The sequence below is a fragment of the Thunnus thynnus genome, chromosome 4 (genome assembly GCF_963924715.1).
Source record: "Thunnus thynnus chromosome 4, fThuThy2.1, whole genome shotgun sequence".
Taxonomy (NCBI): domain Eukaryota; kingdom Metazoa; phylum Chordata; class Actinopteri; order Scombriformes; family Scombridae; genus Thunnus; species Thunnus thynnus.
Window position 1 is genome coordinate 27,210,389 of NC_089520.1, and position 224,163 is coordinate 27,434,551.

Consider the following 224,163-nt stretch of genomic DNA (forward strand, 5'->3'; position numbering starts at 1 on the left):
GATGGAGCAGGGTAAGGTACATTCTGTGCCTAAATTTATAATTCTATTATATAATTATTTTGTTACCAAGACAATGAAATAAAGATGTTCTGACACATAATGTCCCCCTGGTCATCGCTAAAATCACATCCCAGATCTTTTTGCCATACATTCTTAAGCAGGGTCAGGGAAGAACTATGATGGTGTAACAGAGCACTAATCAAAGAGATCTGCCCTTTCAATGATGTGGGGCTCTCCAATATCTCTTCTATACTTGACCACCCCAGAGAAAGTTGTCTTGTCCCTGCCAGAGTAGAAATTAAGTGACGAATTTGTAGGTATTTGTAGAATTCCTGTTTTGTAATTTTCGAACTCTGATTTTAGATCTGAGAAAGATTTAAGGGAACCTTCAGTAAATAATTGTTGAAACTGATGTATCCCAAATTCTTTCCACCCTGTGAACAGGGACTTTCCGATTGGGGGTGGTAGGTCTGGGTTGGAGGATAGAGGAGCTAGCATAGAGATTCCTTAAAACTGATTTTACATCTTGCCAAGCCTGAAGACTGTTGTGAATTACATAGGTTCTTGATACTGGATATAGTGCATTTATGTTATTAATAAATGGTAGAAAGATCAGGTTCCATATCTGTCCACTGAGCAGTTCTGTGTTTTTGTACCCAACTAATCAGGCCCTTTGTCTGGGTGGTCCAGTGGGTGGCTCCACTGAAGGTCTGAGAGTCCCAGTCCACCTTTCTCTCTGGACTTAGTTAATGTTTTAAAAGCTATTCTGGGTGAGGAGTTCTTCCAAATAAAGGAGCTTATCAGTTTGTGGATTTAAAAATGCTTTGTCTAAAAAATAGGGCAATACATGAATTTTGATTACATTAATTCATCTGAGAAGTGAGATGGGGAGCAGATTCCAGTGTTCCAATTCTTGCTTGATTTTTTTGAATAGTGGGTCGTAGTTTATATGAAACACGTCTGGGAGACACATTCCCCAGATACTTAAATCTGCTCTGTGCCCAGGTGAAGGATGAAATGATCTTGAGTTTACTAGAAATTGATGGAGTTCAATAAGGAGGCATTGAATTTTGCTAAGTTAATTTTGTAGCCTTATATCCTTTGAAATTTGCTGATGAGATCTAGCACTGCTGGAATTGACCGCTCTGGGTTAGTTAGGTACAAGATAATATCATCAGCATACAATGAACTTCTATTCTCTATTTTCCCAATCTCAGTTCTGGAAATCTCTCTACTAACCCGTATGGCCTCTGTGAGGGGTTCAATTGTCAAATTATATAAGAACAGGGATAATTGACACCATAATCAGAGGGAGTGTTGTTTTCACATATTTCAGCTTGTGGATTGCTGTACATAGACCTTATCCACCCGATACAAGTTCAATATCTCCAAGACAGAAAATAAATATGACTACTCGACCCCATTGAACACTTTTTCTGCATTAAGTTATACTACTAATGCTGGTCAATTATATAGGGTTGTGTGGTGAATTACATTTTGTAGACTCCGAATGTTATCAGAAGCATATCGTGCCATTACAAAAATGGACTGATAGGGTTTAATAAACTGGGGCAATAAATCTTCTAATCTATGTGCAGTTAATTTTGATATTATCTTGAAATAGACTGAAAGTAGTGAAATTGGATAGAATGAAACATATTCTGCAGTGTCTTTATCCTTCTTATGTATCAGTGATATTACAGCTGTCTTCATTGATTCAGGAAGGATTCCATTCTTAAAAAAATCTGTAAGCATGGGCATAAAAAGAGACTCAGTTTGAGACGAGAAGGCCTTATGAAATTCTACAGAATATCCATCCAAACGTGGAGTTTTTTCCAGAACGCAGTGACTTAATTGCTTGCAGCACCTCCTCCTCTTAGCTGTTCCTAAGAACAGAAGAAGTGTTCTAAGAACATGCAGATATCTGATTCGGAGGGGTATTCTGATGTGTACAGCTGTGTATAAAAATCAAGGAATGAAAACTGTATTGACTGTAGGTTGTATTTTAGTTGGTCTGTCATGTTACATACACTTTTTATTGTATGATCGGCACTTTTTTTAGTTGACAGGCTAAGAGCCTGCTGGGCTTATTACCATATTCATGATAATGCTGTCTGGTGAAAATCAAAGTTTTTTGATATGTTGAGTTTGAATGAGATTAAGACTAGTTCCAACAGCATTTAGCTTCCTCATATTTTCCTCTGTGGGCAATTGTTCGTGAGATTGCTCCAGATTGATAAACTTCTTTTTAAGTTGTTAAGTTTGTGTTGTAACAGCCTTTTTCCTTGCAGATGTGTATGACATCAGCTGTCCTCTAATCAGCTTTAGCTGCGTCCCATATTACTGCAGGAGTAACGGGGGAAGCTGAATTGCCTGTGAATATTGTTCCAGCCATTGCCTGATGTCGTTGCAGTGTGGGGAGTGAGGAGTTAAATCTCCAGTACTTGGTTTGGCATCTCTGTTGAGGAAGGGTTAGTTAAAGGTAAACTGGTAAATGGTCTGATATAAGAATAGGTTCTATACTACAAGAAATTACAGAGGAGTGATGGTCCTGAGGTAAAAGAAAAGAGCCCAACCAAGAGCATGTTTTGTGTCTAGCTGAATAAAAGCTGTCGTCTTTCACTGTTGTGTTAAATTCTCTCCAGACATGAACAAGACCTGCATCATAAGAAGCCATCTTTAGAAAGTTTGATGCGTTGGGATTGGATACTGATAACAGGTAAAGCCCTTAACTTGTCTGGCAAATTGTTATCCATATTGTTCACTGTTGCAGAGCAAATTAGATGGCAATTTAGTCTAGTAGAGGTTAGGATGATATGCTTGTATTTATGCATAGAAGCGGACACACTCACCCCTTCTCATGTAAAGCAGCCAGTTCAAACCTGTTCATGTGTGAATTATCTGGCACTAATATTTTGGTGGAATTCCTCAGCCTCTTGTGGAGAAGAAAACAGCTGAATCTTCCTGTTGTGTAGCACCATCAGCTTGCACGGATGGTGATGAAACCCTCGGAAGGTCCCCATGTTGATAAACAGCTTCTTAACACTGTTGAACTCAAATCTCTGTTGGATAGTGTCTGCTGAAAGGTTCTCGGCAAATGAGTTTGGATCTGTCATGTTGGATGTCCTAATGTCTTGTGGAACATAGCACAAACTCTTTGTCTTGAAATTTGAGAAAACGGAAGAGGACAGCTCTGTTATGGTTAGGACTTGCTGGTGCTGGTGTACGGTGGATTCTTTCCAGTGTGAAAGATTTGTTGTGTCCTGGTTGATATAGTCAGGTCTGAGTTGCAGGTCAGGTTTGAAGAAGTTTTGGGTAGTTTTATGTGCGAAGTTGTAAGGAGCCTTCATGCTATGCATCCATCTTTGTCAATCTGAAAAACAGCACTTAGCATACTCATTTACATATGGGACCAGTCAAAAGTTTGGACACACCTTCCCATTCATTTCAATGAGAAAATGTGTCAAAACTTTTGTCTGTTACTGTACATAACAGGTTATCAATTAGGCTTCATCTTTCAAGTCTGTTCAACAAATACTCTCCAGTTGCTTCATAAAAAGTCAATGTTCAAGTTATGAAAAAGAATGCAGCTGTTAACTGGCAATCAACAATAAGAACTGAAAGATGCGCTCAAAAGGAAAGGGATATTTTTCATAGTCAATATGTCTGCAGACCTCTTGCCGCTCTTTACACATCTTAGGTAACAATCACAATTATTTCAAATACTCTTTGAATCCAGCAGCCCCACTATTTATTTGTTTAAAGAACACAGTATAGTACTTAAATCTTGAGTCCAAAATTAAAAACGCTGTCATTTAAAACTGAGAATTGCTTCAACAACAACCAAGTCAAACTCATGCAAGGACTGAATGCAGTATAACTACATGATCATGCTACAGCCAAATTCCTGCTGCATTGTTGAAATCGAGGAGTATTTCATTAAGCCAGCATAGAATTGTATCATATTAAAATGGCAGGGGCATACACATCATCCCTTGTTTCACAGTTGGCTTTACAAAAAGCAACTTTCATAAAAAAAGCCCCATTTTTTTTTTTATTTCTGTTTTGCTTTCCAAGTCAGGGGGGTCTGAAAGAGGCTTCTGCTGCAGAGGGAGATGTCGCTGCTCTGCATCAGTGTCAAAGTGAACTCCAGTTCAGTACTTGAGGTCACATCCAGCGAAGTAGCACAGTTTGTTGCAACATTTTCCCTCACCACAGTTTGCAAACTCCACTCAGTACACCCCACAGAGCCCAAGTGGATACATGAGGACTGGGCCATCAAATGAATAACAGATGAACCTATTTACATCATTTCCATCTCATTACTTAAAAGCTTTTAACCTGATGATTCCTTCAGTTTTTGTTTTTATCTGATAAGGCAGCCATCAAGTGCCCTGCAGGGTAAAGGGCAGTTATGAGCCAGCCTACCATCCCCCCTAAGATTACCCATCTTGGCATGCTTCCCTTAGACATGAAGGCATCCAAAACAGCATTGCCAGATGTACCGTAATTATCGTATTTTTACATTAATTTTGTCCTTTGTATGATCAATAATGCCAAAAGTCCCATAAAGTTCAATCATTTGATCATTTTGTGACACTTATTAGTAGTTTGTATTAGTAGTTGTGATCAGTCTAGGCTATCTCATTGTAATTCATTTCCTGACACAATCAGAATAGTAAAATATGGATCATACATCTGTGTTTACGCATCTCTTCTCATGTGACGTCTTTCCAGCCAATCAGACTACTCCCTTCCATGCATCATATAACTACATTAGCAATTTTTTATCTTATTTTTTAAACAATGTGGCTAGATTTGTAGGCTGTATCAATAAATTGTTCATCTCAATAAATACGTGTTTTCTGAAAATTACAAATTTACGCCTATTTGTTCTCTTGGTTATGGCTTGTGTACAATAATTTTCCTAAACATACAATAATTTTAAGCCCCTGGTACGGTACTTTAACTTTTCCCATGTTTTCATGTTTTGTTCATGTGAGTAAGAATATGTAAGTCTCCTATTTCATTTAGAATATCGAGTCAACTTTGGCGAGAGAGAAATGTGGCAAATATCGTGACACATGGTGTTGCCACAAATAATGGTCTAATTACAGTTTTCAAACATTCATTTAAGAGGTCTCACATATAATTCTATAAGGAAGCCCTCTAGGAAAGCTTTTTGTGTGCTTTAATCAAAACAATGAATTCATCATACAGCCATATGTTTTAAGTCTGTTGGAATTATTTCACTGTGGTTATCATACAGAAATAATGACTAAATCTTATAAATGCATTTACATTTTGCATTCCAGCCTGTAATGGCATAATAACTGTGATTTTTTTAGAGGTCTAACATTGCAAGTATGAAAGTCAGTCATTATATCTAAACAAGAAAATACAAATGATGCCAGATGAAACCACACATCTAATACGTGTGTTATTGTGTGCTGTAATGCAATCAGTGAAGCAGACCAAGTATTTCCATACAGGCTCCATGTGGGGCTGCAGATACTGTCGTCAGTCTCTATTTCTTTGTCTATCTGGTTGCAATAAAAATGCTGAAATCAACTCAGCAGTGCCCTCTGAACCTGTGGCATCTGTTTTAGATGGTGAGATAAGCACACTCATGCACTGCATGCTCTGATGATGTTAACAATATCTGACACATATTTCTCTTTTGCCATTTTAAAGACCATTAACTAAACAGGAGTGTTGGCTGAGATAAAGAGGGATAAAATAATTGTTTTATTTCCGTTACAGCTGAAACTGTTTTACCAAAATAGAAAATTAAGAAAAGAACAAACATTGCAGATCAAATAAAGCTGCAAAGAGATTCACAGACTTCAGTTGAAATCATTATGGAGTTTAATTTAGCTTTTTAGATATGTTCTCCTCAGTGTCGGAGGACATGTCAGGCAGCCATTTCCAGAGTTTTAATCAGTGTTTATAGGAGAGTCTGCATGACCCTGATATGGGTTGGATGTGGTAGCCCAGGGGAGCAGGGACTGGCAACCTCCCATCCTGCCCGCTGAATGGAAATCAAATGGGAGATTACATCTTCAAACACAACCAAGTATCATACTACTACACAACTAAATCTTAAAGCCAGGAACTCTGTACACTCACCATATCCTTTCACAGGAATCATCACCCACTGGCCCCTCCCACCCCACTACCACCATCCCCACCCCACCCCCATGCCTTTTGGCAGGAGTGACGGCACTGCCGGGGAACAAATCGTTTCCAGCTCAGGTCACATTTGGGATGTTTAATCTGAGGGAAGTCCAGATGTGCTCCGCAAAAAACCCTCACAAGCTAACGCCGCCTCTTTTGTTTACGACTATCATGATTTTCTTGGGAGAATCTCACAGATGCAATGTCTTTTTCTGTTTGAGAAGAGAAATGTGAAATTCAGAAACAAGAGAAGTTATTGTATTGGCTGATTCATTTAATATGAACACCTATCATGTATGAAAACATAAAGAGCTGACTTCAGTGCAACATGTACAACTGAACAAAACACAGAGTGTGCGAACACATGACATAGTAGTTTTATCAGAGGGTGACACTCTGTTTTGTCACTGAATTTTATCAAGTTAACCAGTGGTACCCTTAAATAAATTTAAATGTCTGTTTCAAGTACTTTGGAACTTTTGCAGGAAGCTCAATAGAAAGACAAAAGTCATTCTGTCGACCAAATACAAAAATAAACCAACCATCTATCTCCTAACATGGCTCATTAATTAAAAGTTTAACTTAAGTCAAAGAGCTGGAATGCTAATGTCTATCAATAATAAGGTTTGCTGTGTTGTCATTCTCAGGGAGATAGCGTCTGTGTGTTTTTGTCTGGGTGGGAGGGGTATCTGTGTGTGTGTGTGTGTGTGTGTGTGTGTGTGTTTGTGTGTGTGTGTGTGTGTGTGTGTGTGTGAGCAACAGAGACACCACAATATAAATGTTCCCTTGGAAGAGTTAGAAAAGCTGTGAACGGACCTAAGATGAACTCATAAGTGGAGCAGAGCTGAGCTGTATGATGTGTCACTAAAACAAGATATTATGGAAACAGCCATTCAGCAGTGAGAGCACCCAAGGGAATACAACAGGCTATGCCACTGCAGAGAGATGTGAATGTAGACAACTGCACACAGCCCTCATAGAGCATTCACACACACACACACACACACACACACACACACACACACACACACACACACACACATTCACACAAACGCAATTTTTTCTGATAAGAGATTTAAAAAAGATATACTTCTCTTTCACAGCTACAAAAACCTCTTTGATTTCTGAACAGAAATATAATATGGCCCTGCACTGGAAACTGGTTTGGCCATTACTCACAGTAACTGGCTGCATTGGTCTAAACCAGGGGTCTCAAACCCAAATAATGTGGGAGCCACTGAGCATCCAGTCTTGTCACAAGAGGTTCTTCAAGTTACTTCAAGTTTTCAAAAAAAAAAGGTTCAACTATTCAGTACTTCTCAACATGAACTATTTACAGTCATTCTTGGCTTTTCTTGCCTAATACTTGCTGCCAGACACCTGGCAGCACTTCTTCTCAGACAGCTGAGCCACATTTGCTTTGAGGGAGGTGGCAGTTGAAACCTTCAGTATGGCTTGAAGATAGACATCAGTAAGTCTGGACCTGTACTTTGATTTATTGCAGTTCATAGTGGAGTATAGTTTTTCACAAAGATATGCGCTTCCAAAAAGGCACATGGTCTGTTTGAACATTCTGGAAAGCTCTGGAAAGAATGGGGGTAATTCTCTCGGAAATTATAGTTCAAGCATGTCTGCTTTTCTATTTGCCTCTCTGAACTTGGCTTTGAGCTCAGAATTGTACTGCAGATCAATGAGCTCTATTTGTAGCACACTGGAGGCATTTTGCACATCAAAGGAGAAGGGAAAACTTTTTGGCTATCTAACATGAGACTAGGCTAGTTTGGTGTTGCTAGCCAAAGGGAGGCACAACTAAGCTATCTTTGCTAACGGTCTAGCTAGCTACAGTGCAATGCAGAGAATGTTAGCTGTATATAACTTATGCTCTGCTCACATCATGTTCAGGTAACTTGGAACTCATACAGACATTTACACACCTTGTTTTCCTGGCTCAGCATGAGACAATGTTTGTGCCACGGCTTCAGCTTCAACCCCTTTACTATTACAAAATCTTTGTATATCCAGTTTTTCCTCAGACTGACTGACTGTATGAGCTAGCATTGGTCATAGTAACCTCATCAATTGAAGAACTGACAGAGACCTGTCAGTCAATAAGACACAAGTATTTCCATGTATTTTCCTGTAAACCCTCTCTGATTGGTCTTGCCTTTGTTCCGTCCACTGAAGATGCAAAATTACAACACTGCTGTCTTCTTTAGTGACAAACCGCTCAAAGTGGAGAATTATTAGGGGCTAAAGAAAAAATCTTCAGAGCTACAGCCCCGAATGCCCAGGCCAAGCAACGCCCATGCTTCAAGTACTTGCTGCAAAGTGCCTGCTGATGGAAAATGCAGTGCAGAGCAATCACCAAATCTGCACCTTCCTCCCCCAATTTTCTTTGAACAAGCGCTACCAGTCTGTTTCTCCTCCCTGTCATTGATGGTGTGCCATTTGTGGTTATCCTTGGCTGTGTTATGGCCTTGCATTGGGTTCACACAAAGTAACTTTTCTGTCACTTCAAAATGGTCATTAATACCATGGACAAAAATGGCAAGCTGAGCATTATCATTTATATCAACCTGCAGCATGCAGTCTTTTAGAAAGTTGCCTCCAGTAAATGGTTTTCCTGCTTTGGGTTATCTTGCTCACAACATAACTTGCTTCAACTGCTGCATTGGCTTCCTTGCTTGCTTTCTAGAAGAGATTTTGTTGCATTGATAGCCCTTTCTTTAGCTGTGTTCCTCTCATCTCCCCGGTACTTCACATAATGCTCCGCATGTTAAATTGAATAATGGCGCTTGGGGTTATATTCCTTTAGTAAAGCAATTTTCTCTTTGCAGATGAGGCAAGTGGCATTTCCATTGAACTCGACAAATAAATAATCCATCTCCCACTTCTCTGGAAACTGTCTGTGCTCGTCATCAACTTGACTGAACAACAAAAGATAATGTTAGCATGCAAATGCTTCTTTCCACTTGGTTTCATTTGGTGATTAGCCAAACCACCAGCAAATTGGCGGTTGACTGGTGTTCACCGTCACCAAATATGGTGGCACCCCACCTCCAACTGGACTGGAGTATGAATGGTTGTTCCCAATGACTCACATGATTTGCATGAGAGAACTTGTAGGCCACATTTCTGTGTCTGGCCTGCGGACCGGGAGTTTGAGGCCATTGGTCCAAACCAAGCCACAATTACCACGGCTTGAGGTTGAAGCCAATGCCTTAATGTGCAACGCCACCTATGCCGGCTCCAAAACATCCCTCTCCGTTCAAAAAGCGTCAACTTCTATCTAGAAATGTTAAGTTAATCTTTCTACCTCTGTCCCTACCTTCAGCCCTACACTCTCTTCTCTTGGCTTTGCCATTCTCCTTTCTTTCCTGCCCGGTTCCCACACCCACCTGCTCACCTGTTGCCACTCCCCAATTGTCTTCACCTGCTGCTCAATACCCCATCAGTCCCAGTACTACCAGTCCTCTGCCATTCATTCCCTGCCAGTTTGTCCATGTTGCTTTATTGTACACTTGCATTCCAGCCATCCTGTATTCTGTTCCTGCTGTTCCTGCCATTCCTATCATAAACCTGTTTTTTTGGATTTTGATTATTATTATTATGTTTATTTGATTATTATAGCCTCTTTTCCCCAACCTGTCCTTTTGTCTTTGGTGTCTGCATTTTGGTCCCATTTGCTCTGTACACACACCCGTAACACTACCATCTAAACATCTGACTGCATAAAACCACTTCTTGTAGCTCTGTCTGTGCTTTACTTTTTCAAAGCCTTATAGGTATAAGAATGGAACACTCACATGGGACCCATCATCTCTCAGTAAACTGTGTTTTCCTCTCATTCTTCCACTTTTACTCTTCGGACATGCAAGGAAATATCTACCACAAACAGAATCTGCAATCCTGACCTGACATACAACACATGAATTTACTGTCCAGTTACTGTGGCTTTTTACTGTAGATGTATTTTGAGAATGAAGATTGATGATGGAATATCGCTTGTTTGTCTGAAACTGTTTACATGCAGCTGCCTTCTTGTCTCCCACTGTTTTGGATCTCAGTATAGTTAATGTGCCCTCAAGTTAGGGTTACATATGTGAATACAATAAATAAGATAATTTGACATGGAAAAGAAGAAAAGAAGGGAGGAAAAAGTGTGGAGTGATGGTGTGTGAGAAGGAGGAAGGAAGGAAAGTATGGATAGAAAGAAGGAAGGGAACAAGGAGGAAATACAGATGATAATAATAACATCTTATGAGTGTATTTCATGTTGAATGTAAAATCTGAATCTGCAAGTAACTTCAGCCACCAGATATAGCACAAATGTGAAAAGAAAATACAATATTTTGCTCTGATTCTGTACTTAAGAACAATATTTGTCTTACTGCAGTCAATTGCATCCCAACTCTGCTTATAGAGGCAATAGTGCTGGACTTAAATATATGGGACATTACAGTTTAGTTAGTGGCTGGCTACCAATATTATATGTTATACCAACGAAGCAAATGAGGTTTAGTTTTTCCTATAGTAAAAAAATAAAGAATGGACTTTGAGCAACTGGTATCTTAAATTTCTTGTAAGAACATTTATTGATGACATGTGCTGCATAAAGCTATTTCAGATTTCTGTTGTAAGATGTCAAGCACAGGAGTGCAAACAATTATTTTTGAGACACCAACAAACCTTCAGTTGAGGAGGGAGAATGTCATTTTATTTTTTCATTTCCTTGGGCGATTTATTCTCATTTCTTCAAAATCTTGGTGTGGAACAGGTCATTAATTGATATTTAGAAGCATGACCTACTTCAATTTTAAAAATCCATCAATTTAAAGGCAGCTTGGCCTCTCTGGAACTAAAAGAGCACTCACCCATTTTAGTCATTGTGTGATATGTCAATATTGAATGTTCATTGTATGAAGAAGCAAAGATCCAATATTGGCTGAGAAATGCAATTTTTCTGTTTACAATTTATCATTCTGTACATGCAGCCATACAGTATTCAATATAGAGATAAATTAAGATTTGAAGCCCTCTATGCCATGATGCCACACGTTAACTCACACAGCCAGCAGTGGAGTTAGGAGTATTCACATACTTGTCAACAAGGACATGTTTTTTAAAGTGCTCTGTGGCTTTACATCAAGCTGTGGAAAGTCTGAGAAAAATTGAGTTGTGTCAGAGAGAACAGAAACACTCTGATCTATGTCAGATTTGTGTCAAATTATGTGTTGTTACTTTGCCACTTAAAACCCATAATTATACTGTAAGTACAGGAAAATATGGTTTTCAAACCATATAAAAAAAAGGCTTGAGGTTACCAAAACACTTAGTAGTATAGCACTCAACTGTTGTTACTGATGGCCTTGGTTGAATGCTTTATAAAAGTGTTATGTGTTTTCCCCACAGTTAGAAAACAGATTTTGAGATCTAAAATAAGCAATTTCACTTAGAGCAATAAAGATTAAAACCAGTTGTCAAAATGCTGCTTATGTGTAGCACAAAACTTTCCTTTGTAAGACTTTTACACTCGAGAAGGAAGCTCACATCCTGTCTCTTGCCATCATTCTTTTAACCATGACCTTGATCTTTCCCTAACCTCGGCCAAGTATTTTTAGTTGCCTAAATGCTCATATAAATTGTTTTGTAGCAATATTTGCATTATGGAAGGCACTGACAAACTATTTCATCCTCTCGATATGGGAAGGCAAAATTACAATTTTCCTATTTTGTTTAACAAAATCACTCAGTTATAACACTTGAATTTTGGTTGGTCTGCTGATGAGACAGCTCTCTGATTGGACCTGCAGTAGAACTTCCTTTCAAGTGAGTCATTACACAAAAGTAATTTTATTTGTCAAAATAGTAAACTACAGTATTTGCAATAGACACATGCAGAGATAGGATATGAAAACATGTCCACATCTACTGCACATGAACACAAACAGCCACACTGACTGTCTACAACACACACTTCTAGTCGGTGTTGCCAGTAATCCTGTGGTTTCTGCAGCAGTGCTTAGTGTTATCAAGTCCTTGGGAAGTTATGGAACAGACTAAATAGTCTAGTTCTGTTTGATATACATTGGTTGTCCTTTTCCTGTTTCCCTTCCATTTGATATGTCTGGTCAATGGCCTCATGGCCAGGTGGATGATCAGACCACATCCCAATATTCATCTCTGCATCTGCCCTCATTTTTCAACCCACAACTCCCCCGCACAATCTTCAAGGATGTTTCTTGGAAATACCACACATTATATATTCTGCAGCTCTGGTAACAATTCATTACAAGACTTATCTTTGAGAATATATTCTGACATTAAACACAGGACATGAAAACCAGAAATTTCAAAACAGTCTTGGAACAAGCTGGGTTGAAACTCCACTAATCACATTGACAGGAAGTGGTGAAGGGGCAGCATGGTGGAATCATGACAGTCATGTTTGTTATCGCCTGTTACCAATCAAATAATTCTTATTTTAGACTCAACCCCATCGCTTCAGTCTTGAAAACCCGAGATGGTTTGTTTGTGATATGTGAGGCATTCCATAGAGCTTCATATGTTTACAACCTCTATGAGCTGCTCTTCTGTCATTATCAAACCCTCTGCCAATCACCGAATTCTAGTTTTTTCAACACAGAAGTTCAGCTTCCTTTGCAAGTACACCACTACATATGTGATCCAGGGTTTGCAAACCACAAGAGGGGTTTAAATGCCAATTCTCAACATTTTCAAACTCTTATTTGCTGTGGGTTTGTTGACTGATTTACAAAGAAACCATGCACAGAAATTCAACCTTTGTATTTTTGAGGATAGTCATTGGTGACAGCAGTATTCCTACTGGGATGGGTGAAAGAGTTTGTGCTGAACATGTTCATCCTCCACTTTACGACGGCTGCATCTAGTTTTGTAATTAAGATGTTTTAATTAAGCTTATCCTTTGATGTTGGAGGACGCATGACCACAGTTGTGCCTCTCTTTGCGAGAGCGCAGAGGAGAAACGGGATTTAAACTATGCCAGAAGAGCTGCGGTCCACCAACCACAAACCACTGACACATTTTATCTGTCTGCAACACTCAGTGAGAACATCTTCAATGAGTACAAAAAAAAGACCATGCCGAACAAAATCACATCTTGAACCTTTTCTTCACCATTGCACATAAATATCATACATGTTGCTGCTTTCAGGAGCCAGATTCATTTCTCCGACATTGTTGCTGGGCCATTTGAACAAACATGCCTAAATATAATTGAGCCAGAAAGTGTGGAAAAACACATGAAGCCCTCTTGACTGGTGGTGATAAATTAATCCAGTTTAATTGAATAAACGGATGTGTTATGTGTAACGATATGACGACCTGGCCCGGGGCTTTCGTGTGGAGGATGTGTTGCTAATTCTTCCTTCCTGGCCTTGCTCGGGGCTGCTGCATTGTGTTAGAGCAGTTTTGATCTGCAGAATCTGGCTTTCACTACCATAGGTGGAGGTATGTGACACATGCCTGAACTGAAGTCCAAGGTCAGCCATGGAGGCTTATGGAAACGTTGCATTTATGCAGCAAGAAAAAGCTCCATGATTTAGATCTTCCATTCTTCCAGAGCAAAAAGATTATAATTTGACCTTGACCATACACCACCCATTATCATACCAAAAAATGATAAATAATGCCTTTTTTTGGCACTAACAGTACTGTCATTCAAGTCTGTAAACTGAAGCACATGAGACTAAGTGTACAAGAAACCCAATTACAGTAAACTGAATGAAAATGACACAGAAAGGTACAGTTTGCTTTCAAAACACAATGAATATGGATACAGGAATCCACAGTTTCAAGTTGACTGCAACATGACACAGGAGGTGGTGTGCTATAAACATATGCAAGTTTGTCATTGCGCTTTAATTTCTGGGACTATTCAGTGTTTCTTTTGATTAATTTATTCATAATGGTGAGGATTTTTGAAATTCTAATGCTATTTTCACAAGTGCACAAGTGTTTTCAGCATCTCACAACAACCTTTGCAGTGTACGCCCTAAATATGGAGCCTCAATATTGTTGCATTAATGATCTGAATTGACTTTCACATCACTACCTCAGTTCATCTCTGTGGTATCCACTTGTAAAATGTGCAAAACTTTATTCTCTGTTAATCTGTTGACAACTTGTCAGACAAATCAGCAACAAGGGGAGAAAGACATGTTCCTTGAGGAGGAGTTGGGCTGATAAGAGCAGGGAAAGCGGCGAGATAGATCTGAGAAAAGTGAGGGAGAGAGAGTGGCTTTATTTACAGCTCCGCTGGAGGAGGGATGAGCTCACAGACCAGCTGCATCTTGTGGGGAGCGTTAGAAAAGTAGTAAAAAGGAGGAGAGAGGGAGGGAAAAAGAGAGGAGTCACACCAGAGATCATCTCTCATTCCCCAGACTCAGCTTCAAAGTCATGCAAACACAGCTGGGAGGTAAAGCCACAAATATGGCCTCAGAGAGACACAACATGCATTCTGTATGTATCTGCGGCAAGAGCATGAAGACACACACATGCAGACGCGCACACACAACGAACATGCAAGAAACAGAAGAGCAGACACAGCTGGGGGTCGCAGACACAAACAAACTTGACTGCTGAGTCTGTGAAACGAGCAGTCTGGGTTAGGAGGTGAGGAAGGCAGGGGTGAAGAGAAAGTCGCTACTTGGGAAATTGTTTGTTATTAAGCGATAGACAATCACACAAACAATAATTTTCCTGCTCCTCTAAATCTGTGAGAGAGTACCTGATGACAGGCGTCACCTGGCAGCTGGGGTATAAATGAGCTGTTTTTCTTTGGGGGCTTACGGAGCAGACAGAGCTGACTGTAGTACAAGGAAAGAAGTGATGACAAGATTTTGAAGCTGGTGAAAGTATTAGCTTTGCTCCAGTACAGAGCTACAAGTTGTTGACTGGCTGGATTGGGTCTTATCAGGAACAGGAATGGGAATAAATATGTAATACACTGACAGACACGATGCACACTACATTTCTGAGAGTTAATGCTTTGTAGTAAAAAATTTGAGCAAACACAGCTTGAAAAGTGTCTCTACTGACCCCACAGAGCACCATGACCACTTTTTCTAAAAAGCCTGAAAGAAAAAAGATTGCCATAGGTTTTCAACACTGGCAGGAAGCACACCGAGAAGCTCTTATTTCTAATGAACAGTCCTCCTCCTTTCTCAGCCCCAGTGTAATATTCCCACAGTGCATTGTTGTTATTTCACATTCCACAAAGGTATTGTCCCATTTTTGTGCCGAGGTATACACCAATACACCAGAGATTTCCCAGGAAGTGGTGTAATGAGCAGGGGTTGACAGGGGTTGACAGAGGAGAATTAGTGCCCGCAGAGTCCCTCAGCTGGGGGTAGATGAGGGCCAAAGCTGAGGCCTTTTGTCTCCACCAGCAGGTCCCAGCCACCAAGCATCGCCTTTACACTCTAGGCTGCAGTGCCAGTACAATAGTCCCACTGATTTTTCTCTTCATTTTTCTCTTGTTCTCTTCACAAAACTTGGTTCCAAAGCCTTAGCTTAGCCTTGTCTAAAATCTGGATCTCATCACAGAACACTTCCTTCTGAAGTGGGAGCAAAACAGTTAAGCTAACCTCAACCCTTTGTACAAACACAAACACAAAGGGTTCAACCACAAAGATGTGGAAAGTTTGTCAGGTTATTTGAAATCTTCTAATCCTATAAAATTACTGATGGAAAAAGCAGGATTGCAAACTGGAAAACAGACTGAAATTCAAACCTGTCATCCCAGACATTCCAGTTAATGTGATCTGATAACTACCGACCACTAGTACATCTAACCTACACTCTCAGACATTGTTTCCACCCAGATCTAAATGTCCACCCACAAAGATGAAAGATCATTCCTCTAAACAGCTTCGCTCCCAGGGTGGGAGGCTAAACGAGAACCTGGTGGTGTGGCAGAGGACCAGAGAGGCAGATGAAAAGCTCCGTAGGCTGATAAGGAAGCTGGGCAGACTGGATGATGAGAAACCAGAAACCTGGCCTGTAATGGGGAATTGGCGATTTACAGGGTCTGCCTGCGTCTTGCTGGCTGTAGTTGACTGGAGTGACAAGACAAGGCCACCTAGAGAGAGAGGATGAGATGGGCAGAATCAGAGGAAGGGGATGTCAAGATAAGTTGGGGCCTGAAGGCGCTGCAGAGAGAGACTGATCAGAAGCAGTTTAAAGGAACATGCTTTAAAGATGTAACATTATTTTCCTAAGAGCAAATCTCATGTGCAGAGCCAAACCAACAATAAATTGATCCTACTTACAAGTATTGTATGTAGATCCAAAGGCTATCTAAAGCCTGATGTATTGTATTCCTCTGTGTACTATTAAAAACACATAAATGAGCCACATCATTACACTGGGTGACATATTGCTTCGCCACAAAGAGTTTTGAGCAGTCAGTGGTTTGTTCAGAAATGGCAATGACGTCTTCATTCTCCAGAGAGTAGTACTAGTAGTAGTAGTTACACCACTGCACATGTGCAGGAACTCTGTTCCGTTTACAATGCTTCGCTAGCTTGTTGTGCTACAGCTTGCTGTTGTGCTTTGTATTAAAGTTCTTTGAGAAATTTACAATGTAGCACAAAGTCTAGAGGTTGTGATATGTAGCCAGAAGACAATTAGCTTAGCTGAGTATACACATTGTAAACAGAGGGAAAGACTAGCCTGGTTCTGTCCAAATAAGGTAACAAAATTCACCTGCCATCTCCTCTAAAGCTCACTAATTAAGACATTATATCTTGTTTGTTTAATTTGTACAACATTTAAGGTGTAAAAAGGACATGTTGTGGTTTTACTGGGGCACTAGCTTCCTGGACTCTGCTACTGTAGCTACCTGGCAATCTTACAGTAACGACAAGACTCTGGAAGTCAAAGCACTCTACCAAGAAATAGTCCAGCACATAACCTGCTGTAAGACCACAACCTGAAAATGGATTTTATTGCCTTTAATTCAGCTACTGATCATTACACACGTTTCCAAACTGGTTTATTGGCAGATGTATCACACCTTCAAAGTGTTCTCAGTGCGGTCCTTGTTTCATCCTTCTTTTTCATACCTTATGGCTAACAATAAAAGCCAAGTGCTCACACCATATGCCTGATAAAAAGAGCAAAGACGAACGTACAGTACAAGCAGGTGTCATTTTACGAGGGCCAGAAAAAACAAGCATATGTGTGCTTAAAAGTAGTGTGGGTGAAAGTAATTATGCAGTATACAGCTTCAAAAATACAGAGAAATGTATTGAAGAGCAGGAGGAAAATGAGAAAGAAAGAGAGTAAGTAAGTAAGAAAGAAAGAGTAGGAAAATAAAAGAGAGGAAAATAATAACACTGCTGCATCTTCGCTGCAGTTTTCACTCCAATCACGTCTTTACCTCTCCCATCTCTTCCCGCCTCTCTGTGTCTCTGTCTTCAATCTCACAAGGCTTCAGATCCATGCACACACACTAATACAACCCCCCACACTCACCCCATACAACTTGTGCTCCTGGCCCCATTGTACAAAACTGATAGCTTGAACATTCAGGGAATGTGCCTTCATCAAAACACTCTCCCATCTAATTAACAGCCTAACAGCTGGATAAAAGGAAAAGGATGAGATGGTCTCTGTCCCCTCTCCTTGTTTTCTTCTTTTCTCTGCCTTACCTTTCCTGCCAGGTCTGGGTGATACAAAGACAAAAAGACAAGAAAAAAGAACTGGAAGAATGGTGGTGGAAAATAGCCAGGTGATCTCAGGGATCACACATCATGAGATGGACCAAGATCTGCCAATGATGGGAAAGTGGAGATGTTTCCTTGCATTATTGAAGATTCGTAACATCACTATTCGGCCTTTATTTGCCACTAGTACTGCAGTCACTGTACACCATCTTTAATGACATTATCTTGTGAAAAAATTCTCAAGAGAAAAAATTTATACGACCTTGATTGAAACTGAAGTATGTAAGTAAGTAAGTAAGTAAGAACCACTGCTGGGCATTGGTAAAATTGAAAACAGTTTGACAAAAAAGAGGAAAAAGAGACATTTTTTAATGACAACAGATCTCTCATTTCATCCTCATAATAATGAGAAGGTTACTCAAAATTAGCAAGATAGCTTGAGTTTTTATTCTGCTGTTTCACAGATTCAGTTTGACATTGATGGACTGAAAGTGATAATTGATATTTTATTTTTGCATTGGATTTGGATTGCAACAAGAATTGTTTTGGGGATTTTATTATTAGTACTATTATTATTTTGGGATATTATTTGAGAAGTTGGTGGTCGAGTTCTATATTTAGGTCACGTATGATAGCTGGTCCGGTTCCATGACAACTCTATGACAACTGACTAATACTGATAAAGACCTGAGATGCAGTTAGCTCCAGAAGAAAAGCTAGTAAGTGGACCTTGAGTTAAGGTCATTTTGTCAAACAGCTATTGCCAAGGTCAAGAGTGAACTTTCATGTTCAAATGAGCCATTTAGTAATGAAATTATGATTGTGCAATGCATGTAGAACATGGTATTCTATCATCTCACATCCCACAATGTTCCTCAGCAGATGGAGTTTGCTCATGGTATATCATTATTGTTCAAGTATTCATTAATTGTGGCTATGTTACTTATGACTTACTTATGATTTATGTTACTTATGATTTTAGCATACATTCATTCATGCATTTATATATGAATTATAAAAAAATAAATCATTATGCCAGTGAATTCCACCAAAATGACATAATACAGTTCAAATCGGATAAATCAAATCTATCTGGATTGAGGATATTTTTTTGTCACCTAATGCTGAAAAACCACATTTGTGGTGAGAGGTTTGTTGGGATTTAAAAAACTAATTAAAGTAATTTTAAGAAGGGTATGGATGAAATCATCAGCACTCACACTGCTTCTGTGCAGCTGTAAAACAACAAAATCTTTAAAGCTGTGGTTTTACTGCAGCCCTCAGATATATAATCTGCCACTACTCTCCCAAGTTGTAAATAAGAATTTGTTCTTACTAAATGAAACAATGCTAAAAAGCATGAAGAATTATAATGTTTGTGCATGTGGACCTAAACTTGTGTTCTTTAGTGAATAATGCCACCCTAAACTTCAAAGACGCCACAAATGTTATGACCCTGAGAAGCTTAAACCACCCCAAACCACCCTACAATCATCCCCATAAGCTTTCTACTAGTTTGCCGTAACATCTGAGGGCTCCTGGCAAACATCATTAACTCCACAGAGAACTTGCTTACATCTAAAAGGGCTTCTCGTCGGAGTTACTGACCATCAAGGTCAAAGGTCATCTGAAAAAGCTGTGTAGAGCGTAAAGAGAAAAGTTGCCTACAGACTCACCACACACATACACAAAACATCTGGGGTTAAGCCTACAGACACAGAATCTGGGGCTCTGTTAGTGCTCAAGGGCAACTTCATCCTGAGTGTGTGTGTGAGTGTGTGCGTGTGTGTGTGAAGGCGGATGCTGAGTCAGCGTGGAGCGGCTTATTTGACTACTGTCAGTCTGGTGGGAGCGTTCAAGCACTCAAGGCCCAAACTGCTCTGATAGCAGGTCATGATAACCCCTGGTGACCTGTATGTCTGACATCATTACTGCCAGACAGAGGTCAGTTAGAGGGTCAGTCAGGGGAGGGGGCAGAGGTGACTTACCCGAAAACACAAAGGGGAGATGAATGTGTGTGCCAGGGCGTGTGTGTATAAGAACGGATGCACTATGTGTGCATTTTTACGGTCAAAATTCCCAGGTTAGTGCATGTTGTAGGGTTGATGGTGGGGGGTGGTAGCTGCTTTCTTTCACATTATAGTGATTATTTGGAAATATCAACAACCACATTAAAATCCTCAAAAAATTACAAGATTATTACAAAAAGTCTGATTTAATATGAATCTAACTCAGGGTCTGAGTTAAACCCCAGATAGAAAATATTATTAACATAACCCACAAGTGAAGCAGTAGCTCCAACAATAACATGACCTAGCCACCGTAAATACAGTGACATCACACTGATGCTGTTCTTGTGCCTGTTTTGTCCCTGAACTCTGTAACAGCAGCAATAACCAGAGCACAGTTGTACACTCATGAATTCAGCAGACGTCACAGCACTCAAGTGTCAGACAGTGTTCACAGGCCCGTTACGTCAGCAGGGTGAAGTATGGGCGGGAAAATCTGGGCAGATGCAGGCTTGCGCGCGCACTTTAAGAACGGGGGATTCACTCTGCGAGCCCTGTGAGTCTGGGAAGTGTCACTGGAAACCGGACGTTTACGGCCCACGTACAGAACTGTCCGTATGTTCTGTACACTGAGTCACAGAGAGAGTTGCACAAATAAGCATGATGCAGACAGTAGTCATCTGTGTAATAAAGCACTCAAAAACACAAAATTTGTTTAAATTGTGACTTTGTGACTGGAACACATTATTTTGGAGAGAGGATCATGTCTCTGACATGAGAGTACTGTGAGAAAAAAAGACAGAGAAAAGCAAAAGAGAGATTATGTGATTTTCTATTTTTTCTGCACAGCAGGCGACGCAGTAGTGCGTCCTCTGGCGTCTCTCCCTGGAGGATTCTGGTCAACAGGGGTCACGGAGCATGCTCAGTGCATTTTTCCCACAGAACTGGCATGGTTTGTGTCCTTGGTCCTGCTGTGTGACCCTCTCTTACTACATACTGTGTCATGCTGCCCAGAGAGTTGTCACTTCCTTGAGACTGCTGGTCAGCCCGGCCCCTCAAGCTCTCCAAGACACCACCCAGCTCGGCTCTTTTATAACTTCATAAAGACCTAGATATCTTCAGTTTAACATAAGATACTGCTGAAAAAGAGAATTAATGATAGATTTTTAATTAGAGCATGCATTATCTCTCTATTTTTGGATTCAGGGGTTATAAATGACCCCTTTCTCTACATTCTTTACGCCCCCAACCCGGTACTGCAGCGCCATGGCTCCTTCCAGGATGTGTGTCTCAGTCAGACTTCATGAGGAAGTCCACGTCCAAGATGTGAGGCGTTTTACACAACCCATCCGGCTGCCTCAGGTATGAGACAGTCTACCCCAACCCCCTGCATTGTCCAGCACAGGGTGGGGTGGAGTAGAGGGTCACCTTTCCTCTCCTGAAGCAGCTCACACACACCCCCTTTCACAATCCTCATTCATCCTTTCACTGTAAGACGTCAGGTCCTGGACACACACACATACTTACTCACACTCACCGTCAGAGGATGCAATACAGATCAGTGAAGAATTCACGGAAGGAACACAGATTCACACACACACACACATATGAGGCCCGCCTATCTGGCACAATACTTCACACACATCGACTCCCATCCAATACTCCTGCCTCGACGCAGGTGTATGTCATCACTGAAGTTTTATTGCTCAAGAAAACCTCCTATGAATCAAAACCTTTGACTCAATGTACAAAGTAGTAAACTGAAGCAGGAAACACTCCTGTTTGTTCTTCCTGTCTTTGTCCGTGTAATTTCTAATATTCCCGACTGACAGAGATCAGTCAGGATTTGTGGTTAAAACCTTCTTTTCCAGTTATGCTCCGCCCCTTTAACACAAGTCAGTCTTCCTGTGGAGAGCTATATTAACATTTTGGAACAAATATAGACCGGAGCTTCTGTATCTTTACACGTGTCACAAAAATTAGGCTTTACTTTGTGGCAATGACTACATTACTTCCCAACATGGGACTAAAATATAAAATTAACGTTGCTGTTTCACTGTCTCCCTGCTGTGTGCTTTATTACTATACCTCTACAACAACAGCACAAGGGTTACCCATGTAAGATTCGTAATAGGCAGGCCAGAGACACTGTTCTGCCAGAGTCTCTGGTGATAAAACAGGCTCATAACAATGATGAACTTGGCAGTAAATGTGGACTTATTCAGTGGTCTCCAGGCTGGTGCATCTGACAGCCTATTTAGCACCGATGATAAATCCACTTCTCTCTTTACCCAATGAGAAAAACAGAAAAATCAAGAGGTCAGCTGGCCATTGATTGTCTCTGTCCTTTTAGTTATCAAACACAAAGAATGAAATACACATCATGTAGTCAAGGATATTCGTCAAAGAGACACAGCCTCATTGATTGTGTTTTTTGCAACACCGGTCTCACAAATCACAGTGATTGAAGATGTTCTCAGTGGCTGAAGAGACATGAATGGGAAGGGAAGATTAATGAGGAACGTCAGGTAACTGCGGTGTCTTACCTCTAAACCTTCTTGACTCATTTAGTCCCCCTTGAGGACTCAAACTTGTGTCTCTCTTTGAAATTGAAACTGAAATGATTTATTTTGGTCCATAAATACTATGAAAGAAGGAGTGTAATTATAGCAACATCACATCTAGGTGCCATGCTATAGGAAAAAGCATAAAGGTGAAACACAGACTCCAAACCACAAGATATTTAAAGCTGCATTAATAGTTTTTGGCCACTTGGTGGCAGAACTCCACAACAAGCTAAAGGTTACACTCACATTTCACATACTATGGCAATCTGAAGATTATATGGCAAATGTTTTGACAAATAATTGCATTCTTACACACCAGCAGATACTGAACAACACTAGCATTCATTTGGTGTTGTGTTTCTGATCACCTGACGATTGTAAGTCCAATATTCACTGCCCATCTTGCTTTTTGGTCTTCACCAACTCCTGAGAAATAAAACAGGCTCTTCAGCTCTTACATACTCCTGTGCTCACCAGCTAGTCACTAACTTTGTCTGTCTTCTGTTTGCTGATAGGTTGTATATTAGTTTGTTGAATACAGCTGCCAGCTGCAGTAAAGTTGCTGACCATAGAACCAAAACAATGAGCTGAAAAACATAATTCTTTGCGGCTTTCTGTCACTATGAGCCACACTTTTCACATAATCACTGAACCTATTGTTTATATGAAATATTTAATTATTGCAGCTTTAAATAGATCTCAATGAATATTTATCAGATCAAAATGCTCTAAATGGTAACCACACCATACACAGATGGGTGACACTTGATAAATTTGGTGTTTCGATGATGACTATATAGGTACACTACCTGTTTAGCACCAAACAGCAGACAGACAAAGTTAGCAACTACCTGGTGAACATAGTGGAGCATTTAGCAGCTAAAGAGATGGATAGCTCCCTCAGGAGTAAATATTGGATTTAAATGCATTGGGTGGCCAGAAACGCAACTCCAAATGAATGCTAATATTGCTCTGTGTCTGTTGGATGAGTAAATAAGCAACTGTTTGCTAACATGTTAACCATCTGAACTTTGTAAGGTGATAATATATCAATGTTGAGTTTGCAGCTTGTTTTGCTGCCCTCAGGTGGACAAAAAAATAATAATACAGTTTTAAATACATTTGTGGTTTGGAGTCAGTAGGCAGGCATTACTTTTTCAAACCATAACATTTAACATATAACATTTAAAGACTAAAATGGTACAGACTGAGACCAGCTTAGTTTTTACAATACAAAATTACTTAGGCATCACTAGACCTTTCCACCTATACAATACAATACAAACATCTTTATTAATCCCTCTAGTGGCAATTTGTTTGAAGCAGCTCGCTGTACACAAAACACAGTAACATACAAACAAACAAATTAATAATACAATATACAGCAAAAAGAGGAATATAAAATAAGTAGCTGTCTACCAAGTGGTTGGAATGGAGCCTGGGTTTCTGTAATGACCGCCTTTGCATGCTCACTCCAAAGTAGCCAGTTTTCTCCGGTCAGCCACTCCGCACCAGTTCACTGCGCCCAGCAGGAAGTTTACAATCAATCCAAAGTGTGCCTGTCTTTGTTCAAGTGGCCAAACAACCTTTGTGCTACTGCAACAAAGAAGAAGCCCTAAAACAGAGAACATGGAGAGAGTCTCAGGACTGTTTGGTGCCACTAAAGGACTGAGCTTCATGCAGAAAACAAAAGTCCTACAGACTCTAGTTCTCCACAGCTCAGGCGTGCCGGGAATAATTGGGCCACACAAAAAGCTATTGTTTGTGGAAATGTTTATTCCAAATGTACCTTTCATTATTTCCACTTTGTTTTCTGCTACGGGCCAGTGGTGAGGTCAAAGCGCAGAAGTATATCTGATTTGTTTTCTTCTTGGCTGACTGCATTCTTATTAGCATGCTGTGGATCTCCTTGCTATTCCCCCTGTGGTGGAGATAGACTATGGGTGTGTGCCCTGCCCTGAAAGAGCGATTCAGTTTGTGTACATTAGATAATGTCGGGGCTCTGTTATATATGCCAAAGCCACACATTAGGGACTGAATTAAGTCAGCTAATTTCAACAAAGGCCTCATGTTTTCTCGACTCTGCGGAGTGCACATAGCAAGACTACCTCATTGAGCTGTGTGGTGCTCTCTAATAGAAGCTGTCGCTCAACACAAATCTTTGTTGTTAACTATAGTTTGTGCAGTATGGTTATTACAGAGAAGCTTCTATTAAAAGAGAAAAAAAACAGTGAAAAGGGCCATGAGAAAACACTTAACTTGTGTTGGCTCAGCATATTTCTGCACTGGGTTTGCTGATGACTGTGTCCAGCCCCTGCAGCCTGTCTTTAACTCCACCATACTATAGATGAATTGGTACTTTGATGTAGTGATGCATAAAGAGCCACGGAAAATGCACCATGCAGTGGTCAGGCAATAACTCAACTTGAAAGCAAACCATGTGTTGTTTGTGTATGAGTGTGTTTGTCGGACAGGCATACAGTGTATATGGAGGAATGTGAGTCAGTCTTTTTCATGTAGTAAACACTGAATCGGCCCACACAGGGCCTCCCATCTCTTTCTGTGTCCTTGCTGCAAGACTTTTATATCACTCACTAAATCATCTGTCAGTCTCACAGGCCTTGCAAAACATTTGGCAGTAGGTGTGTATGTGTGGAAACGCACGAATGAAACTAAGTGTGCTCAACTCCACTGATAAGTTATCCACTGATCTTTAGTACAGTGAGATAAATCACTCAAAAGCTTAGTGTTTATTATATATTTCAAAGTGGTGAGTGTTTGTTGAGATTCAGAGAGTGTAATGTGGAAAGAAGCTTTGGATACATGTGGTTACTGTGTGACATCAGCGCACACTCTAGTAGACTGAATCAATATCACAAACAAAGAATCTTTAGACCATCATCTCATTCTGACCCTGACTTTGACAAAGACATACAGACACATACACACTCACTCATTCCAATATTGATCCATCTCTCACTGACAGAGTCCTTGGCCTCAGATGTTGAATGTGTGATACGCCAGCACCGCTTTGTAACGGAGAATGGGGATGGAAAACGCAGATTGCTCTCATTTTAGAGCATCACTCACACTCCAGCTTGAGAGTTATAGCTCGTGAGGTGACAGTATGTGTGACACAGGAAGTGGTGTGTTGACTCTGTTCTCACAGCTTCAAGGCAATCAGGCTGCCACTCTGTCGACAATGATAATCTCAGGGAGGGAGAGTGTGATGACTCAGATCAGCCACAAGATGACACTGTGGGACACAACCTGTTTGTTTGTTTGTTGTGGTGACACATAAACCCCTCTTACTTAGATAAAACTTTTAGATTTCATCTAATATCAAAATATCAAACATTTTTCTTTCTTTAGATAAAGACTCAGTTTTATCATGGGCTTCCAATGTGTGAAAAGAGCTACATTAGCTGTAAAACTCATTAATTTAACAAACAACTACTACACTATAATTTCTTGCTGAAGCCAAACAGGGCTAAAATTATCGCATTTTTGAATTACAAATAAATATACCTGCATCTTTCGGAGACCAGAATTTGACATTATCAACATCATGCAGATAAAATGAGAGCTTTCTGTGGTTGAAAACAATTGATTTCTGTCTGCCCTTATTATAAGTTAGTTTCTGTTTTCACAAGCCAATTCATTGATTTCTTGTTCTGGAAGAATCTGGATCATTATTGTGCGGGATTGTTAATTGAAATGTTTAAAAACAGCACAATGGGCAGTGGTGGCTTAAAGGTTAGGGAAAAAAATACTGTTGCACCTTAAATTGAAGGACAAAACTGGCAAATAGAGACTGGAAATTATTAAGAAGTGTGAAGGATATTACTATTTGTTGCTCTCATGGCACAATATATAATGGATACCATGGCAACATTTCATTTGGCATGTGGTGTAAATAATGGTGGTGTAGACAAAAAAAAACCCAAGTCATATCAGTACAACTACTAATAAAAAATAATATTTTATATTCATTTGCAGCTCTGATTACTAGAAAAAGCAGCCTCCTTGTTGCAAGTGTCAGTGTTAAGCCCCCCATTAGCTAATAATGACTCTTTATTACAACACATACTGAAGAAAGCAATTTACACAGTAATTAACAGATATTAGTTGTTAAATACTAGTAATTTCAATTCTATACTTGGTTTTTCAACTGATCAAAAATTTTGCATCCTCAGCTGGTTTCTGCCTCTTTCCTCCTCCACTAAGTTTGCGGTGTGACAGAAATATTCTGGAGAGTTCAGGATCAAGCCCCTCTTGTGCCTTTTCATCAATGAAAAGGAGAACCGGCACTCATCTACTCAGCATGATGATGATGAACCCTCTTCACACAAATCCTCTGCATCAGTCAGGTCAAACTAGAGAGCTTTTACTCTCTTTACTTCCTTAGCCAATCAGAGCTGCTCTTTTGGCTGAGGGAGCAGCCACAGAAGCACGAGACCACTCAGGGAGAGCTCCTTTACTGAACGATCTGTAAATCAAAGTGATGGCTTCTTATCACTTTGTCCTGCCACCGTTTAATGAATCATATGAGAGCTGTCAGCAAATGGAGATGAATCCATAAGGATTTTGAATTGAAAATAACCATCAATAATATTTAATAATTATTTTTCTATTCCAACTGAATTACAAACAGTAAATTAACAGTTAAATGATTTTGTTATACTGTAATACTCATACATTAAATATGTAGAAAGACATCAAATTTGTGAATTCATATCAGACCAGAACAATATTACTTGTAGATCTATTTTGCCATTCAACCATTAACATGCTGGGTGTCAATTATATAACGCTGCTTGCATCTCCGTTATCAAGATAAATATTTATGAAGCAGCTTGTGCATGCAGAAATGTGTCAGGAGGTATTTATTTATGTATGCAGGTTATGGAGGAATGTATTTATAAACACAGTCATATTGATTTTTACAAAATGTGTCTGATACCCGTCTGGTTTTGTCTGACTACTAATGGAATGCAGGTGTTGGTATCAGTGCATGCATAAAATAATTCAGTCTTGGGACGTAGTCTCACGTAAAAGGCCTTTTTAAGAACAAGCTTGTTGTCAATTCAGTTCACATCATTTGAACTGTGGGTGCTATTATCCAAGGTCCACAACCTGCGTCTATGGATTTATATAACACTCAGAACTAATACATCAAACATGAAGACATTACTTGGCTAAATTTTATTTGGTTCTTCATTTGTAGACAGAAATGTACATATTACATAGTATTACTTTATATAAGTAATGATCAGGTACATGTATGGCTCATGTCTTTTTTCTTCTTCCTGTTTCCTCGTCTAGTTAAGAAAATCTCAATACTCTTTTTGCATGTTGCCAAAGTAACACTCAACCCCACCCTCCTTGACTCCTTTGAAGCAACTTCAGAGCATCAATATTTAACCTGACATTGTCAAATCTAAAAAAAGAAATGATGCTGAAAGGAAGGCAGAGCTCTAGCGCATGTTTGCCTGTAGACCTGCACTGAACACATGACTGATTTCCTCTCCGAGTCTGACAACACTGACACACAGTGTAGATCACACACACACACACATACACACGCACTACAGTCATCACTGATTATGCTCTTCATTACATACAGTAGGAACTAATTGGACAGGGCAGTAACAGTACAGGAGGGCTACTTGACACAGGTGATGGATTGTTTCTATGTCTTCATTTCATTTTCTGCTTACAAGACAAGACATGTAAGACTGCTGTCCTGTTGACGCTCATTAGGGTCAACAGGACAGCAGTTGGTTTCCCCATTTAACTTCCTCATCCTCTGCGTCATAGCTGAGCACAATAAGCTCTAATGCTGCAACAAATCCTTTGTTATCTGCATGTTTCTTGTCATAACCGTCTATTCAGTCTATTCATGCAGTCAAAGAGGTAGCAGATGCGCAAAGGTGGTCCGACACCATCCATAGGGCCGAGCATGAGATCACCCACATCATGGTGATCATTGCCGTAGACTTCATGCCACCGTTGCATGGTATATCTTCACCCATCAGGATAGCAGCTTTGGATAGATCTAACTAAGCCTTCATTCTATGCAAAGAGCTCAGCGTTGCACAACCTGCTTATTTACACCTGCGAGAACAAGCGGTTTGCCACGCTATGCTCGGGCAAGAACCTGTTTGAAGGGGAAGAGAGAGCATTAAAGATTGAGGCATCATTTGTGTCCTCAAGCTCAGTGATCCCTTCATCAAAATGACACCAAAAACCCCTGCTTATAAGACTAATTCACAGTAGTGTCTTCTGATTCTCATCCTCTAAGAGTGACAACAATAAAAAACAGTCATTTTACAGACTGAACAGGGCACGCAAATCAGTTTCCACAGCTGTTTTTTTGGGGCAGAAAATGAGGTTTTTCATTTTGTTTCAGTTTGTAACATATTCCAAGGAAAGATTTGAATAAAAACACTCATCAGAGGGTCTGGATAGATGCTTCTTACTGGGATAACCATGACCAAACAGCCTCACACAAAGTATGCAATGAATCATTCAACAGTGCAACAGGCAAAGCCAACATTTGTGAATCCATTTCTTATGACAGTATAACTCTTTCGTCTCAGTCCAAGGGAGCTTTCACAGGGCCATTTCTTTTCTAAGAGCGGATGAGTCACTCTTAAGACTGTATTATTCTTACCATGAGGTGTACAATTTGCCTTTGATAAGGAGTACCATATGCATGAAACAGGGTGAGGGATTTAGATGTGAGACGGAGACCTGATGAGAAGAAAAAATACTTGAATCTGAACACCACACAGTGCAAGTGGGGGATTTTTCTTCTTTACCAATTAGACACGCGTACATGCACATATTTCAGCAGAGGAGGGAAGCCAGGAGTAACACCTCTCAGGCAGGCAAAAGTTTGGTGCTACAGTGGTCATTGTGGGGACATAACCTTGCAACCTTCCCCTTATGGAGCCATCTTGGAACTACTCAGGTCAAGCTAAAATGCCCAAATGATACTGCTACTGAGTGTGAGATCAAATGTCTAGTTTTTTTCATTAAATTAGTTTTACAACTTTTCAACTATTTTTGCTGTGTAGTCCTTTGATCATGGAGCATGGGCATGAACACAAAATGTATACTTTCCCCACAGCAGCAACACCTTTATCAGATTGCAATTACTATGCTTAACATGCATTGATAGGGCCTTTTTGCAGAAAGTTCAACTTGGTCATGGTAGGAAAGCACAGGTGCTATTAATAACATTAACAATGGCTCCATTCTATTTAAGTGTTCAAGTAAGCCATGACAGTGAGCCAGCATCCACAATAACAGGATCCTGAAACCAAAACAATTAAATGGAATTTAGCAATAATTCATTTTATCATTTACACCTGTGTGTTTTCCACTGTCATCCATGAAAAATATCTATTGACGTTTTGGGGACTTGTTAAAGTGCAACAAGCTGCAAACCCCTAATAAAGTTGGTAAGGGAGATGTTTTAGCAAACTAGCAGACTTGGATCAACGTTAGCATTCATTTAGAGCCGTGTTTCTTGCCACCTGATGCTGGATGAAATGGGTTAAAGGTCCAGTGCATAGAATTTAGTTGTATCTAGCAGAACAGACTTGGCAGAAATGGAATATTATATTCATAAGTATGTATAAGAGTATAATCACCTGAAAATAAGAATTGTTGTGTTTTCATTTACTTAGAATGAGACTTTTATATCTACATAGAGAGCAGGTCCCCTTCCATGGAGGCCACCATGTTGTGCTGCCATGTTTCTACAGTAGCTCAGAATGGACAAACCAAACACTGGTTCTAAAGAGGGTCTTTCATGTTTTTCGTGAGTTTCATGGCCACTGAGGTTCTCCTACACGCTTGAAAGGGGAGGGTGAAGGGATGTGATCTCAGTTGGTTGCAGTCTGCAAGCTCACCATTAGATGCCACTAAATCCTACACACTGGTCCTTTTAATGAGAGCGGTGAATTATCCAAATAGTAAACTTAAGTTGAGGTCTGTATAGCCAAAAGAATGATCTGAAAGATGCTAAAACTAGAGCTGAAGTCTAGTGATTATTATCTGAGTTTGTCACTACTGCACCATCACCTTTATATTGCATTTTTGTTTCCACAGTTAATATGATTTTTTTAAATTAGTGCATCTTTAAATAAGTCTCTTTACATATCCCTGCAAGATCAATGCTCCACCTGCTATCTGTAGGTGTAAATCCAAGATGGCACTTATATGTTTAATTTGAGAGAACTTGAATCAAATAACCAGCTGTTCAAGGAAATTTTTAAGAAGCATGTCCTTTGAGGATTTTTAAGAGGTTTGCAAAAGATATTTGTTAGTGAGCACTAGGATAAAACAAAAATCTGAATGGCTTTACCTAAAGAAAAAAACGCACAATTTAATGAAAAATGACTCTAAGCTTACAAGACATTGTGTCTGTGGATTTCTTTCTAACATTAGTGTGACAACTATACGATAAAAAATAAGATTAGTTTGACAACGGCAAGAGGCTGCAGCCATTTTTCTACTTCATAAAACCATCAACCAGAATAGCCTTAAGCAGTGTACTGTACATGCACTGTATCATAATGAGTGCTGTTATTGTAACCATGATAACAAAAACATACACTGCAATGAAATGCCCTTTAAACAGACACATTTCTCCACCAAACCTCTCTCCCTGTGAAGGCAGATTTCCATGCACAGCCGAGCATGAGACAGATACAGTATTAGGACAAAGAACAGCCACTACATGAAAGCAGCGTGGATGTCCATAACATGACAGCAGTGGGAACCACAACAGACTTGTTATATAGGATGCTGAGCCTCCTGTAAGAAAAGCAACTTCAAAATTGAGAAACTTTCTCTCTCTCTTGAGTGAAAGCATCTTGAAATCCTGAACACACACACATCCAAAAATAACCCTGCACTCTTGTTTTCTTTTCATTTACTTATCTCTGCTCAAGTCAGCTTGAGAAGAGAGACCGTTGCATCGGTGTTTCCATGGAAACGGGGGAGCAGAGGGTTTCCAAGGTCGGCGCGAGAGCACCTGGAGGCAAGATGATGGGAGAATGGAAGCCTGACCCAGCGGGCTGTCGCCGCACTGGGCTGTAGTCATGTTGTTATTGGACATTTCATTACTGTCTCTTCCTCCTGCCTGGCACTGACATGATGAATTGTCACCAGACACTGGCTGTTAATCATTTCTGGGGTCGCACAAGCAATAAAAAAAACAGGGCTTCATTCCTGTATTTGATGATGAGAAGGAGTGGAGTGTGTCCTGATAAAGAGGGAGAGAGAGATTTAAAGAGAGGGGAGGAGAGTGTTTCGGTGCTGGAAAGTGGATTACATCCATTATTTAGGAGCTGCTTCCCCTTCACTGTGAGAGAGGGGAGAGAAAGGTGTAGTATTTGCAGGATACAAACATCTTCTCTATGTCTCTTTGTGGACTTCAGTGTGTCCTCTCACATAGATAAGAAAATGAATTAATTATAGTAAAAATAATACATTAAAAATAATAATTAGAGATACAAATAGTGGACTATATGCTGAATGGGTTGCAAAATATGACTTATAATAAACCCCCCTTCTTAGCAACTTAAGATTTTCCTCTCAATAAGTTGCAATGCACTGGTGCAGGAACCCGGATCTATAAATGTAGCCATGCAAAAACACTTTCAGATCGTTGCATCAAAAGCAGTGGAATGCATTGAGGCCCTGTTGAATCTCAGAGAAACTGGGCCAAAAAAAGCTCTGATATGTTAGTGTTTGATCACGATGCTTCATCTCTGCTTTCCATTTCCTCTTATGAGCTGCACAGATTGTGTCCACAGGGTAATCTTGAATGCACACATTTGAACATATGGTATTAAGTACATTGGCATGTGCTGCAGCAACTGGATGAAAGTTTGTATGCTTCACACTTCTCTGCATGCTTAGGTGGACATAGCTGCATTTATTGTCTATGTGAGGGTGTGAGAGAAGTAGATATAACCCAAAGAGACATTTTCATATAATTAGTAGACTCACATATAAATAGTCAGATGTCAGTATCTCAAAATTGTATGTCAACAGTCAAAAGACAAGATTAAAAAAAAATGTTTGAATGCAGTTTTCTCTTATATTGCAGACTCAATTCAGCAGTTGCCAAAACCTCATGCTGTTCTCCATCTTACTGTATATCATCAAGCGCTGCCAGACAAAATATTTCCTTTTTTCTCCAGAAGTAAATCCCTGCTGGCATTTACAGGTCACCAGGAGTGACCATTCTGTTCTCTGGTCTTTTCCTCTCATCGCCACACTTCCAGGTGAGTGAGAGAGAGAGAGGGAGAAAGAGAGAAAAAAAAAGACAACACAGCCCTCCCTGGTGTCATCCTCCTCCTACTGCTGTCATTGTCCTGAAATAGGGACACAGCTTCCCTGCTGTCTGTTCTCTATCAAACGAAAAATCTTTCAGTAAGGAGTGTGGATACAGAAGGAAGAGGAAAGCAGGGAAGGGACAGAGTGAAGAGGACAACGGGAGAAAGAGGGCACAGAAACAGTACAAATCAAAGTAAGCAGTGATAGGAGAGGACACTTTTTTTTTGTTGCGACTGTCCTATTTGGGCTTTGATGTTGTGAAAAGGATGGGAGCTCTTTGTGGTACTTTTCTTCAAAGACTTTATTTCCACACACACACACTTTTGGGAGGCCTGAGATAACAATGTCAGTTTCCTTGCTCTTTTGTCTTGTTTGCCCAAATGATGAGAGCTCAGTACTCTACAGACATTCTACAGTACCTGTCACCTAATATCTGTCTTGTTTTGACACTGTTAAAATATAATTTTATTGCCAAGCTTGTTAGGAACTTCAATGACTTACATTCAGTCCCAAAACTAAAAATGATTCGTATTGTCACAACCAAAGACACCAAACCAAAACAACCACACACTTGTTCATTTGTTGAATATATTATTTTATTTTAACATCATCATCATCATCATAGTTTAACTTTTAATTTTCCCTTCATTCATTTAAAATGATCACCTCTGAATGTACACATACTGCAAACTGTCAAAAATATACAAACAAATGCAGGCTTGTGCTATAGTCTGGTCAAATGTCTAAAAAACAGTGGCACTGGGGAGAGAGAGAAACAGAGAGAGAGAGACAGAGAGAGAGAGAGAGAGTGAGAGAGAGAGAGAGAGAGAGAGAATGAAGGCGGGAGAAAGAGATAGAAAGAGAAAAAAAGAGAGAGAGAGACATTGAAACCGGTAAAGACATGCACAGCATCATTGTGAGCACCGGTTACAGTGATCCAGGTGCGCGATACTTCCATGGGATCCTCGTGGAAAAGTACATACATTTCATCATCTGACAGTGCGGCACAAAATGCCCGCCACTTATCAAATCAAAAACAAATGTTGCTCGTTAATGGAACTGTTAGGCACATCATTGTTTTTTATGGTTTTACATTTTCTGGAAAAGTTTGAGTTACTGTAAATGTAGAATGTTAAACCAAAAAACAAGAAAATAGGGGAAAAAAACATACAATTAAAAAAAAAGAAAGAAAAAAAAACCCAAACAGCTTTCAAAAGTCATTTTGGAATCACTGTTTTGTTAGTAACTCAACATTGTTACATAATCATAACAGACTGTTTTCCAGGATGTGTGTAAGTGTGTGTGTGTGTGTGTTGACTGTTGTGTGTATCTGTGTGTACACAACTGGGTGCATTTCTGTAGAACCAGGTGGTAATGGAGTGAGTACTTGAGGTGTTGTGTGGGTGGTTTCTGTGATTGGCTGACAGCCGTCCAATCAGATGCTCAGGTCTTTGGGGTTCTCCTTGTAGGTCTTCTTGGGCTCGGGGAGCGTGGGCTTGGATGAGCGACTGGTATTGGTCTTGAGCGTGCTGTAGTACTCTCTCACCTTAGCCGCTACAAAATTGTCATCATCCTCTTCGTCCTCCGAGTCATCCCTTCTGAAGCTTCTGATCGGGGAGATGTCTCGTCCGAGGCTGCGGGTTCTGTACTGCGGCTCTGGGGAACTGTCTCGGCTGGCGTAGCGCCCGTCCCTCTCCGTCCTCACGGGTGAGCGCCCCCTCAGCAGTGAGCTGTACCTCTTGTAGGCTGAATCTGAATCAGGGGTGCGCACTCTGGGCAGGGTGGTGTCTCTGTAGGCGTCTCTCTGGCCGCGGGATGCCACGTCCCTCAGCAGGCTGTCCCCCCTGTAGGCTCTCTCCATGGAGGAGGCTCTCATCAACAGGCTGTCATCCCCGAACAGGCGCTCCTCCCTGCGCAGCGGCGGAAGCGTAGCCTCCCTGTTCAGGCGGTCCAGGGCCGGGGGTTCACGGAGGACGCTGTCCTCAAGAGCGAAGCTGGGTTCAGGAGTCTTGATTGGCTCCTTCAATACGGCCTCGACCCCGTTAGGCTTGTCGTTGCTGCGGCCCCTCTGTCTCTCTGGGGAGGTGTACCTGCGGTAGGGGTCTGAGGAGTGGGCGTGGCGTCTGGTGGGGGAGTGGTGTCGAGAGCGATGGGGGGACCTGTGGCGGTGAGATGAGTGGTAAGGAGAGCGGTGAGGAGAGCGATAGGGCGAGCGGTGGCGAGAGGGGGACTGGTGACCGCGGCGTCTATCAGGGGAGCGGCCGTGGCGGTGTCCCCGGTGACGGCTATCCAGGGTGTTTTCTGCACTGCGTGACCGGTTGTGCGCCTTGTCAGGCGAACGGTGGCGGCTACGGTGGTGCCCACTGGAATGGTGGCGGTGGCCGTCATCCTTCTTCTTGTCCTTCCCCTTGGACTTTCTCCCCTTGTGTTTTCCCGTGCTGGTTTTCTTGTTGGGGGAGCGGTGGCGGTGGTTGGAATGGTGGTGTTTGCCGGTGCCTGTTGAGTGTCGGCCCGGCTCCTTCTTGCTCTGGGATGGTCGGTTGTGTTCTGGTGGGTAGCTTGACTCCAGTGGCGCGTTGGTTGAGGGCAGGGTGCTCACTTCCGCAGCGTTTTGTAACCCTGAGGCTGGGTTGGCTGCGCTGCTGTCGTTGGGGCTGCCGTCTGCAACACAATGTGACATACAGACGAGGGCAGGGGGATCAAACATGCATCTAGACTCTAAAAGCTCCTATCTGGTTTCACACTAACCATGCTGAATCACTCAGACATGAAGCTGAGAACATTTCCAATGGAAGCCATTCGGATGTTAATGCTAGCAAAGATGGCTATTTATTGGATGGCACGGCAACAGCCAATGGTAAAACATTAGTGTAGCTTACACATGGGAATAAAAGGCAGTGACACACTTGTGAAGCAGCCATTGCTTAAAGAGACTTGTTACCCACAACAAACCTGTTCCCAGGTCTACCTGGGTTCACCTCACTGAAGCAGAATGGGACTTGGCTGGCTGGGCGGCTGGACTGGAGGCTGGTTACAGTCAGTGCCAACGTGCTGCATGTTGATGATGCTGCTTGATCGTACTGATTAGCCATGCTCTTTCATGCGCTGTCATGATGCCTTAGACACTTTGTAAATGTTTAAAGCAGATAAAATGCTCAAGATGAGATCCAAAAACTAAATGATGGCTTGCTGTATTGCAGTAATAGCCTGTGAGACTGACGTGGCACTTAACCAAGACAAGAAGAACAAAATGTTCTACACAATTTTACTTTTACATCCCTTTCAACTATGTAATATGACTTAAGCAGTGTATTTCGTCTTGTTAGTCTACATAAGAAGCCACCACAATGTTTTACTTATTATTGGATTTCTATGATTAAGCCTGACAATTGTTTGACCCAGTTCAACTTATAAATACATCTTCAGGTTTAAGGACAGAATCAATGAAAACTGAAGCTACATCTACAGCAGAGAACTAACAAAGACGAGGTTTTATGACATCTAAAGTACCGAGGATAACTAGACTGATTAACATAAACAAACTCTGCATTTCACCTGTGGACTTGGTGCCCAGAGGTGAAATGCTATTGGTGGAGACGTTGCTCAGCATGACAACAGCGACTACGGCAGCGGCGGTACTGGCGATGCATTTTAGGTGAATGGATTTGTATGCATGGAGTAGAGCACGGGCACAGGTGAGTTGAGGCCACACCACACTGAGATCAGGATGATCAGAGAGATAGAGAGAGGGAGAGAGAGAGAGAGAGAGAGAGAGAGAGAGGAAGCGGGAGGGAGAGCCAGACGACACGACAGGGGAGGAAAGTTACAAACCGTGGTCTGATTTTGGAGGACAGAGGCCTCCCCCATCTTGTCATTTCTCATACATGCAGTGAGATGGGGAGCCACCATCCCTGAAGGAAGACAAGAGCCCAGCGCAATACGAGAGGAAGGGAAGATAAACAAAAACAGAAAAAAAAAAGAGAAGAGTACAGGGTTTAGATCACTCGGCACCAACTTGAAGGAAGAAAAAGGAGAATTATTGTCTGTGTTGATTTTTCAATGAAAAAAAAAGTGTTTATTTGATCATTGAGTCATTCAGAGTAAAGAGACAGTCCAGGAAATTGCCCAAACCCTTCAGTGGAAACCATCAGTTACAGAGAAAAGTCCTGGAAACAAGCGCGCGCGCACACACACACACACACACACACGTACACACACACACACACACACACGTACACACGTACACACACACACACACACACACACACACACACGTGGACACAGAAGCAGCAGAAACCCCAAAAAATAAGACATGTGAGACTCGCACACCCACAACACCAGCGTATGAAGCAGTTTTACATTGCTGACAGAAATCAAAAGAAATACTGGCAAGACTGTCAAAGGTTGTGCCAACTAAAAAGTACAAACAATGATCCAAAATATACAAGTTCACATGATGTCATATTGGTGCAGGTTAAAGACGGCACATTCTTAGCGCAAATAAAATTACATTGATGAACTTTTCAAGACAGGCAAATGCATCTCCACTCAAAAAAACCCAACAAAATAAAACAAAAAAAAAAACAACCAAAAAACAAAAAAAGCAACAAAAAGAATACATTTAAGATGACTCGTGACTATCAATCAAAACTGGTCAATACGATTAAAAAAAAGAAACGTTCCATAAATATTATGGAAAATAGACAATAGAAGGGGGGGGGGGGGGGAAATCCAATTTACACTTTTGACAAGTTCATGCAGCAATAGACTTTTATCCATTAATATGTGGCTTCAGTTCATGGCTCTGTACACGGAACAAAAATACTTGTAAAAATGCCTCTATTCTTTTCATCACTGTACAAAACGTCTCTATAACTGGAGCGACTCTTTTTCTTTTTTGAATGGGGATGGGTGGAGTTCCTATGGTCACAGCTTTTCAATGACATTAACAATGGGTGCAAATAAATCCATGGATTAGTGAGTAATGTCAAGCACAGTATAGTGAGATTTTCTCTTTGAAATGGCAAAAAAAAAAAAAAGCATTAGACTGCCTTTTCTTCTCAATATGGTTCTCACTTAAAACCCTTAAAGTTCAGTAGCTTACATTCACCTTCAATAAATATCATAAATATGTTTGTGTCACGTCCTAACCAAAGCTGCGAGATGCTTTTCAAAAAGCAAGTCCCGTTTTATTAAGGGAAGCAATGGATCAAGTTTTCTCTTCCTCTTAACGCTAAATTAGTGTTTGATGAGGATTTGGAACCATCAATATCACTTCTTACCCACAAGAAACATTGATTTTTTTTTTTCACTACTCTGGTCATTCAAACCTTGTAAACAGTTTTCTATTTCCATGTAGCACTGAAAACAGACCCACCACCTTTCTGTAAAAGTCCAAGCAGAGTGCTTTTGCTCAGTGGCCAGAAGGTGAAAAGTGACAGCGGGATGACATGGAAACTGAGAGCGGGTGACAGCAGGAAGGGGCAACATCCCCCACAAGTCTGCTCCCCCCAAAATCCCAAAGCCCAAGAGTGACCTCCACCAGAAAGAGACCCAAGACCCACCAACCCTCTCCCTCCCTGGGGGGTTTTGTCCCAGGGATGGGTGAAGGGTCCTGGGAGGGTAATTTAGTTCTTTCCCCTCGACCCACCACCGTCCACTGGGCGTCCCCTGGCTCAGGGCGTGAAGATGGGGGAGAAGGGAATGTTTTCGTAGATTGACCCACCATATTCAGGCACCGAGCCGTCACCCCTCTTGAGCACCAGATGGGCGCGTCGGCCTCCGCTCTTGATGAGCTCGATGGCTCGTGCGTGCTTCATGCCCTTGGTGCTTTCGCCATTGATCTCCAAGATTTCATCGCCGACCTGGAGAGAGGAAGAAGGAAGTGAGAGGTGGGAGGCGGAGAGGAGAGACAGATGATGTAGAGTGACAGGTGAAGATGGAGGGGAGAAGAGGTAAAGCGGAGAGTGAGGAAAAAGGGAGACGGCAAAAGCCAGAAAAAGAGGAGACAGCAGAGCGAGACAGAGTGATGAAAATACATGACAGTGTGGAAGGAAGTACACAAGAGGAAGAGGCACAAAGGTTCAAAGGGACACGGTGGCAGAAGAAGGGAAGGAAAAGCGGAAAAGGAGGACAAATTGAGGAGAAGTTAGATATCAAACCCTCCAAAGGGTAAACTGCACAACAACAGCAACATCTTTTTTTTTTTTTGGTTTGTTTTTAAACCAACAGTTTCCAGAGAGGCCCAATTGCGGCAGAAAGCAGCAACTGTGACGCTGAGAGAGGAAAATGAGAAAGGGAGAGGGTGAAAAACAGGAGCAAGAAGAAAACACTTTTTGCTTCCCGATTCTTTTGCCTCCACGCCTCAAGTTATCTGTCAGTGCTGTCTGTGCCGAGGGAATTCCTCTCTGGCAGAATATGGATCTCTCACTGACACCTCTCTCTGCCTCACAGAGCTGCTACTATTAATATCTCTGCTAATAAGGGGCACAAACACAAACGTACGTATTCGTGTGTGTGCACGTACAAATGTGCTAATACGTGTGCACCCACACTCTCATACACCCCCTGCACTGTAGCGGATTAACATGTATCAAAAAGTCACTTATAGCCCACAAGCATACTGTATCTGTTCACAGGCTCTCTGCATACCGTATGTTTCATATGCAAACACATAAGGGAGAATCTATTAACCCTGCATTGTATATTCAATCAAGCAGCCCAGGGGAAGTGCTGCTAGTTTATGCAATTAATAAAAAAAAGGTTAAATTTTCCAGTTTATTGACATCTTCTGTAACATGTATGAACATCACTACAAGCTCATGGAGAACTATTCATTAATTAAAACGTACATATTCTGTCAGTGGGTAGACATGACCGTGTTTGTGTGCTCGTGCGCTTTGATATTGCGCTGTGTACGGTGAACTTGGCCAAGCCTGGAGGCAACCATGTTTATATTCAGTGAAGCATAGCTTGCAGTAATTGGGAGGTACATTATGCACAAGCAATTATATTGATAGATGATATTATTCTGATGGCTGTAACGTCTATGAGGCGGTATCATCATCATCCCCCTTGTTAATCAGTGCAGTTGAAGGGATAAAGCTGAGACTGCACCTGAAAACATGGAATTATCATATCAGCATGAGTACACAACACTAGGCAAAATTAACAGGCATGTACTGTAATTACAGACTTGTTTGTTGTTGAGCTGTAAGTACAGAATTGTGCATCAGTCCTTTTTGCTGTTATGCTATTACAATGTTTTTCCTATTCTTTATGGTTAAAAGACAGAAAGGAGAAGACTTGTGTTGTCCCAATTACTGCCCATCTCCAAATGTCTCCAACAGAGCTGATAATATGATGATAGAGCCCCATTATTCTTCATCATCACCTTCTTAGTATTAATTAGTGGTTACAGTGCTGATCTGCAAGCACTGCCCTCATTAAGACGTTTCCTTTGAAAAAAAAAACCCCCCAAAAAAACATGGCAGGATATAGAACTTAGTAATGAGACAAAATCCAAGAAGACCAAAACAGAGTAGAATGAACGAAAACAGTTGCGAGAATTATCTATTATTAATGTAACATAATAAACATAATTAGCCAGAACAGTTCAGATGGACCAGGGTGGTTCCAAAGGATGCAGGTTAATAATAGCATCCCCATTTTTTTTTTTAAAAGTTTTGTATTCAAACTTAATTTTCGTCTAATCAGGTATTTCTAAATGAGATTTAGATCTCATTTTCAAGGGACACATAGTTACCAAAAATAAATATTTTTTGATGCAGTGTGATATCAAAGGGGCGCTTTAGTTTCGCCACTCCACAAAGTTGGGAGACTTACAAGAAACACATTCAAAGAGAAAGATCATCGCCGCTGAGGCCAAGATATCTTTACTTTCACTCTCTCGCATGGGTCAAGCTCTAAAAGTAGTGGACCAGCAATTCCCATGATGAAACATCTTTCATTACACTTTCAAAATCCGCCGCCCCAGTTTGTAAAGCAGGCTTTCCGTCATAAATTTGTAATCTCCAGCACCAAGCCAAGATGACCCTGATGATATCACTAGAAAGCTCTTCCAACAGCAGCAGGCAACAGAGGATATTATACAACTGTTTTCACAGGCTGAATACCTCATCCTATGACAAGTTAACTGTACACCATGTGTAAAATCTGCAGCTTTAACAAAAATACTCTTCTGATATGCAAGTCCCTGAGAAAAAAAAGCATAAGAAATGAAGTCTTTTGCATCTTCTACATGTCTACATAGGATAAAACGTGTAAAAATGCTGATTTGTGGTTAGTGCATGCCTGCAGTACATTGTGTCCGTACCCTCATCTTTCCGTTGCGGACAGCTGCTCCGTCCTCAGCTAGCCTCAGCACGTACAGGTCCATGTTGTATTCTCTGCCTCCCCGCAGGCTGAAGCCAAAGCCTTTATTGTCTCGCTCCAGGTCCACTGAGTAGAACTCAGCATCCTGATGGTGACAGACCCCACACACACACACACACACACACACACACACACACACACGAGAGGGAGGGAGAAAGACACATTTGCATCAAGGTCACTTTTGTGATTCAGATTTGAAGTGTGTGTGTGTGAGTGTCCTTTGAAGTGAGTTCCTATTTCAGGACCATGGGACAAATGCCACCTTCAGGAAAGTCACACCTTTCTAATAGTTGTGCCAGCCTGTATGTGTGTGTATGTCTATGTGTGTATGTGTACATGCATATGCTCAGGTGTAAGGATGCTGAATTATTGATGCCTTGGGCTCGGGGTGTACAAAAAGAGAGAGGGCACAGATAGAGAGAGAAAGAAGGGCCGGGTACTGCAAGGACAGGCAGACAGCCACAGCAGCTCCGTGTCTTCACGCCCTCCTAATCTCCTCTGCTGAAGGATCAATGCTATCTGCGAGCGCCATCTCTACAGCGCCAGATTAATTCAGCAGTGAACACAGTGGACTGAGGGGTTACTTTGAAAGCAAACAGGCTTCCCTTAATGCACAGAATCCGATAATGCCAGCAGGTAGACGTACAGAGAAAAAGAAATAAATAAAAATACACTTTGTTTGTCCTTGGGCTGGTGGGTGAGTGGGTGGGTGGATGGATTGGTTGATGCATGGAGGGCGAGAGGATAAATGGGTCCGTGGGTGCTAAAACAGCTGGATGGATTTATAACAAGACAAATGTGGATGTTGGCAGGAAGTTTGATGGGATGGAGTGTGGATCGCTGGGGTATTTGATGGAGACGTAAAAATGGATGGATGGATGAATGAAACGATGGGTGAATGGATGGCTGGAGTGTCCTTCCTTACCTGGGCTGAGACTGGTTGTGTTGGGGGCTGAGGAGGAGGGCCTTGTGGGGCTTTAAACTCAAATGATTCCTGTTTTGGTTTGGTATTGTTCCTGTGACAGAAAGATAGCATCTTTTATATAACAACTGAAATATTTAAGAATCAAATCAGAGACTTAACACATTTAAAGCATTGACTGATACATTTAATGTGCAAATTTAACATGTAATTTAAAAACCATTCTGCAGCCTTTTTAAAAGACTATTCATGTTCTTTCCAAAGTACTCATTTTCCCAGTGTGCCCCTTACCTGGCCTCAGGTGCAGCCTGTTGCTGAGGTGTGTGAGTGGTGGTTATAGTGGCGATCTTCTCTGCATTGGTCAATAAAGATGCATTTGATGACTCTGAGTGTGACAGAAGAAAGAGGTTGTCATGTCAACAGTCTGACATAATTTTAGGCACACACAATAAAATGTCTGAGGCAACCAAACTGGCTTTTTTTTAAGAAAAAAAAGAAAAAAAAAAGAAAAATGGGGAGCATTTGGGAAAATGATTGCTTTACTTGACAGCCTGTGTGATTTTTTTCCACACTTTTCAAGAACCTTTCTGCTTCCAGCAAACATAAAAATTCTTGCTACACAGACTAAAGCGTATTGACACAGGCTCCTTCTGTACAGCTGCTAATTCAATACATTCTAATTTACATAAAATACTCCAATAGAAGCATCTGTAGTGTCCCGTCTCTGTGAGATGGAATTAAATCCATATTTCACATGTGGAAAATGTTCTTCTTTTTTTTTCCAAGCGTGAACAGTTGTGTAAATTCAGGAACTATCAGCTACAAACATTAGCTGACCCAGGGGACCACCAGCACCAGCATCAGCCTCCAGGCTTCCTCAACTGCTTAACCAAGCTCCAGGACACCAGAGTAATACAGCGCTTCACATGTGTGCTATCAATCATCTTGTCAAAGGGCGTTTCTTTTTTCCAAAAGGTGTACATCTCACTTTGGAATGAAACTGCTCCTGTCTGCCTGTGAATTATCCAACAGGAAACATGCGCTTGCAAGCTCAAGGGACATGAAAGCTCCTGGTTATTTTGCCTTTTATCTTTGCACTGATTCAATCATTCTGTGTTATCAGTAAATCATGCTGGGCTCGGACAGCAAAAAAAACGGGGCGTCATTACACTTCTCTTGTTGCATAAAGAATCCTTTCTTCTCCTTAACAACCTAATCTTTCTTGGCTATCTACAGGTATCCTTTATTTGATTACAACTCTCCACCCCTCTCTGCTCAGTCCCCTACTCGCTATTCCTCTCACAGTTAGTTCCTCCTCTCATCTATTCATCTATTCATCTCCTCCACCCCCCACTTGTCCCTTTGGAGCATGTTGGCTTAACTCTTCAATTGCCCATTACCCACGAGGTACAAACTCTGCCAATCAAGCTTCAGCGTGGGCGGGGCGGGGCTCATTTCAGATTGTAGAGAGGAGACCCATCTAATTCTGAGTGAACACGAGCGTGTGATCATTGGGTCTCGTGCAAGAAGCAATCATAGGAACAGATTCTTATTTTGGCGCAGCAACCGCTACATATCAGCGGTTGTTGGAAACTGTCTCTCACTCCGACAGCTGCCTCTGTGTCTCTTTGCAGGTCCAGTATCATCTTGTGTTGCAGCTGACAGTGTAACATCAACTGTAGAGTATAATATTCTCCTCTAATATCTCTGTGACTGTCACATGACCGCCTCCCACCACGGAGCAATTTGCTTCGGAAAGATGTTTTTTTGAGGCCCAATGTTTCAGCTTGTTCCTCAGCATGAGGTCCTTGCTGAAGATCTCCACCCCCCTCTATGAATTCCTGGCATCAACTGTGTTACATTCTCACATTTTCTGTTGCTCATTTCTCACTTTCACCGCCTCACATTTGTCCCCGTAAACCCTATTCGCCCCTCCATCTGTTCATTTGCATATCCCACTCCTTCCATTCTGCTGCCTCTCTCCGTTTATCTCTCCTCCAACTGTTTTCTGTCTGGAAATTAAACGAATAAGCTCCGTTCTCTCTGTCCTCTGTTCCGCTCGTGACCCACTGCCTCTTTTAGCCTGCCTCGCTTAAAAACATTCACAGCGCACAGGAAAAAAAAAAAAAAAAAAAAAAAGCACTGAGCTGTTTCTGTAATTTGTCTCTGGCCCTGGCAATATGCCCTCCCGCCCTGGATGGGCTGAGTTAGGTAGGGGAGGCAGGAACAATCAAAATGAGAAATTCAGGAGAGAGAAAGAGAAAGAGGAGCAGAGACAGGAAGAGAGGTAGAGGAGATAGTGGATAGTGGGAGGGCTGTACTACACAATATACCCCAGGTTGTGCTAAAAAAAAAAAAAAAAAAAAAAAAAGACACATCATATCACCTCAGGCACGTCTATCTCCTCTTTCTCGCACAATGGAAAGCAATGCTGTGCTTGGTCTGCGCCTCAAGTCTATGCTGCAGAGACATAAGCTTTGATGAAGGCATTGGCTGTTTGTGCATGCATCACAGTGCACCAGCAGAAAGAGCTCCGTGCCTGTTTTCCTCGTCATTGCAGACGTATCGAGCATCACCCTCTACAAAACTCCTGCTGTGCTCCCACACAGGGGAGAGGTGAGCTCAATGAAAAGCAGCTGAACCTGACTTCACCTTAGTAGAGCCTCTTGCAATAGTATTTATTCCCGTCAGAAAGTTTAGACAGGATTGATCCATATAAAAATAGGCGTGCTCAGCCATGTGTAAACAGCGGCAGAGACACGACTTAGAAACACAAGCCACAATCTTTCCCTGTCACTCTCTCTGTCTGCGTGTCAGACGGCGTGTGTTTGTTTGACACATGCGCGTAAACACAAAACCAGAACTTTCCGATAAAGCATATCCGGTTATTTCTTTCCCTGACGCCTTCTCTCTTGCTCTCTGTGTCTTCTTGGCAGAGCAATTCTGGCTCCCTGTTCTCATCAACCGCTCCGCAGGAAAAAAAAAAAAAAAAAAAACCCAAAACACTTCATCCATAAGAAGTGAGCGGGAAAAGCAACGAGCGGTGGACAAATAGCTCCAATTTCTACTAGTGCGCAGGTTGACAGGGAGCATCGGCTTCCTCGCGCACACACATACACTTAATTAAACAGTATTTGTGAAGCATGCCAGGGTGATCTGTCAGCACGAAGTAGCGAGAGCACAACATACAATGTGCACAAACTTTCCTTAAAAACACTTTGACAGAAAAAAAAAAAAAAAAAAACACACCCACATACACAGAGGAAGTTGTGCATCTCTCTTTCTATCTCTGAAACACACACACACACACACACACACACACATCTAAATTACTCTTGCATGTTTTAAAAGTGCAGGCATGCCGAAGGCAGAAATGCAAAGGCTGAGAAAAGTTGCCAAATATCCCTAAAGAGGCAGTTCTGTCAACACTGTGGGGGTGTTCCAGTCACTTTGAAAGCAAGTGAAGAAACTGCAAGCTTTATGTAACACTACAGGCATACATAAGCACCACTCAGGAAAGTTCACAGCTAGTCTTGCTCCTCATTAACACTCACACTATGTAATAATACTAATAAGAGTTGATAATTGTGTTGATTGGCTTACATTAGCATTTTATTGAGGAAAGTCACACACCCTCATTCACCAACCTTGATGAATGAGCTCTTGTGCAATAGTTGCCAAATATATTAATATAAGGACCCAAAAAATATTGTATATTTGGCTAAATGAGATGGGATTTGGCTGAATGGGATATCAGAGTGTGCTGGTTGGTGAGATCCCGCACCTTTCCAAGGATTATTGAAAGCACCTTTTAGGGACCCCTGAGGGTGCTGGCTCCCTATTTTGACTACAACTTCAACTATTAGACAAAAAAATGAAAGTATTATGATCAAGCTTGGAAAAATGGAGTCTGAGCTGCTGTGATTTGTACTCACCGTCACCAGGAATGATGCGTAGTGTGACCGTGTTCCCGGCTTCCTTGATGAGGTTGACGATGTCAGAGTGGGACTTGTTGGTGATGGAGCATCCGTTCACCGCCAGGATGCGATCGCCGACTTTCAGCTTCCCACAGCGGTCCGCTGGGCTTCCCTCGATGATACGGCCTATTTTGTGGGGCATGGCCACACATGCATTGCCAGCTATGGTCACCATTGACATGTTGCGATGTGTGTGATTCGGTGTGTGTGTGTGTGTGTTTGTTGTGTTGTTGGATAGCGTTTGGAGAGGGAAAGGGGGAAAAGGAGTAGAGAAAGAGGATGAAAAGGTTAAGCGTTAATTCACCTACAGCCAACAGCCAGCCAAGCCAAAGTCACTGAGAGGAGCTGATCAGATATACAGCGGGACAAAACGCAAGCGTTTGCAAAGAGGGGAAAAATCATGTGCTCTGCAAAGAAATAAAAGAATCTGTCATACTGTAGTTCTCAGTACTTTCCCTGTAAATTGGTTTTCTCAAATTAATCATTGGAAAATACTGAACTTGACTCCATATCCAATGTATTCGTCCTCCTCCGCCCTGTCTGTCTCCCTCCCCTCTTTTTCGTAAAGCTGCTCCAGCTCCAAATTTCTAAAATGGGTATAATTATTATATTTGCATGACAGTCTCTGCAGCAAAAAGCTAATAATAATGGAAAAAACTGTGTTGTGTTGTCTGCATCTCTAATATCTCTAAGACCTGCACCTGCAGAAAGTTGGAGACAACAAACATACATCAGAGCTGACATCTCACCAACTACCCTGAGGTCTCTCTGTTTCTCTCCCCCAATCTCTCTCTCTCTCTCTTGTGCTCTCTCGCTCTCTTTCAGCAGTCTGACATCAGTCACTGCAGAGAAACGGAGCGTGCAATCACTCCTTTTATTCCTCATCTGACTTTGCACTATTATTCCTCTTCCTGTCTTTTTTAACTGATTCTAACCATTTTGGCCTGTAAAATATTGAGTGTAGAGTGGATGAGCGAGAGAATGCTGCTACATTTCTGTACAAAATAAAGTGCTTCTCTCCAACTACAGTATGGAGTGTATGGATGAACTGGTTTCTGACACCATCACTGCTATGCAACAATGACGTATCGGAAAGCAACAACTAAGTTTGAAACTTTCATGTAGCCGACGGGTCTCCGTTAGAGTTCACATGTCATATCAAATCAAATAAAGCTGGTCTGTGCTTCCTACTCTGGCCTGTGAAGAGGAGCTTTGCCACTTTGAAAGCCAACTTGGAAAGTTGAGCGTTTTCAGGTGTTTTTCAGTCCACCCACACTGAGAGAGATAAGAGCGTAGAGCACAGTGAAATGCCGTAGTGGTGTAGGCAGGAAGTCATGGCAAAGAGTGCGCTACATAGAAAGGACACTACTAGTTTGTAAAAAAGCAAAGTAGAGTCAATTTGACCTGAATGATGAAAGGATGTGTGAGAGGAGATCAGATAGAGACACATTGTATGGCTGAAAAACATATTACGATATTTACTATTAGTGAAGTGATGCAAGATAACCTAAAATTATGATGTTATTTCAATCAGTGCATCTCCATGATCCTGTGCTGTAAAATAAATGTTATTCAAACAGGTCATTTTCCCTATTTATCCTGTTTACAGCACTCCTTCTCATTAAGCTGTCATTAGGCTTTTAGTGCCAACCTGCTCGGCAGAAGCCATTTAAGTTCAGCTGAATAATACAAGTGCCTTATGTAAGACCCACTTCACTTTTGATCAATTATGAAAGCCCTGTGCGAGTATAGCAGCAGCTGCAGGCGAAGAAAGGGTTTCAGTGTCTTGGTTTTGAAAGACTCAGACAAAAATGAGAAAGAAGAACCACTTCTTTGAAGAGTGTTGGTATTGATCTGGTGAGACTGTAAATAGCCAGAATCTGCACTGTTTGTCAGGCTATTTAGTGTTCACTGGTTTTACGGATGATACAGGCAGCCCATAAAGACGACAGGAAGATAAAAGGCCTCGGTGATGAGGGAAAGCTAAAAGAGTGTGTTTCATGTTTGGCTGAGTGGAGTTGATCTCTGTAATATTTGCATGTATGATCAATAACAATGTGCCTGAAAATGTTTTGTGACTTTTGTGACGCTACAAAAAAAAAAAAAAAAAAGAGAGAACTCTCTTACCGAAGGTGGTGCCGGCTTCGGGTCGCGACACCGACGAGACGATGACAAAACCGAATCCCTCGTTCTCGCCGCGGTGGATCTCTACATCGTAGGGCTGCAAGGCGGATGTGGAAACAGTGGAGATGGTGTTGGGGGGCTGAGAGGAGGTGGTGGCGGCAGCTGCTGCAGCGACCACAGTGTTGCCGCTGCCCCCGGCCCCTCCGCCCCCTCCCCCGCTGCCGATGCCGGAGGTGGAGCCGCTGCCGGAGCTGACAGTGTTGAGGGAGTTCTGGCTGCCCTGCGGGGTGCGCTTTCCTATCTCTTCCGTCAGGCTGGGCGCCTGGGTGCTGCTGTGGTGGGAGGACGCCGGCGATGGAGGCACGTCTCCCTCTGCTTTAACTAGAGATAGCAGAGGAGAATAAGATGAGAGAGATGGAGATATAAAGTGTGGAGTTCAAGAGGAAATAATGTAGGGAAACGACAGAGGACACAACAAGAAGATCAAGAGGAGACTGAAGACAAACATAAAAATTAGGCCACCCAGTGTTACATAAGAGGCTGAGGAGATAATGGAGAAGTAGAAGTAAAGTAATTGGTGCATAATAAGGCAAGATAACATTAAAACTGTCAAGATATGACAACAAAGCAAAATGTTACATCATCTGTACAATCTGAAAATAAAACAGATTGTAAATCAGAACAGGTCCTTTTCTCTCCTAACACAACTACTTCATGTTGATATGATAAAAGAAAAGCCGGTGAGACAGCTTGGGTAGAAGAGCCTCTCCAACAATATCTCCTCTGATCTGTTCCGAACAAAAGATGAACTAAAGACGCAGTCCGCCTTTTGTATCTGGACGTTTCATTCCACATTTCATTTCCTGTACAGCTGCTCAAGGAAGGCGCCTCATAATCTAGGCGTTCTGAGGCAGACGGAGAGCAGCAATGCACTAATGTCTGGCCGCTGTCATCGGGCCGAAGGTTGACCACCCTCTTCATCATGTTTATGGGCCTTTCTTTATCGCCTTCTGAGGAGCGGCGCGGGGCTGAGCTGAGCAGTGTGAAGGCAGTGATAGGGCAGGGGGGCCTTTGCTTGCTGCAGCGGCCAAACGCTTCCTGCCGTTACACACCCAGACTATTACAGAGGAAGGAGAGGGAGTGACTCCTGCACACAGCGAGCAGGTCCCCCAGGCTCCTGATGGAACTGTGATGAAAATAAATGGGGGCCTTGGAGGTGTAAAGTACAGAGCGCTTTTCAGTGACTCAATACTGTTGTACTTTAAAGCAGAGGCTGTAATGGCATAATAAAGACATCCGATTTTGTTCGCAAAATGGATTCATTATAGTATTCAGTATAGTTTTTGAACTTCGACCAGCAGAAATATATTAAAGCACTATGTGAATGATTGCTGAGCACAGACTTTTCTGGACCCGTCAGCTGTTCTCTAATAGGCTGGGCTGCTCCCTCGTCTTGACCCTCATGTGTCTTACCGCCGTAGCTGGTTTTGCGTCGCACGGTGAGGTTGACGTGACCCTGCTTAGCCGCTTGCTGCATCAGTTGCACCACCAGCTGGTGCGACTTGCCCACCACTGCTGTGCCGTCCACGCATATCAGTTCATCGCCGGACCTCAGGCGCCCATCCTCGTCCGCTGCACCGTATTTCACTATGTGGCCGATATATATCTGAAACACACCCAAAGTAGATTGATGAGACTGTGTGCACAAATCTAGAGCAACATGTGATGACTGCCATCAGCTATGTGCTGTAGATTTTATATAGTACATGGAAAGAAGTCAAACAATGCATTTTCCTGAATCAAAAGAATAGGAACACATATAAATAAGAATTCAAAGGCATAAAGGTACAGGTCTGCTACAATTTAAACCTCACTAGTACATCTTTACTCTTCATTCCAGCCCGCCTCAATAGTGACTTGAGCCAAACTCTACCGTAAATCATTATTTTGTTCCTTCAAAATACGCAGTGCAGGCCAGTGAACAAGAACAAACAACTTTTCCTTTTTAAAAAATGGAAGAAAAAAGTGACTGAGGCTACATTGGCCAGATCAAAGAGAAACTTTGTTGCAGAAATCACCAATATGAATTTCAGTCCAACACAGGAGCTCAGAACTACACACAGGAGGAAGATAAAATAGAAAACAGGAGGTACAGAGAAAAAAAAAAGATATGCTTAAAAAACTGTATAGATGCTGTTCTACAGCTGGGATATAACGTCCTTTTAATCATTCGGGTTACAGAATTGTTGGTTGTAGTTTATACATTGTTCACACTGTAAATAATGAGAATTGAAAAGCAAAAGCAAACGTATGAGAGACAGAAAGCAGGAGCGACAGACTCACTGGCTCTCCTGGCTCGTTGCCTCCAAGGATCCTGAAGCCGAACCCTGTGTCCTTCCTCCACAGGAAAATGTCCTGCTCCTGGAAGTCTGGAACTGGAAAATCAACAAACCATCATTAACATTTCTACAATTAATACAAACCATCAGCCCAGGAGACTCTCAGTACAAGAAGAATTCAGCACTAACATGCCATTAGCCATTTAATATAATTTGTAAAAACTCTTTGTCATAAAGAGGGCTGCAGACATCAGTATGGCCATAATGGATGCACCCATTGTTCTCAGGGAGTCAAGCCAACCCCCTGCTTCTGTCAACATGCGAATAATCATCCTCCCAACTGTTCTACGCTTTGTCACTAAGAAAGCACTTTGCACAAACAAACTGTCTTGAGGCTTTGAGAAAAGAACAAACAACCGATCCATCAAAAGACTAGAGGGATCTATTTTGGGCGAAGAGCATAGGTATCAAGCTTAAATAAACTATCAAAAGCCAGACAGGCTGCCAAAAAAATCCAGAGCACCCTCATTCATTGCTCTCATAATTAGAACTGATCTGGCTGAAACTCCCCTCTGATGTCAAAAATATTTTTTTTTTACTTCTTTCTTGGCTTTTCAAAAACACACTGGACATTACTAATCCAACAGATAACACTACACTGTTTCTTTTATGAAGCAATGTGTGAGATGCAACTCCATTTCCACTCTTCCCTACATTATAGAGCACTTTCCACCCGGCAGAGGTGCTAATACATGCTGGAATAGGCTATATATTATTGAGCAGGAGGCCTGAGTGTGGCTAGTTCACAGTCAATTCCCATCAACAAGAGAAAGAAGCGAGTGTGTGTGTGCCTGCGTGTGAGCATACTAGGCACAAGAAAGGTGCTGTGCAAAAGCACCGCAGCGACTGACAGCTCATGGTTCATGTAGCAGAGAAACAGAAAGGGGGGGGCCTCAGGGGGGCTACTGGGAACCAGGGGAGAGAAGGAACAAGTGTGTGTGTATATGTGTGTGGTCTCCTTTCGGTGTACACATGATCTTCTTTGCTTTAAGTATATTTATTCACATATGCATTTGTATGGTCACAGCTGTGTTATACGTGACCGACAAACATGCACCTCTGAGCAAACTCCCTGGGAGATTTCCTTCGCTCTAGCAGAGGCCACTGCTGCCAAGGCCACTAAAGCCACTAAGAGGCGGCAGGGTGGCAGAAGGCATAAGCAGCCGGCTTCCAATCTGTTCCTTCAGTCAACAGTTAAAATCCCTGCGGAGTGCAGCCATCTCCTCCAATCTATCACAATGTAACTGTGGAGGCACTGGGAAAGGAGGAGTCAAAGGCTAACTGTCACAATCTGCACCCGTACTTGGGAGGGTCACCTGCCCGTTTACACCCTGCTCCCGACGATTAACAGATCCATAAGTGATCCCCGCAGTGGGGCAACTGGGTGTGAATCGATCAATATTTTACAGAGATGGATGGACCTGTGTGGAGCTGCCGTGCTACAGGTGAGGACTGCAAATAACGAGCGTCGATGGTTCAAACAGTGAGGAAATTAAACTGGGAACATGTTAAAACCAGACAATAATCAAAATGAGGGCTCATAAAGCATGGGCGAGTCTTCTATCCTCTCTGGCCCTGGTGTTCAGAGTAGTTTAATGCTGTGTGAGTTTTTTAGAGGGATTTTTCTGCAAATGGAAATCATTCACCACACGGTGCATTTAAGACCTTGATCTCAGCAGAACTTTTCATTACAGGGAATGTTGCGTAGAGAAATGCCTTCGCCTTAGCGGAAGCCTGAGCCCTATGGGGTGCATGCTGCAGGACTTTATGGACAAGAGCTCAATGCAGCATGAGGGAGCGGAGGATTTACGCCTGCTGTTACAGGTCAGCTGTCATTCTCTGTGTGTTCTTCTCTGCTTTTCTATACCGTGGAATCCCTTGATCTGCCACAGCTTGACCTTTCTCTTATCCTAACATTTCTGTTTTATGTTCCATTTCTGTTTCTACAGAATGCTGCTTCCCTCTTTCATTATCCTTTGCGCTCCCCTTTGCGTGCCTTTCCATTTTGCACCGAGCAATTTAGAAAACCCCTGTTGAGACTCCATCACCTTCGGACAGGCATGTAGACATAATCTCCCCCTTGGTCATGGTTTCTTCCACTCTCCATCTCTATTCTTTATTTCCTTTTTAAAATCAAACACTATTGTCCTCTCAGCCCTTCACGGCAGCTTGCCAACAGGCACTACTAGCCCACGCTCAGCCTTTCTTTTCACATTCTTCTTCATAGACATCTAAATAATGAAAATCCTTGACAAGTGTCGCCTGGGAAAGTGATTAGATGTTCAGGTTTCTCAGCCCTTGCAGACTCCTGTTTTTTTCTCCTCCTCTCTTGTTTTTTTTTTTTCTTGACAGTGGATCTGAGGGTTATTTTTAATTGGAGCTATCCCCTTGCTTTGGCAAGGCTAGACAAGAAGGAGGGAGATATGCAATCCACTGACATCCACTCCACTACTGCTGCTAATTATACGCCCAAGTGTCTCTAAAGGGAAGTCTAGTGTAAAAGTGTGTCAATGGTGCCATTGTCGACAATTGGACCAAAGTGGCATCTCGTAACTTTTAAAGGACTTGACCGAGAACATGTGGGAAGCTTGTGATTCTGATGCTGGGCAGAAATGATAATAAAGTCAAAGCTAACTTTGTAGCTTTCAAAGTTCCAGAGACTACACAATGATACATACTTTGATTCATATACAGTAAAACCATATCTCATGATTCAACTTGACTGAAGAACTGCTGACGAGAGTTAGATGAAAAGATTGATATCACTCTGCTACAAACTATGAAAAATATACATATAATAAATATGAAGCTGCAAACAGTCAGCAAGTAGCTTAACATGAACACTGGAAGCAAGGGGACACAGCTAGTCTGACTCTGTCCAAAGCAGGAAAGGTTACCAAAGTATTAATTTTTAGGGTGCTTTGCAAAGAGTTCCGGGTGGTCGGAACATAGAAACCGAAAGCAGATTTTCCAAGCTCTGTATAAATTCGAGGGACTTGCAGTGAAAGCCAGTCGTTAGACTGAGTGTGATGTGGTCCAGAGGACCAATCTAGCATAGATGTGATATAAGATGGCGGCTTTCCAATAAAGGCCTTATAGATAAACAAATACATATGCATATCACGTCTCTCAGACAGTGAAGACCACCCAACTTTTTCATACAGGATGCAATGATGAGTGCTATAAACATCATGAGTAATAAACCTAAGGGCAGAATGATAAACAGCATCCAAGGACTTAAGAGTAGAGGCAGAGGCATGCCTATAAATTACATCACCATAATCCATAACAGAGAGAAAAACAGCTTTAACAATCCCTTTCCTACAAAGCATAGGAACGTTTGTTCTATTTCTATACAAAAAACAATTCTTTGTTGTAATTTTTTGACAACATTGTCTATATGAAATTTGAATGTGAATTTGTCATCTATCCAAATACCAAGGTATTTATATTCTGTAACTCTCTGTAATGGATCCTTGTAAAGTGGAAATATGAAAGTTTTTGCTATCATTTCTTCTAGCTTTAGAAAATGATAGAAACTTAGTTTTATGTGCATTCAATACAAGTTTAAGATCATTAAGTGCAGCTCGGAGAACATTAGAGGACTGTTGCAGTCTGCAATACAATACAACATTGTATCATCTGCGTACAAATGTGCATGGCTGTTAGTTCAAGATGAAAAAATATTAATATAAATTGTAAAAAGAACTGGACCCAGAATTAGGGTTTGGTACTGACCTTGGTACTTTTAAGGGTACTGACCAAATTATGTTGGTACTACTTAGTACCTATTCACGTTAGAACAATTGGTGCCAACTTTCGGTACCTCGTGGGACTGAGAGTGAGAGCACCTTCTAAGTAAGTTTTAACACATATTTATCCATTTTACCAGCCTGCTCGGCAGCTAGCTGCTAGTTAGCATGGCTAGCATCGTCAGCATAGCTGTGCCATGCTGTGTGTAGCCCATAGACTGTATTAAAATAAGGTGTAGCCGCGGTGTTTCCGGCAGGTAACAGGTGTGTTTACAGTGTTTGTGTGCTCTGAAAGACGTCACGGTGCATATGAGACCATATGTTTACGTATGGTCTCTCTGAATAACAAAGTAGTATCACTTTGTTATTACGTATTACTTTGTTATTACAGAGAGAGTATAGTTCTGAAAAAAAGATACCCTAGGGTACTGATACCGAATTTCAGGTACCAGTAAGTGTACTGGTTGAAATGTGAATGGAACTCAACCCTTCCCAGAACTGAATCTTTTGGATCACCCTTAGTTATCGTTAAAAACTCTGAAAAAATAGTTCCAAAGTTTACTGACTGCTGCTGATCAGATAGGTAATTCAGGAACCATGCACATGCATTTGAACTAAAACCAACTTACTTTAAGTATGTAAAAGCAAGGAATGATCAACAGTGTCAAATGCCTTGGAGAGGTCCAAAAGATGGCAGCACAATGTTTTTTCTCATCCAAGGCATAATGTCATTAACAACCAAAGTGATGGCAGAAAGAGTGCTGTGCAAAGGCCTGAACCCGGATTGATGCGGGCTCAGAACAGAGTTTGTGGTGAGAAATTCCTTAAGTTGACAATTTACAAGTGACCCTAGAATTTTAGCTAAACAAGACAATTTGGATATTGGTCTATAGTTATTTGGATCACTCCTTTCTCCACCCTTATGCAGAGTGACGGCATTAGCAGTTTTCCAGACTCTGGGAACTACACCAGCAGAAATAGAAAGGTTAAAAATGCGATTTATTTGCTCAGCAATTAGAAGAGCAGAAAAATTAAGAAAAAAAGGATCTAAATTGTCTTCACCAGTAGATTTCTTGGGATCAATGGTTTGAAGAGCCTTAATAACTACGCTGAGAGAGACAGGATCCAGAATAAACTTAGAGGTGTGATTTGGAGTAGGTACATAATCATGATTAATAAAAAGATGGTCTGTGTTAGTAGGAGGGGATCCACTGTCCTTGTCCTCAAAGATGTGACCAGAAGCTGCAAAGTGACTATTAAAGGCAGAGCAGATCTCACTATGATCATATACTAAGCGATCATCAAACTTGACATTAGTAGGTAGGGAGGTAGCAGAATGGCTTTTATTAGATTTTACCACCTTACAAAATTTTGCAGGGTTTAATAAAGGCTAGAGATCAAGTTCAAATAATAATCAGATTAAATCTTTCTCACAAGGGACGTACATTTATTTTTTAAATGAAACCCAGTGGGATGCCTCTTTAGTGAGGTACCAAGCTTATGAATTCCAGCTGTAAGATGAATGTCACTATCACAGAGGTCGTTTAGAAAAGCTTTTTCATTATAATTTCTTACATTTCTCTTAACTATAATTCGTGATGAAGCTCTCTTCAAGTGTGTGTTCCTAATACATGCAATAGGACAATGATCACTAATCCTTAAATCATCACTATTTGCAATGATTTTGTCACTCCTGTTAGAAAAAATTAAATCAATTAGAGTAGATCTTAAAGGGTTCTTCAGATTAGGCCTGGTGGGTTCATTGATCAATTGAGATCGATTGAGGCTAGAAGAAACTCCCTTTAAATAAGAAGTAATAGTGAACCAATCAATGTTAAAATTTATAAGTCTATAAATCCCAATTACAACATTGGAATTATTAGACCCACTATTTATCCTTAGGGCTATGAATTACATTTAATTGAGTTGAACTTACATTTTACCGTGTGATTTTCATCTTAAGTTCTTTGTGGATTGGTTATATGAATTATGTATGTATGTATGTATGTATGTATGTATGTATGTATGTATGTATGTATGTATGTATGTATGTATGTATGTATGTATGAATGAATGTATGTATGTATGTATGTATGTATGTATGTATGTATGGAGAATAAGTCTATGTATGACACCCTAAGCACCAAATGGTGACCACATTCCTTTTCAGAGACCGAACAAGATCACAAGCAAAGGTCGGGTCATTGTTGCTTTTGTTTAAGGACATATGCCAGTTACTTACATGCACAAGACTCATCTCTCATCCCAAATCTTCCTCCAAAACGTGCAGTACCATTTTAAACACACCAAGGGTCTCCACCGAGCCAACAGCCCCATGCAGCCCTCATCCAACCGCCACCAAATAATATTATACTTACGCCTACTTTCATACATGCTCCTCGACTGGGCCCAGATCTTAAAGGGGTCCGGTTTTCTCTGGATGGTCCCGTCTGCCGGGGAGTCCTGGGGCGGCAGGCCTGGCAGGGGCTGAGATGGGGGTGGAGGAGCAACGCTCTCACTAAGAGGGGGTGCCAGGGATGGGTGCACGGGCGAGTCAGTGTGGGCGCTCCGGTGGCTGGAGACACTATGTTGGGAGCTGTTCTGACTGTCCTTCCTTGACAATTGCTGTTGGAGAAGCAGATCAATATCATTTGATTATACAAAGACGTCATCTGGTACATCTGTGAAGCTGGAGGGGCGTGGAGGCTGATGTGAGAGCTGGCAGACAGGTAGAGGTAGAGACAAAAACCTCTTACTGCATGCTCAGCAGTGGAGAAGACAAGAGGAATCAGGGCTGTGGTTTGTGAGAGGAGAAACAGGGTGATGATATGAATACAGAGGAATTTTTGATTAGAGTGTCTAATGTCAGCCATTGTTGTGTTGCTACCTTATGCAACACAAAGAACAATCAAGCTGTTTTATTCAGACAATTCTTTTAGCAAACAAAGGGAGAGAAAACAAGCTCAATGGTTTCTTATGATGAAGTCATTCAGCTATGGGAGAAAAAAAAAAAAACTGTGGCTCAACTTATGAGGCTACATTGCCTATTCCTTTTGTTTAACAGAGTGGAAGGTATTAACAAGGAACTGCATTCCCTGCTGCATATTGAGAGATATTCACAGTGAATAAAGCACTTGTGGGGTTTGAATTGAAGGGAGGATTTTACTGGTGAAGCCAGAAATGTAAAAGTCCTCATAAATTGCTGCTGGCCCCTCAATAACATGGGCACTTAAGCACCTGCTCAAGGATTTGAGGGGAGCTGTGCCTGAGCATGGTAAAGCACATACAATCCTGAGCTCAAGTACACTGCGAGTACAAAGTCAAAATCCTTTCCATGACCCTTGTCACCTTCTTTACAGTCAAATCTTCACCATTAGTCTGCAAATTTCAAAAAAGAAAGCAGCGAGAGGGGAAGGGTTACAGACAGAGCATGAGAAAGAAAGGCAAGATATTTTAAGACGGTAAGAGAAAATGACAGCAGTTCAATCTCTTCATGTCACGTGACCTCCCGGTACTTCGGATGTGGCGGACAAAAATACACCAGGAAGGGGTGGAGGCAAGCAGCTCATCTCTTCTCAAATATCAAAGTGTTTGGCCTTCAAAGTGCAGCAATGTCTTCAATAAATTCAGACTCATTATTCCCTGAATCAGTCTCCGACACCTCTGCAATTCATGTTTATATTCATCATCCTTGTTAGACATAAAAGAAACTCGACGCTTTAGCAAATATTAAGTCAGAGCTGTGGATCCAGCTGGAATTCTTACTCTATCAGTGTGTGTAACCCCATTGGGTTCTGTGGTAAAGAAAAAAATAATGGAGTCATGTAATTAGTCACAAATGCAGGCCTTGTGTGGTGCTAAAGTCAGACTTTGCCACTGATGCTTCCCCTCATTGCAAAATGTTTTTTTTTTTTTTGGTCACTTACATTCCATCAAACAAAATGGCACCTCCATGAGCCAACGAGGCAGCTTTTTTTTTTTCTTGTTTCTCCCTCACTATGATGCACACAAAATACAAATCCTATTCCCCTTTCAAATGAAAACAAATCTCTTGTTCTTGATGGATCTATTACATTTGACCTTCTGTAGTCATTGAGTTCTCCCCCTGTGTTCCAGGACGGGTCTAATACATCGGTTTCTCCTGCTCCAATAACTTATTAAGGAGACAGAAGATGGAAAGGAGGAGTGGGGGCTGGGGCAATGAAAACAAATCCTTTCTGCTTCCTCAGACCGAGCTCAGTCCTGCTTTGCCACCAACAGGCCAGACTTGGGTTCACTGCCTTGATGCATCACAGCATTAGCAGTCATTTTTAGTTTGTTTTGTTGCACATAAACAGTTTCACCTCAGCCTGATACCAGCAATAACTGACCATTATGTTAAAACATCATGCATTAACACACCATTACTGTTTTCAACTCATCCATCACCTCTATTATATACTATAAGAAGGCTAGATCATCACCGTTACCATCTACCCAGCACCAAAACCACCTCATTCCCAAAAAACTTCCCACTCTCATCTAGACAATATCACATACCCTCCTAGTGTAATCTCTGTATGGAGGAGCCAGCTCAAAATCATCCTGTAAAACAAAATTGACAAACACATCAAGTCAGACACATTCAACAGGGTCCCTTCATTAATGCAGCAGATATCACAGGATGAGGTCATTTCTCAGCTGTGATCATACATTCAACTCTCACGCTGCAAGCTTAGCACCCAGCGCGATGCGATCATCAGCGTGTTAGCAACCCAGCTCACGCGGCGCATCAAAGCCCCTCGTCCCAGCCCCCACCGGAGAGGAGGAGTGGGAGGAGGTGGGGGGGGGGGGGGGGGGGGGGAGTGGTTGGTGTCGATGTTGAAGCTACAGGGATCCACCCCCACACGGCAAAGCATCCCATGTCTACAAACAGACCCACAACATCAGCACAAGTTACACCTTACAGAGGAGAGTTAGAGAGGAGGCATGCGGGGTGGGAGGGGGGAAGAAGCAGTAAAAGTGAGACAAATATCCCTCTGACAGAAACACACATGTAGATGGAAGACAGGAGACTGGTTTAAAGGATGGGAAAAATATAAGAAAACAACTACTTACCAGTTTTGGGCTCTTCTTTGCAGGTGCCACCCCTGTGAAGCCAGACAGAAAAAGAAAGAAGAAAAAAAAAAAGGGAGACGGTTACCAATGTAGTTATAGTATGTAGTCCATGTTCAGAAAATCAAAAAATCAATGCAAAATAAATAGAATAAAGGAAAAAAAAACAGATAATGCGGACTCCAAAACAATGTCAAAACAGTGCTCATCTAGCCCTCGTTTCCTTCTCCCTTCTTTCCTCTCTTTCCCTGCTTGGTTCCTTTGCTCGCCCATCCGCGGCTGGCGTTTTAGAAGGGAGGGGAGGGAGGGCGGGGAAGGTGGGGGCAGGCAGCAGGCAGCGCGATCTATCTGCATCACTGCCGCGGCCAGCGCTTGGCTTGACTGGTGCAGCGGAAGAGTGGGGCCAGCCCCGAGGGCTAAGCCAAGCGCTCGCTAGACCCTGGCTACCCGACGGCGGCGCACGCATGTGAGTGTGTGTTAGAGGGGAGAAAAGTGAGAGTTAAGAGGAGAGGACAGAATCCTGGAGAGCAACTAAGCTGGAGAATAAAGAGAAGAGAGAGAGAGAGAGAGAGAGAGAGAGAGAGAGGGCAGGAGAAAAGCGAGCTGTGCTCTGGAGTTTCCTGGCCGTAGCATTACCCATGGAGAAGGAGTCCAAGATACTGAACATTAAATTATAGGCAACCGTCAGTTCCCCTCTTACTGAGACCATCTTCCTGTGTCCGTTGAGCGCCGTGCTCCGCTGTCGAAGGCTCCAGCATCTATAGGCAGTTGGCGCGTCCTCCCTGTCTCTCCCTTTTCTGCTGCCTTTTCCTTTTTTTTTTTTCCTCTTTCTCTCTCTCTCTCTCTCACCTCACTGCACACTATCCTCCCTCCCTTTTCTTCCCTCAGCATCATCGCCCTCCCTCTTCCTCTTTCTCTCTCCCCTCTATCTCAGTCTCCCTCCCACCCCCACACGCTGATAAACATCCATGCGGCCGCACACACACACACACACACACACACACACACACACGCAACCATCAGACATCTTCGCGCACGGCTCCCGACACAAATCGAAGTGTGCTTAAGGTATGACAGACGGGCTTCTGCGTGAATGAGCAGTGACCAGAAATATCATCGCAGAAATATCATTATCACAGACAAGTACACAAAGAGAGACTGACGGATGACTAAAACGCTTACAGTCTCGATCTAGTTTGGAAATGTGCTCCTTAAGCACATCACTGCCCTCTCTCTCCCCCCCTCTCGCTCCCTTGGCTCGGCATGAAATAAACAGTTGTATGAAGTTATGGAAATGAGAATGGGAGATGGGATGCATGAAACAAAGAAAACGCAAGACCTGTGTGTGTGTGTGTGTGTGTGTGTGTATTTACCGCTAATGTTTAAAACAATGAGTGGAATTGAAAAGAAGCATATGAAACGTGTGTATGAACCACACACACACATCTGACGGATAATAGGGGTGTGTAACACATGTATAGCATGACAGAGACTAGGCTGTGTCTGATCTAAGAAAAATGGGCCACTATTGTGTGTCAATCCTTTAGGGGGAACTGAGAGGATAAGATCTTACACACACACACACACACACACACACACAAACACACACATGCACAAAGACACACACTCTTGTCTTCTTTATCTCTCAGACATCTGGGTTCATTCACAACTGACAGCTCCGACTGTGTTGCGTCTGCAGCTTTTTTTCTTCTTTCCTTCCTCTGCTCCTCCCCCTCTCCCTCCCCCTCATCTCTCTCCTTCTCCCCTTTTCACCTTATTTCAAATCAATAGGAATCATTCATTCAGGGAGCACATAGCAATCCCCTTAATCAAAGGCCCACACAGATGCATACTGTCAATCCCAAGGTATTCTCTTTGGGCTAAGCACGCCGTCAGTCGGAGTGTCAGGCTTGGCGTTTGATTATCCTTCATCTATCCGCTGTGTGACTGATCTGCTGCTGCTGTCCGTCAGCGTCTCTCAGCATGCTCCTCTCTCCTAGATTTTCCATCAGACGCGCCCGTACGCAAAACGGACACACCCAAGCATGCAACACGCAAACTCGCACGCAGGTCACACACATAAATAAAAGCAAGGAAAACCCAACGGTGCATGGGTCAACGTTACACTGGTAGGCAGATGCAGCTCTAGGAGATTTTGTATTTTGTGTGTGTGTGTGTGTGTGTGTGTGCGCGCACGTGTGTGAGTGAGAGAGTGTGTGTGTGGTCATTGAAGTGCCAGAGTGTGTTTGAAGCTCCCAGATCAAAAGGTATTATGGATGTTTGGGCCAACCTCCAGTCCTAATTACATACAAGGGGAGGAAAGAGCGGTTTTTGGACAGGTGGGCGATCTCGCCTTACCGTGCACACTGACAGGCTGAGCGAGAGAGCTCGACTAAGTCCTCAGTGCCTCCAGCTCTCAAATAATGGAAAAGGACCACTGTGAGCTCCCCTAAGCTCATTTTATTCTGCTTACTGAATCTTAAAATTTATAGCAGCAAAATGCATTCTTTATGGTGAATAATGAAGGACTATTTAACCTGCGGGCACAAAATTTGTTTAAGATGTCGTTTTTATGATTAATGATATATCAGCGGATTATTATGAATTCCAATGGAGCCAAATAATAAAGTATCCAGTATATTTGAGTATTGTAGAAAGATTTTTTATTGAGTTTGACGGAATAACAGTCTTCTTGTTTCACCGCCTGAAAAGTAACTCAACATAACTTCTTTTTCTTTGTGTGACAGCTCCACAGCTGGTTAAATTCCAACATTTGGGTGCATGAAGACAACACTGGTTGGATTGCAAACACTAGTAATATGGTGAGGAAGAGGAAATGCAACTACACATACAATAGGAAAGCACGGATACAGTGAGTTGAGATCTGTGCAAAGGAAAAATAACTTGCTATCAAAGGAGCGACGGTTTGGATTCACTGTGTTCCGGCTGAACTTGGCACAGGTTGACAAGATGTACGTGTTGCACGGTTCCCTTCGACAGATAGGAAGTGTTGCAGCCAACCTGGCAGCGCGGCAGTCACTAAACGGAAGCCATTACTAAGCAGATTATGTTGTCTGTCCAGAGTGCGTGTGTATGTGTACGTGTTGGTAGATCTCAGCTAGGAGTGATGGCTTCCAACAGGCAGGTCCATCTGTCACCGCGGCGACCGTGCCTGGTGACCGTGAGGAACTGACAGACGGTCTCCGAGCAACGGTTGTTGTGGTGAGCTGCTTTGGCTGTACAGTGAAGGAGTGAAAAGCTCATATCAGCTGTGTGTGTGCGTGTGTGTGCGCAGAGTTCAGCTTTATTTAGCTTCATCTGTGTGTGTGCGTGCGTGTGTGTGTGTGTAAACAGTGGAATTAAATGTGACAGAGGTGCTTACCACTTTGAATAAATGGATAGCAGAGACTTGAGAGCAAAAAACGAGTGCAAATTTTTTTTTTAAAATGTACGGAATATTCTTGTTGCATTTTTCTTGAAGGAAGTCCATGTTGCTTCATTATCTAAAACCTTGAACCTAGAGTTTTTTCCCCCTGTGTTCTGCCTTGCATGTCTTTTAAAACAGGGGTGAAATCCCCTCCTCCCACCAATGCACACATCCATCCACCCAGAGGAGACCCCAGTACAGATTATCTGCAGAGCATTGTCATGGAAACAAAAGATGGTGCAATGGTGGAGATTTACGATTCGCCCAATAGCTATGGAGGTGTGAAGACATGGGAGATTGGGGAGGTGGGGGGGGGGGGGGGGGCAGGGTGAGGTTCACCTTGTCCCTGTGCAACAAGCAGTGATTCACAGACACAAGCCTCCAGCGGCCAAAAATGAGCAGGGGTGAATCATGGGCTCCTAGCGGGCAGTCTGCTCCCCCATCATTGCCTTTTCAGGACTGCAATGCTGTTCGTTATGGTGCCATCGGAACGTGCAGTCAGCAGAATTTTTAATGCAAAGTGGGCAAAAATGCGACGCTTCCTGCCCATGCAGTGAATTGATTTCCTGCTTTGGTCTGTGCAGGGACCCATCATCAATGTTTATCTCTTTCTAATGGGTGTGTGCAAGACTGTCCACATTATACGGGCATTGTGAATGTGCTTACCAGTAACTCTGAGTTTGTTTATGTGGGTTATGTAAGTTCATGTAATTGTGTTTGTGCCTATCAGTGTATGTCCTCAAAGAACACTAGTCCGTGGAGTGCTTTTTGACAGGAGGCATTTACAAGCTGCTGGTGCACTTGCCCACCATTATGCCAATAAGAGCTATCTAGTGCGGCAATGATCCACTTGGTGTTTTTGCCCTCTTTAAGCCACACATCCATGAAAAAAAAACCCAAAGAAAACACACATTTTAGCCCCGTCTGTCTTCAAGGGTGCACATAAATTTCTTTCAAACTGCACTTAAAGGCAATGAGGGGAAACACAAACACACCTAAACAAGAGGAAATACACCTGCTTGTTCTATATGGACGTGAATGTTTTGTTGATGAATGCTCCTCAGAGTTTTCCCCAGTATCCATACATATAATCTGAAGTCTCAGCCTTGTCTTTGGGTATTTGGCTTGGCATTTACTCAGAAAAGATAAGGAAAGCAACTGTGCAGCGGAGGGGCTCATCAAATACACTGACATTTGCATTTAACACCTCTTGTCTGTGTTGGTCCCTTAACCTGCCATTTGTCCATCCGCTGGCTACACGGGAGGAGAGAAAAGGTCTATCTCTTATTGGGAGAGGAGAGGAGTGCGAGGCCTGATTGCCCAGCAGGGACTCATGTGTCACCGTTGATTGATGAATCATGAAGTGGGGGGAGAGAGAGAGAGAGAGAGAGAGAGAGAGAGTGAAAGAGAGAGAGCAGAACAACATGGGGGTTTGGGCACTGCTCCTTCATCATCTCTCTGATCCTCTGACATCCTTCCATCCAGCCCTCTCTTCCTTCCCTTTCATCCACTGCAGCTATCTATCCCTCCGTTCCCCGCACATGGCCACAAGCAGTAGCTGCAGCCAAGCACAAATTACCTTGCATTCATTGCAGCACCTGCCTGGCCTTACAAACAGGTGAAGGAAAAAAAAAAAAAGAATAGAGCGCGACTCTACATCCAAGCTCGAACAAATGGGCTTCATTTTTCTATAGCTGACTAATGACATAAGCCACTGGGATATCGAGAGGCTGCGTTTCAGGAATTCAACGCCCCAAACAGGTTTTTGCTGACAAAAGGCTGTACAGCAGGTGTATGCTGAGCATCCCGATGGACCCTGTAACATTCACACCTTTTTAAAGAGAACAGGGGAGAGGAAATTAACGTCTGAGCTACGGCAAGACACCAGGGGCCAAAATGAATTATGTCAGCGCATCAGCGGGGGCAGGGGAAGACAGGCAGGGGAAAATGAGCACATTAGAGCAGTGTAATTAGACAAATGAAAGAACAATGTATCACGAAACACAGACCTGATTGAAGTAATAAATCATGCCCATGTGCTTTTAGGCAGTACATTGCAAAGTATGAAACGTCTGCGTCTTGTGTGCTTAACCTATAAAACACTGTCAAAGTCTCTACATTGACACTTTGACCTGTGGACGGTTCTTGCTCTGTATGTATTAACTGGACCAAAGGGGTCAAAAAAAGATCATTTCTGGCTAATGCAGCTTGCTCAGACAAAGAAGGTGAAATGCAAAAACCCTTTTGAGGTACTAAAATGAGATTCACACTGCCAGGTTTTCACACTGAGATCCATGAATCGCAACGTTCAGCACACTGTGGCTGGTGTGGAGTAAAAACACACGTTCAATATTTCCACACACACACTTTCACAAGCTGACAAGCGCACATGCTTGCACACGGTGGGAAAGACAGTGGGAGAGGGGGTGAGGGGGCACACACTGTTGCGCACGCTGGTCCTCGGGGATTGGATCCCATCTGCATGTGGGCGAGCGGGTGTGAATCTACATACTGGCAGCGGGGAATAGGAACAGAAAAAGGGGAACAGGGGTGGAGGAGGGGTGGATCTCCACCAATTAAGACTGTACCCGGGTCTTTCTGCCTGGAATCTGTAATTGGATGTGCGACTGTGAGATGGTGCGTCGGTGTGCGTGTGTATGTACATGCGTGAGACATGTTTGATTAGTGAAGAAGAGATTCCTGATGGATGGAAGGAGAGTGAGAGTATAAAGACAGCACAAGAGAGAAAAAGATGCATGTGTATGATAAGCAAAACTGACATCAAGACCCCAATTAGAGGCCTGTGTGCCTTGCTGCTACTGCTACTGCTGCTGGTGGTGGAGGGAGCTGGAGTGAGAAAGCATCGAGGAGAAAGCAGTAGAGTAATTAAGACACCGTGTCTAGAACCTTGGTTCATCTTCTCATGAGTGTTACTATCTATGTGTGTGGACAGCATATGTTAGCAACACATATGATGTGAGAAAATGTAAACAGATTCATGATTCAACATGGGAAATCTGAGGGATGGGAAATGTTTGTTAATTCAGTGGATGGAAGAAATATACTCATGTCCATAAAGCTTTGATGGAGCCAGGGTAGCCCTGTTATCTGTTACTTTTTAGTTCTTATTTCTTGTAATGCGAGATATAGGCTGTCTGAATACATTTTATTTGCCCCATACTGAACCAGATGTAGATCATCAGAAGCGTTTGGTTGTTCATATCTGCAACAAATAAAGAATTCTCAAGCAGCTAAGTGCAGGTGTTGGATTGGCCGGCTATCATGCTAGTGCTGATATAATAGAAGTTTTGGTACTGCTACCAAAACAATACTCTTTTGATACGTTTCTATTTCTTTTTTAAACAAAAAGAAGCAAAACAAAGTTAAATATGAAGCTATGCAATAAATAATTCAAACACAGTCTAAAATTGGCCAAATTTTTCATTAAAACCTGAAACCTTGTGATTGAAAGAGAAGTAAAGAAGGCTATAAATCTGACCAAGCATTCGTTTCAGCTTTCAGTGCCTCACAGCTTTCAGTGCTACGGACACATCACACTTGGCACCAAAAAAATATGGAGGTTCTATAGCCAGTCCCAGTGAGGGACGCATAAAACAAGCAGTCGACACACTGCACTACTCGAGTTTTACTTGGGCTCACTAATTACTGGCTGTGTTGTGATGCTGGAGCCATCAGGCTCTTTATCAGAAAGGTTCTTTGTTAAACATACAGTAGCCAGTAATTGGTACTTAAATGTGGAAAGGGGAGAAGTGTAGTGAGCAGACTATTGTTCTTATATTAATTTGCATGAAGTACCAGACAGGCAGGCCCTGCTTTAATATATTTGTTTTCTGTGTTTGTTTACAGTAGTAATGCTGGTTCAGTTATAATGCTCCATAAGTATTTTCCTCCTCCATACCTTTGTGTTGACTTCAGTGTTGTTCCTTCCATCCAAATCATATCTGTCTGTCTCTGTCTATCAGAGGTAGTCCTTGCGTTTAGAGAAGCCAAGCTAAACAGCCTTCTGTTTTATTGACAGCCCATTAAGCCTGTGCCCATGATGAGGCTGTATCACTTTATGGGTTTGTGTGCACAAGCACAATGAAGAAATGCTACTCATTAGCAAAAGCCAGTGAGGGGGAGTGGAACGGTTGGGTCTTTGCGTGTGAGTGTGTGTCAAGCAGGGAGAGTGAAACAGAATGGCGAAAGAGACGGAGATACAAATTGAGACGGAGTCACACATGTACTGTAGAGTAAAAAGACAGACAGGAAGAAGGGAGACTCAATGGAAGACTACAATACGACTTGGCCGCCCTTCATCTGACCAATTTCCCTAGACAGTTCTGGGCACTTAACCCTACAGAGGAGATTAACTGCACGTGTGCGCGAGTACACACACACACACACAAAAAAAACCTTTAGTTACTCGAATTAATAAGCCCCAAAGCAAGTTACGGACAGTCTGACAGAGAAAATGGTCCAATTACTTGTATCACACAGTGCGTTTTGAGCTCTGGAGGTCTGTGAGTCTGAGGGGGATTGGAGGGAAAATACTGAAATTCAATCATTTCAGTTTTATCCTCCATTCACAGTTGCTTTGTTTCCATTTAGTTCTTGTGTGCGACAGTGATTTTCAATCAGAAGCCATGACAAAAGCTGGCTGTTGTATGTTTAATTTCTGCATTCACAGGCCTGGGCACTGTTTTCTCAGCACTGACATAGACCAACTAACACTGAAAGTGTGTGTTAACAGCAAAATGTCACAGGTTTCACCTCATGCCAAGCCAGATAGCCAGGTGGGTACACGAAAGCATGCCAGCACAATTGGTGGCATCTTTAAAGTGGCTAGCTCTAGCATGGGAGTATACCAAGCTCAAAATAAACCAGACATGTTCTCATCCAACAAACACAGCAGGCAGAAAATGAAAGTGCACAGGAACCTGGGCAGAGAGAGAGAAGGAAGCAGAGTTCAAGACAGAGTGGAAAAAAAAAAAGTGAGAATATTGAGACTCTCTGACCTGAAACACCAACACATTCTGAGTTTCTCTCCCGTGTTTACCCTTCTTTTCATGGTTCCTCCATCTCCCCTTTTAACTTTTCCTTCTCTCTGCCTCGTTTCCATTTCAAGACAGCTATAATGTTCTGACTGTCAGTGCCATTCAGCGTAAACATTCTGAGTCCTCCTTCACTCTCTTCTCACTTCACTTTCAGCCACGTATTCAAATGTTATTTCAATTTGCGGCTCCTTTTCCCCTTCCCTACCATAATTATCCTTCTATCTTGCCTTCTTGGCAATCTCTTTTTTTACTTCCAATCTCTATTTACACGAATAAATAAATATGTGTCAATAAAAAGAGCTCTGTATGAGCTGGAACAGCCTGTAAGGCAGAAGCCTATTATTTTTTGTCAACAGCATCAAGCAGATTCATGGGAAAGGTTTGTTTTGTTTTGCAATTCTTCAACACATGGGCACATAAATCAAAAACTGTCATATAACTTGACACCCATTTCCTCCATCTTCCTCATCGTCATCTGTCCTCATCAGTGACAGTACAAATGGCATAATCATTGACATAAAAAGGAGGGATTAGCTTCCACTTACCTCTCTGCACCAGCATGGTGACCTCGCTGCCTTTGGGACACTTGCTGAGCAGGTCGACCACCTGGTTGTGTGACATGCTCTGCACATTTCTCTTGTTCACCTCCACGATGATGTCACCCTCCCTGAGGCCACGGCAGCGTGGGTAGTCCACAATCTGCTTGACTCTCTGCCCTCCACCTCCGAGACTGTCGGCGATAGTGAAACCGAAGCCCTTGTCTCCTTTCTCCATGTGTACAGTGATGAGCTCTGGTTGTGTTGCAATGGATGAGGCCAGGGTGACCACATCGCTGGGGTAGCCGTGTTGGGAAGAGGTGTCGGAGGCCACCTCCGCAGAGGGGCTGTGAGGTCGGGGGAGGCCATTCAGCGGTGCCCCACCATTGGCCGAGCCGTTGTTGTTGTTCTGACTGCCGTGGCTGGACGGCGAGTCATAGCTGTTGGAGGCCTCCTGGCCATTGACGATGATGGGCTCTTTGTTGTCAAGAATGGCCACTGAGGTAACCAGGCTTGTGTTGGGGTCATCGGGGTCAAAGGGCAGTGGGTAGCCACGACACAGCTCCAAGTTGACCATGGAGCCAATTGGGATGGACTGGAAGATCTTCACAACTTGGGCATGGGTGTAACCTAGTACACATGTGTCATTGACGCTCACTATCACGTCACCTTAGAGGTAGAGACAAAGGAGAAGTTAGCGTGATTTTGTAAAATAAAACATTCTTCTTTAATTTGATCAAATTTTAACTCAGGGGAAATAAGTTACACTTCCTTAGTTGCACACAGTGTTACAATCAGCATTCAGAAAATCTAACTACAGCAGTGCTCTGTCTGAACTTTGATAAATTCAGTGCCCCAACCTGTCTCCATCTTGCCATCGAGGGCTGCTGGCCCATCTAGGACCAGACTCTTGATCTGCAGGAACTCGTCTGGCTCGTCGCCTCCCACAACAGTGAAACCAAAACCCCGACGACTCTTTTTCAGCTTGGTATTGATGAAAGTCCCCTTCAGCTCAGATCGGTTCCGAGTAAAGAAAGGCTTCCCTCCTGAACACACAAACACAAGAAATTCAATTTTGATTGATGGACCAGTGGAGCAGCACCAACTAAATTACACAGTTTGGGTTTTGTTTGAGTGTCAAGCTAACCCATGCTCACTGATGTGAAAAAGATGCTGAACAAACACATTAAAGCTTATCATTAATTTAAACACCCAAATAACTTTTACTCACTATGAGGACCTAACCACTGTAACTACACAAAATGAGCGTAATGGCTGTTGGCCATGGTTGGGTAATCACCCAGTGGGTATGTTCTGGTCTGATGACACATGATTCAAAACAGGCTGATTATAATAAATAGATTAAATAGGTTAAGAGGGAATTTATAAGACAAGTGAGGTTGTATGTGGTAGAAAATGGGGGTAATTCCCAGCATAAAATCAGTTCCAACCATTGGTACACTCAGAGAACAGATTGAAAGTGGGTCTAGTGTATTGGAAGTATTTCACAACTAAATTTGATTTCATTATCTATAGTATTATTGGCTGGAAAAAAACAATCATTGAAAAGCTAATGATGCTTGTAAAGGATCAAACACTGACAACATTGATTACTTTTAAGTGTGTGGAATCAAAAGCCTAGTTCAATAACATTATCAAAAGGGACTTCCCCACCTAGCAGTGAAGACACTGATACTCCAAAAAGGACACAAAGCAGTACAGAGAAGTACCAGAATTTTGTAGAATAACATCAAAATGCCAGTGACGTCCTTAATGCGTGAAGGTTACAAACAGGTTTGTGTGAGAGAAGGCTCCACTTTGGTGGATGGCTACTGAAAGTACAACCTCGTACTGAACAACCTGAACAACACATCTCTATTGTTCAGCACTGGTTGTAAAGGGCTAATTAACTCAGAAATCTCCATGAAACTAATCTCACAATGGTCTTAACTCTTGAGAACTGCTCAAGCACTGCAATCTAAATCAGTCTAATTACTCAGTCCTCCATTCTTCCTTCCTTATGATGAAATAAAGAACAGTATGAGATGGAATCAGTCCAAATCAAAAAATGCAGTGAAGTATTGGCTGTCTTCAGAGTTGAGAATGTCAGAAACTGAGAACAACAGTTGAATACAGGGACAGGCTGAGCTCTAATCATTTATCAATAGACAAAGTGTAACAGAAAATTACTTTACACGAATCACTTCGCATACTTTACACAAATGAATGAGGAGATGTTGGCAGAGGAAAAGGAAAAAATGAAAGCGAACACAGAGAAAGAGGCAGAGTGAGTGTACATTAAGGATAAGAGACCACAAAGCAATATGTGCCGAGTGACCTGCAGTACCACATTAGGTTACGGTAGTGCTACAGCTTACGCATTCAATGAAAAATGCATTACCCTTGGAGTCAGTTAGTGTCCTTGCATTTGTGGCCTTTTGTAAAGTATGTGTGTTTGTGTGTTTGTGTGTGTGTGTGTGTGTGTGTGTGTGTGTGTGTTTGTACGCGATGCCTTTGAATAGCATTTTTCAAAACAGGAGAGATGTAATAAAACTGTGAACTGAGATGGCAGCTTTATCCACGAGGGATCCAGAGATGTAAGAACAGACCAGGAAGCAGCAAAAACATGAAAGCAGGGAGTTAGATAAAGAGAGTTCAAATGACACCTTTCTCTGGAGGAATGTCAAGGCATAGGATTGTACAAAGTAGTGAGACACAGAGGGTGGGAGGGGGGGGGGGGAGAAAGACGGAGTGAGAGACATAGAAAGACAGAAATATGGACAGAACCGACAATTGAACCAAAGCACAGAGTGGTGGGAGACAGGACAAAAGCCAATGAGACGGCAAATGTGAGCCATAAAATAAAGAGATCGATGAGGGAAAAGGAAAAGGCGGCCGACAGAGCAGCGAGGGAGAGTAAGAGGGAAAGACAGGGTGAGGCAGTTAATTCTCTGCCATGGCTGTGCTAATTAGACAAGCTTCTAGTGGGAGGCTGGTATAAAAGGAGCTGGCAACCAGGAGAAGGAAACACACAGCACGGCTAGACACTGTGTCTGTAGGTGTGTGTGTGTCTCTAAATGATGAGTAAAATCTGGCTATTATTTGATTCAGGCAACATAACAGAGGTTCCGTGAGAATCGACATCTGACTGCAGTAAATACTGTTACAATGGGAAATAAAACTGTACTTGGCATTCATGTGGTGTGTTTTCACATAAAAATACCAACACTGCCTCATGTACTCTCTTGGAAAAATTAAGTCGACTGTAAATACCAAATGAGTTCAATTTTATTTGACCTATTAAGATTATATGATGACACTCATACAGAGAGCAGCTTTACAGTGTCAGTTCATAACAGGTCCTCCATCATGAAAATGCAAACTTTGCCCGAGGCGCCAGCTCAGGAAAACAAACTACACTGAGAGCTGAATTTTGTTTAACTCATAACAAGTCGCTCTGGGTAACACTGCCTGAAAACAGAAAAGTAATGAGTAATCCTGCTTTCACGAGGCTTCAGACTGTAGTCTGTAGAGATGAGAACTTACGCTTTTGTCCCATCGCGTTGGGCATTGGGGGTCCTGTCTGAGGGTCTCTGTAGGTCTCCTGGTGGTTGGCAGCGTAGCTGGCCAGCGGGGCCCCTGCCAACGTCGAGTCCTCGATCCATTCTGCAACAGCAAGAGGCACATGTTCTCTAGATGGGGTCTAGACAGGTGCACGGCTGCTAACAAACCAGGGCTAAGGACTCTGTGTCAAGACTGTCATCTGTGCTGTGCGTGAGGGGAAAAAGCCAGTTTGCTTCGTTTGAAGCTAGGAAATGGTGAGGGGCTAAACTTTCTCTGTGAAAATGATACATTTCCTGTCATGGCATCTGCCAATTATATAGTAACAAAAACTTCCCACAGAGAAAGTGAAAGAAAGTGCTTAAAAATGTTTCAATAGATTATGTAAGACCTTACCTACTCTACATTTTCACATCTCCCTGCTGAGCAACACTGAGATAAAATGTATACCCAGGTTAAACAAGTCGAACAAACTTCATGAGGCTTTTAACACTGTTTCACATCTCCCTATTGAATAAAAACATTGGTGTGTAAAAATAGAGCGACCCATTTCTTCATAATGGCTACCAACTTTGATTAATCACCTTGTTACAGCATCACGGCACAGGTCAGATTACAACCTTCATTAATATTCTTAACAGTGAGATAGAATCAATGCAGAAGTGAAAAAAGTGGGTAAAAGCTCCGCTTGAAGGTATTGAGTTTTTGAAGAGAGATTGAGCTTTCAGACGGGAGAAAAGTCAGCAGGTAATCGAGTGGAATCGAATGATTTCTGCTGAATGAGCAGAAGGTGGAGCGCGATAGGAGAGTTCCCGTGCGGACCGGCCTGCATTTACAATTAATCTCTCTGCGGGATGTCGTGCAGATGTATAAAGTTTAAGACAGGAAACAAGAGCAACCTATTAGAGTTTTAGCAGCTGTGCAAGCTTAACCAAGAAATCTTCTTGAAGAATGCTAGTTCATTAGTGTCATTAATGGTAGTGCTTACTGACATAAACTAGGAAAGAAACTGTGTAGCAGTCAGATCATTTGCAGTCGAAACTTACCTGTTTTCTCCTTGAAATAAAAAGCTTTCAAGTTATTACTTCAAACAAATATCCAAAGGCAACGCAGAAAACAGAAATTAACTTCAAAAAAGGCTGCATGGTACAGCCGCAAATAATAGTTATGCCTTTATGGAAGGGCACTTAGCAAATCATAAAGCAGTAGCAGGCAACATCAAGTAGTCCTGTAGCCATAATTGGTATAAAGACAGACACAATCATTCACACACGCATAATAGAGACACGTATGAAGACAACTCAGTCACGCACATGAATAGAAAGAAAGGAAATGACGCCCTTGGTGGGGGCTTGTGAACGAACCTCGGATGTAGCGCTCACCTTCAGGTGGCTGCTGGCTTTGGGGCTGAGGCTGCTGAGGCTGCTGCTCCAGCTGCCTGCGCCTCTTAGCCTCCAGCACTGGATTCTCATACTGGGTCTTCCTGTTGATATGACTTTGGGAGGGTGGGAGGAGAGATGATTGGATGTAGGTTGGGGAGCAAGCAATAAAAAAAAAAAGGACAGGAGGAATGAATAATAGGAAACAAATTGAAAATAAGAATAGAAAATGGGATGTGGGACAGCAGGTAAATATAAGCAGAAAAGTGGAGCGGACAGACAAGCGGAGAGATGGAAGACAGACACAGAGGAGAAGATAAGGTAATAGAAGAGAGAGATAGGGTCAAGAGAGGGAGTGGAGAAATGCCGACAAGCCTTGATTAATACACAGTAACACAATTTACGTGCATCCTTCTACACATGATTGAGAAATACAGTGCATGACACATTAATCGCATCAAATAAATCACATTTTGATCATGGCTTAATTCACAGAAACTATAAACACATATTTGGAGAACCTGGGAGGTTTCCTACTGACCTACCAGCGCTGAGATATGAAGGATACGGTGAATAATGTATATTAGATAAAATATTGCAGAGACAAAAGAGGGAAAAAATAGAAATGCCACAGCCTTGAGCCCCCAGGTGCTGCTTTGAACAACATCAAAAACGCATGAAACATATTCATATTAATGCTGAGGCCCAGGGGTCTTACACAAGATGAGATGCACACATGTGTGCACACACACACACACACACACACACAAACACGCTCGCTGCATGTTTTCCCAAATGATAACGACACAAACAAAATGGCCTACATTTTCCAGTACACAAAAGACCAAAATAGCTGAAGTGAAATCAGGCTGTGTTGTATTTAATGACATCTTACAGCAGAACTGTACATACATTACAGCTGCTCCTGTTTACAGTAAGGTCAAAAGTTGCTTCTGTTAGAATGAAAGTATGTGGATGCATTTCTATTTATGTGCAACAAGAAAAATGAGGCCTTTTCTCTTTTCTGCATGCCTTGCATGCAGCGTCAGCGTGTGCATTTGCATACTGAGTTTGCATCCTTGTGTGGTGTTCGGTGCCTTTACAAACTGTGCTGTGCATCACTTACTCAACATAGTAGACCCCGTACACTGGATCGTCTATTTTCTCCCATCCTGGAGGAAGTTCTAAAAGAGAGAGAGAAAAAAAAAAAAAACGGAGACAATGAGACAGACGGAAAGAAGAAAAACCTTGAGGCTGTTAAGTTGCTGGCGGCCATGTATTGAGCCATTAAAGGCAAGGCCAGTGGAGACCTTTTGCCTCTGCATTGTGTGTGTCTGTCAGTCAGTCTCCAGGGCCAGAGTGACTCAACAGCTTCACATGCTGTCTGGCTGTCCCCCTGTTCACTCACGGTGCTGACATTTCCACACATCAGATAAGAACAGAGCAAGACCCCCTTGGGCAGGGATGGATGGGTGAATGGACGGAGGGAAAGATGAAAGGAGGAGGGGGAAGGGGTCAGAGAGAGAGAGAGGGAAGGCAGAAGGGAGGACAGGTGAATGTTAGAGGGAGGAAAATAGGTGAGTGAGAGAGGGAGGAATGATTCAGGCTTTGAAACCATCATGAGAAAAACAAAACCTGGTTTCAAAGTGAGAAAAATCTGGATTAGTGGTGGAGTGCAAAGGTTGTGTTTTTTTTTTAACGACATGATTTTACTTTCCTTTTCTTTTTCTCATACCAATGAAATAGTCCAAAGATCAGAACAAAGAAGCACATTCCTACACTAGAAAATGCAATTTCTGAAGAAATTGCGGTGTGAATGCCGGCTGTTTGAAAGGCTGATGCTAAACTGGATTGCTGGCTTCAATTTGGATGAAGAAGCAGCTGAAGGAGTACGAATGAGTTGGAAAAGTGGGGAAATGGGTGGGTCGAATTAGAAAATCTCAATCGGTTGTGTTGAATATTTTCAAAAAGTATGAATGGGATTTGACAGTTGAATAAAACTCCAAATGTGTGAAAGATGTGGAACATTTTAAGGTTTGAATGGATCAGTAGATAAGAGTTGCAAAAGCATGAGAAAGCAGCTGAAGCAGCAGGGATAGTTAGAAAAGTGGGAAAGGGATGAAGGATGCAAAATATAGAGTAAGCAATTAAAGAAGTTCAAATGGGAGTTTTAGAGTGAGGAATTAAATGAGCTTAAGTGTACTGAGATGAAGCTGAGGTTCCTTTAATTGTCTTTGTTGGAATAAGGATAAAACAACAGCTGAGGTATAATCCCTCGCAAAAGTTGAACTATAAGCACTTTTATTTTGAAAAGATGGGGTCCATCCCTCGTTTCCTGTTGTGTGTGTGTGTGTCTTTGTGTCAGGCTGAACTATTTAGCGGATTTCCTTCAGCTGTGCATCCTCAGCAGTCCTGTACTGTATTAAAATTAGTTGTTTAAAGGTCTATGATTTGAGCACTGGGATTTCCTACTGCAACTGAATGCACAGTCACATCAGTTAAGAATCCACTAACTGCTGTTAACTGCTGTCTCAGTCCTGGGTAAGACTGGTCATTTAATAGAGATTAACATGAAAGTATAGCTTCTTATAACTCAAAAACTAAAAGTCACATCGAAAAAATATTTCAGTTTGAGCGAGACAGAGACTTCAGGCGTGACTGATGTATATGTGTCCGTATGATTTAAAATAAAGGAGCTGTGATAAATTATATATCACCATAATCTAATAATAAGTGTGAAAACGTGTACATTATGAATATCCCGTTCAGTCATTTGAATGGAGCAAAAGTGACGGAAAATGTTGAATATTTCGGAAAGTATGAAAGCAACATGCTTTTCAGCGTTCACACAAATAATCTGATGGCTAATTTAATGAAAAGATACTGACCTTGGCTAAACACAATGGTACTCTGGCTGCAGTCTTCTACAATAACATTTGTGTCCTTCATTTTCTTTTTATATACAGCACGAGTCAAAAGTTTAGACACACCTTCGCATTCACTAGAACGAGAAAATGTGTTCAACACATTTGACTGGTACTGAAAGCCACAATGCTTCGGTGTGAAATTACTTCACCTGCGCCAGCTCCTGCTTTGTGGACTAAAGATTGCACCCTTGACTCGCCTGAAAACTTCACATCATTGGAGAAAGTGGCATTGAAAGCAGCTGCTTACTCACAGTAACGCAAACACGCATGTCTTTCAGACTTTCACAGAAACCCAACCCACCGCTGAAAAGAAATCCATCATAATCAACACCGATTAGGAAAAGATATGAACATGACTGTGCCCACTTCAGCAGGGTGTGATTTCAACAGTGTGTTTGCCATAAAGAGTGATGCTATTATCTCCAACAGAGCCATCTGATTCAGTTCTATAGTCTGATTACAGCAGCACTGATTATTGGCTGGCCTCCACATAGATAATGTCAGAGGCTTCTAACTGGCCAAAAACACAGATTGTCCAATAATACTCTCCTGTGATCTATCAGTTTTACATGTTATTACCCTCAGCCAATTACGCCTCACCCTGTGTGCGAGTAGATGGTAATTACAATCATCCAACTTGGAGAGCCTACCTCTGCCTTCTAATGAGGAGGGCTCTTGGTTGGAGTGGAGTCAGCAGCAGATGCAATAAAAAGCCGGATGGCAATGTTTAAATTGTCTGTACATGACGAATACCATAACAGACAGGCAGACCAGATAGCCTTGGCATGTAAGAGAAACTGATTCAGAACAACACAATCAGTCGTCGATTTGATGCTTGTAAAACACTCAAGTTGCTATTATTCCGCATTTTCTACTCCAGTTAAATGCAGCTAATATCAAAAACATACAGCAGAAGAGGAATGCAAGGTTACAGCGTTAGAGTTGTTCTACGGGGTGAAGCCACTAAAGCGGGCACGGTGAATTACCATTCAGATGTTTTGAACTGGAACGTTAAATGGAATGCGGTTATGCCTGGCCTCGCGCAAAATTTTAATCACCCACTTGATTTCACACTGCGCTAGTCCCACTCCTGGAGGAGCACCTGTGCGCGTGTATGTGCGTGAGAGAGTTTTAGAAAGACAGAGGGAGGTCGTTTGGTGAAGCAACCGTCTTAACAATACTGTGTACGTTTAAAGAAAGGAACGGAGCGTTGCTTTCCTCCCACCTTCCAGAAACATATTGTGGATTCAACAGGGAGTCAAGCATGATGAATTACATGTTTAACTGTTTGTATGCTATTCTCTTGATACAGTGCTGTGACTTATTTCTCTTGAGTAAGCATGCGCTACAGAGAGAGAGACTTTGTGTGTGTCTATGTGTGTGTGTGTGAGCTGCTGGCGTTCATATCATGCCTGAGTCTGCTCCTCCTCGGAGAACTGAAGTTAATTGCGTTTGTTTGCCTACCTGTATTGGATTGTGTTGATCGATAGTTATTGAACATGTTCATCCTGAGGGGGAGCTGTCTTATGGACAGGGGACTTGTCTGATCTGATGATTAGAACATGGCAGCTGTTTAAGATGCTTAAAAAGACTGAAGGTTCGCCTTCCCAGTGCCTCAATTCCTTTTTTTTTTGCATATGGTGTTCTTTCTTTCTCTGTTTGTTGTTGTTAATGAGTTAGAAGAGAGTAAAGATGCTGTAAAGTGATTTTTTTCTGCAGTCTGCCCCTTTCACATTACATTTATTTAAGGTTAATATAAAAATATTTGTCATTGATTTAAGGTTAATATAAAAATATTGATTTAATGCAGCTTTAACAGAAGATGGAAAAACATATAGAGTGTGAAGTACTGATTTAAATAGTATTTCATGAAATTCTTTGACCCTAGGGCTAAAGAAAACCTTTCAAATCCCATTTTACAAAAAAAAAATGCAAAATCCATACAAGTCAAGCTCAAAACAAAAGCTGTTTTTCTGGGATGTTTACATTTTTAATAGATTTTCATTCGACAAAAACTAAATGTAGTGAGCCTCATTCCTAATTCTACAAGAGCAAAATATAAAAAGCGTGTATTTAATGTTCAATTCTGTTTTTGTCCCTGTTTTTCAATGTACTTCCAAGTCATGCCCAAACATGACCATCACAAAGGGCTAGTATAATCACTCATCAGATATTTCCTGTAATGGAATGACATCATTCATTACCAGTGCATAAAGGTGCAGGGCGCAGTCTCCAGACACCATTTATCCCGGCACAAGTTGCTGCGCTGCTGTGTCTGATAGGCTAGTTAGTGTGCTGATGGGTTCCAGGAAAAAAAAAAGGCCTGTTGCTGTCTGACTCCGACAGACACCCATTAGGAAATCATCATTACGACAATCTTCCTCGGATCAGCTCTGTCTCTTATGTATGAAATGAGGGCCTGCTGATGTGTGAGTGTTTTGTGTGTCTGGCGGCATGTGGGTATGTTGACAGTTGTGTTCATGGTCAGCTTTCAGTGTTTTGTCAAAAATCAAAGCCACATACAGACGGTAAGGTTAGGTAAAGGTCAAGTCTCTGGTAGCGCGGCATAATGTCTCATTTTTAGATAATTAGAGAGTTATTGTCAGAGTCATCGCTCACCAACTGTCAAATGACTCTGTATGAGCCACTGCTGGTGGGGTTGTTGTTGTTGGCGTCGGTGTTGAGCATTATGTAGATGTGCATTTTTAACGGTGGTGATTCCATTATCTTCACTGACCCATTTCACACCTTTTAAATTTAGCTGAAACTCTTTGAAGTGCAACAATAAATCAATTGTGTGCAGAACCAAGGTGACACGGTGAATGCAGGATAGACAGACACTGGGTGGTGTTAAAGATGTACATACCTAAGTCATTGTCCAGCTCCTCTGTATGCACCCCTTCTACTCAGTGGGTTGGACAGCACAGCACCATGGGATTGTTGTTAAAGGGAAAGAGAAAGGAGGGGGCAGAGAGGGAGAAAGGTGAATCTGTGAATCAGTCAAATGTAATAACCACATCTGTCCACAGGGTGGCAAGAGTTAATCAAAGCCAGAGCCCCAACCTTCACATAAAAATCTATGTTTACAAAAATCACAAGGCATAGTTCCCCCCGGATGACTGAATCTCTGTGTGTGCTTTGAGGCAGCAATGGCTTTGGGTTGTGGTAGAATTTCTTTCAACCAAAATCATTAAGCAAGTAATGACAACATTTATCACTTTTCAATTTGTGAATGTTTGTGCACCTTACCAGAGGAAACTAAATGGCTGCATGAATATCATTACCTCATGAAAAATGCTGTGTGGTGTGTGTGTGTCTGTGTGAGTGTGTGTGTGTGTCTATATGCAAGCGTTTGTGGTTGAAAACATGTGTGTATCAAGGATGCATATTTGAGCTAAATGATGCAAATGATGCAGTCAATTCCTTGGAATTCAATTCTGATACACAGCTGAAAGAACGCACGCAAGGCCTGCTCGCCATTTTCTGTGACCCAACACTGACACCTAAGGGCTACTGGTGGGAACCACGACTCTGGCACCAACTTGTTTGATTTTTCACAACACATCACCATGAAATTAGTCAATTATTAAATTTTATAACCCAACCTAACCAACTCTCTAGAATTGAATGCAAATACAGCGTTAGTTATCACACATTGCTAATGATGCACACACACATGGACGTACCATCATCTTCACATTCTTCCAGGGGTTTCTGAGGCTTGTCCAGGCACCGAGGGTCTATCCAAGAGGTGGTCTTCGTATTGTGGCTGAAAAGAACATACACAAATAAAATTACCTGGAGGTGATAACAATACTGAAGGATAAAAATATTATATATTATATACATCCGGCATGTAGAAAGAAATATTGTTGAAAGGATCTAAAAATTATAGTACAAATTTTAATGAAGATCTACTGGCTTATCATGACGTGGAGGGCATAAAAATTCAGTCAAATTACTTTTTCCCCCAACTTACTATCATGCAGACTTAATATTCCCAATTTCAAGTTAATATGTTAATTTATAAGGCTGAAGGTAGAGCAGCTGCATGTGTGTCAGATCCTAGAAAAAGTAAACGTGTGCTTGGTTTATGCCCCATAAAATGTCTTTCAAAAATCTACACTTTCTAAAACTTTTGATTACCGTCCACAATGACAAATATCATTCTAAGTGGAAACATGGATCCACACCTTCAAACTATAGATAACAGGTAATCCTATATGAGACAGGCCTGAGAACATTTGCTTTGGTTCTATATTTGATGTCCTATTCCAAACTGAAACTCAGCGATTTTATGTCCAGAATTACGCAACCTACGTTTATCTTTTTCTTATTCTTTATTTCATTATTTTATCTCATTCATTTTTACTGACAATGGGAGTTAAACATTAGACAGTATATACAGGCAAAAAATACCCTCTTTTGGACTGTCAGGACAATTAGATGATGTTTACACAATGACTTATCCGAGCTGAAGCAGATCTCAGCAAAAAGTGAACACTGATGTACTGTATTACTTGTGCATATCCTGGGGTACTTACTCTATAAAGTAGACCTCTCCATTCTCGGTGTAGGCCATCTCCCAGTTGTCAGGCAGAGGTCCCAGTGGGTCCTCAGGGGGAGGATGGCTCAGGTGAGGGTGTGACTGCTGTGTGCTCTCCGTGGTGGACGGTGGTGAGGGGGTTGTCCCAGGGTAGGACGGTTCACTCTGGCGGGGGGCAAAGGGTCGCACCGAGTGATGAATCTCGTCTAATTCACTGGAGTCTCCTGGAAGAGTGAAGACAAACATGGTGTGGTGTTAGGCTTATTCTGATAACGGGAAGCTGGTAATGCCTTCAGGAACAAAAAAAACAAAAATAGCTGTGAAAACAACCTGAGTGCATCGAGAGGAGCCTCGATACATGATCGACTAAAAATGTCTTTCTCAGAAACAACAGCTGTTATTTCCACTGCATACGTAGCTCCCTGGATAATCTGAGTCTATTTTTAGTGAAAAGGAACATAACGGCACTAGAAACGGCACAGGTTTTAATCAGGTTGCTAATGTGACAGACTGTGAGGTATGATGGAAAAAAATGTTTATGAGAAATGAGTAAAACTGGATTTCTGAGTCCAATAGTTCCAATCCAAATACTTCCAAGATTAGAGTAGTTTGAGTTTTTAGAAATCTTGGTCTTGCCAATCAAAGCCCTTTTTTAATGACTCACAAGGACTTTCCAAAGTTTTACACATCTAGTTTTGGACTAAACCTTACAGACACAGTACTGTGGGGTATATCTGTTTAGCCGACAACCTGAACTACTTCCTAAAGCTATACATTTACATAAATGAAGACAGCTGAGTGGGCAGTTCACACCTTGCTCCACAACCTATGAAGTGCTATCACCTGGCTTCCTGTTATCTCACTTTCACACTCACACTTGACTGACACCTTCATAGCTCACACAATCACAGAAGGCAAATAAACAACTTTTGGTCCCACCTTCTAAAAACACACGGTAGAAAACGGCTTAAGGGCTGAGTCAACCGCCTTAAAATGCCTACTGACCTACTAACACACAGAGGTAATATCCAAAATGAGTTCAGCAAGTAAGAGAATTCAAAATCAGACAGAGTCCCTTTATCAAACCAGCTCTGATGTCAGCATTGTGCTTACAATCATTTTAAATCAAGCAAATAAAATCTCCCTCTCACTCACACAAACACAAATGACCCACCGAGTACTAATAACATCATTAAGAATCATTTCAAATATGGAGGTTAGTCAGTCATCCACCCTCTGCTGCTCACAGCCAGATGGCACTATTTTACATTTTTGGATGCATAGATACAGGCAGATGTAGTCAAACCCAGAGATCCCTTACTCACCAATCAAAGGAGCTCTTGTATTCTGCAGCCCCTCACCACACCAAAGTGCTCTCTCTGTCGCTCTCTCTCTCCACTTCCTTTGTGCTCTTTCTCCTACTTCTTCATTTTCTGAGCTTATCCTCCTTCACAAAATGCAAACCTCCCTTGCTTCTCTTTCTTTCTCTCTCTCTCTCTCTCTCTCTCTCTCCCCAATCCTTTTCAGACTTGCCCCCTTTACGCCTTCCCAACCACTCCCTCTTTCTCCTTCATTTCCTGCCACCTACCATCCCCTCCCACTTTATCCATCACCACTCAGATTCTCCTTTTCTCTTCTCCCAAACAGAGCTGCACGAAGAAGGATCGCATTCTGGTGTTATACTCCAAACTAAATAGACCACAGCATGTTCTCAGGCTGCTGTCGAGGACGGCTGTGCAAGCAGCTGCCTGTGGACTCACTCACTTCAGGTCTGTTTGTTTTAAAGGCGTCCACACCAGCTAAGGAAGCATATCCAGAACATGGAGTAGACATACAGCTGCAACTACAACTATAACGAGTAATCATGACAGCTGTTGATCGGTTGCAGTAAAAATTGCAAGGTGGTGGAAAAAACTGTGTGACTTGTTATTGGAACAAGAAACCCCTGACAGAAAAAAATGCTATAGAGAAGAGGACCATGCAGGCTGTTTGGTACCCCAGCTGGCATACATTCTTCAAAACGTGATGGCATACGCAAATCCACTGTATTTGGGAGATTTAGCGCTCACATTACAATTTTCAATGGAGTTCAATGTGTTTTGGGTGTATTCGCACAAGTATTCAGAGCCGTCTCAGGCTGAAACTAATGATTGTTTTCATTATCTATTATTTTTTAGATTAATCAGTTGCTTGGTTAATGTCAACAATGTCCATCACAATGTCACACGCAAGAGTCCAATGTGATGTCTTCAAATTGCTTATTTTGTCTAACCAACTATCTAAAAAAACAGTGGTATTTTAAAGGGTATTCCAGCTATTTAGTATCGCATCTGAATAAAGTTTCTTGCATCTCAATAGTGTCTCTCATTGTATCCTCTCTGTCCCTCAAACATAATAACACCAGTTTGTAATGCAGGCTCCCCAAGTCCAAGCAGGTTATTTTCTCACACTTGACAAAGCTCCTTTGAGAATCACAGAATCCATTCAACTACCCTCGTCACAGGACACATAGTATTTCTTATTAAATGTAACCCAACCTTGATGTGTAAAAGCTGTGGAGTGTTTATTTCACATTTGAGAAACTGTAGTCATCAAATATTTGGCATTTTTACTCAATAAATTACACAAACAATTAATCAGTTGTCAAAAGCTTCTCTCAGTTGATCAACTGATTAATTGACAATTACTGTTTCTCGAGATGTCCAGCTGTGATCAAATCACATCACACTCATTTTAGTGCCGGGTGTTAACATGGTCTTTTTGAGCATTCGAAATGAAAAATGAGTGCCATTTTACCAGGGATGCACTTAGAAGTTTGTCTTTCTAGGATTTCAGGTTTTTGTGAGACACAACTGACGTCTACTTACAGTAAAGATTCTTCTTTCCAACTTGTTTTTCTAATTTTATAACTTTACATCACCTTGAATCACATGCCTGCCCACTTTATTCCACTTCTTCCACTGTCTTTAGTCTAGCTCATCTTCCAAGAAAGTGGCTTCCACCAAAATGAAAATTTCCTCTCCATCCTCCTGGACTTCCTGCCCCTCGTACGTACCTGTAAAGCTACTATTCATGTCAGGGAGGTCCTCGTCGTCCTCCTGCTGCTGCTGCTCTCCAGGCCCTATTCCAGCATTGTGCATGTCATTGTAGGACTTGGAGCGTCGGGGAGTGGAGTGTTGCGAGCCCGGCAGGCTACCGCTGAGTCCGTCTGGCAGTGGGGCATCACCGCCGCTGCTGCTATTGCTAATCACTTTCCCACCGGGGGGCTGCACCGGTGGCTTGGGCGTCCCATAATAGTTACCTAGGCAACGAAGAAGAAGGCAGGGAGGGGGGGGGGGATTAAAAAAAAGACAGAGAAAAGAAGGGAATTTTAGTAGGAGGGCAAGATAGGAGGGGTAAAAGGGTTGTGTGTGTGTGTTTGGGGGGGGTGGGGGGGGGGTCAAAGCCTTTGTATGCAAATAGTGAGGCTGAGTTTTGTCTGTGAGAATGTGCGTGTCTGTGTGTGTGTGTGTGTGAAAGTAAAACTAAATTTCTTCATTGTTGGTCCAACATAAGTTTATACATTGTGATTCATGCAGTACCAGAAAATATTAAGTACTTATCAAAACTTTTACAATATTATTGCCACACTGCCTCTCTTTTAATTCAATGCACTTATCTAGAACTAAGACAAATCACAACTTCTCTGAGAAATGCTTACATGACATTGAAATATGATTTTCAGTTGGTTGAGATCATTCTGACCATATATTTTTGTTAAAATATTAAAACATAATGTTCCCAATGCACAAGTAATACTTTTTTTTCAAGCAGTTCATAAAATCGAAAACATTTAGTGGAACATTTTGCAGCCAAATTGTTCACCAGTGCCACATTTAAGCTAAACTGACTATTTCAAAACGGAGAGAGCAAAACCTGCAGAAACACAAACTGAGTCATTTTCATCCAAAGTAAGACCAGGCAGACCTAAACAGACTGTACCATCTGAAGATAGACATAAATCCAACATCTTAATGAGACAGAACTGCATTTGCATCCAAGACATAAAGGCAATGGAAAAATTATATTCTGCTGCAGGTGGCAAAACTACAGTCGAAACACAAATTGGCAAAGTATAACTTAAATAGGAAAGTAGCAGTTTCCAAATAGTTTTAAATGCCAAAACCAGTCTAAACATTTTCAATTAATCATTGTGTTCAAGGACCAAAACACACCACAGTTTTCCTGTTGAAGATTGATAGATACTCTTGCTCACAGATGAATCATGGTTTGAACTTCGTAGCTGCAGAGCTTAAGCAAAAAAATTGGTTGCATGAGAGGATATAATAGTAGTACATAGACCTAAAATAAAATAATGAAAATATTCAGGTGTGTGGACCTTTGTGCTTGTCTGTGACTTGCAGGGCTCTATTTTGGTGTCGGCGCACAGCAGGGAAAGCAGCTCTGCACTCCCTTTTAAAAAACTTTGTGCAAACTACACCAGACTGTTGCAAAAATAACCACAGAAACCAATGTGCACATCAAACTTATTCTATAGTTTTTTTTAAGGAAATCAACAGGTGTGTTGGAAGCTGACACCTTGAAAACAGTTTTCACAGTCCAATGGAAAATCATAGGTCAGTTAAAACTTCTCTATCAGCTAATATCTCCCTCAGGACTGTCTGTTCCCGCCGATCCTCTCCTGGTGTCTCCATCCAAAACAATGGGTATCCACTCTAGTGTGATGACTATAACTTCCCCCACATTCTTAAAATAATTGCAAATGTAGCTGGGAGCATTTCTATGTAAAATCCTATAAACATAATTGAAAATGATGTCCCTTGTTCTCCACTGGAAGCCAGTGAAGCTGTAAGAACTGACACCTACCCACATGACTCAAGCACAAGGGTGACTCTAAGCAGTCTGTTTTGTTCTACTTGTTTGTTTCAAAGCTTTTGTAAGAGGCCAGTACCATGAACTAACAGAACAGTCAAAATAATTGAATAATTGAATCAGACGGGAGGCTAACAACTTCAGACTGTCTGCCAAAGCAATAGCAGCATGCCCTGGATTGTAAAATTTTAACTCAAGTAATTAGCAGAGGATTTTGAAACTATTGACACTAACCAAACAGAATCTACTCAGTCTGATCTAGGTGTAAAAGAAGCCCATTTCCAAATAGCGAGGTCCTCTATTCTGTTTTACTCATCAACTAATATCTCCTGTATCTTCTCTTTATCCCTATGAGACACCAAGATAGCTGAACTGAGCAGGCTGCTTTCATGCCGTTAATATAAAACAAAAAGATAAGGGAGCCCAGAATACTGTCTTGAGGCACTCCACAGGAGATGGGAAAGGCTCAGAGAGGTATCCACCAATCTCAACCTGTTGGTCCCTCTCTTCCCTGTGCCACTGCATGACAAAATAGGTCTGTATCATGTGGTTTTTAAAACACTTATTCATATGTTACCTTGGTTTCAGTATCCTTCTATCCTTCCTTTCAGTATTTTTGACTGTTGGCAAACAAAAAGTGGTTCATCTGATGTGTTGTATCAATGACTACTCTTTGGTTATAATCCCAACCCTCTCTGTGATGATGACATCATTTTTCACCCCATCTTCAAGTTAAACCGGCTAAAAACACACAAACTGAATTTTTTAGTCTTTAAAATAAAGGGGGGATTTTTTAAAGTTTCTGCTGTTCTATATACTGTCATTAGTGGAGGGGAGTAAATATGTTGTTAGTCTCAAGTCCATCAGCCTTGTTTGCTTCTCCTGGGTTAAGATAGAGGAATGTAGTCAGAGGGAAAGCCATTATTATGGAACACTGAACAAGCTAAGTGGACACAGCAGACACTTTAAACATTTTCTGACTGAATGGTGTTGTTGTTTACAGTCCTTCCAGTGTGTCAGTGGTGACTGATTTATCAGTGAAGCAGAAGTGGTGTGTGACACATCCTTTGTGTCATGATTACTGTTTTTTTGGCTTCGCTGTTGAGAGCTGGTCAATGAGAACTGTCCTATTAAGAGTAGATTTAAACTATATCTGAACACCAGTAACAAGTAACAGTAACTAACATCGTATATAACAAAGGTATTCAAATGATTTTGTCCTGAAAAGTTAGCGGCTACTATGGACAGTGACTTTACTGTAAGATGGGGAAAGATGATTGAAACCTACCAAGACTAGACACCCCACACATGACGAACGTTTCCACCAACATACACAGATTATTCAGTCTTGGCAGCAAGAAAGGATCATATACTGAATGACTGAGTGTGTATGCCTGTCTGTGTGACTAAGCCTATACAAAACATATCAACCAAACACTGACTGACTGCTGACATCTTCTCAGTCCCTCAAAAAACTCCAGCATTCACCACATCATTTTTTCATGAATGTACCTTTGTGACGTTGCTTACGTGAAAGACAACTCATGTCAAGATTTTGACAGCAACCTTTTCAACTTTCAAACAAGCTTTTTGATGCTCAAGTTTCACCTCTCTTCATCTTCTTCTACTGTACTTCAACTAGTGATGTGTTATGTTCAACAACCCCCAGAGAAAGGAGGTAAACATGTTGCTGTAGGCTATCTGACCTACATTTATGGTGGATAGAATGATAGCTGTAACAGACCAAGAGCAAGTAAACATGAATGTTTCCATTTGAGAAAAACCCTCTCAAAATACAACATGTCTTCTTGCTGCATGGCATTATGTCATATTGAGGGGACATTAGTATATCTGCCTCTTCTGCATTAGAGTTTTTCAGCCTGGTTGTTGAATGTTGAGCATGTGCTCTTTGACTCACAGGGATTGGCACCAAAACCTCTCTGTGGCGGGGGCGGGCATGTTTTGAGCACTGGCTGGAGGCGCAGAGGGTACATGGTTCCCTCCTGCTGTGCCAAGCAGGTGCACCTGTCCAGAAGTAGGCTGATTGGCCTGGACAGGGGTGCAACATGCCTGCTTACTGACAGTGTACCATGGGTGGGCAAGCTCTAAGTGCTGGTTGGAAGTACAGGAGGACATTTCCTGCCATTCCGACTAAGTTAGGTTCAATGCTGATAATTAAAGCATATGCACTTATTGATACACTGACACATGCACACAGAGAAAGTCATGTCTGAGAACTGCTAAGTACAGTCACTGAAACTGTCCAGTCCATTTGTACTATTGACGGATTGTGTGTTTTAGGGCTGCAACTAACAATTATTTTCATTATTGATTTTTTTTCTCAATTAATCAATCTATAAAATGTCAGAAAATGGTGAGAAATGCCAATCACTGTTTCCTGAAGCCTAAGGTGCAACCTCAAATGTCTTGTTTTGTCCCGACCAGCAGTCCACAACCCAGAGATATTCAGTTTATTATCACAGAAGACTGAAGAAAACAGAAAATATTCACATTAAAGAGTCTAGAACGAGAGAATTTTTGTTTTTTCTTTAAATATTACTCAAATTGATTATTCGATTATGAAAATAGCTAGCGATTCATTTTCTGTCGATCCACTAAGTTCCAGTGTGTTTTATTGAATGATATATATGAACATAAGATCAGCTAATCTGTAAAAGCCTGTTTTGTGTGTAATTAATGGAGAGACTTTGTGGAAGTAATAGGGCCCCACTATACCTGCGTCTATGACAGCCCCGTGAAAAAATGCTATGGATGTTTACTGTTGTTCTATATAATGGAAACTTACACTTTGGAACCTTATAGCTCCAAACTCCCTTGTAAGCTACACTGGAAATATGTCGTGGTCACATCTTCCATGTAGCATGGTTTATTCACAAAGATAACAAAAATGCACCAATAAACTGCAAAACGGACTCTGAAATGCAAGAAAGGGTGATTTGAGATTATTTTTTCTTTACTCTTTTATATATCTACTTCTTCAACATACCGTATCTTTAGAGGAGCTCATACCCTGCCAAGAGTAGACAGGCTGAACGGATCTATACAGCTGCTTCACCTTAGACAGTTCCTACTGCTGTCTCTGCATGAGGTATCTGTATCTGGCTCTGTTCCCTCTTGTTAGCAAACCCCAGCAAGTTTTTTTTTCCATGGAAGTTACCTACAATACACTCGAACAAATGCATGATTTTTATAATTTACCTTCATACGTTCCAATCTCCAACAGGGTTCCACTCTTCTCCAACTCCAGGAAGTCCTCAACTGAGAGGAAGTTGTAGTCCACGCCAGAAACTTCACCTTCACGTGGGGGGCGGGTTGTACCTGGACATCCAAACAGAGACATAGTAGGAGTTAGAAAACTAAAATGAACAACAAGGAATACTGAGGATTTCAGAGACAGCTGAATCCTTATAATACCATTAGATAAGTTGTGAAGACTGAAAACTGCATCAATATACTTGTCAATATACTTGTCTTAACATTTTCCTAATTTCCAGTGTTAGTAGGGATGTAAAGTGTTTAAGAAATTCTCTTTATTGTAGGGCTGCAACTAAGGATTATTCGATGCTTGGTCTATAAAAATGTGGAGAACTGTTTCCCAAAGCCCAAAGTGACATCCTCAAATGTCCTAAAACAGTCTACAACCCAAAGATATTCAGTTTACTGTCATAGAAGACTAAAGAAACCAGAAAATATTCAAGCTGAAATCAGAGAATTTGGACTTTTTTTTCTTAAATAAAATATGATTCCAAACAATTAAACAGTTATCAAAATAGTTGGCGATGAATTTAACAGTTGACAACTAATCGATTAATCGACTAATCATTGCCGCTCTAATTTATAGTGCCATATAACATGAGTGACTGTATTATTGGTACATAAAAGTCATGAATATAGTGATGGCAGAAAATGTCAGTTAAGAAAAAAGGTTTATCACTCTACAGCAACAGCAGACTCCAAAAGATCCATTGTTGGCTATGATGTTCCATCACACTGGGGTACAGTGTGAGTTATCATAGTAGCACCTTCATGGGATCCTGCCATATGTGGGGGGGAAATGTGAGTGTGTGTGGTTTGGCATGTAGCCTGTGAGATTCTAGCACTTGTCTTTAATGACTGCTGACAGTTGGCCAGAGTGGCATCAATGGTTAACAGCTTTACAGCAGAGACAATCCTGAGATGACAACGCTGCAGATCTACCTGATGGTAAAATCATACTACCTCTTTTTCTACCTGTCTTTTGAATATTCATTCGGCTTTCTCTGCTCGCTCTCTATTTCATTTTATTGTAACCTTCTACAAAAAGAAAATTATTCCATCAGTGGCTCAAGAAGTGATACAAATTTAAGCATCTCGACCGTGATCACAGCAAAATATCTTTCTCATCTTGGCTGTTCTGACAAACATCTGACTTTCCCTTCTTCTTTGCTTCCTCCCCTTACGTTCCCTCTCTCCCATCTCTTGATCTATTAGTCTTATCTCGCAATCACTCTGTCTCTAGTGGGTTGGTAAGCAATAAGCTAGTAAAAATAGATGTGTGAGGATAGGGGGAAAGGCTCCCACTGCAGCCACGTTCAGTGACACTGGTGATAAATCAAACATGTGCAGATCTTAACTCCAGCAAGCATGAATTAAACTCACACAAGCATGCAGCACATGCAGAGAGACATTCATGTTGCCCATGTCTGAAGACACTAAATATCTCACACAAAATATTTTTGACATGCATCAGTTCGGTCACCCAGCTGTCACAATCACAGCCTATTCTTCCATTATATGTCTTTTTAAAGACTACCGTATGTGTATCTGCCCTCCAGTAAAGGGGAAAATCTGAGGGAAATTCTTCCTGTAGATCACATTCCCATCCCCACAAACTTCCAAACTCACCGTTAGTGACCAGACACTCGTGCAGCCTCAGGAAATTGATTTAAAGTCAAACAAATCCCCTCGAAGTCTATCAAACAAACTGTGTCAGTTCACTCATTCCCAAGCACCAAGTCTTTAACAGAATGTCAACCTTGGAGAGTCCTCAGCCGAGCCCGAGCGTTCAGCCGACTGTCAGTTCACTTTCCACACAAAAGCGACCATTGATTTTGACTCCATTTAGACACTGCTGCTCTTAGAAAACCAAGGAAGTGGAATTGTGACCAGTGTTTCAAAAGGGATAGAAAAGCAGAGCCTTGGCTAAGGCCCACGGGCTAAGACACTGTCATCGCTATAGGCCTAATTAATTCAATACACCCCCCCCACAAAAGCTCCATTGACCAAGCTGGGAAATAGAGAGCAAAGGACAGACAGGTTGGGACTGAGAGATTCCTGCCGAGCTGGGATTGGATGAGCCGAGCGAGAGACTTACATCTCTTCCGGATGTTGACCTCTAAAATTCAGAGGGAGACAGAGAAGGAGTGAGACTCCCAAAGCTAAGAGTTAGCATAATCCAGCTACTGGCACATACAATGAAGCCTTGGAGATTTGCTGTGAGGGTGTTCGCCTACCGCTGGCTGGCTCATGGCTTAACAGCTTCGACATCTTCACTGGCTAAGATGGGTGGGTGGGCGTTGTAAAAAATTCATCATTAGCATTTCAAGAAGATGATCAAGGAAACAAGTGTTGAGATATTGGCAGTCATACTGTTGCACAGGGAACTCAGAGCCACTACTGCTGCATCAAAACACATGCACGCATGCCCACAAAAACAGTCAATGTACTGTAGCCTGTAACTGTGTAACAAACAACAATAAATGATCCGGGTATATATGTTGTTCTAACAAATGAAGGAAAGAAAAATGCAAGTAATTTCTGTGTCTTCATGCATCATGCCACGGGGTTTCTGCTGTTGCTAGGGACAACCCAGGAAGGACAGAGAGAGACTCGAGGAAGCTACGTGGGGAAGTTTGTCCTCCACCGATGACGTAGTCCTCTACACGGTCTCCTATGGCTTCACAACCCCCTTTTCAATTCCGAGCACAGAAATATGAAGTATTTTGGGGCATGACTCAGAGGCCTGATCCACATGAGAAAGCATAAATGATGCATGCACGAGAAAAATGAGAGGGCTGGAAAGATTGGTGAGAAGTGAAAAAGAGAAAAACACTGACACTTAGAGTGACCATGCTTGCATGGACTGATGACATGGAGAACGATCCCCACACGACATACATACATGAACCTGACTACTAGGGCTACAACTAACGATTATTTCCATTATTGATTCATCTTACAATAATTTTTTCAATTGATCGATTAATTGTTTTGGTCAATTAAACCTCAGAAAACAGTGAAAAATGTTCATCACAATTTCCTACAGTCAAAAGTGAGGTCATTAAATGTCTTATTTTGTCCAACCAACAGTCCAAACATCAAAGATACTTAATTTACTATCATGTAAATTCCTAAATTTGAGAACATGAAACCATCAAATATTTGGCATTTTTGTTGAAAAATGACCTAAACAATGAATATCTTAACAAAATTATTGCTAGTTAATTTTCTGTTTATTGACTAATCAATTAATCGACTAACCATTGCAGCTCTACTGGTTACATGGGTTTCTTATACAGCTGGGAAACCTGAGTACTTTTCAGAACTGGGTCTGCAGCATTGAGTACTGGAAACCGCCAAGCACCAAAATTTTGAATGATAGTCAACCCTAGTGAACTATTCAACTCAGATTCCTGAGGATATAACCAAAATTGTCATAATGACAGTGTTCTTCCAGTATCTCACTTCAAACCATGTTATTAAAATACTCAAAGCTGATGTTTTCTACTGGTGCAATTGCAAAGGCTAACTAGCAAGCCAATTAGTCTAGCATTATCTGATTCTCTACAGTGGGGCAACAGACAGTTGGGAGCCAGAGTGTATAAATCTGCTGCTGAACAGAAGAAAACATTCTGTGGAACTGTCATGTATGCAGCATACTAATTTGGCATATTTGAACACTCAAGTTTTGAAACTGCGGTGGAGAAGCAGCTTAAAATTTAAAACACTGGCTAGAGAGCAGAGTGCTGTTGGTTTGAAGCCTCAAAACACCAGAAAATGATCTGCTTGTGAAAAGGGCAAGAGACTTGAACACTAGTGCTGTATAAAAAAATCTGTATTCTTACCGGGTAGGTCTGAAAAGTTGACTGCATAATGTAACACTATGTAAAAAAAAACATGTATGGCGTGCTAAATTTCTGCTTTGTGTGCAGTAAGATTTTTGTAGTTTCATGTTTGAACATATGGAAATCTACATAACCTTTGGTGAGCCCTGTCCCTCTCTCTCTTTCATCTCTGTTGGTCCCTTCACACAGATGAGACAGGGCAGAATGCTGAGCCACCTTTTCCCTCGGGCAATCCAGCAGAGGGTTGACTCAGATTCCAACCGTCACAGAGGGGTGTTATGATTTGTGTATATGCACATGCCAAACATGCATGCGCACTTGCTTTGGCTTCTAATGGTACGAAAAAGGGGGAGAAGGAAACACCACTTGTTACAATCAGCAGATGTTCCACCCCCTGCCAACCAGCACACACACATGCACACACACATGCTCAGTGACAATAGGGAGGCGGTACATGGCCACCAAATGGCATGGTCTGGGGCTAAATGGGAGCTGTGGGTGGAGGGTAATCACTTAATGGAGCTTTATGCACCCATCTACCCTGCAACACACACACATAGACACACAGTTTCATTACCATAACAGCCACAGTGGGAGCACTGTCTTGTCTGTGCTGTGAACCACCTATGGTGACCAGATTAGATCTCTACAATGAGGAGAGCATCAAAGAGTTTGGCACCTCTGCAGCGTAGTTATTCAGCCCTAAATAACCTTGTTGTAGTTAAGACTGCAACAATAACTATATTACAGCCACACCACAAAGTACCACAAAGGTGTACCATGTTACTGCTACTACAATATCAACTTCTCCCGCTATCATCTCAGTGTTGCCATCCTGATGTTCTTCATGGTTGTGTGCTATCAGAATTAAACTCATCATAAAATAGCCATTATGGTGTTTATTCTGATCTCTAAATGGTCCCTGTTGTTTGGTCTGACATTTAGATATGAGCATAGAGAACAAGATAGACACTTGACCAGCGTGAGCTAAGTCTCTTACCAGACTTTCAGATTGACCATAGCACTACAGCAAAACAACACAAGGTAAAAATAAAAGATTAAATATGAACCAGGAAGTTTAGTTTGAAGGCTTATTAAACATCATGGGAAGCCTCATTGGTTTATACTCCTTTCAGGCCAGACTGCCCGACAAAAGTTATCATGGCAGCATTCATTTTTTCAGACTTGTGAGGCAAAATTAGCACAATGCTACAAGTGCATGCTTTAGGGTTTTATACCCAGTTAAGTAAATATGCTGTATGCAAGCACAGTTCTGAATGATCAACACACTGCATTGCTGTGTAGTGTTGCATTGCTTCCTAAAAAGGTAGAGCCAGTACAAACTTTTTATGCTGCACTGCATTCATTTTTTTGCCAAACTGCCATTCAATGAATACACCGGTTGGTCTACTGCTAAAGGGAAGAATACTTTATACAACGGTAAAGCTGCAGGACTGGATAGCACAGCAACTCCAGAATGTCTTGACAGACATTTTTAATGCCTGGTTTTCACCAAGTGATTGTTCCCAAATGTGTCAAAGCTGCTCCCATCATTCCAGTGCCAAAAAAACCAAAAGGAGAGTTTCAATGATTGCTACCTTGTGCCTCTCACAGTAGTCATAATGAAATGCTCTGAATGATGAGTCATGGTCCAGTCTCTCCACCTCTTTAGACCACTTACACCAACAATGCTATATCCTTTGTGTTAAGCCCCTTTCACACATACAGTCTATCCCTGTTCAAGAACATTTCCTGCATAGGGTCATGTGTGAATGGGAGCAGGGATGGATATTTTGAGAAATCTGTACTGCCAATTTCCCACCTCAAGACCTAGTAACATTTCAGGGAAAATGCCATTACGGCTGTGTTATAAATGAGAGCAGTAACATTGCAGGAACAAGCACGTTAAGGGTTAAGTCTGTGTGACGAAAAACGCTTTCACATGGAGTGAGTGAACCAATCACGAGACTTGATGCGTGGGTGACGTGCTGAGAGCTGGGCGGTGCTTGGTTTTAGCTTGTCTGTTTTCAACATGGCGACCACGTCACAAACTCATGTTATGGCTAAACAGTACACTAAAATATGTTTCTGAAAACATTTGAGGCGAGAAATGGGCAATGCAGTAACAGAATCTTGATCATATTTGATCGCGACTGTCTAGTTTGAAAGATTGATCTGAGTTTCATGAGTTTTGCACTCTTCTTCTGTTGAGTTTTATGGTGGTTTGCATCTGTATGTGATGCATTACCGCCATCTGCTGGACTGTCCCTTACCCGATCTATTCTTGCATTGCCATGGCATGCGTGAAAAGGCGCGAGATGGAAATGTTCCTGAATGTAGCTGCATGTGTGAATAGTGAAAATCACTAGCGGTGCCTGAAAGTAATTTACTGGGAAATATGTGTGAAAGAGGCTTTATACACTATTTTGACACACTTAAACAAAGAGACTACTACGTCACAAGTTTTGCTTTTAATACTGTCATTCCACAGAAGGTGATCTGGAAACTTTTCCAGCCAGGCCTCAATGCTTACATTATGAACTGGATTTTGGACTTTTAATGGGAAGTCCACAGTCAGGAAAGTGTCAGAAACATCATCTTCAATACCATCAAACTGAGCAAGGGAAGTGTGACTAGCCAACTGCTATTCATATTGTCACTGGCCAATCAGCAGTGGTTGTAGCGGTAGCTGTCCACCAGCTAAGACAATAGCTTGTTTCACTGGATGACAATGGACTTCAACAAGGCCCGTTGTGACAACATCACACTGGATATCAGCACTACTGAGTCAGAAATATCAAGTTTCTCAGTTGAAGATCTTACCTAGACCCATAAACCTTCGTCCCTGGCTAAGACAACTTGGTAGCTCGACTTTTTGCAGCAACTGAAACAGGCAAGACTCTCGACCAAAATCCTGTCCACATTCTACAGGCCCTCAATATCATTATATCATCATATAACAGGGACTGCAATGCCTCAGACCTCAACTCACTCCAACGTCCAGTGAGGACAGAACAGAAATCATAAGACCTCTCTGCCCTCTGTTCAGGCATTATCAAGGACCCCTCTCATCCCTCCCACCATCTATCCTTTCCTCTACCATCCGGTAGGAGGTTTCATAGCCCCCCAGCCAGAACAGCCAGACAGAGATACTGGTTCTTCCACTGACCCCTCTACCTCCACATTCCTACTCCCAACTCCTGTGCTACAGGGGGAGCACTGAAAGGACTAAGAAGTTGCAATGATGTAGTGTTAATGCATGCATGACAAGTATTTATAGCAATGATTTAATGTTTGTGCACAGTTTTTACCCTTGTTGTTTTACTTGGGTGGACATCTGCCAATTGTAAATTTCTTGTCTTTTTATAAATACCTCCCTGTGTACCATGACCTACAAGAAAAATGTGTTTCATCTAGTACAGTGTAAATTTAATAAATATGATGATAATAAGCTTATACTTGAATTATTTTTTGCAATGCCAATGCCGCTTTAAAAGCAGGCATAGATAATTTGCATAGTTGTTCTCTGGTTCCGCACTGATGCATGCTAATTTTTCATAATGCTGATCTTATCTCTTCCATCCAGTATCACTGGGGTTGAAAAACTTAAGATTTTGCTTGAGTAAATGGAGACAGTGAGAACAATCAGCAAAAACAGAACCTGAAGGATTAAACAGTCTTAAACAAAGAAACATCTGATTTTTGTTTTTGTTCATATAATTTCTGTTCCATTTGTAAAAGTTTGAAGCCAATGAACAAGAGAGAAAGGGAAAATAAAAACAGGTGCCATGATGTGGCTGCTTTGCTAGTGAGTGAAAGAAAGAAATCTTCATCACAAATGTAAATGATTTTACATTTCACTGTTGTGTATGTCTTAGTATTCGTGACTGCAGATGAAAATCTGTTTTCAGCCAGTGGTAAAATGGCAACATTATGCATGGGCCTTTACAAACACACAAACAATTTAATAGATATTAAAGATGAGAAATGAGGGGAAAATTCCCTGAGTTTAGCAAAGAAAACAACTGCTAACCCATTTTTTGCACTACTGCATAACTCAATATTACACATTTCTATGATAGCTAGGATGAAATTTGGAAAAGAAATTTGATTGTCACCGATACCCAATGCAGCTATTTGAGTCAGTATCAGACCAATATCCAATATCAGAATCAGTATCTTAATGTTGACAGATACAGCATACAAGACATTTGAATGCCATTAACTACTATAGCAACCACTGATTGTGAGTGACGTTGTGTACAGGTGCTTGTCCAGTACAAAACAGCAGAAAGCTAAAGTAAAACAGTCGAATAATGAAGATAGTCAAACATGCTGCAAGCTGAACCAAACCAAAGCTTTAAGTTAAGTGAATATGAGTCTTACATTTAAAGTATCGGTTAGTAGAAAGAAAACTCCAATGGGACGCGAAAGTTGTTCTGTGTCTGCTGGATGTAAAAGTAACTGTTCACTAACATGTTAGCCCCAAGTACTTGATGAGTCATTTGTATTTCAAGGCAACTCTGCTTCTTCATGTTGGCTTTGGAGTTTTTCCAGCCCCTAGTGGTCAAAAATTGATTAATGCAATTTTAAACACACTAACTGAATAGTATGTAGTTCATAATTGCACATGTAATGTTTTTAGTAGAAAGATAATAATGCTGTAGACTACCTAACATTTCCAAATCATGACTGTCTACTGCTCTACTGATTCAAATATAAAGTTTTAAACTTTTATAAAATACAGTTGGTTTGCAACAGCTTTTACAGTTTTAAAAACTAATCGAGACCACTTTGGTGTAACTATGACCTTGTCATTCAAAATGTTATCCCCTCCACACTGTCTCTGTATTGGACTTATCAACTATAGAGAGCATCTGGTTACACCATGATGTCTTTCAAACCACAATCAATACATGACAGCAACTGGTCGCAACCCTTATTGTGACCTTGGCCTTCCCAGTTTGCCTACACTGTCACTCAGCTTACAGAGGATCAATATCAAACTGGATCCTTTCTGTCATCTTCTGATCATCTCAGCTGAATCGACTGAACTGCGGTGCTAAAGGTTCATATCTTGCTTCAAGGGCAACTTGTGGTGTGATACTAAATAAGCAAACATCAATAGCACATAGCTAGCTATTCCAGTCAGTTACTTAACAGGATGACTAATAATAACTCATCGATAAAAAAATCCATAACATCTATAACTAGCTCTCCTGGAAAGCCTCCGCCTAAGACTTTACACAAGGCACAGACATTTACTCGTTGGCAGTATCATGGGCATTCACGGGTCACCTCTCCAGCTACCGTTGAGTAGTGAGCTTCTTACTCTGCCTTTGTGGGAATAAATCTTAAGATAAAAATGTTTGGATGTCTTGCACTGAACAAACCCCTCACACACACAACCTGAAAAAGACCTTATGATTTAAATACTGTAAAACAAAATAGGTCTCTTTAATGTACTAAATTTATGGAAGATCTTCACCTCTTCCCTCTTCAAGCACAACTAACACTCACTGGCAGACAAATCCAAGCACCTCATCTATATTTAATTGATGGCAGACTATTTTAAGGGAGCGTCTGCCCTTCTCATGGCATGATAGACTCACACTAAGGTTGCTGACATTTGTGAAGGCAGAGGATGACACTAAGATGAGATTTGAGTAAAATGACATTATGAGACAGAAAAAGACTACATCATTCTATTATGCATCACTGAAAACAGCTTCCCCCAACACAATGGAAGACAGAGAGGGAAATTATGATCTGCACTAGGCTTTGTAGGAGGACAGGGAAGAAGAAAGTAGTTCAGTTTGGCAGCAACTGAGTTTAAACAACAGATAAAAACACGTGGCATTAAAATTAGCCAAAAAACAACACATGAAAACGCAAAAGAAGACAGCACAGGCATGCATACAGCCACCACCCAGCTTCTAAAAATAACCATGTGTGAAAAATCTGTTTATTTCCTACGCTTGCATTTCCCCAGAGCAATAGAGCACCCTGGGCTCACATATCCCCCGGGCCAGGCCTTGCATTTTAGCTGTGACCTACATTTAATTCCCTCCACAAGGACAACGTTGGGCTTGACTCCTTGGACGACGTCGTGTTTCTGGCTGGGAGCTGACGGGGGGTCTTCATCTCCGGTTTGATGGTGTGCTTCGGCATCTTCTTTCAGTCTTTCTTCCTCTTTCTTAAATCTCACTGTTTTCTTGGTTTTAAAAGACGCAAGTGAACCAGACTGGTATACCTCTTTCAAATTAGTGCCAGGTTTCCTTCTCTTTTTTCGAACTCCAAAACACCCACAAAGCTTCAGAGAGAAAAGACTAAACATGACTGTGTGCTTGGTCCTACCAAACAAAACAGAGATCCAGGTGAATGTGTCCAAATATTCTTGAATGTCACTGTTCAAACAGTGAAATTAAGTTCCAAAACGATAAATCGTAGCAGACAAAAAAAATTACAGCAAAGTATCCATATTTATATATCTTTCCACTTGGATCAAAACTTCAGATTAAAAATACATCTTGAATAAAGCAGTCCAAGTTGTTTGTCATCTTGGTGAATTCTTTCTCCCAAATGACAAAACAAACCCTCTGTGACTTAACATGCAGTAGCAAACCACAGCAGTAAGTGGTAAAAACAAGTCTTCTGCAAGACTTCCAGTGTTTGCTGGACAAACTAGGAGGAGGACCTCGCTCTGACCCCAGGGCTTCTAAGACTTTGGGGGACTATCACTGATAGATTGCTCCACCCCAAACTGATTTTTTGTCAATATCCACAAGAAACAAAAAAGCCAGACAGACAGATGTGATGATGTGCCTATGCAGCTTGGATGAGGCCCTGAGGAGAGTTTTATGATTTTTACTGAAAATGAGAAGCTGAAATAACTGAAAACGTGGCTACTAAGGTGAGCGTAATTACCAACCATGAAATACTGGAACTAACTTAGATCTATTTTTTAAAAAAACCTTCTTTCCTGAGACTGATAATAATTAATGTTCATCTACTGTGATGATAATGCAGCAATAATGCAATCACACTGACCTCACATGTGTCGGTATGTAACCCCTGATGACATAACAACAGTTAGAAAACACAACCAATTGGGTTAATGCACACACACACACACACACACACCCTGGATGTCATCCTGTATGATTATATTTAGCAACACTGCGTGCACCACAGCCATTTCTGTGCACTAAATTAGAAGGTTTTAGCAGCATATCCGGCATAATGTCTATGGTTCAAAATTGTTTCAAAATCCTTGGAGCTATTTAAAATGACTTTTTTGGAATGTAATTGTCGTGGCAAACTACACTACATTCATTCCTCCAGGTACTGAACCACTTTCAACATGGAATTGCTTAACATCAGGAAGGCATGTGACCTGACCAAACAAGTTAGTCAGGCTCCAAAGAAAACACATCTAACCAAACATTGTGACATTTAGGATGTTCCTGAAAGCTCTGTTTTTAAAAAAAAAAAAAAAAACATGTAAGAAGACTAATATAGTTGTGCAGTTTTGGCGTGGATTCGTATCCTTTTAAACCCACTGAGACTAAAAAGACAAACTTGGACGGACACCAAATAATCAAGACAGTCTTTTTCCATCATTGCGTTTGAAGCAGGCCTGTAGAGTATGCCCACACTACACCAACATATACACAGACTCCAGTATGACCTAGATAGAATTTCTTAAGATACAAGTCTTCAAAAGTCAGAGGGTTCAGAGAAAGGCATGCATAGTAAGGTGGAAAACACTTATAATTCAGAGCTTTGCGGGTTCATTCCTTGGGTAATTCAAAATGCAGGAATGAAAATATCTCATAAACCAAACAAGAAAAAATGATATTCATCATGGTGAACTGATCAGTGCCATGAGTGAAAAGTAGGCCATCATAAATGTGTTTGGCAATGATTCATTATCATAATTGTTCTATTAATAGGTCCCGCTATTCTTATTCAGCTTGTGTGCTGGCATTCAGGTCATTCAGGACAGGAGTTATTTGAAAGAGTGCATTTTAAGTAGTTTATGGCGCGGAAACAATGGCAGCTCTCGCAAAGTCTGACAGTGTTTGGGGGAAATTTTTGTTTTTCTATAACAGATAAGACGCGAGCATCATTGACAAATGTTATGTGCGGAGTTAAATGTATGTGCTAGAGTTAGAGATGAAGCTGTTATCTGCACAGCTTGATTAAAATTTTCATGAGTGTGACCCAGTGGATAGCACAGGAGACTTGTCTTACTCACTCCCTCGGCTGCCCTCCCCTCTTTCGCTCCTACCAGCCTCTATCACTCCTTCACTACAACGCACTCTTCAGTCCTTCGCTTCCATCAATTTTCTGTTTGTTCCTTTTACTTGGTAGTCATTTGTTTCTGTTCTTCCTATCCGTAACACTCGCAACTTCTCTCTTTCAAAGCTTCAAGCTACTATTCATACTCTGCCTTTCATGTAATGGATATTAAGAAAAGTAAATGCCACAATCTCCTCCACCCAGCCTCTGATCTGCTCATTTTGGTGTTTTCTCTGTCTCCACTACATTTGGCAGTTGTGATGACTGCCTGTGTGGCCGGGCGAAACTGTTCCTGCTTTCGGGTTTGACTGGAGGACAACTGTGGTTTTTCTCAAGCTGCCGACTGAGTTTTGCCAAAAGCCCAAACTCCATTTTGCCGCTCTGATGTTGGTGATGTCATGTAATCCAGAAGTGAATAACTACTGCTTCGCTCTTTAGGCCGCCACACTAAAAACGAACAGTAACACCAAAAAAATCAAGATGTGAAGGATAATGAATTTGCTAGTTTTGTAATATTTTACATACAATGAATGATATTTGGGGGAGGGTGGGGTAGCGGCTAATGAGAATAATAATGAATATGTGCTATCAAGTAGTAATGAACTGTACCTTAAACGCCACATCGATGATGAAGATCTAGATATAACTAACAAATCAGATGAGAAATGATGGTGAAGTGGAATAAAACAAGCACAGCGTCCCTCATTTCTTTACCGTCCGTAGTCTGTGCACGTCTCGCGTGAGAAAGTGGAGCGGAGGGGTGAAGCGGTGGGCCAATGTGACGTGCACGCTAACAGCTCCGGCTCCCTTAATAAAAAAAAAGGTGGCTGCCTCAACATATAGCAAGCAAAATTCTTTCCCTTAGTCTTGGCTGTATTAACTGAAAAAGAAATTGCCCGGCGCATTGAATCATGCTGCTTTGAAATGAAATGTGATGACTGTGTTACATGGCAGGCCTCGTAGTGGATTGAATTAGCCCGTCGTATGTCTTTCAAAGAGTCCAGCCATTTCACTCTCAAGTCAAACTCACTGCACGTATGCCATCTACTATATTTCTCACGCAGACGGCAGACCACTGTACTTTGCTTGACTGGAGCAGAAAATATAATGCGCTGTATTTCCTCAGTAAATCATACATAAACAACGTTACTCTACAAGGTATTCATGGTTTTCATCTAATGGCAGTCAGAATAAACACAGCTGGACATTAAAGCACATATATAATGTTTCTGCTGTAATCTGGTAGACATGTTTTTTTTTGTTTGTTTTTTTTCCAAACTGACCATGTTTGGCTGGTTATGTTGGGTTTATCTTAACATCTGCCTTGCTGAAATAACTGCTCATATAAAGAATAGTGGTTGTAGCTGGTAGATGATCATAGAGGAGAAACATGGGTAATGGGCCTGCCTTTAAAAAATCTGCCAACAGTCATAGACCCAACTGTTGTGCAGAAGCTATTACAGAAGCATTTCTCTAAATTTCCACAATAAACATGCTCTGATGTCAAGCTAGCCAGCTAGTCCACATTTTCCAAGAGGATACTGAGGCATGTCTTCATGGATAATTTTCAAGACACACATGCACGTGCACACACAGACACAGACACACACACACGAGCACAAGGGGAGGGCTAGCAGACTGCCGTCATATTCCAAAACCAAAACAGATCCATCCACCATCTTGGCCACAGCTAGCCTGCCAGTGCTTCTTTTTCTTTTTTTTTTTTTTTTTTTGGTGAGACACATGCACGCACGTACACAGACACACACACACAAAATTGCAGGAGGGGTGACGAGTTGACTGGGGTTTGTCAGCTCGGCAGGGGGATGGAGCCATCTGTCCCAATAAAGGGTTAATCCAACAAAAAGCGCAGGCCGCAAATTCCAGCATTTTCCAGTCCTCAAATTTCTGGCTACATTTTTTTTTTGTTTTGTTTTGATTTTTGGTTTTGTAGGGAGGGAGGGGGGGCGGGGGGGGGGGGTTACAGCCCATCGTCCAGCCTTACGGCTACCTCAACCCTCCCACCTGATTCTTCAAACCCCAAAAATCTCAAGAGTCCTTCCCTCATGGTGGTGGCAGGGAATTAAATCATAAAGTGGGCAGTTTTTTTCAATGATAGGTATGGATGTCTCTCATTCGGGATGGAGTGTTTTGAGTCGGGGGAGGGTGTTTTCACTGCTCAGGCTGGCTGAAAGAGGCTCGCAATGAGCAGACGCCGCACACACACACACACACACACACACACACACACACACACACACACACACACACACATACACACACCACGCCACAATGAGATCAAAACAGGCCTTTCTCTGGACCTGTGACGTGCTCCATTTTTCCCTTCATAAGCAATGCTTTCAGCTCTAAATGATTCCCATACAGAGGGATGGGGGGGGGGGGGGGAGTCTGAAGACCAGGGGAAGGGAAGAGGGAGAGATTAGAATAAGAAACAAAAAAAAAAAAAAACCTGAAGGGCCAGTAGTGCAGTGTGAAGCTAAATCAGCCAGAAACCTTCCTGAAAATGCCCCCCGCACACACACACACAGCCGGCCTTTGTCTTTTTATTCCACCCAGAAAAAAAGCACCATGGGCAGGCTACTACCTACAGCAACATGGAAATGGAAAAGAAAGGCTTTAAAACGATCCATTTAGAGGGGCGGGGAGGGAGGGAGTGGGGATGGAGGGATAGAGATGAGAAGGAGGGGTGGGTGGTGGTGGTGGTGGTGGTTGGGGGGGGTGGGGGGAGCGGGGGGGGTCATCCAGACACGAGATGGATTGAGAGAGAGACAAGGAGAGAGAGAAGGGAGGAAAAGAAAGAGGGAGGATGAAGGACAGGTATAAGCTAACCTTAGCATCCTGGAAGCTCCAGACAGACAAACAGACAGACAGACAGACAGCAGTTTGCTGCTGAAGGTAATGGCTTCCAATATGATCAAGCATGTCAACAGATCAGCTTTAACACAGCCATCGCAGAGCTGGAGTGTTTCCACCAGAAACACACATACTGTACATACACACACACACACACACACACACACATATACACACACACACACACAGGGGAAGTGACACTTTGCACACACGCAGGCATCAAACCGGGGCACAGACAAACACACAAAGACACACGCATACCTGAGGCAGACACACACAGACACGCACAGCTTCCGTTTGACCACAACACATCAGCCTCCATTACTGCCAGCGATGTGCCTCCGTCTCCCTCGCTCGCTCCTGATGCCTTCCGCCTGATGCACAGCCATCCTCACCGCCTGCCTGCCTGCCCGCCTGCCTGCCTGCCTGCCTGCCTCTCCATCTCTCCATCCCAACCCCCAACCATTAAATCACAGCAACCCTTCTCCAAAATGAAACGCAAAACAAAATACCTCAGTCAGGGAGCCCGTGAGGGGGCTTCTTCTCCTTCTCCTTCCCTTACAGTCCACAGAACAACACCACGTCGACAGGAGACAGAGGGAAAGAAAATCCAATCAGGTGTGGATGAGTGGAAGAAAAACCAGTGCAGATTCACAGTTCCTTCTCCTTCTCACCCTCCCCTTCCTCCTCCCGTGTGTCTGTCCTCTGTCCAGCTTTGGCTTTGTGATGCTAAGCTAATGGGAGCTAAGCTAAGCAGCGTCCACACATTGGCTTATAATGCGCTCTGTCTCATACCCACACACACCAATGCTGGGCTTCTGTCTCTCTCTCTCTCTCGCTGACTGAGCCCCGCTGTCTCCCGTCTCGCAGGCACCCACATGCACCCGCCCACCTCCCCCTCTTGCTCGCTCTCTTTCTCTCTGTCTCCCTCCCCTTCTTTTGGCTGTTCACCCCTATTCTTTCTTGTTCTCACAGATCCCCATCAGTCCCCCCCCCCCCCCCCCCCTTCCATCCCAACCCTCCACACGCACACACACCTCTGTTGCTTTTCTCTTCCCCAGGCACTGATGCCCTTACACACACAAACTCATACACATGCTCTGGGTGTTTAACAACTCATCCTTGACCAACATGTGAAGAAGACAGGAGTCAGGGGAAGAACCCTAAAGGCACTTTGAAAAAAAAAAAAGAGCTGGGACAAGAGCTGGGCAGAGAAGCATGGACTAGAGTGAGGCTGAAGCTGTATAAATCTACATGTCAGACACAAAAGAATGACTTCTCCATCACCAATAGTCACAGGTGTTACAACCATAGTAGATAAGTGAAAGAAACACAGATTCAAGCTGAAATACGGGGCAAACAACAAAAATACTTGCTCATGCTGAGTCAAAACTAGCCAACTGGCACACATCTGCATGCACGAGTTAGGTTTCATCCCGTAGGGTTCATTTGTTATGCTCTACGGCCAGAGGAGGGGGTTGGGAACAGCAGTGATACAATGTAAAAGGGAGAGGGGTCAAAGGTTGTGTTTTGTGCCATTCTGTGTCAGATACCCCTTTAATGTGTCCCAAACCCCCTACTATACACATTTTAAGTGGGGTTTGAGTATGTGGAGAATTGGAGAAGTGACAAAATGAAGTAAACTCAAAGATGTTAGTGATTGCAAATTGAATTCAGTTGATTGTTTCACAATGCAAGGTGCATATGAAATAGAAGAGTGACAAACAGCTGGAAAAAGAATTAAACTAATTGTGGGCAGCGGTGAAAACTCTAGAAACATCTTGGGGGTGAAAAAAATTTTTACTTCATCTTTGAAGCAGCACATGTTTTATTTCATATACTAGTGGTCCAAAAGTTGGTTCATTACTCTTTACTAACTGCCAAAACGTTATATTCTGAAGATTTGTATAATATCAGTATATAGTTCAGATTCAGGACACAGCTCTTGCCACTCTTGGCAGTGACATCCTCTTACATAATGTTCTCAATACCAGGGCACATATTAGGTTGTCAGGATCCAAACACAGGTCTAACCAACCGACCTCTCAGTAACGCAATACAACAACAACACGATAAAGAGTAATCAACACCTTTTTAAAGCAGTTTCAACAAAAGTTCTACATCACAGGGCTCATGACGGTAGCATTTGTTGCAGGGCTCTTGTATTAGTTTATGTTAGCAAGGTGTATCTAATGAATTGACATGTATAATTTGATCAAAATTGCTGATCACAATTAAAACTAATGATAATGTTTCTTGATTGGTAAAATGATGTAATATATAATATAATCAAATCATGTGCAGTTAATTGTGCTATTGTCAGACTGAAACGCATCATTATCTGCACACTCCCATAGCAGGCTGGCATGCACAGTATGAGCTGCCATGTCTGGAAATGAACTATTTCCCATATGTCAAAACAGTCTCACACACAGAGAGGCACAAATAAGCATCCACATTTAGAAATACATCCTATACTGTGCGTCTTGGTGCAGAGGCATAATTTGCTCAAACTACCTCTATGCATCCATCCTGCATGTTTGTGCAACTGTGCCAGTGATTGAGTACCACACACTCTTGATTGCAAGTGTGTGTGTGTGTGTGTGTGTGTGTGTGTGTGTGTGTGTGTGTGTGTCTGTGTGTTTGTGTGTGTGGGTGGGTGGGGCAGCTGGGGGTTATGAATCTGGGGGTCCACCCATCAGTCACTCTCTGTTTGACAACATTCCTTTGACTCCAGCTAATGGTGTTAGCAACAAAAAAAAATCCCCACCAGCATCCATTCAGCTCCTATTGTTTTCCTCACACACCCCCTCTGATCTACCTGCAGCATGCTGGGAGCTCCTATTCCAAATGTAATCACACTGATATGGGTATTGTGCTGTGGCCTCTCCCTAATGGTATATGCACGATTTGAAAAAATATACCGTTTGTCCTCAAACAGAGGTCAACGGCAGAGGGTACCAGGCCTTTATTGGAAGCAGGCTTATATTAGAGAGAGGCCTTTATTTCCAATTCCCTCTGTTTGATAAGTATATTCACTCGTATTTTAGTACAAAGCCTCCTTGTTTTCTGATCTGCTTCCATTTGTTGTTGTTGTTTGCCGTTTGTTAATGCATTACTGGTAATCCACTTACTCCGACGTGTGGAACAATAATTCTAGTGCTTGAGTTCCACCCAGAATGTTTTCGCAGTGCACCACTTAGCTGTAGCATGCAGCTAGCATGCTCTCAGATGTATGCTTGCCAGCTTAGCCAAGTTATTCTGGTTACCCACGCTCATGTGGTGTCGCTGCCATCATTGTTATTAAAATATGTGCTGTTCTCCTTGTATTTAAACAATATCACGTCTCCTCCTTCCCCCTCCCCTCTCTGTGACGGTTGGCTAGACGGCTACACATGTACTCATAGAACTGGAGTTACATCCAGGTAACTACTATTTATGCTTAACTGGCATGCACATTATATAACAGGTAGCAGGAGTTTATCCACCCTTGATTTTCCCTGTTCCCCTGTTTTTGGGGCCAGTCCCTTGCCATTATCAGAGACCTGGCATTTCACTGACTATCGTCTTTTATTTGAGGAAATATGGTAAAAACTTTTATGAGGGAATGACAGCAAAAGTAGGAGAAAAAAAATCTATTTATTTCAGAATACACTGAGTAAACTTCAAAATCATCAGACATTACCATTTAAGTCAGAAACCAAACCAGCTGGAGCATAGTTATATACTGTATGTGCCTTAACTTAAAGGTACCCTGCAGAGTTTCTGACCACTAGTAGTGCTATGGAGCAGTTTTGAGTGACGCAATACACATCTACAGGTGGCAGTAACAGGCAAAGAAATGCAGATATGTGGCAACAAAAGGAAGGGAAGAAGAAAACAGGTTGAAAGTAAACACAGATGTAAACAATGCAGGTTTCAAAATGTAAAAAAAAATACTCTATGCACTCTGATGACTAACACTGAAAGTAAACACAACTTTTGTTTGTTTTCAAGGAAACTTCACAGGGCGCCTTTAAGCAAAATGTAAATCTTGTGTTGTATGCTACGCTTAACAACAAATGACGGAAGAGAATTCCATGTCAGTATGCACCAGTAACCTAACAAGAGTTGGCAAGAGACCAATAAAGTTGCCTTACTGATAATTCCTCCTCACGTTTACAGAGTCCGGTCAGTCCATGGGTTAATCAGCTATTCCCAAATCTAAGATTAACTGTTTGGATACAGACACTATATCCTTCTCTAGCCGTCATGTCAGCTGTTGGGTGAATGTGTGGGAAAACAAACTTGGCTTTGTGATGGTGTAATTAAATTGAGAACTGGTATAACAGGAAGGATCTGTCATTGGAAAGACATGTCTGAATGTGTTTACCTCGCCTTTACAAAAACAACATCCCTTACGTGGTGGATGTCAAACAGTGGACACAGAGTTTATCTGACTGACATAACTCCTTTTTGTCTGATAAGAATAAAAACATCTAAAGAGTTTGAAATTCCCTTCTTAATCTTTCTTTTCCCTTTCTTGATTCCCCTCCTTCTGCTGTTTAGGAACAGCACAGTCATTCTCACCGTGAAAGCTTCTCTTTTGTTCAGGTGACACAGTGTGGTTGCATCTGTGGATGTAATATATAACCCCATCTCACCAGCACTAGAGAGGCTGTTTACATACACACTGTAGACACATACAGTCAAAAACATGCACATACTGTATCTAGCTCAGTGAAGTCCCATACAACCACAAGTCATATGTGCACATATGTTTATGTTAGCCTCACTGGCTAGCTGGAGCCACCATTGATTTGAGTGTGTGAGAGTGTTTTTGCATCTCTCCATCCCCTCTCTGCCCATCCCCCCCTTCTTGCCCCCCTCCCACACCCAAACTCCACCCCACCCCCATCTCCATCCCCGCGGCTTCAGCCCCCCCACCTCCCTCCGAGCTGTCCTCTTAGCCTATATACGGGTCGTCCAATCGTCTGTGCTGCTAGCCCCACAATTCATCACACACTCACACACGCACGCACGAGAACCTCGCTCATTTGAGAAGTGAAGACCGAGCCATCAGCATCACAACCACAGTAGACAATACTGCTACTTGCCTTGATGCAGGAGAATCCAAAGCTCCCTTTTCCTGAGGTGTAAAATCAGGTATAAACCAAACAGAACAAACCTCTCCTCTTCCTGCTACTCCTCCGATCTCTGACAACTGCGATACAGAGGGGGAGAGAGAGGGAGCAGCAGTGGCAGCGAGAGGACGAGAGGCAGCGGTGTCATGAATTGGGGGGGTCAAGAATGAGAGCTGGATAGAGGGGGGTGGAGGGTCGGCGCCGGGGATAATGGGAGAGTGGGAATGCTGAACGCGCGGATGGGGTGACCACAAGGGAAGCCGACGGATGCCTTGGCAGATGGGGGAGGGTGAGAGTGCTGTGGCTTCAAATTTTTAAAAGGGTTACGGGAACAACTGGTAGGAGGAACTTTTTGCAGATGTGAGAGGAGAGACTAGATCTAACTAGTTGTTAACAATCAACTTCATGAGTGTAGCTTAGGAGATCCTACCTCGTGGTGCACTGATCTGATGGACTTCTGCTCTATACTTTCTGAATCTCTAAAGTAGTTTCATAGTTTGCGAGTTATCATTTCTTCAACCGTGTTTTTGTGGTTGATGTGAGCTACTTTTTTTATACAGTGTGTAAATATCTCATCTGCTACTTAAATGAACATCTGCTATAAGGTCATTTTCAAAACTCACAGAGTGCCTACCCCACTAGTTTTGCTGAAGCTAAACAGAATGAGAAGGGGCCCTTAAAATTGCTACATGAGATATAAAGAGTAAAATATTTTGTTGAAAAGAAAAGAAAATAGCTAATCCCAAGTAGTATTAATTAGCATACTGACTATGTATTACTTTCAAAACAAGACAACATCAACTATAACATGTAAATGTTACTTTAAAGTTATCTACAGAAGTTTAAAGTTTAAAGCTAGCTAAGTTTAGACACAAGTTAGACCATGTCTGGTCAAATTTGTCTCACTTCTCTTCTGTAAATGAAAATCAGGTCTCAGTATTTTCTTTACTGACACTTTGCAACAGTAGCATGCATGCAGGAGTGATACAGAACCACAGGCATGAGTGTTCAGTCCCTGCTGTAATGCTTCCTGCTTGGCAATCCCAGGAACACATTTGCCAGTGTTGGTGGGTGGGAAGCCAGTGAGGGAGCATGACCTTCTCGCTGCACTTCTGACTCCCATTGGTTGTTTGGGGCACCAATATGGAGGAGGGTGGGAATACTAGTGGAGCTGCTTGCTGACAGATGGATAGACGCCCAGGCCAGAACAATGATTGAGTACATGGGGAAAATCCAATCCAGAGAAATGCCTTAGTAAATGTAAAAGCGTTTTCCAATACTCCAACACACAATGGTTGCATTAATGACATATCCATTACAAAAACTTTAGCTTTAAATTGGGGGAAATGTGTTTTAACTGAGGATTTGAAATGGTTCCTGATTTCAATAGATTCCTACATCTGCTGCTCCAACATAACAGTACAACAGACCTGTATTTTCAATTTGACACATAAAATACTTATTTCCCATCATTAATACAAACTCCTCAATTATATATGATCATCCATATGGTAAAAAAAAAAAAAACTATGGATCAGAACTCAAACAATCAGTCAAAGAATTAAAGGTTTACTGACAATAACAGAAGAGGTGAATGTGAACTAGAAGAGGCCACATGAACATGCAGAATTGTCGTTATTATGTTGGCTGGTTTAGAGGCAGGAAAAGCCCCAACATCCACAGTCACACGTCTCCATCTGTCTCTCCACCTGCTTTGCTGTGCATTAATCACACCTCCACCTCCACTTACACATACACATGGACAAGGCTTTGAACAACCTTTGGACATACGTCAACATGGACACACACTGACCTCTCACAACCACAGGCCAAAATAACCACAGAGGACCCATCTCGCTTATGCACTAACACCACATGAATGGACAAATGCTTTTCTATATAATTACTGTGTTGGTCTTGTATTATTCTGCCAGTGTGAAGGGCCTAAGGGAGTATTTATTCATGGACTGTGCCCACTATGACATGCCCTCTCTATAACACAAAGAAAGAAATTAAGCTATGGCAAAGGATTTGTGAATATCCTAGCACTCCTCTGCAAGTGCATGACAACAAAAACATCACAGTCCTATAAAACATATGGCCTGGGGAACACCTTCATGCTTTGTTTACTGCTAATGACACCAGGATTTTTACTGGTGTGCCATAGACCGCTCAGTGATTAAAATGGCCATTATGGCCAGACCCCTGCCGTCCACCAGTGTCTGGCTGACATATGGCAGTGGAGGTAATGCAGATAAAGTCCCTTAAACAAGCCTCCAGAATACATTTAGTAATTTGTGTGAGAGGGCTATGAATAAACTAATTGAAAATCCAGTAGATGAGAGCTATTAAGGGGAAAGCATGAGTCTGGGGAAATGAGAGGTGCAAAATGAACTGCAAAACAAACAAAAATCCAATATACTAAGACTTCGGAAAATGTTTGGTGATTAAAATGTTGTTTTAAGTTGTGATTAAGTTTGCATACTGTGAATTAATTTTTTTTTTAATATTTCCAAAAATGCGTTTATTGTAGAAAGTGACAACATGGGTATGAATGACGTGATATGTCTAAAGCGCACACGTGGAATCTATAGATAGTAAATGATGTGAGTCTAATGCATCCCAGCTGCAAACACTTCCAGTAAATATTAAAATAATGACAAGAAAGAAGAGAAGAAAATGAAAGACAGAACTCGCACACAGCCCAGACATTTCTACAGTTGCCTCTTTCCCTCTCTTGCCCCTCTGTCTCCATCTTCATAAGTGAAGCATGCTGTGACCAAAGCCAGTAGGAAACTCTAGCTGCAGTATCATGACAATGGTGCGCCTGGCTCTGATCGGTCCATGCAGTTGGTTTCCAAGTTATACAAAAATCAGGGTAAACACAAGATTGGCATCATGCAGCATCAGTCTAACTGTCTTCATAGGTGTTTCATTTGATCCCCTACAGTGGGATTCTAAGCTACCGCATTTACCAGTCTACTCTTATGGTATTATTCCAACAATGCCACATTCTTAGCACTAACGCCATCTTCAAGAGTTGTTTTTCATGGCAGTGAAGAATAAAACACTTCAAATGTCTACTTCAGCTTTTATGCAGCAGCATCTACAAGAGAAATATGCAGCATCAAAAGACAAACGTGCCTTTAGATCTTTGAAATATCAACAGTCAGACACAAGGCTCTATTCCTGGATTACACAGCCAGCTCTGGCAGAGGAGATACTAGTTAGTGATAGAGGGTGAGGGACTTGGATGAAGCCAAAGCGCCTATAATTACTGGTGCTATTGATCCTGTGGACATGAGATATTACTAGCATAGTCACTGCGGAGTCACCAGACTTTCCTCTCACTGATCAGACAATATAAGTAAAGCAAACTCTCCATGTTGACTGAACAGTGGTGATGGTGGTGGTCGACTTTGTATCAACTCACTCCTTGTTATCTGCTAGGGAGGCAGGTGGAAAAGTCCACTTTGGGATGAGAAGCTATGATGTGTGATAAAAAAAACAGATCAACCCTCAAACATGAGGCTAGTTCCAAGGAGGGTATGAAGTAATCAGCCAGGCTAACAGCTTGTCCAATATTAGTCAAAAGGCAAGTGGAACCATGCTCGGATTAGACTGAAATAATCAGGCTTAATTAGATAACAAAGTGTCTGTGTGAGGTAGCGACACCCAATCACTACATGGATCTAAAACTGCTCTTGCCTGAAGCAAAAACATTGCGGACCTAACCTAAAGATTTTTTGTTTTACATCTGGATGGTCACAAAATGAATGACTAAATGTAAAATGTTCTTTGTTACCTCACATAAACAAAGTGTGTAAAGACTGTGTGTAAAGCCGGCGTATCATTACTGCTTGTGTAAAAAGGAATAAAAGACAGAACAAGGTGTAAGATGGTCATGGACTCACAAGGCACGGCGTGACGGTAGAGGTTGTCTCGGATGGTCTGCTGCAGTTCGTGGTCAGGCGAGGACTTCTGGAAGCGCTGGCTCAGATAATGCTTCAGGTCCTTGTTCAGCTTGCTTCCTGTCATTGTGGACACAAACAGGAAAACATATGGTAACTGCATCACAACAAGGCTAGCAGGCACAAGAACATCATGAAGGTGAAAAAACGACACTGTTATAATCTACAATAAAGTGTCAAACGGCCACACAGTTTGGCTCCTGCGAAAAGTAATACACAAGTTTATCCTGCAGCCATGGCAAAGCTAGATGCTGAGTGCGTAGTCGTGAATTGTACACATGCCATTGTCACTTAGAGGGGTAGCTGGCTGCAGGCTCTCCCTCTGCAACCAGTCAGGGCTAGCCAAAACGAAGACTGCTAGCACCACGGCTAGCACCGCGAATCAGCCCTCCTACCGCTTGGCCATCTGGACCTCAGACACACACATTAGGCTACTGAAGGGCAGCACTGCTGGAAAGTGTCCGTGTATGTGTGTGTTTGTCTCTGAATGTGTCTGTGTGTGGCCATTATAGTGAGTGTCCACATTACAGACAGTGCTAAGCATGTGCAAAGACAACACAAACAGTATGAGAATATGAGTAATAGCGTGGAAATGTAATACACACCCTGTCTGCTGACACAAAGAGGAAAAATGACATCATTTACCTAATGAATATGCCAATGTCTTGGACTACATTCAATGACAATACTGCTTCAGGGAACAACAGACATATTATCATGTTCTATATTATATAATTATGTCCCATTATTACATACATTTTTATATACATTACATACAAATGATTCATCTATCTTTATATATGGCTGCTGAGACCATTTTTGGTTGTCTTGGGCAAACAACCAGTCATAAAAGGCCCTGGCTCCTGTTTCCATGGAAACTGTGTGTATGTGTGTGTGTGTGTGTGTGTGTCTGTATATGTGCATGTGTGTGTGTGTGTGTGTGTTTAACATAATAACATGATTGAGATTGTTAGCATAGTACAGAAGAGCATTCTGCATTGGTTGGAAGAATGATTGTAGGTTCATAGAATTGAAGCAGAACGTGCACATCCCACAGGCACGATATGATTGCTTTTCATTTTACTGTGACCCCAGCCTTTGTCTGTCATTCATACCAACAGGCATTACAAGAGTGAAGATGCAACACATTTTTAATTATGGTCACATTGCTACTTGATTGTTAAAGTCTGGTTTAGAAGCTGTTGGGCTCACATTTTGCAATTAAAATGTCAATGTACAACATGGTCAAACCTCATTTGTGAAAAAACATTTAACTGCTAATTCTTTTACAAATAGTATTGTCTTAAAATGTTAATTTCTTAAGAATAGTATTTAAATTATTTTTCTTTTTTTAAACATTTTTCATTTTCTTAGGCAGATCTCTCAAAATTCACTATTTTCTTTAAGATTATATATGTTATTGTTAGAAAGCCTATTTTGGTTGTCTTATGCTCATTAACATCACAGTTGCTACACTGGCATTATTTGGGAAGTTCTTGTATTAGGGCTGCAACTAATGATTATTTTCATTATCGGTTAATCTGCCAATTACTTTGTCGAGTAATCGATTAATTGCCTGGTCTATAAAATGTCAGTAAATATCGAAAAAAATTCCCACAGCCCAAGTTGACATCTTCAAATGTCTTGTTTTGTCTGACCAACAGTCCACAACCCAAAGATATTCAGTTTACTGTTATGTATGACACAGAAGAGCATAAAATTCTCACATTTTTAGAAGCTGGAAGCAGCAAATGCAAAATAGTTGATTCACTTTCTGTTGATTGACTAATCGTTGCAGCTCTATCTTGAAAAGAAGGAAAGATTGGCTTTTTGATTAATCATAATCAGTCTCATAGCTGATATGGCCATTTGGTAAACAGTCTTAGAGGAAAGGTTGAGTCTCCACCCCACTGTCTAAGCTCTTCCTGGGAAGAAACTCTGCTCCTGGCCCTGTCCCATCTAGACATGTCACTGTGTTGTAATCCTCACAACAGGTCACAAGCCAACACTCGGGCCAACAGAGTGCCTAATACACACCCTGACATGCTCTTGTACACACCAATTACTAGAGAGCAATTCCTCACAAGCAGACCCCCATTGACTGTGTGACCCTGTTTGAGTATTTGTTTGGGAAATCTGCAACATGACAAAACTCAAAAAAGATCTAACAAAGGGGAAAACACTACTAGGAAGGGTATAGGCAACACTGTAGGCTATGCAGGTCTGATAAATAGCTACAATCCCTACACGTTTCTAGCCAACTCTATTTACTCATATCAACTCATATTCAAGTGGCACAAAGGAAATCAATACACAGAATTGGGCTTTATAAAACATATTGTTTTCCTGCAGAATATTGATTTTTATAACTTCTAAGATCACCACAATGTCTCTGACAGCAGGTTGCCCTCATGCTACTCATATTTTTCCTAGTAACAGGACCATTTGGGTGCAATGCCCCCCCATGGCACATCTCATGTCCCCCCCACTCATACCCGCCCATCTATGCCATGTTGCATCCTCCATCTGACAACATTAATTTTCTAATAAAAAGAAAAAAAAAATACGTGTTTTGCATTGGTGCTTACATTTGAGATTATGCAGATAAAACCTGTTTCGGTGCATAATTTAATTGTGATTTAGCAGCCTACCGCCAACCATAAAATCCTGCACATAACCGCGAGATTAAAGTTGACCTGTGAGGTTAAAGGTTAAGCTCGCCACTGGGGATAAACAGATAAACAAATCGCGAGTAGTGTTACCGCTAGTGAGGAGGACATTGTTGCAAATTTATTATCCCAGCATTTTCAAGATTAACTTTTAAAGAAAAGTTGGAGACCTTCACCAGAGCTTAATCTAGTGCAGAAAAGCAAGTCATTTCAACTTTGTTTTCAACTAACTTAATATGATCATCAAAGGGTAAATGATTTAAAATCTAGCAGGCCACAAACTGATTTTATTCTGGCCACTGTTTGTATAAGTTATGGTTTATTGGAGAAAACGGTCATTATGCAGAATTACCAGTCAATCTGTAAATTTATCAACTGAGCAGCTATTATGCACATGTCGCTGATGGTTGCTTGGCTGTGTGTGTGCTGTCACGATGATGTGTAGGCTTACATGAAATTTTGTTGGTTTTGTGTGGTAGGAGGGGGTGGCTGTCATGTGTTTTGGACCCTGGCCCACTGTCACCATATTCCACTGAAGTGCACACACAGGCTTGTTATGTTATGATGTTGCATTTTGGTCAAATGAATCAGCTTTTGTTTTGGTAACATTCTAGTTTTTGTCTATTAAGTTTGTATCAGAAAATGCTTGTGCTACGCTGTGATATGCTCTGATGCAGACATTGAGTGAACCCTTTTTCTGTTGAGGGTGTGTAATTTATAAGTTTATAATGTGTTTTTATATTAAAGTACGGACTGTTATGCATTATCTTAATATGAGGGGTTCTCTTGTTTCATAGTGGTATTGGCATTTTTACCCTATAAAAGTCTACATTTCCGACCATGTTTAAAGTCCAGACCCTCATTCAATCTGTTCTGGCTACGGGGCTGCCTGGTAATGTTAATGTCGATGCGTCTGACACTGGTGCCTGACATTAATTAGATGGTTGGTGAATTCAGACATATTAGAAAGAAGTTTGGTAGTTTGTCCTTGTTTATTGGTATGCAGCCAAAGCCACTTTCTTCTTGCCTACAGGCTCTCATATTCTGATTTCAGTATCTGGTCAGATATTTGCTCCCATTTTTTAAACAAACATTCATGCAAAAAAGAATGTACATTATCGTAAAAACAGTGGCCTTGATGCCTCTGACCACTAGCTTTTGATTGGCCTATGCTGAAGTGTTGGCTAGGACCAAAGTATGCACAAGGTCCCAGGAGTTAACTCAAACTCATTTTGCAGCGACCCGACTTAATATGTTGTTTCTGGTCTGAGGTCAAATACCATTCCACCACATTTCCTTTCTCTTTTCTCTTTCCCGTCCACTACTTCAAACAACAGCATACTACTTTAAAACCACTCTCCTTAAATGCACCCACAATGTGTGGATTTCAGCCTTTTGGTTGGCTCCAAATTGGGTACAGAGTGGTCCAACTGTAGTACAAGTACAGTTGACTGTTATCTTAGAGATCAATACTCTGTCAATGCTCTACCAGCAATCTGTCATCCACCTCATGTGCAAGGAGGTCAACAAGACTAGGTCAAAACCTAGTATAGCTGGACCACGTATGAAACACTAGAGGGCTTTTAATTAGTACGTTACCTGGTTGTAACTCAAGTTGCTGTACACATAAGAAAAACATTAAAAATACTTAAAATACATTGCACCAGATTTTGGGTGTAAACTATATGGTGCTGTTGTATGAAGGGTTGAGTTAAGATTTAGGCTATTTTTTATATGTTTTATATTTCATTTCACTAACCCACAACCTGAAAAATTGTTTAAATGCAGTAACTATCACGTTAATCATAAATGCTAAGTGTAAATGACCCCAACTCAGTGTGTCTTGTGTGTAAAGTGTGCATTCATAATTGTTTTTGTTATATTGCTTTTATTTTATTTACCATAAACGCGGAAGTGCTTTATTTTGAAAAGACACTAGACGCATGTAACATGTGGAAAACGACACACAAGTTACACTGGCGACAACGCATAGATCTCACATTTGGCACAATGCTCCCCTGAAAAAATATTAAAACTTAATAAAGTGACAGATTAACAGTCCTACAGTGAAAATTACAACAGTTTTAAGCACCAATGGGATACTTAGCTTCGGCTGACTTCGGCCGAACAATGGCGTAACTTCATCATTCAGTCAGTCAGTCAGTCAGTCACTGATGGATGCGTGTGTAGGGCTTTTCCTGCTGTTGCAGTCCAGCCAAAAAGATCACAACTCACCTCCGCTTAAGCCTATTAAGGCAGCTAGTCAGCCCCTTCAAACCACTGCCAAGTAGTTAACACCATAAGCCCATTAACTGCTACTACAGAGTCTGTTTTGGTAGCGTGTGTATAATGACAAAGCATGCATGCCACAATGTCAAACAAAGGACACTGTACTGTTCCTGAAGACTTGGATGTTGGCTGACTTTATTAGATCTATAAACATGAGCTGTTGTAACATAGATTGCCTTTTTTCTAGCTTAGAAATTGATTACTTTTTATGTTCAAAATCTTTAAAAGCCTACATTTGGTGCACTCAATAGACCCCAGATTGGTTTGCTTGATTTGTGATGGTCTACATTTACTCCCTTTATTTGGTATTAACATGATTGAAATCATGAACAACTGAAACTCCAAGTGTCTCCAGGTTTGTAGTATATTTTTTAATGATTGGTAAGATTGATTTACATTTGACTCATAGGGAAGACATAGCAGGCAAAAAGACTGGGTTGGTAGAACATTTGGCCCAGCGGCCACCCACCCAAATCCCTCTGCAAACAGATAATAAGAAAAGACATATCCTTCAAACACAGCCCACCTGTTATAGATTTTCCATAAGCCCCCTAAAATAAGCAAGATTTTGGGCGGGAGACATGCAATCCATGACAGAACTGAAGTGGGGGAGAAGGGGTTTACACAGAGAGAGGGAGGGAGCAAGCCAGACAAAACATCAAGAGTTTTACACACAGCAGAAAATGTGAAAAGCTCCAGTACTTTCAAGGCATCTCCCTTTGAGCCCACCCCTGCACCCCCAGCTCTGATCAGCCAGCCAAGGCCCTGCTCAGACATGCAGAGCCAGACATGGCACCAGCCAGACCCTCCGCTGGCAGTTGACATCTGTATTCACAGCATGGAAAAAAACAAACTTCGCTGAAACTCAACCCTCCCGCTCGCAGAGCCGCCGCATTGAGAAAGGAAGGGTTTCTGCTGATTTGGAAATGGCAGGAGTCGTTGACTTGTACGGGCCCTTCACGCTACAGATGAGCAATGTCATTACAAAGTGGAGAGCCCGGTAACTTGCCTGACATTCAAGACCTACATATACAGTAGATTTCTTTGTATGACCTGACTGCTGTTCCTGAAATCAATCTTACTTGTGTGTATTGTTGAAAAGTAGCTGAGGCCAAGGCCAAAATACAAACTTACTTCCACTTTTTTACTGGAAGAACTGCTGTTATGGAACATGCTGTATGTATAAAACCAGAGGAACATTCACACAGGATAAAGGATCTTAGATTTCCCTCAAAAAAATGTGACTGTCATTTACAATTTTTGTTATTTTTGCACAAAGGGCTGAGTTGTTAATTCAAACAAGTTTGCGATTCCTTTCCCACTATGAGCAGGAGGATCAAGTTTCAGTGAAGTTTGTTTTTTGGCTATATTTGAGAAAGCTACATGCAAAAAAAACAACTTATGGGAAATATTGTGACTATTAGATTAAGATTACAGGTCCCATAGCTAATAAATACAACTGCATGACCTTAATAGAAACAACTAACCCCATCTGAAAAGGGCTTTATGCAAGTGGATCCAAGAAAGGTTCTAACTTCAAACAACACACTGGGCAACATCAGAAACAGACACCCTCTTAACACAAAGCACCAGTCTATGTGACAAAGCAGTAAACGCAGTCATATGCCAGGGTGCCAGCCTGTTTTACACGTAGCCAAGTCAGATTTGGCAGCGCTAACATGTTTGGCTTGGGCACTGAGTGTTGTATCGATGTAGAATACACAAACAGTCTGGCGTACAAGGTAACTTTTTTTTTTTTCTTCCTCTCTTCAATTGTCTTTTTAACATCAAGGGACATGTTGCCATGCAGAAGCTATGATTAGAACTAAAGCCTTCTTTCAGTGGGCTGTTTATTGTTAAATTTAGTTTCTCTCCAAAGTGGGATACAGTAAAGAAGTGGGCTTTAAAGTCAAATGGATCTATGCTTTTCAAACCTGACCTACTACAAGTTAAATTTAGCTATGAGAGGCTAAATAAAGTCTTAAGTAATCAACTCTTAAGTGAGCACTCCATCCGTGGCTCTAGTTAATCAGATAATCAGGGCTAATCACCATTTAATTGATTCAACCAGCAGCAGCTATACACAGTTAACATTCCTCATCACTCAGATCTGATCAAAGCTTAACCATATGTCCTAATTATTAGGGACTGGGCAGAAAGACAGAGAGAGCTCAATCTGACTCTTGACTAGTGATTAGGGATCTTATTCTCTAACCAGCTTGTTTAGTGAAAGACCAAGGTGATCACAGATAACTAAACCCCAGTTGTTGGGTTTATGGACACCAGCAGAGATGATGTGTGATGACACTGCAGCCCAATGCCAGAGATTCTAGAGAAAACAGATGCCAGGAATGCTTTTACTTTAAATCTCTTAAGTAAGACAGTTGTCAAAATGACACCACAATGAGTCACTGACAGAGATGTGGAGAAGACCAATCTTTCACATTCACAGAGCAGACAGGTGTGTGTGTGTATGTGTGTATCTGTGTGAACATCCCCGTCTTGGAGCTCAACACTACCCCCTATGTTCCTCTATTAGATGTGGCTTGGATCACAGCAATGGCCAGGCTCTGTATCCATAGCAACAGCTGCCAGATGAGTAAAGAGACTGTGGATAAGGCGGACGATGTTAACAGCCAGCCATAGTCTGCTGCCCCCCTCTGGACTGATAGGGCATTACAAAAACAAAGGAGAGATTTTACAGAAATACATAATGAGTAACACTGGAGGGATTGTTCGTAGTATTCCATACAAACGCCATCCTCTATGCCGTGTGAGACTATAAATGTATGAATGTACAACACTGCTGAACTGATGCAAAGAAGTATTCAATAACTGAACCACCACATAAACAAAAACTTGAGAAAAATACAAAAATGCGACTATACTGCAAGTTATTAAATTGAAAGGCTTTGAATGGACATGGGAATTACCCTTTCATAGTAAAGCAACATGGGGCCCCTAACATAGGCCAAATACAACAATTAATGCCTGAATTTTGAGATTGTGGCATGATTGGTAAGCCACACGCCACAAAACTGAGCTCATTTCAACAATAACTGAATGTTGTAAGCCTCATATTAGCCAATCTTGACAATAATGCAGTTTATTTTAAGGTGATTGCATTATTTCATTGGCTCTGTAGGTCAAAGGTACACAAACTCCCTTGTCAACTTCCCAACAGCTGAGGAGAAAATTTCACAAAAATGTATAAGGTGCCTATGTGGAGTGAAAGGTTCAAACACTATGTGAGTTTAAGAAGTATGTTTGAGTCTCTAGCACCCTGGTTATGTGATGATTTCTTTATACTGTTGTATGTGGAGGGAGGATTGCTAGTGGTCTCACATACCAATATAAACCATGCAGATACTACAGTACTCGTGTGCACGCATGTTATTATGAATGCGTGTGAGTGAAAGCGATTTATTCAAGCCCCTTGTGGCAGGGACTTTCCAATCGATGCTTGTATGTGGTGGTGAAGCTCTAAATTGAAGAGGAAATGCCACTCAGACGCTGAAATAATATATCTGGATATTTCACAGCATGCGCAAATATCCTCTATATCCTCAAGACAGCAGTTTCAGAAACAATCATCAGCCCTTAAGGAGAAGAAATATAAGTTCTAAATATAACTTCTATGTCTTAGTTGTTCGATAACGTGTTTCTTTAAATTCCCTGAGCTGCTGGTATGCGTGAGTCTCAAATTAGGCACATGAGTGTGAATATGACTCACTTTAGAGACAAGGCTAGGGAGACAAACAAGGCACAAAAACTGGATAGTCTTCTCAGTGCTGCTGTGCAACAACAAAAAAAAATAATTCTCATCCTTTGACATCTGCTCCTTGTTGAGTCAAGATAGAAAAACACCAGATCCAAGACGGTCAGGGTTAAATCTCTGACGTGTTTTCAATCCTGTCTATACGGTTGTGTGTTCTGGAGCTGCTTGCCTGTTTACTATGTTCCAGATTGCTTTCATTGATCGTAGTCCTTCACGCAGGGAAAAAGAAATCCTCCGAGGATTCATTTCAGCACGTAGAGTGCAGAAGGGCTGCAGGAGCGGCGTCAATTTCCCTGCTGCCATCTGACAGTGGATTGAGAAAAGCGTATATATGTGACTTTTTATGGGTTTGACCGTACGTGTGTGTGTGCTATAGCGTTGATTTTTCACATGGATTTCTTCTTGTGAGCGGCTGTTTGTAGAGGCCGTTATGTATACAACGCAAGCGCCTGTCTAATTTGACAAACATCTGCTAGCCAAGGACACTATAAACAATAATACAGCATCTGCATTATAATTTATATGGATCCTGAGCACCATATTATAAGTTCTATGCTATTAGTATTCTTGTGATGATTCCTACATTCAGTCTGAGCCTCAGAAACTGAAGCTCCCTCCAGAGAGGCTTGTATAAGAGAGGATCCATCATTCAGCTTTACATTTACTTTCAACAAGTATTGCAGTAGACACTAATATTTAAAGTCCAGAAATGTTTAAGATAAAAGGCACAAAGCAATCACCATGAAGTCATTTACATTCAGCTACAAAATCCTCACAGGACACCGAAAGGCAGAGTGAACCACGATTAACACGAAATACTAAATCAGAGGTTTTCTTGATGCAAACTTTTTGCCCAGCTAATGATGTGATTATTGACTGACTGATGCATAAGCCAGTGGGATGCGAGTATTTTGGAGGTAATTACCTCTCCATCATGGGCTCTCCTCACTGACAGGCGGCATTTCAAGACCAATGGGAGTATTAGTCTCCTGTGACAGGCCAGCTGATTGGCTTGCAGATTTAAAACAGGTGCCCCCCGGCTGAAGGGAGCAGATCAGCACTTTCACACAGAGGAAGTGGGTGAACGGGATAATGAGAGATCGTAAGAAAGATATCATGAGAGAAGGAGGGATTGACGGAGGATGACAAGAACGTGGAAGGTAAAAATGGAGAAATTGAGAAAGAGTTGTGACTCTTTTAAAGGTTGACATGAGTCAGGGGAAACTATGTAGAGGAAAGACATCTAGACACTGATAAGGGGATCCTGGGACACTGCAAGCTTGCGCCTTCACACACTTCACCTGTTATTTTGCAAAGTGCTCTACATGCTCAACAACCAAAGAGGCACGTGTCAGCAGAAAAAAAAAAAAAAAAAAAAAAGCTATTCTTTTAACAAAGTCTACCATAAATAAAAGCAGCGAGGCAGCGTTCCTCTATAAATCTGATTAAAACATCAAGCGCATTTAGAAAAAAAGAGGAATTATTGAACTAAATTAATGATTTATGTTAAAATACTTAATATTTTAAATTACAAGAACAAGTTAAGAAAGGAAGAGAAGAGATAGTGCTCCTGGAGAAAGATCAAACAGCAAAGTCAATCATTCAAATGAAAACATGTCAAATTAAAATAAAAATCATGCATCATCATCTAACGACATCATCAGCATCTCTAAAAGCCTGACTATACAGAAGTGTGACTAAGCTGAAAAAGTTTATTAGTCCCTTACAGTCGTGAGATGTATTACCGTAATATCTTCTGGCCTCTCTCCACCCCTGTTGCATTTCACGGAAAGATAAATGGCCGACTGCTGGGGTGTAATCAGAGGCAGCGTGCCAAGTCACCCCAGGCCCACAGTGGGTGAACACTACTGACAGACCGACCACTGCTCACAGCCGGGGGAGAGCAGGAGAGAGTGATGCAGGGAAGGGGAGGGGAGAGACATGAATAACAGGAGGATATATGGAGAAATGAAAGCAGGGGGTGGGAGGGGAGGGGGGGAGTGGGGGATAGAGAGTGAATGAGTGAAGGTGAGAAAATAAATTAAAAGACAGAGGGATAATCAAAGACTGATGTGGGAGGTGTATTCATATCCGAGACAGGCCGCGTTCCTCCTGCCTGCGCACAACTGTATGAGCAGCTGCTGGGACTCCGTGTCTTCATCACAGATTTCCTGACTTCTAATTGGCCACAGGGGTGAAGAGTCGGTTATTCTCTATGATTAACCGGGGCCTGCCACAATCTAACTCACCTCGGGGCTCAGGGCAAGCTCATTAACTCTGCCACCAGGGGGCACATGTCATTCAGGATCATTAAGTGTGAGGGACAGCCTGTAATATGTGTGTGTGTGTGTGTGTGTGTGTGTGTGTGTGTGTGTGTTTGTGCTTATTTACTGGATGAATCTGCCGATGCTCATATGTCAGTCTTTTAGTTTTATGAGTGTGTTTGTTTGTGTGTGTCGGTATAACAACACTGAATAACACAGCTGCCTGCACAGATACATCAATTCAGTTTTTTTTTTTTCTCTCAGGAAAACATCTTTCTTGAAACGATTCTTAAAAAAGAAAAAAAAATTATCCGACATGAATCCTGCATTTGATCATTTGAGCTTTCCACTGCTGTGCTTGCTCAGCACATCTGTCGATTAATTTCCCAATTGATCAATTTAAAAAGAGAGTAAAAAAAAAAGAGTAATAAAGCTCATTCTTAATTCTGTCGATTAAGGAAAAGACTAATCCACTAATCTTTTCACATTTACAGCTATTAGAGAAATATCATCATTAAATCAATGATTATTGTTTTGAAAATGCTGAATAAGACACATTTTAAACAATATCTTCAAACAAGATGGCTCGATATGCCACAAAATATGTCTCTGAAATGATACATGACATTAATTATGAGTATGAAAATTAATGTAGAAACACATTTCCGATCTCAGCCTTGAGTTCTACGCAGTTGACTACTTTATATTCCGGCACTTTTTTTTTTTCTGTCCTCTCTTTTTCATCCCAAGGTCTGCAGTCTGAGCCTCTCTCTCCTTTTCTCTCTCTCTCTCTCTCTCATCCTTTTCTTTTTGCCTCTTCTCCTCTCCTCTTATGTAATTCCTTACTTATCCCCATCCATCCTCCGATCCCTCATTTCTTTTCCTCAGCCGCACCCTTTGAGCCACAAACATCCACCTCTAGTCATCTTCCTCCCTCCATCCATCCATCCATCCATCCATCCATCCATCCATCCGTCCGTCTCCCTCATGCCAAGAAAAGGGCATGACTGACCCACTTTCCTGCCCCCGTCACCCTGTCACACTGCTGACTCAAGACACGCTCAAGATGTTGTGTGAACGCACGAATACAGATGCACAGCCTTGCTCATGCGGATGAATACATTTGGCAACACATGCATACAAAAGGGGACACTCAAACACACCACATCTGCTCACTGGTATAAATTTAGAAACAGGATGGGAACGCGCACACACACACACACACACGAGCAAGCATAAATAGAGATAAAGGGAAGTAAATACTAAAAAGGTGCATCTTTTCCTCTTCTCTGACAATATGAAATGAACAACAACAACAAAAAAAAATGCACTTTCAGTTTTTCCAATTACAGTTACCACTTTGTCTGTCATTATCACCAGTGTATCATTCAGTGGAGAATGTCACATGACTAACGCTCTCGAAGCACAATCACAATCGTCAGCAGCTACATTTACATGTTTCCTACTCTTGAAGCAGGGGGGGGGGGGAAATTTAAAAAAACAACATGAAAACATAAAACAAACATCCATTTCTAATACACACACACACACACTCTAACACACAAAGCTGTGTGTTTCAGGGTTGTGGGCTAATGGGGCAGCAGTCACTGCTGGTTACGTCTACAGTCGTTTCTGGGTCAGCATCAGGCAACGCTCATCCGGTGCTGCATCCCTTAACAGCTGACTCCAGGCCAGACATGGAGGCACGCACGCACACACACACACACACACACACACATTTATGAACACACGCAGGGTAATATAGTTGTAATGCTAACCTAGAACCAGCAGGGGCAGATTGGTATGAGTGGTGCACTTAATATTAACAAGACATTTAGTGACAACACTTCCTAACAGTTCCTAATAGCATACAATGAATAAATTAAAATGTGAGGAACTATATCTCCTCAGCCTCATCCAAGATAAAACTCCCCCGCCACACCTCGACAGGATGTGATGCATTTGACCTATGAGGTGGCATGCACCCAGTCACCCACAAGTAATACCGCAAGCAAACCTCCTAACACACACACACACACACACACACACGATCAACCTAGAATCAAGTGTGTCTACATGGACTTCTGTGGATCCCATGCATCAATTGCTCCGCATTGTACTCCCGTCTTTGCATTCATGCCTTACAAGTGCATATGTCTACGTGAGGATGCATGCGTGCATTGTGCCATATTGTGAGTGTCTTTGCTGCCCGTGAACAGAAGCATACATTTAAATATGAGCGGAAGTTATCTGCAGTGTCCTGGCTTCCATAGCATGACGAGCAACACGAAGCTCATTGAACCACTGGAAGAGCTTTGTGTGTGTGTGTTAGAGAGAGAGACTTGTGGTGAACCGAGCTGTTCAGCTTGCTCTGATTTACAAATGAACTCACCTATACACACACAAACGAGAGACTGTGTAGAATCTGCTCATACTCAAACAAGCTTCGCATGTCTTGTGAACAGATGCGAGCCCAGCCCCATGTACACAGACACACGCTCGACACTTTCTCAAACACTCTGTCACCGGCGCGTCACGACAGAGGCTAAGGCTGGAGCAGGACCAGGTCCGAGGACTAGGCCGCCAGTTCAGAGCCTTAATCCACCGCAGAGGTCTACTTCCAAAACGGTGGTGACGGCACACTGACGGACAGACACACCTCCCCTCTCTGATTTTGTACTGTACAGCCTCTGCTCTCACTGCGTCATGTGAAGCAGCGTCTTTGAAGAGATTGACAGCACTGCAGCGTCTGTGTGATCAATGTCGGGCGACATAAAATGATGACATACGGTAATTCAAATGCAAAATTGCCAAATTGAATATGAGAGTGTAAATGCAATTTCGCATTGGATTTCAATATAATCATGGCAGCGTTAGCCACACAGCGAGCCGATGAAAATAATGTTTCCATTGACTCATTTCTTTTCCGTTTTTTTTAAAACTTTGACAGTAATGTGTTTGCAATCATGAAAATGAAGGATGGACGTCGTTATTTTAAACTTGCTGTACCTCATGTGAATAAGTTGGTAAATGAACATTAAATTTGATGGAATTATAAACTTTCATATGTGTGTTTTGTTTCTTCATCAACTTTTATGTCCTCTCTCTGTTCTTGTACGGAGGATTTAAAATGCCTAAACAAAATAAAATCAAACTAAGTAATAAAAATAAATACAATATACATAATTATATTTTGTTTTTATTTTGGGCATTTTAAAGCTTCCACATTCTACCTCTATGCCCTTCTTCAAAGTTAAGTACGCCCCTTTTATTACTACTTGGTAGAAAATCGGAATAAAGGCTGGAGCAAATGACCTAGAGGGGACACATGGATGATGGATGATGCTGACGGTCTCATTAACCTGTTAGTACTTTCTTAAGTAGAACTCAGAGTAAGTTAATTATTTTATGACCAAAACAACTGATTGATTTAATGTACTTTGGGAGTGAATGATATATCTGCTTCACTATGCCTGGTAAGAGCAGAGCACAGAGCAGAGTGCCACTGAGCCATGGGAGAATTTCAGCCAAGGATGAGGATGAGGATGAGGCAGAGGCAGAGCAGGCCTACACTCCAGACAGACAGAGAGACAGACAGAGAGACAGACAGGGGATCAGCTGGCTGGGAAACCTGCAGCCAGTAATCACTGTCAGCAGCTGACATTGTATACAATCATGTGCTTGAACATAGGCATGCAAATATATCCAAACATGCTGCTGAGACACCGGGGCTTGTGCCTATACTTATTGTCAAACCCACACACAGTCACTGACAAAAACACACACACAAAAAAAAAATAAAGTGCTCCTTCTTCCGCTGTGACAACTAATACTCCACAGAACAAAGAGATAAACACACACACTGAATAAACGTTACCCACAACACCACGACACAACCACTCCTCCCTGCAGACAGACTATTGAACCACTTCTCCGTGGAGACAGTCTATTACTTTTTTTTTTTTGTGCGAGAGAGTGTGTGTGTGTGTGTGGCAGTCACAAGTGATAATGGAGGTCAAGTTTGAAGTCTGTCTCCATTTCTCTCTCCTTCTACCAACCTTTCAGTTTCTGAATCACATCCCACCGCAATATCGGAGACAAGGCAGTGAGCAACTTTTTTTTAAACCCCAGGAGGACCATCTACAACCTCCATATTTGGGAGCGTGATTAAATGCTAATATCCTTACTTACAGTGCGTTTGAACGCCATTTAAATATAAAGGGAAACTGATGTGTGCGAAGCATTTTACAAGTGTTTACAATCCTCATGGGTCCAACCAGTCTCCACTGTCTGATGCATCATGAGCAGATGTGAGAAAATTGATGATGTTGAACCATATGGCAGCTATCCTTTGTCAGACATTCATCTGTATTCAAGAGTCATTCTAGATATTTGGTGAATGGCAAGCAGAGGAAGGAGTCTAAATTTCTCTTGGGACTTGCGGCTCTGTTAGCAGCCTATGGGCCGCTTAGCCTGTAGGACACTGGATGAAAGGCAAGGAGAGCTCAGTTGGAGGTGGACGGAGGCAGGTGTGGATGACAGGAAAGGAAGGAAGGAAGGCCAGCTGAAAATGCAGGTGATATGGGGATGTTTTTCTATTGTAGGAGCAGATAAAAAAAGGGAGAAATAAATGTGGATTAAAGGATTTAATAGAGCCAAATGAACGACTTATTAGTTTCCATTTCTCCTTTGAAGTGTATTTAACTCCAAATTTTAAAAGAAACAATGTATTTACAACTGATGTTAACTAAAAAAAGTTCTCTATAACTATAAATGGGCTGTATTCTGTTCTACATTAAAGGGGAAATCCACCTATTATACAAATGAGGATCAGTTTGCTCATCATGAGGAGGTTCTTCTGAAGTCTGAGTAAATGTTCTATCTCTGTTTGGGGCTGGAGGACCACAAATTTATAGCAAAAAAAAAAAAAAAGCCTGTGTTACAGACTGTAGGATAGAGCGATAGAGGATGACAGCATCAGAGCTAGAGGAGGATAAGGGGATGCAGAGGAGAAAGCAGAGACAGGTGAAAACAAGGCAAGGGCAGCCGCAAACAAGGGAGGGATGAGCAAAAGCAGGAGGAAGGGGAAAGGAGGGGAGCGAGGGGGAGGAGGAAGGCAACGAGGCCTGGCCGAGCGCCAGGGCAGGGAGTGTGCCACAGATGTGCCCCCACCACCCAGTGGGGGGGGAATGTGCTGAGTGGACAGGAACGCCCTCCACACCCACACCCACACACACACAGCTCTTATTTAGCCACCAGATAGACAGGACCACCCAAGCAAACGCACTGTTTCTTAAGACCCTAAATGTCAATCACAGTGTCAGGTGTTTCCCAGGTTTTATTTGGCAGATAGTTGGTAGATTGTAGTAAATGATTCACTGGATTTTAACCCATTCATTGTGAATAAAAGCTCATGTTTATATGTTAAGACAACATGGACAACATCTGAGCTGAAATCATAATCATGATAGCAGCAGTGGCAACACTTCATCACATAAATATACTGCTGACCACACTGTATCATCAGTGATCAATACTATGGAAGAGCATCACCGGATAGATTTTTCCCTTTTTACTGAGTTACATAAGAAATGACCCAGAGTGCCTCTGCTGTCACCTGTCGGTCCTGTGTAGCAATGCATAACCGGCGCTAGGGTTCAATCCTCACAAAAGCAAGCCACCAAAATACATCATAAGCATGTAACTGTATATGTCTTCAGCAGAAGCAGACTATGGCTGTATATGGGTAGAGATGACAGGTGGCTCACTGGAGTCTTCCATGCTGAAAATGAATCTACTCTTCGTACTTTAAAAAGGTGTCCACGAGTGGCATATCCGAGAGTAAAATAGATGGAAATTGCATTGCAAAACTCCGTCTTTTTCCTTCAGAAAGCATCCCCTCTGTGAGCTTTATCATGCTGCCGTTTCGCGTTAGCTTTATCTGCGGCCTTTCGGTGAGCTGTGAAGGCTGGATCTTCACCACTGCTCTGGATTTTTGAGAGATCAGAGGAATGGAATGGAAAATGTACTAAATGTCAGTAATAGTGACACAGCGAGCTTGGTTGCGGTGAGCGCTCGGGGCTCAAGGGATTGCGGGCCGTTAAATTGGGTGAGGGGAAAAAAAGATGTCGTCATCTTTGGCAAAGGAAAAAATCCATCTGGCGTTCACCTCAGTGTTTTTGTGGATGTGTGTGTGTGTGTGTGTATGTGTGTGTGCGCGACAATGAAGTCTCTCCACCTGTCCACCTCTCAGTAGCTCTGACTTCTTCATGCCCTGCTACTACCACCACCACCACCACCACCACCACCATCATCATCATCATCATCATCATCATCATCATCAGGACTCTGGTATGCAGACAGACACACAACTCATCCACATTTTAAATATTATTTTAAACCCCTGCTGAACAGACAGCAGTGCGGAAATATCTGCCTCATTCCTCATCTTCATGACTTCCTCCACTCTTCTGTCAACAATCTGTGGAGTGATGGAAATTCTCTTTTTTTTTCCCCCTGTCAAAGCAGGTGGGTGAAGGGGAGTGTGATTTGCTTTAAAACAACAATCTTTATGATGTGGGAGGAAGTAGTGCACATACATCACAGGACATGTGTACCCAATACACAGTGAGGGCATTATATTTCTTACCTGACGGAGTGATCGAAGAAGAGTCATCATCAAGCAACATTTAGGGAAACCAGAACCATGAAAGAGAGAGACAGAGAGAGAGAAAAAAAAACAGTTAGAAACTCTGTAGTCTGTATCAGCTCAGTTTAAGTAATTCATGACTGAATGAGTCATTCTGAGAAGGAAAAAACGTGCTAATTTTTCTGGCATTTCTATGTGACATGTGTTTCTGACAATACTACTGTATGAATCTACAGCCATGCTTGTGGCACTGTGAGGTTGAACCCTTTAGGCTCAAATCTAATGCCAGCATGCTAACATGTTAACTTGCTGATGTTTAGCAGGGATGTTTATCATGTAGTTTAGCTTGTTAACATGGCAAAAAATGTACACCAGCCACCAAAATTTGAACATTCACCAGCCATTTTGGACAAAAAAAAAGTTAATTTTGTACCCTGCCTGCTAACATTTGCTAATAAGCACTAAACAGCTGAGACTGATGAGAATGTCATTAGTTTTGCAGTATTTGGCCATAAAGCAAAGTATTGGACAACTTAAAAACTATTGATGATGGCACTCAAGCAGAGGTTTTCAAAGTCTCACACTGTGGACCTGTTTTTTTTAAATCACTTCCTTTTTGCAATGTGAAGACAACTATCACTGGATTACTTTGACACTAAAGAAAACTTCAAAACATGATGATTCTCAGGCATGATTTTTATGAAGCCCCCTCGGGGAGTAATAATTTCATGGCAATCCACCCAATAATTGTTGAGACATTTCACCACAAACATCAATCTTACTGTGGTGCTAAAGGGAATGTCAGAGGATCACCAAATTCATTCATCATCATTATCATCTGAGGACCATGAATATCTGTACAATGTTTCATGCGTTTCATTCCTTGTTGAGTCTGAACCAAACTGGTGCACCGCCTCACCATCTGCTTTAACTTGCACATGTAAATATATTTAAAAGCTGCACAGGGCATATAAACACCGCCTGAGAGCAAACCAAGAAGTCGACAAAACGGACACGAGACCAAGAAAGACCTGATATCAGTTTGAGTTTCAGGATCAATACACTGCACATTCTGTGCATTTCACCCAAACACTCTACTCCACTGACCGATGTGCTGACTCTGACGCTCAGAACTCAATAATCACATTCGCAAACAACGTATCGACTCAAACCGCTTGCATCTCCATAAGCTCTTGTAAAATCCACCTAAAAGTCCACCTTCAGCAAAACTGCTCAAATAAACAAAAGGTTACACAGTGAACCATAAACTGAGATGACACACATGGGCACAACTAAAGCTTTTATTGTGTTTTGGTTCCATACAGCAGAATTTAAGATCTTTAAGGGAAGTAGGTGATTAAGATCCCATTACAAATCTTCTCAGTGTAACAGAATCCAGCCTAGGTAACCCAAGACAAATGCTTAACAGGTTCTACACTAAATGCAACCATAACATGCCATCACAGCGTGTTCTGGTGAGCCTGAAAAGTCACAGATGAAAATGTGGGTCTTGGTAGAGAGTGACTTTGTTTTAATTAAGTGGTGTGGGCTTACGGTGTTGATGTTAGCGCTCGAGCTAAGTCCTGGGCACAGCCTTAGCGTTAACTCAGGCAATGTGCAGCAGCCAGACCCAAAGCTAACACTACACAGAGCCGAGGCTGTTCGGGCTTACAGGCGTGTTTACCTTGGAGGGCGGCTGGGCAAATGGAGAGGTGTAACTCAGCAGTACTCTCGACTCATAACGGCTAGAGAAAGACTCACCGGCACAAACACGACGACAGGATTTGACATGTCATGTGAAAAAAAAGTGAGAAAAACAATAGCCAAACATATATGTTAATGTGCACATCTGTGAATGTTAAATTGTACTAAACATCACACGTGCAAAATGCCAGAAGTCACATGCTTTATTAAACAAAAGACAAGACAAAGCAGCCTCACACATCTCTCAACCAGTATTTTCATTCTGAGCGTTGTCTTTCAGTGATGTTCAGAAACACATGAAGAAACATATGCACGCTAAAAAAGGCAGGCGAAGAGATGGAGCCAGGCTCAGTCCCCACTTCATCTTCATCACGTTCACCTGTCACCATACAGGTATCGCCTTATCAAACTCCTCAACCCTTATATACAAGCACATGTTCCAGAGAAGGGAAAAACATGTCAAACAATTTCAATTTTGACTTTTTTTTTGCAAATATTACTTAAGTTATACACATAAACCTTTCACATAAACCTTTCAACTCAACCGGTCGAGGCAGATGGCCGCCCACCTAGAGCCCGGTTCTGCTTGAGGTTTCTTCCCGTTAAAGGGGAGTTTTTCCTCGTCGCTGTTGCCAAGTGCTCATGGGGGAATCGTTGGGTCTGTAAATTAAAGAGTACGGTCTAGACCTGCTCTATGTGAAAAGTACCCTGAGATGACTTTTGTTATGTTTTGGCGCTACATAAATAAAACTGACTTGGAATTGAATTTTGTGATGTCACAAATCCTGTTCATAGGTACACCTTAGACTCTGATTTTCAATGAGCTCAGAGAAACTTTCCACTTTCAGCAGATGAATGTGAAAACAACCGTCCAGCGTCACATCATTCTGCACAGTGAAGCTCAAACATCCAACACACACGCACACATCAGTTTTAAGATATCTACTGTATGGCACATGATTGATTTTGGTGGTGTTATGTACTGCATGTACAAGGATGTCTTGTCACACATCAACATCCACTGAGTAAGAGTAAATAAGAAGGGTTAGGGTTAGGAGGAGGAGGAGGAGGAGGGAGGGAGGGACATTTGATCGAGAAAGGTAAGAGCCTCGTTGGCGCGAAGAGGTAATGAGTGTTTGTGACTGAATGCTTGTTGGTGCAATTAATATTCTTCAGAACTGGGGCGTGTTTGCCATTTCTGCCTACTCAGAAATAGTGCATCATTAATCACTGTTTGAGGGTGAAAAAGCAATCTCCCCGCTGCAGGAAAACTAAATCCTCCAGCAACTGTGGGCAGGTAAACCCAAATAATGATGCTGACTTGTAATAAGGAAGATAAAATGAGAAGAGGTGGAAGGAGAGGGAAAGAGGAGTAGATGGTGGTAGAGAGAGTTGGGGGTGGGGGGGTGTTACGGACAAGATAATCTAGAGGATTAATCATGTAGACGGAGAGAGTGATGAGGAAAACTGAGAGACAACCAGAAACTCGGAGAGGTCAGTTGTCATATTTCTTGCCGCACGGTGTCGGACACACAAGCTAATCGACTCAAACTCAATGTCTCACTGAGTTGGCGTCGGTCAGTGAGACAGTTCCCAAACACTTCTACGTATGTGGGAAATTAGGGAAATATTTCTTTGCTATAAAGTAGTTTTTTTTTTTGGTCACATTGTTGTTTGTGGATGAAGTAACTGAGACATTGTTTCCAGGAAGAGATGTTGCTGTTTTTTTTTTAAATGTAATTTTTCATTGCTGTGACCACCACAAACCAATTTCCACTCCTCTCCATTGCACTGTTGAGAATGCAGGATATCTTGAAGCGTGGACAAATGAAACCAAAAACTATTTGCATGGCTAAATGGAACTAGAGATACAGTACAAGTATTTGGACACACATTCCCGTTCTCTTAAATGAGAGTGTGTCCAAACCTTTGACTGGTACTATAAGTAAGAAGATATGATTTTTTTTTATAATTTGGATGAACTTAATAAAACGACTTGCATTTTAGACTAAACCAGTTGATTGTTGCTTTTGTGCCAGTATCTTTAAATGTGACCATTCAAATGCCGAAAAATGTTCTTTGTTTAATCCTTAGCGGGGAGGAAAAGCTTTCTCTCCTCATTGAAACTGAATAATAATGAAATGGATTTATGCATCCTTGTTTGCAATCTTATCAAAATGTTACGATTAAATCAAGATAAGTGAAGTGTTTCCCACATATAACTAGTTGTACAATCAAGCAAACCATATTAAAAAGCTTGTTATATTAACACAACAGTCCAACATTAGTAGGGTTGACAGCCAGTGAGCGAATGTGGACTGACTGTGTTTTTAAGGCCACACTGCTGTTGGTGAAAAAGAGGTTCAATGTCCTCAGTTCACCTTCACTTCCATCTACACAGACAGGTCAGGCACTCCATACATCACAGCTCTCCACTCACAGGGAGCTACACAGGACCAATACCGCCCCTTTCTCTCTCTCTCAAACACACACACACACACACACACACACACACACACACACATATTCATTTTCTGCTTCAGTTTCATAGCATTGCTGATGCAGCTCAAAATGTAGTAATATGAAGTTGTGGGATTCTAGCTGTGTGTGTAAGAGGGAGGGAGAGGCTCTGTTGTTAGTACCAGTGTCAGCTCCAGCTGTTAACTGACAGGACGGGGCAGAGTGAGCAGTCAGCTTTTATGCAACTCCACAATCTCACAGTTATGTAGCACAGAAGTGGAGAGCCGGTTACACCAGCTGTTCTTCAGTTCAAACTAGACTAGTTACAACATAAGTGTTTAGTAAGCAGAAATGTACTCATCGCACACAAGTTCTTATGTAGAGATTAGTTGTTACTAATAATTTACAGCAACTGTCTGCCAGGTGTAGCTGTTGCGTAGCTAACCGAGCCAACACAAAGCTAACGTTAGCTTGCTAACATATTACACATTTAGAGTGAAGAGTAAAACATATGATAGGATATAGTCGACACATCTCATCAGACACTTCATTAAAATGTTGTTTAATAATGAAACTTTAACAACTTAATGATCAAATAACAACCGTTAGTTAGCCTAATCGAATAAGTCCGGCTCATTCGAAACTGTATGGCTAGCACCAACTCTGAAACACATTTCTACCAGTATGTATAAAACAAGGTCATACCCACATTTATTAAGTATTTGCAAGTCACTTTAATATATAAAACTGTTATATTTGGATGTTATGTGACAGCTTGTGATGCTAACGTGACTTCCTGTTTACATAGATGATTGTTTTTAACTGATTACTAAAGACTTTACTAGCTAAGACATTTCCTAAGTTTTAATGGTTTAACCAGATTTAAGATATCTCTAGTTAGTAGTTACTCAAAAAAGGTAGTTAATTAGAAACTAGATAGTAGTTTCTTAAAAAGGACTTAGTTTTGGATATACAAATAGCTGGTGCCACCCAGTCCAGGAGCAGAGATGTGCAGCTTTACTTTAAAATCTGTTTACAGGCTAAAATTCTCAAGTTTTGTTAGAATTAGTTCAACTTACTGACTTGTTTGTCAGTTTGTTAGAAGAAGCTCAAGAAATGTTAACATGCTTCTGAGTGAAACATCCATCACTACAAAACACTTGGGCTAGTTGATTTAAACCTAAATCAAACCACCCAATTAGGGTTCTTCAGTGTAGAAAGTGTAGGCACTTATCTTGCTAAAACATTTCACAAGTATCACATCTCATATTTTTGTGCCCAGTAATATCTGATATTTGCACCATGCAGCCATTATAATAATATGTAATAATAATAAATGAGTTCATTTATTACTTGAAATGCTTGGAACTTAATCAGGTGACCATATGGCTAACTGGTGATAAACAGCTAGAGTAATAACACGTTGGGAAATAACTTCCAACACTGTTTATAAGACCCAAAACTAAAATGGGTTGGATGACACAAAGAAAAAGACCCAGAGGATATTGGATGAGGAACAAGAGGAGGAAAGAGGAGAAAGAATGCAGGGAGGATATGAGTCAGAGAGGAGGGGTGGAGAGGGAGGATGTCAGGAAAAGGGGGGTAGAGCAGAGAGGAGAGGAGGGCAGGGGAGGGTAGGAGGGGAGAGGAGAGGAGAGGAGAGCAGAGGAGAGGAGCGGAGAGGAGAGGTTCATCTGTTTGCCAAAGTCTCGTGGTTCTTCCCCTTTATCAGCCTCCATTTACCCTTCGCCCCCCTCCCTCCCCTGCTGCCTTTAATGGAGAGATCAGAGATAAGAGGACCAGAGAGGAAACTGTCTCGAGAGAGAAAAGGGGAGATCCATCTGTCTCCAAATGAGATTTCTGCCGTGCACTCTGAAGGAGAGGGGAAGAGAAAGACAGAAACACCCAGAAAGAGACAAGAGAGAAAAACACAAAGTACTAAACCCAAAGACAGCATAGCAAACCAGCATTGCCTGCATGGACTCACTTCCATTACGACAATTACATTATCTGCTCTATCAGATGTAGAGGCAGACAGAAGAACAACATCTTCCTCGAGCACTTTTTAAAGTTTATATTGAAAAAAAAAAAAAGACTTTAATTTGAGGTCAAACGTAGAGACGTCCCAAAAAACTTTGCAAACACTTTCTTTGTGTTGAAATCTCTCAACCAAGCATTATTAAGGAGGAGAGAATTAGTTGTCCATTTATATGCAAATGAGCTTCAATCAGTGACAGCCCATTGAAAGGGGTGAATGCAGCGAGGTGTGGCTAACCCCTAAATCCACTAGAGAAGTTTTTTTTACTGTGGAGGAGATGACTGTTTGAGTGATGAGAGGTGAAGCAGAGAGCATGGAGAGGGAGTGTGCTTCGTCTCCTTAAAAAGACTGGGAGATCTTGACCACCTTGGTTTATCAGGAATTGAGACAAGGGTAAGTCAAAAGTGATGGTAATATCATATCATTGGAATCATTGTAATTAACTCCCTTCATTTGTGAAATTAGTGACTTTACAGTCGAATTCACCCGATTGCTTCATTTGATTTATTGAGTTGAAAATATTTATGGAAGATGATACATGGCAGTTAAAATGATGCTTTATCTTTCAGGGCTGTTAATATTAATCCATGTTCATACACACAACATTAAGAAGTATATCTGTCATGTTTGTGAAAAATTCTAATGAAACAAATATTTCCAAACAAACAAGCTAAAAAGCTACATAAACAAACCGCTAGCCTTTAAGCTAACTTTTCTGCTAAAGATCTTTTTCGGAGCTATTCTATCGCATAACTTTTCATTAAACTTTTAATTGATTACAGAACATGTTTAGACATTTTTATTTGTATCTGATTCCATCTTTGCATTAAAATATACAGTGATGGACAATCACAGGATACACAGTCCAAATTTAAACAAATAAAAATGTTCAAAACATGCCCAATCTCACAATGATATGACAGCCTTAAAAAAAAAAAATCTGAGATCCAAACCAAAAACTAACCACTTTTTCAGTCAATAGCCAAACTTTTCACAAAGTTCTATTGAAATCCGTTGACAAGCTGGACTAAAAACACCCACCTCTGTCGAAAACAGAACCTGACTGATTAATATGTAGTTTGAGTTTTCTCTCTTCCTATACACTGAAACTCCTACTGGCTTTCTCTGACAACACTCCTGCAATAACAGGCAATCTGGGCTTTCTAAAGTATATCATATTCTCATAATGTTGTCTAAACAGAAAGTATGTCCCATCTATAGCATGAGTAAAAAAAAAAACAACTTGGCTTTGCTCAAAGGAAAGCTTGGGAACAGTGCATTGATATGATTCCTAGTCAACAAAAGAGTGACCCTCCACAATAGCACTCTAATCAATTAGACTGTGCATCTATCTATCTATCCCCCCCAGGACCTAAACATTTACATAGACTAGCATACAAGGTTTCATTACTGACTTACTGATTACCCACCAAAGCATCTATTGATTGTTCATAAACCCCATGCATAAAATTAAATCTAAATTAGCTAATTGTGCTGCAAATTAAACTATTCGGGGTGCTTTTAGCATAACCCTGAAAAGGAATAGGACTTGATCTGACATCCTCAACCCAACCTAAACAGCTTTGAAATCTGCTGACATATGCAGTCAAAATAACAAACTCTGCAAACTCTGACTAGTAGTATTTGTAGACATCCTCCACAAAATATATGTAAAAACTAAAGTACTAATAAAATCTTTTACATCCCTGACGCTTACACAGAAAAAATCCTCATCATTGAGACCTACTGATTCCAGTTTCAACATGGTGTTGTATGTGCATAATCGAAAGCAGATTCATCTATAAACTATGCAGATGGTTATCAACAAAACTACGCCTTTCTACTTTTCTTACCAACATTCCAGCAATTCCAACAAAAAAACTTTCAGCGAACAGCCACTTAAAGCAACACCTCAGAGGACATATAGTAGGCATTCAATACTATATATACTATATATAACCAGTGTTCTTATAAGCCAATTCAAATATTCATGGAAATACAAAACTGCAAGACTAGCAAATTGCAAACCCATGGCATAAAACTCATCCATTTTTCACTGTGGGTGCCTGAGAGAGTCAACCTCTGCAACCGTTACAAAAGGTTCTCACCATTTCTTTTTAGTGAGCCATACAGGACCACAGGACACGCAGAGGATTTCATAACTTCACAGCTTGTAACCCCCATTACAGCTAACCCAAGCTGAAGTCAATAGCAGCACTTTACGGTGAAAGACTGCAGGGAACTCTGAGGGGAAATCGCGCCTGATGACATAAATGTAAGAAAAACAAACACTGAGAAGGAGTGGATAAACTTAATGATTTGGGTCTGACTCCCCAGGGAGGTGAAAGAGGTGTGGATATATGTGTGCGCGTGTGTGTGTGTGGATGAAGTCCTTTCGCAGTGCTCATTTGTGCATGCGTGCATGATAAAGAGTGCATTCCAGACGACTGAGGAGAGAAGCACTCTGAGGCAAGTTGACACAGAATGACAGAGATGGAGGGAGTAAGAGTCATGCGCCGTTAGACGACATTACGACAATTAGTCAACTGCACCCACCCCCACCTCCCATAACACCCCCTCCCTTTACCGCTCTCACTCCCCCTGCAGCGGAGTCTGTACGCAAGGTTGCTGAACTAGAAACAGCTCTCCAAACAACTGACTGGCTGAACGTCCGGCTTGAACCCTCTCCTACCAACACACTTCAGATAACAAGGGTCGGATGGTCATCCACAGCTATAGTTTTGTCTTGTACTTGTTTTAGCAACAACATCTTAGCAAGAAAGTATTGGACAAACTGTAATTTTGACCTGATGATGGCACTAGATGAAAAGTTAAGGACTGCTGAAGGTATAACAATTTATGTTGAGGAGGACATCAATGTCTGTACTAAATTTCATGCCAAACAATCCAGTAATTCAGGGAGGAAAGTCAGGGGATTACCAAATAGCCATCTGATAGTTGTTGAGACATTTCAGTCTGGACCAAGGTGGTGGACTCACCCAACCACCCACAAAAATCTGTTCATCCCTTTGAAGGAATTTCTATGAGCCATTTCTCTACAGAGATATAAGGACTGAGAGTTTTTCAAAGAATATGAGGGTGTGTCTTCTGGCACAACATGTGAGAAATCGTTGAAATAACAATGTTGAGAGGAGGGATATTTGTTTGACTGTGTCCCACTGACATTATGCACTAAAACAGACATTGGATCAATATGGAAATGACTGTGTTTCAAAGAACTCAAACTCTAAGCTGATCCCTTTGCTCTCAAATTAATATAAACTTGTCTCCAAACACATACTTGCAAAAACCCACGTTTAACTAAGACACACACACACATACCTACAGCAATCTTTATAAAGCAGTTCAACTCACTCCCATTAAAAGCCCATTTGGCCAATTAATGCTCATTCAGCTACAGTGGTTTAACCTTGTACAGTGTCTGTAATGACGTAAATGAGTTCTTGAACTGGCAGCTACTTGGGGCAGAATTACTTAATAGCCCACCATAGCAGCAGCTTTGAAACAAAAAGATATACAGATAAATGAATCAACAAGTCGCGGCACACACAGCACGGTTCGTGGGAGTGAGCGGGGGAATCTTGCTGGGTGATTTATCATGCAGCATTAGCGAGGCATTGCCACAGTGGCCTTCATGACCCTCCCAAACCCACAGATTCCAGCAAAAGTTACTGGGCTGGAAGTACTGAAGATGAAGTTGTTGTTTTTTTTGTTATAAGAGAGTGATGGGAGGGAGTGGAAGATGGGTGTGTGAGGAGGGAGAAGAGAGGGCAGATTAGACAGTCTAGGAAGCAGGGCAGAGGTCAGAAAGGATTGCAAGACTGCAAAACTGAGCAGATAGAAACAGACACTTGTTGGGTATCAGAGAAAGGACACCTTGACACTTTTAGAACTCGATTGAGAACATTAATCAGTGACAAATGGACCAGGTCAGTAAGAGGTCTAAACTAGGCTGCAGTTTCATAACATTTTCAGCTCGCAAGCCAAATCGATTAAATACTTGCTTCGTCCTGGGCCACAGATCATTAACACATTTTAGAAAACTTCTCAATTGGATGCCCAACAGGAGCAGGCACATTTTGTGTTCAACTCACAGTTCAGTAAACACTGAAATAGGATGTCGAGGGTCAAGGAATAAGGATACAAATTACTGAAAAGCTACAAAGTGCTACAGTATAAACTGATAAAGACGGTCGTATCGTGTCCTGGACTAGTGTTTCTAAATGTAAGAAAAATCATATTCATCATTTCTACCAGGAGTTTAGCAGGATCCAGTCAAATGCAGCAGTGTGCATTTTAAATAGGCACAAATATCTTTTCTACACCCAGAAATCTACTTGACTTACAGTAATTAGTTACATTTATTTACTATCCTATGCAATTGATGCAATCACAAGTCTTCACTGCTGTGACACATTAACCAGTCATAAAGCGCAGCTTTAAGATGATGTCATTTTTGCATTGATGAAAACATTAGTTTTGGGGGGGAGGTTTTACACAAAAAAAACTCAATGGCTGACATTTTTATTCAGAACACATGCAGGGAAACTCACTGAGATTTTGGCAAAAGAGATCACTGTTAATGTGCAGTACTGTATACTGATCCCTCATTCTGGAAAGTACTTGTTCACTTAACAGTACTAAATGGCTTTAAGGTAGCATAATGGTTTAATATGAAACTCTATTGTAAAATGGCCAGAACGCTGGTAATAAAATGAATACTGTCAGCGTACAATCAGGAGTATTGGCAGGCTTTTTACTTCCTATACTAAGTCAACGTGGCTGGAGTTGTAAGCTGCAGTAACACAAAGTGTCATTTAACATTGTGGGGGTTTTTTCCTCAATAACCAGGTTCATACACCGCATAATGAAGGCAGAGGCTTGAGAAAACCTGTATAAGTCTACGCTGTGCTTAGAAAAAGAGGAACATCCTTCAAACAGTAACTCCAGATCTCCACACAACTGCTTTTAATAAAAGACTGGGTAAAAGTAAAATCATATAATGTACACAACTGAAGGTCAAAGCATGTGGTCGTAATTTGCATGTGTACAAGCACATAACAATGCATACCAACAGAGCTACGTTATACTCTCCTTTTCACTGCCTTCCTCCCGTCAACCGAATCTCCAACTATATGACATCAACAAAAATGCAATGCTTAAAATGATTTAAATGTAATTTTAATCAGGCTTTAATGTAAACACAGAATCATTGCTTTGGTATTTTGACATTTCTGTACTGCACTCCCAAGAACTCACTTTGCCATTAAACTTTACCCTCACCAAAGACTTCTGCTGAAGAAGTTTGAGTCTCTGAACACGTTGTTCTTGGTGGCCTTTACTGTCACATACTAACTACCTCCTGAACTACCTCAAATTCTTTTTATTTTAAATAATGCTGCCAGAATAATGAAAGGTATTTCTTGCTGCACTCTAAAGGATATTTCCTAGGAAGGGCCTCCCAGACATTAAGTTTTAATCAGTGAAACCAAAAGTTTTCATTTTCTGGGTATAGACTGAATCATTAGTCCAGAACATCAGAGACACGGAGAAAATTTCGTAATGGAAAAGAAGCAGTTTAATTTAAATTAAATTTAATTTAAAAAGAAGTTTAATTTGGCAGAAATTCAGCTTTAAAAAGGACCAAATTAGTGGTTTTGTGTAATTTAGCTCAATAATTTCCAATTACACTTTCCTCAACTGCTGACGAAGGTAGAGCTAACCTAAGGTTAAACCAGTAAATAAAGCACACCGTTTGGAGCAAGTAGGCCTCAGCATGGAAATACCAGTGTGGTCTTTAAAATTACAGCTGGGAGCATAAAACCTGGGTTCCTGCAATCTCCATCAGTGCTCTCTCTGGAATAAGGCACCACGCAGGTCTTAATGTTAGTCATCACTCAGCACCGACCGCATTAGGCTATCAGCCTCATACTTGGCTAGCAGATCTATGCTAACAACGTAGCTGCAGGGGCCTCATTGAGGTAAAAAGGTCATCAGAGAACATAAATTAGGCTGGAGCCAACAGATGCACAGTGAAAGAAATCAATGACTAATCAAGATGTATAAGGAGAGGCTCTGGTAGGACGAGGTCAGGACGGCATGCTGTGAGGGCTCGACGGTGGGGAAGCAGACGCAGAGGTAGTTATAAAAAAAAAAGAGATGAAAGATAAACTAGGAGCTGGAAGAGGGAGAGATTATAATGTTAACTCTAAAAGAGAGTAAATGGATTGCATCTTGAGCTATTTAAATGTAACTTTTCAAAGATCAAAAGAAAGAGACAAAGAGTGTCAAGTGAGGAAAGCCAAAGAAAGAAAAAGGAGAAAAGAACATTTGAACATGAATAAATGGCCTATTAACAGATCTCAGTCACAAGTGCTCCTCTCTCAGCGAGTCACACAGCAGGCCTTTTAATGGTAGTGCTGCCTCAGGAGCCTTGATTACAGAGAGGAATGTGAGTCATGAGAAACTGGAAAAACCACAACATTGGTTTTGAACCTCGTCAGCCTGAGACCGAGATGCACTGTCCATAAAATCTGGTCTTCACGTATCAGAGCACATGGAATTAAAAGACACAGGCGTCACGCTGCATTATATTAGGATCCAGAAAAACGCATGCATGGGTTTTCTCGCCTCTGAGATTCACAACCATGAAATAATGTGAATCCTAGCATCAGAAGCTGGCAATGGTAAAACTGCAAACTGAAAGATATACAATACATTGGCCTATGGAGACCAGTTGACGCTTCGGTTGACCAATGAAACCCTGCCTCTGTGGTTACTGCCTGGTTGAGCCAATAGAAACATAATTTACGTTCTCCCTAAACTCCCACCCTGCTGACAGTGATGCAGGGGATGAACTGATATGTGCTGAAACATTTATTTCTCTGGAGTCTTAGAGCCACATTCTGTTAGTGATATCAGCCCCGCAACTTGTCCGCCTCAAGTTTAGGTAGAGTGGGGACCATCTTTGACCTTCAGTTATGTGTTCTGTGGTGTTTCTCAGCACACCTGTGGCTCAGTCAAACTCAAATTAAACAAGTAAACAAGGCTTCTCTGTGATACAAGCACAGTTACTGTTCTACTCTCTGTAAAGTTATTTAATTACTGAACTTTGAAAAATTGAGGAAAGACTAGGAACCCCGGGCTATTTAATTGGTATTCTCAACTCACTATTGGTGCTATCACACCTTATTATTTGGGATGCTCAAAGAGGTCTACCAAGGCGAACACCGGCGTCGTTCGCAATTAGGGAAACCATAATGACAAAGACGGTGATAACGCTCTCCATTACAGTCGGTGCCGGAGGAATCCATCTCCTGATAACCTCCATTTGATTGGACACTTTAATCAAAGGACCAAATGTCTGTGTTCCAATCTCATTATGCGTCAGAGCAGAGGAGAACATGCTATTGAATTAGCTTCAATGTCAGCCTGGAGCATCCAAGCCCTCGCGCAACATTCTGCCTGCATCTGCAGTGCCGCAGTGCAATGCCTCTTTCTTGTTAGTGATTAATATTTGGCGTGAAAGCGAAGGAAACGGAACTGCATTCGGGAAATTTTGGTTAAGATGTATTTTTGTTCAGGGTCACTTTCTTTTTGTTTCTCAGCCCTTCTTTCCATCAGTGTTGTAGAAGTCACTTGCTTCCATTGTAAAAAAGCACTAATACCTCCTCTTGTTCATACATATGGCTCTTCCTTATATTGATGGATCCACCACAATACTTGGATGACCATGTAGTCAGACAGAGTGTAGAGTAGATACGACTGTTAAAAGCTGCATCCCCTTAGAGGTAGAGATGAATCGGGTTATAAAACATAAGCCATAATGGCCAGCTTCTAGGTCCTGGTGTTACCATAAAAACACTTCAAGGCGCCTGAAACACTCTGGAGCCGTAAACACGAAACTGATTGAAAGCTGAGGCAGGGAAATCGCTGTGAGCACAAAAAAATGTTGCTGTCAAAGTTCCAGATCCGAGCAGTAAATAAAGTTAGCTTTGATTTCTGTCCACCGTGCCAGGAGGCTGAACTGCAAACAGTCTCAGAGATAGATTTGTAAAGTAAAAAGTTGGAAAATCAATAAAGGGTGAGTGCTGACTAAGGTGCTGCTTGAACAACATTTGTCACTTTGATGTCTCACTCTGGATGTGTTCTACATCTGAGTAGAACAGATTGCTTCATACAACTTAATAAAAACACGATGTCTCTGTTTTAAAAAGGACAACATAATGATAAAGAGCTGTCATTGACTGTGTGAAGCGCTCTTCATGCTAACGTCATCAATTTGCAGATGACTGGATAACAGAAGACTCGTTTATTATCGACTCATTGCTTATTTGCATAGAGTGACGAGCTTTGTTTGTGTGGCGAACAAAGAAGGGAAATGTGTAAAAATGGACTTATTCATTGGTGAGCGCAGCTGGCAACTCACCAATCACATCGCGTGGCCTCAGGGCAACACAAAAGCCCACGGCAACAAAACTCAGTGCCTGCATCAATGCTCTGTGACCTCGGGTACAGTAAAGCTCTAAATCTCATACAGAAATATTACTTGAAAGCAGCCTTATTACTTGGTCAGAAATATTATTTTCTTCTGCCCCGGCATACACAGAGGACTCCTGGTAATGTATCAAAACTATAGCAAAGAAAAATAGAAAGTCACAAGAATAGTTCTAAGAGATTTAATATCAAAGTGAAACAGCAATTTTTCAGTGAATATCCAAACCACTCAAATACTGACACTGAAAGTCTGAATAATATGTGTTAGCTGAGCTATGTGAACTGATTCTATAAACAAACCATTACACTAACTATCTCTTAATGATGCGAGAAGCTGCTTCCTTGTCTGGCCTTCTCGAGGAAATCTAAAAATACTAGAGGAGCGCCTCAGGACACCCAGCTGAATCATCTGGATAAAGTATACAAAAATATTCGTAAAACTGACACTTTGTCAGAACTCAATAAGCGATGAAGCACAGTGGCAGTAAGGGAGAAGAATTCATGTCAGGAAGAGAGATGACATGTTTGGCTGACGTTTATTCTCCCATAAAATATATGCAAAATTAAAATCTACTCCCTGTCAGGGTTACTGATATCCCGTTTCAAGATTGCATGGGGATTTGCAGCTCGTCAGCGAGTGCAAGTCGATATCAAGTTGTAAACATACAGTCATAAACACAAACGTATGCTCTTCAGTGTTTATATGTTGGTACGTTAACCTGCTGCTGACCACAGAGCTCTCCACGCCAGCTGCCTCACGCGTCATCGGCCTCCGCTTGAATCCCTTGCATTCCGCAAACCAGTGCGGAGCTCCGCTTTGGGCCCGATGACTGGGTCTGGACCGTCTCTGCCCTGCAGACAATCAGCCCTGGCCTGTGCCCTCCTAATGAGGCCCTTTAATTAGTCGTTAAACATGGGGATCGGCCAGTGCTTTTTTGCCCCCGCTCTCTCTGATCAATAGCCATGACATTTCTGTTCTCGACTCCTCTAATTACATTTTGGGGGTGAGGGGTTGGGAGGGGGGGGGGGGGGCGAGTTTTCATTTGGCTGCTGTTCCAATTCAGCAGCAGCATAAATATCACGTGTAAGAACAAACAGCATAAAAACCCATTGACCTGAAAAATGACTTTGCACAATATAATGCAATTGAGTGTAAAAGCTGCGTAATGCTACTGTGGTGAAACTTTTTGAGTTCTATTTTTGGTGTTGATTCAACCCTAGTTTGTGATGGCGTTGTAATGGATTGTATTATACTGAAATGTGTTTTCAATATTTTTATACACATGGGAAATGTTACAAACACCTTTAAATATAATGAAATGCAGCACAACACCACCGCAAAAGCAGTGCAGCCCTAAAACATCCATACAGTGAGTCAACAGCCCGCTCAAAAAGTTTCAACAAAATCTGTAAAACAGTCTATTTTTCTGGTGACTCAATGTATGCACACATGTAAAGAGAGAGAGAGAGAGAAACAGATGTTGGTGAAAGGGGAAGGGCTAGCTATTGATTTGTGTTTGTTTGTGCTGTTACATCCTTTCCTATAGATTCCCTGTGTGTGTACATATGTGTGTTGACAGTGTGAAGTGGCCCCCAGCTGTGATCAATTAAACATGAAGACACCTCCAAGATCGGTAACATCCCTCCTCGCCTAAGCCCCATCTCTTTGATGGTGTATCATAGCAACCACAACTCTGGGGGTGGGGGGGGACAGCTGCGGGGCGGGTCCCCGGCCTTGTGGCAGAATCGAAGGAGTAGATGATCCATCTATGGTGGATATCCCGTGGTTGTAGCACTACGGACTCACATTCCCATTCATCAATCATATGCAAACACAGTCCAAGTGAAGATCCTTGGTCTTACATAAGAATGAGTGCAGTGTATTTGCTCTCGCACCCCCAAAAATGAGCTTCAATTGTGAAGAATTAACATCAAGTTAATTCGAACTCATCCCTCTCCTTATTGGGTCTGACAGTCCACACTGTGACACAATCAACCTTTATAATGACCACATCTCTCTTTGCATTACATCACTCCCCTCATGAGCCTCTGCAGTAATCATGTTTCCATAAAGCAAAGAGGAGTGGGTTCTGTGCAATGGGATCAATTACTGTCTCATCTTACAGCGGGACACATACCTCACCACCTCTGAGTTTTATACATGGTGCTGGTAACCTACCCCTGACCTCAGCCTCACTAAATGTACTGAGCCGCTGCCAGCACTGTAGCTAAAGCACAGCTGGAATAATAAGCCATGCGCTGCCAATGACACGGTCGTCAAAAGAGAATGTATGGAAGCACGGTGAAGTAAAGAAGAGTTCAATATGCGGTGATAAAAAATTACGTGGGGAGACTTATGTGTTTATGGCCCTTTTCAGTGTGGTTCAGACAACAGGTCTGGAGATCTTTGAAAACCTGAATTGAAATTGACAGAAACATTACACCAACACGTCCTCTGACACTTTTTCATCGGACCACACATTCATTTTTCCGTCCTCGTCTCTTCCACTGGTCCAGTGATTCCAGAAAGACTGAGGCACCATATGGTTGCACGCTGCTGCTTGCAGCTTCCACTGGGACAAAGCAGCTGGCCGGCCTTTGCTGCCCACCACACTGAGAGAAACACAGCAAGCGTTCTGTTCCAACTTTAAACTTTCTACATGTAGCAATTTAACGTTAAATTGTTAAATTACCTCAGAGACATTAGCTTGATGATCATAAAAAGGAAAGGCCATTAGCAAGACGACTGGTAGGCTATTACTAACCTTTGGATTGGAGTTAATATTCTGTGCTCCCAGTTTGGATTTGGTAGGTAAATTTGCTGGATTTGCCTTATGACACAAAGAGAGATGACCTCATGCTCAGACAAGGCAGACATGTTTCGGCAAAACAAGCTGGACTAGAAAAAACTAACTTTGAGTTTCTCCATGCAGTTAAGCAATAAAATTCACATGGCTGGGAGAGAGAGATGACGAGCAAGTAGCAACATCCTCTTTGTGAGAAAAAGCAACTGGTTTTATGGGGAATGTGGTCTCGCTTTACGAGCACAACAAAATAGCACTGCTGTGAGACAGAGGCTACCAATCATCTCGACGAAGGTCTTATTTGTTTAAATGTTGATCGATCTTTCTTTCTCTTTCTTTCTCTCTTTCTCTCTCTTTCTCACTTTCTTTCCATTCTCATCAAAAAGCAGGATAGGATCTTGTAGACTGACAAACATGTTGAAATGGAAATGCCAGACCCAAGTAAGATGACCAGAAATCGTCACACTGCTTGTTAAAGAAGAAGGGATGGAGACAGAAGAGAGAGTATAAAGTTCTTTTCCAAAATTTCCTCCATCTAATTTGATTTCTTTTTTTCTCTTTTTAAGCATTTTTTACTTGCTCATCATTGCAATCTGAAGAGGAGAGTAAGGTTTAAAAAGAAGGAGAAAAAGGAGACAAGAGGAGAAAATAAAGAAGCTAAAAAAAACAAGACAAAACCCTATTTCCTGTATTCAGATGTCTGCATTTGTGTGAGTGAAACAAGCTTCCTGAGCAGAGGTACAGTAACTGCTTACAACATCCAGCTTCGAAAAAAAAATGACCATCATTCTCATCATAAATACAGGCAGGTGAAGCACGCATTTCTCTACCTTTCAGCACTTCCATAACCCACCTCAATTACATCAACTTTCTGCAATACGGCTAGCAATAAAGCTCTCATAAAGAATATATTACAGTGAGGCCTTTATTTCTGGAATGTTCCCACCTCGCCTCGGATGGTGTAATAATCGCAAAATGGAAAGATTGCTCTTAGCAGAGTAGTGCTTGTCCCTGCACAACAGTAACAAAGCATCATAAGCAGCGAGTGAAAAACGTACCCTACCTGAGGCCGGCTATTAAAACTGATTGTTCAGGGATGACAAAACACAACTTCCAAAAGAGTTCTTATATACAGCTGAGGAGGCACTTGCTGAAGGACTGACCTTACCTTCACCCAATCTTGTCCGAAAAACACTCTTTGTGTGTCCGTGTGTTGTGGGAATTTAGGCAGATTTTCCTCTTCTCAGCAAGTCTACTGTGACTGAACCTGTATGGGACACTTGCTGGTGGCTGGGAACAAGCATGAGCACACAAAAACACACACGCTCATTTGTCACAGTGTCACAGTGGGAAGGGCCATAGGTATGATTACATCACTTCTACGTCCTTTAAATGATTTGTTTTTTAAAAACTCAGAGGAGCGATTTGGGATGGGAAGTTTCCATCGGCGAGCCGACACATGAAGGTGGGCCGAGGTTTCAGCAGCAGAACAAAAGACCACCAATGTTTCGCTCAGGATATCTCCTTTGTTAAGTTATGTCAAGGGGTTGAGAACATACCATTCTTTGAAAATGGCAGTGGTGGCCTGGGATCAGAGTGCACATCTGTTGTTTGTACAGCTATTTTTTTGTTCCCGGAGTCCTGAGGAGTGGAAAAGAAAAAGAGCATTGAAAGTGCTCTCCGTGTGCCTTAACAGTAGATGTGATGGAAGATCAAGGAATAATCAGATAGGGAATTGAACACGTGTACGTGCACTGAAACTGAAGCTGAGACTTGCAGCGTGCAGACAGAAACTGGCTCTGTGTGTGAATGATGACATCAGACCACCCACAATCCAACTGAGCAGGTCCAACCGCATATGTAGCATACAGTTAGTGTGTGTCTTCCTCAGCCTCTTCTGACACACACACACACGCTTGTTTTTCCCCTTCATCCCTTCTGTGTCAGTCTGCCAAACTGGACTGAACCAGCCTCCTCTTATATCAAAGCTAATAAAACTGTTTCTTGTTCCATTCCCGGGGGTTCATACACGAGATACAAAACCTCAGGTCATGCTTGTCTTCCAAAGAAATAAAAAACATAAGTACATTACGGATGTCTCTACTCCTTAGTTAGATTCTTACTTAGGTTACATGGTTGTCCGGAGAAAAACGAAACCAAGTTTTTAGATAGAGGGGGGGGGAAATCATGTTTGTCAAATCAGTCAACAGGGGTGATGAATGCAAAGCTATTAGCCCGCTAAAAGCAATCCATCACGGCCTCAGAAGACAAAGCGGGCGAAAAGTGTGAGACGTCAGATAGACATGAGCGATTGAGCGGGAGTAAACGGACGACAGGAGAACGACCAACCGGGAAACTAGGGTAGAAAAAAAAAAAGAGAGTGGATCGGAGAGGGAGAGAGAGAGAGTGATTATGCATAAGACACAGGTAGTGTCAAATGAGACAAACACACACCAAGTTACCATCTGCCTGCCGCAGTGGTGTGTTGCGTTGTGTCCTCAGATAACCTTCCTCTCTAATTGAGCGTTGAGGTAGGTCCTTATGAGGCAGCAATTTATCAGCCCATCAGCTCCACATAAAACAACGCAATACGCTATTCCCACTATTAATGAGTCACACTAAAGAGGAAGACAAAGGCTTAGTATCAGCTTTCAGTGCTCTAAATACATAACGACCACGGACATTCGCTTAAGTGGAACTCCCACAAATCAAAGCCCCATTCAGCCATGAAGTGGTTTTTTTTGTTGTTGTTGTTTTTTAAATCACAAAAGTTAACATTAGCAAGCATGAATGCCCAGGAACAGCCTTTCTGGCCATGTGTTAAATCCTAGCAAATAGATGGCTCTGTATCAAATACTGTATGTTCCTGACTCAGAGGTAGCTTCTAGGATTCCAATGTTGGATGGTTGGTGAACCACGTTGGACTGAAATATCTCAACAATTATTGGATGGATTGCCATGAAATTTTGTACAAACATTCTTGGACCCCAGTGGATGAATACTGCTGACTTGGGTGATCCCCCGACTCTTTATCTAGCACCACAAGCAAGTTGAATTCTTCACTTGTCCAGTGAAATGTGTGTACATCTAAAAGATAGACACAAAGTTTGGTACAGATGTTCATGGTTCCCAGAGGATGACTCCTAATAACTTTGGTGATCCTCTGACCACAGGTCAAAACTATAATTTGCAAAATATGTAGTTTTACCACCAAATACTATCAAAACTAATGATATTCCCAGCTATTGTGTTTTGTTTTAAGTAAATGTTTAGTTTTAGCAAAAGGTTAACATGCCAAACTAAGATCAGGGTTGTTAACCTCTGACTACAGCTTGGAGTGAGATTTGTTCCCATGGGTGGGGGGTGGGGTGGGGGGGGGGCTATGTCAGTAGTATTTATTTTTGTTCATGATAAAATGAGCATTATTTTTGGTACAATAACCCACTCAAACTATTTCTGTCCTTGTTTAGTGCTGCAATGCTTCAATAACTTTACTAACCTTGCTCTACTTAGGCCAGCTCTACACCTTTACATCGACAGATCCTGAGTAAATGACCGTTGCTTACCTGTCAAGTTAACATGACTGAAATCTGTAAGGTCAGTGATTGAAATCTGTGAGCCACCCCCACCGCCCACACACACACACAAACACGCATGGGTGCCTGGATATGTTTTAAAAATGGGGAAACAAACTTGGAAAGATACATAATTGGTGAGCAGTCTGTGGATCCTCCCCCAGAAAAAAATTTAATTCCCTGCATTTCTACACCACCTAACCTCTTGGATTAAGTCAAGAAACAGCCACCTGCACTGTAAATACTGAGTCAGAAAATGTAGATATTCACATCAAAAAATCTGCCCATTTGTCTCCTCCTGTCGATCACCAAGCTCCAGCTGGGGAGATGGGGGTTACATGTCTTGCTCAAGGGCACCACAGCTGTAATATGAGGTAGCGGAGTGCATTATTCATCCACTTTCCTGCAGCTTTCTAGTCAGTTCTGACAGTCTGACCACAAGCCCGCCTTTACAACTGCTCGGCTCCTGCCTCCTCAGGTGTGATATGAACTCTACTGAAATGTAATATTTAAAAAGGCGGTCTGTTGATATGAGGCGTTTCAGCTCAGCAAATCAACAAGTTCGCTAGCAGAGTGGCTGTCATATTACAGGCTGACTGTAGGCAGGACCAGGGTCCAGGTCTCAGGGGGGGAGGAATGCAAGGCATATGGTTGTGATTAAAACAGGGGCAGCAGAGCACAGCGTTTACATTAGCATGCTGCCTAAGGGGATGTGGAGCTTTATGAGGGGCTGTACCAGTCACAGTGCTCGGGTCTGCCAAGCTCGGAGCTTACCGAGACAGAACTGAAAGTTGAGATATGGAGCGGTGTGATGGAGTGTCAGGTTTCAGAACGAGTGATGACCAAGCAGTTTCACCACTAGATACAATGAAATATCACTTCTAAATTAATTATCCACTTTTTGTCAGATAGCTCTGTGTATGTGCACACATATATATATGTTTATATTGTTCGATTAAAACACTTTAAGAGGGGTTAGAGAAAGAAAACGGTTTGAGGAAGAAGACCCGACACACTGCTTCACGGTTTACTGACTTTTCTAAATAATAGCTACTCAAAATAAGGGAAGAGCACATCACAGGAAACATTGAGACCATCTATGAGGGGTGGGTCAAATATAGGAGGGTACAGCATAGCAAGAATTCTGTAGAGTTTTGATAGAAAGTAGAACTGAAAGAGAGAGATGAATGAGGGAGCAGAGGGAGAGAAGGATGAGGAGGAGGGTTTGTTTGAGTGTGTTTACACTCCTCTTTGAGCAGTGGGAGGGAATCATTATTACAGACGAGCAGCCACATCTGACACGATTGAGCATGGAGCATATCCATCACACACACACACACACACACACACACACACACACACGCACGCACAAAACAAAGGGATTACAGAAAAAAGTCCCACCAAAGACACTCTCTCATACTGTATATCATCAATCTGTTATGTTTTGCTGCATTCCAAGAGTTATTTTGTGATCAAGTTTTAGTTTGTTGTTGTACCAAGTTTCTTGCAACCTGCCACATCTACTTATTGTTGAGTTGGGGGAGGGAAAAGATGCTTGTTGCATTTAGCGGAGTGTTTTACATGTCAGTGAACTAAGAATAGTGAGTGATGACAGTAAGAGCACAACATGCTGCTAATGCTACTTCTACATATGGACTAGAATCAGCTCTAGCTGTTGAACTTCATGTTTACATTCATGATCCAGGACGTCAGGGGGTTGTTGTTTTTTTTTTTTTGGCCTTGCCATTAATTATCACGTACCTGGCCAAGTCTCATTTCACTATTCATGTGTCCACGTAATACAGCTGCACAATGCACACCTATCTTAAAATGTATTAAAAATCAGTGAAGTGAAGTGAAGTTTTGGACAGAATTTAAAAAGCATCTTGTTATCTTTGGCATAAACAACATTTCAAATGCAGTTTTCAGTCAAAAGTGGCACTTAAGAGACATTATGCACCTGCAAAATGTTGCTGTAATTGACGTTTAAGGACCATTTCTTTGAAGCCGAAGCAGCTCTGCCTGCTGTCAGAGTTGATCTCTTTGCTGAAGCTGATGGCTGATGTGTATCTACCACTCCAAAGCTTACTTGCGTGCAATGCTTTGCGTTAGGAAACAGTTGTAATGTTTAAACAGAGTGCTGTGAGGGATTTTAGGCAGCTGGCATGCTCCGAGCACAACGGATGACAATAATTACAATAATAAATGAGTTACAATAAACAAAGAATTGGAATTGGAAAAACTGCTTTTATCGTCGTCCTTACTGATCTTTTCGGCGTTCTAGTTGTAGATACTGTAAGACAAAAACAAAACTCAAGATAGACCTAGAAATATACTGAAATTATTTTTCAGAGATTTTCCCCTTTAATTTATGTAAACCTGAGTGGGTGAAATCACATATCAACAGCACACATGCACACATAATCTCTCAGCCAGCGCAAAGAGAATCCAATCTGTCAGTCCCTGTTCTGTACTGCCACTCCTGTCTCTTATTAGCATACCACCACAACCTACACAGCACGCTGCAGACTGAAGGGCACGGTGGAATTTCGGAGAAAAATAATGTAACAATAATAATAATAACAACAAAAACAAGACACCTCACCCGAAAAACAGGAAATGAGAGTGATTTGTGGCTGCTGATTATTGGCACAGTCCACTTTGGGCTGATTAGACAGGTGGACCGGCGGGACACGTTCATTCTTCCTGACATGAAAAATGGAGGCAATATCTGTTGCCTTCTGTTAGAGGATCCCGACAGCTTAATGATTCAGCCTGCCATGTCAGACAAATACACACACCGACACACAAAGACACAAACAAGGAATATAAAGCGCCCAAACCACCCCTAAATTACTGCTGTCAAATGTAAAAAAACACATTAAAAACAATTTTGGTGCTTTTTGTGAATGTGTCAACAAATTTGACAATTACTGGGTCCTTGAAACTTATTAATACCTCCACTGATAATTTTCAAAAATACATAGCACATGTTTTTCTTATCACAGCCCAAAGACATGCGAGTCAGGTGTCTCCTAATAGAAGGTAGAAATGCTCAAGTCTCTCTAAACAAAGTTTGATTCCTGAAAAAAAACAACAACTTTCTGCTCATTTTTTTTTTTTAAAACCAGTAAAAAAATTCCACACCATTAAATCCAGTCAATAAAACCACTGTGCTGTCAACTGGCTCATCCCTCCTCCTCCCAACGTCACCACCGCCATCATCCGCCCATCGGTGACCTCGCTTTGGCCTTGTTCTCATTCATGGTTCACCTGCTGTGTGTCAGAAAAACGTGACAGCGCCGCTAGAACAGTGTCAACACACCCGCTGTTTAGTGTGGGAACGCAAAGAAAGCCAGGCACCCAGGGCCTGGAGAGGAGGGGCCACCAAGTGACACTGACCCAGGACGGAGTGACACGCCCCGGAGCGCTAATGCTAAGGGAGAGGTACGCCCTTGAGGGAGATCTTCCTTTACCTGACGTGGGGGAAGAAGCAGGAAGAAGCAAAATGAGAGCGAGATGATATTAAGAAGGAAAGGATTGAAGAAGGGAGCAGCGGTAGCATTAGACTGGGTTTACCCTCATGTGATGTAATTGGATTCCTTGCAATATGGGCTTGGGGGAAAAGGATGGAGGACAGGAGGAGGTGACTGAATAAGGGAGATGAGGAGAGGAGGAGGAGGGGTACAGAGCGACAGGGAAGAGGATTGATTTCGGTTTGAACGGTGGAATGAGTCTCAAGGGAGGGGAAGGGAAAGGGTTTGGTTGGTTGAAAAAAAAAAAAAGCCATCTCCTCCTCAGCTACTGGGGGCTCATTCGGCTCCGTAAGGCCGCGTCAAGTCGACCACGGCCGCTGGAAGTGATCGTACACCCCCAGATTTTATAACCCTCAATGTGTTCTGTTCAATCAGTACAGAAAAAAAAAAGAGAGATCCCAGGAGAGAGATAAATGGAAACAGGGTGAAATTAAGTTAAGATGGGTGTGAGCTATAATGTTAATGAGAGCAAAATTAGGTAATCTCTCCTCGTACTTGCTGGTTCCCACGACTCAACCTCTAGGAGAGAGACGGACAGAAGGAGAGCGGGGGTGTCAGCTTGTTATTTTATTAAAATTGTTTTAAAAACTGCAACTATACTTGCATCCAAAATAAATTTTCCCACAGAAGAAGAGGCTGTTATAGCGTGGTGCCGAGTTTGTCCGCACGACTGTAGCCAGGCATGAAAACACAGACTGAAACTCACTAAGAATTTGAATATTTATTAGTTCCTACCATCCCGATTACATAACTGTTGGTTGCGATCTGCATGTCTTGTTGAGAGTAACAGATGTTAGTTTGCAGTTGGAACATCTGGAGAAGCCGACTTTGTCAAGAGAACAAATCATCAAATGCTTTACATCCATCTACATACATCTGTTGAAGCTCAACCTAGCTGGGAATCTTTAGAATCTGAGATACAAGGGTCTTATTTTTAATAAAGTCTAACATTGTATGCAAAGAATTTCTGTTTTACAAAATACTGTGTGTGTGTGTGTGTGTGTTGATGAGCATGAAAAAGCACAAATCCTCATCCTACACCTCAATCAGACCTACATTGTCCTCTGCCTGTCAGTCATTCTACTATAAATAGAGTGATGGGGGCTCTGTGGTTGACCTAGGCTGCGGCACCGTGCGCTCTTCCCACAGTCAGGTAGACTGAAATACCTCCCTGTACAGCTGGCGCTTAGCGGGGCAGAAACAAGTCAGAGAAACGGACCAGATGAGCAGGTACACACACACACACGCAAAAACACACACACAAATTAGAAAAACTCTCTTCCTGTGTCTGCTCTAATTCATCTGAGTGTCAAGGCAGATGGGAAATGTTTAGCAGGGCTGGTGTATGTGTGTGTTTGTGCCTTCTAGCTGCCAAAAAAAAAAAAAAAAAAAAAAAAAGAGTGGCAGTTAAGCCAGGATTGCAGTTTGGACGGGCGATTTCCCCCACATTTACTGGGGCACATCTAGGTGCACGGAACTGAAACCTCTAATCACAAGTTGGTTACATTTCCATCTTTCTGAGGTCACTGACGATGCACTGTGGAAATGTATCTGCAATAATTGTTCCGACCAAGCTAAATCTGCTAAATCTGTAGAGAGAAAATAAAAAAAAATCCCTCCATCGACGACACGTACATGTGACATGTAGCCGAGGCACATGTGTTAATGACGAAAAATATCGCCCGGGGTTGACATTTCATGAGAAAACAGTAGCTGAATACAGACCCTTTGCTGACTCACATCCGACAAAGAAACAAACGCCTGTGGAAAATGGTATCAAAATATAGAGCTGGTCTATGTTTAGAGCGGCGAAACAAAGTCACTTTTATGACCTTGTTTGTGCCTTTTGGCGTACGATGATTTGGGCAACAGTAAAGAGCTGTATTTAGACCACACACACACACACACACAAGCATGTACGCTAGTGTACAGTTGCCAACACACACACACACACACACACACACACACACACACACACACACAGGGCCTGTGGTCAAGAGTCTTGGTACTTAGAGAACAAAGCAACACATTTTTCCTCTGCTCTCTTTTACAATGGGGAGCGAAGCTATGACATCATTTGTTTAAAACTGTATTCAAATATAACTACCTTCCCAGTGACGATCTTCCTGTGGAAAACATTAATGCTATTTTTCTCCATATGTCTTTCCTGCCCTTCAACTCTTTAAAGTAAACTCCTACATCCTGCGCATACAGTATATACACTGAGTGCGGCTTGTGTTTCTAACGTTTGCCTTTGCGTTCCCATCTTTATATAATTCGCAAACGATGCTGTAGTCGCCTCGGTGACGATTGCACCGCTTTGCCGAAGCTTGATGAAAATATTCCCACGTGTATAATGACTGAAGTAAATCATCATCGGACAGTTTGTCGTGCTAATCTCTTGGCCTTGTCTCCTCTGTGTGCCGTAGATCAGAGGAAGCTGGGATTGAGGAGCAGCCCCAGTTTATCTGGGAAGGGAATAAAAGGTGCTGAAGAGCACTGGTGAATCCTTTTAGGGCTTAAGGTAAAACCACATATTTCTATTCATGACCCAGAGGAATAGAGGTAGGCTCTTACTACTTTAAAAATATCTGAATGAAGCAGTGAAGGATCTTTAAATAGACTTCTAGTTGGTAATCAATGCATGGAGAGAATAACTATATAGAATCATGTAGAATAACTATCACAAAAAACTGGTGGATAAAACACATAAAACCAAATGATTGATTTGATTTTTAATTAATAACAACTGTTCAGACGAGGCAGCTATGTAGCAAATGCTAGCTAGCCAGCTGTCTGCATATATAATGTTGATGTCAAGAAACACACACACACACACAGCAGGAGCAGATGAATCAGTGTGTGGAGTTTTCTGCTCTTTCTGTGCTGAAAGTGGATGTCCGTGCTCTACTTAGTTGAAGCATCTGGTAGTGACAGTTCAGACATGTTTTTTGTTTGGTTTTTTTTTTTAATATGCACAACAATGACAGTCTTGCAGGTGGTGTAGGGCTCTTATTATTCATGCCAAACTGTCTTGCAGATGAAGTTCTAAAATATATTACTTAAGGAGTACAGGAAGAAAAAAAAAAAAAAAAAACAAATCGATCAAACTCATGAATCACATGAAAAGAATCAAGATTTTGTATCGAGCAGCTGTATGTCCGACACACCGCTGATTGCGCCAAAGACTCAACACCAAAGACATGGACAACAAGGCCGTTGTACCTCGCTGTCAGTGTGGAGAGACGGCAGGAATGTGGTCTGTCTGAACTCAGACAGCTAAACAAAGTTATCTGCCTGCAACATCATGAGACTAAAAGCTTCTCCTCTCCCCATCAATGTTTATCTACCGCTCTCCAAGTCTCTCTGTGTGTGTGTGTGTGTGTGTGTGTGTGTGTGTGTTTGTGTGTGTGTGTGCGTGTTGGTGTGTGTCCGGGGAAGATTTTATTTAGTAATCAGCCAAACCCCTGGAGATGACCGGCGCCTTGGGATTTAGGACCCCGTTGCCGCAGCAACCAAAAAGGTCACCTGACACCATCACCTCAGACGTCATGTTTACACTCTCCAGATGAACAGAGGGGGATAAGAGTGGAGGGATAGAGAGCTCTGGTGTGTGGTATTTAACTATGGTGAAGGCACATCGGACCGAACTGTGGATACATAGATGATCGATCTCTTTTATGTGCTGTGTACGCAGCAATCTGAGTCTGACACTTTAAACTGTGTCAAAGACAAATCAAATGTTAGTTTTGGAGAGGTTTGAGTGGCTTTGGGGAATTTGCATTTACCGGGGAGGAAACAAGGCTGCAATAAAAAATAAAAAAAAGGAACGTATGCAGGTGCAGCCTTTGATCTCTGATCTTTGTCCCGCCCCCCCCCCCCACGTGATGCGTTCCTCCGCCAAGCGCCGCCCGGTGCACCTGCTGACAGGTGCAGCGGAGATATGCTTAAGTTTCACCCCAACCTGTCTGACTGGCTTTGCTATGGGAACAACACACACCAACAAACACATGTACACCTTCACACACCAGAACAGAGGCAAAGGCTAATTTGATGACACAACAGCTTTCTCAGGTGACTAATCAATTATTGTTCATTCAGAAAATTGCTTACAAATTGCATCCCTATTAAATAATAAACCCTTGTGTCATAGGAATTAAACAATGTTCCCTACTGAGTACGTCTATGTACTCTGATGGCTTTAACGATTCAGTTTTAAGACAACTCGTGCCTTTCACTTTTTCCACACGACTCATAAGGAATGCCTGTATGGCATGTTCCTGGACTACTAACTGACAGCGAACCAGAGACGTTGTGATGATAAACAGCGAAACAGCCCCGACAGGCTGTATAGGATTCCAACCATTCCTACCCATAAGGACAAAGAACCGGCTGGGTCTGCATGGAGCTAATAAACGCACTGACTCACAGTCAGCATGGGTAGAGTCTTTATAGTCTCCTATTTGTCTTATATCTTTTAAAATACAAAATGGAAAAAACTGGGAGCTGAAATTGTTCGACAAATGTAAATAAAAGATTGTTGTGTCTCGCTACCGTATCTCAGGTCCCGCTCATGTTTTACTGGGGGGAATATCAGCTTTTGACAGAAGATTTAGAGTCCCGCAGGTTAGATTTCACTCCTCCATCTGTTAAAGCAGAACACAGGAGCTCAGTAATGTGTACTGCGTCTGACATATGACTGTATATCATATTGTGCTGTATTTGTTTGTGGCTTGTAGTCAGTTTTCATGTATGTAAGAACAAATGTAAAAAAGGAATCTGGCAATAAAGTACAATCTATCATCATCTTACTCATAATTTAAGTGTGGCAATGCAGGGGGGTAATCAATCTTTGCTCACATGCAGTAGATTAAGGTACCTGCGCCTTTAAATGTTCTGAAGAGATAAGGCAGATATAGACTGGAATGACAGAAAAGAATGAACATGAATAATAAACCAAACAAATTTAGGACTCTCATCATTTTATTATCTTCAAACAAAGAAACTGACGTCAGGAGCCTGGTTTCTGTTTCCGATGATGACTCTGTGATAAGCAGTCACTGGTTACCAGGCTGTCAGTCACTTTATCAACACACACCTGATTGGCCAGTTTGTATTTGAACAATGAGAATGAAACACACCCCCTACCACCGAGACTCACCGGACAGCTCAGCATGTTCTACCCTACAGAGCAGGAAAGAGCACCTCTGCGTTTGAACCAGAACAAAGATCATGATGGTCAAAGGCAACACAATGATTTGAGGAAGTGACACACAGGAATTACAGCGCAGAGTCAGAGATAGGGAAAACGGATCTAAAAGAAAGCTGAACAACAACCAAAAGTCCCTTCAAAAAAAAAAAATAGGAGAACAGAGCTCGGTAACATATGACAATACTGAAAATGACTCAGCTTATCAGTCATTCCTGCTGCAGTTTTCCAGCTGTTTTCTGTGATAACATTGTTCAAAAGTGTATGAGTGGTGCTTTCACTGACCCTCAAGAGAGTCTTGAGACCAACACAATCGGTCGCTTTTAATAAACTCTCTCTCTCTCTCTCTCTCTCTCCAACACCATCTCCAGTTGTGAGGAGACGACTCCGAACAGGCTTGTCATGTGCGCTGCTGAAACCCCACAGTCACTGTGACAGAAAGAGAGGAGTGCTACTTGTCCACGGTGACTCAGCACGGAACTAGGCCACAATCCGGTCCCGACTGTCCCCTTATCAGGCCATTTACATCAAGAAGAATAGAAATCAGCTGCCCCTGAAAAGAAACAGTGTGTCTGTGAGCACACGGAGCCTGTAAGAGCCCCACAGGGAAATTAGATTCCTTGTCTAATTTATGAGCTCTGGAGCCCGGTAGAGCTCCAGGACATGGAGGGACGTCTGTGTTCACCAGCAATCTTCTGCCTATTTGCATCAGTGAGTTTTTTTTTTTAAAGAAAATAGGTGAATCTCTGTGTGTTAAACAGATTGGTGCAATACATCACTGGTACGGGAACTGTCATTTCATAGCGAAGTGCATCGAGTGGGAACATCAAAAAAAAGGGAAGGGGGGGGTGGCTGAGAGAGAGAGAAATGATATAAAAAAAAGGTGTGTTGATGTTGCGCATTGCTTTTACAATGACGCGGTTGAGTAGGGAGATTCGTTTCCAGGAGCGGGCAGAAAAGATGTTTCCTGTTGGACAATCAGTGCGGTCGTCATTCGCAGCACAGTCTCCAATGATAGGTTATCTGTAGGAATACAAGTCATAGTTGTACATACTAGCCCGAGCTTATCTCCACTGCTGACAAATGATGCCACAAAGTAAGTTAAGTGTTGTAAAAGTCAGTGTGTGTATACGCTGAGGGACATGCATTTGTCACCGTGGCGACATTTCAGACAAGCTAATAGCACAGCAGGTGAAAAAATTCAACGAGAAAACATTTTTCAACAGAGTATACAACTTTTCTAATAGGTTTCCCTACAGAAATAAATTACATTAACTCTGAAGTACGTTTCAATGATAGCGCTAAGCTTCTCTTGTGTCTCTAGGCCCGCTGTGTCCTCCCATAAATGAAAGGAGAGTTCCAGGCAAGGTGGAGTACGAGCCATACTGGGGCCTATAAAATAACTGTCAGTGACACACAGCAGACACCTGAGAGACTAAAATACTGATCTGGGCCAGCCCCAGCTATGTAAACAGAGCATTCCAGAGCAGTACAGAGCACAGGGAAACAGTGTTATGTGTGTGTGTGTGTGTGTGTGTGTGTGTGTGTGAGAGACAAAGAGTCAGAGAGTGAGACAATATTCCTGCATGCAAACATAGGAAAAATATTTGCATGCATTAAGCTCTTATGTATATCCTGAGGGCGTGGCTATCTAACTTTACATGAGAGTGTATGTCTGTCCATGTGTGTGTGTGTGTGTGTGTGTGTGTGTGTGTGTGTGTGTGTGTGAGCGTATCTAAATCTTCAGTGATTGTAGTGGGGCATTACCGAGTGACAAATGGAATTCAGACCCAGCCCACTCAATCCTGCTCATTTGACCCAAAACACTGCTTTTAAAAAAAAAAAAAAAAAAAAAAAATCACATGATGTCCATTGCCCATATAAAAATCCTTGCAAATAACATCAACAGCATGCTATGTGAGGTGGTTAACCTCAGCTTCACAGCTTCACAAAACCTCCGTCCAGATCTGCTACAGTCGGTCATTGTGCTGCTGAGCAATCATTAGATAAAGTGAAAACGCAGACATGATGACGAGGCCTGGAGGGTCTGTCCTCCTGTATGGCATGATTTCCATATGGAAATCTCATGTCATAGTGTCCATGAGACCTTTTATCCACACCGTTGCTACCGTCGTTCGTTACTTTCCGAAAGCCCTGCTCATTCAGTGAGCCGCAGCTCAGCAGTACAGCTTCTTTATACAGTATAGGCGTGTGTTATGTAATGTAAAGAGGAAGTTTAAATTTTAATGGTTAGCGTTTTAATTTAATTACAACTACAAAGGCTGGACCGGCTCGGTTAAGAAATTGTTTAGAACTTTTATGCGAGAAATGCATTTTCCACTTATTACAATTTTAGTAGGAAGCAAAGCTCCTCTGTCTCATAGCATTTGTTCACTGCAGTCTAGGAAAGTAGTTTAACTCAGTGACACCAGTAAGGATGCATATACATCAGGGATGCTCCTTAGAAAAATATCAGCATTAATCTGAAAATACATTTTAAGGGATACCCCAATAAAACTACAAATCCCTACTGGAGATATTGATTAAACAGTCACTGAGTAACATACAGTACTGACATGTCTTCACATCTTTTACAGCTCCGAGGCATAAAAGAGATGCTCCAGCAACACTAACAGCACCTCGCCTGGACAGGCTGTGTGTACGACACACAGCCTGGTGTTGGCTGGTATGTCATACAGTAGTACGAGTTCTTCATTTACAGGAGAAAACTCATACAGCACGTGCTCTTGTAAACTCAGCGTTCACCCGAAAACACTGTGCCAAATCTATTACACAACAACTGCTGTTGGAGGGAGCGCAAGATCGAAAGCGGCTTTAATACGATATCAGATTCACACGGGGAGCAGGGGACATGAGGGTAATAAAAGAGAGTCATGGTGGAGGTGCACGCTTCCTTCATCTTCCAAGAGGAGGATTATCATGATTGTGTGAAAATGTGAAGTCAAGGTGTGGAAATTTAGAGTAAAAAATGCGATAATACTAATTCAAAGATCCATCATCAAGCGCATTTACTGGCTTTCATCGAATTTAAGTCTTACAATAACCCGATGACTTATGTCACTGGAACTGAACGAACCATCAACTGGCAATGTTAAAGTGATTCTAAAGCCAAGCGTGTACAGTATCTTTCACCAGCTTTAACCTCTGTCTGTTTTTCACAATACTGCATTAAAATAACAACTTATTAAGTTAGATGATGGTTTTTGTGTGTGCGTGCTATAGAAAGCGCCGCGGTTGTCACATAAACAAACGTCGCTTCGAGAGACGTAACATCTGTGACGGATGCCCGCAGTGGAGACAAAAGATGGACACCAGTGACCTCTTAATTAAGACTCAATCCTCTCCCTGTCTTTGCTAATTAGTGTCTGCTTGTCTAATTAAGATTCAATCAGTAAGCTGTCACATTTTACTCACTGTGCCAGTTTAATGAAGCCTGTACAGTAATTGAGAGTGTACGGAGCGCTTCTGTCTTGTGGAAAAATGAGGACAAAGTGTCTCTATTATAGTTTTCATATGTGTTCTGACCTTTAGGTGTTCATATGCGTACTGACCTTTACGTTCCACTAACAGACACATAAACTGACACAGCGGGACAGCGTAACTCTCGTACCGCCACGGTCCCTGGTGCGGCCGAGGCAGTCGGAGCTTGACTGTGGTTTCACAGTTGTCTGCATCCACATTAGACTTGGGTCAGATAAGACTATTTTGGTTGTATTATCGTATTATTTCACCTTTCGAGCACATTATATTATGCTCTGTGCCCATAGCCTGTTGCTATGAGCACAGGATGAAAGCAACTCCTCAGACGTTCAGTTACGCCTGGCCCGCATTAACAGTCATTAAGGAGGTGATGATGAAGTATTAAGTCTGCCTCAGTCTTCAGTGTTTTGCCCGCAGAACCTGATAAAAAAAAAGCAAGACCGCACATGAAGATGAATTACTGAACCTTTCATCTTGTTATATCTTTCACTTTTTTTTTGTTTTTTTTGGCTGGCAAATTACAGAGATGTGAGAATTATATAAAGGCTCTTCCAAAAAAAAAAAAAAAAAATCAGTTGAACTTTCTGAAAATTGAGGCCTGTTTTTAAAAAAAAAAAGCTGGAGATAAAACGCCCAGGTCTGAACCAACTCTGCTTGCAGCTTTTCATCTAGATTCAACAGCGGGTCAGACATGTCGACTGGCACAGTTTATAAGCTCTGACAGCACTTAACAGCCAAAAGATTTCATTGTCAAAGAGAGCTGAATTGAAACCATACAGAATAGGGAAATTCATATTCAGAAAGCACTGGCCCCTGACAATGCTAACCATTCTCCAACTGTTCTCCTCCCACTTTGGCATCTAGCTCACTTCATTTGTTCCTTTTTTTTTTTTTTTTGGCACAAAAAAAATGTGAATAAACCAGTCTACCTTCTCAAGTTCCTTTTCACCACAATCAGATAAAAACTTGAATGTTTTAGTCATGTTTTGCGAAGCATACCAAAATGGTAAATGGCTGAATTTATACAGCGCTCTTATCCAACTTTATCCTACCTTTTCTACTGCTCAAACACCCGTTCACTCACACATCCGTTGGCGGCGAGCTACCACGCAGGACGAGTCGGGGGTCAAACTGCCGACCTTCTGATTTGCATATGACCTTCCGCTCTACCTCCTGAACCACAGCCGCCCCAAAGGTAAAGAATCTCTTATGTGTGTGTGGTCCCCTGCGTAAATTGAATCATTTAGTGTGTGTATCGCTAAGCTGAAGAGTCATGGAACTACTGGAAACAATAATGTGAGCAGTACAGTACAGGGATTTGTGGTGATTGAGTCATGCCCGGCTTTAGGGGACACACAAGCACAGCTGATGCGCGGTCGTCATGCAGAGCCACGTGCTCCGACACAGATATCGGACAGTTGCGAAGGCCGTTACACACGGTGTCGCTTGGCCCTCAGCTCCTAACCAGTTATTACCCAACATTCGTCAGCACTGGGGAGGGCCACCTGCGAAGCTGATGACACAACCGTATCTCAGCTGCCATCATAAGAGATTACCAGAGCCATTTGCTGTCCTGCAGGCTTCCAGCTAACCGCAGGACACACATGCTTTCTCAATCAAGGCTGCTTCACTGCTAGTCACCATCACACAGGCTGATATTTCCAGATGGGGGACCTGTAGGCGGCTTCTTTTTTTTTTAACTGTGTACTCGCTGTACACATAGAAATACTTTTTTTTTTTTTAGAATTCACAAAGTTTTCACCAGGTAGTTTTATTTTCCCAAGGAGTATAAGTGCATTACTGCCTGAATGACTACACAGGCCTAATTAGTGAAATACTTCCGGAAAGAACACCGCCGCTCCAGCAGATACCTCATTTCCTAACCACAAACACTAACACATGTTACCAGTCCGTCTTCCTTGTTTCAAATCTTCCTTTAGCTAATTTATTTTACCCATAAGCCACCACGCTCTCCCTTCACTGCCACCCACATGAAGCTGCCACCCACAAAAGCAGCACTTTGCCACACACATGTCATCCATAACTGCTGTGAAGTGACCTGTTGGACAATTCTTTTCTTTAGGAGACTCAGGCAGGAAAAAGGGCAGGTTGATGGGGGGGGGGGGGTGCCCTTTAATAAGAGCCGTCACAATTCCCATATTCTCACGACAAAGCGTGTGGAGAGAACAGATGAAGACTTGAGAGGGGAGAGATGAAGAGAGCAGTCAAGATGAATAGAGCGAGAAAAAAGATGAGGAGGAGGAGGTGGAGGAGGAAGAATAAGGCAGTGTGGCTGAGCGAAGGCATTGTTGTGTGTGTGTGCCGCATAATTGCCACTGCAGGAAGACCCCGGGAGTTTGGACTTGTGAGTGTGTGTGTGTGTGTGTGTGTGTGTGTGTGTGTGCGCGCGTGGCTACGTGTTGTGTGTTCACTGCTGCGGACAAACAGACAGACTCGTTTCTAAATCCTCTTAATCAGGGCTAGACTGTTCTCTAAACCTGTGGATGCTCCCTTGTTTTGTCTGCGTGTGCACATGAATGTGCGTGAGTAAGCTTCCCAAAGACTTTGCATTAATGGGATTTGTGTAAACAGAACCCAAAGGCCTCAACCGGAACGTAATTAAAGGTAAAGAAGAGAAGGGAGCACACTGGGGGTAAAAAAAAAAAAAAAAAAAAAGCCTTTATATCTGCAGCAGGCTGAGAGATAAAGTATAGATTTTCTAGGTGCAAACACAACTAGACAGATAACAAGCTGACGATTAGCTTTTAACGACAATAAATTAACTCCATGTAAGCTTTCAAGTGTCTTTTCCCCATCTTGTTATCTCAATACATCGCATAAGCCGCAAAATAATATGACAGAAACAGGAGTTAAAAATGTACGTTTCCTTGTGCAGAAGTTAAGTCCCTGCCGAATTTAGAAAAAAGTTATAAAAACCCTCAACTTTTCAAGACACTAGCAGCATTTTTCTTGGGCACATCCACTTGCAACTGGCTCTAGTCTCAGCCATATTAATAATGCCCACAGCCACTACCAATCCCATCATTTTGCTTCCTAGTCGTGCCCGCTGGAGGCATAACCACGTCTCATCCGAGTTTAACAGCAGCAGAGCTGACAGAGAGACTTGGCCACGTCAGCCTGTCTGGCACGCAAATGGGCACACACACCACCACTATCTGCAGGCGTGCACATGATCCCATTCCTGACTTAACACGGGACAAAAAAAAAAAAAAAACAGCACTGCCTATGCTCAAACATTGTTAAGACTCTGCGCACAGTGAAGGCTGGCAGAGCGACTGTGCTACTTCTGATGTGACTGCAGGTTAGGGTCTTGGTACAACAGTTTACCACTCAGCTACTGACATTTGCAACACTTATTGTTTAAAAAGGTTGCTCTAGTGCTGTGAGTCATTTTTAGCCATTCTAGTGGCATAGCTCTTGGGATGGCAATGTTGGTCTGTCACACTGCGGGTTGGTTGGTCAACCACTTTGGTGAAATATCTAAACAGCAATTGGATGAACTGCCATGAGATTTGGTACGCACATTCATGTCACCCTCTGGATGAATTGTTATCAATTGGGTGTTCCTTTACCTTTTCACCTGATGCCATCATCAGGTCAAAAGTCCAATTTGGCTAATTCTTTAGCTAATGACCAAATACCCACTAAACTAATTACATTCCCCTCAATCTCAGCTATACTTTGTGTCCAGGGCTAATTATAACATGCTAATATGCTAAACTAAGATGGTGAACCTAGCAAACATTATACCTGCTACTAAACACTGGCATATTAGCACATGGTGCCATGCTAGCATTAGCATTTAGCTCAAAGCTGTGCCAAAGTGCAGCCTCACAAAGTCGCTAGGGTTGCTGTGGACTCTTTTCCATCGAATGACAGGTGTAGCACACCAAACCTGATAGATAAAAGTCTTAGGGTTATAAAATTCAAGTGAATGAGACAACATGCCTTTTTTCAAGGCCTTAATGCTTCATTTAAAAAAGCCTTTTATTAAGATATTCACCTGCTCTAAGGTTTGAGGCTAATTACGCTAACACAGAGCATCACCATACCTCCTAGCTGGGAGATTATGCTAACAAGCCAGTTGGATTGACTGTGTGGGAGTAAGTAAAGGCCTTTTGAGTAGATTTGTCAACTCATCTTACACTTTGGCTAACTTAACAGTTACTTTAGTTACTGAACCAAAGCTCCCTGATATTAAAGCTTACGGCTTTAATTTTCCTGTGTGTTCTAATGCCCTTAAGGGACTAATCATTTCATGGTTTGACAGATGGAAAAAAGCAAAGCGTGGTTAAATGACTCTATGCTACAAATCCTCAAGAAGTGACCACTGAGAAAAGAGAGTGTTGACAGATTTACTTAGAACTGCTTCGGCGTTAGACTGAAAGGGTCTCCAGGGGAAAATGTCAATGATCTCTATGTCCATTTCCTTGTTAAAATCTACAACAGCTATAATAGCAACAGCTGCCTCAGAAAACCACAGTGAAGCTTCTTTGCCAGTGTAGACCATAATAAAGGTCAGTCAGAAAAACAGCAATTCATAATGTGTGTCAGATCGAACTGACTGTCTTAAGCCTTGACGTTCCTTGGTATCCAGGACTCTTTTTAAGAACTTTTGTCAACCGTGTCGAAAACTTCGGAACATATACTCCTCTACTGTGTGTGTACTGTAACTGTATACAATTTGAGGAGACCGCATGAGAGCAGTCTTCAAAGAAAAAAGCCTCACCGCCTCCCCCGCCCTACTAACCTCACTATCGTAAATTAGTTGGCCTTTCTCTTCCTCTGACAGAGTGTGTAACTGCAAGTGCCTAGTGTGACCAATTCCCATTCACACTCAGTACAACAGCCTACACTTGAGCTAATTGGGAAAATAAAGACAATTCTTTGGCAAACAAGAGAAAAGACAGCACACATGTGCATATGTACCTCTTTAGTGGGATTACAAAAAGCTCTGCATTAGTGAGACAGCATTTAATGGTCTATTTAGTTGGTAACTGAGTGTCCCTCCAGTGCATTTAAATGCAGAGCTTAAGCTGGGCGCCGACACACACACACACGCACACACACACACAAACTCAGCTCAGAGTAGGCGAGATGCTTATACTCTACATATGTGACTTCTATCTCTCCCTCTTTCTGGCTCTCATACACTCGCATACATGCAAACACACACCCTGAAATTGAAGCCAGAGATCTTTCCTAAAGGAAGTGAAGTCGTTCCACCGCTGTCAGAGAATACAAAGGTGGAAGAATGGTTGGGGTAAAAGGAGGGGTGTCCAACTTCCTGCTGAGAGAAAGGAAATAAACACTTCCATATGCAAACCCTGCCAGACACGCTCACACGTTCGCATGTACATACGCACAGAGCCTGGAGTCAATGCAGCGACGCAGTGTTGTAAATTTGAGCAGGAGGGCCCTAGTTAGCAGCTCGCGCCGGCATATGAAAGGGAGAATATTTTCTGCTTCCAGAAATTTATAGCTAGTGAGGCATCATTCATCACAGCGGCTCTGTAATATAATGCAGCATGGAAAGAAATACACTCCTCCGAAGCTGTAGCTCCTCAATTCCTGATTGGTCTGGGAGAACGACGGTTGGTTTTATGTGAAAAGGATTCAAATTCTAGTGTGTGTGAGAGAGAGAGAGAGAGAGAGAGAGAGTGTGTGATCACATGCAGCAAATCCTGTTGACTAAGGCGACCCACACACAGCATACCTCCCGGGGAAAACCATGAACTCCACTGTGTCGTTTTTCATGTCCGAAACACACACACACACACACACACATGCATACACACATGTTTTACAATGCTGGTAAAGGCCTTCTTCTTCTACCCCTAATCTCATCTAAACCTTACCATAAACTGAATTTAAAAACTATTAAACCTTAGTAGTCCTTGATAGAAGTGAGGAGTCACAAGTTTTCACTTTGGGAGGATTTTAACAATTCTGTCCACATGAAAATACAACACACACACACACACACACACACACACACAGGAGCGATCATAGAAATATCCCTGATTACTAAACACACTCGACATGTACGCTGACACCGGCGAGAGCATGACACTAATCTGCTCTCAATCTGAAACCTCTCTGTTGTGAGAGTGTGTTTGCACAAGTATGTGTTTGTGCATCTCTGTGTGTGTGTTAGCCAGTGATTGTTTTGCATATGTGAGGCAGTAGGTCATCTTCTTATGAAGATTATCCGTAAAGAAGTTCCAGGGGGAGGTTTATCAGATTGACAAATCTCATCATAATGTGAATTTGTGTTTCTCGTTGTCATTATAGCACATCTCCGTCTCTGCACGAGTGTTAACCATTAATTTGCGCGAGGAGAGGGTCAGCGGCTGCTTGTTTAAGACGATGAGGAGTGAGAGTGCAGGTCTGTGTTTGTATGTAATAGTCCTTAATTACATAATCCGATTATTTTCCTCACAGCTGTTTGCCTGATCAATACGCAATGAAGTGGACTTTTCGAGCGGAAGTGCTACAGATGTGTTTTCTGTGGTGTATATTTATGTGTGTGTGTCTTGTTCTGTTTCACTGATACCTCAAGTAAACATTACAATCTCTGCAGTAGAGAACTAGCAGAGGCTCTTATCAGCTCCAACTAGAAACGTCCCTCTGTGTGCTTGTGTGTGCGCTAACAGGTCTGAATATAGTGCTGAAGGTCCCGGGCCCTGGCCTTAACACTTTTTACAACATGTCTCGTCATACTGCTGCCAGTCAACAGCAGCAGCAGAGGCTTCCTGAATATCAGCGAGCCAACACACTGCAGCAGCACCCCTCCTTACATCTCACTTGATTAAAGTGAGAAAATGGCACAAGTTCTGGGTAAAATTAGGTCAGTCAGATTTTACAGATGGCCCTTGTTGCCAAGCATATTTTCCCAATTAAGGCTGATTAGGGCGGGAAATTCCCAGACAGCGTGAATTATTAAAAACGTGAAATGGAATCTGATCACGTGACGTTGTACGGCGGTGACACCCGACATCCCCTGATGGGTCCTGGAAGAAAAGGGGGAGCTGGGAGACTTCTGATTGGCTCAGAGTGAGAAGTGAGTTTGCTTGATTAAATCTCCTCTCGGGACTGTACGGGCGTGTGCACACTGAGATTGATTTTTCATTGCACTTGTCAGTCCAGGACAACTTCCACTTCATAAGTATTTTTCATAAAAGCACACGTGTAAATAATAAAAATGTATGACAGCTGAATTCCGTTTTTGCTGCTTTGGTTTCAGGTTCGTGGTATTGTGCGTGCTGGCTCACTGTCACACTGTCACGGTTCACTGGAATAGAGCAAAGCCATTGTTAATGATATTAGTTACACCTGTGCTTTTCCTGCTATGAAAAGTCAGAACATCTATTGTGAAAAAGGCCTTTTAAGTTTGGTGACATCACATAATTACCAGCATAGCTTCACCCAACTTCAACCTGTGCAGAGCTTAATCAGCCAATAAGTGCAAACACCTGTCTGGGTGTCACATTAATGCGCTTCATAGAGAATTCAAATGAAAATTTTTAGAGGAATTTAACATTTTTAGACCAAAACTCTGAAGGTTTTATTCCAAACAAAGACTAAAGCAAGTGATTTCGGTTATTAAATAAGAAAGGAGGAACTAATCAGTGATATCTGCCGGTGTAATGTTTGTTTAGAATGAAAACCTGCACTTCAGAGCGCACAACTACTGAGCACCGCTGTAAACAAATTAAACCAAGGTCAAGATGGCAGTGGCCATATAGGTATTGTCAGTGCTGGACCACGATTTCCATTAGCCCCATTGCTCCACCATCCCAAAGAGGGTATTCTCATTCACTTTATGATGATTAAATTGTTGTGTACTTTCTTCATAAGCTTTTCACTGTGTGCATTTGTTCAGAAACTGCACAAGATCCACCCTTCATTCACTGGAAGAGTAGTGCGTTCTTCCAGTTTGGTGCCAAATTGATTTCTCCCTCTGCCAAACTTAATGCAATGGCACAGAATGTGATATGCAGGTAGATGGTTTCCACCTTTATAGTCTTAATATCATTATACAGCCCTGAAATCCACGCAGTACTCCTTTACTGATGTTAAATTCTACATGTGGAGCCTTTACAAAAGCCTGCTACCACCTCTGTACAGGCACAGCCAACATTGCTGCCAGCGTTCACAGGTTATAAATACGTGAAATTGTCCTTGAAGAGCGGTTGCTCTTTTGTCTGCCTCTAAAGGAAGTTAGTGTGGCCCAGGCTGGCTCCGAGCATCCCTTCAGCAGTCTGCTTTGCCACGCTGGGAGCCTGTCAGAGTGGCTCAGTGTCAAACTGCCCAGCCCTGCTGAGTCAAGCTGACCATGAACTAGCCAGACCAGCAACACTGGCCTGATGTTCCTGTTCTTGTTAGCTGCCTGATGTTCCCATTCCTGTTTGGTGCTAGAAAAATGTTGCCAGTCTAGCCTGTTTGAGGAGTCGACGGATCCAATATAGCCCCAACAAACACAGCTGAAAAAATGCCAAGCCAAGTCAGACTTTGTTGATTATGTGTATATTTAGTACTAGATGGCTTCAGTGTAACTAAATAATCACTTCTTTATTCCGTTCAATGTGTCTGCCTCACTCACCTTCTCATCTGCTGTTCATAATCTCCTATGATGTGATATTCTTACAGAAAAAAAAATGCTATTGAACAAGGCTGGTTCTACTGAACATAATGAGATGATTGACACCTGTATTGAAATGATTATTTCAGGTGTTGAATGATCAGGTTTAGCTTTGTGTGAAGGCTGAAGGCTTAATGCTAAACTGGAATTGTTTCATTCATTTCTTGAGGCATTTCATGTGGTTGGTGAGAAGAAAACAGAACACGGGGAAGCTGAATAAACAAAATTTGTGAGCTTATGTTGTTTCCACCCCTCTGAACCCGACAGGTGGCATTTTCTCTAGAAGTACACGCTAAACGCCATTCAAAAAACTGTCAATTTAAAGTGGGATTGCTCATCGACAGGTGTACAATGTCGGGACTTTGGTGAGAGTTTGATGTAATATATTTTGCCTGGCAGAAGTTATTTGAATATATTACCTACCTCAGGATAACCCACAGAACTCCTCCCTGGAGGCAAAGCCAATTCAAGTTTCTAATTTAACAAACTTTTAAGCTTAATTGTACATTACATATGTGCCGAATTGAAGAGTGCTTCTTTCTGTTTCGGGAAAAGTCTTGGAACAACATTTTCCACCGCTGTTATAGTTTTCACAGAACTGTGCGACATTAAAAGAGCAAAGTTTAAAGGGAGTTTTGTGTGTGTGCCGCCGCCTCTTCCAGTCCTTACCTTGCCTGACAGTTTTCAACCTGACGGGACCTTTGCAGTTCTTTATGACTGTCTGCACGTCATATAAGGGTAATCCTGAAATCGAGAGGTTCTCCACCTCCAGCAGCAGGTCCCCTTCAGTTAATTTCCCACTTTTATAAACCACAACATCCTCATTCACTTGCCCGATGTAGGCGAACTCTCCGTTCTCCGCGCCGCCGCGCAGTGGCACGTTCAAGTCACCGCGGGCATCTTTACAGACGGAGCTCTCGTTCACTCTGGAGGTCCAGTGGTTTTTCTTTAGCGCGGGTTTGGACATTGTGAACAGTTATAAGCCCGACACCAAAAACTGGCGGGCTCTGCTACTGGGATGAGAAACAGTCACAGCAGCAGTGTCTCTCAGAAAGTGGACTTGTATCCGAGTGAAGCGCAGCAAACTTTCTTTCTCTTCCACAGAAACATGAGTGCCGCTCTCCCGTGGGTGAGAAATCAAGCCATCCCTGTGCGCTCTGAAGTCACTCCTTACTGTGCAGATATTGCTTGAATCATTTTTCTTAACATCCTTGCAGTTTAATCTCCTTTTATCGATGTCATGTTACAGCTGCCACGGTCCCACTCGCGTCTCGTGTCCACTTATTCAAATCCTCGCAGTTTTTTTCTTCTCAACTCACTTTAAATGGCGTTTCTTTCTTTCCTCCAGTCAGCAGAAACTGAACTCTTTCCTCTCCGTATCTGAATCGTTGACTTTAACGACGCGTGTCACAGTCCTCGGATCTTTTAACCAGGTACAACAACGCTCTGGTGCGTTTAGCTGGATCTCAGTCCCACTCTGGGCTCTGATGTAGTGCTGGGAATGTGTTGCTGCTTGTGCTGCATTCATGTGCTGTCGGAAATATTAACTTCCAGATGGGGACGCATGAACGACCCTTTTAGAATACTAGATTTTACGTTATGGAAAATGTAATTATAATATAAGTGTAAATATTCTGCAACTCCTGATAAGTTTATAATGTTTGTAATGTATAGAGTATAGAGTAATGCTCTTAATTTTGTGGCCTATGTTTCTGACCAAACAACAGATGATGAGATGGGGTTTTTTTTTCTTTGATTTTAATGTAATTTATTTTACGTTCATTTTATTTATTTTATTAATTATTTCTGTATATTCGTTTACCATTTTAATTGTGCAAATTTTCATTTAATTCTAACAATAAATCTGATTCCAATCTGTGATTCAAATATCCTAGCTGTAAACTATGTCCAATTGTATATAATAGCCTATAGCATATAATACTAAACTCAACAATAAATCCTTTGTATTACATATTGTAATCGCTGTACGTGATGTAATTTTAATTCAAAGCTTTATTAAGATCTTCCGATACATGTCTTACATATATTGTTGTCCCACCTCTCAAAGCAATACACTACACCTATTTTTTGCATAGTAACTGCCAACTGCGCAACATTTGCATAAATATGAAGTATACAATTAAGAGCATCACTGTGGTATTGAGTTGGGACACACTGGCATTTTTTAAATTTGAAGGTCAGAAATCGGAGCGTATAAAGAGTACGTGAATGCAGCAATATTACAATGAGCGCATGCGTGCTGCTCAGCGTATAGCGCGCTGTCTTGGCTGTATCCACTATATTAAAAAGCCCTTGGCTACTCAAAAGTAGAGTTTGATGTCAGTTAATGTTTATTTCAATCAATCCAAACTATCAAACTTGATTATAAATCTTGCTACAATTCACTCACTAAATATAAACTGCACTGTCAATTCTTTATACACATTCCCATTGCCAATATTTCATTCTCACAGTGTGGAGACTTTCTTTAAAGAACTGTGATAACATGAGCTCATTCTAAAAAAAAAAAAAAAAAGAGTCCTTCATTCAACAGGCTTGATATGATGACTCTGACTGAAATGTTAATTGGATGATGACTCAGTGAGCCAGTGGTTATACCTGTAGTCCTGCTTGTCAGGATTCCTGCGTTTCAGGTTAGACAGGTGGCATTTTTTTCCATTTTTGGGTGCAACTTCCCCTCTCTGCTCAGACATTCCTAAGTGTTTGTATGTGTGTGTATGTGTGTGTGGGTGATACAGAAATGTCTATTCCATTTGTTTTATCCCTTACATCACGCTTAGATTTTGTTAATCAAAGAGGCTACAATAGAATTTGAATTTTGTTTCTTTTTCTTTTTCTCTACACAGAGAAAGACTTGTTGGCAAAATCATCAGCCTCATCAAAAGTGATCACCGTTACTACAACTGCCAACCATTATTGCTTCCTCTACTCTTCAAATGATGAAAGAAAGAAATGATTGATCAGTCTGACATAGAACAAGAGAAAAAACAAAGAAAATGACATATATGTAAAGAATGTTCAGAATCCAAGAAACAATGAAAGCAAAATAGATAAAGACAATTATAAAGATGGAGAATCAGACAGTGGGCAGGCGTTAGGCAGCTGTGCTAAGGCAGCAGGGATGAATACACTGCTTGATGGGATCAGATGAGCCAGGCCTCTCACCTAGGGAACAGCAGATGAGCTTTTCCCAACCTAAAAATAACAGTGAAAGTACTCTTGGTCTCATGGGAGGAAAAACCATTGGCCTGGATGGGACGGGAAATAGTAAGTGCACTTTTAAGTTCAAACCTTACAACTTTCTCTTATCTTCACCCGTTATCAGCTGCTCATACATGAAATGCATGTTTAATATTTGCTCAACTCAGTGCAGTTCAACTCTGTTGCCTCCGAGGGAAACTCTCCTTGCAGGCAAGCGCTAAACATGAACATAGAAGTACTTAAAATATAACGCAAGACACAAGCATCATAAATTATGAACATCCTCATTCATCAACAGAGCACCATTAAACAAAACAGCGCTAACACTGTCTTCCTAACTATAAACAAGACTAGGTCAAAACCTGGTATATGACTGGTCTGTCACTACCCGATTTGTATCGCTGCCCAATCTGTGTGACTGGGTCCACCATCTTGGGCGGCTACGTACTGCAACACCACTTGGACAAACCACATTAGAGTTGAGCTTAACAGAAAGGAGAATGAAGAGGAAAGTGACTTAACGACTGAATCAAGGGAGCTGCTGCCAGTGGTTTCTGCTCGATACGTCAACACACATTTTACTGTTTGTTTTACCGGCTGGAGCTGTTAGTCTGTTGCTGTAGCTTCATCACTCAGTCAGTGAGTCAGTAAGTGACTCAGTGATGGACAAACATTTGTGTATATAGGGCTGGCCCTGCTGTTGCAGTCCAGCCAAAAGTACATCATGTACATCGTCAGCTATTAAATAGTACAAGAAACAAAAGGGGTCCCCGAGAGATTATCCTTCAGTGGTGTGAAGCTTTAGATAAAGGGGTAAAACAACTCAGAGAAGAGGAAGGGTATGATGGAGACACGTACCTGCCGCTTGCATCTCATGATGTAATGTGACAGTAGGAAACAGGACTACTAAATAAAAAAAAAGCTTTTCTTTTAATTCCTCAAAACTGAGATCTGAGTGAGTAATTTGTTTTCTTGGTGTCACTCAAAAATATTAAAGCTCCTATCTTGATTTGACTCTGCAGGCATGGACTAATTACCCATTTCCCGATGTTTTCTCCAGTTTGAGAAATAGCTTTAAGTCCCCCCACTCAAAAAAGTGTTTTGTGTATTTTTACTTCACTGTGATGATTGAGCTTCACTGTGCTGGATGATGTATGCGCATGATAAACATGATTTAAGCATGATTTGTGACACCACAACTAATTTGGAGCCAATCATGGTCCAGTATGCAATGGACACTTTAGTGAAGTTGGAGACATCTTTTTACCTGCAGTTAAACTTTTGAAATGAAAAATATTTGCATATTCATAAATTGTAGATTATTCATTGAGGGGAAAGGAGGAGATTTTAAGGCTTTTAACAAGTAATTGAACTTTTTCTGTGGTAAAAGCACATTAGAAACAAATTATTATTCAAATCATTATAATTTATAATCAAAGTATTTTTATGTATCTTAAAACATGTCTTGAGAGGATCTTTAATAAAAAACTAGCAGCTAAGTAAGGGTTAATGCTAGCATTATGCCAGTCTGAATTCAACTAATAGTGGTTTGAGGGCTGATGAGAGGGAAGATAGAGGGAGTTTTAGAGTTGGAGACTGAGTTTTATTTGTGTGTGTGTTTGTGTGTGCATGTTATATGTGCCACTCACTTCCATCGTAACCTCCAGTGGGGGGATGGAGGGGTGGGGGCCCCTCTGCCAGCTCCCTGTCACACAGTGTCACCCAAATCAGATCGACAGAGGCAGACACACTGCCACGGGCCCAAAATTTCCTATTCCCTTTCCCCCTCATCCATCAGTCTCTATATGTCAGCGTCTCTTTGCTAACATTTGCTGCCTCTCTATATTTCACTGTCATGCTCTCTCTCTCTGTCTTTCACTCTCTCGCACATGTTAATAAATTCAAATCTTTGCATGTGCACTCAAACAAAACATTATACACAGACACAGCCGCATGTTGTGTCTTATCCACATGAATCAAACCGCAATCAGTCTTCAGCTCTAAATAGCATGCAGTACATACTCAACAATCACAGCCCACAAGCATCATAACATGCAGTATGTTGACATTATAATCAATGATAATGCTGTCTTTTTACAACTATGCAGTATTGTTTATAACATCTCCAGTGAGACACTGTATGACACTGTAAGATCTACATATTAAACTCACACCCACGGAACATGTAATAAATGTCTGTGCTCATACAGAAAAGTCAGGACCCCGTCATGAAGAGCTCTCATTAAAGCTTTCATATTATCACTTTCTGCCATTGTGCCGCTGTGTTATGACAGCATATGTAATGAGGAGGAAGACCTGGATGAGAATGTTTTTCATAAACTATTATTAGCCACCATTTCCATTCACTCCAGCTGATGTGCCTGGTGGCATCGCTGACAAGTAATGACAGAGTGAACTTAATGGCCAACACTAATAATGCAGTCTTCAAATCTGACAGCTTCGCTCAGATGACTTTGGTGCTACACTCTGGCAGTCCTCCACCATTCGTAACTTTCAATGATGTACACAGTGGCTTACCCATCCATCACTTCTGATTTTAAGGGTGTGTAATGTGATATAAGCATCATGGACACAACTGTTCCAGTATTTAGACTTATGGTATTTGCTAGTATTACAAGCAAAAAGTGCCAAAGTACAAGAACATTTTATATTTAATTTTTGCATAAATTGTTATATAGTAAAAAAACAGGGGCCTAAAGAAATATAAAGACTTTACATGGAGTTATATAAAAGAATAAGCAGTGTATACACCAAAATTACAGTGTTTGGGTGAATTACTCTATTGTCAAAGCTTTTGATGACATTCAAAGAAAGAAAGAATGAAAGAGAGAAAGAAGGAAAGAATTAGAGAGAATGACACTTTAAATAAATCGTGACTGTCATAGATGTAGAAACAGAGAGGACTGTATAATGTGATGTAGCCTGACACCTGACCTTTTAACACATCCATCCTGGAAGGAACCTCTCTCCTTTCACTACAAGTCATACCTCAGAGCATCCCTTTGAAAACTTCCCCACCATTCCTTCATTTCCTATTTCAATCTTTTATGTTCTTGTCATCTTTGCAAACTTTTTGTATATCCAACGACATGAAGTGAACTTTTGCATAAATATTTAACTGAACTCCATATTTCTTTTTAATTTGTAGGAACTCTAATGGGTCAATGTAGCTGCAAACACTAGAAGTCTGTAAGGTTTTTCAGAGCTTGACTTTCCCAGCTCATGCTCTCATGAATGAGATCAGACTGTTTTGAATTGCTGTTGCACCATCCTCTACATCAAGAGACATAAAGTATGTTTTTTTATGGATGAAAACCTAACAGAGCTGTGTGTAAGTATGCATGTGCAACCTCCAGGCCACACATGACCTCATATTATCTGTGGCGTGACATTGTATTGATGCACCATTTTGCACATGGGAAGGGCAGCATCTGCATTATTCATAAGTTATTAGAACCATATGAAGCTTTTATTTCTCAGGCCTATAGGTGCATCATAGCATAACTCCCCGCATTGTGTAACAAACGAGTTTTGCACGAGTCGTGTTCGCTGACCTCTGACTTATCTGTGCTCATCACTTAACACAGGCTCTATAAATCAGGCAGTCTTCCCAAGAAAAAAACAACAGTAGAGGTCGTAAATTCAGTTGCCACAAACAACCTATAGTTACGTTTGTCTAGTGGCCATACTAATTATGACCCGGAGAAGTGACGCAGTTCAGATGACATCTATAGAAAGTGACAGATTTCAATATGAGGAGGAGACGGGTTGAGTGGATGACTAGATAGATGGCAAAAAAATGGACTTAGCTACAGAAGACTGTTGTTTACTTCCCACTTCCAACCGCGAACCACGACCGTAACTACAATTGTTTTGTGTGTTTACTGTTACCATGATGACGAAGGTTGCCTAACTTTAAGGAAGTAGTTACTTTAACCCACACCACGTTTCAAGTGATCATTTAAACCCCAACCATAATCTTCCCCTAACCCTAACCAAGTGGTTTTTATGCCTAAACCTAACCAGACCTTAACCACAGCGTCGTCACACCATAAAACATCATTACTTTTAACAGTGATTTGTAACGGTTTTGGAAAGCAGCATATTAGAAAATGCTCCTATGGGTCATTCTGGAGTGCAGGGTACCATCGACCTATGTGGTCGTTTAATTATGAAGATGTGTTGAAATTAGGAGGGTCTTTTTTTTTTTTGCTTTAGATGTCACTTTAATCTACTTTACCTCTGTGCCCTGATAATACCTCATTCATCATGATATCCACAAAGCGTTAGAGGGAAAGAGAAAGAGAGAGAGAGAGAGAGAGAGAGAGAGAGAGAGAGAGAGAGAGAGAGAGAGAGAGAGAGAGAGAGAGAGAGAGTAGATTGAGGGAAAAAGAGAAATCCTTCTTTTAACTAAAGCAGTGCAGCAAAGCTCAGTGTTGCTCTGGAAGATTAAGGATGAATGGCTCAGCACAAAAAGGCCATCAGATTATCTGACTGGGCTGTAGAGAGCTGTCATATCACAGCCAATGACAGGGGGAGTTTTTCATAATGGGGACTAATGAGGTACATGGTATGTTCAGGACTCTATGTTACTGCAAGCTCTACTGTACTGAAATGTCCTCCAAATAAAGCTCTGTTCAGTTTTTAAGGGTGATTCAGTAGTGAGCAACATACCTCTTTAACTAAGGCCCAGGACGGGAATGGGACGTTGAGTGAATTATACACATTATTCAGCATATTTAACTGCTTAAATTCACGTCAGCAAATTCTCGAAGCTGGCTGTGATCCCAAGCAATAAAACATCAGTTGGATCTGGATGCTGCAAATGTTTGTCCCCCCCATAACTTTAATACAGCACAGAACAGCTGGGTGAATGCTGTGCTTCTTTCTCTTCTGGCTTTACACCTCTTAAACTGACTTTATATCTATAAACCCTTACATATTCCCAAATGTATAAAGGGACATGTCATCTCTGGGATCTGTCTTGAATATGTATCCCATCCTAAAACAATAGGGAAGTGTTTGCTTTGTTGCTGTAATACTTCTGTGCTTAATCAAAGATCAATAAACTTGAGAAATGAGTCAACAAATCTTCTTCTTCTAGGCTCCAAATACATGAAACTTAACTCACTGTCACCCTGCAGCACATCTCAACACATCTTGCAACACTACTGCCGGCTCTCATGATGCCTTCAGACGTGTGACATATGGGTCATCGTGTCAGGAACACTCCGAGTTGCCCTGCAAAGCTCCTCCCGTCAGCGGGAACCCAGAGAGGATCATCTCCTTTTTTGGACTGGCAGCTGAGCAGAGTTAAGTATCATTTTTATCTGTATTTTCAGAGCCTTAGGGAGGGGAGATTGACTGTATTTAGATGAAGACTGGTGGACGTTTGACCATTTTACATAACAAGTGAGAAGTTTGCTTGTTGCCCCGGTTTTTCTTCTAGATAGATCTAGAAAGAAGCATGCAGATACCTGATAATCCTTGCAAAGCCACATAAGATTGTATCCCCCTCTCTGCATATGCTGAAATGTCATTATGCATAGATGTTAAATATTAATAAACACTGATGTTGCATGCAGTTGCATATAAGCATAAAAGCATTGTGTTATGTATTTTGCATATAAAGGTGGCTTGCCAAGGCCTCATCAAAGCCTCAACAGTTACCTTCACAAAATAGAGGGTTTATCGTAGGCTTCCTGATAGATAAAATGATACCTTTCAGCAAACACTGTGTCATTGTTGATAAATGGAGGACACAAATACATATACTTTAAACTAAATACAATTATTCAGACCCTGAAAACTAATTTCCACTCCTGTCTTCAAGTGCTAAGAAATAATTATTCCCTCTCCCCTCTTTATCATGCACAATTTCACCTTAAAATGATACAGGCCGACTAAATTTGAACTATTACCTGGGTAGCCCAACTCTCAACGCAGTATTCTCACACACATCATCCAAACCCTTCACCTCCGACAAGTGTTATACATTGCAGTTTAAAGCTTTCATTTCCTATTTTAAATTTGAACATCTTACTCAGGAAGAACCAGGAAAGGGAGCAAAAACATAAAAGAGAGAAAGAGAGCGGGAGAGATGATGATGATACATGATGATTGGCTGGGTATGACTGGTTTAGGTCATGTGAACCGTGCTAAAGCATAACTGAATAATTCAAAGCAACACAACGTCTGAACAGGGTTTCTTAGTGCTTTGCTACAGACCCCCACGTCAGCTCCACAACCACACTGCCCGGAATAAAATGGAAGCAAGTCAAGTGGACATTTTAGTGTTTGAGCCCAGCTGTACAGGCTGATGAGGTACTTGACATTTTCCATGTTTCTTCTATGTTCTAATGGAGAATTTGTGAGGAACAATCTCTTAAGTACCATATACTGCTGTCATTTAAAAGAGACAGTCAATCAGCACTGCTCTTGCTCTGGTCTCCACTAAGTGCGGTTTATTTTGAGCACAATAGAAGACACCACAAGAGGCATAAATTAATAAAAAAGACTAAATAAGAGGAATGTGAATGGGAGAGTGCGCTGTATTCACAGATGGATGGTTCATGTTAGGACCATATGAGCTGCCCAGCTTATCCTCTGCGCTCTCTCCCTCTTGCCCTAAGCAACCGCTTTGCGTTTCCTCCCGATTTCAGATGTGATTACTTGAAGATGGTCGGCCAGGCCACATGAGATGGCTCTTGCTCTCCTCCACCTCCTTCTCCTCACATTCACTCCTCTATACGGCAGTATGTTTCCAACTGCCACAGCCAGAAGAAGACTGCGCAGAGAATGAAAGGAATGAATTAGAAATGATTGATTAATTGTGAGGGCAGCTGTGTAATATAAACTGACCGACTACATGCCTTTCTGAATGAAACATATAATGAAATCAAAACAATTTTACAATCTTGTCTACAGACAATCAGAATATCTTCTGAAGTTATGATCCATAAACTAAGTGTCATCTCCACAAATAAACTAACTAAAAAACTTGAATATGTCAAATACTCCTGTTGTCCTGCACTTTATCCTGCCATGATATAAATTAGACATCTAATTTGTGCATTAAAAAACAAATTTTGCAGTGGACACCTCAGTCTTTTAGATGATCTGCTTTCATTCTGAAGGCCAGAGCCTCCTATTACTGGTGAAACATGTCTATACACACTGTACACTTTGTTTAGTGTAGGTACTTCCCCAGTGTCTTAAGAGCTTAAGAGCTAACTTTAAAAATAGCCCCTGAAAACATGGTTTCAAATTCTAAGTTTTCCCTCTATATTAGATATTCATGATTAAAGAGTGGCCTGGGAACATAAGCAAACAACCACAAAACTGCCATCAGATCTTGATTCAGATATTGATGAATTCTTATTGGTGCACAAAAGTATATGACATCACATTTTTTCACCTACCACACCTACTAAAAATGTTCTAGCATTGTCAGATTATTCCGTGTTCATATATAGTAGGACGCTCATAGCAAGAAGCTAGAAAATATGTTTTTATGGCCTTTAACACACAGCTGAAAATCATGTCTTTGTAACCTCGAGTGGTTGAAGCTCTCACCCTGCTTCAGTGATGTTCACATGTACTCAGGGTGTTTTCAGTAAACAGGTTCAACAGAGGCACACCTCTGACCACACCCACCATCACCTTTGGGTGTGGTCAACGGCCAGAAACAGACATGAAACAACCACAAGAGGTCAGTGACACAGTGCTTTTCGGCTTATATTCTGTAGCTGCTAACTGGAAGCTGTGGCTGCACTGGTTGTACATGACATTGAGAATTTAAAGAGTTTGTTTGACAGAACATGGTTAATATATTTACAATTCTCACACGGGCTGTGTGCCAGTACTGACAGACTGTAGAATAAATTCTCAGTGAACACAACCAGACAATGTCAATGACTTCAAAGTACCCCTCCTGCAGCCAGCTCTTAGTGTCAGCCTTGAAATACTTGTCATGCTGTTACACGGTGGCAAACAAGGCGGCTATTGTGTCCAGGTGCTCTTTTGTTTGCTTGACCTGGCTGGGCGACTTGGCATGATGAAAGACCAAAGCACACTATTGGGGGAGAGGGGTGGGGAGGGTGCTAGTGGCCTTGGCAAATTCCTCGCCACATCAGGCGTGACTCCATTCCCCACCACTGCTCTGTTTGGATTTGGTGGGAACCTTACTTTAGAGTCACGGGATTATAGTGATTGACATCTTGAAATGTGTTTTTTGGATTTAAAAGTAACTGTTCTGCTTATTTTACATTTCATGCTACAATGTTTTATTTGCCCTCAAAGGTATTTTACTAATTTGACTTTTTATTATTTTAACTTTTTAGTGCCATTTTTATCATATGTTCCTTATCTGTGTCTTGATGCCTTGGATCTTTCATTTATTTTTTTACTTGGCTGCATTGTAAATGAGGTTTCTACTTCAATGTATTTCCGAGTTGAAATAAAAGTTATAATAATGTTTGTGCTACATTTTGGTATCAGCTTTCTTGCAAAATGAATGTGATATGCTGCTTATGATGATGATTGTTTTTTTTTTTAGAATACATCTTTAAATGTCATACTGTTACTGCTGGTTTGCCTGCCCTCTTCAGCTTCTTTATTTCCTGTCTCCCAACCTCTTTCACCAAATTAGTTGACCCTTTTTTCACACACAAACACACACACACACATACACGTTGTCCTAGGTCACTTTTAGGGACATTACATAGACTTACATTCATTTCCTGGAGACTTACCCTAACGCTAACCATAACCACTACTTGCCTAATCCTAACCTTAACCACTGACCCAAAATTCAGCCTTTTCCCAATTGAGGACACGACTTTTTTCCCCATTTGCACAAGCCGTCCCCAATTAACTGGTCTTACCGCCCCCCTCACCCCCCCACACATAGATTCTTGTAGCCTCCCTGCAGACGTAACAGGGAAACCAGTGGAATCTGGATGGAGTCCAAAGCACACTAAGAAGAGTAGTCTCTATATTTTCTTCATATATGCCACTAATGGACTTTTCCTATGTGCTGGGTCTTAAATCAGAACTTTCAAGGTAATCTTGAGACTTCTTACATTGATTTGACTCTGTTGTTTTCTCAAGCAGCGGGAAAAACATTTAGCTGTCAACTATAAAGTTTGTAGGCTCTATATTTTCCATAGAACTGAAGTAAATTTAATGGCTGGCTGGTCAGATCACAAATGAAAACATTTGTTCTGGGTTATGAGGATTCCTAAACTGGCATGATTTCAGCCCAGGCACAAGGCAGGTTTGCCTGAGTGTGTACTAAACTCTAGTGGAGGAAGCATATGGGCCCTTGTGTCAGAGTGCAGGTGGTTCCCCTCTCACTAATTCGAGCAGAATGGACCCGCTCCGTCGAACAGCCAACAAAGAGCTTTGTTCCACAGCAGAGGAAACTGATACAGTACGGTGCAGTACAGTACATCTGTTCTGTACACTATGAAAGCCACAAGGTTTATGATTTATCAAGTGTGCTCCATGTTGGAGTGGTTGATAACAATCTGTGAGACACTGATACCTTTTGTGCGCTTAATGACTACAGGCATAAGTTCCATTTTCAAGGTTATATGTGCATACTGTATGTGCATACATACCGTCACAATGTTTGCACAAAAAGAGGAAGTCAGTGATGAATTGTGAACATTAAACTTGCTGAATATGAAAATGCAGATTCAGAGTATGTGATGGTTTTCATGCACTTTCATGCAAACTTTATTTTGCTGTAATCACAATGCAGTGAAACTCATCTCATATATTTGCTTTGTTAATGAAAATGTGCACAAATCCACAAGCAGTATAGACACATGCTGTGCCCCCATACAAGCCAACACACACACAAACACAAAGACGGAAACAGCTACATCAACAAATTTGCAAACAAAAATACACGTAGTAAATAATTGATAGGACAGAGAGCATAAACAGAGGCGAGCAGATGAACAAATGCATCAACAGACTGACATGACCCCAACTCGCCTCAACACCAGCTGGCCGGCCTGCAGCAGCGTGTGGCACTCTAACCATCCTCAGTCTGCAGTGCAGCACAGAGCCCTGCTTTGTGTCTGAACCCAACACTGATTAGAGGAAGGTGGAGTCAAAATGAAAAAAGTTGTTGTCATGAGTTCACTGTCTGGGGCACTGTGTTTGTTGTTGTAGATGATGATGAGTATGAAGCCATGTCCTGCTGTCTCTAGACAAGATAAGTGGGTGGGGTATGCCTGGTGTGGTAGTATTTTATCTATATGTCACCACAAGAAAATGGTAGCATTTATAAGTGATCCAAAAGCTTTATATTAAATAACAGACACACCTTACAATATAATGCAATCAAGTGCAAGACCTCTGAGCTTTTTTTGTTGAGATTGTATCAGAAAAGTGTTGAGTTTTTGGGGTCATTTTGTGGTGTTAACCAAGTGTCCAATTAAGATTTTGTGCTACATTAAATGCATAATGGAAGAAACAAAAAATAAAATAAAAAACAAAAGCTCCAGATTGCATTTTGTGAAACCTTTTTTTTGTTGGTGCAGGCATAACTGATTGGTATCCAGAATGAAAATAAACTGTGGTTACATCAGCCAAGTCGATCATACATCACTTTGAAAATATATTCATCTTTACCAGTATTAAACCTGCAGTGCGGAACTTTGGAGGTGACTTCCATCAGCTGAGCAGCTAACTTAAGTTAGCTCTCTGCTAACTTGAATGGGGATAAAATAATTTAGTCGTGCGGCTCTTCTAGACTTTCCAAATGTTATCGGACCGAATGGATCAAATTCTGATAATGAAACGAGTCATTTCATGGGGGTTGTGTGGCACTCAAAATGATTTATCCATGGTTTTACTGCCGCAACAGTAGCGACAGAGTAGGCTAAGGCGGAGCCTATGACATAATCATGTGTCAACAGTGTTTTTGTAATTACTTTCACTGCCAGAAGGGGGAGACAACAGTCCCGCACTCCAGCTTTAAGCAAAATATTTAAAAACACCAGGACATTGTATTGCTATTGTTATGGTGTTAGCATGTAGCCTAAAGCACCACTAGCACGTGTTGGCATGGAGCATTCAAACAAACACAATTGAAAAACTGAACACAATTATGCTTTTGGTATCTTTGTTCATGTCACTTAATGGGTGAAACATGATGTAATTCTTAATGCAGTATTAAGCGTTTTTGTGGCTATTTTTGGGGGCAGCAGAACAAGACAACAAAAACATATATATATTATCACTTTGTAAATTTGATATGGTTAATGTTTTAGCAAATGATTACCTATTACATGTAACAAACACTAGCATTTGTTTGGAGTCATGTACCTGGTCACCTGACAAGTCCAATATTTACTCCTTTTAGCTCTTGTTTTGGTCTCCACCAACTCCACCTGCTAGTCGCTAACTCTGTGGGTCATTTGGTGCTGGGCAGGTAGTGTACATTGGGTTTATCAGAGCATTTTTGCTTAAGAAAGTCATGGCTTTAAACAAGGTTGATGAGAACCAAAACTAAAGTGCGCCATTGAGCTGAGGGGACAGGCAATAATTTTCTCTTGGGTTTCTCACTATGAGAAACACACATTACGCATAGTCATTTAAACCAATTTTAATATAAATATATTGATTAATGCATCCTTGATTTTATACAATATATTTTGTAAGTACAGTCTTCAACTTTAGCTCATCCATACAGTTTTAAAGTGGTTTGTCTTTAATTTTTGCTAATGTATGGGGAGAGGTTTTCATCGGAGTCTTCCACAACAGTAAAAATGTTCCTCTTCTGCTATCCCAGAGTTGACTGAAGTCTTGGCAGCAGTCCAGGAGATGGAGGGGGAGGCTAAGCGAGTTGCCCCCCTGAGGGAGCGGCTGTGGCTGGTAGGGCAAGGGCCTACAGCACCCGGGAGTGCCTGGTTGTTACTATGCTCCAGTTATGTATGTCAAGACTGTATAAGGTTTCACATGGAGAGGCAGGGAACTAGCCTGGGAGAACATTCAACAGGAGGGAAGTGAGGAGTCAGGAAGTGAACAATAATTCAAAACAGAGCTCTAACAAAAGAGGGCCTTCAAATGTGTTGACTTTAAACCATATCATTTATCCATGCATTCATGGTATCCCTATGGAAAATATATAGGCACTTAAAAGAATACAAAAAGGTCATGTGTGAGGTCTGTGACTGGAAAAAATGTATTTCTTTATATTTTGGGGAAAATATGACTGTTTGGAACATAGTGAGCATATGGCTATGGAGAGATGAATTATGCTGTACAAGTGGTTTGAGAAGTTTCTGTGAACATTTTGATACTTTTTGACCGACATTCAAATTGTCATGCTCCATAAAGAACAATACAGAGATTCTTAAACCACATTTTAAACCTTCTTAAGGGTGTATATTTTATTTTCAAAAGACAGATAGACCCTCATGTTTCATATTATTTAACTTGAACTTAACTACAAGGAATGGGTAAAAGAGAGTGAAACTTCTAATGTTCTTCTATTTTTCTGATGGGACATGGTATAGTAGCACAACACCACAACGGGCCTGCAAAGCCATTTATGTCCACTTCTGACACAGCTGCATGTAAATATTTAATGTTTCACTATTTTCGAAAGCATTTAAGTTTGTAGGGCTCTGAAATGCATTCTAACTGGAGACACGCTCACAAGCACCGGTAAATGCGTGAGCACATGCACCATGTTTCCCATCACCTCCCACACACAGAAACTTCTTGTTATGCTTTTTGTAAAACTCTCTCAAAGTGATGCAATTGAGTGAGCGGTCAGTAAACCGTGAGCTGCTCTGTGGGTTGGGAGAACTCAGTTGTTCTGTCTGCTGAACAGGATCGTCTGCTCTGTCACTGTGCTGTGCTGCGTTTACTGTCCTCAGCAGGAAGCTGCCTTGCTCAGAGCCTGACTTTCTGCCATGGGCTGCAAAGCTGCAGGTCTTCATTGTCTTTTCACCGTGATCCAATGTGGCACCACTGCTGCACTGACTCAGGCATGGACAGTGTGTGTATATGTGTACTTGTACATTCATATAAAAGGAGATGATGGTGTGTAAATGATCACGTACGCAGGGAGAGAATGGCTTTGGTTATGGTTCATGTGACTGTGTAGGTGTATGTGTGTTTGTGTGTACTTCAATAGGATTATGCATGACAGGATGTGAGTGTGTGTGTGTGTGTGTGTGTGTGTGTGTGTGTGTGTGTGTGTGTGTGTGTGTGTGTACCAGGTATTCCTAATGTTATGGGGACATAAATCTGTTTACACAGTCATATTGTGTGTTGTGTCTCCTTAACATGAATAATTAATTTTAGGGTGAAGACTTGGTTAAAAGTTAAAGTAAAGTTTAGGGTTAGGTTAAGGTTAGGGTTAGGGTAAGTCTCCAGGAAATGAATGTAAGTCTATGTAAATACCCCAAAAATGACTTGAGTAAATGTGTGTTTGTGTGTGTGTGTGTGTGTGTGTGTGTGTGTGTGTGTGTGTGTGTGTGTGTGTGTGTGTTTGGGGTCAAAGTTCATCACCATGACATGTGACAGACTGCATTATCACTCTGAGGCAAGTTGTTATGACTGTGTAATTTCTTGGAGGAGTGCTACTCTCACGATCAGTTTTAGGGTCTTTTGGGAAGGAATCTATGTAGACTGGAGTCAGTCTCAATAGCACACTAACCCAGAAGACAGTAATAGTTTTAAAGGAAAACGCCACCCTATGATGCCACCAGTAGTTTCAGTACATTGAAATAAGCGCTGAAATTGACACTGACCTTTAATCTGTCTTATCTACTGCATTCCTATTTCAGCTTGTGTGAAACTGTGATTATTTGCTTTTCCCAGGGTGACTTTTGTTTCACAGAGGCGTGTGAATGTGTTGTATTCATGTTGCATTCAGCTGGTATCTCATCTTCTTCTCCTCCATGTGTGATTGTTGTTATTCTGTCAGTAGAAAATAATGAGGCCAGCAAAAGCTGTTGCTCTTTGACCCAGAGGGAAGATTTTATGCTGCAAAAGTAAATTTGTAGCTGTGCTAAATATATTTTGACATGACCTGAGGTCAGCTATGTTTGGCCTTTTATCATGGGAAGTAAGAAAAGTGCTTTATCTGACAATAATTCTGGGCATACAGCTGGAATATCATTTATATCTCACCGCTTTTGTACATGGTATATGGTGTCATTGTGGTATCTGTGTGCAGGAACATTCTTGTGAGTAAATTAAGTTCAGTGACACATGAGGAAAATTTTGTACCTGCACTTGTCATCCCTGTAGAGAAGAAGTCGAATCAGCTTTGGGGGCACATTGATGCATAAATGTGCTCATGAATGAGAAAATGTTTGTTTATTTTCTTGCTACAATCAATATTCTTATTTTAAAAATGATCATATCTTATGACTGTTTAAAGTAAAAGAAGTCACTCAAACCCACAGAGATTTATCACCCTGCAGACCCCTCAGCTCTACATAGAGCATTTTAACATTTTTCAGCTCTTTTACAGTTTTGGTTTTCATGACCAACAACTTTACTAACTGAACTTAACTTCAACTGTTCGATTCAGCCTCACCTCTCTCATCAATTGCATTTCAAGCCACAGTTGACAGGTGTTTTTAACGAAAAACGTCTGTTAAACCGACTGTACACTACCTGACAAATGTTGAGTGACCAGCTGGTGTATATTGTGGAGCATTTAGCAGCTAAAAAGACAAATATTTTTTCTCAGGAGTTGCCAAAGACAGAAACAGAGCTAAAAGAGTGAATATTGTCAGATGACCAGAAAAATTCCAAATGAATGCTTATGTAGCACCATGTCTTCTGGATGTGTGAACAGGCAATTATGTGCTGTTGCGTTTACAGCTTGTTTCACTGCCCCTGAGTGGCCAAAAATATCCATTGAAACAGCTTGAAAGTGCTATGAGACATAACTGGATATTAATAATAACAATAAGTATGATAATAATATTAAGTTATCACACAATTAATCAATATTCTATAAATAACCTACAACTAATTTATCCAAGTGATTATAAAGCAACATTAAGCAACTCAAGTGCCTTTCAATGCTTTTAAAATGTTCAAGTGCCAAATTTGACTATGAAACAAAGAATGGGTGGGTAAAGTTTTCAGTCATCACATCATTTGTGTAGTTTCATAATTTCAGCATTCTTATATAAGGTATATAAGGTTATCTCATGACTCCACCCCCCTTTGCATGCTTAGAAAATGCTGTCCAAATAACTCAAAAGGCTCCAGCTCCACCTGAACATTAAAACTTGTTGGATGTAGTGAATAATAGTTCATTCCAAGCAAAACAACTATAACCTTTCAACAGCTTTACCGGGAGGCTGTTGGTGCCTCCAGACAAACAGCAATCTCATTGATGTCTTTGCACTCAGTCCCCCGCTACTGCAGCTTACACATATCGATCTCCATAAACATGCGCATAAAGTACCTTTAACACCTCTCGGCCCTGAGGCTTACATAGTGCCACTAGGGCCCGGGACTGGAGATTATGTGGTTTATTTAGCATCTCTCTCTCTCTCTCTCTCTCTCTCTCTCTCTCTCTCTCTCTAGATGAGTGGTCAGTACTCACACTCTCTGATTTATCACTTCTGTTTCTCCCTCTTTTAGTCCCATCCTCCCACTAATACCTTTACAGTGTCTGCTCAACATATGCGGAAATAAATGCTCTTTGTCGCCATTACTGATATTAATCCCTCTGACACACTCACACACACACTCACACACCAACACGCAATCTCAGGCACTCCACCCTTGAGTGAACAAGGTGGGGCGGAGGCAGCAGAAGACAAACAACAGACATTTAATGGATGTGTGCGAAAGGCTGGCGTGTAGGAGCACTATGTCTTTCCATCATGCTGCAGCTGCTATTGGGTAAAAGGATGATGTGCGTGTGTGTGTGTGTGTGCGTGTGTGTGCATTTTCTGGCTTGATGGCCAGTGTGTGTAGTCATTTTATGTCCTTGTGTTAATGTGTGTGCCTGCTTTTACTGTGTGTTTGCATGTGTCTTGTGCACATGTGTGTGGCTCCCATTAAAAAGAAAAATCCCCATAACCGAGAAGGGAGATGTGACCTGATTGGTTGAACGAGTAAACAGAGCGCTGTGTGTTCTCTGGATTTTTTATTCATTATATGGAATTATTTTATGTACAGTGGATGGCAGGTACATATACTGTATGTGTAAGGCAGAGGACTGGGAGGACAGTAACCAACTGATATTCCCAAGAGTTGGTGGAAACACAAGAGAAGAAGAGTAAATGAGATCCCAGGGGACTACATTTACTGTGAGACTGGTCATCATTGTGGATGCACACAGTGCAGAGCAATTCCTCTGTGACGTTGAAACAATTTCAGCATACAATGTATTATGTACTGTCAGGTGAAAACGTGAGTGGATGCTGGGGCCTTTAGATTCCATGGTCACTGGTGCAATATATCTTCATTTATACCTCAGCAGCAAGTTACACCTGCTGTTTTTTTTTTGTTTTTTTTTAATTTCGCCTAAGTTATAAGTGGAGATATGCATAAACATCAGCTCAACATTAGCTCTTGTATCAAAATTTGCTGTTAATAAATATCTAACTACACCCCGTAACTGCCAGGTGTAACTGTCGGGTAGCTAACGTTAGCTTGCTAATATATGTTTAGAGTTAAGAGTGAAGAGATGATGTGATAGTCGACACATCTGACCTGACACTTGATTAATATGCTGTTTAGTAATGATGTAAACTGGGAAAATTTTAATTACATTAGATGTGACAGTGACACACCATCTCTGAAACATAGCCTACATATTTCTTCATGTGTGCAGATAAATATGTCATACCTTCATTTACATAAGACTGACCTCCTAAAACTGTTAATTCTGGAAGGTATGTCACAGATTCCTTCTGATTACATATCTAGTTGATTGCTTTTGATTTGATCACAGAGATTTCTTTGCACCCCATATGACTAATGTTATTATTAGAAGACATTCCTTCAGTTTTAATAGTGCAACCCAATGTAGTAAGTCATCAGCTTGAAACTATCTCGTAGTTACTAACAACTTAAGAGGGACTTTTCTGAGGAATAGATGTACAAATAGCTGGTGCAACCCAATCCTGGTTAAGTCAAAGCAAGAATGAAATAGAAAAATAAACCTTGTGCTTTCTCAAAGAACACAGTTAAAGTGCTGCCCTCTGCTGCCACACAGCATGTCCTAAAGAACTCAACTCCAGCTGGATAACTCGCCAGTCCAATGGTCATTATTTTGCTGTATTTGAAGACAAGCTGTCCCAAATCTCAACAGCACTCTCTCAAGTGGAAATACATTAGTGGATCTGTTGGGATATTCATCCGACAATACAGCTTGACAGACTGGTGAAGGAAGGCCGCATTCTCTTCTTTGTCCACAGCCTTTTGATGGGATTACAATGTGAACCAGTCGAGGGAGGATCACTGCATATATTTACTATAGAAGTTGTTTAATAAGATTAGCTTTATTGTATCCTATCAGTCTCAGACGTAAAGCTTTACTGGCTCATTCTTTGTGCAATCTGATTATCCACTGATGCGATCTTAACAAGCCAAAGCCCTTGAAATCAAAGGAGTGAACCATACGGTGAGAGCATGAGAAAGTTTTACCAATGCATTTTGCACCTTTGAATATTCAAATGAACTCTTGGAGCGTGCAAAAATGGATGACCTGTGCAATGAGATGCTGGACGTCCTCCATAAGGAATTTCTTCACATGACAGATAACAACAGTTTCTAAAAACTACCATTGAATTTTTTGTGGTTGTTTAGGATTACCATATTTTTAAGATGACTGCCATGAGATTTAACATATCAGACTGCAAGTTGACTTTCTTATTATCAAGAGAAAAGAGACGTGAAATACAGCTTAAGTATATGAGATACTTTCCACTGAGCAGAAAGTCTCAGAGAAAAGTGGATCAGAGATCAGAGTGATTAATCTCTTTGTCCACTGAACCTATAAGTTTATAATGCAGAAAAAAGAAATCTCATCAGTGCAACTTTACCTGACTTCATATAACTAAGTCCCTCCTGCTCATACTGTAAAGAAATCCTGAGAATGTTATACATGAGAAAGAACACCAACGTTTGTGTGACTGGAACATGAAACCATCATCAGCTTTCAGACTCTATTTCAGCACTCCAACTGGCTCTAAAACCCAGGAGGAGGATGGCGACGACTCTGTCGAACCATTAAAAAGATCAGCTTTTCACATATCCATTCATCTCTCCCTCTCTGCCTCTCTTTTACTCCGTCTCTGGGCAGGTAAAAAAAAAAAAAAAAATCCTCATATCCAGCCTATTAGTCACAGAAGATTAGACCCCTGGAAGAGACGAGCAGAGATAGGAGGTGAGCAGAGAAAGAGAGACAGATTAAATGCATACAGTATTATGAGGTAATGTTCAGGGGCCCTAAGGAAAAGTGTCCTCTATGAAACTGCTGTATATAGATGCAAAGAGAAAGTCTGATGAATGAAAATGTTCCCAACACTGTGCTGAAAAGTGTATTGCTCTACATGCAATGGGATATGCATATGTGCAAAGTCGGTTAAAACTGTGGAGGCAAATGACTTATGACTCTTACATGTGTGCATGAGTAATTTTAGGTTTTTATTGTGTGTGTGTGTGTGTTTGTGTGTGTTATGAGACAGAGAGCATACGTTGTGTTTGTGAACAAATCCATCCCAGTCTTGTACAGGATCACTGATGAATTGCAGACTAAGGCCAACGTTATTATCAGCGTGGATAGAGATCTCTTCACCTCCAACCCTTTCAGAAGCTCATTTGAAAGTCAAGACTCATTTATCAGCTTTTGATCTAATTAAACAACCTGGATCCAGGATGAAAGCAGGGACCAGCCATTATCTGACTCCATTAGCCACCGGCGTGGCATAAAAAATCGCTCCCCATCCGTCACAACTTTAAGCCAACTTTCCCCTTCTTTCTTCTCCTACAGCAGCTGTTAAGACATTTGATCCTGTTTTCATCTCACCTTTCATTCTGTTGCTACTGGTCTTCTTTCTTTCTGTTTATTGCTTTTGCCTCTTTGTCCCCTGAACATTTTCACGTCACTCTTGTTGACTTATTTGATGCTTTCACAGTTTAACCTAAACACTTTGACGTTCCCTACTTTCTTATAGTCAGCCTTTGATTCTGGCTGAGAGCAGTAAATCCTCAGCTCTGATTTGTTACACCTAACCTCTGTGTGTGTTCAGGTCACGGTTCGGCTCTTCTCTTCAACCAGAAAACTAGATCTTCCCTCTTCCCACTCCTCACGGGACTTGAGTGACTGACATGGAGGTTTACAACTGGCTTGACAAAGGAAGATCAAGTAAGGGTTACAGCAAGTTTGTAACTGGATCATGAATTACGGCCTGTTAGCCAGAACAACACTCTGCGTAAACTGTGTGTGTGTGCAATGCACCAGTTAGAGCTTGTATGCTAATACTATGATGCATGGGTTTTAAGAGGATTCATAGTTTGATATCAATAGCCTGAGGAAAAAGCATGCATGAGCCTCATGAGGTCAGAGATCCCCTGTTTTAGCTTGCAAAGTTTTAACACTGGAACAGAATGACATGTGCTCTATCTGCTGGTAATTTTAGGTATTGCAGTATTGCTTACGACCTCAATGAGGGGTTTTCAAAGATGAAGAAATATACTGTATGTCAGGAAGACACAATACACACTACATTAAAAATAAATGCAAAAAAACAATCTTGAGATATTCATAAGCAGAATGCAAAATGTTCCTTACTGGTTCCACCAAATTACTTCAATACAAGTATTTGTTATCATTAATTACATGCCATGCAATGCCATCAGCAATGTGTGATATATTTATTGCCTCTTGTGTTGACTGCTCATATCCAACCACTGCAATGTACCTATATATTTAGTAATCATTGAACACATCACAGGAGTCATTTTCAATAGGCCTGCAGGCATCTGGAAACATTACCATTGGGAAAATTAGGTGGCAGCAGTTTCCTAAAGTGAGAGATGGAATGACATGGCAGTCTTTCAGTTTAAAAAAAAAAACATTGGAAGAAATGTACAAGTGGAGTGTAATTAGCCATGTTTACCGTCCAAACTATTAATGCTAATTTTTGATGCTTGCAAACAAGCTGTTTAAGGTAAGTGGGCCTTGCCTTGTTTGGTAGAGTTAATATGTAATCACATACACAATTCAGTAACATTTACCTGTAGATTTGCCTTATGAATTTGCTAAATTCAGCTTTTATACACTTTTTATTGCTGGCAAAAAAGAGTTGAGTGGATTACTTTGGAACCAGTATAATCCCAAAAACATTTCTAATTACTGAATAATACAGACATGTAAGCGTAATATTACATGATATCTGTAATGAACAATGATGCAGACGAAAAACAATTAACACAATGAGAAAGAACCACTGCAGGTCAGTATATTGACAGGATAGACCACTTTCTGTGGCTGATGTCACATGCGTAATGGCTTCTCGTGTGCTGATCTTTCTCCTTACGGATTTAAAAATTGATTAGTACCCATTGTGCTAGCCAGTGCATTTTCAGTGAACTGATGTGTCTGCAGACTTTGCATATTAACAGGCTCTGTCCCCCAAATCAAGGCTGGATGGCTTCTCATTAACAAAAGGAGTTGATTGCAAACAACCAGGGAGCCCATAATTAAAACATTCAGATAAGGTTCAATAGGAAGCATGTTTGAGGTTTCCTCTTTATCATTATATTTGTCTACTTAACAGATTAATCATATAATATGTTGTACACATACAAATGATCCTGAAGCTATAATACATACAAAAAGATGAGTGGTATTACACACACACACACATGCTGTAATACCACAAAATGTTTTTATAATTTTACGAAAAATATAACTACAAGAAATAAATGTAATATATTTTCAGAAATAATGTGCCGGTCTTGTTTTATCTGCAAGACACTGCAGGTCAGAGTTATCTATTATTCCTTTTTATTTCTCAAGCACTGTTGACATCACACAGCCACATGCACTTGGGTTGAAACTCGGAGACATGCATCTTCATCTTGGTCTTATTGAGAGAACTACCTCCTTGGAGACCACAATCCAGTATATAAGGATCCAGGATTTCAGGTCTGATAAGCTCCTGAGGTGCTCTGGTGCCCCATGGAGAGATGCTCCCTCAACCTTTCTTTTTGCTCTCCATACTGGGATTTTCCAACTCACCACAGCCTTTGTGTTGGGTTGCTCTGTGTTACTGAAGGTCCATCATCCATTATTGATAGGTGCTCATCCTGTAGCTCACCTGACCCAATAAGAGAACAACAAAACACAGCGCTGCCCTGCTGTGTGTGAGTATATCAGCTAAAGCATACATTTGGACAATTTCAGCATATTATTGTGGTCTTTTAAATACTTACCAAGTCGGGCGGGTCAGGTCATAAAAAATTACATTCTGATTAATAACGGATGAGTGGTGAAATAATACATCATTAATAAGGTAAATATTAATTACATTCTCTAAAATGTGAACATAGCAGAGCAGAGCTGACAAACCGATTCAAAGGTGTGGCACTTCATAATTAGTGTGCTAGCTTGAGCAAGTCACAGTTACACAATCTTCATTTACTTCTCTTTTATTCTTCCACGAAACGTTTGCTATGTCATAATTTTTAAACAGTTTAAGATATCATAGAAAGAGGAAGATAAAGTTGAATGTTTTTCTTGAAGGCTTGAGTCATGCATTTCCCTTTCTCTTACAAATACCGTTAAAGACCTCACCCCAAAATGTTTCAGTTCCCCCACTGTCTGTCTGTCTCTTGCTCTCTCTGTCCACCCCCCCCTCCCCCCCACCTCTCAATCTCTCCATCTCTCTCTCCTCCCCTTAGTCATCTGATGTAACAGAACTGTGTATGGTGGAACTCCATGGCCTTTCATTCCTTCTTGGTGATGACCCTGAAGAATTTTTTTGGAAGTGCTTCATAAGTAATGTTACCAGTATTAATTCATTAGTATCATTCATATTAGTACAATTCACAAACAATTATTTGTATTACTTATTACTTATTAGTTTTGAAGTCAGGGCATAAAGGAGGAAGTTATTGTGTAATTATGAAAGGAGTTGTGTTGTATGTTGTAATAGGGCTGCACGATTAATCTTATTAAGATCTCAATTCATACCTCTATGCGATCTCATTCCTAAATGAGCGGGATGGGTATCATTACGATTTTAACGGTACTACTATTCTACCAATACTGCTAATCGATCCGGTACTTAAAGCACATCCATGATCAGTCCAATAAATATTTAAACATTATAGTAGTGTGCTAAGAGTGGTGACCAGGTACATTAAGAATATATAACAGATTTTTCCCCTTTTTCTTTTAGGCTGAAGATGCAGATGCTCACTTAAGCCAAGTTGCATTTGCAATGCTCCCACTCATCCCTGAACAAGAACCAGGCCCAACTCTGAACTCCCTACACTTTGAATGTGAAAGAGCACTCATTCTGGAGGGACAGATTGTGGTTGATAATCTGCGAGATCTGCCAAAAGCTGTATGTCTCTTATTTGGCTTAATCTATGCCCTGAACTCTGAATGTTGAAGAGCTTTATGGCCAAGGTAAACCTTCAAAACTACTGTTCATTATCTTATGGAGAGGATTTTTGTACATGAGAAAACTGTTCATAGTCTTGTTGAACTTCAAGGTTGTTACCTTTTTACCTACTGAGACTTAAATCTCATTTTGGCAGCATATTGGAATGTTAGCTTTCCAAAAAAGGGGGCTTGTGGAGGACTTTATGGCCAATATAAGCCATCTAAACCATTATATGAGAGTTATTTTTGTATATGAGAGGATGATTTTCTAAGAATTGTTAATAAACTCGTTATAGTTCAAGGTTGTTGCACTTTTTGATTGCTCTCCCTCTGAAAATTAAAGCTAATCATGGCAACATTTTCTAACATGTTCAGTTTACTTGAAAAAAGTTTGGAAACCGATTGCCTCGCTTCATCCAATTTTAAGTCTTTAGTAAGATAACTTAAGGTCCAAGGTCATTCAATAATCTTACATGAAATCTAAGAGTCAACTTACTCGAAAACAATATGTTCACCAAACTTTTAGTTGTTTATTAATTTAACTTTAATTTGGCTTTGAAGTTTGCTGGGTAAAAGTGAGGCAATGGGTTTCCAAACTTTTTTCAAGTAAACTGAACATGTCAGAATTTACAGTGCATCATTCACTCAGCAACTCACTTTGACATTTTGACTTTTTTGAAAAGATCGCTACAGGACTGTGGCCAGAGGAAAAATTAGCCTTGTTAATTTAGAGTGCTCTTGAAGTGAAGTCACAGGAAGGTTCAGTGCTAATCAGAACAGATAGGCTAATGACACAGGGAGAGGGGTGGCTTTGGTCACTCGTGAGTTAGTCTCTGACAAGACTAAGAGTCTACAGCCACACTAGCGGCTCTGTGAAGTTCTTAGGCAGAGCTAGGCTTTGAGCTAAATGCTCACAATGCCAATTATTTTGGCATAAGATAACTCCTTATTTATCTTATACTGGCCCTTTACGCAACCCTCAGTTCAGCCTCTGTCTGAAACAGACCGTTTTAGCTCCTGTCTCTTTAATGCCCCCCTCCCAATGAGCCCACTCTGTTCTGATTGGTTAGTTTCTAGAAGTTGCGTCATGGCCAATTTCCAGCTGCTCTGGAGGCTACTTAAACAAACAATAGTAGTAGGATTTCTCATTATTTACTCAAAATAGAAACTTCTCAAATATATCTGTACATGCCCAATCTAATCCAAAATATGCAAGTGGACAACGCTAACAACCCATGGAAAAACCTTAGCAACAAAGGCTACGAAACGGGTTGAAGCCCTGGCTTTTGATGTTCAGGAAGCATTTTTACATACGTTCACCTCAAGTTTTTGGACCTTTGACCATGTTTAACATAGGCATCCAATATCTTAACAGTATGAAAATAACAGAAAATCACAAAAAGCATATATGTCTCCTTTAAATTTTGACCGTATGATGGTGCCAGAGTTATTAAGTAAAGTTATTACAATGCATCCTGTGAAGAACATGAATGTCTGTGACTTGCCCTGAGAGATAGGTCATGTAAACAGGAAAACGAAGTGGGAGAGGACAGGAAGACACCCATGTGGGTCTCCGTCATTCTCAGTGGGGTGCAAGTTCAGCTCCAAAATGGGTCAAGTCTCTAATGGTTAGGTTCAGCACCACCTGGTTCTAAAGACTGTGTGTAAGAGTCAGAGAACAAAAACAGTAAGGTTGTCACTTTAATGCTCCAGAAGGGATGTAAGATGTCTCTTACATTGTGTTATTTTGCTAGTCACTACCCTTTGTCACCCATTATTAATCATAATACAGCGAGGCATTTAAAAAAAATCCCTAAGTACGTTTCTACAAATGAGGGCTGCACTGCCTCAGTTTATATTGATGGAGGCAATTATTGCAAAGATGAATTGTGAAATTAGCACATTAATGGGTTATTATCACGCAATCAAGTACATTGGTCCCAAAAGACTTTCTTCCCACCAGTGGCTTGATGGGAATGTTCCCATGTGTTGAAGGGGGAATAGGCACTATACATAATACCTGACAGATGATAAATGTGAAGAATATGAATTATACATGCAGGGTTAATGAAGGCACACAATATTGTGACTGCGTAACAGTGTCTCAATCACCCAAGAACTAAGTGAACTGGGTCTGGTTATAACCATGCATGTGAATTATTGCTGTGCAATCATTTTTGCCTTTATTTGTATGATATCAATACACATTTATTTTCTAAAATCTGAGATGCAATGTGTATTTGAGAGTGTAAAACAGTTGTTATCTGCAGATGAGTCCACCATGCATAATGCTTGCCAAATCAAGCATTATCCATAAAGACACACAAAGCACAATTTCTGTATACAATTCAACCACTAGGTGACACTCTGATACTGCAGTAAAGCAGCCCAAGCTGTCCAGATGTTATTCAAATCTAAAGGTTAGCTTCTCCCTCAGAGCTCACTCTTTGCAATTTGAAAGGTCATCATTTGCAAGCAGAGGACAATCTGATGTAACATTTATGTTGCTGAATCATAATCATCGTTTGCGACAGGGTGTGGAGTTGATCACTATCACAGTTTGGATGATACTCTCATTTTCAGCCTCTCGCAAAGTTCTCCAGTGTAACCTGAAGGTAAATGTGGTGAGAAGAGGGCCATGCTAATGTTTACAGTGTCATCGTTCCTGCTGTGTTCCTCTGCTAGTTATTCCCTGCAGCATGAAAACATTTTTCACACATGTTCATCATTTGTCAGAGTTCTCCTGTGACTAAAATGTGTCACACTGATGCCTGATTGGGGCCAGTGTATCAGCTCATGAAAGGATAAATCAAATGTCAGTGTGACGGCAACCATATGAGAGCAGATCCATATTTCTATTAGGCTCCACAGATAGAACAGATAGGACTGGATTGCCAAGCATGTTTGTGCATATTTTACTGTAATGCAGCTCCTCCATCTTCATTGAACTACAGAGGAGGTGATAGAGATGCCCCCATGGAGTTAACACACATATATAGACAGGCATTCACACATACACACACATATACAGTGATGCTGCCCTCATCCTCCTCTCCCATTTGATGTACATGTCCTGAATCGATCCATACAAACCAAATAGATCTGTACATGCTTCTGCCACAAGAGCCACTCCAAGACTTCTCATTCTGGCTGCGACAGGGGACCAGTGTTATTGATCCATCTGCAGCTGCCTGAGGGGAATGACTGCCAGCGAAGATGAAATCTACTTGTTCACATCTGGTCCCTTTGCTGCAGAGGCTTCTAGCATGGTGCGGGCTATTGGCAGGCCACACATCAACTGTGAGATCTCAGACCAAGATGACACTGGTGGATATTGACTGAGTTGTACACTCCAAGGTGTAGTCATAGAAATTATACGCAGTGTGCCACAGGTGAGGTTTTAGCCCTGTGTGGTCATAAGAAAAATGATAGGAGGATCACCAAGACTATAAAGGGTTCATGTGGTGCATATTAGTTGAATCTTTCGTCTTTCCATCTTTCCTTTCTTCCTTACCTAAACATGACCTTTTTCATTTTACTGTCCGACATCTGTATCCAGATAGATGAGTAGCATGAATAATGGGTTTAAGTGGTGAGCAGAGTAGTGTGCTATGGTGAGTGCCATGTGTATGATGGATGTGTTATTAAGATCTGAGAGGTTGGGGATGCAGGCCAATCATTTTGAAGGCAGTGTGTATGTTCTTGTTGGAGACGGTGAAAGCTCAGGTTCACAATCTCATATGTACGTATATTGAAACAATGTTTGTTTGCAGTAGTCATTCCCCCTGTTCATAGCGTCCATTATTCTTTCTTCTACAGTCCTTGTTCTGTGCAAAAATGTATTCCAAAGTTTATCTGAAGGTAATATGAGGCTTCAGCAGTCTGAGTCAATCAAAATAAAGTGGGTATCTTTCAAGGTTAGTAAGTGTTTTCAGTACAAAATTCCCTCTTTGTGTTCCCTTGGAAGGTTTTTCTGTGCTTGAGCTGCAGTGGAGAGATAGTAACATAAAGAGGAAATATATTCAGAAGACAGTAAGTTTGGAAGATAACCACTTCTTTGGTTTAATTATGACTGCTGAAGCCTCATAACTTCAGCTAAACTTTAGAAGGCATTTTTACCCAGAATGACGACTGTGGATTTTGTCCCTCTCTTATAGTGAAAGTATATTAGAAGGGGATCTCTTTACAGCCAGTAAATACAGAAGGAATGATTACAGCCAGCAAAACCTCTTTCAATGTTCATGTGGGCACCTGGCTACTGATTTAAGACAGACTTGAAAAACTGTGAACCTATCCTTTCACATGAAATGATGTAGAGCAGAAACGGAAGGTGAGGAGCAACAGACTTTGTGAAGGGGTTAGTTTGCAAACTATTACTACAAGCTATTTAAAATGTTCTACTTGCTCAACTGGAGGGGTCCTAAATGTCAATTATCAGCAATCATCGTGAGTTGCTTTAGTTCACAAAACATACATGATGCCACCGCACTGGGCAAAGGAGGAAAAAAGTCTCTGCCAATGTCTCTGTCAAGTGTAGTGAGAGTGTATGTGTGTGTGACAGAAAGAAAGATAGATAGAGACTTAAAAGAGACAAAGTCGTGCATGAGGAGGCTGTGCACTGTTGCACAAGGGCTTGTAGAGCAGTTAAGCAACGCTGAGGCTTGGCAGGGATATCTGTCACTGCAGAAAGACACAATGGCATTAGTGGAGCCAATGAGGTGTGTGTGACTCACATCACACAAAAATGTTCTACAGGAGAAGAGCATTTTATGCCATACAAAAATAAGGAAAAAGTTAAAGAAAATTTAGATTTAGTATTAGCTTTTTGTCCATTAAACCCCCCATTCTTCTCCATAAGACCATCCCCTATTGTAAGTGTGTAATCCATAGGGTAGAAAAGTGTGTTTTTAATAGAAAATGCAAAAGGCAGCAATAGGGTGAATCATAAAAAGCGAGACTTGGTGAAGTGATTTATCAAAGGGTACAGGATTCTGCAAACAAAACTCCTGTGATTCATTTTGCAGCTCTTTGTGAAGTATTGTTGTTTGGGTGATCTCACCTTCTCCTCCTCAGCACTTAGGCCATGACAAATGCAAGTGTCATCTGTGACTAGGAGCCAAAGCAGGGAAAGGCTAGTCAGTTAAGACCAGCGGAGGGGGGAAAGTCAGCCACGCTAGTTGTGATGAATAGATACCATATCTCCTTTTGAGATAATTTTGTGTTAGCTGCTTTCTGTGAGGCGACTGGCTATACATTTTTCCTGCTTTTGCAGCCGTCGGCACATTTCTTCAGTGAAGCTTCAACCTGTTGCCTTGTTTCTGTCTCAAACCCCAGTTGCTCTCATATATTGCTTTTTTTTTAATTGTCATGATTTGCAAGGCCAAATATGGATTCAGTGCATCTCTACACTGTGCAACATTAATCAGCTAACATTTTCATATATCCGTATAACCCTTTTTAAAGCTGCACTAATCAATATTTTTATTTTAACCAAGGATCACATGACTACTTGGATGTGAAAGTAGTCACTCATAGTGACAAACCCACATTATTATCTGACTCTTCAGCTCCCCTCAGGAGTGTTTTAGCATCTTTCACCTCATGGTCTTGGTTAACTGACTGGCAACTTAACTGTTTTGGTTCAATCTCAGCGAACCTCTGATAACCAGCTGTACATTACCTACCGAGCACCAAATGGTGGACAGACACAGTTAGCAGCTAGCTAGTGAATACATTGGACAATTTAGCTGCTAAAAAGACAGATATTTGGTTGGTGGAGACCAAGTGAGTAGCTCCCGGTCTGAAAAGTGAAGCCAATGTGGAAATGCCTTAAACCTGCATTCTTTCTAATGGCCAGCATGGGGTGACTCCATTGGTTGCAAAACGAAGTCAGATTGTATTGAAGTCTATGCAAAAAAACCCCACTTCTCACTTGATTTATTACCTGAGTAAACACTTACCTAATGAGTTTATGGTCTCAATCACCAGTTTCAAGTGTTCTTCAGTACAGCATAATGTTAATTTTGTAAATGATGGTCCCATTTAAAGTAAAATACACGTAAAGCAGCGTATTCTTTAAGGCGTGGCTACCTTGTGATTGACAAATTACTACTATGGTGATAACGTTGATTATGTAACGTAACCATGGCGTAACCACAGATTCACAGAGTATAGGTGTAGCTGCTGCTATTTCACACTGTGTTTCAAGTTAATTATAACATTTTGGTCACCTAAAAAGTCTTGTTCAGTGTTTAGATGTGTTAAAAGACCCTCTAAGGAGTCGGTTGTTCAGTTTTTCTGGTAAGTACATTTTGTGACATTTTTTTAGCGAAAATAGCATTAGCATTAGCATTACCACAGTTAACCATAGACTCCAAATGCACAGTGCTCACCAAAGCCAGCAGCTAGCACTAATGTCAGCTCCACCCTCTCGTCCAAATATGGTCACTTCTGGGTCCAAAAATCAAAGATGGCGATGGTCAAATCGCTAAACTTAGTCATAGTGACCACGTCCATATTTTGTTACAGTCCATGGTGGAGACCAAAAGAGAGCTCAAAGGGAAGTGAATATTGGACGACTCAAATTAGGACTCTAAATAAATGCTAATGTTCCTCATTGTCTGCTAGATATGTAAAACTGACCAGCATTTGATCTATGACATATACTATTGAAATATTCATTTTCTCAGCAGCTTGCAAGAGATTCTGACAGGTGATGCCTTTATTTTGGCCTCGCCCATTGAACAGCTGTGACATAGAGGTGATTACACACCTCCCAACCAATTGAAGGCCATCACAGTTCAACTGGTGTGACAGCTCTTCCCTCAGCTCACCTGCTCAGACTGAGATGTCAACAGGAGAACAGAATCCATCAGCGTGCATTGTGGTGAAATTGATCACAGCAATAAATAGAAACTAGTGAAGCCATTGGCACTATTGCCGTTGTAGCAGAATGAGAAGGCATCAGGAGTGCTTTGACTTGTGATCTATCTATCTTTAGGCAAGAGCTAGGCATAGGATCAATATGCTACAGGCAGCTCATATTTCACTGGTGGCCCAGCAGGGATGAGAGCGCAGAAGGGGGAAGAAAGAGGAAGGGGAAGATGGGATGATGACATGGCTTCGCAAGGCTCTTGTGGGTCAATCCAGAGAGCAGATACTGTGGAGCAGAAACAGGTGATATGGACGCAACCAAAGGTGAGAAAAGGAGAGAGAAGTTTTGGGTGTGACGTAGGAGTCAATAGTGCAGCCGAGGCTTACGTATGCGCTACATGGACGGCAGCGCAGCCTGACAGCTTGTCGATTCAGTGAATTTATAATGAATGTTCTTTTATTCTCCTCTTTCTCTCTAACCTTTCTCTTCTCATTTACTCCCTTTATCTCACCTCCCTCCTTCCTTCCCTCCTGTCACCTCCCCCCCCTTCTTCGTATTGAGCTTTACTCCTACCTCTTTCCCTCCTGCTCTCCCCCTCTGTCACAGACTCATGTAGCCTATCATCCTGAGGGTAAAAACAAAGAGTTATATGAAAGGCGCTTAGTCGCATTTCTTCCAACCCCTGCTGTTGCGGTGGCCTAATGATGCAAATGTTAGGTCGGCTAATGAGCAGGAGTTATGTTCGGCTGAAGTTTAGCGCGCTGCTCGACCACACGGTCTCATGAATAATATCACTGTGTCACAGTCAAGATGTGTGTTCCTCTCAGCTCTCAAATAATGACCATTACAGATGGTGCTTTCTTGAATTACAAACAAGGGAAAAAAATGACCATTGTTGGTCCAAAACGGTGTCCAAAGGAGCAACTGGGCCTCTTAAAAGGAGGTAATGAAAATTCATCTAAAGAATTCAAATGTGTAAGCAATCTGCTCTGTCTGAAATAACACATACAGATATTGTACACACGCACACAAGTGGGTAGAAAAAGTGTCTAAAAACTTCAAGTGGAACTCTGAACACCCTCTCACCTGTTTAAGTCACATAAACTTTTGACTCAAGAGTTCATCCTCGCTGTCACCTAACACACACGCCTCTAAAGAAGAGCGAAACGTAAGCCAATAGATGTTGGCTCTGTGTTATTACAATAACCCTTATGGCTGCTTGCATTTCTCTCCCTCCACACCTCGTGGCTTAATCCTCCATGCTTTGCCCTTCTGTTTTTCAAAGACAGCCTGCGGGCTAGAATTGCCCTTTGCTGACTTGTGGCTGACAGTGAATAAGTTCCCCTCTCGTCTCCTCACTTTTATCTCTGAGATCATACTCTGAGTGGGTCAAGATCAATGGTGCTCCCTGCAAATCTGCCCAGACTCTGGGTGCTTCTCATTGACCTTTCGCAGGGGTAACTGAACACTCCCGCTCTCATCCAGTCAGCGTTTGCATTCACTTCTATAGATAAATTCACCTACTACTTGCAGTGCTTCCATCAAAAAGTCATGGACCATGTCGGCGCAGACAAGGTTCTGGTCTGTTTCAGTTCTTCATGGCCTCAAATTGTAAGCTGCGCTCCAAGCATGTATCTGGTTGACGTCATTCAGCAAAACATTAGGTGAAGCTAAAAAGCAGCTTATAAGTGTTAAAAGATAAACTTTTGAACATTTTCATCACTGCTGATAAATACATGAATGGTGCAAAGGCAAAAAGTCAACCAACTTACTTTCTTAGTACTTAGCTCCATAAGAATATTTCATAAGATTGTACTTGACGTATTGAAAAACTGATCCTCAGTAGTCTAGTCTTGTTAAGATATAACTATGATTTGTGCATTTTTAATGCTACCTTAAGGTTTGGTCCATTAGTCCATTGAGACTTACAGAAATACAGCATTTGGAGCACAAATGACAAAAATCCCAATAACGACAGGGTGATAAATGGCTTTACATGATGGAACAGACCAGTATGTGGACACTGCAAATTTCTCAGCAACAACCAAAAGGGGGGAAAAAAATCCATTTCAGGTATGGCATAGAATTAATGTGCTGTATCGACTGAGCTGAGGGACAACAACTTATGTCTGCCTTAGGGAAAGGCTGTAATGTAAATCACAAGCACAATGACACTGTCACAGTAAATAATCACTGCAAATGTTCAGCAGAGTAAAACATGACTAAGAGTCACGATTACAAAGAAGCCAGTCCTCTAACTTGCAGTGAAACATTTGTACTTTCAGCTCTATTTTATGAAGTGCAGGATCAAGGCAATAAAACGGTGAGAAGCAGAGTGTAAGTGATGCTATTGCCATCCTCAGGCCTAATACAGATCAGGACAGCGGAGACAGCAGCCCAGTCCAGATCCAGCTGGGGCTCACATCCAATGGGATCCCTCTGAGACCGGCTTCAACAAGATGGATGACGGGCACCGAGCTTCAAACTGGGCGCACTCAGCCCAGACATCATTGGGTCCGGGCTGAATAAAGAGGTGGTGGCCCCTTGCCTGCTCTTCCCTAATAGGAGACGCTGCCTGGTTGACAGTAGCCCATAAATAACCCAGTCGGCACGTCAGTGGAAAAGAACACACTCACCTGAGCACACACTCACTCAGCAGTATCACGAGGGAGAGGTGAGACGCAGGAATATAAGGCCTTGCAGTTATAGAATGGCAAAATAAATGTGAGTAAAGGAAGGTCACACTTTTTAAAAAATTTTCATACATTGCTCTGTAGGCGAATCAGTAATATCATAGAGAACACTATAATATTTTTCTATAGACCTTTTTTACAGAAGACATTTTGACTTGTCATAGCAGGAAAAGCACAGGTGGAGCTGATAATGTTAACGAGGGCTCAGTTTCATTCAAGTGTCCAAAGAAGCCATACTGGTGGACCATTATGCATTATGTAAAAGATAAGCTCTGTGAATCTGATGATAATGAGGACTCTGATGATGATGAATGAATGTAGAGGATTCCTTTAGAACTTCTGTGACCGAGATGGCCAGCCAGAATACTTGGAAAGAGACTGAGCTGGACAGCCAGACAGACAGCAAAGTCAAACTAAAGGGCACGGCTGACCTCTACTCTTTGTTCAGAATTCCTCTTGCAGCAGAGGGACCAATCAAAGAGGCACTTGTCCACACAGTGAAGACACCGTCTCAGACAGTCAGGTCCACCTTTGTTCTGTAAGCAGCAAATTGTACCTGCTGGCCAGTAGAAACAGTGATGTGTTGATCCATCACTCTAGTTTTGGACAAAATTACAGACACCAAATGGCAACATCATTATCCTACTCTAGGGGAAAATAAAGTCAAAAATTGCTAATCATTTTGCTCAGTTATTTATTTATTTAGCCTAATGTTGGATCTGCATCCTTTTTAGAGTATGCAGGAAGTTTTGTTGGATTGAAGGCAAATGTGAGTGCACCTTTAGAGCTCCTTTAAAGAACAATGTGTAATTCAAGAACAAAGCTCTATAATATGTAATATAAAGGTTTTTTTAATAAGGTGGAAGTTGATGAAGTCAACTTTTATCCAATCAGCATTCTTCAGTATGAAAAAGATCAAGTTTTTATGTCAAGTATTAAATTATTTTTTGTAGAACTACATTTTAAATGTCCAGCTGGTCTTTAAAAGGCAGATAAATAGTGTAGTGAACCAAAAAAAGTAATCATTGATTTTATGAGGAAATTATTGCAAGCATTTACAAGAAGCTCCACATAACAGAAACTTTTAATGTCTTTATCAATATATAGTCTACTATATATGACTTTATTGAAACAGGTATACAGCAAGTTTACAGCAGATTGTGTTTACAACTTGAGCCTACAATCACAAACATGCCAGGGGGTCTAAAGGTTGTAATAAAAAAGTTAAATAAATAAATCTTACATTGGGTATACGTTTTAACAGTTTTTTTGTTTGTACATTCAGATATTTAAGAAATGTATTGCTTGATATGGACAGTCAGCTCTGAAACGTTTGGCTTTTTGATGAAGAATTTGGATTTGTGAATATGAAATAGAACTGCGAACAGATTATATTATATATAGCTCATATTCAGTGAATCCAAAAAATAAATATTATCAAAATAATAAAAAGTGGGGGTAGATATGATCAGCAATAAATCGTGACAATTGACTTCACAGTTGTTTTGTATGTGGGCAAAGACCAAAATAAATGTAGCAGCGTTTCTCTGAGCTCCCCATAAAAGATGCAACTTATATAAATGTCTTTTATTGAGTTTCTGCTAATAATGATTAGTTGGATAAAACATGTGAAGCATTTTAAAGGTTATCAATTTGACTTTGTTAGTGAGACAAAAACGATATCCTCTTTGCATTTATTTAACATACGTAGACTCTTTCAAGGTCACGAGACAAGCATGCGTCATGACGTCACGCGGAAGTAATTCCTCCAAAATGGCAGCGTCCTTGATAGGCGTGTTTTGATTCGAGTGGAGTGTCAAACATGCTTAGCTGTCGCACAATTACCTGCATTACTGACAGAAGGATATCTTGACAGCGGAACATGGAGAGACGAGAGTTCGTGGCGTCTCTGGTGGTAAGGTACAGATAGTTTGATGCTGAACCAGCCTCCAATTTAACCGCAGATAAAGCTGCTAAAGCTGGAGTGATGGATATGTTTGGGTCATTTGCTGCAATTCACTAAGGAATTAATTTGCTTGCAAAATATAAAATTATTCAAGCTCAAGTTAAGCCGAGACAATAAGAAACGACACTGAAGTTAGCTTCCGGTTAAGAGAAACATAAATAATGATATCTAGCAGCTGATTCTCCGATTTTGCACCACTTATGAAAGAGTGTTAGACATCATAGCAAAAGCCTGTTAAAACCACTTTCAGATTTGTGAAAAGTTTATTCTATTTGTGAAAACAGAAAAGGGTGATTTCACTGCTTTTTCCCCATCCAGACCACGTTAGACCAGACCCAGATCAAAAACCATTGTACTTCAACATCAAATCTGGACAAAATTATTATTTTTCTATGTCTATGACTGGTTATAGTGTTTTTTATCTGGACCTGATCAAATGTGATCTGGATGGAGAAATATCAGTGAAATCGTCCCTTTTTTTTTTACATTTTAATTTAAAAAAAATTTTTTTTTTAATCAGTTTTCACAAGTAGAATAAGGGGTTCACAAATCTGAAACTATGTTTTAATGACTCTGGAATCTCCTTGGTAATCTGGTCCAGATCTGACAAGTCTAAATTTACTGGTTTTGTTCTGCATCTGGTCTAATGTGGTCTGGGTGGATAAATATCAGTGAAATTGTTTGTGTTTACACAAATAGAATAAAGCTTTCACAAATCTGAAAATGTGTTTTAATGACTCTCTGGAGTCTCCTTGTTAATCTAGTCCAGATTTGACAAGTCTAAGTTTAGTGGTTTTTGATCTGGATCTGGTCTAAAGTGGTCTGGATGGAGAAATATCATTGAGTTTTTTTTGGTGTTTTCACAAATAGAATGAAGCTTTCACAAATCTGAAAGTGAGTTTGAACAGTGTTAAGGCTTTTGTAACAATATGAAAACTTTTCATAAGTGGAAGTGGTGAAAAAGCTGTTTCCTTTAACTTCAGTGTCGTCTACAAGAACCCGTGTAACCTACTGCACTGGTTAATAACACCTTAATAAAACCTAATAGAGGACAAGTCTGCTCAGCTCAGCAATACGAAGGTTCAAAAATACAAATCAACACAAAACAAAGAATCTGACAACGGGAGCTAATTCAACCAATTTAGTTATAAAGGCTTCCACAGATTAACTGAACTAGACAGAAAGTGCTACTGTAAAGAGTTTAAGGGGTGTTTGTTTTTGGTTTAGCGGGCAGAATCAGCTCCATTAAAGCAGTTATTGTGGAAAAAAGCATCTGTGTGTGTGCATGTGTGTGTGCACGCGCGCGTGCATGCATGTGTATGTGTGTGAGTGCACGAGTTAGGGGTGGGGCACCACAGTTCTCTCACAGAATTGGCCTTTTCATAAGACAAATCATGAATTATTGTTCCTCTAAACTGTTTTATTTTCTTGCTGAAGGAGGATTGACTAAAATTATATCAGTAAAGCAAAAAATACACTAAAATAAAATAAGAGGAGGAATGAGTCACAGATATATTCTGCCTCAGGGCTCTGTTTACAATAGACTTATTTTAGTTTTGTTGCCCCAGAAATTGTCTGTGACTGCTACTGCCACTGTGGGAAAATGAGAACCTTATAATTAAAATGGACTACAGTGAGACATAGAGAAGAACAAAGAAATATGGAAGGGCTGGAACTAACAATTATTTTCATTATTGATTAATCTGCTGACTATTTTCTTGACTCTTCCTTTTTTTCAATAAAATGTCAGAAATGCCTGTTTTAATCTCAAAGCCCATGGTGACGTCTTCAAATGTCTTGTTTTGTCTGATTAACAGTCAAAAATCTAAAGATATTCTGTTCATTGTTATGTATGATGCAGAAAACCTTCAAATCCTCAAATCTGAAAAGTTGCAATCAGCAAATGTTTTGACATTTCTGCTTAAAAAATGACTAAAACCATTAGTCAATGATCAAAATAGTTGCTGATTAAATTTCTGTTGATCAATTAATCAAATAATTGTTGCAGTTCTTGCACAGAATATGTCTCGTCTCACCTAGCTTCTTTAATCAGGTGACATGCCTCTAAAGGTGAAAGACAGGTGTAATAGTGGCTGCAGTAACCCTCTTTTAATGTGTAATGTGTCATTTATTATTGTGTTGACAGGGGTAGAAGGTAACTAAGTACATTTACTCAGGTACTGTACTTGAGTACCAATTTAAGTGTGCTTTACTTGAGTACTTCCATTTTTTGCTGTTTTATACTTCTACTTTACTACATTTCAGATGGAAATATTGTACTTCTTACTAGGGATGCACGATATTATTGGCATGTCATCGGTATCGGCCGATAAAAGCTCTTAAATGAAATATTGGCATCGGCAAATTCTGCCGATTATGAGAGGCCGGTATGTCGCCTTCTCCTCCGCCACCTGACTGCGCTTCCCTCGACGGACTGTGTCACCCTGGCGGTCCCGGTGCTTCCTCCGCAGGCTCCACTTCACTCAAGCTGCCCGTCAGACCCGCTGCTTCTGCCCACTTTAACCTGAATAAGAAACTGGGGCTCAGTGCTCTGGTTGGATCCACATGGAGAGCCGGGGCTAACATTAGCTGGGAGACTAACTGGCTGTGCCAAACAACAACAAAAAACTTCCTCTTTTTGGTTTATAACGGCGGTTGGCAACCAGCGTATTAGGTGCATTACTGACACCTTCTGCTCCAGAGTGTGGACCAGAGATTAAATCCTACACATTAATCCTGTCTGTCTAATATACTCAAAGAAAACTCTACTGCTCCACCCATTTGGCAGGTTCATTAAAGTTTTAAAGCTGAGCTCTTGAACTCCAGTCTTCCTAAGTTCTTCCTTCATATATTGTCTTTCTTGATCATAATTAGTACAATCTATGCTTGCATAGTCTCCTGAGCCAGCTGGAAAAAAATATGCGCATATATCAGTATCGGCATGGGCAATCGGCCACAGTTAGTTCGAAATATCGGCATATCGGATATCGGCAAAAAATCCAATATCGTGCATCCCTACTTCTTACCTGTATTTGACACGTAGGTTCACAATTTTTCAAGTCTTTCTTAAAGCAACAGTCAGGTGTCCATATGAACACCGAAAGATATTTTCCTCGCTGTAATTGTTCCTCCTGTTCATACTGGCTGTTAAAAGATCCCCTCATTTTGTGCAAAAATACATTTAATACGTTTATCTGAAGCTTATATGAGGCTTCAGCAGTCTGATTTAGTCATATCAAGTGGATATCCGCCACATTTACAGTCTTTTTAGCATCAAATTCCCTCGTTGTGTTTCCCTGTTGAGCTGCAGTGGAAGTTTAGTAACTTTGGCACTAAAAAGATTGTAACATTAAAAGATATCTACTTGATTTGACTAATTTGGATGACTGAAGCTGCATATTAGCTTCAGATAAACTTTTAAATACATTTTAAAGAAGGAGGCTTGTGGATTTTGTCTGAAATCACTTACATTGTAAATGCATTATGAAGGGATCTTCTAATGGTCAGTATGGGCAGTAGGAATGATTATGGCAAGAAAAAACAATTTCAATGTTCATTTGAGCGCCTGACACAGATTTAATTGTACTTTTATTTTATCCTGCTTATACTTCTGCTTTGCTACATTTCAGATGGAAATATTGTACTTCTACTACTCCATTACATGTATTTAACAGCTTTAGTTACATGTTAATTTGCTGCTTTATGTGACAAAGACTGTAGATAAAAAACATAAAAGTATGAAAGAGGGCAATCTTCATAATGCATGAATACATTTACTCTTGATTCTTAGGAAGCATATCATACAGTGGTTTTATCACAGCTGTCTGCCCACAGCTGTGCCTGAAAAGAGAACTCACTCTTCCAAAACGATCAAGTTGTAGGCTGTGAAACCAAGACGATGAGCTGAAAGATGCTAATACACTCCATAGAGCTGAGGGCAATAGGGAAGTCATTTTATCTCTTGTTAATATAGGAATACTGATCAGAGCTGCAGCTTTAGAGTAAATTAACACCAGGCTGAAAAGCAGCGCTGTGGTCAGATATATCTTACACCTGTCTTTGTTGCACATGTAAACACACCCAACAGTGATGTCACAGGGTCCTAGAATACACCTGAGTACATCACTGCAGCAAGGTGAGAGGTTAAACCACTAGAGGTCCGCAAAACCAAGATCTTAGAGGATGTTAAGTACTTCTTTAAATAAAGTTTTGAATGCAGGACTTTTACTTGTGATTTAGTATTTTTTTCATTGTGGTATTACTGATTATGTCTTTCACCACTGGTGTTATTGTGTGTATTGCAGTCTTATATCTTACAACTGACTGTGTCCCCCAGGCAGGAGGCTGTGCAGGGATGTGCGTGGATCTCACCCTCTTCCCCCTGGACACCATTAAGACCAGACTGCAGAGTCAGCAGGGCTTTTACAAGGCCGGGGGCTTCAGGGGCATTTACGCCGGGGTCCCATCTGCTGCCGTCGGATCCTTTCCCAATGGTAAGACAATCACTGTGATGGCAGGATATATGTTCTGATGAAGGTTCAAGGATAGCAGACTACCAATATTATTCTTTGTGTGGTGTTATACTGAAACTGAACCTTGCACTGAGTTGTTCATAATATGTTAAAGTTTGGTGATTACAACTTGTGTTGCACATGATGTCATTTTGTTTCATTTGTGGAGCTAAATGTCACAGCAAAGAAGATAATGAATTGGAGGCAACGCAGTAGACGCATGTACAGCATTACCATCGTAAATGTTTTCAACATATGTGGTGTAAAATGTGCTGTTCCTACAAACTTTTCCAAATCAACCTGCCATTTCACCTACGTTTCCAAGCAGATCTTTGAATGGAAGAAATACTTTTTAAACTTTGGATTGAAGCAAATGCATTCAGTAGACTGTGCAAATAAAAGCCCTTCTCACAGGCGTTACAGAGAGAGATGGATGCAGACGAGATGTCGGACTCATGTTTTTGAATAGAATTCAATTGCTAATGAATTCAACTATTTTGTACGATGAATGTGTTTGACAAGCGGGAGTAAAGGCTGAACTTTTTCCACCTGAGACACACTTAACTCTTGTAGCTTTTACTTCTATTACACATGCAGACTGACACATGAGCACACACACACTCACACACACACAGGCTCACACCTCAGTTTCTCCCCTGTCAGTGGTAGTGAGGGATATTAATTGCTGTATGCTGGTTGACTAATGGGCCTTAAATGGCTGTGGTTCTGCTTGGTTTCAGCCGCTGCTTTCTTTGTCACCTACGACTACACAAAGTCCCTGCTCAGTGCTGGTGGAGCGCTGGCTGCACCACACGTGGCACCTGTCACTCACATGCTGGCTGCCTCCTTGGGTGAAATAGTAAGTCTTCCTCTCACTAATTTTTCCAACTTTTGTTTCCTTCTTTTTTTGGGGGGATTTTTACTCATCTTTCAGACTGCCAGCATACTTTCAAGTCATGTTTATTTGTGTTTGCCTGAATCATTCTCAGTCGTTTTATCCTTAGAAGGCCAGCTGCCTTACGTGCTTGTTATTGCTTTTCTACGCACTTGCTCTTCTCTCATTGTTTCTTTCCCACCACTGTAAGTCCCAGATGAACGCCACCGGCAGTCTCTTAATGTTATTGCCTTTAAGATTTCACAGACCACTGTGCAAGGGGGCAGAAGGGGAGGGAGGAGTGTGGGGGGGGGGGCGTGGGTATGTGGTTTTGGCTGTAGGCCCCAGGGTCCAGCTGGGTGAGTTATGGGGGCTTCCTCAGGACTGTCCCAGCATTTCCCCCCACCAGCTGGGTAAATAAGATCTCATTACTGCCTATTGAGTCATCTACTTTCCCAGCTCAGGCCCCTAGACTCTGCCAATTTAGTCTGGGGAATTCAGGCTTGAAACCAAGGAGAAGTAGTGCAATTTCCTCAGCACATCCTCTCCCTGTCACTCGCAGCAGACCACAGAATCCCATCCATATGGGGGCCACAGGTATTCATATTGGCGTTAAGGGGGGTAGAGGCATAGGGGTTATGGAAAGAAGGATGCACCCCCCCCCCCCTCCCCAGCTATACCACCATGGCTCTCTGCAAAATACTAGGTTTTCAGTATTCATGGCTTTTGGATAGATGTAATTTACCCACGTTTTGCATGTTTATGAAATGGGATTATTCCACACAGGAATGTGTTCACCGTGGCTGAGTTTATCTGCGTCACGGTGTCTCACACTGTTGAGAAGAGGGTCCCATGTTACTCTAAGATTAGCACAATTTCAATAAGAGTTGCATTTTTTTTTTTATGATTTGGTTGTCACAATCAGTATAGCAGTACATATACTGTAGAGTGTGTTTGTCTGTGGCACAGTCCAGATAAGTGTGAAAGGTGAGGCTGAGGTCGCGGCTACCTTTAACCCCTTTTCCCGCTGTTCTGGATTTGAGTACATCAAAGCAACAAATCCTCAGTGCGGAGCCGAGCAGAGCAGCGGCTGTATCCCACTGCATTCTGACAACTGGAGACGTCTTGTTCAAAGAGAGTAATCTGCTGGCTTAGCCATGAAAGGCCTACCATAGTACCGCGCTGAGTTGTATGCAAGGCCTAAACGCCTGCGCAATGATGCAATCGCTGCCACATCTGTGTCTCCTCCGTCATTGCTAATGATTTTTAATTAAAAGTTTGTGCACTGAGGGTCTCAGTGGTGGCAGCTCGACTAACTTAGGTTCAGCCAGGTGGGTGCCATACAATTGTTAAGACTAGAGATGAAACAATGAGTCAATTGATGGAGGAGTTGATGGAGAGAAAATTAGAAGAATCTGTTTTGATAATTGATTAATCGTTAATGTTGTTTATCAAGCAAAAATGTCAGATGTTTTGCAGGGGCCAACCTCTTGAAAGTGAGGATTTATGTGGATCTATAAAATGTCCCCAAGGTTCTCAGAGCCCAATGTGACATCCTCAGATGTCTTCTTTTGTCCTGACCAACAGTCCAAAGGTATTTAGTTGAATGTCACTGAAGACTAAACAAGCCAGAAAAATATTCACATTTGAGAAGCACGAAGTAGAGAATTTTTTCTTGTTTTATGTCACTGTCAATTTAGTACATTTAGGTTTGAAATGTTGGCTGAAAAATACCAAAAATTTGTCACCATGACAGCTGAGAAATTGTGATGGGCATTTTTTTACTAATTTATTACACAACAGCTATCAAAATATAATAGAATAGAAAATCCTTAGTTGCAGTCTTAGTAATGTCATTTCTAAACCTTTTTTCTGTGTCCTTTGTTTCTGAGGATGCAAAATCATTTGACACATGCTTTGTGATGATCGTTTTTCTGTTTTGCTGGTGTTATCAGTGGATCATTCACATAATTTCAGTGTTTTAAAGTGGAAACTCCACACTCCTATAAGTCGAGGGAAGATCAGACTCCAACTGTAAGGTGCTTTTTTTTTTTTTAGTTTCCACCAGGTTTAAGCCACCATTTCTTCACTTAGTCCTTCTCATATTCTTAAGGAAAACAACAATTTCACCGTCTGCCTCTTTCTCATCTGCTTAGTGACTGAAATGTCTTCTTATTTCAGTGCAGAATGAAATCATGTTAGCAGCTGAAGCTCTTATTTTCGAACTGCACAGACATAAACACTCATGGTTCTTCTGCTGTCTTACCTCAGTCCTATTCTGAATTGTTAAACACAAATCATATTGATGTCAACATTAATGCATACTCAAGCAGATTTTCATTAGCATTATGTTTCTTCATCCACTTTGTATTATTTCCTCTGTTCTGCCAGCGTAAGACAGGGTCACTTGTTTTCATTGTATTTTTCTGTTGCTCTTTCTCCCGCTTGTCTCTCTCTTGCTGGGAGCAGCTGGGTGCAGGCAGGCTTTGACACACAGGAACTTAAAGTAGAAGAAGAAGAATAAGCAGAAACTTATTTGGTCCTCGTGTGACTTCACCACTCCACCCCTTCATCAACCCATGATCTTTTCCGCAGTAGTCTAATTCATTGTGTTTTACCAACTCTTTCCACTCCGCAACATTCACAACAGAGGCTTTATGGGACTTATTGCCTTGCTAATCCTATCCCCAAGCCTCCCTCTACGGTTGATGTGCTCCACTTGGTACTAACTTACTAGATGTGGACTTCAGTCAAAGTATATTATGATCATACCGGAGGGAGTTGTGGCTTAGAATTTATTCTGTATAGAGAATGGGATGGGAATTTAAAGAAAGAAAAGAGAACACTTATAAACACTTAAATGAAACAACCAAGCCTTCGGTCCAACAGATGTTCATCGGGGGGGGGGGGGGGGGGACGATAATATCTGACAGTCATCGACCACTGAGCCCTCTACCACTGTAGTAATTAATATCCAACATACATACGTATAAAAAGATATCAACAATGATATCATCGTCCATCACGATGTTTCACTGTGGACATTGTCATATGCCAATTCGGTAGACATCACCCAACCCTATTATGCATATGCTGCAACAACAAGCCTCATCGCAGTTATCAAGGTGGAATATTTGTGAAAAATATAACTTAAAGGAATTATCATCTCATTAGCAGTTCGAGACCTAACTAAGGTACTTCATCAGACTTAGAGGTGATGGAAGTATATTGATAATAGGCAGAAATTTACTAGAGCTGTTGGGTGATGGTTTTGAAATGTCATAACCAATGCCATTTGTATAATAACCTACTTAACGCCTGACTTAACTTGTAAACAAATGCAGGACAGAGAGAGACAGAGAAGAGGACAGACAGAAGTTATAGAGAGGAAGAACTGGAGAGGGTCAAGACAATGAGAGAAATCCCCTCTGCCAGAAGTGTCCTGGTGTTTGTGTGACTGTGGTGGTGGGACGCTCCCATAAAGAATGTGTAAGCTGATGGCGTCTGTCAGGCTCTAGCAGGCTGTTATCCAGCCATTAGATCAGATTTATCTTAATTCCCATTCGCTCGACGTCTGCTCTGAAAGCTCATTTGTCAAGGCCAGGCGGCAGGCTCCTCTCGCGTCTATAACTCCCCCCCCCCTTACCACACGTCTGTGGGAGGATGTACTGGAAAATACAGTGTGACATGACAAGATAGGGGGACAGCGAGAAGGAGGGAGCAAGAGGGAGGAGTTTCTGGGGGAGAAACTGGCAGCCACTTAACTTGGCACTGAGAAATAATCCATGCATCGCCTTCGAGCAGCGCCACACGCTGTGATTTATTGGCTGTTGTTTCAAAGTTGGAGACACGCAGTGTCCTCATCTCTTTCCCTTTTTCTTCATGACCTTTTTCGTCCCTCTCTTCCTTCTTCTTCTTTTCTGTTTTTTATTTCGGTCTTTCTTGGTACCACTACTATCCGTTTCCAGGATCGGGCATATGATCAAAAACCCAGGAAAGTCATGGGAATTGGGTATTGGTATTTGTCTTTCAGAGGGAGCTTTAGAATTCATGGTCTACACAGGCTTTTTGTGTTGACATTGAGATTTTTTTTTTCCAAGTGGGAAGGCATTATACTTCCCCCATAGATGGAAACGTAATAGATCCGTTTAACAACATTGAGCATCTTTAGAACATCTTTAGGTCTTAGGAAGTTCTTAAGGAAGTTTTTCTACTGAAATCAAGTTGTTTATTGGTTTGGGGATTGTTATAATATGGCTAAAATTTGGGTCTGGAAAAAACAGAAAACAAAGTTACATTCTGTTTAGTTATCCTCTCAAGAAACACTTTCCTCTGCAGTTATATACTTGGTGTCAGCAGTTCTTTTTGTGCAAATTCTCTGTTTTGGTGGTGAAGGCAGTATATTTTAATGACAAATACTGTAAATCCAAATAATTGAGTCTTTATGGGGTTTGTGGAAAAAGGCCCATAAGAGTTACCTGTTGTCTCTCCACAGTGCCAATGGTAATCCTAGCGCTGATTGACTAACCACTGTGTCCTGACTGGCCATGAGCTGGAAAAGAAGGATGGAGCAAGGGAAGAGAAGACGGACGGATGTAATGGCTTAATCTGTGGATTGATTTGCTGGCAATGCCGATAATGTGCTGCGAGTCTCTGTTAATTTCCCATTCCTTACTGTGGTTCACCCATGATTGAACGCCGGGTTCTTACCTTGTTTTCTGGCGGCCAGCGCTGGAAATTGAAAACACGCTCTGTCATTTGGATTAACAACAACAGGCTAAGGGAAACTGAAAGGCTCCAATCACAGGCTGGGAGCCTCCTAATTAATGCCGCTTGAGGAATCCCACAGCATGTAAATAAAGATGAATGGGAGCAGGAATTTAAAAGACCGCCAATGGGTTTATAATAAGTTTACAAGCCAAAGGAAAGCATTGAGAATGAAGGGCAAGCAGAGTAGGTGAAGAAACAGACGTCTGTCATCCTGACAGCCTTCCACCTACAGCCCTCTCCTAGATGTGAGGTAACAAGCCTGACTTGTAATGAGGAACACCTACCTAAATCTATCTTTCTTTCTTTTTTTCCTTCTTTCTTTGTTTGGTTGGATCATTCTTTTGTTCCTTCTTTATTTCTTTTGTACTTTTTGTTAGTTCTGTCTCTTTCAAAACCTCCCCAGACAGGATATGGCTCTATTATCCAGACTTTTTTGAGCCCCTGGCCCTACTTTATTGTGCCCTGATTCATCACCATTGTTTCCCCCATTTGCTGCTGTTTTCAGAGATCTGAAATGGCCTTGGAGGCTGCACACTTTATCTTCTATCCACTCAACATCATTCTCCCCACCCCTAGGCGTGCAAATTACTCCCACATAAACAATGTCCCTAATTTATTAGGTATAATCTCTGGCTCATTCTGCCTTCCCCTCTGCAGTGACAGGAGAGGAAAGGCCGTCTCAACTCCAGGCCCCCCATCCAATTACGTCAGTAATTACTTGTCATAGCCACTTTCTTTCTATTTAGCTGCCTTATTCTGGTCCTTTGGAGAATTGGTTTGGGGAAAACATGATGTACAATGTATTATAAATGGTAACTTGGACCAAAGGGAGGGTAAATGAGATCTCTGAGATGGCTGCAGCCAGCTTAGTTATCGTGAGGAGGTCATGCAGGTGTCTGTTTGGCCACTTGGTGGTACTGTTGCACTGTGGTTAGCATATGGTCCTACACACCTGAAATACCAATAAGAATTGCACTGAATTCTTCACACTCTCATTTAAGGCTTTTGTTTTTGCTTTTATGTACAATCATCTAGTTCATGACAGAGAATAACATGTATCTGTATCATTGTATATGGAAAGAACGAGAGGCGTAAATGAATGCAGCAACATGATACAATGAGGCTCAGAACTGTTGAAATAGAGACCAAATGATGATCAATAGACAGCTGGATTTTTAGTGACTAAGAACTATGCCTGCACAAGTTCACATGTTAAGTCTTCTTCAGCTCAGTCTGTGATTTCAATTGACCTTCAGCGCTGCTGACGTATCCTTTTCTCCTTTTGTGCTCCACACATATTCATGTTCATGCTCATAAGTTGTCCTTGGTGTCTGGCAGAAGAGACGACAGAGAGGATGAGTGGCTGACAAAAGTGAGCCCTCTAACAGCTGTCGGGCCTTCGCACAAAGTACAGCAAAAGAGCCTTATTGTATCCTCCAAGGCCCATCTCCTCTAAACAAAACTGTTAGGGCCTAAATGCTAAATCAGTATGGATAGCTGAATGAGGAAGGAGGAAAACAGGAAAGGGTTGCATTTCATCTTTATTGCAGTGCCTCCATTACTCTTTCTCTTTCCCCCTCTCCCTGATTCATGATGCTGTGGCAAGGGTGGCACCGGCAGACTGGCATCTGTATGACCGAGGGGAGTCGCAGCAGGGGGGCAGCTCACCAATCGCTTTGTAAGATTGCTTGCCGTTAGCCGGTATTTCCGCTCCGATGCAGGATAAATGGGAAATCAAGTCGCCAGGTGGGCAGCTTTGCCTGCCTGCCTGCCTGCCTTTAGGGCGATGGGAGTTATGAAGCATAAATATTCATGTCTATCTTCACTAGCTGTTGGCAGTCCACATTTTTGTTGACATATGGTGGATGGGTTAGATGTTGTTGTAGCTGGGAGTGTGGCTACTGAGGTGTTGCATGTGTGTCTGGATCTATCAGTGTGTTTGATGGAAGCCCATGTTCTTTGGACACAGATACACAGTCAGCCTGATGACCTTTTTACCTGTTGCTCAGGTGTCATGTCTGCTGTGTGTACTGGCTTGTTAATTGGCCAAATAGTACACCAACTAAAGCACTCGTTAGCCTGCCAGCTCACTGTAATTGCTCTCCTCAGGCCGTGCCATATCATGGCCACCTGCCATGTAGCAAAAACATACGCAGGCTAGTATCATGTACAACAGAAGGGCACCTGAGGGAGCAGTGGGGGGGTGAGGAGTCTTTACTCACACACCAACCTGCAGTTGAGTGCCATATGTATATCAAAAGCCCTTCAGATGGAAATACAGAACTGTAGATTGAGATTGTACATTTTCAGGAAATGCCTTCAGACAGTATCTGGCTTGTCCGTTTAACTTATGCTTTCTATTCTGTAGATGGCGTGTCTGATCCGGGTGCCCACAGAGGTGGTCAAACAAAGGACCCAGGCTTCTCCTTCATCCACCACCTACCACATGCTCCTGTCTACACTCAAAGAAGAGGTACATGTCAATCAAAGGCACTTTCTGAAGGAATAATTCCAATTGAATACATGGATTTTATTTTCATAGTTCTGCCCATCATTCATAACTATTATTATAACATTGTACTCAAACCCCCAGATTGGAAAGTTATTTTGACCTGTAAAATAATTACCCAAATTGTCCGTTCTAAACATTCATCAGAGTTTATAGACCAATGTTCTGGTTCAACTTTGGCACACACATTTGCCCTGTGAAATGAGGGATTATTAGAAGCATTTCAGGTGCACTCACTTAAAAAAGTCCAATCCAAATTAAGTGATTTAGATAAACAAGTTTAGGTTATGCTCTCACAGGTTAATTATAGAACCTTGTTATTTAGTTACTTGAAGTGAAATTCTGAACTTTGCTGGTATTATTTTGTAATACATTATTGTCAACCTACAAGTCCTGAGAGATTATATATAATTTTATCTCGTATGCACAAAATATTTTCTAGTGTGCATTTCTTTATTTATTGAATCCAATCATATTATATTGACTCAAGTGTGTCTTCATGTTTGTGGTAAGTGTATGTGTGTGGACATTTTCTTTTTTTCTCCGAAAAGGGTGTTCGAGGCTTGTACAGAGGATACGGGAGTACAGTTCTCAGAGAGGTAGGATTAATTCAGTTTCATGTTTTTAATGTTTTTCTCTCTCAGTCGCTCGCCCGCTCACTCACTCACTCACTCATTCTGTCTGCCATTCACCAGTGATGGTGATCACAACTAAACTGACAATGTAAAATGTAAAACACCTGTTCTAAAGATGATCACACACTTTGTATGTCTGTCTTTTGACAGAAACGTTTAATTTCAGGCGATTGCAAAGCACATCTTACAAATTCTATTGAAATCAATTTCAAGAGTTTATACTTAAGACAATTACTTGACTCCTTGAAGGCTGTGTTGTGAATTCTTTTTGATAGGCTAGACGAATATTGAGGCTTTCCACTCTTCTGACTGAACACATTTTAATTTCTCCTGGGCTTTATTGAGGTTGGAAATATTGATTTACAGTTTTTTTTTCCCCCTCACTTTCAACTCATTCAATTACTTGGGCAAGATGCTCTCCCTCCTATTGGAAGTACATCTGATTAATTAATGCAATTAGTTGCGTTATAAATGCAAAACAAAACGAGGATAAATGAGCATTGGGCCACTCTCCCTTGATGGTCGCTCACCTTTTTGTAATGAAAAAGCCGTTCTAGTTCTTTGATTCATGATCTTCTGTTTAATTGCACCTGCAGTGCATGATAACACAAAATAAT

The 224,163-nt window shown here is 41.5% G+C and overlaps 2 protein-coding genes across 11 annotated transcripts in view; one reads left to right on the top strand and one right to left on the bottom strand.

The window, feature by feature from the left end:
• Positions 1–33,395: 33,395 nt before the first annotated feature.
• Positions 33,396–174,356, bottom strand: magi1b (membrane associated guanylate kinase, WW and PDZ domain containing 1b). 9 transcript variants are annotated; one of them, XM_067588046.1, is made up of 25 exons: positions 173,514–174,355; positions 113,130–113,246; positions 89,010–89,129; positions 83,974–84,219; positions 80,917–81,142; positions 80,059–80,141; positions 79,239–79,274; positions 74,572–74,629; positions 73,431–73,561; positions 72,052–72,171; positions 69,366–69,551; positions 68,515–69,174; positions 59,489–59,520; positions 58,931–58,975; positions 56,770–57,016; positions 50,584–50,675; positions 49,714–49,906; positions 48,244–48,621; positions 46,075–46,278; positions 42,431–42,524; positions 42,143–42,233; positions 41,159–41,302; positions 38,549–38,687; positions 36,655–36,734; positions 35,282–35,484 (listed from the first exon to the last, which is right to left on the bottom strand). In XM_067588046.1, exons 1-25 carry the CDS (start codon positions 173,809–173,811, stop codon positions 35,419–35,421), a joined length of 4,086 nt encoding a protein of 1,361 aa, XP_067444147.1. In that variant the 5' UTR covers positions 173,812–174,355; the 3' UTR covers positions 35,282–35,418. The 9 variants fall into 9 exon arrangements, with proteins under 9 accessions (XP_067444141.1, XP_067444142.1, XP_067444140.1 ...); XM_067588040.1 differs by lacking the exon at positions 36,655–36,734 and having other exon boundaries at positions 33,396–35,484; positions 56,776–57,016; positions 173,514–174,356; XM_067588041.1 differs by lacking the exon at positions 36,655–36,734 and having other exon boundaries at positions 33,397–35,484; positions 73,449–73,561; positions 173,514–174,356.
• A 35,670-nt stretch (positions 174,357–210,026) lies between these two features.
• Positions 210,027–224,163, top strand: part of slc25a26 (solute carrier family 25 member 26) — a 60,332-nt gene continuing 46,195 nt past the window's right edge. The window contains exons 1-5 of one of the 2 annotated variants that reach the window (XM_067588049.1): positions 210,027–210,196; positions 214,584–214,740; positions 215,499–215,617; positions 222,771–222,875; positions 223,463–223,510. In XM_067588049.1, coding sequence (XP_067444150.1) covers positions 210,164–210,196; positions 214,584–214,740; positions 215,499–215,617; positions 222,771–222,875; positions 223,463–223,510 — 462 coding nt within the window. In that variant the 5' untranslated portion in view covers positions 210,027–210,163. Of the gene's footprint in view, positions 210,202–214,583; positions 214,741–215,498; positions 215,618–222,770; positions 222,876–223,462; positions 223,511–224,163 lie in introns of both variants that reach the window. The other variant, XM_067588051.1, reaches the window with a different exon arrangement.

What these genes read in the sequence shown, in the direction of transcription:
- magi1b (XM_067588039.1), bottom strand. Translation starts at nt 173,811, where the DNA reads ATGTCCAAACCCGCGCTAAAGAAAAACCACTGGACCTCCAGAGTGAAC. An exon ending in GGAAGAATGTGAAGATGATG is followed by an intron (nt 79,275 to 80,058) that starts GTACGTCCATGT and finishes CCCACTGAGTAG; the next exon opens with AAGGGGTGCATACAGAGGAG. An exon ending in TACGGGGTCTACTATGTTGA is followed by an intron (nt 73,562 to 74,571) that starts GTAAGTGATGCA and finishes ACCCTCCCAAAG; the next exon opens with TCATATCAACAGGAAGACCC.